Genomic DNA, 253,367 nt, shown 5'->3' on the forward strand with positions numbered 1-253,367 from the left:
AAGAAATGAAGTTAGGAAAAACTTCGAACTTTTCCTGAATTCATAACAAGTTCCACATTTCGGGGAAATTCCGCTCCAATACCAAGGAGTTTTGGAAACGATTGAATACTTTTGCTGAGAGAGAAAGCACCTGCTGTGTGATGTTGCTGCTACAGCCAAAGCAAGAGACATGAATTCCATATTGAACTCCTATGCGGTTGAAAATAAAATGACTTTTTTTTAATATATATATATATATTACTTTAACGATTCGCTAAGATTGCGGATAATATTCTTGCGAATAAGTCCCGCACCGACATATATTTAGGTAAAATCTAAAGAGATTTCTTTTTTCTTTTTTTAAATGTTATGAAAATTGTAGAAAAAAAATGTGAGTCACGAGGAATGCTTTTCAAAAAAAGAGAAATCTTTCAAACTTTCAATTGGCAAGTTGCTACAAGTACTTTAGCGCAACTGTATTTCGAGCATCAAGAGAAATTGTAGAGTAAATAAAAAAAAATAAATTGGGATTTAACGAAAATGCAGCGTAAAGCGAGTTTTTTTTTAATGGCAGTATTAAAAGTATTTTCTAATTCCATGAGGTACTCATGGAAATCACAAAAACTCAAGTAAATTAGTTCAAAGAAAGGCGATGTTTTCGACACCTCAAAAAATTGCAATGAAAATATAGAAATAAAAATAAATGAGAATCTAAAAAATAATAATTCAATAAACAAGTTAAAATGGAAAACTATACGTTGATGGCACATAAAAAAATAATTTCAAATCTAATTTCAATGTAACAATTTCTTTCGCCAAGAATGTAGATATTAAAATTGCATATAAATGATAGCAAAAGATTTATGAACCGAATAAGTTAATAGCCATATTTTTGTAAATTTAACAAAACGAAAGCTGCACGTGAATTCTAGAGACTACTTTTATATCGAAACATGAAAAAAAAAAAAGTTGGTAATAATTGACAACTGCGCAATTAAAATTTATTATCACATCCGCATTTTGGATATGACAATCTCTTGAAAAATTGTTGTTGATACAAAAAAAAAAATTGGAATACAACATTATATATAAATATAGTCTTCCCTATAAGAGCAAATAAGCAATAGAATTTATCTCTGAATATAAAAACGAGTAAACGGAGAATAAACGAACCATGTCGCAACTTGTCGGATGAATTTAATCGACTAAATATAGTTCGAAGATCTTTCTAAAGATTTATCTCCGTTTGAAATCAGAGAATCAAAAACATTCTTTTTATATTTGTTCAATTTCCCGAATGGAAAATGTAAACATTAGAATTGAAATATTAGTCATTAAGATTTTTCATAACGCATCGACGATTTTTTACATTTCTTCAATGTACACGTGTTTCGTGAAAACGTCTCTAAGAAACTTTTTTACTTTCATCGAAACCACTCGTGCGTCGAAGAATGAGGTCTTTCTTCTTCCCGGTAAATAATTAAAAATACATATATAATTGACTTTTTGAGGTAGTTATCATTTAAAACTCAAGATCTACACCTTTGATAAAAAAAAGCATAATCAACAAATGTTGCTACGTTGTCCGAGATAAATGAATTCAGAAGACTAATTTATTCTAGCCCTACGGATAATACAGAATGGGTTTTTGTTATTTAAACATCGGCCGAGATCATTTGGAGGATTAACACTTCATTGGCTTCATTATTAGCGAGCGAGTTCGTGAGGCACCAAGTTTTAAAATACCTAGGCCTTCATAACATGGTGTTCTTGCATCAACTATTTTGATTGATTGGCCACAACGACAGGTTTTCTAATTGCTAATTTTTTTTCCCTCTTCCTCATTTTCAAGCTGATGGCGTGGTTTGTGCAAAATTGTTTTCGGAAAGTAATTTCGCTTATTGCGTAAATATCTCATGGACGTTAATTAATTTACATGGTGAAATCTTCAAAGTTCACATCTTTGAAATGGGAAAAATGAAAAAAATTAAGTGACTTAAATTTGTTATGAACTACTCTTAGCCTTTCGATTTGCATAGAAAACTTTCCACGCAGATTAATTAGATCACAAGATTAGTTGCTATAATAGAATGCGAAAGAAGAGCTCTTTAGGAAATTCTATTTCCTCTCTTGACGCCGTCGTTCCTCTTCATGCGAAAGTTTCGAGTAAATAGAGTTACCGGCCCTGAATAATTCATTGATGGAAAGAGGATCGTTAGAGAAATAAGTCGATATATGCAGTGAAAAATTACATTGCCGATAACACATAATCTTGCTAGACGGATAGATAATCTAGATGCTGCTGGCTGCTCTAGTGATTTCTATGGGATCTCATTTGGCGAAGAAAAAGAAGTTCCTAGATTTCTAGCCAAGGTCCTTTCAGAAATATTTCTGGTAAGTCACAAAAAAAACTCAGACAAAACAGATGATAAATTCATGATATAGATAACTTTTTACGTGATTCCTCTTTTTTGGAGCATCAAGTGTACCAAGTCATATTAATATTATAAGAAATACAGTAGGCCCCCGATAATACGAGCTAATGTGGACCGGACCTAAATCAGGTAACCTAAACCTAGGATAATACGAACTTCACAAAATTTTGGGATTAAATGAAAAAATAAAGCCGTAAATGCAAAAAAGATTATTGCTATACAATGCTCGTGGGGGGGGAAAAATTTGACCACAAGGCCGAACATGCAAAACGGCCAACGAGGTAGCTGAGAACAAATGAAGCTTGCCCTGGTACAACAATTTTCATTGCGCCCTGAAAAACGGGCACTACAATTCCAAATAAATCGCCAAAATATGTTGCGGATACAGGAAAAAAAATGGATTCGAAATATCGGTGAATATGGTGCCAAAAAACAGTGGAACACTTCACGATTTTGCGTGTCAACCTTGCTCAGGAGCCATGCTAATCTCTGTATCGCTCCAATTTTAGTATATGTACTGCCGAAGCGAGTACAAATGAATATACAAAGTAGCGTGAAGTACTTCAATGTATCCACAACTCACACCATTTTGATTTTTACTTTACATGCAGTGCTTTAAAAAATCGTCTTTTAATGGCTTTTGTGATCGATCACTCTTAAATATTTCAGGGAGCAGTAAAACCGTCTTCAACAGCACTGTGCGCTCCCCCCACCCCCAACTCAGAAAGTGATTTTCTGGGGTTTCTATTAAACTGGATATATATACCTACCGTTTAAAATGTTCGCTCTTGGAAATCATTATATCAAATTATATATTCATTATACATCATTATATCGTTATCACGAGCCCCTCCTCCAACCGCCAGTACTAACGTAGGCACAAGCGTTAACTTGAAGAACAGCACCGCGGTGCTCGCGAGCAAAAGGTTGAAGTATCGCTCACTTTTAAACCGCATGCGTAGTCGTTCTAGGGACCAGTTTGTCGCAACTCAGAGCGTTTCATAAGTCACCTAATTTTCGAAATCAATTTATGAAATAAAACGAAGCTTGTATAATCGGGTTCCTACTGTACTATTTAAAAAGACTGGCAAAAGGTAGAGCATGTGCTTCGTCAAAAGTCAATGGGAGAAAGACATTGAATCGAAAACGCATACTCGAAGTTGAATAAACCCGGAAGCAGGTTAGGGTTAGCGAACAGTCGAGAGTTTTCACAATAAAATACATAAACAGAAGGATCCTTCTTGTAAAATCTGCATGAGCAGTCTTTTTTTTTTTCATATATTTCTTTAAAGTTGTCCCGGAAACGCATCAACACCGAGCTTAATTTGCACGGCGTGAAGGCCGAGACAATAAGCTCGTAAATAACGAGCACACCGCAGGGTGAAGGCGAGACATTACCACAATCAGAGCTTCTGTAATCGAGTGTTATTCCCAACATAGACGACAATAAAGAATAAATAAATGAATAAAAAAAGGAAAGAGAAAAGAACTCTGCATTTACGGGTGGCAATGGTATTCGTAACAAATGCGCACATAAACAAGACGTCCGTAAAAAGCCATCTTTGGTACTTCGCAATACTTTTGTCTGGAAAGGTCCACTGCCAATACAATAACGATTGGACGAAGGAGGATTGCACACAGACAGTTGCAGAAAAATCGCAATCTTCAACATAATATCGACGAAAACAACACGCGCGCGAGCTGTGACAACACTGGACGACTCACAAATAAACATGATATACAGTACATCAAAACCGGTCTTTTATTCATTTCTGTGCCTTTTGAATGGATATCATTATCGGTTTCCTCCAAGAAAATAGACAGCATCGATGTTTCTTGAAAGCTTATGAACGAGAAACGGAATCGACGTAAATTTTTATTCGTTGTCTTATATAGTTCTTAGCAACTGATCTTCCGTAATCAAAACGGATTTCGATGAATACCAACTATTTTTCCGAAGATTCCATGCAAAACAGTCAATGTCGGGAACTATAACCCGGTTTTAACTAGAAAAGCTTCTACCACGTCTGTGCCCGCATGCATGTATATCTCATGCGTACACTGCGATGTCTTTGCGCATCCCAGATTCCAAACTGTAATTGATTAATTAATGGCCAGCAGCAATTCACGCCGCTTTTCGCGAAACCCCCACAGGATTATTCCAGACAGCAGAAACAACCGGACGAGTGGTTCATCTCAAAGCTAATTACATCAGAACCTAATCAATCTCAGGCCGAACGCAATTTCTAGAACCGAAACGGGGGCAAATTTATGGCAAACTTATCGTATCCGCGTTTTAACCGGACAAACGATAACGTCGACGACAACAACGTAACTTGGTATGTAAATAGAATACATAGTCGCATTGTCGGGTGGATGGCTCGCCATTTTATGTCCATTTAAATTCCTCGCAAATAAAAATGGAGCATTTGATTCAATAAACGTTTTTCGGTTAAGTAATATAAAATGTTGCCGTTGAAGCTGAATGTTTTTGTTGAAGGGGAAAAATGTCTAAATCCATTGCTGAAAGATGACACAAAATTGAAGTCAACTTATACTCAAAGGACTTGAAAATATTCTAAAAGGTTTTTTTTCTTTAGCGACTGTCGCCACAAAAAGCTCCATGAACGACTATAAACAGAATAAGAAGGTTTTAACAGTTGGCTGAAAAGATGAATCCTGGAAAGAAATACAACTGCCTCCACGAGTAATCGAACCAACGTCCTCTCACATACCAGGAAAGCGCACTGGACTACTAACGCTACAGAAGGAACAAACTTCTTCTCTGAGAGCTTATGTGAGCTGAATGGGACCGTACATGGACAGTCACACCTAACTCGGCTAATAGCTCACCTACACTGGAATTTTTGCCACCAGAAGACGACTCATCTGAAAATGATGTCACTCTTCGCGATACATAGAAAAGTTTAACAGCTGGATGACGCGAAGATGAATTCAGGAAAGAAAAGAAATTTTCATTCGATTCAATCCATTAGAAGAGGCAACACGAGTGGTGAAGTACCGTCAATTAGATCATAACCACCCTGTATAAGGTATGCGACAGCACGCTGAGCAATAAAAATTTCGCAAATTACATTCTTAAACGTGTGTAGAAATAACTACACGGTGGGCAAAAAGTTCGTAGAAACTTTAAAAACGAATAAAAATAGGAAAAATGACCTAAATAAAAAAACGGTTTGCAGAGTTAGCACAGCTAGGTAACGGGAATTTTTAAGACGGGGGAAAATAACAAAAAACGGCCGATAGGTGGCACTGACGTACACAAGTCAAAGGAAAAGATACGCAAATAACGAGCACAATGCCTCCAAACGTGACCTACGTGAGTGATTACTTTCGAAGGTCACGCTCCAAATCGTTTATTACAGCAGTATGTGTTCCACATGACCACCACATGGAATAGCACATTGCAGGCGAGTCACAAATGCAGCAACGGCAGAGTGCAGCAAGTCGACGCACGGTGTAAGGGGTTATTCAAGTATTACGTCAGCATCGGGGGGGGGGGGGAATTCGGATTTGCTGACTTTTATGACAAGGGGGGGGGAGGGGGTTTGAAGGTTGCTTACGTCACCAACCACCCCTTTTTGAAGATATGAAATATTCTAAGCTGCTGACGAAATTTTGCTGACAGGGGGGAGGGGAACCATCTCATTTGCATATTTCCACCGAAGTCACTCACACCAACGCCACCTAGCGGCTGTTTTTGAGTCCCCCCCCCCCGTCTTAAAAAATTTCCGTGACCTAGCGATGCTAACCCTGCAAATCGTTTTTTATTTCGGTTATTTTTCCGGTTTTTATCCATTTTTAAAGTTTCTACGGACTTTTTGCCCACGCTGTATTACGACTTGCGTTGAAACAGAGTTTAGAGTTTTCGCGGCAATTAAAAACGAAATATTTACCTTAAATAATTAATTCTTTTGAGAGAGAGAGAAAGACAAAAAAAGTGAGAAACAAAACAACAGTTGAAATTTAGTTTTCCGTAATGACTACATTTTGAAATGGAACCCGTTCACCTGAAGGAAGTGCTCCAGTTTTACTTTCCCGTTTTGCACATTTCAGGCATATCCGTTTATTGTAAGTCCCTCAGGAGATCATTTCATAAACTAAAAATATCTCTTTCTCGGAAACGGAAGTTCTAAAAGTTCCCGTGAAAAATGTTTTCATTCTCAACTTGTGCATATTCAACTTGACAGAAAATTGCTACACAAAACACCCACATTGCTTTGGGTTTATTAAACATGCATTATGTGGAACATGGAGATCAGGGGGCACGCTTGACCTTCGGAAGAGCGCGGACCGCTAATGTGATTTGGTAACCAAAGTGAAATGCTTCAAGATTCTGATATATTTTAAATAGCCCATAAAATTTTTTAAACTAAAACCTGGACCCATCATTCTCTCTGGATGTGTATCAAATCTAGACTTGAATCTCTTTTTGGTTAGAGGCTGTGGAGTTCACAGACCTCTGTATGACATCAGTTATGTGAGATCGAAAATAAAAATGTCTCCTTATTCGGAGTGAATTAATAACAAAGTCAGACCAATTCACCAATTACGCTGGTAGAGTGTGGAAAAAAGAAACGTTGAAGGTGAGGGAGGTGACGCTAAAAGTGATAGACATCATCGGGGGGGGGGGGGTAAGTAAGGGCATAGAGAGCCCGTGCCCCCCGCACGACAATCTACAATTTCTGAAAAACATCTGTAAGAAACTAAAATTTCGGAATAGAATACTATTATTAGCGTATGCGTACGCAGGTCGATCCTGCGTACTCCCCCTGCACGTTATACCGAGGTCTGACTGTAGACAAAATCTAACACAAGATGACACTCGATCTATAGAAAACAGCCGGTGTTCTGAGAATCAGGAAGGGTTTTTAAAAATTGTAATGACGGTTCCTGGAATGGAAAAAACAGAAAGTTTTATAAATCTATATCGATACTGCTGGCAGTTAGGAGGTTCGCATCAATGTCACTAGTCCGAATTCGAATTCTGGGAGCGCCACGAAAAGAAAGCCGTTCAGAATCTGCTTCAAACTGCAGGTCCCGGGACTAATATTCCAGTTTTGATCTTATTAAGCGTATTAAAAAGGGATATTAAAGTATTAGTGTCGTTGAAATCTCTCCACATTCTTTTAAGCAAACCAAGTTTTTATATGACACAGAACAAAGATTTCTAATGTGATCAGCACACAAAGTTAAAATTGCTACTATAAATCACGCCTAAATCGGTCGTAGAGGTTATTCTAAGCAATTGACTATTATTAATGCTATACGTAAAAAAGATAGGATTCTTTTCGTGAGTGAATGAAAGAACAAAACATTTATCAATATTGAGATTAAGTCTATTAAGTAAACACCATTAGTGAGGTAAAGACAACTCATTTTGTAGACAATAACATACGTCAATACAATCAACACTTTTAAAAATCTTCAAATCATCAGCAAAGAGTAGACAACTTCTGAAAAGTACGGATAGATCATTGATAAAAATGATGAAATAACAAAGGGCCTAGGACAGATCCCTGAGGTACACCAGAACTACCAACGAAACCTTGGCTTAAATTGGATTTATAGGATACATAAAACACTCTATTGGATAAGTAGGAAATGAACCAATTCACTAAGTCAGAGTTAAAACCGATTTTACTAATTTTGCCAATAAGAATTCCATGATCGATATGATCAAAAGCTTTTGAAAAATTAGTATATATGACATCAAGTTGTCGTTTATGTATGGCGTCGATAATACAGGCATTAAGACTCAGGAGATTAGTGACAGTACCATTGACAAAACCATGTTTATTCGCGGAAATACGGGACTTGATCTGATTGAAATTTTTTTTGTATAATATCGATTCGAAGATTTTAGCGAACGGAGATAAAATAACAACGGGTATATAGTTCTCAATACAAGATTTGTCACCAGTTTTGAAGATGGGAACAACTTTTGCAACATGCATTGTGTAGACCAGTATTTTTTCCACCTGTGGTCCGCAGACCCTTGAGTGCGTAAGTACTTTGTAACGGGTCCGCGGGAACATTTGCATTCACTACCATTGCATGCATCTAGTAATGGTAATTTACTTAATTTTTTATGATATGGAAATTATAAAAAAACAATACATTTCGGATTTTATGGAAGAGGGACGTCAAAACTGACCTACTTAAGCTACAGAGGGTTCACGACTTCAAAATCGTTTTGAACACATGCAGACCAACGTTTCTTAAGCTTTTTTTTTTATTTGCCTATGGTCCCCCATCAACCATATTTTCTTAATCAGGGCCACATTATATATAAACCTTCTTTATACTTATTAGATTGATATCAGAATAAAATTTATAAAGTAAATTTCCTCATAAAATCGATATCTCTGGGCCTCAATCGGAATTTTAATTGCATTTTTAATTGGGTTGCTATATTTTTTTTCGAAATATATGACATCCATATTTTTATGGGCATTTTTTTCTCAGCCACCTCGTTGGGCATTTGCCTGTTGTGGTGTTGTATTTGTATTGGAAGCTCTCTCAGCTTCCATCTCGCAGGGATTCTAAACGTGGTCGCACCACCTTTCTCTGGCCCCCATCCCTCTCATATTTGTCATCAGTTTTATTTCTTCGCAATATTTCACATCTGTATCTTTTTTTTTATTACAGCTCTCTGTGGCTTCGTTAATCCTCTGCCATGGCTCTTCTCTTACTTGATTTTAACCTTTCAAAAGTGATTCTTGGGACCCCCTTCGTCAATAAGGTCATGTGGTACCAAATTTACATCCGTCGATGTAAACTACTCTAGACTACATATCCTCAAATTGTACATGTCGCAAGCAACGCCCATGGCCATCATCACGAGACAAGCCATGACACGTGCTCCAACTCAAATAAGCATAATGTTAAACCTTGAATGCAACTTGTGAATGGGGTATTTAATTAAATAAAGTCTCGACCAAAATATACCTCTGAGTGGAAAATCGAGCGAAAGCATCGATTACTCTAAGGCGATTAATGGTGCTTCATCAGACCATGGTGTTCGAGAGTTACGGGATAACGATATCGATATAGCATCGTCAATGTCATGGACGAAAAAAAAATGGAAGTTCTCGTAAAATTCTTTACAATGGATTTCAGAAAAGTTATAACGAAAAAATGTATTTTACTTGATTTGTATCACCATGATAATCTGCAAATACGTGCAAATTTTATCTGAAAGGTTAAAATAAAAACTTGGTAAAAATTTTTCTTTCGTATTGATTGCGTATCCAAATAGAAAAAATCTGAATATTTTTTCAAAACAAAAAGCGATCAACGACCCTTTCTATTTTCCTAGGATTCCATAACTGGTGAATAAAATCTACATAAACGGATTATACGTCACTGCGATACACGATGGGTTCCCCCCCTTCATATTAGTGAAATTCAATTACACGTAAGGAAAACAACTTCGGTACTGAACATCTTACGGTGTGACCAGACTTTTTTTTAATCGAGTGCTGTTTTCGTGAAAATGTCCTTTATTTTTGTAAAGGGCAAGTAATTTTGTTGGAAGCGAAACAATGTAATTGTTCAAATAAAATTTTTGGTTTCGTTAATTTGTTTTGTGAAGGGTCCACTGTTCAGATTCGAAACCTAGTAAAGGATTCTTCATTTAAAAACATGGAAGACATGGCAGCGCCAACAAGAAAACAAAGCAAGCAAAACACTGGCATTACGTTACAGGCCACACATATACGGTACTCAGAACACATATTCCGATATGTAACGATACGTTACAATTCCGCAGAGTGTGGTCGAGATGTATGTATGGTCGCTGAGTAGTAGTAGTTAGTATACACGATAAATGTATGTTTGCAGGACGGGATATAGAATCTGCCTGGAAGAAGGCTTTACAAACCCTTCATTCTCAGAGAGCGCAAAAAGGCTTAAGGACTGGATTTATCATTAAGGACGAGCACCCCGCAATTACTAAAATTCACCACACGACAGATACATAAATTAGTGTCACGCGAGTTTCACTACCATACGTATATATAGCTATAAACTCTATTGCAATTTTATAGCTCTGTAGCTGTACCATGCACCACCCTCTGATTTAGAAAAAAGGCGTACTTCCTCTCTCCTATCCCAATACTAAGAATGCCCATCACGTCTTTTTTGACTCTGCAAATCTTTCCGCAGCCATATTTAATTGGGAGAGAAAACATTTTTTTGTCTTATACTATATATCAGTGGAAGTAAGGAGGGGGGCACTAAGTTGTTTGAAGTCAGACTTCGTATCGATCAATGCCCCTCCCCATCGATGACGGATACCACTAATTAAAGAGATATATGTGTACACACACACATACCAAGAATGAGGTAACTGTCGTGCCTCTCTTCGTTCAACGCATCATGAATATTTCTATGCACTCGTTATCAATATAATAGTAGTAATAATGAAAAAAAAACTGGCGGGAAAGATTTAAAAAATAATAATAAAACATGAAATGAGAGCGAGAAAAAAAAAAGCACTGAAAGAAGGGAAGGAAGTTTTAAAAAAAAACCATCTTGAGACATTCATTCAGAGAAATTAGAAGATAAAATAATATACTCGAGTTTTTGCTTCCGAGAAATCGACCTTTTGCCCAGAACGTGAGGCCCCTGCCAATCTATCTGTCTCCATCCCTGCCTTTGAAATCCGCTCTGTGTCATCTCAACACTCTGCCCTTTTAATCTTCGACCTTCATGTATTGGATTACCGAAAAAGCTTCTCTTTTTTTCCGATAATTATTTTCATTTTTTTTATCCTTTTTTTTTTCATATAACCGAGATATTCATTTCTCATTCAACAGGAATGTGTAAATACATTTGATGCAGTTTGACTTCTAGATCGCAAATCTCATTTAAAACATTCTTAAAACGGATGTATCTGTCGAGCTAGAATAATCTGAATTTTTCCCATAAATACTGTTACGAAAATTATGTAAATAGACATTACTTTTCCTTTATTATGTCATCTTTCGCATATATATATATATATATATATATATATATATATATATATATATATATATATATATATATATATAGTATAAATAGTTATTATCTATATATAAGTGGTCATTTAAGGGGGTTTCGGATTTTCTGATTTTTGATGACAAGGAGGAGGGGGGGGGTGAATGATGCTTACGTCGTCAACCACCCTTTATAAAAATATGAAATATTCTTAACAGCATCTTACTTGGTGCGCCAAAAACGAGAAAAAACCTTTCGCTAGTTTGTGGGCACCTAAATGTTCTCCGGATTCTTTAAGTGAACTGGAAATGGGTTCGGGCTGCTTAAGTGCTCTGAAAAACTGCGCCACGCATCACTCAAGTGATCCGTAATTATGCTGCGGATTACTGAAGTAATCTGGGAATGTGCCGCGGATAACTTGAGTGATGTAGAAGCGCACTAGGCTAAATTGCTCTAAAACTGTGCCACGTCACTCAAGGGATCTTTAAATGCGTCACGGTTCGCTTAAATGTTATGAAACTGTGTCGTGGGTAAATTAAGTGATATGTGAATGTGTCACGGGCCTACCTGAGTGATCTGAAAATGTGCCACGGTTCGCCTCGATCTGTAAATGTGCCGCTTAGTTCATTTTTACACAATTAGGTTTGAGCTTGCAGGCCACATCAAATAACCCCCAGGACTACATTAGGTCCGTGGGCCAAGGCTTTACCATATGTGGCTTAGAGGGTGGGTCGCAATGAATTTCTTAAAAAAGAAATTTTGAGCGCTTAGCCTTCAACTAGAATTTAAATTAACAAAAATCGTTTATACAGTCGACTCGTTATAACGATCATTCCATTATAACGACCTGTACGACAGGTCCTAAATATTTCGATATTTTCGTTGTTATTTTTTATTCAATTTAGCGACGTGTACACACCATTGAATACATTACAGCTGACCGAAATCGGCTTGCCCGTCCCCTTCTTTGTTCTTTCCAAAGAATTTGGACAAAATCCGTCATTCAGTGGGTTTGACCTTGACATTTTATGCTCGGAGAAGAAAGAATGTGAAACAGATAATTTAAAGATAAGGAAAACCCGATGCTTAACTAATGCCATCATTGAAAACTTCGCTTACCATTTTCTCTTTTATTTGCTCATATGGTGGCTCACTCCCACTTCCCACGTGATTTTTTTTATCTTATTCGATACGATTTTACTTAATTTCTACCATGGAAGAATATGATGAACTTACTTTGCTGCATGTAGTAAACATAAATGTAGGTTTTGGCCATAACACAGAATTTTCGTAAGTGGAATGCGCATACTGTGTTGCACTGCAGTGTTTCTCAAAGTGTGCGTCGCAGTTCCTAGGGGTGTCGCGGAGAGCTAGAGATTTGTGCGCCTATTTATGCTTTGAAGTGGTTATGGGAAAATATCTGCCAAACTACTTTGTGAATCCACCGATAAACCATGAATTAGGCAGGGGAGCCGCAGGTGACAAAAGTTCGGGAACCACTACTGTATTATGTTTTCAATTCTTATTTTTACACATTTTTATTGCAATATTATGACAGAATGAAATTTATTTTTAACTTCATCAATACAATACACAATTTTCCGGCGAAGCTAAACTTTATGATTTTTTTGAAACGTCCGACACAATTATCTCCCAATATAATAACGCTCGTTTTACGCGGGCTCACTGTTCAGCGTGTATAGACAAATCTCTGTAGTCCTGCATTCTGTTCCGTCCTTTACTCACCCAATTCCCATTGGGTATTGTTTACTGTGCCATCTACTGAACATTTATGGCACTAAGCGCCTCTGAGTGTCAATGAATGCAGGACAACAGAGATTTGCTGTACAATTGAGTGTCATCTAAGCGCCTCTGTATTTGCATTCGGTTTTTTCAGTATTCTACACTTACTTGCTTGACAGTGGGATAATAAATAAATTCGCCGGAATTTTGCTTTTCCTCTTCTCTTCTTTATCTGAAGACGCACTAACTACTACTTTACCGCACACGAACTCTAGTCATATTGCCATACAGCAATTTATTACCGATAGAGTTGGATCGGAAATAAAGGCGACATCTACCGGTGGTCGTCTCAGATTCGTCGGGAAAGAACGTTCTGACCACAGAATCGAATCTGCGGACATAACGGAAATCTTCATGGTGGTAGACGAGCATCTTACCACCGCGTCACCAAGGCACAACACGCACTAACTGGTTTCGATCGCAACACCACACCAGCCTTCCCCATACTAATTTCTAAAGGCACAACGTAAGTCTCTTTGACCCGCCGAAGTTGGACATCCGTCCAGTGCGCGTTGCTGGGCTCGCAATGAAATATTTCTCGACATTCGTACACACTGATGGGAAATTTCAGCCAAATACTCAAGAAAACGCAGTAGATAGTAGAAGAGACTTTTTCTTGAAATGCCTCAATATTAGTATCAGTAGAAAGAAAAACAAGTGGTCATTGAATTTATTTCAAAACATGAAATTTCTGATGAATTTCAAACAACTTAATTAATTAATGAAGGCAGACTACTGCTTGTCTAATAGGAAAAAAATTTAGGCGATAGCAAATTTCTTCGGCAAGCACGGCTTTTACGAAACAAAAATATTCCCCCCCCCCCACTTAAGAGAATTATAAAATCAGAACATTTTATGCCACCTTCAAACCTCAATTTAGAAATCTCATACTTCAAAAACATTTTAAATTAACAGAAGTCTATTAAGATAGGTATAAAAGTATTTTCTATCGTTATTTTTCGATTTTTTTTTACAAAAATATTTTAAAATTTTGATCACCCAGCGGGCCCTCCCCCCATCCCCTTTCTGCATACGCTTCTGCTGCAATGCCATGAACAAATCTGGATATATCTGAAGCTCCCCTTCCGCGGCAAATCAGCAGAAGGCGTCCGCACGGTGCTTGTGATGTCAGTAAGTAGTCCATTTTCCCTCAGAATATTCAGAGAAAAAAAAATTCCCTGCTCTCATCGTTGTGCGGAAAAGAAATGATCTCGGGCTCAGAATTGGCGATTTCTATGCCCTACATCCAATCACTATGCGGTATTTGTGAGCCAATCAAGAAGAAACGAAATGGGATGCTGTGTTTCAAAATATGGCTAACTTGCTGGGTAGTCTGAATGACGTTTATGGCAATCAGTGCGGAGGCTTTCTATCTCTAGGAGGTGCTGGGCAAATTCACCTTCCATACACCGCCTGATAAGTTTTAAATCTATGCTTTCACATTTCAAAACCAAATCTGGTAGCAGCTCTCCTGTTTCCCCTCTCAAGACCACAAACGACAATAACTAACAATGAAATTGCAAAAAATTGGAACGGGGAGGGGCTATTTGACACTTCGTAGTTCATCATTCACTGTCATCGATATTTATTTAATAGACAGCTCAACAATTAAAACCGTCAGAAACTAATTCTAGGAAATTTTTGTACAGACGGTGCATCATCACTTAAAACATAAGATCTTGAAAGAACCAAAACTTTCAGGAAAAATATATATACTGATAAACAGAAGAGTTTTACTCTTTCTAAAATGGATTTTAAATTAAATTGAACGAAAACAGCTTTTTTTCCCTTCAAAATTTTATAATCCCAGCTAATTAAAGCTAGAGCTGAGATATAATAATACCTTAAAATAGTTCGGTATTTTTGCCGTGTTTCAAAATAAAGCGATTTTCCTCGGGGAAAAATCGCATTAACGATCATCAACATAGCGAATTTTCTTTCTTTGTTCGATCGATCGATACAGTCGCAGGTGCCAAGAATAATTCAACGACGTACCGCGAAACAAGTACCAAGCGTATCGATCAGATAACCAATCCCGATTTCTACCAATATTATAATCCAATTTTATTGATAAATTATAGATACTTTTTTTTTTTTTCACGGGTGCCTATAATAAATCGTTATGGTATTAAGAAGTCTTAATTAAATTTGACTTTAAAAATGATTACCAAACGGTATGTCGCGGCACTAATGGATATCCTAGACACAGGATTATCTTTTAAATAGTGATTAGCATGGCGAAAATTTTCTTCATGACGCATTGCAGTAAATATACAGGGTGTCCTATACAGAATGAGAATTCTCACTGGGAGAAGATACAATTTCGTTCAGTGGAAAACACCTGTCTACGAACCATAATTTTCAAGAGAAATGATAAAATTTATGACATCATATACAAGGAAAAAGATTCATTAAACACATAACCAACTTTCATGCATGTCGGTGACATTGTTTACATGAAGAGGTGTTCGAAATATCTACAGTAGATAACGAGGGATACTTGTGTTTTCCGTAGATTGGCTAATTCAACACATTTCGTAATTGCAGTGTCCATAGAAAAGAAATTTGAGACAAACAACCACATCCACTTCTGGTAAGGTTTAATAAACCAATGGTAACCAACGGTTTCAATAGCTCCAACAAAAATGAATCCGAGGGAATCGTATCTGGTGGCCACCAAACCAGACACACCCATCAAATCTGGATATGACATCATAAATTTTGTTCAGACATGAAAACTATGGGTTATGGTAGAACTAAGAAATATACAGGACAACTTGCTACTTAACCGTACATGCATCTCAAACATTCCCCTGCGGAACCAGACTAAGCCATCTAGAAAGGGTTTCAAGGAGCCCAGGCTAACCTACCCCGCACATCTGTAATAAGACCCATCAAGACGATTTTCTATAAGTGATAACTTACCCTCGCCTCAGGAGTGTGCTCATCGTCCTTCACTGTGGAGCAGAAAAACAAAAAAAGAAAAAAGAAAAACAGGAAATAGAAGGATTGGCTATAGCGATGATACTGACGTCACACTTCCCTCAAAAATTACCGATAGATCAGCCTAGGGTTTCAAGGAACCCTACTAAAGGCAAGGAAAAAAAGCAGAAAGCTGATTCAGCTTACTGGCAGTTGATCTGAAAGGTTGGATGGGGGGGGGGGATTCAGGACAGCACATTCAAGGCCAGACATAGGCAGGTGCGAAGGGTGCGGCCGCTCCGGGACGATAAATTTTAGAGGCCACAAAACGGGATAAAAATACTTTGATTACATTTTAACTTAGGCAGGGATTGTACTATAAAAATTTCAATAAACTTTTCTTAAAAGTTCTCATTCATAAAACGAAAAATAAATTATTTAAGTCATCGGTTATACTCTAGCAAATAAATGCAACTTACAGCATTACAGGTTGCATTCTTCGAGTTTTAAAAATGAACTTTCATAGTGTAATCCCGGTCTTAAACGTTCATAAAAAATCAAATAACTTAAAAATCTCTCCAAGCCCGGCAGCCCCCCCCCCCCCCCACAAAACCCTTAAGTATTATTGAAATTTTTTCGCTGGGCAGCCGACACATTCGTCCAAACTTATTGTCGAATGGCTTTCTCAAATGTTCTTTTATGACTATGAAATAATAGTCTGATATTCGTTATCGGGTGCGATGTAAACCTGGCGTGCACCAGGGTGTTCATAGTTACTGGGGGAATTGCGAAACTTCGTTTTAGAGGGCCGGAAAGCTGTTTTCGCAAAATAACAAAATAGTTAAGCCCGCCCCGAGCACATTCCAAAAAGTTCCATTGCCAAAATAAGAGGGTTTTAAGGAGGAGAGATATCTCGGCATTGCCGAAGAGATGAAAGATTTAAATGAGATTTAGCCAACTTTTTTCTGCCTCATACTTTTGTCATCTACAGCAGTGTTATGAGTACATAAGTAGATAAAGGAATTTCCGCTTAAGGCATGAACTTTGTCAGTTACCACTCTCAACTTAATCTTCGGGTATTTGCGACCGAATGCAACGAAAGTGCATTAAGTAGCTAAATTGCATTACTACTACATCAACATTTGGTCAACTAAGTTTTGAATTAACCACCTCTCACGCGACTAACCGATTTCAAAATTGAATATCGATAAGAATTTTGTTCCCGTTTCGGTGCCGACTAATATATTGTTACTGAAAAATTCAATTTGGTTCGTTAAATTTATTTCGCGCAAATTATAATTACATACTTATCCCGTGATTAAGAGGGAGGAAAGATGATCCCCTTAATGGATTTCACAGAGAGCTTATAAACGATGGCTGGCATTCGCGAAGTAACGAGATACGCCAATTTGCAGCGAGAGAAAACGCCCAAGGGGATGCGTCACGAAGATAAGCGATCGCGACTCGTTATACTACAATTTGTGTAAATGACCTTACACCATTTGGTGACACACAGAAGTTGAAACTCGTGTGAAGACAGACAAGCGAGGTTATGGAGCCGAATATGTTGCAGATGAAAATTGAAAAAAAAAAATTATCATATTAATGAAACTTTACTGGCTCGAACAGTCTTCGAAATTTTCAGCATTGCTCGTTGTAACCGATTCTGAAAACATTTTTTAATACTCGTAATCTCTCGGCTGTGAAAGTAAATGCGTATCCAAATTCATGAGAAACCAACAGCAAAATCAAGGCCAGTGAAAAAAATTAAAACTACAAATTTGTGTTGCTTTCCTTGCGGGCACTGAATTACAGTAAAAGCGCGATACAACAATATTCTTCCAGATCTTGTTTGGATTGATTGCCTACAGTCTAATGTTAAGCACCCCCTCTCGATATAACGATCCCTTACAAGAATAAATCCCTGTATAACGATATTTTTTGAGAAAATTTCGAAACCGACGATATTAAATAATTATATTATACCAGGGTCCCCTGCCCCCTTTTCTGTTCACAACATATCTTGTTTATTTTTTCCCACTTCATCAGAGTGCTATGAAAAGTGACATGTGAAAGCACTAGCGTACTGACGAATTTTACAATAATAAAGGGGGAAAATAAGCAAATGTGATTCATCCAGTTCCCCTAGGAAACTTCTCCATGGACTGCAGCTCTTCACTTGTATTCATTTTAACAACGAATAAATTCCAGAGCACCAATCAAGGACCCGGAACGAAATTCGCAGAATTTTAGTGGGCCCCAGACTGGCTTTATCTCGGGCTACCGATGTTGCAAATTTTACAATGTTAAACAACAAAGAACAATGATATTCAAATGAAACCTCAACTTCCATATACAGTCCCCGACCTGGAGGCTTGTCTGACATCACCCCCCCCCCCGTAAGAGCCACGAAAAATTTTCGCTTGTACTCAATTTACCAACAAATAAATTCCAAGGACCCGAGACTCATTTCGCAGAATTTTAGAATGCAATTCATCCAGCGCCCCAAAATGAAACCTGACAACTTCCACATGGGGCTCCCGACCTGGAAGCTTATTGGACATGCCTTCTGTGAGTGCCATGAAAAATTTTCATTAGTATTCATTTTAACAACGAATAAAATCCAGGGCCGCCCAATCAAGGAGCCGGGACCCGATTCGCAGATTTTTATGAGGCTCCAGACTGGATATATCTTGTGCTACCTATGTTAAAGCAGCAAGAAAACAATGAGATCCGTCAAAGGCCCATGGAAATTAAACCTTCTAACTTCTCCATGAAAGTATATGTGCAATGCCACGCCCTGTGTACCCCGACCGTATGTTGCGAGCACTGGTAATGTATGTATACAGTCGAATACCGTCATAGCGAAAGTCTCGTTTTAACGAACATTTTTTTAATCCCCCAAATAAGTTTATATAGGAACACAGTGCTAAGTAGCCTGAAATTCCTTTCTAATGAAATTTCGTTTTAACTAAGTGATTCCTCCGGTCTCTTGGCGTTCGTTATAACGGGATTCGACTGTATTATACATATCTCTCAGCATGGGGACAAGGGCAGGACTGACAGGGGCCGGAACGATTCTTACCACTTTTTGATTTTTTTCACACTATAAATCAACCACAGAGGGGCCCCCGTGAAAAAGAGATTTGCCTGGTTTGAGGGTCCACCACCTAAGCCAGCCTAGGGGCCCTGTTGCAGGATGAGGGGCACACGTCTTGGTAAATACACATAATTTGGTCCCGATGGGCCAAACGATTCCCGATATATTCAAGAGTTACATGAAAAATCACCTAAAATCGTTACCGATTTCCGTAACATCAAAAAAACATAACCGATTTCCCTCACATCAAAAAAACATAACCGATTTCCCTCACACAAAATCGTAAACCATTTCCGTTGCATAGAAACAGGCCCTTTTCGAGTTAGAGATTTTATATTTATAGAATAGATTTTGCTCTTTAATATACTTTTAAAATTCCTCGCCAGTTTTCTGTTCTTCCCAAGACTATAACAACATCGATATTTTGCACCACCTGATCACCGGAAATGTCGATGAAGTTGTTGTCGGTATCGCAAAAATCTGGTGTGGTACACAAAAGTGTTTTGCGGGGAACTTACTTTACAGTGGAAAAGCCAACTGAATTTTATTCATCAAAAAAAAAAAACAATCGTAATTTTTTATACTTTATGCTGGTAATTAACAACGCGAAGTCAAAAGAGATGCGTCTTTTTTTACTTGCATCTATACGCTATCTATTAACTCTTTAAAAAGATTATTTTCTACAAATAAATTTTCACAAACATTCGTTTCTATTACAACCTATCAGAGTTGTTGTTCTTGAACATTCGCTTCAACATTAAAAAATTAGATGTTCCATTTAACGATTACAAGCAGGAAAGTACGGCATGCTTTTGGACATGGAGATGGTTCATCCCAGAAAAGAGGATTCTACATGACATCCACTATAAAAAAAAAGGGAACCCGCTACACACATTCAGGTTTGCCTGAACAGTTATCTATTATTTCTGATAATGTATCTCGTCCAAGTACTCGAAATGGCAAAGTACGAAGCGATTCTACAGCCAACACAAATACATTTTACAGAACAGCTGTTATACGTATTCACAAGCAGCGATTGACGAAACACGACCGACAAATAAGATGTCTCTCTCGCAAAATTCAACAAATTGCTTACAGTTCTGCGAAAACGGCACCACTATCTAGGTAACAAGACCTTCTATAAAATAATCTCGACGATTCTCTTTACATTTCTCTTGACACGATGGCATCACCAAATCATTGTTGTCGCCAGATTTGCCAAGTTTGCCGTCAATTTGGCGATTCGCAGTGATGCATTACTGGTTATTTACAGGTGAAAAATGAAATAACGCATTATAATGACTATTTTCATAATTTTCGTAACAGTATAATCATACCATCGGCGAGGCTCAAGGCATGTATTACTCACCCCGTTACGGGGCCGCTACTAACAATTTCTGTTCCACAGAGAACACGTGTGAACATTGTTTCTCATCAACCAGTAACACTTCCTAACATTCAACAGGATATTCAGTACATATGTAATAAAGATTTCGAACACAATTTTTTACCCTGCACCGAATGTCACATCACATTCTTCAGAAAAAGTGATGTGATGGATATACAAGTATATTACGAGCACGGGAGGACCCTCAGAACTCTTGTAAATGTTCCTCGACGTTAGTATGTATATGACAAGGGGGGGGGGGGCGAAAAAAGGACCTCCCGTAGGAGTGAAAATTACCCAAGACAGAAAAAGAAACGTTCCAAAAATGCCCACGTGTACGAGGGTAATCCATCTGCAAGAGACAGGAAAACCCGTATTATATGGGGGGGGGGGGGCGTTACGCTATAATAATTTGTCATTAACCTTATGAGAAAGGAAGAGAATTGGTAATGTTAGAGGTGGAGAAATGAAAAAAAAAAAAAAAACATTACGTCATTGGCACACACACGCACTCATACACAGTTCAATGCTGCTAAGGCAACCACAGAAAACAATGTTTCCGTACTCTACTCACTTAATTTAAGGAAAAGAAATAACTACGCTAGCAAAGAATTGAAATAAGAAAAATTCCAAGCGTTAAAAAGAGGGAAAAAAAGGGAAAAATTTCTTGAAACATTAGGAGGGGGAAAATTAAGAGACTTCTCATCTAATAAAAGTTCTTAAAAAGTTTTTTTTTTCCTTTCAAGAAAAGGGGGAGAAAAAAACCATGAAAATTAATTACTTAATTTAAAGTTTCAGTTGAGAGGAAAAAATCCACAGAAGTTAAAAATAACTTTTATGTTATTCGTCTTTGCAATAGAACGATTTTTTTCAAAACTAGTTTTTCGTATAATCGCTACATTTTTATTAAATGTTGATTAATCGATTCCCTTGTCTTTAATTAAAAACACACGAACGATTTAACGATAATTCAATTATTTCTATCCATAATACTGCGTGGTAAATGTTATCGAGTCATTAACGTGACTGAAATAAAAATAGTTAACTTATATTAAGGATGATAAAAACAAAAGTACACTATTTAAAAACGTTGGAACATTTAATATTTCCAAACATTACACGACAAGGGAGTTCTAGAGATTATTTTCACGCAAAAAAATCAATCTAATACTTTGATAAGACTAGAATAATCCAGAATAAGAAAAAAACGCGTAAAACAATGAAATATTTCCAAAGAGTATACGGGTCAGTCCCAAAAAAAAAAGTGTACAAATCGGTTCGACACTTTTTAAGTTTTGTAAAAATAAGTAAAAAGAAATAATAGAAATACAGGGCGTCCATAATTAAAAGACCCTATTTAAAAGTAGCCTATAGGCGAAACCAGCCATCAGAAAAGTGTGAAATTGTGTGGAGGACTTCATGAAGTTGATGGAAATTTGTTTCAGGGGGAAAAAATTAGTTGCACATGTCGCCATCAGCGGGCGTTTCACTTTGAATACCTGTAGTAAAAATGCTTATAATTTATGCTATAATTTATATATATAATATAATTAATGCTATAATTTCTGTGATGTCACGCAACAGCTGTTTTATTTATAAAACCTAGAAATATTCGCGGAGATCTTGTTTCACAATGTGTTAGCTGCTCATAATGATGATAAGTTTACGAGATCGCGCTTTCTTGGTCAAATTGTTTTACCAAAACAGCAATTCCGCAGTAACTGCTCTACGGAAATATAGGACTTCGAAGAGGATTCGAAAAAGTCCAATGAATGTTAAAAACCTTCGGAGTATGATAACGAAATTTGAAATCACAGGATCGTTGGCTGTTTGTCCTGGAAGAGGATGAAAACCCGTTTCTATAGACGCACTAAAGGAGGTTTCGCTTCAGGTGGAAGAGGACAGAGCTTCAAATTATCGTAGTAGTGCCAGGCGTGTAGCACAGGCATTGATAGGCCACGTTCAACTGCCCATAAGATCATGCGGAATATCCTCCAATATTACCCGTACAAACTTTCACTTGTGCCACGGTTGCTTCCACATGATTATGATGCTCGACTCCGGTTCTCACTGCAGTTTCTAGCTCGCGTCGAGGTCGATTCAGAATGGCCTTGGAATATCCTCTGGACAGACGAAGCGCATTTTCACTTGGATGGTGCAGTCAATACTCATAACTGCCAAATTCGGGAACCAAAAAATCCGCACGCTGTCTTAGAGGCTCCGTTACATCCACCAAAAGTGACGGTATGGTGTGGATTTACTTCATCATTTATTCTCGGTCCCTACTTTTACGAGGAGTTACGTTCTACAGGTCCAATGACATGTTCGATCACCGAAGCGATATGCATTGCTGTTACGGAACGAAATTGTTCCAGCTCTGCAAGCACGTCACTGCCTGGCAGACACAATCTTTATCCAAGACGGAGCTCCTCCACACACTGCAGTGTGTGTTAAGAAAATGTTCTTAAAACACATTTTACAGAAGAACGTGTCATCGACAGGCACTTTCCTAATCTGTGGCCTCCCCGGACCATAATCCAAACGATTTTTGGCTTTTGGGAAAGGTCTGGTAAGTCGTAACAATCCAAGAACTTTACCTGACCTTGAAGGCAGCAGCATTTCACGCCACAGTTGTGGAACATGCCATCTTGCGATTTCGAATGTTATCTGAAAATGATGGCCATCATGTGCAACATGTTTCGTTGCAGTAACAATTGCTAAAGTGTTTAGCACTTGTTAAAATTGTAAACGACAACCCTGCTTACCGCCGGACATCTTCAGTATGTATCATACAAAGTCTGTCATTTTCCAAGAAAATTTCTACAACATTTATTCCAGCATTTTTTTTCCCCCTGAAAGAAGTTGAAAGGTGTACTTTAACATCTCAGAAACGGGAAATTTGTGAGAAAAAAAAAAGCAATGCCGCCATTGTTGTGTTCTTTGTTTACGTACTTATAAAATGCATCGCTAAATTTATGTAGAACTAAAATAGTTTCCGAGGTAAAGTGTAAAATATGTATCTTTTAAGTTTTATGTCAAGAAATATTCAAGTAATATTGCAAAGTTTTTAAAATTTTGCGAATTTTCTGAATGCATGTAAAATAGGTTATTTTATTTATGGAATAACACTAAGACAGAGTACATTACAGTATCTACTCTATAATATAAAATCAGAAACTCGAAAAGGCCCGTTTCTATGCAACGGAAATTAGTGACGATTTTATTTAACGGAAGTCAGTGACGTTTTTTGAGTGACGGAAATCAGTTACGTTTTTGTGTTACGGAACTCGGTTACGATTTTGGGCCAAGTTTTTATTTCACTCCTGAACACATCGGGAACTGCTTGCCCTGTAGGGACCAAGTTTTGTGCGTGTACCCAGAGGTATGTAACACACAGGGTCCGGATACCCAGGGCAGGGAATTGGACATTTGAGTCGAGGATGAATACTAGCTTTTCATTGCGCATTGCTTATTGTGGTGCACTGCAAATAATGGTGCATTGCTTATATATATATTGTAGTGCATCGCATGCTGTATTGCTCATTTTAATGCGTATTGTGGTGCACTGCGTACTATAGTGCTTTGCTCATTGCGATGCATCGCATAATGTGCCGTATCGCGAATTGTGGTACTATGCTGCATTGCTTACTGTGGTGTACTATATTACTGATTGTGATGCTTTACGTGTTGTAGTGCACTGAGTGCTGTATTGCTTATTGCAATGCAGTGCTTATGGCTTATTATGGCTCATTGCGTATTATGGTGCTTTGCTTATTGTGCTGTATTGCGGTGCATGAGGTATTGTGGTGCACTGCATATTGAGGTGCATTGCTTATTGTGCTGTATTACCTATGGTGGCGGTGTATTTGTTATCGTAGTGTATTGCCGATGGTGGAGCACTGCGTATTGTACTGTATTGCTTAATGTGGTGTATTGAATATAGTGGTGCATATATTGCGGTGCTTTGATTATGGTAGTGCACTATCATTAATCATTGTGCTGTATTGCCTACGGTGGCGCATTGCTTATTGCACTGAATCGCCGATGGTGGTGGTGCATTGCGTATTATGCTGTATTGCTTATTGTGGTGCATTGTTGATTGTGGTACATTGCGCTTTGCAGCGCATTGCGTGATGTATTGCTTATTGTAATACAGTGCTTTTTTGCGAATATTATGGTGCTTCGCTTATTGCGATACATCGCGTGCTGTGGTGCTTCGCTTATTGCGATACATCGCGTATTGAGGTGCATTACGTTTTGTTGTATTGCGGTGTACTGTAAAAGTGTGCATTGCGTATTGTAGTGCATCGCGTGCTGTATTTGTTTATTATGGTGCTTTGCTTATTGTGATGCATTGTACTGTATTGCATATTTTTATGTATTATAGTGCATCGAGTGCTTATCGTGGTGCATTGCTGATTGATATGCATTATAGTGCATCGCGTGCTATATTTCTCATTGGAATGCAGTGCTTATTGCGTATAGGTATTAGGATGTATTGCTTACTGTGGTGCACTGCAAATAGTTGTGCATCGCTGATTACAGTGCATCGCTTGCTTATCGTATTTTGGTGCTTATTGCGATGTGTATTGCTTATTGTGGTGTGTTGCGTATTGTTATGCATTACGTGTTGTGGTGTATTGAATATTGTGGTACATTGCGTTTTATGCTGTATTGCGTATTATAGTACATCGTGTGCCCTATTGCTTAGTATAATGTCGCGCCTACTGCTTATTGTACTGTATTGCTTATTGTGGTGAACTGCAATATTGTGCATTGCGTATTGTTATGCATCGATGCAGTATGTATTGCGTATTGTTATGCATCGATGCAGTATGTATTGCGTATTGTTATGCATCGATGCAGTATGTATTGCGTATTGTTATGCATCGATGCAGTATGTATTGCGTATTGTTATGCATCGATGCAGTATGTATTGCGTATTGTTATGCATCGATGCAGTATGTATTGCGTATTGTTATGCATCGATGCAGTATGTATTGCGTATTGCAGTGCATTACGTATTGTAGAGCATCGTGCACCGTAATGCTTATTATAATGCCGTTTATGATGGCAGTGCATTGCTTATCGAAATCAGAGTGGGAAACTGGCAATTGAATATTTTGTAGGCATTCGCAGTACCTGAGGAATATTTTGCTTTATAATTAAAGATGATGTGAGACGAGTGGTTAGGTCCATTGGAGGGGTTGTGTGGGGGGGATGGGGATTGGACGCCCCCCCCCCACCCAAGTTTCAAAAACGTTCGAATTTATGTAACGAGGTCTCTCCGAAACGCTATTCCAACCATGATCCGATATAACGCCAAAATTCTTTGGGAAGGATGGTGCCGTTACAACGAGGCTCGACTGTATTGTTAAAAAAATGTCAATTTATCTTTCCATATAAATTAACAAATTTCTCTGCATTAATGTATTGGAAACACTTCAAAAGGTAATATTTCAACTATACATAAAATCTTCACATAAAACAATTTAAAATATTCAAGTGATTATTATATTATTGATATCAACGTGAGAGTAGTGTATAATCATAGAGTATTAAATAGAATTTTGCCCCATGTCTATATAAATTTGGTCAGATACATATTTTGCCTGTCTTGAACACAGATGGCTCATTGCTTCATAATGTAATTCTCAAAATTGATCTAGGTTTGGATGTTATTGGCTTTATTGTTGTAGCCATCGCAACTGATAATTGCATCAATAGAAAAACAGTGGGTTTGTTTCCATGTCCATCCTCGCCCTTCGATAGGGCCAGACCAATTTTTTTCCTGATAGTGCATCTGATAAAAAATATCAGAAAATCTGGCTGTATCAAAAAATGGTATTTTTCTCCAAGTAGAATTTTGCTTTGCTAGTAAATTTCGTGAGGTTCATGTTTTGCCCTTCATAACATAATTCTCAAAATTAATTTACGTTTGTCAATGATGTGTACAGAAGGCGAATTTTCGAAATAGACTCGCCATGCGTTATGATAAACAACTTTGGGTTCTTTAGAACTTACAAAATACTGTGTTGATGAATTGGGTTTTCTGTTTTAACTAAAAAACATATAAAACATATACAAATACTAATTTAAAAGCAGGTTTGGGAAATATAGACAGTACTAACAATATTTTTTGAGGTAAGTTTTAGAAGGTGGGGGGGGGGATATATTCTGTGGAATTTTTCTAACGTATTTCTAAAAGAACCTTCGAATAAAAATGCACTTTTAGAGAAAATTTGGTTAAAAAATTTTATGCAAGAAAGAAGCATTTTCAAAAAAAGCACTATTTATGAAATAGATTTTTACTACTTGAATCACATCTTAGCATAGAATTTTATGCATCTGTGTATGAATGAGAATTGCGCAATCATCCATATCCAATCCATAGTGGAAGGAGCAAAGTAAAGTACATTTGTTTATTCATTCACTGTTTTTCATCCCTTTAATAAAATACACATTACATGAAAAGTTAATTTTACATATTTATTTTTTTTTTATAAATGACTGAAAATATATATTGCATGTGTTTATCTTAATGAAAAATAAAGGATATTATATAGTTGAAAATTGGTCTCAATTTTCTTTTGGTATTCAATGGATATTTTTTTTTGGTTAAATCAACAGAAATGAAGTTCTGAAAGATTAATGCTCTTGGGGAAGTTTTTTCAAATATTGTTAAGTTTTTATTAAAAACTCTGGCCCCAATTGATACTTGAAAATAATGTTGAATTATAAGTATAAGCTCGTTCTATTCGAGTGCTCAATTCTTTACTAATTCGACCTCTTTCTATAACATTAAGAAAAATATAACAGCAACGCGGTGCAAATATATAACATATCGACGTTACAGTGTGTGCGTGTGTGTTGCTCGTTTGTGATGCTACTGGAAAACGATCTTACAGGGAAGACGGGTTTCGAGGACGTATGTCGATGAAGTCACGAATCTCGAGGTGAGGCTTTCTGCTTTAGGTGTTGGGTAAGTCCAAGTGGCAAAGTTCTAGCGTTCATTCATCCAACCCTGGCGTCTACCAACATTTAACCCTTTAAGCGACACAACGGAAATCACTAACGCTTTTTCAAAACGATATATCTTTTTTAGTGAAGTAGGCTTTCTTCCGATTTTTAACAGGTGCAAACTAAGGCAGGGGTATAGGGAAAAGTGTTCCATTGAGAAATAAACTGTACAAAATATCTGGGTTTGTCAATGCTAAAATAAGAAGCTTTTACGGAGGCGAGACATCTCGTTAATGCCGCTTACAGGCTCGCCAAGTCTCGGGAAAAAAAAGGATTATTACGGACTTTTTCTCGGGAAAGAAATAACAATATATGCTTTGAAAAGCAAGAATTGGGTGGGCGCCTAAATTTTTCTTTCTGATTTGTCGAGCTCCGAGGTAAACGTAGATTAGAGGAGCAGTCTTCTCAGTAAAGATCTACATTCGATCGCCACATTGATTTTTGAGGAGTTGAATATCAATGATGGTTCAGTGCTAACAATCGCTGATGGTTTTTTTAATAAAATTTTTGAACTGTCTCCAGAACACTCGTCGATGCTTTTTTCAGCAGTTTTTGCTTCGACTGCGAATGATTCAATAAAAAAAAGGAGAGCGTTCTATTTAACCAATTACGAGAGAGAGAAAATATTTAAAACAGTCTGTGTGTCAAAAATTAGATTTAAGTTTAGGGGATATTACATACGTTTAGAAAAATGAGTGGGAGTGAATAGAAAATTGATACCAAAAAATATTTTAAAAAAAATTTGAGCCCTGAAGAATTTCAAAGAAAAGGAGTCGCGAAATAAGTCTATGAATAGCAAGAGGTAAAATAAACTGAAGAGCCAAAAAAACTGGTTCAGTCATGCGTATGCAAATAAAGAGATATGGAACCAATCAGAGTACGGCGCTGCGGTCGGCAACGCCTATATAACGTAACAACTGTCTGGCACAGTTGTTAGATCTGTTACTGCTGCTACAATGGCAGGTTATCGAGATTTAAGTGAGTTTGAACGTGGTGTTATAGTCGGCGCACGAGAGATGGGACATAGCATCCCCGAGGTAGCGATGAAATTTGGATTTTCACGTACGACCATTTCACGAGTGTACCGTGAATATCGGGAATCCGGTAAAAAACTGAATCTACGACATCGCTGCGGCCGGAAAAAGATCATGCAAAAACGGGACTGACGAGAATCATTAAACGTGACAGACATTTCCGCAAATTGCTGCAAATTCCAATGCTGGGCCATCAACAAGTGTCAGCGTGCGAACCATTCAACGAAACATCATCGATATGGGCTTTCGAAGCTGAAGGTCCACTCGTGTACCCTTGATGACTGCGCGACACAAAGCTTTACGCCTCGCCTGGGCCTGACAACACCGACATTGGACTGTTGAGAACTGGAAACACTTTGCCTGGTCTGACGAGTCTCGGTTCCAATTGCCTCGAGCTGATGGACGTGTACGAGTATGGAGACAACCTCATGAATCCATGGACCCTACATGTCAACAGGGAACTGTTCAAGCTGGTGGAGGCTCTGTGATGGCATGGGGCGTGTGCAGTATGGGACCCCTGATACGTCTAGATACGACTCTGACAGGTGACAGGTACGTAAGCATCCTGTCTGATCACCTGCACCCATTCATGTCCATTGTGCATTCCGACGGACTTGGACAATTTCAGCAGGACAATGCGACACCCCACACGTCAAGAATTGCTACAAAGTGGCTCCAGGAACACTCTTCTGACTTTAGACACTTCCTCTGGCCACCTAAATCCCCAGACATGAACATTATTGAACATATCTGGGATGCCTTGCAACGTGCTGTTTAGAAGAGATCTCCACCCCCTGTTACTCCTACGGATTTATGGACAACCCTGCAGGATTCATGGTGTCAATTACCTCCAGCACTACTTCAGACATTAGTCGAGTCCATGCCACGTCGTGTTGCGGCACTTCTGCGGGCTCGCGGGGGCCCTACATGATATTAGGCAGGTGTACAGTTTTTTTTGGCTCTTCAGTGTATATTGAGTTCAGTGACAGAAGCAGAGGAGACTCAGCAGGCATGAATGATACGAATGAATTTAATAATAATGACATCAATCTTTCTGGAAATGTGAGGGAACTGAAATTTTAAAAGCGTAGGGAGGATGGTAGGTTTAATAAATACAGTATTTCTTTTCACACTTCAAGTCCCGAAACTGGTGATTTTGCACAAACGGTGTATGCCTGTAGGTAACTGGATTAAAACAGTGCATGAATAATGTTTATAAGAACTAAATAGATAAAGTTCTAGTTGATTTCTTCAAACCATTATCTCCAGGATAAATTTCACTTACGACCGCATTGTCTCCCTTATATAGCCAATTTATTTTAATAGCTTTCAGTAGCTAAATAGACCAGCGAAAATTCGAATAATACATCAACGGGGCTTTAGTAGTTCACCTACATTCACGATCAAGCTATTTATCAAGTCATCATTCATATCCAAAGAAAAACGGGGAGAGAGAGTAAAAATGGAATTCGGCTTATAAAATACACTTCATCATCAATGTGTACGAGAATAACATATCATCCAATGTGTGAGCGAAAAAACTCATAGTTCACATTTTTCCTTCCAATATCCTTTCGAAGACATCTGAGACCACCAACCAATAACCTTCCACACTTTTTTTTTTCCGAAGTTGTCTGCGTAGATTTAATAAATAGCGTTAGAGGAAAAAATACACCCCCGCCCCACACACATTATGTACAGAAAATACAGTATGTACGTGTGAAAATGGGCGAAGCCAAACCAATTTATCGCAAAGAGAGAGATACCCATTTCTCTTCGGTATTTTTCCGTTCGGTATTACCCTACCATATGCTTGCCTATGAATAGAAAATATTCGACATAAGATTATTTTGGGTGTATACAATAGGTTTCAGATTCAGAGTAGTTCTTCAATAACACAAACTGATTTGAATTGTTTGTTCAAAAGACGCTGCATTAGAATCATTAGAGATCAAAGATCTCTGCAACCGTTGACTACAGAAATAGGCTATAGGTCAACTTCCAAATACAAAAAGTTTTCAAATGACATACGATTTCTTGAAATTTACTTTTTTTTTGGGGGGTCGTATGCTTAAAAAAAAAATTAACTTTTCATTCAGTCCTCATGTGCTACATATAACGTCCAATTAATGAAATGTGAATCCTGCTCCATGAAGTGATTAGCAAAAAATTCCATATTTTTAAATGCAATTTTTATGAAAATATTTGAGTTTGAATTTTTCAACATTTTATCACCAATGATTGGGGGGTGGTTCACAAATCACGAAAACGTAAATTATAAATTCGAAGTGTAAAACTTTTGTGAAAAGTGTAATTGTCATTTGAGTAAAAAAAAAAGCTTCACACTTACTTGGAAAAAGATGTTTCAGAGGGTTTGGTTATTTTTTTCAACTGTGCCAATTATAATGTGTATCAATGAAATTTATTAAACCGCAAAAAGGGTAAAATACACAATAAAATGATCTGAATAAAATAAACGTTAGTTGAGATCATCCTATTGGTGTCCCTAAAAATGGAAATTTTTAAGCCTATACAAATTCGTCAACACAGCGATCATCAAAAATCTCGAAAAATGCTGCATTCAAAAATGTGGAATTTTTATGCAAGATGTCTTTCAAATCATAAACAATTACCTGCCATAAACCGTATTCATCGACGGAGTTTAACCTCAAATAGCAGGTGAAAGGATTAAAGATCGACACGGATTGGTTAATTCAGGTTTTTTTACCAATCTGTATCGATTTTCTAATCCTTCCTTTTGCGAATGTTGTGTGAAATTATAAGAGAAGCAATTGCCAACAAATTATCCACCGGTATGGCTTGATTAGTAGCAGAGACTATTCGTGTTTATATTAAATTTATGGGAGTTATGCTCCACCAGCTGCAAAAGGGTCACAAGTGATCAAAGAGCGTCCTCCGAATTTTCGTTCTGAAAACAAAGATTAAGCTTGTCGGCTAAGCATACACACAACACGTTCCAACATGAACCACTTCGTTGGAGAATTCCCAGAGAAACGTTTGGTTTAGTAGTAGTCTAGCATCTTTGATTCGAACCCATAGGCGGAGATTGACTGGGAAGTCTGGGGGGGGGGGGCAAGGTCATTATTGCTGGGGGGAGGGCACGATAATGATGTCAGCTCATATATACATTAGATCAGTCGACTCCACCTTTGACGCTGGGGGGGGGGGGGGCAATGCCCTCCCCCCCTATCTCCGTCCATGTTCGAACCCTATGAAGATTTCTGTAGTGAACTTAGCTGGAAGTCATTCACAAAAATAGTCGACAATTCGAAGAAATAATTGGAAAATCCCATCTAAATCCAGCAAATACATGGATAGGAATGCATCAAGACCCTTTATACAAAATTTCCCGAGCTTCAGATACATCAAATCCTTCAAAATAGAAAAAGAGGCTCATACTATAATTATCAGCATAAAACCACATAAAGGCTTCATACCTATTTCTAACGCTTTCATGGAACGTAATTATATACGATAGACTTTATGCAAAACCTGGTGTATTCATTCATAAAAACATCTTTATTTTCGATTCATACTTGCATCTTTTGCTTTTATATACCTAAAAAAATTAATGTTAATAGTGTTTGTTCTATTTGAGGCAAATAAATTTTTGTAGGGACTTCAGTTTTTTAGAACAATATAATAATTTTAAAACGGAGTTCTACTCAGTAATACGTATGTATTAGATCAGTATCAGTTGAAATTCACCCAATTTACTGCCCTCGGAAAGCTTAAATTGAGAGAAACAGTACAAAAGGGGCCATAAAAGAGCCACATAATATCGATAAAACACATTTCAAGTATGTGTCCACACCCCCTCTTCAAACAAATCAAACTCGCAACGCGTAATGGAAACACAAACTACCAACTACCTATTCGAAGGTGGTGAAATTACCGCAGATAATGACCAAAGTTTCTACGTCGTCGTGATGTTTGCTTCTAGGGGACAAGAATAACGGCGAAGCTATACCCACAACACGGCAACAAACCATTAAAGGAGGAGTGGGAGGGAACAACTCAACTCGATATAATAGCCTCTTTAGCTATTTCCCAGTAAACCAGGGAAAATGCCATGATGCCATCAGAACAATTTCTCCCAGAGGGTGCAACGGCTTGAAGGGATCTTTATAAGATAGAGGCAGAATGCTGTGGTATTTACCGTATTTCGATCGATCTGTTCCGAGTGATCGATTTTAAATAAAAACCAATCCGATGCGGTCGGGGGGAGGGGGGGGGGTTGAAGAAGGAACAGTGTATGAGGTTTTGGTTGGCTTTCTTTCGCGCGGCAGCGAGTTCTTTCTCCCTCTCCAGGAATTTCTGGAGAGTTTCTGGATAGGGTAACAAAAAAAGTGGAAAGAGGAATACGCTCTTTGAATTGGAAATAACGTGGTAACCAGCGTCCTGCTATTCGGTTAGATTTCTAAGGCAAGGTCAAAAAGTATGTGTATCGCATCGATGAAAGAGCTAGCCTAGACACATGCGCCATCCGACTTTCATACGGTGTTCACACGCTGTAAGACTAATATACACTGTTATTTAAAAGTGGTGGTCAAAACTTCAGGTGCTAGAACATACTTAAACAAGCACTTCTCATCATAGAATGTGTGATCGAATGCGAAGTGTTTAGACAATAATGACACATACATTGGAAGCTAATTTTGGTTACAAGGTTCTCGAAGGTATTATTGGAAATGTTGTACGAAAGCCCTTGGGATTCCCCTACAAAAAGGGAACAAATCACGAGACCGAGAGGACTAATAAATTGTCGAAGCAGAAATGTTTCTAGATCAATGATTCATTCCTAAACGTGATACTGCAGCACCTCGGGGGATACCACGAGATATTTCGTCGATAAAATTATATTGAACATTTTGTCTGATAGGACTGATTCTTTACCAAAGTTTCATAGCAATTTCTGGTTGCCACCGAAGTGCCTTTGGTAAAAATGAGACGTGTTAGTGAGACTTTTTTTTTAGCTATAGGAATACGTACACAGTACAAAATATAGGGATTACATTAAAAACCATGCACACCACTTATAAAAGAAAAATGACCACAGAACAAATATACACAATCGGGAAATGACCACGAAAACACAAAAAAGGCCAATACAAACACAAACAGACGCATTAATCTTGTTCAGAGAAAAGAAAAGGAAAAATCCGACACGTATAAGGGGAAAAAAATATCTCGTAATAATTAATTCAATACACATGCGCATCACGTTTCATTATTCTCTTTTTGACCTCCATCGATACAAACAAATCTGCTCATACATCATCTCTTTGGACTGCGCAAGGTCAGCGCTTAGGGAAAGAGAGAGGAAGCCACGGATAAATGGCCGGACTGCTGAAACGAACTTTTGTTTTCCAATCGGGAATGAAGGCCACACCCTGAACATTACTATAACCTGATATGTACTATCTATACAATGAATGCATTTCGTAATATCTGATTCAGGAGAGCTTTTCTTCTAGTTGGAATCAGCTAGCATCAATGCAAATCACAGGCGTTAAAATACGAATCTGGAGAAATTCACTTTCTCAATACCACAAAAAAAAAAACTCGATTATGTGAGCCTTCCAGAAAATTTGTACAACGGACGTTGTTATAAAATTTATGGATTGAGTGCAATGGACGTACCTCATCAACGAGACACAGTCGTTCTGTTTACACCCATGTTTCTCAAAGTGGGTGATATCTCCCCCAGGGTGTTGGAATGGAGCATGGGAACGTAGAAACCTCACATTTAAAATGGGATTCTATGGTTTTACGTTGTCTCATCTCGAGTTCCAGAATTATCAACTACGAGTCTCACGACGAAACTGGTGGACACTTCCATCACATGTAGACTCTAAAATTTTACGGAATAATTACCACAAAAAGCCTAGTCGTGCTTTTTCTTTTCGTTTCTTATTATGCGTATTTTAAGTGTTAATAATAGATTCTAAAACAGTTTAAAATTTTTACTACGACAGCTCTACATAACGTAAAAGACCTCTCTACTACGTAAAAGACCATTAGGTGGGTCAGAATGAAAGTAAAAAAAAAAAATAGCTGAGTACCACGGTATCACTGTAATTCATCTCGAACGATTTTAAAATCTAAGTTGAAACTTATTTCTGTCTTAATCCGAACGAAATACCTATGGTTGCCCACCACTTCACGCTTTTGTAAGAAATATTCCAAATCCTGAGTATTGGATAAATCATGAATACTGGATTGATCAAATGCAAAATTCATCTTGAGAAAATGTAAAAATATCGCAACCTCCCCACCCTCATCCCTCCTCATAGCGCCAAAGATAAACCGCTTATCCGAAAAGTTAATTGAGCCAAAGAAAGTTTCCATTCCAAAAGTCTTTGATTTTCGATGAAAACCACTACATTTCTTCATTCGTGGCTATGACAAACATTTCCCACACCAACTTAAGCGCAACGAAACGTCTTGCATGAGCAACATGAAATTTTGATCCACTCTTCACAGATAGGAACTGCAACACAAGTGTGCGTTTTAAGGTTTCCCATCTCCAGTTGATTGACCTCGAAGTTGTGACGACGACGACCACAGATCTAATTGGCAAGGAACAGAAGTCTGGAAGGAGGAGAAACCGAAATACATACACAGCCCTTCGGACGCCGAAATGGCGGGAAAAGAACCGCCAGCTCGCTATTGGTTAGTTACCGTCACAGAAGCTTTTGCCTCACTTCAATTTCTTTTATTATTATTTTTTTTTTATAAACACATACATGTACAACCATCAGATTATTTCACTTCTTTCTTCTCAGATGTCTTTTCCCGTCAGAAACATAAATATCCGGACGGTGGTCCTGAACTTTTTTTTCTTATTTTATTTTTGAACTTGTCCTACAAGGTTACTCTATAACCCAATTAAGCAAGGAGCGGAAGAGCGGTATATAACGACTCTTTTTAACCGCTTTCCCTCTCAATGAATAAGACCTATTCACGCAATGGCTCAAGAGTGCTGTTGCTGATGATACAAGTCTGAAGACTTCCCGTACAGACTTTTTTTTTTCCTTCCCCACCATAACGATCGTTCCAATAATTTTGATATCTCGTCTTTCTTTTAAGCAGATGCGTTTATTCAACTTGAAGGCTGGATAGAGGAGTAGTTCAGTAGCAAATAATAAATGTGAGAATTCACGCAGCTTATGAGCTAGTAAAATTATAAAATACCATGGGATAGGATTAGAAGACCCACATACGACAGACAAACTCACAGTATGCCTCTGAGGATATGGGATCCTTGAAACCCATCCGTCGTACCATGATATACTACGATCTCGCGGCAATCATTTTTATGTTCCCGTCTCTTGAACATAGCGATTCAAAAATATGAGCTAGCTGGTTGGCATACTTATTACGATCATCGATCTGATGGTGCATCGCATGGGTTACGAGAAAATCCCCACTGACTCGTATCCCATTGGCTTTCGCGCTTTCTTTCGAGAGAGAGAGAGTTCCATCCCATGAATGCAAATAACATAGGAATCTCATATTTATGCATTTCATACAAAATCATTCAAACCCCCCCCCCCCCAACTCGGAACGCACACAAATCGGTGCAATGAATCATAAATAAAACCTTGATGGGAATCGCAATCAGATCCTGCTGTTTCTCTGAACACCGGGTGGCCGCAACGAGTTCGATTTCATTGAACCGATAGGCGATTCATTTGAAGGGTTTCTGTGTTCAACAGCCATGCTTAGAGAGATTAGAATATTTGTACATGATGCTCGTTTTACCTTGTGGTAATTCAGCGAGATGGGAAAAATTTTTCAACATGTTGACTGATTATTCAGGAAAATTAAAACTGAATTTTTCAATTTCTAAAACAATATGAATCATACCAATATTTTGACGCCTCATCTTGTGACTTCTGCAGGCAGAAACGTATCATACGAATTTGGCGTTGTAAAGGTTTATTTTTGTATTAGCGATTGTACTCTTTTTCAATTTCTGTTGAGAAAAAATACCATTATTTACCTAAACTATTTCTTGGTTTGGTCACATTGGTACCTCGTGTTATTAGCATGTTGCGGTTAGATTTGAAATTGTCCTGAACACACGACTCAGGAAAAACGTCAATAAATTCAGTCACGTATGAAAGAGACATTAATTTATAGTTGTTGCGCCCGAAATCAATAAGTGAAAAACTATTCAATGTGTGAATCTTTTTTTTCCAAATCTCAAAAAAAAATTGTTTTTCTTGTTTTTTTTAAATTTTAAAAAATGAAGAAAAAATTAAATATTAGCCATAGCCGAAAAGACATTAAATAATAAGACGTATACATTATTTAAGACACTTTCACATCGTATACAACAAAATTAAAGCTCGTTTTTTGAAAGGAACCAATTTTTTCCCACGATCATGGGAGAAGTTGGAATCTACCAACAGAAAAATTGTTGATATATGACCAAATTACATTGTGCCGTATTCATCCGGAATCGATTACACATGCATTATTACCCGGATTCACCTGTTCATCTCGTTCCCCCCATGAACAACCATCAGTGATACGTGTTATCAACAGCGGGACGTAAACACACACAACCATCAACCACAAGACACGATACGTTAATGCTGCTCGTTTCAAAACAGGCTTAGTTAGCATGTCCACAACTCGGCAGGTTAAGCCAGGCGGAAAACGATTATTAAAATCATTCTCCAATATATTACGAATATCGACGTCACTGGAGATAATTAATAGCAGATAGAGCAATTATACTAATTTGCGTTAATAAATAATCTAAGCGGTTCAGCAATAAATTTAGCTAATTATCGGAGGCAGAGAGAAACAAACAACGAACAAACCCAACGAGAAAAGAAACTGATGAGGAATCGCATTTTCTTTTTCCGTTGAGTAATAAAGTGATTTATAATCGAAATTACCGCTTAACACACCGGGCTTCCTCTATTCACACATGGCAGTGTTAAAAACACATTGGTTGATAACAAAAAGTTTCTTTTTGAACATCATGTATATTTAACCTTGGAGCATTTTTCTTTTTAATCGGCTTCGTTCATCAAAATCAGAGGAAAATTCCTAGAACAGGACACAAAACTGAATTTTCAACGATAAATTAAACTATTTTTAAGGACGTCAAAATTCCGTTCTCATAAAATTTAGCTGGTTTGGAAGGGGCAGAATTCAAGTTTCGATCAGCTACATTGCGCATAAGTAACACAGTTAAAATGCTCAAAATAGTACATCGATTAAGATGAAACAATGGATATTTCAGTAGACTTTCGATTTCCCAGTGTAGCCACAAAATACTTATTATAGTACGATAAAAAGGTACGGCACCAGCTGAAATATGCGTGTACAAAAAAAAAAACTCATACTATGATTACTGGGATCACCTTATTCGAATTAACTAAGTAATAGTAAATAACTTTCAAATGAGAAAGTTGGAATTATTTCAAACAAGAACAAAAATACGAAGGTTGTTAACAGCAGGCTGATGCAAAGATATATTTAGGAAAGAGAGAAAATTCAACTATCTTTGCGGGAAACGAATGGAAAGTGAAAGGACGTGGGTTCGACTGCCCGCAAAGTAGTTGAATTTTCTCTTTCCTAAATACATCTTCGCATCAGCCAGCTGTTAAAAACCTTCGTATGGATAGCCGAGTGACATCATCCTCGGATACGAATAAACATTTCTTTCAAACCTCAAGGTCCTGACAATAAGTAGGTTTAATACTGTCAAGACCTGTAAGGGTACGCGCACAGTGCACGCGTATTTCCGATTCAGGTAGTGGGCGTTGTTAACTCGCGTAGGGAAAGTGCACAGAGTGCATGCTGGTTTTCGGCTGCTACTGTAACACATTAGCGTACGCAAACGAAGGGGGTTCTAACCTCAAGCTGAGATTATAATGTAATTTTGAAAAGGAAAACGTAAACCCCCTTCAAAAGAAAAAAATTTTGACTCTTCCCCCCCCACCCCCAGAAAATTCTGCGTACGCCTATGATACAGTATACACGGTCGAATCCCGTTATAACGAACTCCAAAAGACCGGAGAAATTACTTCGTTATAACGAAATTTCGTTATAAAGGAATTCCAAGTTTTTACTTTGTTCCTATGCAAACTTATCTGAGATATTAGAAAAGTGTTCGTGAAAAAACTACATTTTTTTTCCGCTATACATATACAACGGCATTGGTTAAAACGGGATTCGACTTAATTTTTCTTAGTCGTCAAACCGGCGGGTGGGAAAAAAGCGCTGACGAAGAAAAAAAAACCAGTTTCGATTCCAGAGTTGCCAATAAAGTACAGTACCTCGGTTATAGCCGGTCAATTTATTAGTCGAACTTTTACACTGTGGGCATTATATTCTCTTTCATCTTTGAAAACAGAGTCATTGTTTCAGCCACAAGTAATCATCAAAAATTAGTTTCTTCCGCAAATTCTTTCATCAAATCTATTCAGTTTGAATTTCTCTCACAAACGAAACATTCGTTCCAATTTTTTTTCAATTAGTATTGGCAAAATAGGGAATTTGCCAAACGAGGTGGAAGAAAAAATAGGAAAGCAAATTGCCAATGTGGCAAGTTTCATGAACAATTTGTGTGTTTGAAAAGAAGTATGGTGATAACCAGGACCCGGATGTTGGTGACATTTGCATTTTTGTCGGTTTTTTTTTGCCATTTTCACGATATTTTTTCACTTCTGAAATTTTTTGACAGTGGAAATGATTGAGAAAATTATATGAATACTGACTGTGTGTGTGCATTGAGCACTTATGCAAAAATATGCTTGAATTTCTTGGAAAATGAAATAAAAGGTGCTTTTTAAGCTCCCTAACCATAGGCATGCATACACAGGATTTCCACGCGTGGGGGGTTCATTTTTCGTTTTTACTGGGAAAAACTGTCCCCCCCCCCCCCCCATTGATCTGATCGCTGCCGAATGCCGGAATCGGAAACACCAAGAAATTTTTCCCAGTCATTCGAAACCTAAAAAAAAAAGTTGCAATTCAGATTTTTAACCAATCGGAAACGACGCGCACTTCCAGAATCGGAAACACGCATGCGCTATGTGCGTACCCTAATGTTAGCCGGCTGGTACGAAGCAAAACTAAATCGTCAACTAAGAAACGACACATGGGGGAAACTAGAGAAAGTTGACCCTTTAAGCGGTTTTTAAAATTTTCCTGATCCGCATTGTAAATAAAAAGCGTATTAAGAACCCGAGATATTTCGGGGTGGCCGAAATAAAGCGGATCACGGTTAACGAGATATCTCGGGATTGCGCCAATGTAATACCAAAAAATTGTGATAACAATAAACCATATTATAAAATAAAATGAAAAGATAGAAATATGGAGAACCGGTTTGAATTTCTTAGTCTGATGTGGATGATTCTAGAAACTCCAGCGATTCACTGGGCTGTTTAATGAATTGATGCCTCACTCACAAAAAAAAAAAAAATAAATAAATAAAATGAAGCATGACAAAAGGTGCCGAGGTAAAATGACTGCTGCCACCAACAGACCATCATCTACTATCATTGCCTTGCGCAATTGAAAGAAGGAAAGCTAAAAAAATTCCGAGCGCGGATGGAAGAACATCAAACTAGATTGTGAGTCATGCTGCTGGATATCATATAAAATGATGACAGATGATATTTTTCTCATCAAAAATAAAAACGTTCACAAAAGCTCCAAAGGGTTCCAAGCGTATGAGTTTCCCAGAAATCTACAGAAATGAAAAACATTTCTGGATGATGGTGCACAGGTTGTTCCAGAATAACAAAAAAAAAGATCGTTCCAAATGATTTTTCAACCCAAAAAAAAATTTTAATTTTGGATTGTAAAAAAATGAGAATTTTTTTATACGACTAGATCTATACCCATGAAGGTCAAGGACACTTTAGCCAATGGCGCTCAAATAATTGCTTACACAAATTGATGAAAAGTTCACAAATCAATCACAGACCATTTTTTCCTTTTATTCCCCAAAGCAGAATGTTTTACATTGTTCTGCAACGAGCCTAAGGCCGAGATTACACTATAAAAGTTTGATAAAATCCCATTTATAAAAGTTGAAAAATCCAGCCAATAAAGCTTATAGGTTATATTCGAGCAAATGCAACCCATAATCTTACTGGTTGAATTTTTCAAATTTTATAAAAGAACTTTGAAAACTTTTATAGCATAATCCCGGCTTTAGGCTGACTGGAAATGTTCTGCGGTGAAAATTCTCATAAAACCGGGATTACACTGTAAAAGTTTTGTAAAAGTGCTTTAATAAAACTTGAAAAATACAGCCACTACGCCGATCGATTACATTCGAGTAAATGCAACCGATCAGTTTATCGGTTGTATTTTTCAAGTTTTATAAGCACACTTTTACAAAACGTTTATAGTGTAATCCCAGCCTAATAGTGTTTTCTACACTTTTCTTAAAATTCTTCCAGATTGTTCGTCACAGATTTTGGCATAATTCTGCTTTAGTGTTGCTTGATAATAGCAAAGACCATTTTAGAGATCCTGAAAAACGTATACAGATAGGCCTATACGGTGTTATGGAAATGCTTTTTGAGCAAAGTGTAGAAAGATGAGGTCGAACGATATTCGCTTAAAATACAAAAGTATTTTGAACGAATACCATTAGACATCATCTTTCTGTATACACAGGGTGATTCAAAACTCAGCGTGCAAACTTTCAGGGGAGGCAGAAAACACAAAAACAAAACAGAATCACATAGGAATGTATGATCAGAACCTGATCAGCGAAAGGATAAGATACAAAGATACAAAAATAGGTCAATAATGGGTGGAAAAACTCTATTTAGCGCTACTTTACACGAGGGCAATACATGTACACGTTAAGTTTCACAACAAGTGATTCTCTCTGTTGTTTTTTTTTTTTTTTTTTTTTTTGTGATTGTTTTATGTTTTCGACCTCTCCTAATAGTTTGTACGTTGTTTTGCATCACCCTATATAAGTTTTTCTAAAAAGACCCAGAAGAAAGAGTTTATATTGAAACGAATCATTATTGGCTCACAAAAATTTCTTAAAAAATACTATTTTTCTACAACTTTTCTCCATTATTATATTGTTTTATCACTACCCTTCTCACAACAATTTTTTTCAATCGAAAGTTAGACTGAAATTTTAATAGTCGTATTAAAATGTTAGGGCCTATCACTCATTTCTCCACACTAAAACCTACCAAGTACAAAAATTTTTTTGGAATATAAACTGGGGAGTTGATTTTTTATAGAATTAACTCGAGTTTCAAAAAGTTAAAAACATCAAATGCAGTAAGGCCTAAATGTAACTATATCCTTGATTTAAAGAAATTTTATTGAAATCGAAATCAAGTAACGAGTAATAGAATCCTGACGTAAGATTATTTCCATTCATTCCTTAGTTTTTGGGTTTTTCTCCTTCCATGTTACCAAATATTCTGCTTTCCTGGATGATCTGTAACCTTCGGCTTTTCTAATAGCGGCCATTCAAGTATTACGTCAGCATCGATGGGGGGAGGGGGGGGGTTTGGATAATGCTTACGTCATCAACCACCCTTTATGAAAATATGAAATATTCTTGATGGCATCTTACTCGGTGCACCAAAAACGAGAAAACCCTTTCGATAGTTTGTGGGCACTTGAAGTAACATTCTCTTCTATTGATAAGTGCCCTAAAGAGCCACTTTAGTGATCTCCAAATGTTTCGTGGATCCAATTGATATGGAAATGTATCCGGGCCGCTTAAGTCCTCTGGAAATGCGTCCGGGCCACTTGAGTGCTCTGGAACTGTGCCACGCATCACTCAAGTGATCCGTAGTTATATGCCGTGGATCACTTAAATAATCTGAAAATGTGCCACGGATAACTTGAGTGATGTAGAACCGCACTGGGGGCCACTTAAGTGCTCTAAAACTACGTCGCATGTCACTCAAGGAATCTCGAAATGTGTCACGGATCGCTTAAGTATTCTGGAACTGTGTCCCAGGTCATTTAAGCGATCTGAAAACGTGTCACAGGCCGCTTAAATGCTCTGGAAATGTACCACGGGACACAAGCGATCTGTAAATGTGCCGATTAGTTCATTTTTACAAAATTAGGTTTGAGGAAGGCAGGCCGCATCAGATAACCCCCAGGGCCATATTTGGTAAGCGGGCCAAGGGCTTTTATGCGATTTATCATTATATGGCTTAGAGGGTGGGTCGCAATGAATTTATTAAAGATAAATTTTGAGTTCATAGCCTTTAAACAACATTGAAATTAACAGAAATTGATAATAATTAGATAAAAGTATTTTCTTCCGAAATTTTAATTAAAAATATTTTTTGCATTAAAAAAAATTTTTGATCGTGGGTGGGGCACGAGCCCCTCTATGCCTCCTCCTGTGGATGTCTCTGATCCCACCAATATGCGTTAGGATTCAGAGGGGCAGAGCTGATGACAAAATTTTGCTGACAAGTGGGGAGGGGGTCAAAAATGGCTAAAAGTTTCCTTACGTAATACCTGAACGGCCCCATAGATCAGGAATCAATCTTTCTAACCTTTAAAACAGGCCTAGTTCAGATTTGAATCGATTCTGATAATTTTTCCCTTTTATTTGCTCTTCCAACTTTTTATTATTACAAGGTTCACAGCAAAATCTGTCTAATCACTTCCCTGACTATAACTCTCCCGAAAAAAACATTAAATATTAAACATTTTAATCTTCTTAACTGTTTGTTTCCCACATGGCCTTCAAGTATTTATATACTACATTTCTCTGATTTTTGCCAAATAATTTACTTTTCACATGACTTCCCAAGTCACTAAGAATTTTCACTACGTATTTCATAGACACCAACAGAAAAATTAATGAAAAAGACTTTCCTGTGAGTTTCCTAGATTTCCATGTGCATAGACCCTAAATTAAAAATTTTAAAAAATTACATGGTTTTCTCTCTTGAAAAAGGGGAAGGGGGTAGCCAAATATATATAATGCTTAAGTGCTTTACTGAATGAAGTAGTAAATTAAGTTGTCCTGAATCTCTCAAGTTCAGAAGAAAAAAAACCAATTGTCATAAAAGAGAGAGAAATACCTTTTGCAATTAATTACAAATATGTTTCTAGCGCATTGCCCATTAAAGATTAACAAAGACAAAATCAAGCAATGTAAAAGTGTAATTGAAGAACGAATCAACTGCAGTAAATTATTAAATTCTAATCCTGTTCATGTTTCAGTCAAGAATGAATCAATATATGGGTTTGTGCCAGGGTTTACGCTACAGTCGCATTTTTCGCAAAATGCAAAAGAAAATCTTAGAATGCGAAAGTGGTAGTAGCCACCAGTAATATGGGGGAGCGTCAAAAAGGGAGTGGGCAGATCTAATGTATATGTTGTGTATGAATTGACATCATCATCATCGTGCCCCCCCCCCAGACTTCCGAGTCTATCTCCACCTATGATTCTGTCCCTCTTCAACATCCAACAATAAGCGAGATTTTTTTTTTTGGGGGGGGGGGTCTACGAGCGGTTCCTGCAGGTTATATTCAGTCCCAGGAAAAAACATTTCTCCGCTCTGGCCAAACTCTCACAATCCAATGATTTTGCTTTGCCCGACTGTTCCATTCACATAGAAAGCAAGGCATTTTTGTGTACCCAGCTTTTTTTCCTAATAGTATTCCTGTAAGTTTGAAGTTACCACAGATGAGCCATTTGTGTAACGCATACTGAATATTTCTTAACAGTTCCTTCATGTTCTCGAATGTCTCTTTCATTTGAAATAAATGGGCCACAGGAATGGACCCATATACAGTACATTCCCATTAGGCAGTAACACGCCTTTGAGACTACTCTCGGAGGAGTCATGTTCAATGCCATAGAAGTGCATCAACTTGTTTATGTTATTGCAGTAAACCAATGAATCTTCTTTGAGAATAAAGGAAGCAGTTCTTTTTCTCTGTGTGTGTACCAAGAAAAATTTGTTCCTGGTGCCAGAAGATTCTTGCTTTTAAGCCGGGAGCCAAGTAGTTCTGCAGATTCCTTAGGCACGTACTAGATCATTAAGTTCACTCTGGGAGAACCGTTGTGAATTACAAGTCATCTTCAGGCTCATAGACATCATCACTATCATTTTCTGAGATTGAAGCATGTTCACATTCAACATCGTCTGCCACGTTTTGTAAAGCAGCTGGAGGAACAGGGACAGGCACTTCTTGTCCATTTGGAACTGACCTAATGGCTGAAGGAATGCTTGGATACAAATTTTGTTCTTATTTTTTACATTGCACCCCTGTACATTAATTAAGCAGAAGTAACAGTCATTAAGGTGGTCTTTAGGCTCCCTCCACACCATAAGAATTGCAAACGGCATGCACGTTTTCTTTCCTTTTGTCCATAACCTTAACCTTTCAACACAATAGCGGCAAACTTTCTTTGGCGCCCATGCCTTATCCTGATCACCTAGTTTTATTTTAAAATAAGCATAGTAAGCTCAGGGCCGTCTTAAGAACATCATGGGCCCCCTGGCCAAGTGATTTTTCTGAGGCCCCACCTTAGAAATTCTCGAAAAATTTAACTACTCATCTTTCTGAGGCCCCTCTTCTCGTGAGGCCCAGGTAGGCCCATACGTTAAGACGGCACTGAGTAGGCTTTCTTCACAAAGTCTGTTATATCCGCGTTCTTTGCTTAAGCACTACAAAATTTCCGCAAATGTAACAGAACACATTAGGATTGTTCACATACTTGCGTGAGGGCCGTATTCACCGACATGGTTTAAACTGTAGTCACAATTTTTGGATAAGAGATCAATATAGATTGCATATAGAAACGTCCTCTCCACTTGTCAATACAAGATTCATCGAAGATTACAAGGAAGAAAATTCATCACTTTTGAATTTTTTTTATGCTCTAACAATGAGACTTTAATCTAAAATGAGATGCTTATCACTCATTAGATTGACACTAGTCTGCATGATATCAGATGATTGAAAACCAATAACTGTTCTTGGCTCACATTTTTATGCTGATTACAGAACTGTTCTTAGTTTTTTTCTATCACGTGCAGTTCGTTCGCAATCGACCCGAGTTGATTTTGAAGAAGGGCCGTATTCACCGACATGGTTTAAACTGTAGTCACAATTTTTGGATAAGAGATCGACACGGATTGGTTAAATTCAGGTTTTTAACCAATCTATATTGCAAGATTCATCGAAAGACTGGTTATTTGTGGAGATGAAGATTACAAGGAAGAAAATTCATCACTGCCCCCACGGGGATTCGAACCCCGGTCTCTCGTTTGCCGGACGATTGCTCTACCATCTAAGCTATGGAAGCAGAATATTTTAACCTTGGAGCGTATAAATATGTTGAAAGGCACCGTACATGGACGGCGTCAACAATCAACTAATAGCTCGTGAATGACAAAGGCCAACCAGATGGCCATCTGCATATACACTCATTGCCATAAAAATTTGCGCACCCAGAAGAAGTCAAAATGAAACGAAATTTTACACATGTAAGTACTACGTTGATATAAGTGATTAGAAAATCCAAGAAAAAGGATCATTTATTGCAGAAAAAAGTACAGATGAACAGAAGTTTTAGTACTCTGTTGGACCCCCTCTAGCGCGAATGCACGATGCGATACGAGCGGGCATTGAGGCATACAAGTTCCGTATGATGTCCTGAGACATCTGGTTCCCACAGTTGCTGTAAATGCGACTCTAGTTCGACCAACCTCGTAGGGTGTCCAACTTGCCGTCCCAAATGATCCCAGATAGGCTCGATTGGTGACAAATCTGGGGATAGAGCAGAACAGGGAAGGGTGGTAATGTGGCGGAGGCAGTCTTGTGACATCCTTGCTGTGTGTGGCCTAGCATTGTCTTGTTGAAAAATGGCTCCTGGGAGCCCTGCCATGAGTGGCAACACATGTGGCTGAAGGATGTTATGGACGTACCGCTGGGCTGTCATTGTGCCATGGATCAATATTAGGGGTGACCGTGTATCGTAAGCAATGGCACCCCATACCATGACACCATCTGTGGGAGCGGTGTGTCGCTGTAAAGCGAAGGCAGGATTGAAGCGTTCACCACGGGGCCTCCACACACGAACGCGATTGTCATCACTGCTCAAGTTGAATCTCGATTCGTCGCTGAAGACGACCTGGTTCCATTCCGTTGCAGTCCAATCTCGTCGTGCTCGACACCACTCCAAACGGAGGCGTTGGTGGGTGGGTGTCATTGGCAGCACACGTAATGGGCGCCGAGATACCAGATGTCCTTCAGCCAGGCGCCTTACGATGGTTCGGGAAGACACAGGGGCCCGTAGTGAAGCTGCTGCCTGTGTCTGGATAGCGGCCAATGAGGCAGTTGGCTCTACGCGTGCGTTTCGGATGATGTGACGGTCTTTTCGACGACTGGTCTGTCGAGGGCGTCCTGAACCTGGTCGCCGTGTAAATGACGTCTCTTCTGTCCACTGGTCCCAACATCTCCTCACAGTAAAATCAGAACGGCCTAGTTGACGAGCTACTCGCCGAGTACCCAGCTTCCATCATCCCGATGATTCTTCCCCTATCGAACTCTGACAACTGCTCATATGGTCTTCGACGGCGGCGTAACGGCATGTCTACCTCAGCATTTCCTTTGCAAACGATTAAATACACTCCAGCAAGCTCTGCTTACCTGTTTTATACTCCAAGGAGAACGAAGTTCAACGCCCTCTAGTGGCATAACGCAATGCGCAATCACGCTGCATTTCTAATCATTTGCATATCTGCCCGACATGTACCTTCAGGCCAACTTTCGTTTCGATCCCACAATTATTTCTTGGTGCGCAAATTTTTATGGCAATGAGTGTAGAAACGTCCTCTCCACTTGTCAATAAGACTCGACCGGGATTCGAGTCCCCGTGGGGGCAGTGATGAATTTTCTTCCTTGTAATCTTCATCTCCACAAATAACCAGTCTTTCGATGAATCTTGTATTGACAAGTGGAGAGGACGTTTCTATATGCATATGGCCATCTGGTTGGCCTTTGTCATTCACGAGCTATTAGTTGATTGTTGACGCCGTCCATGTACAGTGCCTTTCAACATATTTATACGCTCCAAGGTTAAAATATTCTGCTTCCATAGCTTAGATGGTAGAGCCCTCGTCCGGCAAACGAGAGACCGGGGTTCGAATCCCCGTGGGGGCAGTGATGAATTTTCTTCCTTGTAATCTTCATCTCCACAAATAACCAGTCTTTCGATGAATCTTGCAATATAGATTGGTTAAAAATCTGAATTTAACCAATCTGTGTCGATCTCTTATCCAAAAATTGTGACTACAGTTTAAACCTTGTCGGTGAATACGGCCCTTCTTCAAAATCAACTCGGGTCGATTGCGAACGAACTGCACGTGATAGAAAAAAACTAAGAACAGTCCTGTAATCAGCATAAAAAAGTGAGCTAAGAACAGTTATTGGTTTTCAATCATCTGATATCATGCAGACTAGTGTCAATCTAATGAGTGATAAGCATCTCATTTTAGATTAAAGTCTCATTGTTAGAGCATAAAAAAATTCAAATGTTCCCAGCTGTTTATATTCATACCTAAGAGGGAAAAAAAACTAACTTGAGGCATGACACATGCATAGTTTATTCACAATACCAACTAAAGCTATACAGCAACAAAAACTGATGGAACCACTGTTCAATTACAATGTACACCATTCAATATTTACAATCAGCTCACTAAAATATATGGGTAGTTCAAATGAAACATAGACAGAATTATCAAAAATTCAAGTATTCCATGGGTGACAGAGTGGCATGATTCAATTCTTATGTACACAGAATCAACTTTTGGAGAGGCATAAAAGGTTTTGTTTTTTTTTGGGGGGGGGGGCACAAAAATTTTCTTCCCAAGAAATTCGAGATACAAATAGTGTATGTATAAAAATCTGAAAAATGCTTGTGATCAGCTGTGAAACCATTTTGAACAGCTGATTCATTCACATTGGCTGGTAAGGTCATGTTCATAGTTTTTGATTTCAACACAACCATGCCATGTCAACACTTAGCACACAACACACACAGTGCTTCTTTCCAAGCTTAAGCCTCTGTGCAAGTCATGAATCACACCACTCACTTGAAAACCCATCCCCCTCACATACCACTATTGCTTGACCCTTCCATCTACTCCGATTCACCAAGTTCTGTGATGTTAACAGGGCAGCAACTAAATGCTTGGTCAGTCAGGGCAAGCACATACTGAAATAAGAGGCTAAAGGGTGAAATTTGTATCTCCTCTGGTCCGGCACCTGGCTGCTAATAAATACCACCACCCAATAAAATATTTTAATCATTGTGAGCTCCATCCATGTTTCAGTTGAACCCATAAATCACAAACACGTCAAAATTTTTATAATCCAATTTATTCATGAATATTTTATTTTATCTTGATAAAGGAAAAAGGTTGCATTCAAGCACTACAACAATAAATCTGGCATCAACTATCAAATATACTTCAAATACATCAAAGAATGAAAGGATTTCAATAATTCTTTCACTAAACAATGTTCATAACTTTTTCCCGAGAAGTCTGACAAAGAATGGGTCAAATTCAATGCGTAAAGCAGAAATGTATAGAAAGTTTGACTTAGAAAAAAATATTGACAATCTGCAATAACTCTACGAGTCTACAATACGGGTGTTCTTTAAATTCAACATGGTTTTAAAGATCAATAGAAGTTGAAAAAAACCAGATCTATTCAAAGGAATGTAAAATTTACAAGCACAAAACTGCGCACAACTGGCATAGCTATACCATAAGGCTTTTGGACAAAATCTGATAGCATGCTTAATTAATAATTGTTCACAAATCAAAACGATTTTACGGTGTATGCGCACATGCATTTTCTACAAATTAAAGTGTCAATTGAGTTCCAATACACCCATGTTGCTTGGAACATGTGGAGGGAATGAACATAATCTTCAGAGTTGTATCAGCAGTTAAAGGCACAAATTCAATCGCAAAATTTGAAATTGTTTGTGACAAAGTTCTTTCAAAATACCTTGTTGAATTATGTGCTGTGGAATTAGAAAGCGGAAAATAGTCTCAGCGGTGAATGATATCAAAGTTTAATCTAGTGTCACTGGCTCGGCAGCTTAATTAAGCATTGTTTCCTCGGTAAACAGGAAAAGACTAAACTCGTGTTTCACGGAATGATTCAAACTGCAACAGGTGAAGGCAGATGTGGGGATGGAGCATTATTCCTGGAATTTTTTGCTTCGACTTCACGGGCATTCTCCGCTTGCTTCTGTTCCAACTGCTTCCGAATTGCCAACAACTCACGAATACGCAGATGTAGTGGTTCCTGTAATCTCATACGAGGATTCCAGCGACAGTAATATCTCTTCCATAGCTCAACGCTTCTCATAGTAGCAATTGGTAGAAGCACATGCTGTTGGGCATATTCAGTATACATTGGGTTGATGAAATCATCTGTATTGCTATTTACAAATGACCACAGGGACACTGTTCTGTTTCTGACGTCTTCTTTCACACGTTGGCATTCAGAATTGTAAAGGAATGTTCCAAACAGGCAGCTGTACAAGTGGTCAAGTATCGTGATCAGGAAATGTTCATTAAATTCAAAGGAGTTTGGGAACATCTGCATGAACTGCCATACACAGTCAATGAACTGTAGAAAAACTGGAGAGCGATCCGCATCTGAATGTTTTTCATCTCCATGGCCGATTCTTTGAGCAAACTTATGACCAAAGCTTAACCATTCTTTTTCAATGAGGACTTCAAAACCGTTGATGGTCCTATAATACTTATCTAACAGTAACATCGCTAATGATGTTAACTGAACTGTGCGGTCCCAACCATCACTACAATGGACGACCACAGAAGTTTTGTTGCTCTCTACTTTGTTAGCAATGCGTATAGCTCCAGCCAATATACATCTTATATGCTCTAACCAATGGGTGGACTCTATGTTAGACAGCCAGTGGTTTTCATCTATTGACGGGTAACATATTTCCGTTAACTTCCTCAGACTTTCTCTCATAACGTGAATATTATGAATGTCCAGAAATATCAGTTCAGCATGCTGATAGGCATCTTCACTTTCGTATCCACCTCCTCTAGCTTTATTTGCAACTGCATTGACACTCGGTCTAGCATCCATGATGAATATTTTGTGGGACTGGGCATTTGCATCCATTATCATCTGTATATAACGCTCGTCATCTTTGCTACGCTTACCACTCACACCAACCAAAGGCTGGCTGCAACGAGTAATCGTCGCTTGGCTCTCTGGATGTATCCAAGACAACGCAGGTATTCTACCTCTGCTTCTGAAAGCAGCAACAGCTCGAAGATCATCATCAGTAGCTGATGCCGGAACAGCAAAAACTGCTGGATATGTGTCGCAGAAATCATAATTTTCATTTATTCTGCTAATTCTCCAGCTTTCTGTAGGCAACCCTTGCCTTTTGTATTCTGTAATTGGGTCATAGACAGACCATCCATTCACTGCATACATTTCAGAATATTCGAAAGAAAAAAGTGGCAACTTGTTAGAGAGTGGAAAAGCATACTGTTGAAGTTTCTCAAAAACATCTCTTCTGGAATGATTCTCTTGCTTGTGAGCAAAACGTAAATTTCTCATATCTTTGCAGAACAACTCGATCCCATACGAGTTTTCACCTCTACTGGTGGCACCACCAACCTTTTCTATACGACTGACAACGCCTAAAGGAACGTCTAAAACGTAAGGCGACTCCCTCTCTAAACTTCTGAAATAAAGCTTGTAATTGGTAACAAATAAGGTGCCACGAACTGGACCAGTGAAAGGACACAGGTATGTTACATCCCTGGCTCTTGAATTCCCAGGTATTTTCTCACCAGGTAAAAGGGGAGGTTCATCACTCCTGTGAGCAATATGTGACTCCCTCTGCTTCATTTTCAATTCTCTTATGGGTTCGTTCTCTGATGAAGTCGACGAGGAAGAACAAATCGACTTGGATGGAGAATGGGACCCCTTTGAGCTCTGGCTTTCGACAGATTCATGACCCAGTTCAGATTTCAATGAGCTAGATTTAGATTCAGTACCTTCAAGAGATTGATCACCATGATGTCCTTTTGGAGGAAGTTTCGCCGCTTCACCAGCACCAGACATAATTTCAGTCTCCAATGTATCCTTGTCCAACGATCTGCTCTGTCACTCTATCGTATTAAAAACCATGTGTAACTATCTTGAATGTTAAAGATCTGATGAACAATGCATTGTACACGATCCACAAACAAATCACTAATGCGAATAACAAAAATCAACTTCAAAATGTCCGATAGAAATCACATGAAAATATACTGCACCAGTCTCAGAGTCACTGTTGCACTGATCAAAGAGAATATACATTCAAAATTTAAACACAATCCAGAGCGAATCGGATGATTTGTACCATTTTTAAACTAAAAATACAGATGACCATTATCACAATGAGTTACTATGCACAGGCCTATATACAGTCGAACCCATTTAAAATGAGCCTTCTTTTAGCAAGTCTAGATTTAACGAGCAAATCAATGCATTTGGTTTGGTACAAAGCTAATTGTATAGCAATTCTGTTGCTTGTAATGACAAGGTCTTTCACGAAGGGTTCATACTCACTTTCATAAAAAAAATTCTGACTTTTCCAGGTTTTCAAAATTTCAGGTAATTCTTTAATCAAAAATTTAATATTAATGAATTATATGATAACACATCATAATTGTAGATTATTTATTATTACATTTCTTTATACATGAATGTATGCTTTTCAAATACACCTGATGGGAAAACGGAACAATCAAGGAATGCAAAATTTCTCTTTTCTGCAATATCACTGTCTGAAAACATTACCTTAAAAATTTCTCCATTATAGGACAAGTGGGAATCACTAATTTCAATGCCTACAAGATTCAAGCTTTCACTGTTGATTCTTTTGAGTGATTAGTCAAGTTTAGTTTGGTTTTGCTGCATCACAATTCTTTGCACACCCACTTTATAGTGCTAGATACAAAAAATTTAATAATCTCTCTCTCTCACGGGTTGTTTAAAAAACTCCTGATTTCACACCCTTGGCATGGCACTGAATAGCTTGTCTGCTCACATTGCTCGAAATCATTGGCGTAACCCCCCCCCCTCCCCCAAGCCGAGATTGTAGTGTTATTTTACAGGAAAACCCTCCCTGCGAAGAAAAAAAATTAAACCCCCCCCCCCTTGAGAAAATTCTGCATACGCCTATGCTCGAACTACACATTTTGCTACTAAGCTGACATCCTGCTTTATTTTATATGGGTCATTTTTGATTGCTTTGATCCAATTAACTCACAGAAGATTCAGGTTTTTATCCACCCATTCTAGATTGAAAACCTCTAACCACTAATAATTTTTGAATAAAAAATATATGTATACTTCAACTGGCATTGCTCATTGAAATCTTTCAAAATCATTGTATAAATGACATTCCTGATACTTTTCACTCCTGGCTTTCTACGATGCACAGTTAGATGCAATAAGTTTTTGGAAGCACTTAGTATACAGTTACGATAATGTTGCAGCAATACCTTTTTTCACACTGGCTTATGAAATCGTTGTTTCTCCTCGGCAGTTTCTTTGGTTTTCTGCATTTCATTGCAAGATTTATGGATTATCAATATTTGTAGTGTTATCAGATCGCAATTTATGTTCTCAATTTCACTTTTTCCAAGGAAAACTTTTTTCATTGTTTTTTGTTTTGTTTTCAATCAGACAATAATCACAACGATTTCCTGCAGTTGAGAGAAAAACGTGATAACAAAATATTTTATTCGTAAAATATCTAGGCCTATATAATTTTATATATGGGTCATTCCCAAAAAAAAAGTGCACATTCCACATTTTTGAAAAAAATGAAAAATTCAAAGTTTAATTTCTACAATAAAATTGATCCCAAATTATAGCCAATGGCTCTTGAAGTTTAATATGTCATAAATATTTTTCACTTTTATTTTGTAATATTTCCTTTTATGGGTTTTGTGGCCGAAAATTGTGGATTTCGTCCACTCTGTTACGAAAACAAATATCGCTGTAAAATTAAATAATTATTATTTCTGCTGTTTTTATCTCTTAAAATAATGGAATCAGCTTATTTCTTATACATATGCTAAAAAAAGGCAGTTTCAAATTGTTTTGACTTTTTTTTCTGTCGTTTCGCTGGTTTTTCACGATTTTTTCGAAATAGCACATGGAAAAGTTTATTTTAAGTTTTTGTTTTACACATATTTAGCTACTTAAAATCAGAACTTTTTATTTCTGCAGACAATGGGTGGGTTGTTAACTTATAATTTAACATTTTAGTTTGAAGTGTTCTTTAAATTTTTCTGCCTGTTGAACTGCAAAAATGCTTCCTGTAACAGAGTGGACAGAAATGTTTAACTAAGAGAAAGATATCTCACATATTCTAAATAAGCTATGCAAATTTAATGCACTTTTTTTCCCCCTCAATTATACAAAAAATGTGATAGGTGACCCAGAGGCTGCTCTATAACCTTTGAAAAACATTCACTCCATGAGAAAATTCAAAAAACACTTCCCCCCTTCCTTGTAGTTTAAATTTTGGTCTGGTAAAATTTATGAAATCTGGTCAAAGTGGACACTGGACTTGTATATTATATCATCAGGATAATTTCTTTTACTTCAAAAATGTTTTGTTGACATTGGATAGTAATTTGATGTTGGTATAAATCTTGCAAGCATTTATGTCTCTTACATTAGCAGTCCAGAGTGAAGGGAGTAGAGCCTAAAAACAAAAATAATTATAGGAAAGTAATGGTTGTCCCATAAAATACAGAATGTATTGTCAAATAATGACCTTTACTCCTACTAAAATGCCCCTTATGATACATCTCCGTGGATCTGTGCCTGGCTGTGATTTTTGACGATCTGTACTATTTAACTCTTGTATTTAACTGAAAAAATAACATGATAGAGAATGTGGTAAAGGGTTGAAAAATTGAACAGATAGCTTATTAAATGTAACTTAGAACTTCAAAAACCTCTTAACAAAGAAAACTTTACTTAAATCAGTTTCCATTCTGTAGCGTTGCTCGAGTTTTTGGAAGACGTAACAGACAATCGGCAAATTAGCCTATATTATTTTTTTTTCATTAAAAATTTAAATGATTGATGAAAACGTTTGTTATATTTTGAAGCATATCTCCATGTACTATCACTTGATATAGATGAAAAAAATCATAATTATTTATGATAATGTTGTAACAGAATAGACATCCGATAGAAAAATTTGGTACTAAAGACACATGAATATTAAGTCGTTTTGTAAAAGTCAAATTCAAAATTGTTGATTAAGCATTAAAAGTAAACCTTTCAATGAGCTCAAAAGTGTTATCAGATTTAATCTGGAATAAAAATATATTTTCCAAATGACCGTAACAGAGTGGACATTTTAAAATCGGAAAAATTTCTGGACGAAAACAAAAAAAGTTTTTCATAAGAAAAAATTGTTCGTAATTTTATTGTCAGTTTTATTCATCTATGGCACATATATAAAATGTGATTCAAAGTTTTTTGAAAAGAAATCCCAGATTTACACCAAATCTTTTTGTTTAACACTTTTTTTTTTAAGGTGGGACAACCTCATTTTGGCGTTTTGCTCCAAACAATGATTTAAAAAAAATTAGATACCATCTGAAACAAATTAAGAAATGTCATATGAAGGCAAATTAAATGAAGAACTGGAAAAAAAATTAAAATTAATACCAGAGTGTTTTGAAATTTTGTAAAAAATGAAATTATAAGTCTTGGAGAAATGGTTTGCACACTTTTTTTAGGAATGACCCATAGCTACTTGTGTATAAGCCGACCCCCTGGCTTCAGGACCATTAAAACAGCAAATTGTCAACCCCCAAAAATAAATGCATCACAGAGAGGGGAAAATTATTTGCATATTTTCATATCATCTTCAGTTCCGTCTGCGTGTTACTGATACAACACTCTTTAACCTCTTCAAACCTGAGACAAAACTAACCATTAAAAAAGTTTGATTTGTGTTTATTACATGTCAAAATAATTGCCACCTGGTAGTCCAGTGGTTAGGGAACTAGCTTTTCACTGTGCAGGTCTGGGTTCGAGCATGGATGTTTACTAACACTAACAAATTCTCTGGACAGATCAAACTGATCCCTTGGGAATACGTGCGGATCACGTTATTATCAATTAAAAAAATGAAAATATACCCTTTAAAAGAAAAAAATAATTTTAATTAATTGATTCGGGTCGATATCTCTTTACTATTACTATTTGGGTTGAGTACCCTTACACATAGGCCTACCTCAAGTTTTAACTTGAAAAAAAATCAAAACCATTTAAAAATATTACATGGGTAACTCTGGAACGAAGAGATTAAAGGATTTAGTGGCGATTCCAATGGAAATAGAATTCCACACTTTGTGAACCCACTGCCAATGACGAGTTTTGTTAAGATACTGCTTTTTGTTGTTTTTTTTATCTTTGGAACTCATCCATTAAATCAACAAATTAAATAACCTTTCAAAAGCTCATTGATGCTCATATCAAAAGGCTGTAAAATCGAAGTTAGTCCACCAGGTATCAAAGCCAATGATGTTTTTGAGTTTTTTGCTTTGGCTTTAACATCGGCTCTGTGGGGATTTGAACATGGCTACACAAATAACTCTATTGATAACTAACGCCACTCAAGTAATCCAATCACATCGTAGATCTGCAAGTTAGCTGTGCAGAAACCATGTAGCTGTATGATTTGATGAAGTGTGGGAGGGAAGAATTCATATTTTCTTTTCAGAAACTAACATATGCATAAGCCTTACACCCCCTAAATTAAAGAGCAAATTTTTTAACAAAAACACTCGTCTCATACAAGAGTATATATATATGGTCAGGACCGTCTTAAGAGCATCATGTGTCACCGAGCCAAGCGGTTTTTTCGTGGCCCTACTGGTAAATTCTAGAAAATGCCATATCTAACTTTTGTGAGGCCCCTTTTCTCTCGAGGCCCGGGTGGGCCCATGCGTTAAGACGGCGCTGTATATGGTAGCTTCTCGGGAGAATTCATATTTAGACAAAACAAAAAAAAATGTATTATATTGATGCGATATCAGCAGTAGCAGTTATTGAGATGGCCTTGATTATATACACAAATACAGGGGGGCGTCGGATATGTTTCAAACCCGTTCTCTTGAACTTAACATATGAAATTGATTTCTGAATCGATACTGAAGGTTCTCGGACCAACGCTACAAATTACAATCGAGCACCACCACCCCCCCCCCCTCTGCACAAATGCAAGAAATCAGATGATGAAATTGGGGGGGGGGGGAAGTGCCCAAGTGCAATAGGGACCTCCTCATAGTGAGATAGATTATAAGATTTTTCGAGTAAGTATGGAATTAGGCCGCAGGACATCAGTTGGTGTGAGAGCCCATGGTGCTGGCAGCCCTGATTATAAAAACAAATGCGAAAAAAAATCCAAAAATGAACAAATAATCAGTGCCCACATACAGCCTCAGGGAAGATACATATAATCTGACGTCACATGCGAGGGTTTTCGATTGGGGGGGAGGGGTATGGCCGCCATCTATTAATCACATGCATATCAACAAAATATGGATCAACCCAGATTCAAACTAAACAAACAATCAAATCGAAATACATTCCCCACCCCCAAGTTACACAAATATCCCTCTGTTAATAGATGGCGTAGTTAGAGAAGAAAAATTAAACCACCATTGTTATTAAGGGAGTTATTACAAATGTCAAACACTGAGCAACAAATGTCAACAATGTCAGGTTGTTAAAAATTTAGGTTTCACCTAAAGGAGGAGGAAAATGTTTATTTTAATTGAAATAATTGGCGAGAAATTGACTTACAAAGCTCTTGTAGCGAATTTCTTCGCTTGTTTCACGAAGAGTTTCTATCAATTCGACGGTTCGCTTCTTCTAATTGATTCCTTACCAAAACACGCCAAAATATCGACGTTCAATTTGATGATCACAAGGATGACTTTTTTCCCCCCTTACTACGTAAAGCACGCCATTGACTTCTGGGAAAAAAATTACGACGTCGGTCGATGTTGCCAATATCATCTGACGGAAATTTCCGGCATTACGTTTACGTCACAGCGCTTCTTGTGTCTTGCCGTTTTTAATTATTAAATCTCAGCAGTAACATCTGATTTTTCGGATAAATATTTTCACCTTCAGGTTATTGATTATTTCAATTTAGAATTTTCGTATAATTTACGTTCTGTTCACTTGAATCTGAGGACTAGGTGAACAAACATAAGTGAAATGTGATATTTGTGCTGCCATCTAGCAACGGTTCAAGCAACTTGTGTATCAAATGCATTTTGATTGAGGTGACCATACATCCCGTATTTTCCAGGACAGTCCCGGTATTTTCTGTTTTTTTGGTCATTCCGACTTTTTGGCAAAAGTGTCCCGGTTTTTCCCGTATTTTACACGAAGTCTACTTGAATTTTTATTCTTTATTGAAATCAAAGATTGACATTATTTTTCAAATCACAAATTATTTTATGATAATTACAACTACGTATGAGAATATTAATCTCCCACATTTGCCTTGGTTAACGTTTTTTTTTTTTTTTTTTCGTGGAATATATTTTAATCCAATGCAATTTGCAGTAATGCATCATTTCCCGCCATTGTGATTTTATCGTAATTTTAACAATATTTGGCAACTTTGTTTGGTTTTGGCGATAATTGGCAATGTCCCGTATTTATCTCGAGGAAATATGGTCAGCCTAATTTTGATGGATGGCCGCGTAAATTGAAATTTAAAAGGATATCATATTGATCCCCGTTAATTTCAAATTTTTAAAATCGGATCCAATGATGATAACTCTTAATTCATATTCGTGCTCGTTGGGAAAGTCGGAACGTTTTTGAAAAATTTCAAGAGTTCATGAAACAAGTTTGTTTTTTTTTTCGAAAAAAAAACTATAAATGCAGTGCAGCACTTTTTCTGGGACTGGAAAAAATTTACTCAAAAGGGAAAACATTCAGGGAAATTTTGCTCAACAAGATTGCAATCACTGATACAGTCAGGCAAGTGATTATAAGTTGTGGGAAAATTTGGCCAAAATTGGTCCTCGTGGGAAATTGCTGAGAGCATTTGAGAGAAAAAACTTTAGTGTTCATCAAGCAAAATAATTTTTATACATATATATATACATTGGCGTACGCAAAGGGGGGATTGGAGTTCTATCTCCCCCCCCCCCCCGAGTCAAGATTAATGTTATTTTGAGAGAAAAAATAACCCCCAAGAGTAAAAAAAAATCTGAAACCCCTTGAGAAAATTCTGCGTACGCCTATGTATGTATATATATATAAATGCACTGCAATACTTTTCTAGCATCAAATACTTGTCTACATATTCTCACTTGGAGATGACACAGTAGTTTATTCAAAAAGAAAAATTTTTCACCACAAGGTTACAACATTACTGAGTCACACCCACTCACAATGAGGAGCAGCTTGTTTCCAATCAGTGATAGTAACTCAGGAGATTTCGATAGGCGGAGATACAGGAGGGTATGCTGTGGCAGTATGCCCCCAACATATATGCCAGAGCCGACTGATCTAATGTATATGTATAAATATGCATCATCATCAATCCCCCCCCCCCAGCTCTTCTCGTCTATCTCCGTCTATCAAAATTTCCCATATTCATGGGAAAAAATTGGCTGAAATTTGTCCATGTGGAAAATTTATGAACGTTTATGAGAAATCGACAGTGCATCAAACAAAATAATTTTTGGAAAAAAAAAATTACAAATGCAGTGCAATGATCCTTTTTGAATAGACATCATCATCAGCATCACTTTGAGGGACAGTCACAGGATGATCCTCATAGAAATAAATGTTATAATTGTCGATTTCACTGTAGAAAAATTTAGTGTGGATTTCCACCACAACAATAATTTCATAATTAAATTAAAATCTTTATTTTTGAAATATTAAATTTGCTTAGAGTCAAAATGTAGGTGCATGTGTTGTGAACTTAACATGCATTTTTTTTTTTAGAAATGCTTGTTATGTATTGCTTATCAAGTGCACTATCTTTCTTCCGAATTCAGAAGCAGACAACTCTGCAGGTTATTTTTAACTTCAAGTGGCATGAGTGAATATTTTATATGATTAAGCCAGATTTCGCTGTGCAGAGAGACTTTTTTAAATGATAGAACGGCTCACAAGCACCATTTTTCCTGGAAGTTGAAATGCCACAGAAAACCAATTTCAGCCAGCCACCACTATGCCATCAGTGGGGTTCAAACTTAGGTTCTCACGATTCGAGTCCCCGATGATGCCCATATAATAGCATAGAGAGGCTAGGATCCTATATTAAACCCACAGCTTCTACTGCCTTCCTTAGCCCTTCCATAACCCTTGGGGAGGGGGATATTGTCCACTGTGAGAAACGCTGATTTGGATAAAATAGGGAAGACTTTGGTTGAGATCGCAAAAGATCTTCACTCCAAGTTCTAGCTAAGGATTGTACCTTAAATCTGGGGTTACTTTTTGTGATGCAGTCTCTTTGTACCTTGATTATATACGAAAAATTAGGGTGGTTTATTTCATTTAAAAGTTAATAAAAAGTAAGTCAATTACCTTCACTTCATAATTTGATGTTTATTACCAAAGAATGAAATGCACAAAAACAGTAACTAGTTAAACATCATTGGTTTCTTTCAGTTCAGTGGCATTATTGCTACACGTGTCAGGTTCAGGTTCTGCCTCTGAACTTATAGCAGAGGACTGAAGTTCACTGTTGAGCATTTCTTTGTCACTGCTAGTCGAAGAAGAATCTGTAGGTAATGCTGGTGCTAATTCCGTGGTTACATTTGAGTTTTCTTCAGGAAGATGTTCATGATCTTCACTACCAGGTGGAAAGCATGTAGAAGTTGGTGATGTCTCGTCGATCAAAATAACCTGGGCTTCAGAGATTGTGGAGGGCTTAGCCGATTTCTTTGAGTTATCCTGATCATCCTTCTGAGTTGCGCATACATTTGGACTATATGAAGAGGTCTGGATCAAAAATTAAACTATGTGAATATATATCATATGAATTTGCATGTACAGGGTGGTCATGAAATAACTTCGCTGATATACTAGTCCCAAGCAGCCACAAAAATCAATGAATGTGGATGAAATTTGAGATATAGGTTTTTCAAGGCATGCGCTCAAAAATGAAAAGGAAAAACAAAATCCTTAGCTCTCGTGGTTATTGTTACAGCAACAAAATTTCGAAAAATTCAAAAGACAAAACAAACTTTTATGCATTGCTGAGTGATCAGCACAGTGAAAAATCATGTATGGCATTAGAACGTTACCTGTAAGCAACATAAATGCCATCACCAGACACAGAAAGAAGATTTCACCAAGGGGTTGGTGTGCTAACAACTCAGAGAGAAACTTCTGGCGGCAGAACTCATCTGCACTTGTTTGTCCACATATTTATTTGTCTTCATCTAGTACTGCGTTCATGGATACAGGACCATCTGAGAATGATGTCACTCTCCACTATCCATACAAAAGTTGTTTTTTCACAGCTGACCAATGCAAAGATGCATTTAGGAATGAAAGAAAATTCAACTGCCTTGCGGGGAATCGAACCCATATCCTTTCATTTTCCGGGTGAATGCCCTAGACCACTAGACTGCAAAGGCAACGAATATCTCAATCTCTCCTTGCAGCTCATATGCACTGAATGGGACCGTACATTGACTCCACTATCTGTACAAAGGTTTTTGAAAGCTGGCTGATGCAAGATATATTTAGGAAAGAGAGAAATTTAACTGCCCCTTTGGGGAATCGAAAAACCTTCGTATGGATAGAGGAGGACGACATCATCATCAGACAAGTTGCCATCTGGTGGTAGTGACAACAATTGTAAGCTCTGGCCTGAGTTAGGTCCGACCGTCCACATATGGTCCTGCACCAGTGTATATGAGCTCCAAGGAAAGATTGAGATATTAGTTGCCTTTGTAGTCTAGTGTTCTAGGGTGCTCAACTGGAAAGTGAAAGGACGTGGGTTCAATTCCCTGCAAGGGCAGTTGAATTTTCTCTTTTTTAAATATATCATAACAGCAATATAATATCAATTTAAATATATTATAACAGCATTAGCCAACTGTTAAAAACCTTCGTATGGACAGCAGAGAGTGACATCATCCTTGGATACGTCACCATCTGGTGGCAGTGTCAAGAATTGTGAGCTTTGCCCGAGTTAGCTCCGACCATCCACATATGGTCCCATTCAGTGCACACCAGCTCCAGGGAAAGATTGAGATATTTGTTGCCTTTGTAGTCTAGTGGTTTAGGGCATTCACTTGGAATGCCAGTGAAAGAATGTGGGTTCGATTCCTTGAAAGAGCAGTTTAATTTTCTTTCTTTCCTAAATATATCTTCGTATCTCTCTCTCAGCCACTGTTAAAAAACCCATACAGGTACCATTCCAACACCATTTATGGTATTTTACTATGCTAATCACATTTCAATGCATTAAAGTGTGTGTTGCAATGTGACACTGTGACTTTTTCGAAATTTTGTTTCTGTAACTTTAACTAAGAGAGCTAGGTTCCTGTTTCTGTTCTCATTCTTGAACACATACTCTGAAATATCAGTATCCTGGATTTCATCAGCATTTTCCAATTTCCACTGCTGCTATGGGCTCGTATATTGGCAAAAAGTTCTTTTATTACTACCCTGTATATAAAATGCACTAATCTTGAAGAAAAAATAAGCAAAATTACACAGCTGAAATCAATATTGTAATATTCCTATGACATGCTTCAAGTAAAGAACAGTGATACCCGATTTACGTCACTCAGCAGATATGTCATTTTGTCGATAAGATACTTAATTTCAAGCAATTAGATACTTTTTAAGCAAAGCTTGAAAGTTTACATTGCGTTTGCAGAAGAGAACTGTCTACTTGTGAGAGTAGAATAACAAAAGGCAAATAGATAAAAAGAATAAGGTGCGCACTGTGCAAATTTAACCTGTCTTTTACCATATATATATTCCCATTTCTCCCCTATTTTCAACAAAGTTTACTTCAACTTGTAATAGTAATAGATATCAGTCATAAACTACTGAAATCATATATTTCCCTTGAAATACATTTTGATTCACTGCAGATTTGTATTAGTCATTTTATTTCCAGCCCACAGGTAATTTCTCAGCAACAATAACCTGAATCAGTAATGTGGGGTAAATGTGGGGTTTTCCCACATTTTACAACTTTTCTTGCCTCGAATCTGTGATGCCATCGTTAAATACAATAGGTCAGGAGGTGTGCAACAGCTGGCTGTGAGATTATTTTATGCAGTCCACACCAAATGAAAAACTATTATATTTTGGATATTAGTTTTGATTTACGAAACAGTGGTTAATGTAGAAACAAAATTATTTCTTATATTATTTGACAAAAACCATTTGTATTTTCAAGACACAAACACAAATCTTCTTTAAACGCACAGGCACATGATTGATTTAAAAACCTACTGTGGGAGTTATGGAAGTAGCAGTAGAAGATTTTCTTGCGCAATCATTGAAGGTAATCTTAATAAGAAAAATTTCCCTTTTAAGGTTACCATAAAAATTAAAAACCAATGTGCTGCCGTCTTTTGGTAAAAAAATATTCAGTCATTTATTAATTTAACAGGGGGAAAAAACAAACTAGAAAAGCATTCTGCACAAAATTCAAAATAACAAATTCCAAAATATCAAACTGTTTTTTTTTTTTTTGTTTGATAAACTTCAAATGTTTCATGAGAAAAGTAACATTCTCAACTCTGGTGAGAGAGAGCATTAGCATTCAAAATTTGCTGAAAGAAAAGAAAAATTAACTTGTTAACAATAATTCACTAATAATTATTTATAATTAGTATTTAATTAAATGGAAAGTTCAGTTAATTAGTTAAATATAGGGGGGAGCAGGTGGGTCTCGTGCCCTGGGCGCTAGACCCAAGGGGACGCAAATTTCATTTTGAAACCTCTCCTTTAACATTACAAGGGGGCGTCAAAATGTGTGCTTGCCTCGGTGGACCGAGCATCTAGTTGCGGCCCTGCTTAAATCCCATCAAAATGTTTGAGGCCCATAATGCCCCAGCAAACAATCATACTGGGGAAGGGGCTTATATGTCAGAGTTCTCTCCCCTTGCTCATGTGCCCTATACATCAGAGTTTTGTTCCTGGTGAGGCCTGCAACACTACCTCTGACCAATATGTTGGCTCTCGAACAGAGGGAAGTAGAACACCCCTGGTGTTATGGCCATTAGATTCGATAAAGAATATGTTTGCCTCTTTTTCTTACAATGTATCGACCCCCATATGCCAGAAACATGAATATGAAAATTTCCAATACTTGGGAAATGACGTTCAAATGTTTACTCTATGGAAGTTATTTTCCTAAACGATTGTATAACATGTGTTTCGATATTGATACACATTTGCCTTTCAGGCAAAACTTGGATAGCAAAATAAATTATCTAACCAGCTGATAAACTCTAAAAGTGAAAATTTGCACATCCGTTGGTAGTCTTGGAATGAACTGAAAATGTAAAGGGCTATTCAAATACAAATACAATGCCACAACAGGCAAAATGCCCAACGAGGTGGCTGAGTATTACATCAGCAAATGTTTAGCCATTTTTTACCTCCATCAGCAAAATTTCGCCATCTCTGCCACTTACCTCCTAACACATATTGGCGGGATCAGAAACATACAAGGGGGAATCATAGGGGGGCTTGTGTCTCTCTCCCAGATGAACAAAAAATAACATTTTAAATGCAAAAAATATTTTTTTTTAATTTCAAAAGAAAATACCTTTATGTGTTGTTATAATCAATTTCTGTGACTTTCCAATACTATTTGAAGGATAAAAACTTAAAATTTATTTTTAAGAAATTCACTATGATCCACCTTCTAAGCTATATATGGTAAACCCTTGGCGCAGGGGCTTATCTGATGTGGCTTACTCCCGAAACCTAATTTCCTAAAAATGAACCAAGTGGCACATTTCCAGATCACTCAAGTAGGCCCATTGCACATTAACAGATCCTTAATCACTTAAGCTTTAAGCTATCCTTGGCACATTTAGAGATCCCTTGAGTGACATGTGGCACAGTTTTAGAGTACTTAAGTGGTCCCGAGTGTGACTCTAGATCACTCAAGTTACCTGCAGCACATTCCCAAAATACGTTAATGATCCACTGCATAATTCTCTGGTGTTTGGTCAGAACATGATAACTCCAAAATCACATAGTATAATCTGTACAAAATGGAATGTAAACAGACCAGGCCCGTAACAAGGATGGGCAACCAGGGCAATGCCCTGGAGCCTCAAGTCGAATGGGGCCCCCACAAAAAAATTTACACTTATTTTGAATATTCATTTCACATACTAAATCTGGTTCTAGGGAGCCAGTCTGGGGAGGGGGGGGGGGTTAATTCTTTTGTGTGAGATATAAGCATTTTCATTGTCATTTAAAAATCAAAAATAAATCATACACACAAATACAAATGAAAATATCATACATCAGCATGTTGTTTAGCCGTAAGCACATATTTATGCATTTATCTCATTTTTAATTAGTTATAATTATCAAGATTTAATTTTAGATCAAAAAGTCATTTTTGGAGAAATCATGTTTTGACCAAACACCACAGAATTATGGATCACTTGGATGATGCAACAGTTCCAGAGCAATTAAGCGGCCCGGACACATTTCCAGACCACTCTGCCCCACGAACCATTTAGAGATCACTAAGGAGGAGAGATCATTAGAGATCAGTAAGGAGGAGAGATCATTAGAGATCAGTAAGGAGGAGAGATCATTAGAGATCACTAAGGAGGAGAGATCATTAGAGATCACTAAAAGATCATTTGAGGAGACATATCCATAGGGAGAATGTTAGTTCAGTTGCCCATAAACTAAATTTTCTCACCAACAAGGTGTTAAGTGAGATGGCTCGCTCCAATGGATATTTTACATTATACAATAAGATTTTTGTGTTTGTTTGTTGTATCCTATGTATATAATATGACCAGTGTAAAATAACAGTTGAGATGGCGCGTGCCCCCCCCCCCCAAATTTCTTCTAAAAAGTACCTTCATTCCAATACATGTACATTCATCCTTCTTAACGAAACCCCAGAACTTTTCTACAACTCCCAACCCCATCTCGTCTGTAATCACTACAAAATTTGTTAATTGCGACAGTACCCAATTGTCCGAGAAAAATATGTTGTAAAAATTGTGTATGTCTTTTTTTAACTCAAAATAAAGTGTTCCAGACTCTACCACAATGCTGGGCTGAAAGAGATCTTGGCAATGGGATAAGTCCAGTGGCAAAGTTCTGGTGTTCATTCATTCATTGCCCATAAACTAGAAAAAGGTTTTTCTCGTTTTTGGCACATTGAGAAAGATGCCATATAAGAATATTTCATATTTTTATAAAGGGTGGTTGATGACATAAGCATCATCCAAACCTCTTCCCCCTTGTCATCAAAAGTCAGCAAATCAGAAACCCCATTTTCCCCCATCGATGGTGGCCACCTCGTTGGGCATTTTGCCTGTTGTGGCGTTGTATTTGTATTTGTAATACTCTTGAATCACCCCTAAGTTGATACATACAAATAGAGTATATCAACTTGGTAGAAATTCCCCAATGACATGTTTATGAGGTACATTTGCACCTCATAGTATTAATAGTATAACATAGGAGGTAGCTGTCCATTTCACTTTAAAATATGGAAGACAGATGGCAGCGCCATTATAACATGAAACACATGTATGAGAGAGACTCTGACAGCTTGAATACATTAAGGCCACACATACACTCAGAACACATGTTCTGACATGTACCAATTTCTTAGAAATTACAAGTAACGTTTAAGAAGTGCATGTAAGGTCTAGTAGAACTAAAATAAAAAGAGGGCTGAATCCATTTTTTAAAAGAAAAAAATTTTAAGCAAACAGTAAATATCTCCAGCAAAAGAGCTAAAATAAAGCTATAAAAGGATAAAAACTTTTGTTAACCCTTTCAGACTAGATAGCAGAAACGTAGGGGTTGTTTTTTCTTACAGTAGATATTATTTTTTAACTTTTGGAGTTCAGTCCTGACTTTAAAAATTGTTGATAATCGTTGAAGTCACTGCTGAATTCACTGAGAATTAAAAAAGAATATCTATAAAGAAAAGAAATCAACCCCACCAGTTTGTGCGCACCAGGACTGAAAGGTTAGGACATATAATATGTGGCACATGAAAGGTTTAAGTAAGAGAAGTTTTGCTGTGTTCAAAATAGAGAAAAAAATGGTGCTCAGTCAATTTTTGTAGTCCAATAACGAAGCTGTAAATCCTCCCTTATACAGACCACTCATAAAGGAGCACCCAAAATACAGCCAAACTCAATTATAATGACCTCGGTTTTTTATAATGACACCTCAACCATAACGTCGGAAATAGGCAGTCCAGGCTTATTCCCATAACGTCAAAAATAGGCAGTCCAGGCTTATTCGCATAGAGAATAATGTTAATGAACGTCATTTATAATGTCGATGAAAATGCAATGACCTTGGATACAAGGACACATTTTTTCTCATTTTTGTATCTGTTTTCACAGCATCTTTTCAAGAGAGATATTCCTAGAAATAGAACTCACCGCATTAACACAATGTGTGTCGGTTCTTCTATAGCAGTGTTATTTAAAAAGGACATTATCGCTCCCTAGGGGAAGGGTGATGGAAAGGTCCAGGGAGTGGTAGGAGCTATGGGTGTAATATAGGATCCTATGAATTGGCTTGAGTTGGGGCAATGAAAAAATCTGAAAAAAGGGGCGATGGAAAAAAAGTTTGGGGACCTATGTTCTATAGGTGCCTAACGATGAAAAAAAGATTTATTTATGTTTGATGCTTCTATTTACTCATTGACAACCTGTAAATGGGAAATTCCTGTATTTTCTGGCAATTTTGCCTTTCTTGACTTTTCATTCATAAAAATATATTATTTTTTCAACGAAGCTTACTTTAATTCATAATCTTTGCAAGAATCAGGCGATGAAGGTAATTTACGTAGTTTATAGATTTTGTAAAAATGAATATGAATAAAAATAAAATATGAAGAAAAAAAATCTTGCCATGTTCAGATTCATTACATTAAAATACATTTATATACTTATCACATTTAAAATACAATTTAAGTCACTGAAGAATATATTTCTCACCAAGGGTTATTTATAAGTAAATATTTGGGTATTTTGCCAGCAATTGGCAGAACTTTTGTTGAGAAATAGTGGTATCTTGTATTCACGATTCCAATTTCCTGTATTTTCCTTGATCAAATATGGCCACCCTAATCATAATAAAATCACAGCACAGTAACTTCATGCACAGCATTCGATTGCATTTGATTATATTTTTTGCCAAAAAAGATCTTGCAAATGTCAACCTCTGTTGTAATGATACCTCGATTCAATCGACAAAATTTTGTGGAATCGTTGTTGTTGTTATAATCGAGTTTGACTGCAATACAATGTGTTCTCTAGAACAATATATGATCCTCTGGTTGCTGGCCGCTCAAGAGTGCTCATGGTCGCACTGGGGGTTTGTGTTTGGCGGGCAGGGTTCCAGTCCTTTGTTTGCTTGTATGGCCGATCTTAGGGCCAATGGGGGGGGGGAATTATCTCATAATCCGGAGGTGACCTTTCAGTTACAAATTCTTTGGAATATGGACTGGGTCACCATTCAGTTAGGATGTAAAGATGATTGTGTAATACAGTGTGAGCATATTGATAACACCAACAATAGAGGCAAATAGCAAAGGAAGAAACTGGAAGTACTAGTGCCTGGTTCCTTGTGTGGCATTAATTGTTGAGATATTTGTTAGTTATTATTTTTAAGTTATTGTTCTTTTTATATGTTCAAATGAGCTAGGAGGACATAAATTTATAATATATACAGGGTGCATAACTATTAGCATGCACAGCATTTTACTGGTGAACTGTTGATCGTAGAGGCAAACTTCCAATTAGAAAAAGGTATCCAAATAATGTGTAGAACTCAGATGCATCATTCATGTTGCAAGGGGTTGTGATTAAAATAAAATAAAAAATAATTTTATACACACCCTTTTTATCCTTAAAAACCCAATGAAAAAGTTGTCGCCCTGTCTCACCTAGGCCAACAAAAAAAATTCCATGTTTCTAAATGCAATATTTACTGAGATGTTTGAATTAAAAAATGAAGAATAGTTTTAGAAAAAACAATATAAATGCAGGTAAAAATGAGGTAAACACAGTTTATCCGGGTAAAATGCAGTTAAAGGCAGAATGTGGATTTTTTTTATTGGCATCAAAAGAGCCAGGGCAGCAACTTTCTAATTGGGTTTTTGAACACAGGGTGTCTGTATAAAAAGTTATTTTAATTCTAATAACTGTACAACCCCTTGCAATGTGAATGACATATCAGAGGTCTGCCCGTTATTTGGATACTTTTTTTAATTGGAAGCATGCCTCTAGGATCAACAGTTTGCCAGTAATTTTCTGTGTGTGCACTGTTAGCTATGTACCCTTTATATGGAGTGTTATCACAACAAAATATAGAAAAAAATATAGTAACCTGGCACACATCTCCTTCGACAACAGTATCTTGAATGGTATTTAGTCCATTGGGCTCAACTTCTTGAACAGGTTTTGAAGCCAAAGCAATCTTTTTCTTTAGTTCACTAACCTGACTCTCGAGAAGACGTATCTTAGCATCAGATTCAGTCTTTTTCCTCTGAAAAATGTGTATTTCTCGATATAGCATGGCCACTAGTTCGTCTGAGAAAGAGGGATGGTAAGAATAATGAAAAAAAAAATTAATATCAGGAATGCTCATAAAAAATATAACAAGTTAACATCATATACAAGATGAGTGAGTGATAAAAAGATGTGGTTTGCACTAACATACTTATCATTGCATTTTTTATTATTATTTTGTTTTTGATCAATTTAAAAAAAATCTAGTTTAAAATTTCACTCACAGATGGCACCATATAGTGAAAAACTTGATGCTCTCATAAAATGTGACACAAACAGTGCATAATATAATATTTATTACAATTCACATCACACAAAACTTTTTTAAAAGAGGTTGTTTATTTTTGGACATATTCAGATTGATGCCATTGCACAAAATTTCTCATATTTGCAGCCAAACATCAATTTCACAGAGGGTTGCAACAGTAAAGCCTGGTGCTTTAAATGCTACACACATTAATGCTTACCTGTGCAGGTATACTTGTACAGGCACGTCAAATGAAGAAACCAATCGATTTAGGTTAAAAAAACACGTGCAGCTATAACCAATGGCCGTACACACATTTGAGTTTCTCTGTACAGGTACCATCCAGTATACTCAAACATGTGTAGTGGCCTTCACAGATTGCAACTAATTTCAATATTTTAGTGAGGTAGAAAAAAAGGAAAAAAAATTTTTTACACCCACCAGCAGAATCTTTCATTTGTCTTTTTTCTTCTAACGCTGCTTGGTACCTTATTTTGAGACTCTCCTTTTCCTGTTCAGATCGAAATAAATAATTTCTTATTCGGTTGATTTTTGTGTTGCTGGCATTTGATGCATTCGCAACGTCATCACAAACCTGTCTGATCAGGGGTTTAAGTTTATCCATAATCTGTAAAGAAAAAAAATTGAGACATTGTTCATGCCACAAAATGAAAACTTTACGACTAACAGCATTGTACATACAGTGAAATCTCTAAATGGACACCTGTGAAACTGAAATTTTGTATGCCAACAGGGAGTGTTCTTTAATAGATAGTGAAATACATTGAAAGGCTCTATAGTGAACACCCCCCCCCCGATCGACTGCTTTTACAAGGGGACACCAGTATCGATTGGTAAGGGACAATGCAAGGTTATGGTGTCGCAGGGAATTTTTCTCTAATAGGGTTGTTAATAAATGGAATAGCTTACCCCTGGAGGTAGTTAATTGTAACACAATTGACACGTTTAAAAAGAAATACGATAAACATGTTGGGGTAAATCGAGAAGCTATCCATTCTTAGAATAAGACAACCATAAGTATTCTATATGGGCGTTGTATAATATTTTATCAGGTGTATATATTGTTTATAATTTGTGTTAATTCAATTTTTAATTGGGTTGCTGTATTTTTTAAATATATGACATCCATATTTTTATGGGCATCTTTTTATCAGCCACCTCGTTGGGCATTTTGTCTGTTGTGGCATTGTATTTGTATTTGTATTTGATTGAATATTTGCACCATTGTAGGTCTGTTGCTATCTGTGGCGAGACTTTTTAACAGACCTTATCATAACTGAGTATAGATGAATTTTTGACAATGCAAGGTTATGGTGTCGCAGGGAATTTTTCTCTAATAGGGTTGTTAATAAATGGAATAGCTTACCCCCGGAGGTAGTAAATTGTAACACAATTGACACGTTTAAAAAGAAATACGATAAACATGTTGGGGTAAATCGAGAAGCTATCCATACTTAGAATAAGACAGCCATAAATACATTATGGGCATTGTATAGTATGTTATCATGTGTATATATTGTTTATAATTTTTGTGATTGTGTTTATAATTGGGTTGCTGTATTTTTGAAATATATGACATCCATATTTGTTATGGGCATCTTTTTCTCAGCCACCTCGTTGGGCATTTTGCCTGTTGTGGCGTTGTATTTGTATGAAATGGCCGCTTTGGAGAATTACTTTGCTGAGCTCGAGAGTTAAAAAAATGTTGTTGGGTAAAAGTTGATATTACCTACGAGAAATCTTGCCTAACTGGTAAAAAAACTATAGTGAAATTATTTAATGCATATATCTCATATCAGCACGGTTTTTAAATTTGTGAAATAAATTGTGAATATTTGATTTTTATCAAATTTCTAATAAAGTATTCAACATGTAAAAAGACCTAACTTGTTTAAAATAAACTTTCATATTTTATACTACTTGGTATTGAACTTATTCAGTGCAGTGCTGGACATTTGCCAGGATATACGCCAAGTCACCATGGCTACTAGAGACTATAAAATTGGTATTGGTGCCTGAAAGTTTCCAAATGTGGTTGCTGAATTGGAGTAAATTTCTAAATTGGAGTCTAAGGGTAACACAAAATTTTCTGATTACACTATGTCTTTTGACAAGTGAAAAGTAAAAAAAAATCATTGTTTAGGACTATTTTTCTTGACCAAAATACCATCCTTGGCTCCTAAGAAATCGGGCTGGAGCCTAAATATTTTTTTTCATTTATCAAGCCCTAATTCAGTGATCCTGAATGAATCTGATAAACCTTGCTTTTGCTCCAACATACTTTAACATTTAAAAATTTAAATGTTGATTTTTAAAAAAATTTTTGAGACAAGAGCTAAAAAAACAGCAAAAAAGCAAAAAACAGCTAAAAAATATAGTAAGAATAGAAGGGGAAAAAGAAACTGAGGGATATCATTCAGTAGAAAGGAACTAACTATTGTGAATATATGGAAAAGAAATTAAAACTAAATAAATGAAAGCAAGTGTGAGGATGTGTGTGAAAAATATATTCATTAAAACCTCTCTTTTGTGCATGGGGTGGGACAAAAAAATTCAAATTCATACTCAAAAGAGGAGTGAAGGTTAATCTGAGGTTTGAAAAGCATACTTTTATTATACACAGAGAAATTATTATTTGGCCCAACAAAAGTGGTGAACACATCTGGAGGGGTGTGTCCATTAAGAGGAGTTTACTGTACTATAATCTGTACAATAATCTATACTATAATCTGTACAATAATCTATACTATAATCTGTACAATAATCTATACTATAATCTGTACAATAATCTATACTATAATCTGTACAATAATCTACACTATAATCTGTACAATAATCTATACTATAATCTGTACAAAATGGAATGTAAACAGACCAGGCCCGTAACAAGGCTGGGCAACCAGGGCAATGCCCTGGAGCCTCAAGCCAAATGGGGCCCCAAAAAATGTACACTTATTTTGAATATTCGTTTCACATGCTAAATCTGGTTCCAGGGAGCCAGTATGGGGGGGGGGGGTTAATTCTTTTGTGTGAGAAATGTGTTTTTACCCCTACAAAAGGTAAAACTCAAATATTTCTCATATTTTTTTCTCAATCTGGGAGAGAAAGGGGGTAATTACCCCTCCATGGAACCACCACTGGGCTAACCCCTTTACTGAGAAGGGGGAGTACTCTTTTTCTTAGCATAACCCTCCCAAAGGGGCTTCAAGAAAAAGTCTGCTCAGATGCCCTGAATAGTTATGCTACACTTGAAAGAGACCAATATAATACTCTGTTTTAGACAGGTTTCCATTTTATAAAGGTGCACATCGAAGCATGGGGTTATCAAATACATGAGGTTATCTTTTGATTCCGTTCAAGAAAGACTTCTGTCCCATTGAGAATCAGCCTTAGACAGGTTTCACTGTATCTGGTAAATCTGAGCTACATTTGCCAAATTTCATCAAAGAGGATATAATACAAAAATACCAAATCAACATCAGTTGTGGATGGTCGCAACTGATGGAGTGCCTACATAAATGTGTAAAATTCATCAGAATTTGATTTTGAATGCTCAATTAAGATGAAAAAACCTGATATTATATTACTTGAATGTAAAAGAAGGTGAAAATAAAGTTATGAAAAAATTGTTAGTAACTATTCATATTTTCTTCATCAGCACAATACAAATTTGGAACTGATTCATGTCTAAATGAAGCATACCGATTCGTATGTCACGTGACTAACTTGTTGAGATGACTGTATCCTTATATCTTCGAACATGAACAAATTAGGAGAAACAGCTGAAAAAAAATACAAAACAGATTTCAGTTCCATGGAACCAGTTATCAATTCATTTAAGGTATACTGAGGTAAGTGGAACTGCTTTTTTATTAGTTCAAGTTCAACCTAGCACCTATGTTGGAGAAGTCATGAAGCTTCATTAAAATTTAGCAACAGATTTTTTAAATCTTTTTTTTTTCTTTTAGGGCTAGAGTGCATCATTTTCTTCAGTGTGCCATTTTCAAGATTAATTTTGCATTTCAGTGAGGCAATGCTTCCACTTGCCCCCCTCAAGGAGATAAGTGGAACCTTTCGCTATTTGTGCGTTAAAAGCATTCATAAATGAAAGAAGTTTAAACAAAGGGGGAAAAAATCGTTTCAAAACCATAAAAAAAGGCCAAACATTTTATTATTCTGGTCTACAAAGCAAATTAACAACCTTAATATGCAGGAAACTGACAATGTTAATTAGCAACTTTGGTATGTCAAAAAATCACAACATAATATATATGTGTTAAATATGTTAACCCCTCCCCCAAAAATTGTGTTTTGACAATGTCAAAACACAAATTTCTAAAGTCAACATTATAATAATAAAAAAATAAAATTTGCTTATATATTAGTTTAAAAAAGAAATTTTTTCCCTTGAAGGTGGAAAAAACAACAAGCAGGTTTGTTGTATATTTATTGTCACATAGAGGTGATTTTTCCATGTTTATAACACATCAAAGAATGAAGTGCAAGTAAAAACTTTGGAACTGATAGGTACTGGTGAAGAAAAGAGAAGGACCAGGGAGAATGGATATGTACAATCAAGGATGCACCCGTTTCATTAAACAGATTAATCAGAAAGTCTTAACTAAAGCCCAGATTATATGCCCTAAAAAATGATGAAATATGGTATAAAAATATACAAACATGCACTCAAAAATGGCAAAATATGCTATTGAAAATGCCAAAATATGCACTTAAAAATGCCAAAATATGCACTTAAAAATGCCAAAATATGCACTTTCCAAAAATGCATCCAAACATGTACCAAAATGAGAAAATATGCATTAAAAAATCACTGTGCAAAAAAAAGCAGATATATATGTATTTTCAAAATATATCTGTTTTTTTTGCGTAGTCCATGCTGCTTAATATGATCAAGTATGGTGACCATATGTCCCATTTGGTTTAATGGGACATGTGGTAAATGGGTATCGGCAAAGCAGAAGGATAACCGTTTTTCTTTTTCACATAATTGGTTGCAAAATGTTCAATCATTGATTTTTCTTTTATAACAGAAACACTTTTTTCCTCCTTTAAGCTAAAATTTTGCATTTTTGTTAATCAACATTTTGTGACATATTAGAATGAAACTGTCTAATGTATATCACAAATTATGATTTTTTTTAAAGTACACAATATGTTTCATCGATCACTTAAGAAAGTCTCTTGGGAAAAGGAATTTGAATCTTGTCAACTGAAAGAACTGGTCAAGAACTGAAGAAAAACACTTTTTTTTTACATCATACATTAGCCTTCACTATAGGAAGGCTATTCAAAAGCAGTTCCACACATACATGGAATCACAGTGAATATTATGGACTGATAACAATATTAAGTATGGAAATATCTGTCAACAGGGGGGGGGGGGGAAGAGAGCACCTTCAAGCCTCCTACACAGTCTTGCAGCCTGATAACAATAACTTACAGGAAAAAAATTAAGTTTGGTTAAACTTTAGCTGCAGAATGAGAAAAAAAACTTGGCAGCAAACAATTTGATAGCATTATCCAAAGTCCTGATAACAAAAAATGAAATTTTCCCCATTTTATGGTATTGGTCTATTTTGTTCCTTGCAAAAGTGATAAAAATACCAGAATGAGCACATTATCTATGATTCTAATAAGCAGTGTTGACTGTATTTTCAATTTTCTCAGTGCATATTCATTTGCAAAAAATATCTCCATGTATGCATATGCAAATAACTTCTACATATTTTTTTATTTCTAGTTAGTTGTGGCTGCTCAGCAATAAAATACCAGTAGAAAAATAATTCAGATGCTATTTTAAAAAAAAATTCAACATTTGAAATTGTGTTACAATGTGTAGGAAGCTGTTGAACAGCTGCTGAAAAGGAAGAAATGTAACATGATTTTGTGCTCGAGCGAACGAGCGATTTGTAAGAACGTCAAGCTTAAAAAAAAAAGTATGAGAGCAGTAGTATTGGAGAGATTGAATTAAGGGATGGTAGAGGAAAGTAGTCGTATTTAGGCTACGCTTGTTAATGTTCTGAATTCGAATAAAGTCTGTTTTTTGAAAACGTTAGTAAAATCCTGGAATACTTGAATTGAAGCAGCAGCCATTTTCCTTAGGAGCCAACAGATTTATCAGAAGCGGGATATAAAACCGGACTGCGATAGAAGAAAATGTCATTTCTCGTGAGAGGGCGAAAGAAAGACTTGGAGATGCTGGCATTGGAGTTGGGAGAGAAGCCGTCTTCAGATGACAGAGTCACCGATCTGAAGAATCTCATCGTCATGTCGAAGAACTATGAAGAGGACTTTGTTAGAGGACTCCTCGAGCAGATCATCGAAACCCGTCAAGAAGAAGCCGAAGCTCTGCGACGGAAAGAAGAAGCCGAAGCTCTGCGACAGAAGGAAGAAGATGAAGCTCAACGACAGGAACGAGAGGCCGAGCGGCAGTTCGAACTGGAGCGTCTTCGGATAACATGTGCGGCGTCACGAAATATCGATGATGACACCGAAAGTCATCGCATCGTACCGTGCGATTTGACGAAGAAGATACAGAAGTTCGATGCGGATAACGGGGATTTAAGTCTGTATTTACAGTACTTCGAGTGCCAAGCCGAACTTGCGAGAGTACCAGAGGAACAATGGGTCACTAGCTTATTAGTGTTACTGCCTTACGAAGTGTCCGAAATCGTGATCCGTGAACCCAAAGAGAGGATTAACGACTATGGTTTCGTCAAGGGACTGTTGCTGAATCGATTCAAGCTGATGACAGAGAAGATACGGCAAAAGTTTATCCAGCACTCCCGACGTCTGAAGTCGACTTGGAAGGACTTTGGATATGAATTGAATGTCTTCTTCTCCGAGTGGCTATCTCTTCTGAATGTTACCGAGTTTGAATCATTGAAGAAACTGATCGTCACGGAGCAGATGAAATCGCGGGTACCGACGAACAATCGTGAACATTTCATCGATCAGTGGTCTAGTTTTGTGAACCCTGATGAATTAGCGAAGAAGCTCGATGAATACGAAGTCGTGAGATCCGAGATCGAGGATATAAAAAGTCACAAGTTCACCGGGACTGATGAACGAAGATCAGGATTTTCGGATGACCAAAGGGTAGATGCTCACCGAAGAACCGTTGCTCAGGATCGAATTGTGCACGTGGATCCAAGGAGAGACATGATGATGGGAACGACTTTGAACCGGAAAAATCGACCTCGTATGAGTGAAGTTTGTGCCGGCGAGGGACAACGTGTCAGGCCAACGGTTCCGAGAGACAATAAGCGGCAAGACTGGGAGCACAGATGTTTTTCGTGTGGATACCTGGGTCATGTGTCGCGTGATTGTCCAAGAAAGAAGAATTTAATATGCCGCCTATGTGGTGTGGCCGGTCATATTCAAAAGCACTGTGATCAGACTACAACAAAGAAAGTCAACTTGGAAGCAAATGGTTGTGCTGATTGTTACGAAGGGAACTGCATCAAAAATGCTAGGATCAATGATGGGCGTCTCATCTCATGTTTGATCGACACTGGAAGTAGTGTGACATTGTTGAAGAAGTCTGTAGCGGAGGATATGAAGCTCAAGTATGTGCCAAAATCAGAAGAATTATTCGGTTATGGAGATCTGGTGAAGCCATCAGCAGTTGCACTTGGGAAACTTAACGTGGATTTGGAAGTGGATGGTGCAAAGTCAGCTGTGGATGTGTTGGTCGTCGATGATAATGCACAGTCGTATGATTTGATAGTTGGACGGAACTATCTGATGTCGCCGGAAATTGAGTTTGCTGGGAGTGGAGGAAGACTGCGCGTGTGGCACGCAAGTGAGTTGCCATGTGTTCGAGATGTCGGAGTCGAGGAGAAAAGGATAGAGCTGATGACCATGAATCCAGAAGAAGTTGACGGTGCAACGATGGAGGTCATCGATGCCAGAACAGAAGATGTGGAGGACGGACTGGTGCTGATGAAAGGAAGCCAAGGAAATACTGATGTCTTGCTAGAAGTCGTGAAGGGGAAAACGAAGGTTCCTATTTTGAATTTAGGAGAACATGTTGTGAAGTTTGGTGAAGGACAGTGTATCGGTCGTGCGTCAATCGTTGTTGATAAACTGAGCATGAGGGAAGTAGAAGAATCTGATGAAGCTGTAGGAAACCCTGAAGTCAGAAACTCTTTTGTGTGTGATGAGCTACGTGAAAACTTGGATGTTATGGTGGATGAAGAAGTGAGTCCTTCGACTGATTGCTGCGTGAGTGAGGCCGTCATAAGATCGAGGGACATTGAAGTAATCTGTGAGGATGATATCATTTCAAGTGTGGCCTTGAAGGATGAACTGTGTGATGAATTACAGTCTCGCGATAAGAAATTTGCTAATGTGGGTCCTACGTGTGAGGGACGAGGACGTAAGAGAAAAGGAATTCATTTAGATGAGATAAAGTTTGACGATTCAACTGAGAAAGAAGAAAAGCGTGAAGTTTGGTCATTGGTGAATGAGTATAGAGATGTTTTTGCATTGTCCATTGAGAAACTTGGGTGTACATCGTTGACTAAGATGGACATTAAGGAAGTAGAAGGCAGCAAACCTATTTGTGTACCGCCGTATAGAACAAGTTTGTCTGAGAGGACGGCAATCAGCGATATCGTGAAAGAATGGAAAGATAATGGTATAGTCACAGAAACTAGGTCACCGTATGCTATTCCAGTATTATTGGTGAAGAAAAAGACAGGTGAAAACCGATTAGTTGTGGACTACAGTCGATTGAATAATCAGACATTGAAAGACAAATTCCCATTGCCACGAATCAATGATTTACTGGAAAATTTGGCTGGGTGTAAAGTGTTTACGACGTTGGATCTAGCTTATGGATACTTGCAGATACCGCTAACGGAGGAAGCGAAGTTGAAAACAGCATTCATCACTCCAGATGAAACAGGACAGTCTGAACGTATGATATTCGGGTTAGCAAATGCACCAGCAGAGTTTCAAAGACTGATGTGTCAAATGTTGGGTCCACTCATGAACACTAAGGTCTTATGCTATCTCGATGATATCTTGATACCAGCGAAGGATTGGACAGATATGATGGAGCGAATTAGAGAAGTGTTCGAAAGACTGAGAACAGCTGGACTGACGCTGAAGTTAACGAAATGTGAATTCGGGAAAATAGAACTGGAGTTCTTAGGATTCGTTGTCAATGCAGAAGGCATTCAGCCAGGTTCGAGGAAGTTGAAAGCTGTCAAAGACTTTCCGATTCCCGGTAACGTTCATGAACTACGTAGATTTCTAGGATTGACTAGTTATTTTAAAAGATTCATAAAAAACTATGCACAGAAAGCTGATCCATTGACACGATTGACTCGAAAGAACGAAGAGTTTACTTGGAAAGAGGAACAGACAAGAGCTTTTGAAGAACTGAAGTATGCGTTGATGTGCCAACCCATACTATCACACTATGATGCGAGAGCGGAAACCGAAGTCCATTGTGACGCGAGCTCAATTGGGTTAGTGGGAATGTTGTTGCAGAAAGGAACGAACGGCAAGTGGCATCTAGTATATTGTGTGAGCAAGAAGACCACAGAAACTGAGAGTAAATATCACTCGAGTAAATTGGAATTGATGGCGATTGTTTGGACGTTGGACAGATTGCGACAATTCCTAATTGGGATCAAGTTCACTATCGTCACTGACTGTCAAGCTTTGGTCTACATGAATACAAAGAAATGCATGAATCCACAGATAACCAGATGGTTTGATCTAATTCAGGAATATGACTTCGAGGTGAAACATCGATCAGAATCAAAAATGGCACATATAGACGCACTTAGTAGAGCACCTGTAGCAGAGTCAAAAGATACTCTAGACTCATTTATCGATCAGAAATTAGAGATATGCTTAACTCTCACTGAGGAAGATCAAATCCTAATGATCCAGCATACAGATGACGAACTGAAGAAAAAGATAGAAATATTACAGAAAACCGATACGAACCGGACCAAGGAGGAAAAACAATTAGTTCTTGGGTACGAGCTGAAGAATAACCGACTCTTCAGGAAGGTGGACGATAAAGGAAAATTGAAACTACTGTATGCAATTCCGAAGTGCATGCGGAAAGGTACTGTAATCAAATTTCATGATCTTATGGGGCATTTCGCCACAGACAGAACAGTTGGGAAGATCAAGGAAATGTACTGGTTCCCATAAATGAAACGCTATGTAAAACGTCATATAGCTATGTGTCTGGAATGTTTGGTCAATAAGTTACCGGCAGGTAAGCAACAGGGATTGCTGCACGCAATCGAACCCGGAAAAAGACCGTTTGCAGTGATACATATGGATCATCTGGGATCTTTTGTCAAAAGTTCGAAGGGAAATCAGGAGCTACTAGTGATCATTGACAACCTTTACCAGATTCGTACGATTATTTCCAGTTAGAAATACTTCAACTACTTGTGTAATGAAATCGGTCGACATCTTTGTGAATGACTTTGGACTACCGGACCGAATTATAAGCAATCGTGGTTCTTGTTTTACGTCACAGCAGTTTGAAAAGTACTGCAAGAATAACGGAATTCACCATACGCTCAATTCAACGAAACACCCTAGAGCAAATGGGATGGTCGAAAGAGCAAATAGGACTATATTGTCGTCGATAACTACAGGTATGGAGAACAGAGACCATAAGGACTGGGACGTGAAAATCAAGTTGGTAGAACGAAATCTGAACAACTTTGTGAATAAGTCATCTGGTAAGACACCATTTGAGATGTTGCATGGATATTCTCCAAGATTCAATGATGGAATGTTGAGACGGTTAGCAGATGAGGAGAATAACTCGTGGATGGATCCAGAGGAAGTAAGAAAAGAAGCTCGAGATATAATCGTGGAGAATCAAAGAAAAATGAAGAGCACCTTCGATAAGCGCAGATGTGCTACAATAGTGTTCGAACCAGGCGAGGTGGTTGTTATGAAGAGAAGTCCGAGAGCCATGGGGCAACCGACGAGGACTCAACCGAAGTATAGAGGACCGATGACTGTTACGGCTGTATTACCGAATGACACGTATCGGGTGACTGAATTGGAATCAACAGTGAAAGGTCATCTGTACACGACAACAGCGCACGTGAGCCAACTAAAAGCTTGGAGGTGTGAGTCTGAGTCCGATGATGAAGACATTTCAGTGCAAGAAGAAGATGAGCCAGTGTTACCAAGACGTAATCCAAAGAGGTCGACACGTAAACACCAGTACTGTGGGGCAATCGGGACGATTGCAGGTCAGGATGACCGAGTGTAGGAAGCTGTTGAACAGCCGCTGAAAAGGAAGAAATGTAGCGTGACTTTGTGCTCGAGCGAACGAGCGATTTGTAAGAACGTCAAGCTTAAAAAAAAAAGTATGAGAGCAGTAGTATTGGAGAGATTGAATTAAGGGATGGTAGAGGAAAGTAGTCGTATTTAGGCTATGCTTGTTAATGTTCTGAATTCGAATAAAGTCTGTTTTTTGAAAACGTTAGTAAAATCCCGGAATACTTGAATTGAAGCCGCGGCCATTTTCCTTAGGAGCCAACAAATGAAAGAGTTGATATTTGGAAAATATTAAAAACACTCTATTATAACCCCTGCAGGAAAAAATATGATGTTATGAAAATATTACAAGCAATGTTCATTTGAAAAATCATAAAAAAATTCACATATGCATTTGCATGCAACATAGACTGAAAATACCATTTTCACATAACAATGCTGAAATCACTTAAGTAAACAGATCTCCAAAAGTCGAAACCACATACCTGAAAAGGGAATTTGTTGCTCTGATCTTTCTATATCATCATCAATCTGTAAATCAGAATCTAAATTATGGCTCCTTGTTGATGTAATGTGTGCAAGCATTCTCTCCAATATGCCATTGACAACAGTTTCAGGCCTTTCATTTCTATTCACGTCTTTTTCATTGATCCTGCCAGATAAATCCTCATAGTTTAATGTTTCCGTTTGGCTACACTCTCCGACTGAAAATACCATTTCCACTCCAGGAATTTCGCTGGAATGAACAACTTGAATCCCTCTGGATTGAGCAGCTTGATCAGTCATAAGTCTCCTTGGCATTTCAACAGTTAGGGTATTAGTCATAAGATCAGGTAATTTATCATGTTCTTCAGACTGTTGAGTCAGATTGCAGTCATTATTATCCATTGAGCTAGTGACTTCGGAATCTGATATCATGGTTATATCAGAAGAGTGGTTTTGACTAGATTCTTCAATATCTTCAAGAGAAAATAATAGTTTAAAAGTTGAAAAAACACAAAAGGTAATAATAAATTTTTATTATTTATTTACTTATTCATTCAATATTGTTTGGCCGAAGCCTATCCATGAGAATGTGGTTATGAAAATTGGCAGAGGTGGCAGTTGATGTTACAAATAAAATCAGAAATACTCGTACAATCACCAATATTTGATGGGAGTTTATTCTAATCGATCAATGTCTGTGGGCAAAAAACTAAATTTAAAACAATCAGTGGATGCAAGGAACGATTTAAGTTTTTGGGAATGGTCAAGTCTATCAGAAAAACGTGAAGATTTTACTAAAATATGGGAAGTGAAGGATTTAAAAAAATTGGGTTAGACGAGCAATATTTCTATGAGAAGTAAGTGGTAGGATATTGAGTTGGCCTTTTAACTCTGTGATGGAAACAGAAAAAAACCTGCATTTTAAAATCAGTAATCGCTGGCTCAACGGAAATTCATTTTTATGGCCATATGGCGTAGTGGTAAGATACTTGTCTACCCCCAGTGGAAGTTGTCATCAGGTCCCAAGTTTGAATCGGGGGAAGAATACGGATAAGATATTTTCCCTGATGAGCTTGAGGCAACCACCGACAGTAAATTGCAATGTAGCGATATGGCAGGAGTTGGTGCTTGATGGAATGGCAGGAGTTGGTGCTTGATGGAATGGCAGAAGTTGGTGTTTGATGGAATGGCAGAAGTTGGTGTTTGATGGAATGGCAGAAGTTGGTGTTTGATGGAATGGCAGAAGTTGGTGTTTGATGGAATGGCAGAAGTTGGTGTTTGATGGAATGGCAGAAGTTGGTGTTTGATGGAATGGCAGAAGTTGGTGTTTGATGGAATAGCAGTTTAAAATGAAGTGGGTGGATTTATTTTGGATAGATTCCAACTTGGTTATATTGGTTTGAGTATGGGGTCCTAAATTTCACAGGCATAAGAGAGGACGTGAAGGACATAGGTTTGAAAACAGAGATGTTAGATGTAGCAGGTGGAATTCTTTAAGGTTTTGAAGACGAAAAAAGTTTTTGAGACATTATGAAATACATAATCGATGTGGAGGTTCCAGCTGAGTTTGGCAGAAATTATCTCACTTAAGTATTTGTAATTGAGACCCCAGTGGTTATAGAATTAATAACTGAGTAAGAGAATTCAAGGAGAAATCTTTTGCATGCAAGTTTCATAAGGACAGTTCTTGAGGTGTTTAGGAGCAATTGCCAGGGCGAGTACCATTCCCATAAAATGTTGAGGTTATATGGGAGAGATTCTTGGTTGGATGTGTTGTATACTGTTTTATAAATAACACAATCATCTGCAAAGAATCCAATTTGGAAATTGATAAAGTTAGGCAGGTCATTAATATAAATTATATTGGAATTATCATATCATGAATTATATTGGAATTATTATATTATGAATTATATTGGAATTATTATATTATGAATTATATTGGAATTATTATATTATGAATTATATTGGAATTATTATATTATGAATTATATTGAATATTTTGCAGGATTCACTTATCACAGGGTTACCTACATCATTTTTCAAATACTTTTGAGCATGGTAAAACTCAAATAAAATAATTATTTTTATGTAAACACCCTTCATTTTGTGACTTAACTGAAACAGACAATAAGCATACAAGTCAAATTTGCACAAGTCATGGGATTCAATTTCCCATACGAATACATTAAACACTGATTAATTGGAACCAATATTTCTAAAAAACACCAATCTTTCAGAAAAAACTCCAATCAAAAATGCATGTTCTTTCTATGTAGGAAAACATCAAACACATAATTAAAAAAAAACATCATTAATATTTTTAAATTGTTCTAAAATATGTATGAATGTGTAGTGGGATATTTGATAATACTTTTGTCCATCAAAAGAAGTGAGCTTCTTGTGTTAAAGGAAGGTAGTTTTGTAATTATAATTTTTGTTTGGCAGGTGAGTGGCTGGGGGGGGGGGGGGGAGAGACAATGGCAATAAATATTAAACCGCATCATTTTGAAAAAACTTCAACACTGGTAATATCGTCAAATATACAGGCAGTTCCAATTTGTTTGTACAGCAGATATCTCTACAACTATTCACTTTAGAGATATACTTTCAATTACAAGAAGTTTTCAAATGATGGTGCAGTTACTTAAAATCTCAAAATTTGTTTGAGGAGTCGTACACATGAAAAAATAAAGAAATAAACTTTTTATAAAGTTCCCGTGTGCTAAAACTTCTAATTATTGAAATGTAGATCTATCTCTGAAAAGTCATTTGCAAAAAATTGCATATCTTAAATGCAATAATTATTGAGATAGTAAATATGTAAAATCACTGCATTTTAGCAACTTATCACTCTGTTGGCAAGTTTTCACTGGTGCAAAAGTTGCCATTTTCAGGGACAGTACACAAATAGAATAAACTCTGATGAAGGAACTCTGAAATGGAATTTTATTTTTTAATTTACAATAAATAACAATTACATTTTTTGACAATTACAAAATCTTTACAACTTTGAGTTTAATTTACATTGCACAATTTGTGAATTACACCTTGAATCATTGATGATAAATGCAAAAAACTTATAAGTTAAATATCTACGTTAATATTGCATTTAAAGATATGTAATAGGACTTCTGTAAAGGACTTCTTAGAGCCGCATTTACATTTCACAAATTGGAAGTTTTAGCACACAGGGTCCACATAAAAACTTTACTTTTTTATTTTTTATGTATACGATTCCTTGTAAAAGTTGAGATATTTTTAGTAACTGCATGCCATTCGAAAAAATATATACTTTCAATTACAGAAAAGTTAAGTCAACAATCGCAGAGTCATTTGCTGTGCAAACAATTTGGGACAGCCAGTATATAATGACTAAATGTATTGAATGCGTGCCAGACTTTAAAAATATAAACTTTGATTCCGAATGTTTTCAAAGCCAAAACTGATTTCTGCTTTATCACGCTACTATTATTATCACACTACTCTATCAAAACTTGCATCTTCACCTGTTTTCCAGATCATATTCTAAGTACCTTGAAAATCCGTTCAGCTTGGCTGCATGTGGTGCTCTGATGAAATGGATAATGTATTCATACCGATTATCATATCATAATTAAAGTTCCATTTCTGCAATAATCTCATGACGTTCACAAATTGTGCAGAATTGAAGAACCCGGCACTTATCACAAAAAATCATGTAACTCAGAAGTTGTGTATCAAGGTAGTTTACAGTAAAATGAAGGGTTAGTAAATATTCCAAGAAAATCACTACATTACAATCACCATTAGTACATATAAGTTGTTGCGTGTGCAGCAAAGATTAAATCAATCAAACCTGTTAATATGGTAACTGATTGGTCTAACATGCACACCTCAAACATTTATCATAAGTGCTTTTAGCAAAAAATTAAAATTTTTCTGAAAGTATGTCGTTGAAAAACCCTCATAAGATTATATCTGGAGTGGCGTGTGTCATGTGTTAAGAAGTGATGTTATCCTACTTCCACATTAGAAATGATATGTGACCAGATTTTTGAGGATATTTTTTTAATTACTATCAAGATTATCAAGATTACTTGTCAAATTATTCTGGGATTCTCCCATCTTAGCTCTTTTTCGCCTCTGCTTCCTTCCTTTTGGCAAACTCTATAAGATAAAATAAATGTTATTTGTATTGTTTAAGATGTGAGGTTTGTTGTCGGTGAAATTAAATACATATCAATGAGAAAAACAATTGCAAGGTAACTAACTGTGCCATCTTAAGGCATCGCCCCACCCAGGCGCCTCAAGCAAAGAGGGGCCCTCACAAACAAGAGATGTGGTCAAAATTTTCGAGAATTTGTTTGGTAGGGCCTCAGAGAGATCAATTGGTCTGGGGCCCATGATACTCTTAAGACAGTCTTGCTGTGCATTCCCGGTCAGGCATGTAACTCAAAATAATCAATTCCAGAAAAATAGTAAAAAACACATATTATCATTGGATTTACTTACTTCAACTGCAAAAATAATTTCTCATTGTGAACACAAAAGAAATAGTAATTAAAACCATGAAAAAAAGGGTACAGCTACAGTGTACCACAAAATATTAGGGATTGTAAAAAGAGATCTAAATATGTTGACTATACATATTTTCATCATGACTACCTAACTCAACAATAGCTTAAAATTTACCATTCATAGTTCAGAATTGAAGAAAATGCTGTAATTTATATCAACAGAATGAAAGGAAAACAGTTCATTTCAGACTGTTAATTCACAACCGAAATACTGGTTCTCCTATTTTATTACAGAGGATAATTTTTGAAGAAAAAAAAATTCTTCTCACGGAATACATAGATACATCAGCAGAGAAGATGGAAAAAAAAAATTAAATAATGAAAAAATAAATTAAATAATGAAAAAAATAAATTAAATAATGAAAAAATTAAATAAATTATATATAATGAGTCAACAAATTTTATTTCATTTTGACATCATATTCATAAATTTTGCGTACCCTTTTTGACACGCCCCTTTTGGCAGCTTTTTCAGCATATTCGTATTTACCAAATCTGTGAACGTGATGTTGTATGTGTTCTTCCAATTCTTCAATTGCAGCAAAATAACTCTCCTTTTTTGGCAATATCCCTCCAGGGTTTTCTTTGGATAATGGACGACAGTCCGCCATACACACTCTACTTCTGAATAGTGTAGAAAAGAGAAGAAAAAAATATTTCACAAAATTGAAAGTGCACCATGATTTTAAAAGCATCTGAACGTGAAAAAAAAATTTTTTTTTCCCTTCACGATTTTTTTTAATAAAATATTTTCATTAACCAAAGATAAAAGAAAAACAACACTTTTCTTGCAATTACATATTATGAAGAAAGCAAACAGCTTCCTTTCAAAATATACATATACATATATATATATATATATGCTTTTGGAAATTCTGATTCATAATGTTTGCATAATATACAGAAGTGAGACACACACCATTTAGTTGTTCATTAAAATTACATCTGTACAGTTGTGTCTTGGTTTGCAATTTGTTCTGTAAATATGATAATAATGCAAAGCACTTTTATATCAAAGCAAACTATCCCATAAGAGACAACTCAAATGATTCATTGTCAACAGTTGCCCTCAAACCAGCCATAATCCTTCTCAAAGATAAAGTGCTGGTTAATTAGTTTCACATTATTTTATGTATCTAGGGTTGTGTGTGCATTTTTTTTTTCTGTTGCAGCCATCTATATTTCAAACTATGAGTGAAGTGTATGATAGTTGTGGAGGGCTTGGATCTTATAGCCATTACAGAATCTTGGGCAAACGATGGGGATGAATCTTTCTTACACATCTCAGGATACGATACTTTTTTGAGAAATAGATCTGATAGGAAAGGGGGTGGAGTGTTGATATACGTGAAATCCTCTTTGAAGGCTAGAGAGTGTAACGTGCAGAGAAGTGATATTGAAACCATATGGGTTGAACTTGAGAACAAAAGACGTCATAAACTTATTGTTGGGGGTTTGTTACAATCCACCGAATAGGGATCAAAACTACATCGCCAAATTGCATGATGAAATTTCCTACAAGTGTAAGCGAAAGAGGGTTCTCATATATACTAGGGGATTTCAATTACCCAGGTATTGATTGGGAGAACCTTTCATCAGGAAATCAGTATGAAAGAGACTTTCTTAAGTTGGTGCTCGAAAATTTTTTGTATCAGCATGTATCAGAAGCCACTAGGGGTACCGCTATTTTGGATTTAGTTCTTACTAGTTCTGAGGATCTAGTTGAACATGTTTCGGTGGGGGAAGAGTTTTCTTCCAGTGATCATCGTATCGTCAGATTTCACTGTAACTTTTCCTCGGGTAAGGTTGATAACAAAAGACTGGTTCCTTGTTTTTGGAGAACTAACTTTGATGTTTTCAGAAGAAGTTTAGCGGAAGTTTTCAAAGACCAGTTGGAATCAGTAGGGGTGGTAAGTCAATGGGAAGAATTTAGTACGAAGCTGTCCTCTGTTTTGCACGACGTCATACCCTTTGTTCGAAAAAAGCGTGTTTGTACATCGCACCCTCTATCGTTCACGGATAGCGTGTGGAACCTTTATCTTGAAAAGAAAAGTGCATTCAGAGAGTATAAAAGTGGACGAGGAGACCTATCATTGTTTACTGATAAAAGAAGACTGTTGAAGAGAGCGATAAGGGATAGTAAAAAGGAAGTTGAATCTAGGTTGGCAGATAACATTGGCTCTGACCCAAAATCATTTTTTCGATACGTCAATAATGGATGTAAGGGGACAGTTGGCCCCCCTCTTGATAGGAGGCTCTAGGGTAGAGAGCAATGTAGGCATGTGTAGTGCTTTCAATGACTTTTTCGCGTCGGTTTTTAATGGAGATAATGATATTTGATATACGGGTGTTGCATGGGGTAATAAAACCCTCAACGATATTCAAGTAGAAGACATGGAGGTCCTAAATCTTCTAAGAAATGTATGTGCAAGCAAAGCACCAGGACCAGATGATATCTATCCCAGGGTCCTCAGGGAATGTGCTAATGAATTGTTGGGGCCAGCCACACAGATATACAGGAGTAGTGTTGCTGAGGGTATCGTCCCAAGAGATTGGACACTTGCTAACGTTGTTCCAATATTTAAGAAGGGTAGTAGAGAAGCGGTGTCAAATTATCGTCCTGTGAGTTTGACGAGTTCCCTCTCGAAAATTTTGGAAATTATCATCAAAAGGCAGTTTGTGAAGTGGATAGACGAGAATAATGTATTGTCGGATAATCAGCATGGGTTCAGGAAGGGGAAGTCATGTGTAACTAACCTCCTTTGCTTCTATGATTACGTGACTAAGGCTTTGGGTAAGAGCAAAAATGTCAACGTTGTTTACCTTGATTTCCAGAAGGCATTCGATCGGGTCCAACATGGCAAACTCTTGAAGCGTTTACACAAGATTGGAATAGGGGGTAACTTCCTGAATTGGATCAAATTGTGGTTAAGAGATAGGACGCAATGAGTTATGGTGAACAGGGAATTCTCTGGTTGGACAGATGTCACAAGTGGAGTTCCTCAGGGAAGTGTCCTTGGCCCCATACTTTTTTCACTTTTTATCGACAAACTCGATCAGGGGTATCGATGAGATTACTAGCAAATTCGCAGATGATGTGAAGCTAATGGGGGTAATTGGGAATGAAAGCGATAGGGAGTTGCTCCAGACCAACTTAAACAGGGTTGCAGCATGGGCAAATGAATGGAGCATGACATTTAGCGTAGATAAGTGCATGGTCGCTCATTTTGGTTCGAGAAACCCACGGTTCTCTTACGAGTTGAATGGTGTCACTAATCCCGGATGCAACTAGGGTCACCGATTTGGGAATTCTCATTGACGAGCAACTTAGGTTTTCTGAACATTGTTCAGCGGTGGTCAAAAAATCGAATAGAATGCTTGGTCTCATTTTCAAAAAGGTCTCTTCGCGTTCTCTTAAAGTCATTCTTCTGCTTTTTCGAGGATTAGTTCGTCCTGGACTGGAGTATGCTGTAAGGTTTTGGAGACCATACCTACAGAGGGACATCGACTTGGTTGAAGGGGTGCAAAGAAGAGCTACGCGTGTCCTTATTGGCACACAGGGCTTGAGTTATGAAGAGAGACTTCATTTTTGAATATGTTTACATTGGATGAACGCAGGTGTCGAGGAGATATGATCGACGTGTTCAAAATTTTCAATGGGATGGACCATGAACTTTTAGTACACCGCCAATCGACTGCTTTTACAAGAGGACACCAGTATCGATTGGTGAGGGACAATGCAAGGTTATGGTGTCACAGGGAATTTTTCTCTAATAGGGTTGTTAATAAATGGAATATCTTACCCCCGGAGGTAGTAAATTGTAACACAATTGACACGTTTAAAAAGAAATACGATAAACATGTTGGGGTAAATCGAGAAGCTATCCATTCTTAGAATAAGACAACCATAAGTATTCTTTATGGGCGTTGTATAATATTTTATCAGGTGTATATATTGTTTATAATTTGTGTTAATTCAATTTTTAATTGGGTTGCTGTATTTTTTAAATATATGACATCCATATTTTTATGGGCATCTTTTTATCAGCCACCTTGTTGGGCATTTTGTCTGTTGTGGCATTGTATTTGTATTTGTATTTGATTGAATATTTGCACCATTGTAGGTCTGTCGTTATCTGTGGCGAGACTTTTTAACAGACCTTATCATAACTGAGTATAGATGAATTTTTGCTATTGTCCCCATACGTGCTGTGGCATTATGGGTAAAATTGTCTTCCACAGTCTCAGGTCAGCATACCTCACTAAAAAAGTAACACACTGGCAAGCATTACTATTTACTATACAAAACTAAATACAGCAGTGTAACCCCGCATGTGTGCACTTTTTTTTTATTCAGCGTCCAAATGCAGTGACTGTTGTTTCAGTACTTGTGCTGCATAACAATGGCTTCCATGAAGAAGGTTGAGAAGAACAGTCATATACATATGCCAAGCCTTTACGTAGTGGCAATGTTAATTGCTGTGGGAGGGAGGGAGGAATTCTTTTTTATCGTGGCTTTCTTTTAAATTCAAAAATTAGTTTTTTCAACTTTTAAAAAAAATTGTGAATCTGATATTCTACATCAAACTAGCAGTGATACCTACTACTACACCAAAAACCAACTCTGGCCATATCGTTATAATGCAATCTACTGCCCTTAATGAGTTGGGTTGTAATTGAAGGTGCTGTCTGTCTATGGTTGCCTGAAGCACTTTCGCGAAAATATCTAATCTATATCCTCCCTCAGGTTTGAACCTGGGACCGTGAAAGCAACCACCGGGTGGTAGACGATCATCTTACCACCACACCACTTGGGCATACTAGCAGTGATACCACCTCGGTTTTCATCATATACTTATCTGGAAGCATTAAAAAAAATGACAAACCATTGTTTGGAAACCAAGGTAACAAAAGTAGACATTTGATCATTTTTGTCGCAACACTATCATTTTCTGCACGCGAGGGCAAATTTTAGACCAGGACCTACAATTTATTGCTGATTTCAAATGGCAGGCTTGTTTTTATACTCATCGAGAGGTTGGTGCACTAACCCCTTGATGGGTGAACTCCCTGTGGTAGTAACTTTTTCTGCAGTCATGTCAGCGTTTCTGTTGTACCCCTGTGTCAGGAAAGTTTTCTGACAAGGACAAACCGGATATCGAACTCATGACACATCCTTTGGTACTTTAAGCGAGTATCTTATTGACCTGGGCTACCGTGCCCCTAAAAGTAGACATTCCAAAAATCATTGTTGCGTGATAGATCTGAGTTGTGCTCAGTTTGAAAGAAAGAAAGTCATCGTTGTTGAACAGTTTTTTGACCTTATCAGGTATTTGCTTAAATCCAACGAAACTTTTAAAATAGAGTGGGCTGTTTGATAAACATACAAAATTTGGCAAAGATTGGTATGAAATTGTTGATATGTATAGAGTAGCGGTTCTCAACATTTTTGGACTCGCAGAGCACTTTTCATTATATAATTTCTATGGCCGAGTCCACAAGGCCACTTTTATTTATTTTTATCAAAGATACTGATTTATTTTATTTTCCTCAAGTGGTCGCAGAGCCCCTGGGAAGTGCACATGGAGCCCCAAGGGCTCTGCAGAGCACCGATTGAGAACCGCTGGTATAGAGAACATGCACACAGAAAATCAATTTTACACACACATATATATATATATATATATATATATAGATGTCAAGTTTTTCGTTCTACAATGCTATCTGTGAGTGAAATTTGAATTTTTGTTTATTTAGCACAAAGAACTTTTGCATTAATGCATATAAATGCATAAAATCAAAATATTTTAAGAATAAATGCATATTTTTAAGCTTTAATTATATAAGCTCACTTTTTTATCACTTTTTTATATAATTTTTCAAATATATATAAAATATTTTTTATAATATTTTCATAACATCGTTCCCCCCCCCCTCCCGCGGTCGGGATTTAGTGGATTACTAAAGATTTTTGTAATACTGCATTTTCAAAACATTAGCCTTTTATCATAAGGTTATTTCTAGATATACGTCAAAAGTGCTCAATTGTTTTAGAAATAGTGTCAAAGTCCTTCTGTTACTGATATTTCGTTACTGAGCAGCTGTAGTTATTTGCATATGGAAATATATATATGTGGGGATGTTTTTGAAATGAATATGCACTAAGAAGTAGGAAATATGCATTTGTATATATTTTCTCATTTTTGGTACATATTTTAAAATTTGACTTTTCAGGACTTTTCAATGCATATTTTGGTTTTTTATACATATTTTGGCCTTTTTTATGCATATTTTTTGGGTTTTTTATACATATTTTGGCCTTTTTTATGCATATTTTTTTGGGTTTTTTATGCATATTTTTTGGGTTTTTTATGCATATTTTTTGGGTTTTTATGCATATTTTGGCATTTTTAACTGCATATTTGCATATTTTTAGAGCATATTTTGGCATTCTTTTAGTGCATATAATCCGAGCTCTAGTTATTAATTTGATATTTATTTTTGGCTCAACATTTATTCTATGGAGATGCAATCTTTTCACGACATCATTTTGTACTCGATAGGATAACATGAAATTCAAATATATCCTTGAACAAAAGAACAAATCTAGTTTTTCTAAAAAACCAGATTTGTTCTTTTGTTCAAGGATATATAGGAATTTTGTTCAAGGAACATAGTTTTCACAATTCGTCATAGTTCCATATTCCATACTCAATGGAGAATCCGTAGAAACTATGCAAATTCCATCATAGTTGGAAGACGATTACTCTGGAACTTGAAATAGAAATCATTGAAAAGAATGAACAAGTTCTTGATCCTCTATACAGCCACAAAAACTGTGATTGTTAATGGAAAATAGCATTGCAAAGTATTGCAAAACTCCATCTACAATATGGTTTCACTCTGAGCTTCATATGGCAACCATTTTTTAAGTCCTTTTGAATGAGCCATCTTTTCAAGGACAGAAAATTTTTACATAAATGACAAAGAGGGTGCGTACTGAAAATTACCATGTACAATCAAAATTTATCTTGAGTAGAGTTGTCAATTAATTGAATCAGTTCAGATATTTATTGGATGGGCACTGTGCTAAAACTCATTTTGCTCAGAGAAATATTTTTCATTACACAAAAAGTTTAAAGATATAAAAACTAGTATTAAAAAAAAAAATTTTTTCATAGTTCTGTGAATGATCTGAACTTTTTTAAATAATTTTATGAAGTATGAATAAAAACTTTTCAGAATATAATTTATTGATGATAATAATATATATATAATAATTTATTGAACCAGAATATAATCCTATAATCGCAAATGCAGACAAACCTCTCTATTTTGAAACTGACGGGACTGATAAAAATTTTGAGATAAAGAATTTGAGAAATAGAATTTTTTTTAGTATGAAAGAAAAAACATGACAAAAATGGCAAAAAAATTTGATTGATAAAAACTAAAAACATCATAGTACATTTTACTAGATACTAATGCAAAAATATGTTCGATTTTTTTTCCCTGTTCAATTCAATTTTATTTATATACATGACATAAAATAATCTGTAAGTTTAGATTGACACATAGTATAGTGCCGGACTCGAGATGCGAGGATCCGGGTTCGAACCCCACAGTGGTGGTCGGCTGAAGTTGGTTTTCTGTGGTTCCCAACTTCAAGGCGCAAATGCGAGCCGATCTCCCCGTTAAAAAGTCTCGCCACAGAGAGCAACAGTCCTACAACGGTAAATCATTCAACCGTAACACTTCACTCATAGTTAGTAAAACTGGGGGCAGATGACAGCACTACACATAACAAGCATTACACAGAAACAAACTTTACGTCAGGTTACACTACACGTACACGCACATTCCCGCATGTACCGATTCGTTGGGGGGTTCCGCGGGGGGGGGGGGGGTGCATGTGTGGTGTAGCAGTAGTAGGTAGGGGCTCGGGGATCCATGATGTTCTTAAGTCAGCCACCTCGTTGGGCAATTTGCCTGTTGTGGCGTTGTATTTGTATTTGTACATATTTTTTGCTCTTAGAGCATTCATAATTTGATGTATACTAGCGCGAGCTGCAAATATTTCTGGCCCCATCTTCTCAGTTTACTCCAGAAAATGGTACAGCATTTTTACAGTATGTGCTTAGCATGTTCCACTGCCACTTTTTTCGAATTCCCCTGGAGCATCTTCTGCTATTTTTTCATCACCCTAATCGCCATACATTCAACAACAGTTTCTGTTTCAGTCAAGGTGCTGCAAGTTTGTCAATTGTCCATTTCCACAAAATCGAAAAATTTGTGTTTCTAGCTTCAAGTGGGTTTTTTTTTTTGTAATGCCCAATGTTTTGAAATTCGAGTGAAACACCAGATCTGATCCTTTATTACTGAGATGACTGGTTACAAATCCACGGCTTTCTTGAAGCAATTTTGAGTTGTCTGTTGGCTGACTTTTTGCCATGCTGAACAAGCCATCCACCCCGTCAACCATATATCCGCTTATGATTGAGAAGATCCTTCAGCACTATGAGCGGTAGCACGAATAATCCTTTCTCTTATCAGTTTCTTTCAAATCTGGAAAAAAAGTAGGATTTACACAAAAGAAAAGGAATTTTCGTGTTTTCTTTTTACTATCATTGGGATTGGACTTTGAGAGAGTAGAATTTTTTTCAAAAATTACTTCGACACAGAGGTAAAAGAACTGATTTATAGTACATGCATGGATGAATGCATGGAAAATGCATGGGTTTTTCATTTTTCGAGATATAGATTTTACCAAGAAATAGAGTTTTTGTGCAAGAGAAGTTGCATGAAAATGCACATTGACTGCAGATGATGAGCACTGCTGAAAAGATTTGTGATTCAGGAAAACAGGGGGGTGTTTTTCTTTCCATGTACAGAAAGGTATATTTTGTACTATTTGCAAAGTTCAATGGTCAACCCTTTAAGAAGTTTTCAAAATTTTCTTGATCCGCATTATAACTGTCACATCGGAAATAAAAAGTTAAATCAAGTTAAGAACTTGAGATATTTCAGGGTGATCAAAAAAAAGCAGATCAAGTTTGACAAGATATCTAAGGATTGCTGCTGTAAGGATTAATTTAAAAAAAAGTCAATTGAAAATTTTCATTACCTTTCATGAGATCCAAAATAAACGACATGAGCCTTTTTATTTATAATTTTCAGAACCTGTAACATAAATAATATCTTTTCTTTACCTTGAAAAAAAAACTATTGTGTAAGTAATATATATATAAAATGACTTCCAATCATTCAAGAAAAACAATCAAGCAACAGATGGAAAAAATGGATGTTAATTTACAAAATTCAAAATTTAATTATTAAATACAATCACATCCACTTATAACAAGCATGGGCATAATGAAGTTTTTACGATCCTTGCATTTTGCATGAAAGTTGTTCTTAAAGTAAGTTTTGTCTTTGTTTTTTTGAAGGCAAGCTTTATCACAGACATACATAGAAAACAATGCAATGTCTTGGCTGTTTTTTTTTGATGCAGTTGCAAAAAAACTGATGTAATCACATTAAGAAAATACTTCCTTATAAAAACTCTATGGCCCATAACTTCACAACATTCTTGATAGTCTCTTAGACTTCTACATTACTTTCTTTGTGGAACATTGCCCACTAGTTTCAACCAATTTGACAGGGAATGATGCAATGTGAACCGCTATGGATAACTGTCCTACACTTACCTCGTGTCTTCTTTTAGTGTGTGATAGCACACATTTAATTCTGTGATCATTTTTCGATCACACCTCACTAATCTATTGCTTCAAGCTCAGTTGAGAATAAGCATGCCTGCCCACTGCTCATCTCTCTTCTCAGGAATTTGGTGCATGTGCACCTTTGATCACACACCTTTGAGAGGATCACACACTCTTGATCCTCTTGTCATGCGCTCAGGCCAGTCTGGAAATGTGTACCTCTATTTTCAACCAATTATGGTCATCCACTTTCCAGCTATCTTCGAGCAAAACGTTATTTCAGAACATCTCTCATATGTCATCATTATATAGACATTTCACTGTGTATATATTTATACACATTGACACATTATATTATATATTTATTTACATTACACATCAAAATCAAATCTTTTTACGTTAAAAAGAACACAAGAATAATAAACCACGGGGCAAAAGGTAAATAATTTCACCAAGGGGAAGAAGGTTGCCATGTCAGGACACATGATGTAAATATATAAATATATGTCATGGTACATATCCAGAACCTATGCATGCTGCATATCAAAACCTAAAAAGTTGTTGAATTTAAAAACAAGAAAATTTCTAATATTATATGTTTATGTACACTGCTGGCCACCGTAAATGCAACACCCTGAAGGAAGCATGCAAATAATATGAAATTTACAACATGCATTAGCGGAGGTGAGATATGCAAATGATTAGAATTTCAGCGCAGACGCACATCACGCGCGCCTGTGGCGCCACTTCAAAGCACTATTTAAGGCTTGGAGATTTCGACGATTTGAAGTACGGCAATTGTGTTTTTCTTGTGGTTTTTTCAAAAAAACGATCAATTATGCCTCGTAGAAAACAGCGATCATCTTTTGATCAAGTATCCGAGTTCGACAGAGGAAGGATAGTGGCCTACCGAGATTGTGGATTATCTTTCAGGGAAATCGGTAGTCGTGTTGGACGAAACCAAACAACTGTAATGCAGATATGTGATCGTTGGATGCAGGAGGGTACGACGGACCGACGTGTTCGATCGCATCTACCTCAGTGCACCACTTCACGTGATGACAGGCGTATTGTGCGTATGGCAGTGACGGATCGCTCAACCACATCACGAACCATAGCACAGCACATTCAGTCTGTACCGCATCATCCAGTGTCTGCGCGTACCATTCGACGCCGTTTACAGCAGAGTGGTCTGTCCGCAAGACGTGCATTGCTTCGTCTACCCTTGACGCAGAACCACAGACGTCTCCGCCGCCAATGGTGCGATGAAAGAAGGATGTGGACGGCACAATGGAATGAAATTGTCTTTACTGACGAGTCACGCTTCTGTCTGCAACACCACGATGGTCGGATTCGAGTCTGGAGACACCGTGGAGAGAGGATGCTGAACAGCTGGGTTATGCACCGTTACACTGGTCCTGCACCGGGTATTATGGTATGGGGCGGTATTGGATATCACTCTCGCACTCCTCTAGTACGCATTGCCGGTACTTTAAAAAGCCAGCGCTACATCTCCGAGGTGTTGGAGCCAGTTGTCCTTCCTTACCTTCAGGGCTTGCCCACAGCCATATTTCAACGGGATAATGCGCGACCACACGTTTCACCCATTGTCCAAAGGTTCTTCGTCAATCGCCAGATTGAATTGCTTCCCTGGCCAGCTCGCTCTCCGGATCTTTCGCCAATAGAAAACATGTGGTCCATGGTTGCTCAAAGATTGACCCAGATTACATCCCCAACTGCCATTCTTACATGACCCACAACTCATGTTGAACCACTTGGTGCTAGAGCAATGGGCAAAATTTGCCTAAGCTTTTCCCCTATGGGACGCCAAATGATGATGATGATGATGATGGCCAGCTCGCTCTCCGGATCTTTCGTCGATAGAAAACATGTGGTCCATGGTTGCTCAACAATTGACCCAGATTACATCCCCAGCTGCCACACCAGATCAACTTTGGCAACGCGTGGAAGCTGCTTGGTCTGCTGTACCCCAAGAACACATCCAAAGTCTCTTTGAATCAATGCCGAGGCGTGTGGCAGCGGTGATCTCCAACAATGGCGGCTACTCTGGCTACTGATTTTGGCAGGAACCACACTTCACAGAAGTCTATAAATTTAATCATTTGATGCTTGGTCAACATGTTATCTACAAAATAAATATTGTTGCGATATTTCTTGTCTTTCTTGGTGTTGCAATTTGGGTGGCCAGCAGTGTATTTTAGAGTGCGAAAAATGATAGTAGGGGGTATAGGAGTAGGATCCACCAATTCAATTTAGGCCTAAAGGATACTTGCTCCTTACTTGGGGTCATGTTCTTGGAGCTACCCGCATTTACTGATAGGTGGCTTCGTTGGGATAGGATTCATCTGAATAGGAGGGGAGTCTGGGAGGTTTAGAAGCTTACGTCAGGTTTTTACTCCCTGACTAAGTAGGTGGGAATGTGGGTTAGTTATTCTTAATAATAACAGTATGGACAGGGAATTACCCGCCTCTGACTTGGATGACTTCTTGATTGACACTAAATAACAGGGAAAATTAAAATATGTGCTTTAATAAATGCCAGAAGCTTAGGTAATAAGAAACATTTTTTAGAAACTATTAATAGCTGTGTAGGGCCTAGACCTTGTAGCCATTACAGAATCTTTGGCAAACAATGGGAATGAATCTTTCTTGCACACCTCAGGATACAATACTTTTTTAAGAAACAGATCTGAAAGGAAAGGGGTGAAGCATTGATATACATGAAATCATGTTCAAAGGTTACAGAGTAACGTGTAGAGAAGTGATATTGAAACGATATGGGTTGAGCTTGAAAGCAAAAGGCATCACAAACTTATTGTAAGGGTCTGTTACAGTTCACCAAAGAGGAATCCAAACTACATCGCTAGGGATACGTAAATTTCGCAAAAAAAAATATTTAAAAATCATAAATTTTGCATTTATTCGCAAAAAAAAAAAAATTTAAACAAGACTCTACAGTATGTTGGAATTGATGAACGGCATAGCATTCTGCTGAAGACACAGCAGCAGAAAAGAGTTAAAATAAATTGACTATACACATGACATCCAACCAGTGTCGTCTTAATGCATGGATTGGACCAAGCATGGCCCAGAAACCTCAAGTACAGAGGGGGCCTTTATTTAGTTTGTTGGATAAGCGAGACTACTGTGCTCGTCATTTTTTTTTCTCGTAAAAAATATCCTTGAAATTTGAGACCAAATGATTTCAAATCTACTTACTCACTCCACAAAACATGTGCGAATGAAAAGTTTGATCCTTTCAAATTGCCGATTAGCGTAATTTTCCGACAGAACTCGGAAACGAAAGTCAACTGAACCCGTATTTTAAGAGCTAGAATTTCATTGTCAAAACTTATTTTTAAGAAACTTATGCTGGAGTAATCGTCTTCATATTTATTGGAAACGAAAGTCAACTGAACCTGTATTTTAAGAGCTAGAATTTCATTGTCAAAACTTATTTTTAAGAAACTTATGCTGGAGTAATCGTCTTCATATTTATTGAGCAGATATATATATAGTCAAAATTGGCCTATACATCGCCAAAATTCATGATGAAATTTTCTACGTGTGTGAGCATAAGAGGGTTGTCATATTAGGGGAATTCAATTGCATGGAAATTAGATTGGGAGAACCTTTCAGCTAGAGATCAATATAAAAGTTGGTGCTTGATAATTTTTTGTATCAGCATGTATCAGAAGCCACTAGGGGTACTGCTATTGTGAATTTAGTCTCACTAGTTCCAAGGATCTTGTTGAACATGTTTTGGTGGGGAACAAATTTTCTTACAATGATCATTGTCTTGTTAGTTTTCCCTGTAACTTTCTTCGGGTAAGGTTGATAACAAAAGACTCGTTCCTTGTTCTTGGAGACCTAACTTTAATGTTTTGAGAGAATTATTAGCAGAAGTTTTCAAAATATCGGTTGGAATCGATCAGACTGGTAAGTCAATAGGAAGAATTTGGTATAAAACTGTCCTCTGTTTTGCACGACATCATACCCTTTATTTGAAAAAAGTGTTTGTATATCATGTCCCCTATGGTTCACGGATGGCATGCGCAACCTTTATCTTGAAAAGAAAAGAGCATTCGGAGGGCATTATAAAAGGGGACAAGGTGACCTGTCAATGTTTACTGATAAAAGAAGGGCATTGAAGAAAATGATAAGGGATAGTAAAAAGGAAGTTGAATCTAGGTTGGCTAACAACATTGGCTCTGATTCAAAATCATTTTTTAGATACGTCAATAATGGATGAAAGGAGACAGTTGGCCCCCTTTTGATAGGAGGGTCTAGGTTAGAGAGCAATGTAGGCATGTGTAGTGCTTTCAATGACTTTTTCACATCAGTTTTAATAGAGAAAACAATACTCAATGTAATTCAAGGTAATGAAATCCTCAACAATATTCAAGTGGAAGATGTGGCTATCCTAAATCTTCTAAAAAATGTATTAGAAAGCAAAGCACCAGGACCAGATGATATCTATCCTAGGGTTCTCAGAGAATGTGCTAATGAATTGTTAGGGCCAGTCACACAGATTTACAGGAGTAGTGTTGCTGAAGGTATTGTCCCAAGGAATTGGAAGCTTGCTAATGTTGTTCTGATATTTAAAAAGGGTAGTAGAGAAGCTGTGTCATATTATCGTTCAGTGAGTTTTATGAGCTCCCTCTTGAAAATTTTGGAAATTATTACCAAACGGCAGTTTGTGAAGTGGATAAACGAGAATAATGTATTGTAGGAAAATCAGCATGTTTTCAGGAAGGGAAAGTCGTGTTAGTTGTGTAACTAACCACCTTTGCTTCCATGATCACATGACTAAGGCTTTGGGTAAGGGCAATAATGTAGATGATGTTTACCTTGATTTCTAGAAAGCATTCGATTGGGTCCATTTGGGTCCAGGGAAAACTTTTAAGGCATTTACACGAGATTGGGATTAGGAGCAACTTACTGAATTGGATTGAATCGTGGTTGAGAGATAGATCACAATGGGTTATGGGTTAAACGGGGAATTCTCTGATTGGACAGGCATCAGAAGTTGAATTCCTCAAGGAAGTGTGTCCTTGACCATTTCTTTTTTCTTTTAAATTGAGCATAACTCAGGTCTGTCGCCATGGGCAATTTACTTTTTTTTTCTTTTTTTTTCAAACCGAGCACAACTCAGGTCTATCGCCATAGGCAATTTACTACCCAGTGAGTTGTGCCGGAAGTGTAAGTGTGTGAACCTAACAGTTTGAGTGCGTGTCTAGTGTTGCGTATGATTTTTCAGTGCTGCCATCTATATCTCAGAAGTGATGTGTAGTGACTGAATATTTGTACTGTTTGCAGGACTGTTGCTCTCTGTGGCGAGACTTTTTAATGGAGAGATCGGCTTGCATTTGCGCCTCGAAGTTGGGAACCACAGAAAACCAACTTCAGCCGACCATCACTGTATAAAAAAAAAAAAAAAAATTTACTACCTAGTGAGTTGTGTCAGAAGTGTAAGTGTGTGTACTTGGCAGTCTGAGTGCATATCTAGTGTTGTGTTTGGTTTTTCAATCCGGCCATCTATATTTCAGAAGTGAAATGAGTGAAGTGTATGACTGAATACTTGTACTGCTTGTAGGCCTGTTGCTCTCTGTGGCGAGACTTTTTATACAAATACAAAGCCACAACAGGCAAAATGCCCAACGAGGTGGCTGAGAAAAAGATGCCCATAAAAAATATGGATGTCATATATTTCAAAAATACAGCAACCCAATTAAAAATGCAATTAACAAAAATTGTAAACAATATATACACATGATAAAATATTATACAATGCCCATAAAGAATACTTATGGTTGTCTTATTCTAAGTATGGATAGCTTCTCGATTTACCCCAATATGTTTATCGTATTTCTTTTTAAACGTGTCAATTGTGTTACAATTTACTACCTCCGGGGGTAAGCTATTCCATTTATTAACAACCCTATTAGAGAAAAATTCCCTGCGACACCATAGCCTTGCATTGTCCCTCACCAATCGATACTGGTGTGCTCTTGTAAAAGCAGTCGATTGGCAGTGTACTAAAAGTTCATGGTCCATCCTATCCATCCCATTGAAAATTTTGAACACTTCGATCATAAAGCAAATGGGCAGATCAGCTCGCATTTGCACCTCAAAGTTGGGAACCACAAAAAACCAACTTCAGTCGACCACGGTTATTGGCTCTATACTTTTCTCACTGTTTATGGATAAACTTGATCAGGGTGTCGATGGGATTGCTAGCAAATTCTTAGATGATGTAAAGCTAATGGGGGGGGGGCAGTCAGGAATCAAATTCGATAGGGAGTTGCTCAAGACCAACTTAAACAGGATTGGAGCATAGACAAATGAATGGAGCATGACATTTAGCATTGACAAGTGCATGGTCACTCATTTTGTTCGAACAACCCACGTTTCTCTTGCAAGTTGAATGGTGCCTCTATACTGGATGCAACTAGGGTAACCGATCTGGGAATTCTCATTGACAAGCAGCTCAAGTTTTCTGATCATTGTTCGGTAGCAAATAGAATGCTCGGTTTCATTTTCAAAAGGTCTCTTTGCATTCCCCTAAAGTCACTCTTCCGAGGCTTAGTTCATCCTGGACTGGAGTATGCTGTAAGGTTTTGGAGATTTGGAGGGACATAGACTTGGTTGAAGGAGTGCAAAGAAGAGCTACGTGTGTCGTTGCTGGCACACAGGACTTGAATTATGAAGAAAGGCTTCATTTTTTTAAAAATATGTTCACATTCGATGAACATGTGTCTGTGAGATACGATCGAAATGTTCAAAATTTTCAATGGAATGGATAGGATGAACCATGAATTATTAGTAGGCCGTCAATCAACTTCTTTTACAAGAGGGACACCAGTATCAATTGGCGCCTGAGTGGTGCCATGGTAAGATGCTCGTCTTCCCCTATGAAGGTTACCATCAAGGTCCATGGGTTTGAATCAGGGCATAGAACATTAGAAGCAAGTTCTTTACCTACTGAGCCTGGGGTGACCACCAATGGATGGAGCCTTCATTTCCCACCCAACTCTTCTGGTTGGAAATTGCAGTATGGAGATATATGACTGGAGTTGGTGTGCAGTAATGTAGTATGTAGTATCGATCGTGTGGTAAAGGACAATTCTAGATTATGGTGTCTCAGGGAATTTTTCTCTAATAGGGTTGTTAATGAATGGTTACCCCCAGGGTAGTAAGTTCTAACACAATTGACACGTTTGAAAAGAAATATGACAAACATGGTGGGGTAAGTCAAGAAGCTCTCCATACTTAGAATAAGACAACCATACAGTCAGCCACTAAAGTCTACATACACCCTTCGAAATAGTACTTCTGAGAAGAAATCATACATTTTAGGGTTAACCTATTATTTTCACAATTTTTTGCATCAAAAGTGTAACAAAATATTATTACTATAAATGACAAATGTGGAATAAATTAGCAAGTATATGCAAATTTGATAGAAAACCATGTCACAAAAATCTACACACAGCAAACACATTTCTGTTGCATCATGTGGAATTGTTGGTAGTATTTGAGAGAGGGAAGGAAAAATACTATTCCAAATAGAAAAGCTGAATTCTGTACACTTGTTAGTTCTGAATACTTGTACTAGACTCATATAGCCTTTGTTCTGATGTTGAAATGGCTCAGCGGAGAGAGAGATTTCTGTTGACATAAGAAACGTGGTGATAAAGTTGCAAACAGAAAGAAAATCGTATGGCGAGATTTCGGAAATTATTACAAAAGCCATTCCAGTGTCCAAACCATTGTCAGAAATTACAAATCAACCGGAAATGTGTTTAATAAACCTCTCAGAGTTCGTCCGAGGGTTCTGAATAATCAAGATGCATGATCGATTGTTAATGAAGTCAAGTCGAATCCAAAATTATCTACTCCAAAATTGATGCAGCAAATTGCACCACCGACCAACAACACTGTGCATCCTGAAAGTATCAGACAAATTCTCCTATCGAAAGGATTTCATGGACGAGTTCCAAGAAGAAAACTTCTGATTTCCACCATAAATCAGAAAAAAAGACTCAATTTTGCTATACAGTATCATCAAAAGGATTTTGCTTTTTGGAAAACTGTCTTATTCACAGAGATGAAAGCAAATATAATATTTTTGGTAGCGACAGTCACTGGAAAATTTGGAGAAGGAAAAATGAAAAAATGAAACCTGAAAAAATCCAACTCTAAAATTCAAGGATGGTGGAGGCAGCGTGATGGTTTCGGGATGCATGTCAGTGTTGTGGTGTAGAGAAATCAGTTTTCATTGAAGGTAAGACGGACCGTCTCCAATACCTCAAGATACTGCAAGATAATTCGCGAGCATCTGTCGACAAATTAGGTCTCGGAAGCCAATGGATCTTCCAACAAGATAATGATCCAAAGCATACTGCAAAGACTGTGAAGGAATGGCTCCTTTAAAAGGTACCTAGACAGCTTCATTCACCTCCATAGTCACCTGACTTGAATTCCATTGAACATTTATGGGATGAACTCGAGAGAAGAGTTAGCAAGTATAGTGTTACCAAGAAAGAGTTTTTGAAACATACATTGTTGAAAGAGTTATAACAGAAAACCTAGTTCAGTCAATGAAAAAATAATGCATATTAGTAAACTTTTCATCAATGTATGTAGACTTTTCTTTGTGACATGCTATTTTCACTCAAAGTGGGTTTTTTTTTTTCAAATATCAATTTGATATTTTTCATTTCTATCAAAAACATGTCTGAATTGCTCAATGTTCGAATAAAAAGAAGGCGAGATCTTGATTCCTTTTTGTTTTTTCAATAACGCAACTTTTAAGGATGTTTGTAGACATTTGTGATTGACTGTAGATACATTTTATGGGCATTGTATAATATTTTATCATGTATATATACAGGGCATTCATAATTAAAAGACCCTATTTTAAAGTAGCCTACTGGCAAAACCAGTCATCAGAAAATTGTGAAATTTTGTGGGGGACTTCATGAAGTGATGGAAATTTGTTTCAAGGTGAGAAAAAAATTAGTTGCATCGCCACCAGAGGGTGTTTTATTAATAAATGACATATTTAGGCAAAAGTCTACAATTTTAAAAATTGTTACTGAAACAAAACATGTTCCACATGAAGGCCATCATTTTCAGATACCATGTGAAATCGCAAGATGGCATGCTCCACAACTGACCAAAGTGTGTGCAGGAAAATGTTCAAGCACGTGGCATGAAATGTTGCCTTTAAAGTCAGGTAAAGTTCTTGGATTGTCAAGACTTACCAGACATTTCAAATGCCCAAAAATTCACATGGATCAAGATCCGGGGATCGGGAAGGCCATAGATTAGGAAAGTGCCGGCTGATGACAAGTTCTGTAAAATGTGTTTTAAGAGCATTCTTAACACACACTGCAATGCATGGAGTGTAACATTACCATTTAGGCTCAAGTGGAAATGGTCCTTTTTCTAGTCATTTTTATATTTTATTACCTTTATTTTGTTTCCAGGATCGATCGGCGAGGTCATGTGTCGCGGATCAGCCACCATCTTTGTTTTGTGTTGTCAGATTCTGTGATATATTTTGTGCAATATTATTTCTCTCCCTTGACGATATGTACATTGATGCAGAGTTCAGTGCTATGGCTTTGTCCTTGTGATTGGTTTCCGTCATGAGGCATTATGCAAAAATAGGAAACAGATAGCAGCACTATAACAAGCATTACACAAAAACAAGCTTCACATTAGGTTCACAACATGGACACACACATTCCAACATGTAACAATTCGTTAGAAACTCTGCAGAGCAATATGTACAAGGTACATGTGTGGTGTAGTAGTAAATCCACACCATACTATCACTTTTGGTGAATGGAATGAAACCTCTAAGATAGCGTGCAGATTTTCTGGTTCCCAAATTTGGCAGTTGTGAGTATTGGCTGCATCATCCAAGTAAAAATGTGCTTCATCTGTCCAAAGGATATTCCACACACAATGCCATTTTGAATCTACCTAAACTTGAGCTAGAAACTGCAATGAGAACCGGAATCAAGCATCATAATCATGTGGAAGCAACCACTGCACAAGTGAAAGTTTGTACAGATAATGTTGGAGGATATTCTGCATGATCTTATGGACAGTTGAACATGGCCTATCAATGCCTGTGCTACATGCCTGACACTAGGGCTACCAAGAAAATTTGAAGCTCTGTCCTTTTCCACCTGAAGCAAAACCTCCTGTACTGCGTCTGTAGAAATGAGTTTTCTTCCTCTTCCATAATGAATGGCCAATGATCCTGTGGTTTCAAATTTCATTATCATACTCCGAAGGTTTTTAACATCCTTTTGAATCCTCTTCCAAGTCCGATATTTTCGTAGAGCAGTTACTGGGAATTGCTGTTTTGGTAAAATAACTTGAACAAGAAAGGGCGATCACGTAAACTTATGGTCATTGTGAGCAGCACACACATTGCAAAACAAGATCTCCGCGAATGCTTCTAGGTTCTATAACAGCTGCTGCATGATAATAATAATAACATAACATAAATTTACATGTTTACTACAGGTATTAAAAGTGAAACACCCTCTGGTGGCAACATGTTCAACTACTTTTCTTATCCCTGAAACAAATTCCCATCACTTCATGAAGTGCTCCGCAGAATTTCACACTTTTCTGAAAACTGGTTTTGCCTGCAGGCTACTTTAATATAGGGTCTTTTAATAATGGATGCCATCTATATTATTTCTAATTTTTGTAATTGCATTTTTAATTGAGTTACTGTATTTTAGAAATATATGACATTTATATATGTTATGTGCATCTTTTTCTCAGCCATCTCATTGGGCATTTTGCCTGTTGAGGCCTTGTATTTGTATTTATTTGTATTTTAAAACAGTATGATTGCAAAAACTTTCATAAACATTGTGCCTTTTTCCGAACTACCATGTTTATTCTTGCCATATAGGAATGGCTGTGTCAAGTTTTTGTGCTATAAAACAGACATTTGACAATAAATTTGGACAGTTGAATTCAGAAGTCACAATGACTGTTTTTGAAAGCTTTAACTGCCTTTAATTTTGATATGTTCTACTTGAAAAAAAAAGCCATGAAATCTCACCTTTGCCGGCCAATAAGGATGACCTTTTAGTTTCACCCATACTAGTTTATGGACATTATGCTGAAAAGATAAAAAAAAGACCATCATCATACCACACAAGCATCTAGAAATTATAGCTTCCTAACTTCATTTAAATCACATACTGACAAAAACATTTTATCAACTTTGATTTTAGGGTCTAATGCTTTTCCTTAAGAAAAGTAGTACACTGCTATTTGATTCTCCTTCTGATTCAGCATTTTAAAATCAAACTATCAATGAATATCGAGGACATCATGTTTTCCCCAGTAGAATATAGGTATACAAATTCAGCTGTTAAGCAGCCTGCAACAATGATCCCATGAAAAATATTTCTCGCAAGTAGATAAATTTGTGAATTAAATTTCTTACATGTCAACAGTAGACTCTAGATAATCTGGCCATGCACTAATCCAGCTCATCCAGTAATTCAAGCTTTTCAGGCTAGTTTTCTTCGAGCCCATAGAAGAGGAAAATGTTAACACATTTTCCTCTTCTATGGGCACTACATGACTTTGCACAAAAATTTATAAGATTTAAATAGGCTTTTTTTCAACTGACTTTTAGTAATCCAGTGATTTTGGTAATCTGGCACACCCACTTATCATGTGCGGGATTAGTGAGAGTCTACTGTATAATGCTTGTATACTGTACATTGCGAGCATGCAACAGAGCAGGGGCACACAGCTGGCCCACCAAGAGGTTCCGTTAGGCTAAGGAAAGGCATTCCAGTAGAAAAGTATCAATAAAGCCGAGTACACTCATAACATGTAACAAGGCACATGTCATTTTACTGGCAAACTGTTTATCATAGAGGCATGCTTCAATTTAGAAAAAGTACACAAATAATGTGTAGTACTCAGATATGTCATTCATGTTGCAAGGGGTTGTACAGTTATATTACAATAAAAAAATTACTTTTTATACCATCCCTGTCTGCCCAAAAACCCAGTTAGAAAGTTGCCGCCTTGCCTTTTTTGATGACAGATAAAAAAAGTCCATGTTTCTAAGTGAAATATTTACCAAGATATTCAAATTCGAAAAACAAAGGAAAGTTGGCAAAAAAGCATGAGACACAGGTAAAACGGTTTTCCTACATTCAACACTGTTTTTTTATCGAACTTTCCTCCCTTTTTCGAATTTGAATATCTCAGTGAATATTGCACTTTGAAAAGTGGAATTTTTTCTTTGGAATGAAAAGAGACATGGCAACAACTTTCTGATTCGGTTTGGGCATACTGGGACAGTATACAATTTTTTTTAAATAATTATCAAATCTTTTGAAACATGAACTGAATCTGAATATTACACATTGTTTGGATACTTTCTCTAATTGGAAGTACGCCCTCCAGGATCAACGGTTCACTGGTAAAAACCATATGCCGTGTTACCAATGCACCCTGTACATTTCCAAGCTGAATATATTGCATCAATAAAAATATAGGAAATCTGAAATACCCATAGCAAAATACAAAACATTGCCACCAATCATCACTATAAAAAGTTGTCAAAGGCAAACAAAAAACTATCACTGAAATCACTCAGAAAATTGCCAATCACAGAAAAAGAGGAGCTACTGTTAATTGCAGTGAATTGAAATGTCATTCACACATACATTAATTTGATCACCCATTTTGTACATTTTCAAACTCTGATATCCTACAATCTCACTTCCATAGTTATATTTTTTAAAAAGAACACATTTGTATTGCTACCTTGTGTTTATTGCATGAGTGATTAGCATGAGTTTATTGCATGTTTATGAATAAGTGAAATTGAAATTTTCCAAATATTTTAACTTACACACAGTTGTATGAATGTGCTTTCATCAGTATTAAGGCTGTAAAAGCAGTCCACACAAGCTTCAAGGTCCATCAGACGAGTCTTCATTTCCGCCACCAATGCTTTTGCCTTAGCAATCAATGGATCTTTCACTGTCAGCAAAAAATAAATATATAGATGTTACTTCTTTACAATTAAAAGATAGGATTTATGACAATAATATTTAGGGTTTCACACAGTTTCATGAGCTAGAATCACACATTTGGCAAAAAAAATCAGTCTGAACAATACTACCAATTTTACATGCATTATTTTCCATAGATATTAACGAATATTTAAATACTCACCCTCAAAAACTATGCTAGAATTATGATATATCCATTTCACATCTGCGAAAAACTTAGCAGTAGAACTATAGTCACCATTCTTTATTCGCTAAAGTAAACAAAAATAAATGTTGTAATCCTATATATAGCCTGGTTCTAACAACTTTTTTTCTCTTTTGAATTGCAAGCTCAAAGTATATGAATGACATTTTAATAAGCAAAGTATAAATTTATCTTTTCATTATCATGGGTTATATCAATTTTTTGTACAGCAGTGGGATACGTATCTCCCACTTTTCAAAAATACTTTTCTCTCTCCATTCCTCTAGAAAAATACAAATTCTGAAATAGTTTCAACCATTTTTTTAAATTTCTGATACCTTTTATACTTCTTTATTGTGAACTTAACCATAATTATATTTTCTAAATAAAATTTGACAGTATAAAACTTTTATCTATTTCCAAACTCAAAATTTTTGTTTGGTGGAACTTTTCATCAAATAAAGAGGATATTTTGCAGCTGTTAATCACTACTTTGAAGGGTAACAGAAAACACTTCCCTAATTGGAATAAAAAATTTAAACATTGGAGCATGTGTATATGAAACTTTGATGTAGATGTTATTGGAAAATAAGCAAGAATTTCTCATTGCCTGAGTTCCAAAATAGCCAACATGAACATAATTGAAAATATTAACCATGAACATAATTGAAAATATTAACTCTAAGAACATAATTTAAAATATTAACTCTAAGAACATAATTTAAAATATTAACTCTAAGAACATAATTTAAAATATTAACTCTAAGAACATAATTTAAAATATTAACTCTAAGAACATAATTTAAAATATTAACTCTAAGAACATAATTGAAAATATTAACTCTAAGAACATAATTGAAAATATTAACTCTAAGAACATAATTGAAAATATTAACTCTAAGAACATAATTGAAAATATTAACTCTAAGAACATAATTGAAAATATTAACTCTAAGAACATAATTGAAAATATTAACTCTAAGAACATAATTGAAAATATTAACTCTAAGAACATACTATAAATACTTGTGCATAAGCCAATCTCATTCACTTCATGGCCACCAAAATCACAATAAATTGAAAACCCTTGTATTAGGGATGCGACAAATAGTAATTTAGCTGAATACCAAAAATTTGGCTAATGTTTTGGCCGAATATCAATTTTCTTAAAATTCATCAAAATTATAAATAAAATTGACGTTCTTAATTGAAAATAAAATTATCGTTAATTTTAAATGATCAATGCTGAATTTTAATTGTGCAATTTATTGTTCAAATGATTATTAAAAAACTGGTAACTCTAAAATATTTTTATTGCCATGATACTGACAATCAAATTTAACAATGATATATTGTATTTTAATACTACACTGATACCTCGACTAATGAAGATAATTCATTCCAAATAGAGTTCGTATAGTTCTCCCCATCTATTTGTGATTTGGTCAGCTCATTTGTCTCATTTCTGCACTGAAAAAATACATACTCTGAAAACAAGGGCTCCTCCTTTTTTAAATGCATTTTCTATTTTGGCTAAATCTTTCATTTTATCTGAAATGGTTCAAGAATTTCAGAAAAAGAAGTGTAGATACATGTGAAAAAAGATTCCCAGGTGGACATGAATTAATTGGGCACTAGTGACAGTAATTTTGATGATGATTGGTGTGAAAATTTAGCTCATCATGACATGGCTATTTTATGTCATTACATGCATTCATACCAAAAATGTTTGTTAACTGAATCTGTATTCGTTAGCAGAGACAGAAAAATCATGAAACAATCTTCATCAGGCGAAAAATTTGTATGCTGAGGCGTCCGTTAGTAGAGATATCACTGTACTCACAGAATCAATGTTTTTTTCAATATACTCGTTACAATTTCACATCTAATTAAGAAAATGTCAACCATCATTTACTCTGAAGTATTAATGCATCATGAAATTTACAACATATTTTTCCTCTCTAGATGTTCTTTGCCCCTTTGAGTAGCTTAATACTTATGTTGTCTAGGCACATCCTTCAGTTAGTGAGCTTGTGTAAGTCATGGTCACTTCCACCTTATTGCAATAGAATTCTATTTTCAGTTTCATATTTTATTTATCCTAGAAATTTACCCAGACATAACCTCTTGCACACAAAATATAATCAAAAAGTTTTTAATTTATGCAAAAAATTTGAATTAATATAATTTTTTTAATTAGTTTGCATTATTCGGCTGAATTGAATATTTTGCAAACAGGCTGAATACTAAATAGCAGCCGAATATATATTCATACCATCTGTACCATGTATAGGCTACTTCTCCAACTCGTCATATCGCTGTATTGCAATTTACTGCCGTTAATGAGATGGGTTGGAAATGAAGGTGCTGTCTATCGGTGGTTGCCTCAAGTTCGTTAGGGAAAATATCTATATCCTCCCTTTGGATTCAAACCCAGGACCGTGACAGCAACCTTCATGAGCATTTTACTACCATGCCACTCAGGTCAGGCATCATGTATAGGCTGACCCCCCCCCCCTCACCACCAAAAAAAATCAGCACATTTTAGAAGGAAAAAATTCTACATTTCAGGCCATAAAAGTTACAACAAAAAATGATTCAAACTTTCGAATCCATTTCTTGTTCCGATTCCCCGAGCTCTACATCAAAAGCCAATACAGTGTAGCATCTTCAATTTCATCTTTAACTGTTCTGTCATTGCCGTCGTCACTTTCGAAGGATGTTGTCTTCAGTTCCACCCACCCAGTTACTAATACTATACAACACTTTTTCAAGGATTTGATGACGATATCAGTGAAAACAGAATTCCACTCCTCATGAACCCACTGAAACAACTAGGCCAATTTCATGGAATTTCTATAAGGCACCACTTTTTTGTGGTTTCTTTATCTTTGGAACTCATTCGTTTGGTTAATAAGTTTCTTAAAAGGGAACTTTTAAGGAATTACTCTTTAAAAGGCTTGTTGATGCTCACAATCGAAAGGCTGTAAAATCTACACTAGTCCACTGGGTATCAAAGCTAACTACGATTTCGATATTTTTTGCTTTGGCTTTAGATTAACTATTATCATCGGTTCTCTGAAGTTTGAACATAGCTACAAAAATCACACTATTGCAGGGGTTCTCAAACTGTGAGCTTCCAACCTCAAAGAGAGTGTTAAACTGCTCTGGGGAGCCACGGATAAGCGTTGATGGGAAAGGGATGGCACGAGTTGAAAAAGTTTGAGAACCCCCCACTCTATTGATTAGTAACACCATTTAAAGTAGTCCAATAATGTTGCGGATCTTCAAGCTAGTCATGCAGAAGCCATGTAGCTATATGATTTGAAGTGGAGGGGGTTAATGTTTTTGTTTCAAAAACTGACCCATGTATAAGCAGACCCGCCTTCAAATTAAGGAACAAATTTTTCAACAAAAAAACTTGGCTTATACGCGAATATACACAATAATTGAAAATGTTAACCATGAACATAATTGAAAGTATTAATCAAGAAAATGATAATACAGTCGACACTCATTATAATGAACCCATCATTCCATTGAAAACAGGTGTTATATTGAGTGATCGTGATATTGAAATTAAAACATATAGGTAACTAAAACATCATAGAAAAACATTTGGGGATCATAGGACCGGTTCTTGTAATAGAATGGTAGATATAATGTCTCGTCATTTTAATGAGTGCCAACTGTAGCAATCTTTTGATGAAAAAAAAGAATATCATATCAATAGGAAAATATTTATTTAATTTCATTCAACTTACATCTCTCAGAAGCACGAGCTCCATTTCATTACACACCTCACAATTATTTTTGTGTGTCTCGCCAGGCCATGTTTTGAAATTTTTCTGGAAATATCAAAGAGAGAAGTACAATGTATAACATAGTTCAGTCACAAAAAAATTTACTTAAGTCACAATGGCTGTTACTTTTATCTGGTTTTTTTTTCTAATCTGATGCACAGTAATACAGTATAGATTCTCAGCAATTTAGCATGCATCAGACCAAGGTGTGCTCCATTACCATAATCACGAGATAACTGGAAATCAGTTCAAAAAGTATAAACTTCTGTGTATAAACATGCTCTGTGACATGTTTACCTCTTGTATTCTCTACGAAGAAACACTGGATTACTGGATCGAATGGACTAACACACGACAGGATTATCAAGTCTACTGCATTGTGAATCTTAAAATAGGGAACTTAAGCAATGTTTCTCAAAATGTGCGTTGCAGCTCCTTAGAGCATCAGCAACCTTTGTCAGGGGTGGTGCGGCAAGCTAGAGATATTGTGATTTGTGTGCCTCTTTATGCTTCGAAGTGATTCTTTTATAAGTAAAAAAATCTACTAAACTACTCTGTGGAGTTGCAGATGAATCATGATTGCGCAATGGATGCATGAGTGACAAAAGTTTGAGAACCACTGGACTAGAGTAATTTGTGGACAGTTTTCCTTGTTAATAGTATGCATATTAGTGCATCTATATGCCATATACTGATGTTAATAATAACACAAAAAAGATTATAATAAAAAATAAAAGTCAATAAAGTCACAAGCGAAAAAAAATTGTACTTACATATTTGTTTATTATAGGATTCAAAATCAACATCAAAAGCTTCGATAGAGATTTATCATAGATTGTGATAGGATCTGTACCATCCACGGATACACTTTTACATTCTAGACATATATTTCCTGGAGTGTTTCGATGTGCCAATGGAATACATCTGAGATGGTACACCCTCGGGCATTCTTTACATACTTTTCTGTTACTTTCATCTTCTACCATTTGGTGGCATAACCAACAATACTTATCAGTCTGGAAAAAAAATTACCAAAGAAATTAGAAGCCCTAAAATATATATTTTAATGAGCTATTTTAAAGTTTTTCAGGAATTACATGCAATACAGATACAGTACAACCTTGATAACTTGACATTCATTATTCCCATGGTTGGCACAATTCGATGGGGCGAAAAAACCTGTCTAACTTAGCACATGAACACCACATTCCACTTAAGTCAACTATACTTTACCCTGTGTCATCAACTCATCAAATCATAATTCATTTTTAGAAATTACCTATGTATTGATCAATTGGAAAAATTTAAAGGCTTTGTGTGTTTCCACAAACCTACATTTGTTTGTTGATTGATATGTCTCAGAGATTCTCCCTCTCCCCCACACACACACACTTTTTGGTTGGGTTACTTTGCGTTATTACTGTTCAGAACCTGAAAATTTAGCCTGTAGACTACAAAAGCCACAAATAGATGTGAAAGATTTCTGAAATTTTTGAGTGAGAGATAATCTAAAAAGCTAGATTGAAATGGTTTAAATGAGAAAGGAAAGTTATTTTGGACAATTGCACTGTCTCATTCAAAAATAACAGATCTTCCAGCAATCAAAATATGCTTTTTCCATCTAATTTGGGATTACTCTTGATACAAAAAGTTTTCATATAAATTGCGGATCAAAACATTTTATGAATTTGTAGATGATGGAATTGTTTAGCAGGCACACATAGGGAGGTTATACTCCATTTCACCTTTAACAATTTTTAAATATTGTTTAACTTGGCATCCGCTTAGGTTAGCATATTTTTCAATCTACTCAGGGTGTCAAGTTATACAGGTTCCACAGTACAAAATCTAGAGCTGCTGCAGGTGTACTACCATACTATATTTTCCTGCCTATAAGTTTCCTCTTGACCCATAGTATATGCCAAAATTCGCTAATAAATAGACTGTTGGCAAGCACAGTGGAAGCTCAAGAGGAGAGTGAAGACAAGAGTCATGATTTGGACCAGGGAAAAAATTATAGTTCTATTGGAGCATGAGCATTTCCCAGTCATAGGCGGAGATAGACTTGAACGTCTGGGGGGGGGGGGCATGATGATGTCAATTCATATATACACATATACATTAGATCAGTCGACTCCACCTTTGACGATGTGGTGAAGGGGCAATACCTCTCCATGCACCCCATATCTCCGCCCATGTTCCCAGTTACCTTTATCGCTTCAAAAGGTCTTGCAATGATAAATGTTTGTTTGGTGGTGTGGAAGGTAAGCTGATAGGACATAAGTATAAGTAAGCTCTTAGGACCACTCAATACTGCTTCAGATCAGTGAATGCTAGTTAAGCTTACTATGGAAAAAAATCTGCCTCAACTTCATGACAAAAAAGCTTGAATGCCGTGAAAGCTTCAACAGAAGCATCGCATAGTCATCCAAACTACTTAACCCCCCACAACACAATTGATAAAGCAACAAACAGCATGATAGTTACTTGCCCCCCCCCTCCCTGCAACGTAATCGAGATAATCTATGGCAGTGACTCCCAGACAGGTAGCAGTTCATCAAACAAATAAATAAATGTATAATGTCATAAATAAATAAATGTCATAAATAAATAAATGTCATAAATAAATAAATGTCATAAATAAATAAATGTCATAAATAAATAAATGTCATAAATAAATAAATGTCATAAATAAATAAATGTCATAAACAAACTATGACATTTTAAGACTTCCTCTGCAAGTATCATCAAGACTTACTAATGTTTTGTTATATATTTCATAATGTTCTCTTCTGCTGCAAATTGCACTGATTTTTTCAGTAAGGGTTTCTGGAACTGTGACTCCAATTGCACCCATTCTTCCGGAAGGTTCAAAATCACATAAGTTATGGGAACCTGGATGCATCTGGTTCTTCAGGTTCAGATTTATACATTAGGAAAAACATAAAATTTTTCAAATGCAGATTATATACCACTGCTTATTATCTGCAGCTCCCCCCCCCCCCCCACCCTCCCACAAGAGGTTGCAATATAACTAAATATTTTCAAAACTTAATTTGTATAAAATGATTTTTCGAAGTTATTTTCAAACTGATCTCCAAATTTATTTTTCTTCGATTTTTTAAATATTCATAGCATAGATGCAAATGGGGGAAAAAAAAAATTTTTTTTCAACAAAAAATTTGATCAACAACCTCTTCCATTCATAAAGATTTCATTATTAGTGTCTGGAATTTGCAGGAATATGAGGGAAGTACATGTTATAACAAGGCAATGTGTAGGGAAGAGTTACTGTATTTATTAAATTTATGTTTTGTCATCTATAAAATTCCGGAAGGAGCAAATTCAGGGTTTTTCTACACTGATTTTAAAACTCAAAATTCAATGCATGAACTTTATCCAAGTTTCTAATCGACTCTCGGCAGTAGCAAGGCATAGCAAATTACAACAAATAAAGCAGTGTTGTGCCACACCATATTAAGCCATAAGCTTCGGTGGCGCACACACACAAATTACCAGACTTGAAAAAACCAGTAGTGACGAAATATTTTGCTGCCACAAAAACAGCACATAAACAAAAGGGAAAAAGATTTTTTAAGAATTCACACGGTGACCATACGAACTATCCCCCCCCCACCCCCCAGGGACAAAAAAAACTATTGAGTATAAACTTCATAAACTCCCTAATTATGGCTGCCTCAACTTGTTTTTAAGATGTCCCATTTCCCTGTATTTTCAACAAAACCCACCCTGAATTCTTATTCTTTTTCCCTAAAAATCAATGATTAAAATTATTTTGCATATTTATAAATTATGTAATGATAATTATGACTATAAATATGAATATTTATCTCACATATTTTTCATGCTAAATGGTTTTTTCATTTCAATCTACTGTGATTTACAGTAGCTCTTGATTTCCCACCATTCTCGATTTCAGCAATAATTGACAATTTTGCTCATTTTTGGCATCATATTTGACACCAACAATTTCCAGTTTTTTGAAATCCCAATTTCCCTTTATTTTTGTTGATTGTTGATTACAATCAGAATAGGATTGCAAGGACTGAGGAATTATCTTTATCAATTTTTATCTTTTGTAAAGCACAATTTGATGATTTTCGGAGACTTTTCTATAAAGATATGAAAAATCTGAAGTTTTTCTCCATTCGGAAGATTTTAATATGGCTAAAAAATCTGGAACATTGGCATCTATGCATGATCATTATTGAATGGCACACTGTGACTTTATGCACTCGCATAAATCTAACAAATGACAAAACTATACACAATGATACCTTGGCTAACAAATACGATTCGTTCTGGAATCATGTTTGTTAGCCAAAACCTGATTTCCTATAGGTTTCTATGGAAAATCGTTTAATTCATTCCAGGCACTGCTCAAAATTTAAATAGATAAGTCTTTTAAAACACCAAGGAGCGCTATAAAAAGGACAAAAACTGAATAAAGGCTAAAATTAACAGCTTCAGAATTGGATTAATGAGAATATACAGGAAGGTGAGGTACTGAAGATCATTTTATTTTGCACAATGTACACAACCAACACAAGCTTTAGTCCAGGCTAAGTTGCCAAAAAGACTAAAAAATTGGTACAGATTCCTAAGATTTTCTTTGTGTAGTTACTAAATTGCAGACTGAGAGCTGCACAAAATGTTTGGAATTTATAACAGCATAACTGCTGACATGAAATAGGGTCACTATGCCCTGAAAAAGTAAAAAAGAAACCATTATTTTGGACTTTTGTCTTTGGGTAAAAACTTTTTAGTGCCTAAAATCATTTCTGGTGCCTAGAGTATTTATGATCCATCCACCCCTGCTTTAGTCTACTGAAGCTGGTGTTAATACAACCCAGTAGAGTTTGTAGGTTTCGAACACCATTTGTGTGATTTGGTCAGCTCATTTCTGTGTTTGATACATGCAGATGGAAAAGAATGTCCAGACTATATTGTTTGATGCCGAATCTTGCTCTGAAAGAACACGTGCTCTGAAAACATTAACTCTTTTTTTTTTCAATGCATTTTCTATGAGCTGAATCTTTAATTTTGCATGAAATAGTTCAAAAACTTTCATGAAGAGAAAAACAGGTGTATCTGAAAAGTGATTCTGAGAAGGACACAAATTAATCTGGCTTGAGGGACAGTAATTCTGATGATGACTGGAGCTAAAATTCAGCTCAAGAAGCAACTGTTTTGTTAGAACGTGCATCTATATGAATGAAATGTTAGTTAAATGAGGCAGAAAAATCATGAAAAAAGTCTTTGTCAGCAGAAAAAAATCTGTAAGCCATATCACTGTATTATATTTCATCCAATCCAAGTACAATAAAAAAAATTAATCTACACATACCTTTTTATTTCTATGTTTTTGTGCCACGGGTAATATTGACCTCAACGATCCAGGGTCTGACATGACTGGAACATTATTCAAACCAATTTGATTCATTGTTGTATTTGAAGGACCGCAATCTTTCCCCTATGTTTTCTGGAAATTCATGAAATGTCACACACAGTCAAACATTTACTTTCATAAAACACAACTATATGTAATAAAATATATATAACACTTTGAAAATCAGACATTTTTAAAAACCCATAGAAAAACATGAAAAAAGGTGGGGCATCACCTGTCCCACTGGCCTTCAAAGGATTGAAGTCAAAAACTCTCCAGGTAAAAAATGGCAAATTAAAAAAATTGGAAGCCCAGAATTTTTCTAAGGAAATTTTTAGCGTTCAAACTACTTGTGAGCCACAGAAGCAAAGATTGCTATCATGCACAATTTGGGGGGGGGGGGGACATGGCGCAAGTCTTTTTGATGAACTGATAGCAAGTACATCCTCTCTTGCCACCAACTCATAGCTTATCACTTGGTCCACATTATGCGGGAGCTCCACAGATCACTTGAGTACAAGCTTGAGAACGTGCAGTGTAGGGGACTAGTGTGAGAGTTGTCTCTAAAATGTATTTTCTTCTCTGCTGTTGCGGAAGATATGACTTTCCTTACATTCCATTTACGTCACAATGATTGTGCGGGTGCTTTTCTCTGATATGAGCTTTTTATCACTATTTTTTTAAATCGTTATTTTATGAGGGAATTTTCTTATGTTATGCGGAAGCTGTACAACACTGATACACAGCTGAATTTGCTTTTCTGATGAGATTTCATCTTCATGATATGTTTACTAAGTAAATGGGTGTAAGTGAGCATTAGGTGCAATTTCATGGAAAATAATCTAGTAACGTCTAGTTTTGGAGTTCAGCAGCAGGGCCGCAACTAGATACTTTGTCATCCGGGACAAGCAGGCATTTTTCCCCCTTGTAGAAATGTAGCAGTTAAAGGGGGACTTCAGCACCCCCTTCTGGTTCAGTGCCAGGGGCACCAGACTCGCCTACCCCCCCTAATTACGGCCCTGTTTAGCAGAGTGCACTCTGGATTTCTGAACCATTTTCTTTCGCAGATTAGCATTTTTTGTAAAAATTTCTGGATTTTTTAGTACATTAGAGGATTACAATAAGATATATGGAGCAACAGGCATGCAACAAAACAATTATTCAATCATTACGCTTCACCCAGAGTTAGAAAAACTGATGGCAGATAGCAGCACTACACACAACAAGCATTATACAGAAACAAACTTAGTTAGGTTCAGAACACGCACATTCCGGCATGTACCGATTCGTTAGAAATTTTATAGAGGCATGTGTGTACGAAGTGCATGTAAGGTGTAGTAGTTAGTAATACATTGGAGGAGCGAGGGTAACAAAAGAAATTAAGTAGGGGAATAAACTCCATTCCCCTCGTTACTTGTCCGACTACATCCGGGTTTGTCTAGCCCAGTGTTTCCCAAAGTGGGCAATATTGCCCCTGTAATGTGCCGATGGGCCCCTGGCGTAAAAGTCTGAAGTCGCAGTCACATAAAAACATGTATGCTTACTTTTTGTTGCTATTCATCAGCAGCGGTGATCGTATGGCGACGATCAAGGCTGATCGTGATGATGTCCACCTGCGATCGCATGCAAATGAGGTGACCTTGAAGCCGATTGGCTTGGTTAGACATGTGCGGTCAGGAGTTTTTCCTTTAAATACCGGCTGTACGTTGCAACAATGCTCTTACTTCCGCTCTTCCTTTGTTTTGTTCATTCAAACTAGAACCCTCTAGTTGGATGGTTCTCCGTCTTGCTACCACATCATTTGGCCTTAGGCTGGGAAAATGATCCAATAGTTATTCAAAATGAAATAGTTTAAAGTGTCTGAATTTGTTTTCCGGCAGGTCCGGAACCAAAAGATTATTTTATCTTCATAGTTGAAAAAACTTCATTGCTGGTGTTGAACGGAAAATAACATAGCAGCTGGCCTCGTCTAAAGGTACATGCAGTAACATAACATCAAGCTGACCCGGCCCTCAACCGAGAGATCTCCACTGGTACTGACCAGACTACACTGCACCGAAGTAACTGTCAACCTCGGCTTCCCGATCGGCAAATAAGAGACTGATTATTGACTGACCATAAACTGGTGAGAGGGTTCCTTACTTAATATTGAATAGAGGGTTTTATGTAGAATAATCTTGTGTTAAAATTGTGTAACTAATGCCCGAACTTAATAAATATTTTCATGCGAAAGTTTAGTTGTGATAATTTTCCACTTGTAGTTTGCTACTACAATTACTGGATATTTCGAACCAGGCAAGCAACTCCCATAAGGGACGTTGCACCCCCGGAGGGCGATGGAATGATCTGGGAGACGACAGAAGCTACGGATTTAACATAGGATCTCAAGTGGGTTCACTTGAGTTGGAAGCGACGAGAGAGAAAAATTTCTGATAAGGGGGAAATAGAACAAAAACTTTAAGAAACTATGGTCTAGCCAAAACTCCCATCTGCTTTTCAGACCATTCACAAAGTTCTGAATCCCAAAAACAGTCCCATCACAAAATACCAATTAAGAAAAACATTAATTTTAAATTTAATTTCTTTCTTACAAAATTGGTAGTTCGTAAGTGTGATCACTAGCACAGGAAAAGGAAATGGCTAAGCCTCTGTAAGCAGAGTTGTCCAAAAATTGGCGATTTCGAATTTCTTTAAGGATTATGTTTCTTGATGTGTGACCTAGAATTTTTTGCTCGCCAAACATGTTCAAAATTGTGAAAATCAAGATGGTCTGCAAAAAAGAACCTTTCTAGCAAGCTAGAACATGGTAAGGAAAAATTCTGGAACCAGTGGAGAAAGTATTGGTGACGGGATTCACCGGCCCATTAGATTTAGATTTCGTATTACTATTCCAAACCTATAATGCCAACCAAATTTCTTGGTGCAATTGCTGTTCGAAACCACACTAACAGTACATTTCAGACAGGAAACTATAATTTATTTTGCAGGTGTAACACCAAATTTTGTCAAAAAGCGAAGTCTTTTTCATCTGACTTGAAGAATGCTCGTCCATAAAAAAAATGTGAAAAATTTACAAGCAAAGGATGATTGAAACCGTGCTTCAGCCTATTGTTTAATAAATTTCAATGATGATACACATAATAATGAGACCTATGATGCTGGCGATAATAACGGCCCTGGTGATAATGAGAAATGGAAATAGAACTAAAATAAATAAGGATAGCACGTTGGTTGGAACATTATTGTCACCAGTGAAAAATCTTGAAAGTGCCTAGGTAATCAGTTGGCTGTTATGCTTGACTTCAGATTGCCTAACCATTAAATAAAAGCACTTCGACAGAAACGTCAAATCAAAAACAAAAGAAAACATTTGAGTATGTGAATGAGCATCAATGCCTAACTCTCCATTAGTCTGATTGCTTTTTATTTCCGGATAAAAAGGGCCAAGATAGCTGTAGCAGATGCTCAGTTCTCTTTTTATCTAGTTGGCTGTTTTCTTTTCCCTTTCGGCAGTGGCGGCCGAAATGTATACCTGAGTAGAGTGAAATTTGCATGATGCCAATTGTGAGACGGCCTGGAAAAACCTAGGTAGGCATAATGATTCCTTGAGTGTTTGTGTCAAGTTCATGGGTATAGAGAAAACATTTTTTGGCATAAGAATCTGCTCGCAGTGGTGCCCAATGATGTATGAGTAAGACTTATAAGCAAAACGAATCACATTTATAGGTCGGATGCCTATTTAACGATAGACTCTCAAGAAGCTATATCAAATAGATTACAGGACAGCAGGTGGTGAGTGGCTTTTAGTCTATTCTATGTCGTAGTTAGTCGTTTGCTCCATGCAAATTTGGTGAAATCAATTGGGTTTACTTGAAGTTCACATGCCCTTTCTGATCAGATAATTCAGGCAATCACTAGGCTAAGAGTGGATTGATGGGCTTTGTGTCAGCGTACAGATTACCTTTTCACGACAATTTTGCCAAAAAAGTGATAGCCAGCATTGTGCACCTCATTTCTGTTGTCAAATTTAACCTCACATACTTTTTCACGTTTGCTTCTTTTTATTGCTGTTGTACAACAAGGTTTTTTTTTCACCGGCAGTTAGCTGGACCGAAATTCATGGTGGATTTCTGTATGCAGCAGGGTCTAATAGCATAAAGTTATGATTGCCCAATCTGTAATGTTCCAATGAAGTTGGCCCTTCGTGATGATATAAGCGATGGCTTTTCCTTGTGCTGCCAAAAAAACTGTGAGCATTCCGTGCACTGAGCCATAAGAGATGGTACCTGGTTCAAGGAGAGCCAATTAGCATTGAAATGAATAAAAACCAATAGCATTAAATGGGAAAAAAATAGTATTTTTTCTGTTTGCTGAAACAGGTGGGTAGACATCACAGTGGCATGTAGACACTAATTAGTTTTTGAAAACTGGTGAACAGCAAACGAGTAACTTCCTCCGCTGATGGCGACACATAAACTGTGCCACAATTAAGAATCAAATTGACTAAAATAGTCACAAAGCACACAAATTTCCCTTGATACAGTGGCACATTCGCTTGACGGTATTTGTGTGAACACCGGCCTCTGGATTCTTTAAAGTCACCGAATGATTCATGCAGAAGAGACGGAAACCTTCGTTAAGGCAATCATATGATTTCTAGCAAATCAGAAATAATAATTCCTAGAGGGAAGTATTTCTTCAGCATTCAAATTGTATTTTAATTTAGAAAATCTGCTCCCGAAAACAGATTCTGTATAAGGGACACGCTAACTCGGCAACGTTTTTCCGACAATAAGTCGCTGCCGCGCTGTGTTCTGCGTTGCCGTTGTTCTAGAATGTTCTTTCTGTTAAACTACAGCCAGGTGACACTGGTTGTTGTTTTTTCCTGTTCCTAGTGCATCTTTTGAAACTTTCAACTGCCATTTTCACACACGAACATGTCTTCTCCCTTTCCATTCTATTTTTTTTCTTCCAAATGACGTCACCCCATAGCCGCTGCGTTTTTAATGATTTGGAAAGCAGTTGTGAGAGGAGATCTTTTTTACAGCTTGATTTTCACAATGTAGTGCATGGATCCGATTAATTATCGGATATCATCAAAAAAAAAATTGTCACCATAAAGAAACAACAGAAACCAACATCATCAGATATCACTGGGGATTTTTCTATCAGTCTCTCAGGTTGTACCTTTAATATTTTCCTTTATTTAAACTGGAGTCCAGATTTTATTTATACCCTGATTGATTTATTATATAAACAGTGCCCATGTTTCATTTATAGCGCCTGATAGCGTATTTTAATCCAGAGTTTTATTTTTTAAACAACAGGAAGGGGTGTTGTTTATTTAAAAGCGTCTGGATGCCTTATTGTCTTGATTATTATTATATTTAGTAATTATGTGTGCTTGTTGGTTTTCGTTGTTTTTTATGCTGGCGAATTTTTTTTTTTCGGCGCCTGTAATGTGTCTAACGGCCTTGGCGACTTTTGATCGGGTTGTCGGACATGTTTGGCACTGAAAATCACCAAGCTGCCCCTTATACCGAAGCTGTTCTATGCTGGCCTTTTTCTTTTCGGCGTCTGTAGAGTCAGGCGGTCTAGGCGACTTTTCATCGGACGGAATAGCTTATTTAGCGCCAAAATGTGGTGATCATATCGAAGCTGCCCCTCCCCCCGTATTCGTGGTTTCCGTATTCGCGGTTTTTTTCCTTTTTGGAATTTTTTTTTACAACACACACTGTTTTTACACACGTTACGAACATTCATCATTCACGTGTTTAGTTTACAAAATTTGAGTTGTGCTTGTTTAGGATGTCTTATTCTTCTAGTGCTACTGATAATGCTTTGAAAAGATAGATAAAAGTGAAAACTTGACAAGAAAAATTTGATATATTGACTATGCTTAGCGAATTCAATACCTGCTGTGGTCCGCCATTAAGGAATTAACGAATGTACTGTGAGCTATATCAAGAAAATGGAATCTGAAATTCGTTCAGCCGTAGCTATAGCTGCACCCGTGGCAGTCAAAACTTTGCAGCACCTATGGGATCCATGTGTTTCACATAGGACCGTCTTAAGAGCATCATGGGTCCCTGGGCCAAGTGATTTTTCTGAGGCCCTATCTGACAAATTTTCGAAAATTTCAACTACTTTCAATTTTTCTGAGGCCCCTATTCTCTTGAGGTGCCCGGGTGGGCCCATGCGTGAAGATGGCATTGGTTTCACATACAGAAAATGTGGTTTTTTGTGGGTGTAAGACTGACACAAAAAGGTATTTCAATCGATTGTAATATTATGACAGAAAATGTGAAAACTTTTACTCTTCTCTTCCATAAGGAAAGGGCTGGTGAAACGTCTATTTCATCAGAATTTTATGCAAGCAAAGGTTGTTTCATAGGTTTAAAAAACGATTCAGATCAAGTAATTTTAAAAGCACTGGCGATCAAGCCTCTGCTGACCAGGAGGCAGCTGGAAAATTTCAAAAAATTTGTAGAAAATTATTAAAGAGAAGGGTTATGCACCTCACCAGGTGTTTAACGCTGACGAAACGACACTATTTTGGAAGAAAATGCCGCAAAGAAATTAAGCAAGAGGAAAAAAGTGAGCTCCTGGTTTTTTAAGGCAATTAGAGATAGACTTACTATGTTGTTTTGCGCAAATGCGTACGAGTACATGATAAAGTCCACCATCATTTTCAAATCTGTGAATCCGCGAACGAATCCTGTTGAAGGATTCGCCAAAGGTCCCAGTATTTTGGACGAATTTGGCTTGGACTATTAAAACACTTTCCATGGATTGGCTCAAATGGTGTTTCGTTCCAGAAGTCAGGAGGTACCTTGAGAGTGAATACATGCTATTCTCAAAGTTCTTTTGATATTGGGTTGACCGAGGAGGAGTTAATGCAGCTGAATGGTCCTGAAACTGAAGCAGTACCAGATGAAGATGATCAAGATAAAGAGGTAGAAGACAAGTAACATAGCGGAAGGGATTAGCAAGCTGAAATCATCAATAGATTATTTTCATAACATAAATCCCTCTATTTTACGTTCTTTACATGTAGAAAAATTAGTAGAGGAAGCCTTGTCAACATACTCCAACATACTTGATGATATGAAGAAACAAGAAACAACAAACAGAAATCACCATGTTCTTTCAGAAAACATTGCCAACAATTGCTGCACCCTCTTTTACATTCCCTTCTACCTCTGCGTCACCCTGCTCTTTCTCATGATGTTCAATGAACGAGATATACAATAAAAAAACCTATGGTTTCTGAGAACAGCTTTGGTATAAGGGACACGCCAAATTGGTGACTTTTTTCCGGCGATAAGTTGCCATCGTTGGTGCACTCTGGTTTGGTGTTGTTATGCTGGGAACAGCTGTCGTATGGTCCGCCACTTGGCGATTATTTGGTGCCACACATGTCTGATGGCCCGACGAAGAGTCACCAAGGCCGTCAGACACTACGGACGCCAAAAAAAAAACATCAGCATGCAAAACATAATAGAAACCACCAAGCATAAAAATAGAAAAAAATATCAGTTAAAAAAAATTACACCTGGCCCATTTTTTTAATAATAAAAAGATTGGGGCATAAGGAATTCCGGGCATAAATATTCTATGCATTAAAACTAAAACCCGGACCCTTTTTTTTAAATAAACGGATCCAGGCATGTTGAATAAATAAATAAATATTCTATGCATTAAAACTAAAACCCGGACCCTTTTTTTTAAATAAACGCTGTTCTGGAAAATTCTGCCATCTTCAGGCGGCGTTAGTTGTTTAGCGCGTCTTTTCAAACAGCCGAACAGCCATTTTGTCGTTTGTGCTTGTTCCGAGTATTTGGATTACATTTTCGTCGCTGGTCAGGTTGTATTGTTCCCTTTTCTTTCCCTTTATTTAAACCTTGATCGATTCATTATTTAAACAACGGTCTGGGCTTCATTTAAACAATGCCCGGGTTTTATTCAAAACCTGATTGATTTATTTTTATCCACAGTTTTATACAGTATATTTACTGTGTATAGTTACACAGTTTATTGACAGTATTTTGTGTATATAATGTTTATAATTTGTGTTAATTGCATTTTTAACTGAGTTGCTGTTTTTTTTTTAAATATATGACATCCATATTTTTATGGGCATCTTTTTATCAGCCACCTCGTTGGGCATTTTGCCTGTTGTGGCGTTGTATTTGTATTATTTTTTAAACAATCCAGAGCTTATTTTTGTTTATACCATTTGTTTTAATTGTTTTTTACCGTTTTCTATGCTGGCGATTTTTTTTTCTGGCGCACGTAGTGTCTGGCGGCTTTTTCTCGGACAGTCGGAAAAAATTGCCAACCTGTTCCGGTTTCTGTTATTCGCGGTCACTCCCGGAACGTAACCCCCGCGAATACGGGGGGCCGACTGTATATATATTGATGGGGTGCTACGGAAAATGTTTGTTTCTTTGACGCTGGGGGGGGGGGGGGGGTCCTAAAATGGTTGGTTGGCACCTATATTTTTTTTTTCTGGATTTGTCAACCCCTGGTGTCATGGTTGACAAAAAGAAAGAAAAAGCACTAGCCGGTGCTCTCGGTCTCACTGATAAAAATTTCATCATTCAAATCATTTAAAATATACACTTACTAAAGAATCCTAAAGCTCGTGGAAGTCGGCGGTAATTACTGATAAAATTTGGATATTTCCAGCTTTATTGGATTTGTTTGTTAATAACCATGGAGCTGCTTTGAATCACATTTGGTTAACAGCTACAAGTTTGTTTATAACAACTGTTATTTCTTTTTTGTTTTTTTTCCCTTTGTTGAACCTATAACACTATTATACAAAGGTTGACACATTTAGGCCGTCTTCTGTTTTATTGGTGATATCAATGTGACCATATCTTTTCATGACATTATCAGACATAAATAGGGTGACCATACGTCCCGTATTTCCCGGGACAGTCCCGGTTTTTTCTGTTTTTTTAACTGTCCCGACTTTTTGGCAAAAGTGTCCCGGTTTTTCCCATATTTTACACAAAGCCTACTTGAATTTTTATTCTTTATTGAAGTCAAAGATTGACATTAATTTTCAACTCATAAATTATTTTATGATACATCTATATATGAGAATACTAATCTCCCACATTTGCCTTGGTTTGGTAAACTTTTTTTTTCGTGGAATACATTTTAATCCACTTCAATTTGCAGTAATGCATCATTTCCCGCCATTGTGATTTAACCGTAATTTCAACAATATTTGGCAACTTTGTTTGGTTTTGGCGATAATTGGCAATGTCCCGTATTTGGAATCCCAATGTCCCGTATTTCTCTCGAGAAAATATGGTCAGCCTAGACATAAATCAAGTGACCATATCACCCGTATTTGTTTGGACAATTTTTTTTTTTTCAAACCGAGCACAACTCAGGTCTATTGCCATAGGCAATTTACTACCTAGCGAGTTGTGCCGGAAGTGTAGGTGCGTATACCTAACAGTCTGAGCGCGTATCTAGTATTGTGTACGATTTTTCAGTGCTGCCATCTATATCTCAGAAGTGGAGTGATGTGTAGTGACTGAATATTTGTACTGTTTGTAGTACTGTTGCTCTCTGTGGCGAGGCTTTTTAACGGGGAGATCGGCTCGCATTTGCGCCTCGAAGTTGGGAACCACAGAAAACCAACTTCAGCCGACCACCACTGTGGTGACGGTGGGGGCTCGAACCCGGGTCCCCGCGATGCGAGTCCGTCACTATGACCACTCCACCACCACACCGGCGTTTGGACAATTGCAACTCGTAATAAAACTGGAGTTATGCATCAATGAGATATCGCGTTTTTTTGTGAATGAATGATGTGACACATGTGAGACCATGGCCCTCACATCCTGGAGTAGGGCCCCTAAGCTGGAATCTTTTGCGCCCCCCCCCACATCCTGAAACAGGGCTCCCAAGCTGGGATCTTTTGCGGGCGGGGCCCTCTTTATGATGAATTTATAGCGTAAAAAACCAAAAATGGTGAAAATCGTCCCGAGCCCCAGGGCTGGAGCCTTGCCAGCCCACCCCTTGTGCGGGGGCCATGTGTGAGACATGTGATGCTGAGTGGTTCAGCAGGTCAAAGAGCAATTTTTATTCAGTGCAGTTCTGTGCGGGCGGAGCCCACAAGCTAAATCTCGCCGCTGTGTTGGCCGAGTGGTAGAGCCCCACCGTCGCCACAGTGGTGGTCGGCTGAAGTTGGTTTTCTGTGGTTCCCAACTTCGAGGCTCAAATGCGAGCCGATCTCCCCGTTAAAAAGTCTCGCCACAGAGAGCAACAGACCTACAAACAGTACAAATATTCAGTCACTACACATCACTCACTTCACTTCTGAGATATAGATGGCAGCACTGAAAAATCATACACAACACTAGATACGCACTCAGACTGTTAGGTACACACACACTTCCGGCACAACTCACTAGGTAGTAAATTGCCTATGGCGATAGACCTGAGTTGTGCTAGGTTTGAAGGAAAGCAAGATGGATTTTTTGACGATTTTTCTGCTCTGCATGAACCGAATAGGACCATTTTGCGTCGGCTAAAATGTGTAACTTCATCACGCAACGCATTTTACTAACACGGGGCATCATCTGCTGTCTGCATATCCACGTATTTTTAACATTCCGAACAATTAAAGCCGGATTTTCCTAGGCGCAGGTTTTCTGTGCCGCGTGCAACGTGAATCACCCAGCGTGGCACGCCGTCCACTCAACCAGCAACTTACAGGCTGATTGGTAAAAAAAAACATGAATTTCAGGTTTTAAACCAATCAGCGTTTTTACGATGCAATTCTATTCCTCGGGAAACCCGGCTTTAACGACGTTTGTCGTTAATCAGGGCATACACACATGAGCGTTTTAACCATTTCATGAGCGAGGTCAATTTATCGGATGGCTCCATCTGGAAAGCTCTAAAAATATGTAAGCCTAAGCTCCAACTTATAAACAGAATTCATGGACAGGCGGGCGTGGTCTTCACCCCACCGGAAATAGCGGAAGTCTTTGCGGAGACGTTCGAAAAACAATTCATGCCAAACGGCTTACAAGATAATCACACGAAAAACATAATTCAAGATACCATTATAAGGTTTTTTAGGACAGTTCCCACACCCATGTCCGAGGACGGGGTGGTACCCCTTACGGACATCCATGAACTCAATGAGCTTATCAAACAGCTCAAGCCCAGGAAAGCCCCCGGGATGGATAATATCTCCAATCAAGCGATTAAGTCCCTCCCCCCCTCGACAATAGGCAGCCTAGTCAACATCTTTAATGCCATGATAAAAATCAATTATTTCCCCGCCCACTGGAAAACAGCTGTTATTAAGTCAATACACAAACCGAATACCGATCCCCTCTTCCCACAGAACTTTCGCCCAATCAGCCTTCATTCTAATTTGGGTAAACTATTTGAAAGAGTATACATAAAGAGACTCAACGCCCACTGCGAGAGCAATGATGTAATCAGGGCCGAACAGCACGGATTCCGAAGGAATCACTCGTGCGTAACACAGCTACTCAGAACCACGGAGTTTTTGATGGATGCAATAAATTATAAAGAGTATGTATGCTCCCTCTCCCTGGACTTCTCCCGCGCCTTTGACAGGACGGACCACCCGACACTGCTGTACAAACTAATAAATATGAACTTTCCCCCAAAAATAATATACTTTGTTAAAAACTACTTGCAGGGGCGTAGCTTCATGGTCAGAGTAAGTGATTCGCTCTCGACGATCCGGCCCGTAAGGGCGTCGGTTCCTCAGGGGAGTGTATTAGGCCCTTTACTTTTTTCCCTCTACGTCAACGACTTCCCCGCCCCCCAAAGAGGGCTAATTAGTCAATATGCAGACGATGTCCTTATTTCTACCAATTGCAGAGACCCCCAAAAAGCATTTGAGAACCTGCAAGAAACAGTTGACGATATCGAGGATTACTGTATTGAATCTGACATTGCCCTGAATCATGGCAAATGCAATTTCATTTGGTTTCATAAAAGAAGAAACCCGCCCATGGGCCAAAATCACTTCATTCAACTTGGGCAGGCCAGGCTCCCACCGAAACATCAAATAAAATATCTTGGAGTCTTCTTCGATAGAAAAATCAACTTCAAAGCACACACCGAATATGTACGGATGAAAGCCACTAAGCAACTGGGAATGTTGAACAAAATCTTTTTCCCCAACAGTGGACTTTCGATAAAAAACAAATTAACGCTGTACAACACTGTGATAAGGCCGATAATTACTTATGCGGCACCAGTCTGGGCCTTTGCCACAAAAAAGAATGTCAGCACGCTACAAGTGTTCGAAAACAAAAACTTCAGGAAATTTGCCAGAGCGGGATGGTACTGCCGAAACATTGACATCAGAAGAGACCTAAAGGTCAACACCTTTCTGGAACACATTCGAAAACTCGCAGAGGCGCAATACGAGACGCTGCGTAACTCTGAATACACACATCTAGCAGAGCTAGTCAATTATAACCCAGAGGTTATAATAAGATACGGGCGCCCCCAAAACATTCTCTCTCGACCCTGGTGAATGTATAGTGTAAATATTGTAAATACTGTAATTTTTGTAAATATTTAGTAATTGTTCCTTCTTTTTCTTATTTTCGGCATTTATATTGTAACTGTATCCCATGTAAAACCAGGAGAACAAGAGAGAGGCCCGCATTAGCCCAAAACGAAACCTAAACGGTAGTAACGAGATCGCCCTACAGATGGCGCTACTGAATTCAAAGCATACCTCGGATTACGAACTAAACACCGAACTTGACCCCAGAGGTTTTTTGTCGTCCAACAAGATCGGGCGAATTTTTCCTCTCCCCTTTTTCCACCTAGAGACGTTCCTTCAGACCCCTTGAAAAACCTGACCATAATAAGTGCATAGTGAATGTACTCAACTGTGTTTCTTTTCAGCTAGTGGCATGGCATTCTACCTGCAAAAATTATTGAGAAATGAGCTTAAAATTACCCGATTGCGACTTTTCTTTTACTCAACATTTACACACACATTGCACTACACGCACTTACACGTCACAATATAGGCCACCCCCTTAGTGGTCCGCGGATAAGACCAGTAGAATGTCCATCAAAAATAGTGACATGGAACTGGCAAACAAATCTTAATTCAGCTCAGCTCAGCACGTTTGTTTTTCAGCACTTGAAACAAAGGGGGAAGAAGCAGACGAGTGAAATGAGAATTTAATTTTAATCAAGTGTTCGTGCTGTCATCCATTGGCGTACCCAAGAAGGGGGGGGGGTGGTGTTAATCAAGAAACGTAATATTTAAATATTCTTCCACCATTGCTATATGCTACCGGTTCTGCTATTTTCCACTTTTGTTACTTCTACTGTAAATTTGTCTGAAGTGGAAAGGTTCCTTTTTGAAAATAAGCTTTTCAATTATTCATAATAAGACTAGATACAGATAAAGTCATAAATTTACTAAAATTCCAAAAACATGCACAAGTAACAAAAATCCCAACATGTTGGAGAACAATGCGAGAAAGTAGATTTATAGTTAATCAAAGGACACCACAAGGAGGCCTACCAGCTTACAAAAGTGGAGTCAAGGAGCAAAATTTCTCATTTAGTGCAGTTAAGTTTCTTACACATATGAAAAGACAAAGGTGCAAATTACATCTTTTGCCAAAACACTTACCAAGAAATTTTTTAAGAAGCTTTCTAACCATGAGTTTGATCACCTCGCAAAAATCTCCTCCTATGACAGCAGAGGAAAAACTTATTTTCCTATGGCCAAAGAACTTTCTTTATATGACCAGTCCTCCCCAGACAGTAATTAATGACAATAAAATTTTCTTATACATAAATTTTTCAATTATCTAATTTTGCACATGCAAAATTCTAGTATTATTTTATGCTAGATAATAGGGTCCTTAAGAAATTCCTTTTTGAATAGATGAACAATTCTTATGCTTTCTTTTCTATTTCGTGGATTAGAGATGCCTGGGTATGGCTCTTCTTGGATGCTAAAATATAAATATGTAAATTAATTAATTTATAACATATTGTTACAATTAATCGGTCGAGGTATATTTATTACATTTAAATTTTACTCTCATCATGGTGGAGGTATATTATTACTAAAACCTAAAAATATTTTAGGGAGAGAACAGTCTAGGCTCGCCTCAAAAGCACCACAACTTTCCCAAAACCACATCAATTTCCAATTGTCGCCATCAGATGGCGATGGGTGCACATAAGGTTTTCCACACTCCTATATGCTCTTATTCTAATCATGGCTTAAACACACTACTGCTCGTGCAATCAGCAGAGTGATTTGATGAAGAGGATTGCTGAGTTATTACTAAGCAGTGGAACTCTGGCTTGCATCAGTCAAGGTTTAAGTTCTTTACCAGCTGAACCCGCAAACTGAACTGAATAACAGCATAGTTCAGTTCTTTTTCACAATGCTTAAGGAAACATCAAAAACAAAGAACCTAGAATGAAGCAGACGAAATGATAATTTTCACTTTGTGATTTCATATTAGAACTGTTGGCTGCCATTCTATTCACATTTTTGATAATCAGAAATTCTCTGGCAAGCTAACAGACCCATCGCTAGATGGCTGTATGGGTCTCGTATCTGATCAATATCAAATCAAACTTGTCTGCAGCCACTGCAGAAGCAGAGTTCCAATTTTACATCAACGGATAACAGTAGCATTTTGATTCTTTCAAAACCTGTTACTAATGATAACAATTAAAAATCATGAATTGATAAATTAATCTTGAAACATTGTCAAAATGAAAGAAAGCTTGTACACCTCCCATTTATTTTTGGAATCTAGGGCCCTATTTTTGAGTCAGTAACATTGTGGCACAGTGTCCAATAGTGGGGCCCAAGCAAACAAAAGTCCCCCCAAAAAAAACTATTGAATTAATAAGCAAGATTTTTTGAAACAATGAAATGGATTTCAGTGTGGGCCTCAAGAATATTTGGCCCCCCACCAACTGCTCCAATTCATCAGTTAAAAACAAAGTGTTGTTCATTAAGGAAGATAGGGCCGTGCCTGCAGTGATGTATATGGTAGCGCATTTACCTGGTCTGCAAGAGGACCCAGGTGACAGCGGAAAGATTACTTTTCTTTCAGAGTTCACCTTAACATAATACCCAAAAAATGTCTATTTCTTTACTGTTCATTTTATTTTATTAATTGACTAAAAATTTTGATATTTTGTCTCAGTGCAGGGCTGTTTAGTTCAGGAAGGAGATTTTTTTTTTCTGGGCTCAGGGGAAGGTCCCGCCGAAACTAATACATTAAATATTTTTTACACATATTTCTCTGATAATTTGCTTCATGGGCTGCAGAGTTCTCCCTACTAACAATTGTTAATATTTAGCCCCTACCCTTCAAGTCCCTATAACAGGTTTGATGCAATCACTGGACAAAGGCTTTTATTAGCTTTGAACCAACCCATATAATTTTAGCCTTTTTACAGCTCTATGAAAATATTTGTTCACATTCAAAATTTTTTTTTACACAAAACAAGTTTAGTTGCTTTTAATTTTAGATAAGTCGAGCACTAACACCAGTTGCCTATGCTCAGTGGAGATTTCTTTGAATGGCACCACAGAAAACTAACTTTAGCTGACTTCCCCATATTTTAACCAATGGGGGGGGGGATAAAACCTGGCCTTTCTGGATAGGGTAGGGGCATTCAAGTATTACGTAAGCAGAATTTTGACTCCCTTCTGTTCAGCAAAAGTCCTCCGTCAGCAATATTAAGTAAACTGAGCCAAAGCCCTATCTAAGAGACTTTGCTGACCCTCCAATGAGTACACAGGGGCATAAAGGGGGACTCCTGCCTTTCAAGCCTTTGATTGACCAGTGTGCACTCTCCCAAAACATTGAAATTTGACAGTCTCCTTAAAATTGCCACCCACAATATGTAACCTTCCTTGCCCCCTCAACCTTCAAGCCCCGGTCTTGCTGTAACCCATGTCTGTAAAACTTGACAGCATCATGGGGCCCCCAGATCAAGTGATGTTCTGGTGCACCCCCGTTACTTGATTGCAAGTACCAAAAGGATAAGGCCTTCTACTTTATATACATACTTTCTGAAAGCATATAGATCATTGCCCAATTTCCTATTTTCATACTCTATTGCTTATGTAATCATCATTCGACCCTTCCTCCTCCACTGTCATCAAAAGTCAGAAAATGTGGACCCCCCATAACTGCTAATGTAATTACCTGAATGGCCCTAATCCCACAGCCAACTAAGGAAGTACTTTTTAGAAGACACCAACGAATAAGGCAAATACACAAAAAATAATAAAAGTCCTAATGCATTTCAACACCAATGGGTGCCGTCTTCAGAGGAAAAATTTAACCACTAGTTTTGCTGACCGAGTTTCCCATTTGGGTTGAATACCAAATCTTCACGCTCGGTTGCTCAGCGGAAGAAGTACATCTGTTCACTTCAAACGTCGTGGTCAGAATGAAGCTGTGAGCCTGCGTGAGATACTAATGCAGCGTCCTGATTGGACCTTTGCGGAATAGTGCTATCCGATTGGTCCATTCGAATTTTCTTGTAATTCCCGCTCAAAATGAATTTAAGCCATGGTGTTGCGATCGGGGGTGTAGATTTATTATCATTCACTAGTATATTTTTGAAGGCCCGAATATATGTGTCTTCGTAGAAATCGAGATCAACTGTTGACTTGACTTTGTGAAAAACTCTCGCTTCTTGAAATTTGAATTTATGGCCTTCTTGCCAACAGTGAGCGGCGATGGTCGATTTTTCGCATTCCTGATTCTTAACACAGCGAGCGTGTTCATTTAATCTTGCTTTTATGGGTCTCCTTGTCTGTCCTATATAACCAAGAGAGCAATCACCACATGGAATGTAATAAATGCCCCATTGTTTATTCTGCGGTATAGCATCCTGAGGGGGCATGAAACCAAAGTTTTTAGTGGGCACATCTATGGTTGTTAGATGGAAGTACTGCTGTACAAAATAAGCTTTGTTGGAAACTTGTTCTAACCCTCATAGATGTTCAGAATAATAATTTCTCAAAACGATTGCATGGCGCCAATCATAAATTCATAAATACATGTTCAAAAGGAAAAGACAATACTTTTCAAAACAAAAACAATTTTATATTCAATTAAAGATCAAAATATAAAATAAAGAAAAAAAACTGCAAAAAATCAATGTTTCACTCTAGTATTTGGAATAAGGAGTTTATCTTTGAGTAAAAAAAGACAAAAAAGTGTAATCATCCTGCATGTACAATTTCATATCATCAGAGGCATAGCTGTACAAAATTAAGAGGGAAAAACTGACAAATATACTTTTGTGATCAATGATTTATGATCTATTGCTGATCTACTTAGATGGATCACGTAGAGGCTGGATTCCTCTTCAGTAATATGGACGTCTAGGATTATTCTGGAAAATAAAGACAAAGATTTAAAAAATTAAAGCACTCACGTATATAAATAACTTCTTTATAGATTTGTACCAAACTTGCTGAATTGTCACAACACATCATTAGGCTGCATGATTTTTGTTACCTTAAAATTTAAACAATACATATATATTGATTAACTAACCAACATCTTTGACCTAAGTTAAGAACCCCCTAATCTCTGCTTTGCACAGAGGCCCCCTACGTTCAAATCAGAATTATAAATATTGAATTTAAATTTAGGAAAGACAGATTTAAATTTAAAAAATCTGATTTAAATGAAAAAAATTAGATTTATTTTTTTTAATCACAATTTTTATTGACCCTGTAAAACAACATATGCATCAACACAAAAGTATTATTAATAATGAAAATTTGTGTAACTTAGAATATATTTTTTCAAAGTTAAAATCGATGGTTTTGTCAATTTTTCGTTCACCTGTGCAGACATGTTTTTTTCTCAGAGTGATATGACGACATAATGTAATACCCTATATTTTCCAATCCTTTTTATGGTGTTTTTGTGAACTTGAGAGCATCTTCATTGCACAGTGCAGCTTAAAGGGAACATTGGTTGAGCTGTACCAGTGAATCTAATATTGCCACTGTGGTGATTGAGTGGTCACAGTGATGGACTCCACATTGCACGGACCCGGATTCAAACCCCACCCTCGCCATAGTGGTGGTCGGCTGAAGTTGGTTTTCTGTGGTTTCTAACTTTGAGACACTAATGCAGGCCGATCTCCCCGTTAAAAGGTCTCGCCACAGAGAGCAACAGGCCTACAATGATAAAATCTTCAATCATTACACTTCACTCATGGTTAGAAAAATTGATGGCAGCGCTACACATAAGAAGCATTACACGGAAACAAACTTTGTTAAGTTCACAACACGGACACGCACATTCCGACATGTACCAATGCATTAGAAGTTCTGTAGAGAAATATGGACGAGGTACATGTCTGGTTTAGCAATAGTAAATCTAATGCTATATTTTTTTTAGTTGGAATTTTTCATCCTCCAATTGAATTACATATATATAAAATATATTTTTTAAAATAGCTAAAATAAAATTTAAAACAAATTGTAATGCAATAAATTTAAAACTGCCTCAAACCTATCACTCCCTGTTAATATTAAATGTACAAAAGCCATACATTAGATTTAAAGCATAATTTATGTCAAATAGCAGTAGAAGAGCACTACAATTAATGTCTGTGCATAATATGTGCTGGGAAAATAACCTGCAGAGTTACTGCTTCCAAATTCGGAAGACAGATATAGCAGCACATAATATGCATGACAAACACCACTTTAGGTAAGCAATACATGCACAGAACATTCCAGCATTCATTAATTTTTTAGAAATTCCTCAAAGGAATATTTATGAGTTGCATGTTTAATAATATGAGAGCTTATTGATGTTCACAAGCATTACAAAATATTTCTTCTCCACGTTTAAAGAGGAAAGAATTTACCAGGGGATTGGGCCTGAACCTGTAAGCCAACATCATCCGCTTCCTGTAAGCTTCATATTCATCATCTTCTCGAGTAATATCATCTGGTCTGTTCAAGCCTAACCCAGCATTCTCAACTGGAGCAGCACTCCTATCAAAAATATGTTCAATGAAATATCACAGAAAATACAGTACCGGCTGCTAATAAAATCTGCCACTTCATAAAATCAAATTGCTTAAAAAATCAAATCAATACCAAATCACATTATAAAATTTCCATTGCATAAAAATTAACACCACAGCCATAGAAAATCAAAAACAGTATTTAAATGAACTTCATCTGTTAAGAAAAACTATATGAAACTCATAAGGAAATTCAGCCTCGTAAGTTATTGTCTCATTTTTAGTACCTGAACTTTGCCAATTTTTTTTTCTAAATTCCAATACAAGAAACAAAGGTTCTATAAAGGAGAAAAGTGGTAAAAGAAACTGCGAACTTCAAAAAAGGGGGGGGGATCTTCTATGAAGCATAATCCTGGTCCATCACTATTATTTGCTGCAAACATCAGCAGAAAAATCTGATTAAGAAATAATTTAACCAAAAGAAGTAATCGACTAAACTGATGAAGAATTGGAAGAAAATCAGAAAACTGAATCTATGTCGTTGGTGGCTGATGTCTAGATAAGCTTTGAAACAAAGAGAAGGTGATGGAGAACTTCACAGAACTTTCCATAAATTTTCAAAACAATATTGAAAAAAAAAAACTAATAACACTAATCTAAATAAGTACTTGAAGAAAATGTAAGAATAATTTTCTTGTGAAGATTTGTATAAGATAAGTTTGCGTATTGTATAATGCATAAATGTTTAATTATTAGCAATGCTAGTTTAATTATTAATAATTGCTATACTAAATGACAAAAATGGCAAAAGAGAGGATTTACCTGGGTGAAAAAAATACTCTCAGTTGAAAAAATTCACCTCTGAAATTACTTGTAACTTCTGAAAATGTCCTAATGTAACCATTTTTAAGACAAGAGATATTTTTGCCAGTCTGCGTTCAATTCACATATGAAAAAATATAATGCAGAATTGTACAATACAGTTGCATTAAAAAAAATCAGACAATTGATTTTACCTTTAAAATGGAATGGAAAGCAAATCATATTATGCAAAGTATTATTAATCAGAATCACATTGCATCATGACTATCTACATAACTCTTACGAATGTGTAAATTTTATAGGAAAAGAAAGGGTATATAATATGCTGCTTCCCAAAAGGAATTCATTCAAAGTTCAAAAAAGTCAGAAAGAGGAATTTTTATAGTCTTTGGAATTGTTTTTTATTCATTTTTAATTAATAATTGTTTTTATTGCAACTTTAAAAGTAAGGAAAATGCCTCCTAAAAGACGAATGTCTGTGGAAACAAAAGAACAGATCACGAAATTTATCCAAGACGGAAAAAAACTACAATTCTATTTCTAAACTTTTAAGTGTTCCAAAATTGACAATATTTGTTTTAAAGCAGTTTCAAATTTATGGTGAGGTAAACAAAAAAGACCGGTTTTAGTTGATCAAGAAAAACTTGTTTCAGAATAGATCACTTGATAAAACATTTGGCAAAAAACCTGAGGAAAAGTGTAATGGAGATAAACCAGGAAATTCAAGCCAGTTCTCAAGTTTCTGTCAGTTTTTCTACAATCAAGCTCCTCTTTTTGGTTGAAGACCTACAGAGAAGCCTTTGATTTCCATTAAGAATAGAAAGGCATGACTTCATTTCACTTGGAAGCACCAAAGTTGGACTCACAAACAATGGGCAAAGGTTCTTTGAAGGGATGAGAACAAGTTCCAAATATCTGGATCGAATGAAAAACTATATAACTACATATTAGGTGGCCAGTTAAAAAGCGATTCAACAGGAGATATCAGCTTCATGCAGTTAAACATGGTGGTGGTAAGGTCATGGTGTGGGGCTTCTTTGGATCATCCAGTGCTGGTCCTTTAGTGTGAATAAAAGGCATCATGGACCAAAAACGGTAATTGGGCATTCTAAAGGCTCACTTGTTACCCCACGGCAGAACTCAAATGTCTTGAGGATGGATTTTTAAACAAGAGAATGATCCAAAGCACACAGTTGAGTCTGTGAAGTTGTGGTTTACTGGCAAGAAAGTGAGAGTTCTAAAATGGCCATCACAGTCCTAAATCCTAATACAGAATCTATTGCAGGTACTTGAACATTGCTGTAAAGCTACAAAATTTTCTAATCTGGATGTAAGTTCTTTTAGTTTTTACAGCAAGAATGGAAAAAAGTACCTAATAAAACTTTGATTTTGTGGACTCAATGCAGTGAAATAATTAGAGCCATGGAGTACTTTACCAAATATTGAAAAGCGTGTTATTTTTTTTTTATTATGTTTATTTTTGATGGTTTGATAACTCCTGTGAATCGTCCAATTTTTTCTATCTTATAAGTTCGAGTATATTTGTAAAAAAAAAAAAAAAAACGAAGTATATGATTTGATTACAAGATTATTTTTGCAATCAAATCATATTATATTAAAGCATATCAAATCTATATGCTTTATATACCGATTTAACCCATGCATCAAAATATTTGAGCAAAAATAAGGTTGTCCGACTTTTTTTGAACACAACTGGCAACTGTACTTCTCTTTTGTCTGCCCTAACATTTTCTTCTCTTCTGAATTTTACTTGCAAAGAATAGCTGCTCATAGATGCAATCCCCTGGTGTTTTTGATTATGAAGAGCAGAAGTTCTTACTATATTGCCCTTTTAACATAAATGTATTCAATAATCTTGAAAGCAAACATTGTGATGAAACTTATAAAATACAACCGCAAATAGATGTTTTGAATATTAGCTAAACAACTCACTTATTAACCGGGTTCACAATGCCAGAGCCATCTTGGCCAAGACCTTGACCTTCACTCCAGCCCATTTTTTGGAGTAGCTGATAACCAACGTTATCAGCAGTGATTTTGTGCTCCTTGTAGTCAGATAAATCCGGGTTTCGACCCTCCTTCACAGCATCCCATTTCTCCATGAATCTCTCAAGCTCATCCGGGGGCAAGAAATCGCCAATGTGATGTTTACCTTTAGCTTGTTCAGTCAACGCAACTGCCCAAGCTGAAGAAACAAATCAAAAAAATTTAAAAAGCTCTATCGTGCACAAAACTAAGACACAAAGTAGTAAAGACATGTTTGCAAAAATCTTTAAATTCAGTTTGATGCAGTCTTATATATTTCAGAAAATTGGTTAATCCATGAAGCAGGCAGTAAAAAAAAATTCTCTAAAAACTATATTACTTAGAGTACAGATTGACATATGGTCTTTTTGGAACATTCACATTTGGCACAGTTGATGTTTTTATTATCTGGATAAAAGTTTTTAACATTAATATGAATCAGTGGCAAAGCTAAAAATTAACCTTGGGTCTTTTCCATCTCGTTCTTCCTTTTTTTATGCTCCCATGTACCGCCTTCAGTCTCTTCATCTGAATCATATTCGTATTTGACTTTCCCTTTCAACTGAAGAAGTTTTTGTTCTCTTTCTTTTGCTTTCATCATCTCGTATAATAACCTCATCTATTTATAAAGAAAGGAAAATATGAAAAAGATTAAAAAAATTAAGTTGCATATATTTGTATATATAGTTACACATATTTCATTAAATGCAAGCCCTGTAGACCTAAAACAATACTACAAATGATCTTTTCCACAGTTATTTTCCTATAAAATGTTCATCATCGAAAGTTATTAAAACTTTCCTGAAAGTTTAGATAAACTTGAAAACCATTGAAATAAGACTCTGAATGAAAATATATGGAACATACTTTTTTGCTGTGTTAAAGAGCAAAAAATACTGGTATGGATAAAAATATTGTGTATACTGACTTTTTGCTGATCCTCCAACTGTTTCCACTGTTCTGGTGAGAGATCTGTTGACCCAAAAACTTGCAAAGCATATGATATCAATCCTGGGTCTGCATAAAAAAGAGAAATATATTAATTTTTATGATTATTATCTATGACAAAAAATTACTATCCAGCAATGGTCATGTATATCTCTTGAGCAAAATCATAATAGGCAAATATGGACGTTTAAGGTAAGATCATAACGGACTCAAAAGGATCAACTGTATTTGAAAACACACTCTTTGACCAGATCTGGTCAGGCTCAAAAGGATCAAGTATATGTCCAGGCAACCAAATAATTTCAACATAGTTGAAGGTGAAAATTTTATACTGATTCATTTATTCTCTCAAATTAACAAACTACTGACAACTTTTAAGTTATATTTTACAATAATATTTTGATTTAATTTTATTAAAGAATATAGGCTAACTATTTTCTCCTTTCAAGCTCATAGATCCATTCCTGACACCTCAAGGACCTCTGGTTAAGAACTACAGGATTATAGGTTGCTAACTGGTGGCTTATTTTTGAATCTTTATGAGAGAATGGTGACTCATTTCTATTCAGGGAAATATCCATCGAGTGGAACATTTCCCTGGAGTAACACATTTGTAACTGGTGGTCAGAGTCAACATAGTCTGTGTATGCTTTGTATTTGGCCTGCTGCCTTGATTACAAGGTTCATACTCATTTTTATAAAAAATGTTCTCAGACTTTTGCAGGTTTTCCAGTCAAACTTTCAAAAAATTCCAGGTTTTTTTAAATCAAAAAATTGATATAAATTAATAAAAATTTACAAAAAATTAATTATAAAATTATTTATTTTAATTATAAAATTAATAATTTTAATTACAATACCATAATGACATCATAATCGTAGATTTTTTTATACGCATATATGCTTTTCAAATATGCCTGATGGAGAAGAAAAATGGAAAACAATTAAGAAATGAAAGATTTCCCTTTTCTGCAATTTCAATAACCACAAGATTTAAGCCTTTACAGTTGTTTCCTTTGTGACATAATTAGTCAAAGTTGGTTTCAGTGCATCAAAATTCTTTACAGTTGGCTTGCACTCGCGTAAGCGCTAGAACCGAGAAATTTAGCAATCAGGGGCTGTTCACTGAAATCCTCTGATTTCACATGCTTGGCATGGTTCTGGATAACTTATCTGCGCCCATACGAACCCTGTGATTATTTTGTTTCTAATAACCAAAGTTATGCTTAATTTTGTTACATTTTTAAAACTTAAAAATAAAAATTGATAATAAATTTGAAATTGAAATAATATGTAACTTTCAAAAAGGCTCAGCAACAGAATAATGTGTTTGTCAGAGCCTTTTTTTCTCAGTATACATCTTGCTTCATAGAAGTTTTGAATAAGATTTGTTTGTAGATGACTAATTCATTAGCGTTATGTGGTGTCTGAGCTTGAAGTCAGTGAATTAGATGTTTAAAAACATACAAGCTACATAACAATGGAAATAAGATGGGTTGTAAAGCTATTCAAATAAAAGGAAAAAGTACCAACACAGCAGGAAAAACTGTCATGTGGATACAAGAATCTTACCTTTTTGAATGGCGGCAGGAATAGAGTTGACTACGCCATCAGATTCTTGTGGACCCCAGCGACTTTTCTTCTTTCGTTTTGCATCTGGTTCAACATTATCAGTATTTTCTGGAATAAATAAGAAATTTTCAAAAGTGAGCTTTATTTCCTAAATTACTGTCATTCAAAAAAATATCATTGTGGACAATTCCCATAGCTTAGAAATTTTCAAAGAAGATTATGCTAAAATTATTATTATACAGCAACCCCACAATCATTTTGATAATATTTGTCGCACCGCGGTCATTTTCTGCACACGAGGGCTAATTAGACCGGGACCTACAATTTATTGCCGATTCCGAATGGCAGGCTTGTTTTTATACTCATCGAGATGTTGGTGCACTAACCCCTTGATGGGGGACTCCCTGTGGTAGCAATTTTTTCTACGGTCATGTCGCCGTTTCTGTTGCACCCATGTCAGAAAGTTTTCTGACAAGGATGAACCGGGTATCGAACTCGCGACACCTCTAAACATCCTTTGGTACTTTGAGCGAGTATCTTATCGACCTGGGCTACAGCACCCTCCCCCACAATCATAATCTAAAGTCATGGAGGAAATTCTTTATCATTCTTTTACTTCTAAAAAGGTAAACCCTTTCTCAGAGTTGTGATTTGTGAGCCTTAATAGTTCATGTATCTGTGTGTTAAGCATGTTATGTATTCAGATGCTGCTATTTGTATTTTTAATAGAAAGCAAGACATAAGCAAATTGTGTGAATATTTCTCTGACTGTAATTAAATAGTTAGCATTTCAGAATGCATACGTCATATGTGTCAGTAATGCTTGTGTAAAAAGAATTAAAACACAGCCACTTTAAAAAGAATTGGATTTGCTTTTTATGGCTGTTTCTGCACACAGAGCTGTGTAAATGCATAGGCTCACCTAGCAGCACAACCCAGGAATCTCAAGTGCAATGACAGGCCCAGTGATAACAAGATTTTGTACAGCGATTTCTGGAAGTACGTAGTGAATTGGTAGGCTCATAATTCCAGCAGGGTAGAAACATAACTTTGCCCAGGGGCCTATAATGCTATTGACAGCCCTGTCTGTGTGTAGAAGAAAACTAATTATACGTCATTCAAAAATACAACAGTCATAAGAACATGTTTTAAAGAAAGAAAAAACATAAAGGCCTATTGAGACTTTAAATATCAAATATAAATGATTTCTAACATCTACCACTAAAAATGAATGGTTTGTAACATATCGACACACACCTTTTCTGTCAAAAGTCATCAAATGTCCATCGGCTTCCGCTCTTTTCTTTGCTTCCACAAGATCAGCAACTCTCTGCTTGAATAACTTGTACACCGATCCTTCTGCATTATTCAAAAAGCTATTGGAATACAAATGAATTCAAGTAAGTTTTATATTGAAATCATTGATGCCTTTGATATCATCACCACAAAGAAAATTTGATTTGATCATTTTTGTTGCACCAGTCATTTTCTGAACAGAAGGACTAATTACAGTGTGCAGTTTACTGAAGATTCTGAACGGCATCTTTCAGAATTATTACCTTTTAATACTCACTGAGAGGTGTGCTAACCCCTCATGCTATAGCTGTTTCTGTGGTATCTCTACATCAAAAGAGACCAGGACCTACAATTTATTGCAGATTCTGAATGGCAGCGTTCTGATTTTTTTTATACTCATCGAGAAGTTGATGCACTAACACCTCAATGGGGAACTTGCTGCAATCTTTTTCTGGGTGTGTGCGGTCATTTTCTCGTAGTATCTGTTGTATCCCCACGTCAAGAAAGTTTCTGTCAAGGGCAAATCGAGTATCAAACTCGCAATGCCTCTAAACATCCTTTGGTACTTTAGGCAAGTATCTTATTGGCCTACACTACTGTGCCCAAAAGAAAATTTAATTACAATCGAAAGAGTCAAATTTGTCACATGATTCTGAACCTGAAACTTGGTCTTTCACATGTTTATTTTTGTTTAATGACTGCATATGAAATCACTGTTAACTTATATTGCCACTTGTTTGAGCAAAGTTTATTATGGAAAATTGCTGAGCACAAGCTGTGCAATATAGATTGATGAAACAGTGGAGTAAGCATGATTTTTTTTTTCCAGATCATGAAATATTTTTATCTAGTGTAACATTAATACCCAATAAAATAAACATAATTCATGTGTTAAAGTTGTGGATTGCCACATGAAGAAACAGATTTTAAACTTTTAAAAGAGAAAAACAGTCTTTTTTTCAAAGTAAAATACTAATCAGTTTTAAGCTAAAGAGAATAATGTGAATGGTCAGAAGCAGCCATAAGAAAATTTAATGAACACTATTATATGGTAATTTTTTTATGTTATACAGCATTCTTAATGCCATTTTGTTGAGCATTGAATTCTTTTACAAAAACAATTCAACAAAAGAAAAAAAAATGTATTACTCTATTATGACTTTTCTCATTGAGTTTTTGTCATGGTTTTTCATAAATTATTGATTTCATTCATACCTTCCAAATGCTCCTTTATATTGCGATTTACTTTGATGATTTACAAAACAATTACACTCAATTCTTGTGGATGGGATTCATAGAGATGGGAAAATGTTTGCTAGATATTCAGTTGAACATCCATAGTTTAAAAAATCCTAGGTTCGAGGTATCCATAGCAACTGTAAAATTTTTATTGGTGACTTTTTATGTGCGATTTCTAAATTGGATCCCTTATCGGCAGAAGACATATTCATTAAATCTATATGTGTTTTGCATCACTTGATTCCACCGTAAGATAGATACTGGCTCCAGGCCCGTAATTTGTTTTTGCCCCCCCCCCCCCACCCCGAAAAATTTGAAATGACAGGCCCGACTGGCTCATTGCCTAACTGTACAAGTTATTTGCATCAAGATACATTAAATAATTATAATCTTTACTTTCATCATAATCTTTGACATATTTGCAATTAGCTTTAGCATATCTGTTACAACACTGAGCTATTCCACTTCTAGTTGCATTTTCTAACATTGAAATCATGTCAGTCATTCAGTAATTGTAGATTTATTCCAGTGGTTTTCAAAATTGTATCAAATGCCAATGATGGACACTGAATATGACAGTCATTGAATATATATTTGAATATGGTGAATATGAGATGACACCTTAAAGAAAATTACAGATTTAGAAAATATAACAGATGTGCATTTGAGCAGCTAAAAAAAGAAATTGATACCTTGGATAGCATGGTGAGCTAGAAGGTTTAAGTCTTAGGAATGAAATTGCAGAATATTTAAAAAAAAGAAATCAGCAACATTTCAGGAGACCTCAAAAACAAAATTGCAGCCAATATAGATAATTTAGATAGCAAGCACATGAGTATGATTAAGCCTACTAGAGATGATAGCTGTCAAGAAACTTGGAAAAAAATAAATGATCTTGATCAAGTTCTTAGAAATGAAATAATAAGATCAACTGATAAATTAAAAAAGGAAATAGATGATAAATATATTTTTAAGCTTAATCAAATCTAATATTGACGACAGTTTTCTGAAGTATGTTGATGAAATTTAAAAAAAAAAGAGATTTAGACGAAGTCATTAGAGATAAAGTAAGAAAGGCAATGATATAATTATTGAAGATAAATTTATCAAACTTAAAAACAATTTAATTACACAATGGAATAGCTTACCCCCGGAGGTAGTAAATTGTAACACAATTGACACGTTTAAAAGAAATACGATAAGCATGTTGGGGTAAATCAAGAAGCTATCCATTCTTAGAATAAGACAACCATAAATATTATTTATGGGCGTTGTATAATATTTTATAATGTGTATATATTGTTTATAATTTGTGTTAATTGCATTTTTAATTGGGTTGCTGTATTTTTGAAATATATGACATCCATATTTTTATGGGCATCTTTTTATCAGCCACCTCGTTGGGCATTTTGCCTGTTGTGGCGTTGTATTTGTATTTGTATAGATGTTGCAGTCCCAATTGGTCCTAAATACATGGTCAATAAAAAATATCTTGGACAAAAACTAAAGACAAATTAAAAAATTGAAGGCAATATCTTAAATAGCGATCATGATGGTTTTTATGTTCCTTCCGCTCGGTTATTGAAAAATTATGTATATGACTCAGATGAAAAAAGGATAACCCATGTTGCTAGTCCTTTAACTAATACAGATGTAACCACAAAGAGTTATGTTGATATAGGATATTTCATGCGACAGTCAAATGAATGACTCAAATTTCAAAGTGGATTCAGGAAAATCCAGTTTTCAAAATTTAATAACAGTGACTTGATATTATTGACTGACATGTTTATGAAAATTTGTGACATTAGTAAGTTTTATGCTTGCTATTTTAGGCTGAACAGATAGTGGGACAGAAGCAAAGCAATGATGAGAGAAGAGATCAGAGCAGAGAAATCAAACACACTGATTCCAATGCGCCTGCGTATAGTGGTGCGCACAGCAACAGAGTGGGAATTTCGCCACAAGCTATAATAGCAGCACATTCAAGATATTTTGTTTAAGCGATAGTGAAGTCAAAAATGTCACCAGAATCATTGATATTAAGTTCTCTGCGTACTTTAAAAAGGTGTGAACGATCAAATGAAAACAGCAAGTACCGAATATAATTTTCATATAGTTCCCGTCAAACGCTTTTCGTGGGCACCTGCTTAACCAAACCGAAAATGACTAATATTTTGAGTTTATAATATTTACATTTTGAGTTTTAAGCTAATTTATCATGCACCGTGTGTGGGTACATGTATTTGAGTAGTCTGAATTAAAAATCATGTATGTTTCTGTGGAAAAATTGGCAAGTTTTATTTGTTTATTTTCTGTGTACCATCATATTTCCATACTGGAAACGTACCGAATATTTTTTATGCTGGATTTTTGGGTGTCAATAATTACGTTTCTTGTGTAAAAAAAATGAAACCGACAAATATATTTATACAAATAAAGTTATTCGTGGGGAGGGGGATTTTCCACTTCTACCCTCCCGCCTATGCTAATAATACAAATTTAAATGGTGGGAAGCTTTTATAAACTTGATATTTTTATAAATTTTTTACTCCTAAATTTAGTAGAAAATATTATTGATCTTTTGAGAAGTGATCGCACTCAAGTGCCACGGGAAAAGGCTTAAGGTAGGGAGGAAAGCGACCAAAATATGAGCAATATTTCCGTAGTTTATATTTAAAAATAGCGATATTCACATTTTATATGATTATAAAATGTGATTATTATAATTATGAAATTTTTAAGCATTCTTTAATTTAAAAAACCAAGCTGATTGCTAATTTCTATTTGATACACTCTGCTATATCAAACGCCCCCACTATGTGTACTATGTTCCTTACTCGCAGCTATATTCTCATCTCACTTCTCTTCCTTCTCATTTGTCGCTTTGCTCGCCGCTTCCACTATGTTTTTAGCCTCAGTAGGTGGAAAAGAGAAACGCATTTGAATCTACTTGATTTCACATTTATTAGAATTCAAACTGTCATAATTTACAGAGAAGGTAAAGTAGGAGACGAGATAGAGATTTGAATTATGCTGGAAGATCGAAACAATTCTTTGAAACCATATTTTGAAGTTATGCAAATAATGAATTCGTATTAGGAAAATAAAAATATGATTGATGTGACTAATTCCATTCCAGGTATAAAAGATATTGAAAATAATAATAACTTGATGATGAAATAAGAAACTACACTAACTTTTACATTATTACTAGGTATAAAGCTGGTAATAATTAATGAAGACTGACAAAAACAGAGAAATGCAAACAACTTTTGAGAAAAATACGAGAACTTTCTTGAAGATTTCACTTTTCCATAACTATTTTGGGTACATCTTCATTTTGCATCCTAAATATTTAATCTATTTTAGCTTTCTGAAGTTAGACATATTTGCAGCTTCTAGATGTCTCACGAAATGCTCGTCGTTTTAATATTGTAAAATATTTTTAATCTGTAAAAATATTAAAAAATGAACAAAACCTTTTTTAGATTTTTTAACTATAAGAATTGTCCAAGCCAAGAATTGTACAGGTTTCAACTCCACCAGCACCACAGTGGTGGTCGGCTGAAGTTGGTTTTCTGTGGTTTTCAAATTCAAGACACGAATGTGAGCCGATCTCCCAGTTAAGTCTCGCTACAGAAAGCAACAGGCCTACAACGTTACAAATATTCAATCATTACACTTCACTCGCTATTTGAAATATAGATGGCAGCACTGAAATATCAGACACAACACTAGCTACAGACTGTTAGGTGCACTCACTTTGTTCCAGACTCTGCCACGAAGCTGGGCTGGAAGAGATCTCGGCAACACGATAAGTCCGGTGGTCCATTCATTCATGCCAAGAATTGTCTCAGTTTAAATTTTTCTTCAACTTTAGCGTAGTTTTGATTTTATAAATTGTGTTTTTCTCTCACATTATTCTTAAAAATTCTTTTTCTTTTACCTTAGAACAAACCAGTGACTAGTTAGTTAATCAATAACTTGATTTAGTTTCAGATGCAATTCATTAAAATAAGAAATGTGTGTTGTTCTACACTTGAATTAATTAACAGTGGAGCATAAACTAACAATATCTTCACATCTATTTATTTCATCTTGTAAATCTGCTGCAAGTAACATTTCATCTAGATCTTTTGCTTCAATTGAAATTTTATTGGTTGATAAACTTTGTACATTTCTTGAAGACAGAAGCATATTCTCACTTATATTTAAGCCAACATTAATTTCATCCTCTATTAACTCCCTACCATTTTCCAAAGTAATCAATAGACTTTCATCATCATCATGTAGACTTTCACTGCAAATGTTACCTTCATTAAAAACCTGCAACTTTTATTTAAATGATCATTTTCATCTAATAAAATATGGTCATATCTTTTGACAATCTATTTTTTCCATGTCTTTACTTTTTATAGACAAACTGTTTTAGCAGTTAATAGATTTCAATTTGTATGCCCAGATTGAAAGGCAGACAATGGCAAATAAGGCCAATTTAATACACAAAACTATTAACAAAATATTATCTAGTATACATCATAAATAATATGACCTAAATATAAGCCTAATATTTAAAATATTAACACAGTTCGAATCCTATTATAACGAACTCCAAGAGACCGGAGAAATTACTTCACTATAACAAAATTTTGTTATAAAGGAATTCCAGTTTTCTTGCATTGTTCCTATTTAAACTTATCCGGGGGATTAGAAAAGTGTTCGTTAAAATGAGATTTTTTCGCTAAACCGGGATTCAACTTTAAATCATATAAAAAAAGAAATTCCCACACAAAAGGGCAGTACTTTCTTATCTTATTGTATTTTGTACCAATGTTCAAATATTTTATGAACTTTTTGACTGATTAAGATCAAATTTTGTACATACGGGGTGATTATAAAAAAGCTATCCCGACATATGGGCCCCTAACTATCATACCATTCACAGAAACTGAATGAAATTTTGGCATAAGGTATTTTGAGGTATGCGCTCAAGAATGATATGGGAAACAACAGTGTCACTCTAACAGTTACGGTTACAGTGAGAAAATTTCGAAAATATCAAATAGCAGCACCAAGTTTTTTGTATTGGAATGCGATCTCCATACTGAAAAACACTAAATAGCGTTGGAATGGCCCCTGTAGCACGAAATTCCCCGGAGCTAGGCAAGGAAAAAGTAAAAAGGACTTTGCCGTGCACCAGAGCATTAATGTTCGTTTCATTCGTCACACCGTTTCTTCGGCTGAGATCCCAGCCTGATTAGTCCTCCACAAGGTCATGTGGAAAATTTGTGAAACACAATAAAATGCTTTATTTTATGCCGCTTCTCTGTCCTGATTGGTTGTCCTCACTTTTAGCCTATCTACCGACGGTGATTTTCATGCTACAGTTGCCGTTTGAACACTATTTAGGGTTTTTCACAATGGAGATCACATTCCAATACAAAAAACTTGGTGTTGCCATTTGATATTTTCGAAATTTTCTTACTGTAACCGTAACTGTTAGAGTGACACTGTTGTTTTCCATATCATTCTTGAGCGCATACATCAAAATACCTTATGCCAAAATTTCATTCCGTTTCTGTGAATGGTATGACAGTTAGGGGCCCCATATGTCAGGATAGTTTTTTTATAATCACCCTGTATATCTATATGCCGGAGGTAAAAGGCACCATGTCACAAAAGAGAAATTTTACGAGAGAGCAGTTTAAAGATTTTTGGGTGTGTATGTGTGTATCTTTCTATACAGCTTGCTTGTTTTATAAAGTAAATGTCTCTGTTAATTATCACAATAGGACTTAGTGTGCAGTGTAACAAAAGTACAACAAATTAATAGCATTATCCCAACATAGACAAAAATAGACAAAGTGACCCTTTACCTCTGGCATACAAATATGTACCAAACAGAATTTAGCTTAAAAGGTATGCTACTTTAAAACTTTGTTAGAAGTAGAAAAATGTGCGAAATCCTTGAAAAATGGTGTAAAAACAGCAATTTCTCAGCTTTAACAGTACTCTTTGGAATGGATTTCCTTTGGTTACCTTAGTTCCCAAACAATCTTTTTCCCAATTTTCATCAGACACAACATGAAGCGAGGCAAAGAAATGAAAAAAAAATCAAAAAGTGTCCATCTTTCTCTAATTCAGGGCATAGTAAGTGACCAAGTTTTTCGGGTTCATGCCAACCACTAGTGTTGGGGAAACATTGAGAACTAACTGAAACGGACGATGGTCTGCGAACACGGAAAAACAATTTTCATCAAATGATGTCCACGAAAACCTTATCAACTATTTACATAAAGATTTAGTTTCTATAAGCAGGGTATTTGTTAAACTCAAGGTTTTGGATTTTTTAACAATAAATTCAGATTATCTTGAAATTAATAATCCGAACTGGTATCTAAATACTTACATTTAACACAAAAATGGCTGGAATTTAAAACTACCTAGAATAGTGGAAAATGGTTATTTTAACCACAAGAGGGAAATCGAACATGAATTACTTTTCTTTACAGAAACTTCTTTCAAAAGTAGTTCAGAAGCATATTATATTGGAGAGCAGAGTAAAAAGTTAGCCAATGCCTGATAAAACCTTGAGAAATGAAGCTCTTTGTCATATATGAATTCCTTTTTTACATTCCCCCCCGAAGAATACAAAATTCTTGATACTCATACCAATGCAATAAAAGCAGCAAAATCCAGAGATAGCATATTGATCGAATAATGTATCCTGACGAGCTTCTTCATAGGTGCAGCTTTGACTGGTATGAAATACATACTAAAAATTCAGCAATGCTATAAATTATTGGAAGAATAAATATTTGTGTTCACATAAAAAAAAGGTGATTTCAGGATAATTTGCATTTTGACTGCTACTGTGGTTCTAGGTAGAATTTCTATTTTACCACTTAACTAAGAAGCATAGAAAATTTATATTCTGTAAAATCGTAAGACTTAAGAAGAAAAGTTGCAAAATTTCAGAAATCTGAAATTAACTGTTTGGGTGTAATCGCAAGTCAAAAGCAGCTTTATGGCTAATGTAAAAAGTAGTTATGATAATTTTGTACATATATGTACGCTGACAACACTGAGTTAAAGGATTCATTTAAAACATGCAAATGTGCAAGTACAGTCAAACCCTGCTATAACAAACTCCAAGGAAATGAAAATTTGGTTTGCTGTGTCCAAAAATGTCATTCATTATATCTGGAGGTTAGTTAGAAGCCAGGTTTGCTGTACTAGAGTTTCATTGTGTATCAAATCATGGAACATGATTGAAGTATAAAATAAAATTTTTCTTTAGAAATTTAACAAAATAGGAAAATTTAATTTTAATAAAGAATTTTAATATATTCTCATATTTATATTTTATAAAGGTAACAAAACACACTGCTTACTCATAGGCAGGGTTTTCACAATTTTCTGCTTTGGCTGTTTCCTCTGCAGAGGCACCGTTCACAGCAACACATATGGCAACCTTCTCGACTGCGAGTCTGACAGCTTTGTCTTCAGCTGTAGGAACTAGAAGCATGCTATCAGAAATCTGCTCACTTTATTCAGCGTCATCTTTGCTATGTAAGCTGATAAGAGGAAAATAGTCAATTTTGCTTCCTCAAAACCCAAGAATTTTGAGGGAGATGTTTTAGCCTTTAATTTTTGTTGGCTCTGGTTGTCAGAATTAAATTCGTCAGCGAAGAAATTAATAAATAAGTTTTTGTGCAAGTGATTTATCCTCATTTACTTGAATAACATCTTTCATAGATACAGGACGCATATTTTTTGAGCTCGAATATTTCTTAAAGAACTGAAATAGCTTTTTGGTATTCCTAACAAATAAAAAGTAGAAAATTAAAGTATCTAATCTCATTTAGTATACGTTAGCTGAGCTTTCAACTGCTTTTTGTTCAATATCACCAGCTTGATTAAAATTAATTTCTTTATTCAATAAATTTTATTTAGATATAAAGTTTGTCAAAAAATTTAATTTGAAATGTTTTATTTAATGGAAAATACAGTAATTAATAATGCTCTCTAATTAAGTGGATGAAGTTTCTCATGTACAAGGCTGCTGTTATATATATTTTGGTGTTGCAATGCATGCTGCTTAATTCGATCACATCAGGACTTGGGTTTTTTTTTATAACAATAGCCGAGTGATCCGAATAAAGACAATACCAAATGACATTATAAATGATTTCAATAAGCAGCATGTACTGTAGTACTATAGAAATGCTTTTTGACACGTTGCATGGAAAAAACTATTCACTATTAATATTGTTTGAAAGTTTTCATAATTACCTTTTTCTTCATCTTCAGGTACACCGAGTCTCAACTGTGCAGGAGTAGGTTCCAATGTTTTACTAAATAAATTTAAATTAAAAAAAGAAAAAAAGTGAGAAACAAATACCTAACCTGACTTTTGGTTTTTCAGGAAAAACTTCATGAAACTAATAATTAAGGTAACAGAAAATTTCAATAACACTGATTTCAAATTTAATAAAAACTTGACATACAATGTAAAATTCATTTATAATAACTTCTAATTAACACTTTAGTTCCCAATGGAAATTGTGAATAACGGTTAAACTATTCATAAAAATTTCTTGTAGCTGGTCACTAGAGATTTTCGAATGGGTCCAAATGGCTTATTAAAAAAAAGATATTGACAAACATAAAAGGGATTTTTAAAATTGAAATACAGATTTTTCATGAACGCATATAAAACTGCAGGAATTTCTTCATTTAATCAAGTGGAATCGTAATAAAAAATTCTAATGATTATCTGAAACTTCATCAAAAGAACTATTGAAAAATTAGACCAGTTGTAGCCAAATTGAAGAAAAGTTAGCCAAAACTGACAAAAAACTGCTTGTAATTGGACAAGAAAGGGAACAATTTGAGTTGATGAATCACCAATTAGCAGAATTGTATAATTTTTGACTGGAGGGGGATTTAACAAGCCTGATCAATATCAGTTTTGACCAGTTTCAACTATTTCAAGTTGTTAAACCTCAAACTTCATGAAATTTTTTTCTCATTAATTCTTAAAAAGTAGTTACATGAGACTGCCTTTTTAACTCTATTTAATTAATGACTGAAGAAATAAAGTAGGAATATTTAAAAATGAAAGTTTTTTAATTTATTGTATTTGAGTACAGAATTACTGTTAATTTGAATAAAATTGAATTCAGGCCATTTTTACAGCTTGAATTTAATTTTAAATGTGAAAAACAAAGAAAAATCAATACCAATCAGTGGTTGGCAAGATTTTGGACGTCATAGTAAAAACCAAAGTATATATAGGGTAGATACTACATACATGCAATTCCTTGTGAAAAACTAATATGGAAAAGTGTTTTCAGTTTTTTGATTCAACCAATAATTATATGAAGTTATAACGCATTAAAAATTGATGAGTCACTTTCAAATCCTGATAAATTCACCGAATGTACATCAAATGTATAACTTGGTTTTTAAGATGATAATGATGTTATAACCCTGAGGGTAACCAAGGAAGCTAAAGCTGTGCAAACCATTTTTTTTTCCCTTTCACTTCTCGTCAAAAAATTTGACTTAACCGTAAAGGAAATAGAATAACCACATTTTGGCAAAAAAGTATCAATTTTGGGAAAACAATTTTTCCAATAGATCTTGTTTGGCTAACGCTTTAGGAGCCGTTCAAGTATTACGTAAGCAAATTTTTAGCCATTTTTGACCCCCGACCTGGTCAGCAAAATTTCATCATCAGCTTTGCCCCTCTGAATCCTAACGCATATTGGTGGGATCACAGACATACACAAGGGGACTCGTGCCCCCCCCCCCCCAATGATCAAATTTTTTTTTTTTTTTTAATTGAAATTTCGGAAGAAAATACTTTTATATGTTATTATAATCAATTTCTGTTTAAATTCAATGTTATTTGAAGGCGATGAACTCAAAATTTATTTTTAATAAATTCATTGTGACCCACCCTCTAAGCCATATAATGATAAATTGCAAAAAGGCCCTTGGCCTGAGGACCAAATATGACCTAGGGGGGTTATCTGATGCGGCCTGCCCTCCTCAAACTTAATTTTGTAAAAATGAACTAAGCAGCACATTTACAGATCGCTTAAGCATCCGGTGGTACAATTCCAGAGCATTTAAGCGGCCCACTGCATATTTTCAGATCACTTAAATGACCTGGGACACAGTTCCAGAACACTTAAGGGATTAGTGACACAATTAGAGATCCCTTGAGTGACATGTGACGTAGTTTTAGAGCACTTAAGTGGCCCCCAGTGAGGTTCTACATCACTCAAGTTACCCACGGCACATTCTCAGATTATTTAAGTGATCCGTGGCATATAATTACGGATCACTTGAGTGATACATGGCACAGTTCCAGAGCACTTAAGCGGCCCAGACACATTTCCCGATCACTTGGATCTGCGAAACCTTTAGAGATCACTAAAGTGGCTCTGTAGGGTCCTTATCAATAGGGGGAATGTTACTTCAAGTGCCCACAAACTATAGAAAGATTTTTCTCATTTTTGACGCACCGAGTAAGATGCCATTAAGATGGCAAGGGTGGTTGATGACATAAGCATTATCCAAACCCCCCTCCCTCCCCCCTTGTCATTAAAAGTCAGCAAATCGGAAACCCCCTATTGATGCTGACATAATACTTGAATGGCCCCTTACAAATCTGGTGATAAATTTGCCAATATGGTGGGGCAAAGGTGACACATAATAACAAGGTAAATATCACTCTACAGGAAGAGGAAAAGCTCCAATCAGGAAAGAAAACTGATCTTGGCTTCTAACGGTGTTGTATATTTAAATTAATTTTCAATTAGTGGCAACCCACAATATGGTGAATTTTTTTTTCCGTTGGATGTTTGGTGTGTAACTGACCATTAAAAAACTGACACGTCACAAAATTTGAAAACTCCCTTAATATCTCTTCTGTCCAACCCTAAAAAAAATAGAAACAACTTTTCCTTATTAGTTTTTCACAAGGAATCACGTATGTAAGTATTGGGTATATATATTTACCATGTTTTTATCATATTGTCTAAAACCTCCACCTCATAACAATACATGAAAATATGGCATGAAAGTAAAACAAACACATTGAGGAAATAAAAAAAAATTAATAATGGAAAAATAGGTTTCTGTTTGTTTCAGCCATTTTGAAGGTGCCTATTTGGTAAAATGGTCAAAACTGATAAACCATGGTAGTAGAAACCAGTTTCACGCATGGCTAAAACCACCCATGGAATGAATGCAATCGTTTCCTATAAAATATTCTGATGCTTGTTAAAAGCAATAACTGAATTTATTTTAAAATTTAATATGACAATTAAAACTACAGTAAAACCTCGTTAAGTTGTCACCCTAATAAGTTGTCACTCCGGTTAAGTCTTCATTTTTCTTCAGGCCCTTCCACCTGTCATAGACAACAATGTTATTAAACCCTCGTTTACTTGTTACTAATTTTGGTTAACTCGTCACTATGAAAAAATTTGAGAAAGTGGAACAGACTATTTTTATGGCTCCCATTAAAAAAAAGAGCTTGTTAACAGCATTGCCATATGCTTAAAAGTCACCATAAAATCCTATATACCCAAATGGAACAGTTTAAGTGACGAAAGTTAAGCTGGGGAAGTTCATTTGCCTACTAAGGTTTTTGGAATGTTGGGGACAGTTCAAGCTAGATCTCATTTCTGCATGGGCTCTACTGGAGAAACCGCGAGACACCCAGGCTCTATCGCAAGAAGCAACGTAAACACTTCAGCCCCCCAGTGGGGGGGGGGGGGGCAGGGCAAATTCGGCAAAACCAAAATTTATTGATACGTCAAAGATTAGTGCAAGGAAATCCAAAAATTATGTAAACCGAAGAATCAAATTAATAAAGTCAAAGTACAACGGGCACGGATAATAAATAATTATAGAAAGCATGGGCGCTACTAACTTACAGCTTGAAATTTAAACAAAATATCTCTGTTGAAAAAAAGTAGACATTCTTTTCCAAGTTCAGGTCTTTTGTTTACTTTTCCCTGCCCATGGTCCCTCCACCAAGTCAAGTGTTTGAGATTACTTTGTAGTTGTATCATGAACTACTGATGAAGAATTAAAATACTAAAATTAAATTTGATGTCTATGTAAAATTAATGCACAATAGAGTTCTATTATGAAGAAAAGCTACTTACTTAAAGCTACTTATATAGCTTTAGACTAATAGTTGCTAAATTAAAAATTACTAGTATAAATCAAAGTATAAAGTATATCACAATAATTTAAGTAATAAGAGATAAAAAAAAAGATAAAAAATTGCTATTATCTATTCTTTCATTGATCTATAAATTTTATTAATATTGTTATTTTAATTCAGACTTTAATAAATTTCATATTACTTTAAATTTATACGATTTTCACAACATTGCACATTGAAACTGACGTCACTCCGCTTAAGGCGTCATAATTTTTCGATAACTTGAGGTGACGACTTATCGAGGTTTTACTGTATTACTACATCAGTTTTAGGAAATTTTTATTCCATCTCAATGGTTTTGACCACTTTTAATGACATATGGTTGGTTAAAACCACTTTTGACCAGTGGCTTAGTGAAAATAACCCTGCTAATTTCTACCAACAGTTTTAATTAGCATCCAGTCATTCATTAAAATATATAATCATTACTAAGGGGCCATTCAAGTATTACGTAAGCAGATTTTCAGTCATTTTTGACCCCCCCCCCCATCAGCAAAATTTCATCAACAGCTTAGAATATTTCATATCTTCAAAAAGGGGTGGTTGATGACGTAAGCAACCTTCATCCCCCCCCCCCCCCCCGTCATCAAAAGCCAGCAAATCCGAACCCTCCCCCCAATGCTGATGACGTAATACTTTAATGACCCCTAAGATAAAAAATAAAATCATGTAAAAAATTGTGATTGGGACAAAAAGCTGGACAAAAAATCACCACATACACAAGAAATCTCACAAATGTGATTGTCAGAAAAAAAGCTGAATGGACACTATTTCTTAATTAATTTGATTTTCTTTTATTAATTGAAACATTACTGCATTGCGATTTGGTGCAATGGCAATCCAACAGCCAGAACACTGGTTTTCACCATGATGCTGAGAACCGAAATTGCATAACTAACATCGCTCATGTGATGTCATTTGTGGGAAAAAACAGAGACAATATATGTTTATATGGTGAAATTCTTTTCTCCCCCAAAAGTAGAGATTTTGCATTCACTGCAAAAATATTTCAGAGGTTTATGAAATTTTCTGGAATCTGGAAGATAGAGTTGAAATAAGGGAGAATTGGAAGCTGTCATATATTATTCTACACACACAATCAAACCACTCTATCTCAAAACTGATGGAACAATAAAAAATTTCAAGACAGTTTTCAAGAAATGCACATTTTGCATAAGAAAGGAAAAAAATTCCAAAAATAGCAAAAATTTTGATTGCCAAAAACTGAAATACTAAATTTTATTTCATGCTAATTAATTTTTTTTTGTCCAGTTTAATTTATGTTCAATTACACTATACGCAAATACACCAAAATGTGTTCAATTTTTTTTTTTTGTTCAATATGCAATGTTTATTCACATATCTTTTTTAAATAATAATCTGTAAGCTTAGATTGATGCATATTTTTTGTTCTTTGAGTCAGTGTATATCTATACTAGCAACAGCTGCAAATAACTTGGGCCCCCTATCTTCTCAGGTTGCTCTCGAAAATGAAACAGCATTTTTACAGCATGTTCAGTATTTTTTACTCTATAACTTTTTTATATTTCCTCTTGATCATTTTCTTGCTGTATTTTCAGCACCTGAGTCGGCCATGCATTCAGCAGTAATTCCGGTGATTCAAGTCGAAATGAAATTTCCAGATCCAAGTAATTTTTGGTAATGTTTGTGTCTCCAATGTTCTAAAATTTCATCCTCAGAATCGTTCTGAGAATCTTTTGAGTTTTAAGTGGCATCACAATCTTTGGCCTCTGTCCGTGACCCAACTCATTCCTTTTGTTTGATGTTAAGCCCAATATGCTTATCGGTCTTGTGTAACCTATGCTATGAGCATAACAGGATACAGGATCTTCAAATGATAGGGGCCAGCAATAGCTAACCCCTTGACTTCTCACCTATGCTACTATGCATTTTAAGTGTGTGAACTGCCCAACCCTCCTCAATCATAGTTTCCGCCTGATTGACAAGATTCATAGTCATAATGCGTTGTAATACTATCACAAATATCCTTTGTCATCAGTCTCTTCTATCTCCATGAAAAAAGGAAAGATTTGCACAACAGAAAAGAAATTTCTGTGTTTTCTTTTTACCATCATCAGGACAGCTAAACAATATTTTACAAGAACAGAGAGAATGCTCATGTCCCGTGAAAATGATAGTCTACTTCAGTGTTTCCCAAAGTTGGTGATGGAATGGTCCTGGGGGGAATAGAAGCTACAGTTATAACATAGGATTCTATGGGCATGCTTGAGTTGGGGAGGGAGTTGGTGAGAGAAAAAAATTCCAAAGAAGGGGGCAATGTTAGAAAAAAGGAGTTGGGAAAACTATGGTCTACATCTTAAAATTCATACAGTGGCATCAGAAATAAGCTTGATTGTGCCACGACTTGGAAAAAGGTTGGCCACGCCTGACTTAGTATATTAAAAAGGCCGGGTTTTTTTATTTGAGATACAGTTTTTCGAGAAAGAGAGATTTGACTTTATAAGTACTGATCATAATGTGCTGTTTGATATCTAGTGAAAAACTGTGAGGGGAAAAAATTACAAACCTTTGTGGCTTATTCTGTAGTATCATGCAAATACCAGGCTTCTGTTTTGATGCACCAGCTAAAAAAAAAAATTCAATAAATTGATGATAAAAGCTAGAATAGTTAAATACAGTAGAGTCTCTTTACAACAAAATTTTTAACAGAATGTTCACATTTTCATTAACTAGCCAATTGAAAAATCTCAAATTTTTTTTATCATCATCATCATGGAAGACTTTTACCAAAACAGGGGAACAAAATGCAAAATAAAGAGTGTTGTCCAGATTGAATTACCATAATTTTAAACACTGATTAAAAAATCAGTGATGTCATGTAAGGTAACGAAATAAGAAAAATTTGGCTGCTGAACTTTGCGTGTTTTACTGCAAATTTTCTGAAAGCCTAGTGTTACGTTACGAGCTAACAAAGTGAAATATGGTGTCACCATAAAAAAAAGTGTTCTGTAATTTTGTTCTGTGTATATGCTAGTTCTTATCGACGGTGAGCCTGACTTCCACTCCAAAATCATTTTTCCAGGATGAGGCATCATTCCATGTCTACAACAGGATTCCTTCAACTTTTGACTGAAAGATTTCCCTGTCTATCGGATCACTGTGTCTCTGGCCATATCAAATAACCAACTATTTTCTAAAAGACATTCATACAATATTGTCGCTCCCAAAAGTTACATGTTCAGGGCTTCCACTCAAAAAATTAGAAAAGTAGGACAGGGCACCCTCCCATACACAACATAATCATAGCATAATAAAAAAAAAACATTACTCTAAAAGTTTTTTTTATTTGAAATTTTTGAAATTACTTTTTTTCGTGCAGCGCTATTTAAATATCCTACAAGAGCCAAAGCAAAATAACAGAAATGACTTGGTTACAAAAACAATTTTTGGCTGAAACAAGGTACTAGCAACCACAGATGATTCTTTTCTGTTTCTCTGCACAATATAAATTACATTATTTTTTTAATTCTTGCACAGACCGGTCTGTCAACTCTCTTCGACAATGCACAGCAAATTATGAAGACATGTACGTTTTTTAAGAATGACACTCTTTTGGGACCACTTCCAAAAGCACAGTAAAAAATGTGAAAGTTACAAGGTCCAATGTAAATAACTCAAGGCAAACCTTATATCTGAAAAAAAATAAAAAGATGCTCCTCATACAATAATTTTGAACAGTAACGAAAAATTATCATTCTGCTGGAAATGAGTTCATCAGTAGGAAGTGTGATTTCCTCTGACTCTGATGCACATTTGGCATCTCGTGCATGTTGCCAGCTAAATTGTTGAGGTGAGCTTGAGGGATTCCGTCCCATTAATCTTCCAAAATGGTTTTGAGTTCTTGTATGGTTTAAGGAGGATTATATGTTTGAGCAATACATCTGCTCAGTGCTGGAAGCTGTGGGAGGATCACCACAACTCAAGAGAATAAATATGTTAGCCTAGTGGAAAAAAGGAACAAATTCTTCCTGGCAAAATAGCTACAGACCATAACACTACTGGTGCACGAGGATGTGCCAGAACCATTTCTCAGCGATTAAGTAATGTTGGCTCATATGCATGTGTAACATGTGGGGCCCGCCAGTAGAAGCCCTGTGATGGTGAGTTGTCGTCCACCTCAGTTAAAAAAAAATGTAATAAATGTGCAATGTTTTTAATTTAAAATACCTGGAAATATGTTTATACATAAAATAAGTTCAATATTTACCTTCATGCAGATTGTGGGCCATGGACTACTTAACGATCAATAAGGTCATGAGAACACTTAATCTGCAATAGGCCTAATATTGATGATCCTGGCCAGATCTTCAATGTCTATAATTGTGTTGATGCCACATTCCAAATGTCATAATTAATCCATCTTGTAAAATTGTATAAGGGTATGTAAACTAGTTTTTCTGTTTGAAATATAATGCCAATTTCAATACTGAATGAATCTCAAGATGATTGGTTCTAGTGAATTCGCATGACTGAGAATTTTCCTTTATAACCGGTGTATGTGTTGTGAATGTTTACTCTTGTATCCTGATTTAGACGTGATCTGAGACTAGTTCTCCCAATTCTTGAATAGGCCAAGTCCTGCCTTGATGGCCTCTCCTAGAAATGAATGGAAGGTAAAATTTTCCTCATAAATTCTTGTCAGTACTTCGGTTGTGATCCTGCAGATTGTGATGACTACATAAGGCATTGGAATTCCTCCGATTTCTTTGCACATCGCATTCGGCAGACCAAGAGAAGGCGTGGATTCTCATGGAAGAAACTGACTCTGGCTAGATGGATGAAATGCGGATGAATGCGGTTCCTTTGCAATAGACTCTGAGTGACATACTAGTCAGATAGATTGGTGAGATCATTCAAATTTTAATGTGATATTCTTTTTATTTAAGAATTAATTATAATTTCAAAAATTCTAAAACTTAACACTTAACATTATTAAATGTTTTAAAGTAGAGTTGTTTATAGTTGTCATTTTTTACTGCTGTCAGCTGATGATTAATTGTTGGGAAATAAAAAGAAAATTAACTGTGAATGTAGTGGTCCACAGTAACGTTCTCTGGCAAATCACCTTTCAGTATCTACAGTGATTCTGGACACCAGCTGCTATGGAGCAGGGTTTAAGCTGGATAAAAAATTCCTTTCGCAAAAAAGCGGAAATGGGGGGAAAAGCTTTAGCAAAATGCTACAATGCTAATGTAATGATTGATAGTTTGATGTCTTTTCGTTACGTACCTCCTGTACGCATTTTTGCAGAAGTGGCTGTTACTTTTTTCGCATTCTACGATTTTTTTTTCACATTTTGCAAAAAATGCGACCGTAGCTTAAACTGTTAGGCAGAAATGCTGATTTTTCTTTTCCCATGATCACGCATCCTATGTTTATCCGCTTGCGTCGAGCGATAAAGATTTTTTTTTTTCCTTCTCTGATACTGATGTTATCTTCACTTTTGAATACGACGCCGAGTAAACCTGTTTTCATTGGTTGTTTTGTTCATAGCGCCAGATGGGCGGATTACTGACTGTACATATATATAGACTGAATGATGTGTATTTGTATCTTATCTTTTCACTTGCCTTGAATAAAACCAGCTTTGATGCAGATAGTTTATTTTTAACTTGACTCGACTCGTTATTTTTCTATCTTAAATTTGATGACTGAACAAGATAAACCCTGCTGTGGAGAGATCAGAAAACTATTTACCATCAGTAGAATGTCCAGGAAATTTGTTGCTATGGCCAAGGAGCAATGGTGTGTTTAGGCATCATACGCAATGGCAGAACTTGGCTTCACGACTTTGATGGACGCATTGTATAATCAAAGCGATATTGCACTAACATTCTCCTGGGCCATGTCCATCTTTTTTTGCAATGCAGATGGTATAGACTTTCTGATCATGGATGAAAATGCCCGTTCCCATAGGACAAATGTCCAACTTACTAGCAAGTGAAGATATTGAGCACATGCTATGGCCTACATATTTGCCTAACCTAAATTCCATATAGCACACCTGGGATGCACTCAGCAGACTATTACTCAAAGACATAACCCTCCTCGAACCACACAGTAACTCAAAATCGCCTCAAAGGACAAATGGGATAAAATCTCAATGGCCAACCATTGTGCCAACATTTTTATGTTTGCTGATAGCTTCGCTCACCACTTACATCCAACTCACAAATAACTTGCCTTGACATTAAAATTCTGTAGCCATTTTTACGAATTATAAAATGTGGATTTTTCTGATTTCTTTTTTTTCTCAAAGTTATCCCAATAATTGGCAATATAGATAACCTGAGTGCGAATAATTACAGTTCTACACTGTAGTAGAACAGATAAGTTGAAGAACATCTAATCTAGACTAATTAAAAAAAATTCAGTAGCCTACCTTGTGCTTCTTGCATCTTTTTGAACTGTTCCAGAAAGCTTCCATCATTCTTGAAAACATTTATGCTTGAAGACATACTTGATACATTTACTTGTGGTTTGGAGCTAGAAAATAGCGAACATGAGAACATTGTGCAAACAAAGCATTAAAAATATAGAAAATAATTTGACTGAAAAAAACCCCATAAACTTCATCATTTAAAAAATGACAAGTTCATAACATGCTACTTTCCATCAAAAAATACATACACCACACCCCCAGCCCGTCTCCAAGTACAGTCGAGCCTGGATATAAAGAAGTCACATGAGAATGAAAAAAAACCATTCTTTATATCCAATATTTGTTATAACCGATATACAACAAAAATACTCAAGTTTAATGAGAATCTGTTTCTCGACGGCAAGAGCGCATTTTGGCTCCCCCTTGTAATGTTGAAGGTATGGTTTGAGAATGAAATTTGCACCCCCTCTGGTCCAGTGCCAGTGGGCACGAGACCCGCCTGCTTCTTCCCCCCCCCCCTATTTGCAGCACTGCACAGACTTTACATGGAAATTCTTAATTTCTTTATATCTTTATGTATACGTCCCCAAGCAAATTTTGAGATTTTAATTAACTGCACGTCATTTTAAAAAACGTGTAACAAATAATATTTACGAGGGTTTGAACAAAATATTAGGCAGAAGTGCACAATAAATACAACCTGCAACTGGACACAGATTGGTTAAAAAACCTAAATTTAGATTTAGATTAAACCTAAATTTAGATTTTTAACCAATTGGTAGGCTATCGAGTAGCAGGTTGTATCACTTATTGTATCAGTCCAGTATGTGCCTGGCCTTAGACCCATATAGTGCAAGTCAGTGGTTCTCAAAGTATTCGTTGCGGCTTATGTCAGAGTTAAGTTGTCAATACTGGTGTGTAACTATTCAGTGCTTTAAAGTAAATGTTTATTAGAGTATTCAAGCGTGCCGTGGTCGGCAAAAGTTCAAGAACCATTGCTGTAAATATGAAGTTTGTCAAACAGTTGCAGACAAATTAAATGGTCTTATTTCAAAGAGACCCTTCTGCTTTTCGGTTCAGAATTATTTTTTACGTTCTTAAATATGCCGGATGACTTGATTCACAAAACAGCACTTATTGATGAACCATTACTTACCCTGTACAGAGATACAAAACAATTTTCATTAGGAAATTTATTTCGAAGGTGGTTCTGATGCTTTAAGGAAAGGACAATTGAAAAGCTGAATTGTTCCTTTGCTTTTATTCAACCATTCCAAAATGCCTGGGGGACCAAAATGCACATTGCCCTCTTCCCTGGTAGAATACATTGCTTCTGATGTTACTGTCTGTTCCTTCGTTTTCTCAACACTTTCGCCATCAAAGTACAGCTCAAAAGCATGACTTCGCATGCATTTCTACAATTAGAAATTTTCAAAAAATCTCCCTCCATCCCTTCAGCAAAATATTGTTCGGCTTTCCTGTTATTTTTGTTAAAATGTTCCGTTTGTCACTCTTCCGAGTTCTAAATTGTTTTTATTTTTAAGATAAATTTGGTTATTGCAATGCAGATTGTGAATGTACATATATTGTAAAATTTCATTATTATGCAGCGCATAGGCACCAGAACCTGAGAACTAGGGTGCTTGGTTCCCCCCCCCCCCAAGAACTCATGGATATGCAATGTATATTTACTATGTGGAATCTCATACACATGATATGCGTTCAGTATCTATGCTCAAATATGAGAGAACAAACAGAAACACATTGAATAGAAAGTCATCACATATTTATTAGGAATAGTTATAGTATAAACTGCAGATTCCCTAGGAGATTTTTCTTTCTGACAGCCCGACGACAAGTTGTCCAAGCCAACATAACGCTACTGGGTTGCTGTTTCTTTTCTGAATTTCTAGAATGTTCTACACAAATATCTGTGTGCAGGTGGTGTAGTTCCACAGCGTTTCAAATGGTTTTTTTTTTGTTTACCTTTTGAAACAACCTTCCATAATGGAGTATGTTACAGTGTTGGAGTATTTCGTTTTAGATATCGGGGCCTCTCAAGTTGCACCTTTAATATTTGTTTTTATTAATTTTTACATGCTAGCCATTACATTCAGAGTTCTATAATCACGCATGTTTTTATTGACCGAAACCAGAGAGAGTTTTATGCCCTGATCGGTTCATTATTTAAAAGAGCATCCCGGTTTTTATTTTTCAATACAGAGAATATTTATTTATACAACAGGAAGGACCATTGTTTATTTAAAAGTCTGGTGTTTGGTTTTTTGTTATAGAGAATTTCCTCCCGCATCAGGAGGGGCCATTGTATTAAAGGAAAAATCAGTTATTTTTTATTCAGGAGTATTCAATCCGAAATCATGTTACTATTGCTATTTCACATATTTCATTTTTAATCTTGATACTTTGTTGTTTTGATGTTTAGTCTAGGACATAGTTACCCAAACTTTTTGTTCCATCGCACCCCCCCCCTTTCTTTAGAATTTTTTTCCTCTCATTCCTCTAACTGAAGTAAACACCCTAGAATAAGTAGTAAACACATAGGATCCTATATTAAATCCATAAGTCCTATTGCCTCCCAGAGCCATTCCATTGCCCACTTTGGGAAACACTGGTCTAGAAAGTGACATTATTATTATTATTATTATGCTTATTGGTTTCCGTTATGATTTCTATGTTGGATGGTATTTTTTTACCACCCATAGCAGCAGTTACTGTCAGACGTATTTGGCACTGAGAGAAAAAATCTCCAATGGCGAATTACACTATAGTTGATTAGACATCCTCCCCAATGAACTTTATAAAAAAGCTTAGGCCCAGAGGCGTCTTAATATATGGCACCCGGGCATAGCCCAGGGCCCTCAGAAAAACGAGAAGTAGTTGAATTTTTTAAGAATTTTCCAGGTAGGGGCCTCAGAGAAATCTCTTGGCCTGTGGGACCCACAATGTTCTTAGGTCGGCCCTGCTTAGGCCTTCCCACAAGAATTCATGGATATACAATGCAATTTTTACAATGCATATCTTCCCCCATGTGGAAGATCCTGAATCTCCTACACATGGGACGTCCAACAACTATGCCCAAAGAAAAGAAACACATTGAATGGAAAAGTCATCACATAGTTAATTTTTCAAGAGTGCCTGTCATACTGAATAGGAGCATGGCGTCTTTCTACGTATACAAAAAAATCATTCATAAGAAAAGGATTGTTTAAAAGTTGGAGAGAAAATTTCTTTGATTGAAAAATGGAATAGAACTTCATTAATTTTTTAAATGTGTTCACATGCCACTGCTGAGCACTAGGCAAACATCCCTCCCACTGGTCCAGTTCACCAGACCTTGCTCCCTCAGGTTGCAGCACTGGCCATAGTGATTTTATTATAGTGTAAAAGAAACTTGACAATTCCTATGTATTTAACTCACACTATATCTTCATTGGATGATGATGGCTGTGGTGGTGGCGGTAATGTTTTAGGATGATTATTTTCAACTTTAGCATTTTTTTTCTCAGCTATCCTACGTAATATCTCTTGTTTTTTTTCTTCGATCATTTTTTTCTGAGCGGAAAGTTCCGAGACTCGATCCATTTCTTTTTAACCTAAATGAAAAGAGCAAATTAAAAATTTACACTTCGACAAAATTAAAGGGGTTTCTACACACGTGCATTTAAAGTATAAAATATCATTAATTCAAGTCATTTCAATAGCAAATATACCTAAATAATGAACGAAAACAAACAAATCAGAGAAATGGAGGATTCTGACTTGACTCGACTTTGATACTCAGGTGGAGTTGCCAGATCAAGCCAAAATCATTCTCAAAAGTAGCCGAAGATGTTTGAACTTCATATGGTCAATTTCGTACCGATGCAATGAAGTCTATGATTTTTGCTGCTATCTATTTAGTAACTTCATGAATAAATTATTAACAGAAAAAAAAAATAGGATTTGTGCTGGCTGTCACACACTATTCAAAAGACAAACGAAAAACGATCAACTAGTACTATTTACTATGTATCACTAGACTGACCATATTTCCTCAAGAGAAATACGGGACATTGGGATTCAAAATACGGGGAAATACGGGACATCGCCAATTATTGCCAAAAAATGACGCCAAAACCGAACAAAGTCGCCAAATATTGTTGAAATAATGGAGAAATCACAATGACGGGAAATGCAGCATTACTGCTAATTGCAGTGGATTAAAATGAATTCCACGAAAAAAAATTTCACTAAGACAAATGTGGGAGACTCATATACTCATTTATAGTTGTAGTTATCATAATATAATTTATAACTTGAAAATAATTTCAATCTTTGACTTCAATAAAGAATAAAAATTCAAGTAGGCTTCGTGCAAAATACGGGAAAAACCGGGACACTTTTGCTAAAAAGTCGGGACAGCCAAAAGAACAGAAAATACCGGGACTGTCCCGGGAAATACGGGACGTATGGTCACCCTATGTATCACTTATTAAGCCACAGGTGGCAGCAAATTCTGGGTATAGGATATTTTTTTCACTATTAAAGCCAGGTTCTCCTAGAAGCATGGGCGGAGATACGGGGGGGGGGGCGTGGGTTGGTATTGATCCCCCCAGCATCAAAGGTGAAGTCGACAGACCTAAAGCATATATTTATAGATGAATCGACATCATCTTGCCCCCCCCCCCCAGAATTCCAAGTCTATCGCCGCCTATGCCTAGAAGAAGGCTTTCTGCTGCACGTCCAGCGTGAAAACTGTGATTGGTCAAAAAACCTGAATTTCAGGTTTTCACGCTGCACACTGCGCAGAAATTTTACTCCTATAGGAAGACCCGGCTTTAGTCACAGCCGTCCGCATTTTCATGTCAATAACACTGAGCTATAAGGAAATTTACTTATAGTTCAGTGGTCAATAAACATGGCGACTCACTTTTGAATTCGCAGCCAAGCCAACACCCCTTATAGATAAGAATGTTCCTAACAATATTGCTGACACAGGCTACTATCCATATAACAAACTCTTTCTAAAAAGAGCCAGTTGAAGAAAAAACGCGTTAATGGTTGTCCAGATAGCCGACCCTCACAAGTACAAAATAATCTATAAACATTACAGATATAAATATGGTTGGTCTTGACTCCCTGTAATTTCACCTGGAAGATGGACTCTGACCAAAATATGATTTCATAGTGTCAAATATCATTTCATTCCGCTAGTCACCGTAAAAAAAAGTGTAGACAACAACCGCTTTACTATAAATAACGCGCATGCGCATTCGAACATGTTTAATCCTACAGCGAGCTGACGCTGCTATCACAACAAAGAAATATCAGATTCTGATTGAATTATACAAAACTGAGAGCAACAAGCTCAGTTCCTGCTCGATGAGTAATATAAAATTTCCCATGAGGAAATTTGAAAATAGAACTATAATTCGAAATTTCAATTTATTTTTTAATACAATCAGACATTATATCTTTATTTTACTATCTATGATTAATTATTATTTTTTTTTTTTTACCCTTACTGAACAGAGCTGCTTACTGATTGGAACGTTTACCTTGAAGTTGTGTTTTTGTTGTTATTGTTGTGTATGTGTGTAGGAAATGATTTAAGCTGCACCTTTAACTAATGTTTGGTTTCACATAATTAAACATCTTCATTATTGCTATTATTATTTGTAGACCGTAACGAGAAATTATTGTCGGAAGCATGGAATCTGACGGGGAAATACTGTACGATTCGGATTCGGGAAATGCTTCCAGTGGTCTCGAGGATGATGGTCTATGCCTAGATGGCGAAGCTGGTGTATCTTCGAAATCGAGGGCTGCTGAGGAAGAGGAGTTCCCTTGCGAAGTGTTAACCACCGAACAAATCGTGCAACACATGGTTGACTGCATCAAAGATGTCAACATGGTTGTACAGGTTTGTATATTAGTTAGATATTGTATGCTGCTTACTTCATAGTGAATGCGTATACTGCAATTTCTTGAATCGTGAAAAACCTACCCCCTCCCCCTGAATTCTGTGGTGTTGGAGCCATGGGTGCCGAGCACCCCTAGGATTAATTCGGTAATCAATATCTCCTACACACTGAACTGAAATGCTTCCAGCGCCCTTGCTATAATGTTATGCATGTCATTTCCCCACCCCCTAAAATTTTAAATTGACTTTTTTGTGTTTGTTCTCGAAGAGAAATGCTCATTTTATGTTTGTATGAAATCTCTCTTAACGGTCACCCCTCTTCTATAACGAAATAATAATTTCACTTGTATAATTAAAGTATGCTTTCAAACCCCTGTTTGGCCGTCACCCTGTTATATTGACGGATTGTGTCTGTCTTTGACCGTGTCCCCCTAAAGAGGGGTTTTATTGTTTTTCTTAGCTCCTAACATTATCATACACTAGTGTCATTGATTAAGAACAGAGCCAGACCTTGAATCCTACGAACGATGTGGATGCAGAAGGCCCCAACTGAAGGGAGGCGATTTTGTATCATCAAAATATTATTTGGTTACACTTGGAAAATGTCCAGAACTATCCCTGATTAAGAGTCATATTTACTGAGGCGGAAAAGCAGTGGCGCCAGAGCCAGGGGTTTCTGTGGGTCAGTGCCGCCTTAACACATGGGCCCACAACCCGGGAGTCAAGTGTAGAGGAGCCTCATAAAAATTAAATGATCAAAATTTCTCACTGTAAGTATGCAAATTGAAAGGCACAAATTTATAGCCAAATAAGGGGATACTTGGCAAAAATCATTTTGCCCAGGGTAATCACAACCATTTCTGGGTTTCACCAACAGTAATGTGATATGAGTTCAAGCAAGAATTGATTCAGAAATAAATTTTTTCTTATTATAAAATAATATTTTGACATAATACTCAAGACGAGCACTTACACTGTGCGTGTTTCAAACCTGTGACAGGTTCGAAACACTTCTGACGTCACTGAGGGAAAAGGCAAGCTAGCTAAAACTCAATGCAGCAAAATTTGTGTAGCCTACTGTCAGCAAAACCACAAGTTTCCCTCTTCATTAAGGCTCATTTATATGGGTTAAGTAATTTAGTAGTGAACTAAATTTCAGTAGTAATATCCACAGAAAGCACCAGAAGTGAAAGGATAGGCCTATCACATAAGTGAATGTGTGTTTTCATAATAAATTGATGATACTTTAAGAAAAGTAATGGAGGTCAAAGAAGGTGTTTAAAGTGTCGTAATCTCCTTCGTAATCTTAGTGATTAAGTTGCAGTTTGACATCATTTCACAGGTCTGGTGTATCAATTAATTGGGTAATTCAAACTTTTTTTTCCTTCAGCATGACTTTGGACTTTTAACTAAGTTTGACATTAGTTGATTGATTTGTGTGTTTTTTTTAGATACCAGCTACTACGACCAGAATCCTCCTGAATTATTTCAAATGGGACAACGAAAAGTTATATGAACGGTGAGTGGGTATATATACAGGGTGAACATGACCTAATCTGCCAAATAATGATAGATGAGCCCCCAAGTGAAACATGAAACATTCCCCTCACCAACCCGGTTATATCTCGAACTGTTTTCGAGTTATGGTGGATTATGATTATGAAAAAAAAGTAAAATCAGAAAAGACCCAATCTGTGAAGTTTCTGAAAGACCTATATGCAAACTAAGCACATATTTTGAAAAGAACAGAAAAATTCTTATATAGTGTCTTCATTTCCATAAAATATCTTGTTCCTAGGAGAATTACAAGCGCTGAAAGATTGGCAAAGTGTAAAGTTGTATTGTCCCCAGAATTTATAATCACCAATTCCACAATCCCGTCTAGCTACAATCCTTCAAATTTACCAAAAACTTGTCTATTGCAGCAGTTTTCAAAAAAGTCTACAGTAAGCCGTATCAGTGTTTTGATCAAGGAGAAATTTAGTCTTTTGTTTGCAATACATCACTGAAATCAGCATTGTCAAAATAGATATTCAACAAAAATTTGGAGTCATTAGTTACAGATTTTTAGCAACAATTTGATTTTGTTGAAAAAAATCCTAGGTGATACCACCTCTCTCAGGATATCTGAATTTAATGCCAAGCTGAGAGATTGGCCAAGTGCAAAATCATCTGAAATGTCTACTTTGACAAACCCTGATTTCAGTGATGTATTGCAAACGAAAGGTTGATTTTCTCCTCTTCTAGATCACGATGTGGAAGTGGTTTATTGTAAACTCTCTTTTGAAAGCTGGTGCAATGGGCAAGTTTTTGGTAAATTTGAACAATTGCAGCTAGAAGGGTGTTTGCAGTTACAGAATTTGATGACAATTCAATTTTGGACTTTGCCAATCATTCAGCGCTTAGGTCTTTCACAAATTCAGGTTTTTTCAGACTTGACACATTTTTCTTCCATAATCCATTATACATCATAATTCAAAAATGCTTTAAGATAGACAGGGTTGCTGTGATGTTTTATGTTACACTTTGGCTCGTCAATCACCCCCTCACATTTGGCAGGTTAGGTCATGTTCATCTTGTATGTTATTCATTTCTGTTCCTCTTGTTTTCTCTTCTTTTTTTACTTTTCATTCATTGAATGATTTGTGTATTTTACAATCAACGCTTTAAGTCATGTTTGAAACATTGTTAATCATAATACTATTGTGAACTGGAAATTTTATAGAATTGAGGCTGGTCAAACATTTTCAAGTGTGAGCCATACGTGTGGAAATTGATATGCTCAATCTATATTTCCTTTATTTCAGTGATTTGTGGATGTGTTTGCGTTTTTGAATATACACATTAACCTATGCGGGTATTTCTAGCTCACATATTATACAGTTGCCCCAAAGCAAAATGTACCATAAACTGGAGTAATTCTGAGACGGTAGTGGAGGGGTGTAACTTTAGGATGATTATTTTCAGTTTCAAATTTCCAGCCAATGTCATGAGTTTTGCGGTTTGTGGCTACTGATGAAATGCGTAACATTGGCTGGAAATCCAGAAGTCGAAAATAATCAACCGTCTTTGTTTCACCTCCCAATCCCAAAGTTACCCTGGTTAGTTCTACTAAGATCACTCATGTGCACTGTCGACAGCTACTTTGAGACTCTTTTCACAGCATTCACACGCTGACTTCCAGTCAACATGTGGATGTTACAACTTAAGATTCAGTGCATGCTTTGGCTAGCTGAATTTAAATCCGTGATGCAGTAGATGAACTGAGTGGAATTTGGAGCCTCTCACACTGGTACCAACAGGGTATCCCTTCAGAATTTGATTTAATAATGCCTCAAATGCTACCAAACACTTGGCAAGAGATTCAGTACCATTTGGACATCTACGAAGCCTTTTTAAAACTGCTCACATTGAATTTTATTATTTTATTGAGGGGCCGTTAAAGTATTATGTAAGCAAATTTTTTGCCATTTTTCACCCCCCCCCCAAATTAGGGGCCGTTCAAGTATTATGTCATCATCGATAGAGGGGGGGTTTCCAATTTGCTGACTTTTGATGACAAGGGGGGAGAGGGGGTTAGATAATGCTTACGTCATCAACCCTCCCTTTATGAAAATATGAGTTAGGAGTCAGAGGGACAGAGCTGATGACGAAATTTTGCTGACAAGGGGGGGAGAGGGTCAAAAATGGCTAAAAATTTGCTTACATAATACTTGAACGGCTACTTAACAAAATTTTGTCATCACTGCTCCTTACCTCCTAACAAATATTGGTGGGATCAGAAACGTACGCGGGAGGAGGGCATAGGGGGCTCGTGCACCTCCCCCATCCCAGATGAAAAAATAATAATTTTTTTAATGAAAAAAATATTTTTTTAAAATTAAAATTTTGAAAGAAAATAGCTTTTTATGTTGTTTTAATCAATTTCTGTTGATTTCAATGCTATTTGAAAGGTAAGAAATCAAAATTTTTCTTTCAAAAATTCATTGCGATTCACCCTTTATGCCATATATGGTAAACCCTTGACCCGCAGACCAAATGTGGCCCTGAAGGTTATCTGATGTGGCTGGCCCCCTCAAACCTAATTTTGTAAAAATGAACTAAGCAGCACATTTTTACAAATCGCTTAAATGATCCGTGGCACAATTCCAGAGCATTATTGGTGGCACATTTTGAGCTCACTGAAGTAGGCCTTAAATATCACTTTGACATTCGAAGATCACCTAAGTAACCTGCGACACAGTTACAGAACACTCAAACGATCCGTGGCACATTTAGAGATCCCTTGAGTGACATGTGGCACAGTTTTAGAGCACTTAAGTGGCCCAGAAACATTTCCAGAGCACTAGAAGGATCCGTGAAACATTTATAGATCATTAAAGTGGCTCTGTAGGGGACTTATCAATAGGTAGAATGTTAGTTCAGGTGCCCAATAACTATCAAAAGGTTTTTTTTTAAGTTTTTTGTGCACCGAATAAGATGTCATTAAGAATATTTCATATTTTCATAAAAGGTGGTTGATGACGTAAGCATCATCCAAACCCCCTCCCCCCTTGTCATCAAAAGTCAGCAAATTGGAAAGTCCCTCCCCCATAGATGCTGACGTAATACTTGAATAACCCTAACCTATGAATAAACCTGAGAAGTTGTCCTCTTCAACGCAATTTTAATTTATAATTAATCAAAAGGGTGGTTCTCTCACTATAAGCCATTACTTTGAATACCTTTAGCTTGGACACCCTGTATAAAATAATAATATAAAAATATTTAACACTCACATTCACTCTAGGATCTTAATTTAATTAGTTTCAAATTATCTGAAGTTTTTTTTTCTAAATCACAAAATGGAAGTAAATGCATTAAAATAAAGTAATATGGCAATTTCCCGAATGGCATTTTGTATCCCAAAATTGCATGACTCATTAGGAACTTAAAGAAATGCCTCAGCAGCAAATGAATAACAATAACACGATGAGATGATTGAAAATGAGTAATTTTTTACTTTAACTCATTATATTCCTTTGACTACTACTACTTAACCAGTTCATGTACATTCTCTTTGGAATTTCTAAGTAATCGGCACATGCCAGAATGTGTGGCTTTGAAACGTATAACTATGTTGTATAGTTGTGTTTGTTTCATGTTCATGCTGCCATCTGTCTTCCATTTTCTGAAGTAAAGATGGAAATGCTTGAATTTTTATGTTATAGTAGTATCGTGTTATAGGTCTGCCTGCTCTCTGAGGAAAGACTTTTTTAAATGGGAGACCGGCTCACGCGCATTCACACCTCAAAGCTGGAAAAACACAGAAAACCAACTTCAGCTGACCACCACTGTGCCGCCAACAGGGTACGAGCCTGGATCCTCAGGCTCGTACCGCACAGTGGCTAATTCTTTGACTACTAACAAGACATATGCCCCACTAAGATTTAAAAAATTACTACTGGAACAAGAATTGTTCGGAAACTAATGGTAATATATCCCAGTCATAGAGCCAGACCAGTTGCTCATGTTTTATCTTTAGTTATTTTCTTTACCATTAAGGGAGGAATTTCGCGAAGTTATTGCTACACTCTATTTTAAGTTTGCCTATGTTGTTCACCTTTCATTTATCACCTTTATTATTATTATCACCTTTTTCATTCTCAGAAAGATTTGTTAAAGGTATGGTGATGCGTGATGGCACATTAAGAATTAGTTGTTTGTCAAATAATCAAATTAGCTTTTTTTTCTATTTTCAGGGAAAAACTTTATTTTGTGCTTTGTTCCCCCCATTTTCAAAGCATTGGCATATCCTTCAAAAATCGCCAGTAATAAGCTAATGTAAAGTTATACATATTTTTTTTCCAGATGGACTAGATTCTCACAAGTTTATTAGAATGTAGCCTTATAGCTAAAAACATGAATGTGATCACAAACTACTTGAATAAATAAATCTTTTGTTTTGACTCATTGTCTGAATTGTTAATGACTGCTTTTTTTTTGTTATGTCTGTATAACTTATATTTTATAATTTTGTTATATTTGTGACCATAAAAATATACTGTCTATATTTATACTATGTCTTTGCTCTTTGTGCCAAGGTATTTTGGGGATGATCCAGACAAACTATTTGCAGAAGCACATGTAGTGAATCCTTTCAAAAGTGCCAACAAGTACATTCGCGTGAGTTATCATGAAAATATTAAAAAATTACTGATATTTCTTCGACCGTTAACTGGTTAATGCATTGTGAAATTTGGCTCTTTTTCTTTTTTTTTCTCTTTAGATGTTGTCCTTTCCTCCTCCTCTTGACACTTTCAGTATTTAATATTTTGTCTAGATATGCCTTTCAGTAGTAAGCTTGATGTGTGAAAGTCATTGTTGTGACTTTTTTTTTTAGAAAATGCTGTGAAATTTGTGACCCTCCATGATCTGTGTAAATATTTTTATGAACCTAGGATTCTACTTTTTTTTTGTTCTTGATATATTTGTAATTTTAATGTAACCATTGTGTGTGTATGATATAATTTAGATGTGTATCATTATAAATTTACACCTACAGTAAAACCCCTCTTAACGGATACCTATCAGTTGCGGTTGTTTCTTCTTTACAGCCAAATAATAAAAGTATGTGTTTCAAACCCCTGATTGAAATGCAACGATTGGAGAGTGGCCCCGGTCACTCTTCTTTTACAGCTGATTTTTTTTTTTTGTCCCACCAGTGGCTGCAAAAGAGAGGTTTTACTATAATAATAAATTATTAATTTTGTAATTTTAGATAGCCAAAATTATTAGAGGAGATGATTTAATTTAAACTTTTTCTATAGAGCAGAAAACAAATTTTTGGGCACTATTGTGTATTGCTCAAATTCTAATTATCTCCAATGCTGTGCATAACCATAATTCAATCAAGGAAAAGAAATAGCTTGTACCCAGAAAGTTTCTTGTGCTAAAATTAAGTTAGGAGTGAATTGTATCTTGGCAATGGCTAAAGCTGAATTAGTCTAGAAATGAAAAATGATCTGTGGTGTAGAAGGAGGAATAAGCCTCTAAATGATTAGTAAAAGAAATAGTTGATAAAAAATTTAGGTATTTAAGCCAGTACATCTTCAATAGCAGGATCAAGTGAAGGACAATTTGTTTAATACTCCCTGTGAATGCCAAAGAAGAATGACACGGTTACACAATCAGGGGTCTGTCCAGCCAAAATATCAGCCCATTTTCTGTACCCTTCACAAAATTCTGAATCGGAAAACAAACCTTTGCAAAATACTAAACAAACCATAAATTTAAAATTTCATTTTTTTTATTATATTGTTTCACTTCCCACAAAATTACTTACTTTTCACAAAATTATGGATCATTTTCACAAAAAATAAATATTTTTCACAAAAATGGGACACTTTAAAAAAATCTAGGTAGACCTAGACCCCTTATAATGGGAACTGCTAATTGTCATTTTGTAAAGAGCAGCAAGCCTAACATTCTACTTAATTTAGTTGAAATTTCTTAAAATTGTAATTCACCATGATTACCTTGGACTTGGTAATAAAAATCAAAAATTGATTTTTATGTTGTTAAAATAACAGTCATTCTTATTTCATAAAAATCTCTACATAATAGTCTCTATATAACAAACTTCTGTTTAACAAATGTTGGTATATAACATAATTGCTACCCGCGATCCCCTTTATTTTCATTAGTTTAAAAAGAAAATTTTTTAAGGATTTCTATGTATATTCAATTTTTTTTTACTTTCCAAGTGCCATTTGGTTTGCATTGTCCAGTTTTTGTCATTCTCAGGGTGTATGTTGTTTCATCTAACTCTTTTGACCACTTGCTTTTGGTAGATTTAAACAATGTTAATATTGCTTCCCCCCCCCCAAAAAAAAACCACAAAAGTGTGTATGTTTATATGCAGGATTAATAAACTCTCCACAATCACATTGCAACCTAAATATATTTAGGTGTGTTTCTCATGATGTGCATGTTTGAGAAATGAATTTTTTTAGAAAATAAATTTTCAGGAGCATTTTGCCGTATCCTTGAAAATTATTATTTTGTGATTAGATTATCTGTTGAAATTCTAGTAGATGACAATAATGTGAGGATGAAACCTTTATCTTGGTGCATTTTATATCAGAAAGATTTATTTAATCCCTATTCCTAATTTTCCATTAAGAAAGATAGCTTTTTTATAACAGGATTTTATTTATCATGTTTAGTATGCCTAGATAATCCTCTTATGTCACAATTTTTTCCTCTTTTGCAGAGATCTTCACGAACATTGGAAGCTTGCGAAATATGTTATAGAGACCTTCCTCATTCAGTATGAAATCTGTATCCAATATCTTGAAACATGTTTTGTGTAATAAGACTGAGTATAGAGATTTTTTCCCCCAAAATGCTTTTCTATGAAGATTAAACATCAAAATTTTAACATTAAAAAAACCACTTTAAATACAGGGAAACTTTACTACAACAGTACTCGATTAGGGAAAAATCTCTCTACAATGATATTTTTTCAAATCTTATTTGAAATTGCTTTTAATATCAACTCCTCTCAATTCAGTAATGTCCTTTACTGCAATAAATTCATGAAAAACAGTATTTTTTTTAAGAGATTTTGAAATTCTATAATGATTTTTCTTTATATATTTTGCTCAAAAAATCTCCTTCAATATATTTAAAAATTTTCACTAGTTTTTTTTCTTTTGAGGTCATCTGGTGAAATTGGTATTTTTAGCACCTGCCTCTCCCCATAAAATGATAATGGAATCGCCACTTTTTTTCGTGTGTAAGACACCAAAGTGTAGTATGGTAAACTCCTTTACAGGTTGAAATACCCAATAGAATTTTATTACTTAATTCTAATTTTTTATGTACACATGGTGAATAAATTAATTTAATAAATAAATAAGTTTAAAAATAAATAAGTTCATTAAAAAATAAGTTCATTTTCTAATGGTACTAACAAAGCTGATTAAGAAGAGATAACAACAGCATGAATTTGGTGGCGGCATATGATAATGATGCTCTGTTTCATCGTAACTATGATCCTTTTACAGCTTTACTTTTCCTTGGTTTGCAGAATATTGTTCTATGGAAATTTCACTGCACATGCATATGTTGCGCTATCAAATTTGTTGCAAATTATATACAATATGTTAGCTTTTACTTATTTTAAATATGTTCCACTACTTGTTATCCATGTGATTATATTGCACCCATCCCTTCATCTGTGAAGGTCTAGGTTTGAATTCTATGTGGGTCTTTTTTCAGACATTCAGAATTTCCTTTAAAGCGTAGGTCTTAAAAATCCAACGTTTCCATGCATAAACTATTGCAAAAATAATGTTGATCTGTATTTCTGAATCTCTACCCCTGTCTTTCAGAGACAATGAAAATGTTTTTTAAAAAAATTTAATAATATTTTTCAGATGCATCTCGTACTGTAAATTGTTCAGATGTCACCACCTGCTGAAAACTTAGATACAATTATTTTGGATTTTAATTTTCTTCTATTTTGCTTGTAGATGATGACAGGTTTAGCTTGTGGCCATAGGTTCTGCTCAGAATGCTGGAGGCTTTATCTCACCAATAAAATCATGGAGCAAGGAAATGGCCAGGTATATATTCCATTTGCTTGTTTAACTGATAGAAACATTATGTGGTATAGTAGAACCTTCCTTATTCAAAATAATGGGACCTAACTCATTTTGGTTATGAGTAAATATTTTCTTAGAGCGCTCTAAAATGACTGGATTAAAGGTCTTGAAACTAATAAGTAATGAAGTGCTTAAAATTACTTGTTTCATTTACAAGTAAATCCAACTAAATGAGCTTGCAAAATTATTTGTATTAATTTACACAAAAATTGCCACGTTTTTAAGACAAATAAATCACACTGGTCGAATGGTCGACGCGTTTCGGCTCTTCAATGGAGAGCCGTCATCAGGACCTCGTGGTCAGAACTCACACGAATGAAGAGTGATGTTTACGTCTGGTCGTCCGAAGAGTTCGCCTTTGTATTTGCTGCGTCCGAGTGGTCTTTGGATGCGAATTGGGGAGCCATCTGTTGTAAAGTGTTGAAAGTTTTTCACGACTGAGGTTAATAAAGCCTGTCCAAGCTGACGAAATAGGTGGTGTGTTTCTTCCATCATTAACGAGGAAATTCTGGCATGTTCTGATGAAATATCCCTCGAGAAAATTCAATTCCGAATTGTGTGTTGCTTTTTTAAAAACAAATGCTTTGTCAAAATCAAAATGATGTGAATGTTGCCAGCAGTGTTGGGCAATAGCCGAATTATCCGTCCGTCCCTTCTCAACATGCCTTCGGTGTTCGAGAACTCGAATATTTAGATTTCTTCTAGTTTGGCCAATATATCCATTTTCACAATTCTTGCATGGGATGAAGTAGATACCAGATTCTTTGGAGGGTGAGATAGGATCTTTCAGATGGGAAAAGGTGAGTATATTTGTTGGCTGGAATATTGTATGGAAGTCAAATTTCTTGAAGATAGAAGAGATCATGAAACTTGAAGAAACGAATGGAAGAACAACGGTATTAGAAAACTGTTTTGAGTCAGCTGGGAGCAGGTTCGTGGTGCATGTCTGGGTCATTTTTCTGAGGACCTTGTCGATGATAAAAGGTGAAAAACCCTGATTAGAAGCGATGTCACGAAGGATATTGAGTTCATTCTGGAGGTAGGCTGAATCACTGCAAAGTTTTTTTGCTCGATGAACAAAAGAAGAAAATGCCGAAAGTTTCTGATTGGGAGGATGAAAGGATTTTGCATGAGGTGGCATGGAGATAGCGAATGGCTTACGGTACACAGATGTATGAAATTCAGTGTCTGTCTTTTTAATGAGCACGTCGAGAAAAGGCAGTATATTATTTTTTTCCATTTCATAGGTGAATTCAATATGTGGGTCAATAGAATTCATAAAATTGAATAACTCAGTGACATTGACATCAGTCTCATCAACTAAAGTGAATGTGTCATCAACATACCTGATCCAAAGTTTGAAGTGGTGGGTTTCCAAAAGTTTTGTTTCGAAAAAATCCATATATATGTCACAGAGGATAGGCGAGAGTGGGTTGCCCATGGCAAGACCTTCTGTTTGGCGGTAAAACTTTCCAAACACTGAAAAATAATTGTGCGATACACAAAGTTGGGTGAGTTGACATATTTCTTCGATTTCAATCGAGGAGAAGTGGAATTCTTGCAGACGTTGTTTCAGGAAAGAAATTGCACCGCTGATGGGAATGTTAGTAAACATGGATTTGATATCGAAGGAAATCATTGTAGCGTTATCTGGTTGAATGCTGCGGATGATGGAAACGAATTCTGAGGAATTCTTTACTGTGAAACGATGTTTTTTGCAGAGAGGTAAGACCTATAATTTCTTGCATTGGATCACCTACGCATCAACTTGCTAAATTTCTCGTTGAACTTTTGTCCCCTCTCTGCAAAAAACATCGTTTCACAGTAAAGAATTCCTCAGAATTCGTTTCCATCATCCGCAGCATTCAACCAGATAACGCTACAATGATTTCCTTCGATATCAAATCCATGTTTACTAACATTCCCATCAGCGGTGCAATTTCTTTCCTGAAACAACGTCTGCAAGAATTCCACTTCTCCTCGATTGAAATCGAAGAAATATGTCAACTCACCCAACTTTGTGTATCGCACAATTATTTTTCAGTGTTTGGAAAGTTTTACCGCCAAACAGAAGGTCTTGCCATGGGCAACCCACTCTCGCCTATCCTCTGTGACATATATATGGATTTTTTCGAAACAAAACTTTTGGAAACCCACCACTTCAAACTTTGGATCAGGTATGTTGATGACACATTCACTTTAGTTGATGAGACTGATGTCAATGTCACTGAGTTATTCAATTTTATGAATTCTATTGACCCACATATTGAATTCACCTATGAAATGGAAAAAAATAATATACTGCCTTTTCTCGACGTGCTCATTAAAAAGACAGACACTGAATTTCATACATCTGTGTACCGTAAGCCATTCGCTATCTCCATGCCACCTCATGCAAAATCCTTTCATCCTCCCAATCAGAAACTTTCGGCATTTTCTTCTTTTGTTCATCGAGCAAAAAAACTTTGCAGTGATTCAGCCTCCCTCCAGAATGAACTCAATATCCTTCGTGACATCGCTTCTAATCAGGGTTTTTCACCTTTTATCATCGACAAGGTCCTCAGAAAAATGACCCAGACATGCACCACGAACCTGCTCCCAGCTGACTCAAAACAGTTTTCTAATACCGTTGTTCTTCCATTCGTTTCTTCAAGTTTCATGATCTCTTCTATCTTCAAGAAATTTGACTTCCATACAATATTCCAGCCAACAAATATACTCACCTTTTCCCATCTGAAAGATCCTATCTCACCCTCCAAAGAATCTGGTATCTACTTCATCCCATGCAAGAATTGTGAAAATGGATATATTGGCCAAACTAGAAGAAATCTAAATATTCGAGTTCTCGAACACCGAAGGCATGTTGAGAAGGGACGGACGGATAATTCGGCTATTGCCCAACACTGCTGGCAACATTCACATCATTTTGATTTTGACAAAGCATTTGTTTTTAAAAAAGCAACACACAATTCGGAATTGAATTTTCTCGAGGGATATTTCATCAGAACATGCCAGAATTTCCTCGTTAATGATGGAAGAAACACACCACCTATTTCGTCAGCTTGGACAGGCTTTATTAACCTCAGTCGTGAAAAAACTTTCAACACTTTACAACAGATGGCTCCCCAATTCGCATCCAAAGACCACTCGGACGCAGCAAATACAAAGGCGAACTCTTCGGACGACCAGACGTAAACATCACTCTTCATTCGTGTGAGTTCTGACCACGAGGTCCTGATGACGGCTCTCCATTGAAGAGCCGAAACGCGTCGACCATTCGACCAGTGTGATTTATTTGTCTTAAAAACGTGGCAATTTTTGTGTAAATTAAAACCAGGCAAAGTTACTCATTTTTTTGTGATATTATTTGTATTAGTTCCTTAATCACTGACCTCATATACATCAAATAAGCTGACAAATATTTTTGAATTTGCACATAGGAAAAACAAAATATATTTTGGTTGTTCCAGGGATGGGAGGTTTTACTATATATTCAAAAAGGTTATATAGGTCTGAAACACTTCAGTGTTCCTCAATTTCTCATGATGTATAGTTACAAACTCTCAAAGTCTTTTTCTTGTTCCAGCAGTGGCATTCAAATCATAGCTAAAAGTTATTCTTTGATTATTATTCATACTATTATGAATATTTACTTATGTGTTTCAAAAGGAATTCCAAAACCTTTTAAGGGCTGATTAGAACACAACAAAACATTGTGTGAATGTGAAATGTTGAGTGCAAATACAGTAATTAGATGCAGTAATGACACAATAACAACTCTAATTTTATGGCAATGTCCTCAGTGGTTTCTTATTAAGAAATAAATCAAGACAGGACAGAGAGATGGGAAGACTGGAGGAGGGGGCATTCGAGAGGCTCACTGTTTCCCATCCATTGGAGCAGAAATATACTGGCTTATTAATTTCACATTTCAGAACATTACTAGTCTGACTTGGAATCAGGCTTCATCGGCTTCATGGAATCTTTTGTCCTGCCGCTGCAGTTGAAATGTTTGTACTTTAATGGCCTCATTGCAAAGTCATGAGAGTAAACTGCGTTTGTTTGTTAGCAACTGAATCTCCTTGACCAGATCTACATTTTCAATTACAATTGCGACCTCAAAACAATGATCACCTAATTTACATGATTGTTAATATTTTGGTATGAACCTTAGTTTGTTTTTCTTTATTTGTTACTCAGCCATTGATACTATTTTTCTTTCAACAGACAATACCTTGTGCTGCCCATGGATGTGATATACTTGTAGATGATCAGACAGTCATGTAAGTATTGATCAGTACATGTATCAGAAAATATCAGTTTTGAAAATATACATTACATGTGGGTCCATGTGCTAGGATAAAAAAAAAAAATTTAGCTGTAAAAAAAATCATATATTATTATTGAAAGGATATCAGTGGTCTTTATTTTATTGGTAAGAGGAGTCCTGCCCTTCAGGAGTCCTTCAATGTTCTGGTAAGAAGGTCTGCAACCTTTGTGCTCCTAACCATAGAATGAGAAAAGTTTAAGAACCTTTACATTACATGCATAAACACTTTCTTTTCAAAGACTAAAAAAATCAGATGAAGTGAGTGGTGGTTTAAAAATGTAATGACTTTTTCTTGAATTAATAAAAGGAATTTGCTAATACATAAAGTTAGATGATGAAATTACTTTTTATTGATTAACATTCTTATTATTTTAAAGATACAATTCTGTAACAATCTTTCATTATACTTTTTCATTATTACTTAATTTCCTTTATGTTCATTGGATGTTTTTCATTTTAATTCAAGATTTTATTTTGTTTTTTTACAGGAGCTTGATTACTGACCCAAAAGTGAAGTTAAAATATCAACACCTTATTACTAACAGCTTTGTTGAAGTAAGAGCACCTATTTTTATTCATTGCTTCTGCTGTATTCGTTTAGTTGTCTTAATTTTCCATTTTTTTTTTTTACTTTTTTTTCATTCTGACAATTTTTTGAGTATAAAGCTATCCTGTAACCTTTTCAGTACCACATTGTGAAAAAAATTAAATAATTATCATGAAAATATTTTGGTAGGTTATTTTAGTTCTAAAATTGAGACCTAAAAAGATAATTTTTTTTCAAAATATCATAGTAAACAATGATTTGGTACTCTCTCTAGAAAGTGTACCTGGTACTCTCTCTAGAAAGTTTCTTTAGAACTATGTACTTACAATAAAGATAAAAATACCAATTTGTGTGTGTGTAACATGTTGAAACATAATGAATATTTTTTTTATTTTACTACCAAAGAAAGCCACAATTTTTTTTATTAAATTTTTTAGGGAACATTTCGTAAAAGCAATGTTTTACTGCATTACATAAAAGTGTAAGTAATGCAGTAAACACTTGTACAGGGATGAAACGTCTGAGTTTTATTAAGCAACATATTTAAGAAACTAATAATCTCGCATTTATCAAGTGTTTATTGCAATCATTGCGATTACATCTAGCAATTGTAAAATAGTTATACAGCCTTTATACTTCAAAATACCAACACTCAACAACTTATGTAACGGGTGTCATAGGGTCAAAAAAGTTAGAGTGGTACTTCAAAGTACTTTCAGTACTGAAACGGTTAAAGGCTCTTTTCTTTTTAAACCTGAGGGGTTTCATTTATCATTTCTCTAATATGAGAGATGTTTCTAGTCTACAATATTAATGATTACTGGCATTCTTTTTACTGTTAACCCTATTAGAATGTTGATAAAGTTAAATTCATTCTCATCAAGACAGAAGTAATTAAACTGTGTGGTCTGCAGAAAGGGGGGGAAGCAAATTGCTTTGCACAAGCCTAAATTTGATCCTTGTATAAACCTCACATGCACCTTAGTAAACATTCCTCCAAGGGGCTTATAATAAAGTGGTGCATGCCGAAAGGTGTCATTGTGTCTCTAAGGTATAGTAGTCTCGCACTTACACAGGTGCTTTTCTGTGGTTTCTTAATTTCATACACATGTCATGCTAAGTTCCACAAAAACATGGTTTTTACTTAGTCTGTGTCTCTCTCTTGTATACACCAAAATACATTTGGAGTGGTTTTCTTTCGTTGCTGACTACAGTCATTGTTGAGCATCTGCATTTTCTCTTCTTGCATATTACTTTTACTTGAAAGAATAGGAAAAAGCTGCTGAGTATAGAATAAAAAGGTATTCCTTCCACACCCTGCCTTAAGATTATCTTGAGAGTTACAATGAAGGTATTTTTTATCAATGGGCTGGTTCAAATGGCAACAACTCAAAATTCCCTGTTTTGAGATATCAGCATTTTAAAGATTCACTTTGTATGGAACTTTATAGGAGTTAGCTCACGTTAAATTGCAGTGGAGAGCAATTAAGCAGAGTTGAGTGGATATTTAGAGGAGTTTCCCCATTGTTCTCATAGTGTGCATAACTCAGAAATGAAATTTTTGCGAGTTGTTGCCATTGTAAATCAGCTCGTCATTATGCCTTTCCCTCAAGCAGACTAGAATAAAATACCTGTTCACCTTAGGAAAAAAAATTAAACACTACTTCCAGAAGCATAGCTGTTTGAAATTGGTTATAAACTGTAGACACCTGTCCGATTTGCTTTGCTCTTGATCTCAGTGGTCTCGAAATCCAAGTCCAAGATTGGTTTATGGTATAATTTACTTTTGAGTGCATGTAATCAGATGAAGGTCATTTGGATAAAGCCAATGAATAAAATTTTAATAATATTTAAAATTTTAATTGTATTTTATTGTTTTGATTACAATTTTCACCCAACCTCTTGTCTCTATCAACAAAGGATGAATGATATTTTCTCTAGCTAAATAGCCATCATTAGTTTTAAGTATCCACTAGGCATATCTCTCTATCATCAGGAGATATCAGATGAAATTGGCTGTGACAAAAGAACAGAATAGAAACATCAAGTTGATACTCAAACTCTGGTCAGCTCTTTAGCTAGAGAAAATTTGACCAGCTACTTTTAACAAAGTATCTTTCTTTGCTTGTGCTTAAAGATATTTAATTGTGAATTTTTGGTTTGTTCCCCATTTTTTGAAATTCAAATTATAAGATTATAAGATAACACTGTTTTAGTTAAAAATCTCAATAGCATTTTTTTGTAAATTATAATTAGTTTTCAAAATTTTACTTGATACAATCAAATCTTAACTGAAGATACCACTTTACTCAAAACGTATATTTGGTCCAGTCAAAGTAAAACGTTCTATCATGAATGCATTAGGAAACATTTAATTATAATGGCTTCATGACTTTTATTTCCTCATCAGCAGTCTATATACCTTTTTTCCCATGCTTTTCCTTCTAGTGCAATCGCCTGTTACAATGGTGTCCTCAGCCAGAGTGTCCTAATGCTATCAAAGTTCAATATAAGGATGCTCAGCCTGTGACATGCAGTTGTGGTCATACATTTTGGTATGGAAAAAATTCACAATATTTTTTATCTATTGCTGTTTAGTTGTACAAAGATAATAACAAAAGCTAGTGCTTGAGACAAATCCTAGGTGCCTGGTCACCACGGGGATTAAAAAGCAGTTATTAGCGCCTAAAATCTCATATGCATAGTTATTAAATTAGGAGTCTAAGGAAAAAGTGCAATTTTCTGGAATCATGCCAGTCATCATTCTCCATGTTAGGTAGACATGTCAAGTCTCAAGAAATATTTTTAAAAACTATTATTTTTGACATTATTCTTTAAAAATCTATATATGTAAAATTGATTTTCTGTGTGTGTTTATTTGTAGACAACATACAAATTGATTTTCTGCATATGTTCTCTATACAAATCTACAATTTTAGACCTCACCAAATTTAGTGACTAACTAAATAGTCCGTCAGAGCAAGGCAAATGCCTGAAATGGGCAAAAACTGTCATGAAACAATGGTTTCTGGGCCTCAACAATCACTTTCAGCAGTTACAATGGTTTGTCACTTCTTTAATGCTGCCAAGTATTATGCATATTAGTTTTTTCCTTTATAATTATTTGTCACTTTTTCAATTCTCCCAATAATGAGGCTTTTTGAATAGACGTTAGAATTATCATCAGCATCACTTTGAGGGTCAGGCAAATGATGATTCCCATAGAAATCAGCATTAAAGTTGCTGATTTTATTGTAGAAATGCGGAAATTTAGTGAGGTTTTCCGCCACATCAATAATTTTAAAAATTGTATTGAATTCTCAATTTTTGAAATATTGAGTTTGCTTGGATATGAAGCCCAGGGAATTAAATATGAAGTAATTAGTCTGACCTACTTTTGAATTGGATATTCATACAATAGCATTAATTTCAACTATTTATTTATATCTTCTCAAGCATGAAAATTAATGTCTCCGTATTGTCTTTTAATATTCATCTACATAAATTCATATAGTTTAGGATGTTTTAAAACTAATTATGGGTCCGTAAAGTACATCAAAGAAATTCCACAGCTTTAATTAAGCATTTTTGGAAGCTGAAACAGGCAGATGGATAAGTTCGGGGGGGGGGGGGATCGAAATACCTAGCGCCCCTTAAAAAAAGAAATGAAATACAGGGTGTTTCAAAAAGAATTACCCAATTTGAAATACATATATTACGAAAAATATTGGACATAGACATTTAAAATTAATTTTATATTACGTGGCTAATCATAAAGTTTTTACAAACCAAATTAAAGGTGCTCGATATGTCCACCTTGGGATGCACGCCATATGTCTATACAGTAGTCAAATTTGTCCCAAATTTTTGCGAGCATGTTTACATCCACTGCTTCTACGGCTGCTGTTATGTGTATCTTCAGTTGGGCTAATGGAGCTGGAAGTCTTTTATAAACCCCCACAAGAAGAAATCGCCCACTGTCAAAGCCTCCTAGGTACTACAAGCCTGAAACATATCTTTGTGGCGTCACAACCCGGGTCCTACCGCGTACATACTTCGCATTTAAAACTCACAACCAACATATATTTTTTGACAGTTGGAAGGAAAAATTGATGACAAATTTTAATTTTGTTTTACTACAATTATTACCTAGTATGGTATACGGAAAACACTGAACATTAAATTAATGAATTAAATATAAAAAAGATAGAGGTTTCGTACATTTTTGGCCAACACGTATTTCTAGATGTCTTTTGCTCCCAAGCAAATATTTTTTTAAAAATCAGGCAATATATATTTGACTGTTCAGCAACTTCTCATTTTTTTATTTATACAATATGATTTATTAGAATTTGTATTTAAAATAGACAGATACACAGGCAATGTACAAAAATAAAGAAAAACAACAATGTCATTAAAATATTTTTTATTCACTGAGCTACATTCATATTATCAATTCTGATTCAAAGGGAAATTGGTTGCTGCTCTAAACATTATAAAATTTTTGTAAATGTTCAAATTTATTAATCTATGAGGAGAACTTCGAAAACACATTTCAAAATTCAATAGATAATAAGAATAATAAGAATGAAAATATAAGAACAAAAATAGATTAAAAATAAAGGAAACTCTCTGTTCAATTCATGAAATGAAGCAAAAGGTTGATATTTCATTAACTCAATCTTATTTAAAATTAAATTTTAATTAAATTTTTTTTTAATTTAAAATTTAAATTTTATAATTTAATTTTAAATAAAATTTCCCCGGCTAATGTGTTACAACAAATAAAAAAGCAATAACAATAAGTAAATAGTAAAACAAATATTAAAAACTCCTTTAAAGAATTTAAATAAAATATGGCAATAAATGCACTTGGTATGCTTCGTTAAAAACATCCAAAATAGCCACACTAATGACCCAGATTGTGATGTCACAACCTCAGCGGAATTATACATTACGGCTTGTAGTTCTAGGAGGCTTTGACACTATGAGGTCTGGCGATCTTCGAGGCCAGTGATGTTTAACTGAATCGTCAAGTCCTATATGGCCGATCCATCATTTAGGAATGCGAGTGTTCAAAAATTCTCGTACGTCTAAGCTCCAGTGTGGTGGTGCTCCTTACTGCTGGAAAATGAAGTCATCCGAATCGGTTTCTAACTGTGGAGAAAGTCGGTCTTGACAAACACTGAAGTGGCAGCAGAATCAAGAACGTTAGTATTACCTGTTGGCAACTGTGTGAAACTCGAGATTTCCCTCTTTCTACCTATGCATTATTCAATCAAAATGGATTAAAAGCTGAATAATTATGTTTTTTTTTAATTGAATGATTCTTTTTGAAACACCCTGTATATTCATTTCTACGTTTCTTTAAATCTAGATTTCTTTCATTAGTCGTGCAAGAAGGAGCCATATTGGTTAACTTAGACACGGTTTGTATGTCCCTCAAAGAAAGAGGGAGATATCACGTGATGCGTGATCCAAAAAGCCTTATTGAAGAAAACCCGGGCAACGCCGGGTATTATAGCTAGTATGTATATGTATATGCTTGGCTATAAGGAAATTGACCAAATTAAATGTCTAAATTATTTTTTGATTTGACAAGCCCTGGTAATTACCAAATCATCAACCCAGTATAATCTATATATATATATATAAAATTGATTTTCCGTGTGTGTTCTCTATACAAATCTACAATTTTAGATTGATCGTTGCCAAATTTTGTATATATACCAAACAGGGCCCAGATTGAACAATAGGCTACTTTAAAAGTTCGTCAGAGCAGGGCAAATGCCCAAAATGGGCAAAGAGAGGCTACTAATGCCTCTACTTCAGCGCCTCACGACACAGTGCGTGAAATTAGGAAGGCAGATTCATGTGTCTCCAGTGGTGTAGATGGTAGCATGCTTGCCCGGTATGCAAGAGGGCCTGGGTTCGAGTCCCGGCAGAGACTTGATGACTTTTGTTTCCGAGCTCACCTCAGCATAATATCCGGAAAATAACTGTTTCCTTGATATCTCTGGCTGAGAAAAAAGCCATCTATATCTCTCTATTGCCATTATAATCTCTAACTTTGACGATGACTCTGCGTGGTCCCCACCTGGAACCATGGGACCCGACTAATGATAATTCAGTGGTACTCCCGTCACGTTACACGTGTATTTCATGCCTTTGTAATGGTGTCTCATTTTTCAATTCTCTGCTGCAATTGAAAAGAACCCAGGTGTTATAGCTAGTTAATTTTTATAATCAGAATCATATTCTTTTTGCTCCAGGTTAGCCAAACAACCTCTGTTTGTAGTTGTAATAAAAATTTGACCAAATTCTAAAATCACTCTATGAAATTCAACTTTGTTTAAATTTAATTTACGTATTATTGGGTCATAGACAAGTTTTAAACAACATTTTCTCAAGTATTGTATTTCCTCAGACAGCATATTTGTTTTGTTTTTACCAAAAGACTTTCATCTTACTCTTTTCTTGCTTCATATTTTTGACACAGTATTTTCCTGGTTATTTTTGTCTTGAAAAGATTGACAGAGGTTAATGCTGTGATGAAAATTTTGACACTTTTAGAAAAGTTCATAGGGCTCAGTTGCATGAAAACATTGTTCAAGGTATACCAAAAACCAGTAAATGTCAAAATTTTTAATTTTTTTGTTAAAACTGGTTGGAAAAAATTTATAGCAACATCAATACTAACTTTAATCACATGGCTTAACCTACAAAATAGAATGTTCTTGCTGGTCCCCAAGGTTCCCCATCATCAACTGGTGCATAATTATAATTAACTGATATTTTCATTAAAGTTAATCCAATCAACCATAAGCAGAGATAGACTTGAACAGGGGTGGGAGCGTGGATACAATGATGGTAATGGCAGTACATATATATTTTTCTGCAAGTCAGAAAAATATATATGTTAGTCAATCGCTATCATTGCCCTCTATGATACTCTGCATCTCTGCTCATGCAATCCACCCATGTTTAGTTGGTGAAAACATAAGTATGCAAAATATATAAAAGTTTGTCTTAGATTAAGAATATATATATAACTACCACAAAAATATAATAAATTTCAATTATATTCTATACAAGCCCATCATTGACATTTCAGTGAATCTGCATTATTTTTGTTTACAGCTTTTTCTGTACCAAGGATTGGCATGATCCAGTGAAGTGTAATTTATTAAAGAGATGGCAAAAGAAGTGTGATGATGACAGCGAAACATCTAATTGGATTGCAGCTAACACAAAGGTTTCATTTTTCATATAGTTGTTGCACTTTAAAAAATTACATAAATCGATGCCAAAATTTTTTTTCTTGCATTAAATGCTTTGAAACAAAATTTTCTTCACAAGATACCAATCATACTGAAAGCAAAATACTCAGATTACATGTAACTGCTTTGTTGATAGCATGAAATTTTTACAAATTTCTAATTTCAAAACTGTTCTTATATAGCTCTATCACTATTCATCATTGTGAGATGTGTTCTAAATGTGCTTGCTCTATGCTTTTTTTTAGGAGTGCCCTAACTGTAATATCACAATTGAAAAAGATGGTGGATGCAACCACATGGTGTGCAAAAATCAGAATTGCAAATTTGATTTCTGTTGGGTGTGTCTAGGACCATGGAATCCTCATGGTTCTGCTTGGTATGTGTGTGTATATATTTTTTTCACTTCTATTAATTTAAGTTATTGTATTGTTATTTCACATGATAAACCTATGTGGAAGAGTCTGAATACCCCCTAAAATTTTTTTAACATTTTTCATTGCAGACTTTGAAAACAAAATGTCATGCTTCAGTATTCAATACTAAAAAATAAAAATCAAATTACATTAGACTCTTGATAATTCATCAGTGCATTAATCCTGCAAGTTTATTTTTGTCAGTTCTTTATTCTATTGGACCACTTTCTTGTAGGGAAAACGTGTATCAACATGTTCCGCAAATACACGGACAAGATAAAAACACCAAGATAAACAATGAGGAAGACATGAAAAAAAAAAGACTTATACTGTGTATGTGTGTAGCCTCACAGTACTATATACAATATGCCCCTATAGGCTCCATGCAGATGTGGAGAAATGGAAAATGTTACCACATGTTTCTGCATGCATCTGCTGCTTATAGGAAAACAAATATCAAACAATATTCTATATTGTAACCCACCCATTGCATCTATACAGTTCAGTCTATGCTTCAATTTGATTCTCAGTCTCCTTCATTTGTAATAGTATCTTGTCTGCATCAAGTGTTTTTTCTCTTGTGTGCGTAGTGTCATAGCAGTTGAAAAATTTCACCTTACCAAGGAATATGCCCCTCCCGTACATCCCCAGTAGTTTTATTCCACTGGAATAATACAGTTACCAGGCATAATCATAATATTTTTTTTTTGTTATCGGTACGAGAAAAGTATAAACATTCATTATGAAAACTCATTTCAGTAAATTTACAAAATATTTTTTATTTTAAATTGATCAGTTCATTTTTGGCTTTATAAGGTTTTTGTGGATAAAAATCTGACATACAGCAATTTAAATAATTTGAATGCATTGCTTCTTCTAAGGGGCCATTCATGTATTACTTCAACAAATTTTTAGTCACCCTCTCCCCTCCCCCCTTTTCATCAGCTCTGTCTCCTATTTCCTGACGCATATTGTTGGGATCAGAGACATATAGGGGGCAATGGGGACACCCCCTCCCCCAACAATCAAAATTTTATTTTTTTAATGCAAAAAATATTTGTTTTTAATTTTGGAAAAACTACCTTTATACGTTATTGTAATCAATATCTGTTAATTTAAATGCAATTTGAAGGTTAAGAACTCAAAATTTATTTATAAGAAATTCATTGCGACCCACCCTCTAAGCCATACATGATAAACCCTTGGCCGACAGACCCAATGTGGCCCTGGGAGTTATCTGATGTGGCCTGCCTCAAAACCTAATTTTGTAAAAATTACCTAAGTGGCACATTTACAGATCATTTAAGTGACCCGTGGCACAATTCCATAGCATTTAAGTGGCCTGTATCATATTCACAGATCACTTAAGAGACCTGTGACATAGTTCCAGAACACTTAAGCGATCCACGGCACATTTAGAGATCCCTTGAGTGACATGTGGTGCAATTTTAGAGCACTTAAGCATCCCCCATTGCGGTTCTACATCCCTCAAGTTACCTGCAGCCCATTGCCAGATTACTTGAGGGATCTGTGGCATAACTATGTGACACAGTTAAAATGAATGGTATAAATGTAACGTGTTATGGTAATGAAATATGACTGTTTATGATATAAATTATTTTTAGATTTGCAGATGTTCAGTATGATAAATCAAAATACATTCATAAAAGCTCTAGTCTTTTCCCGGGCGGGAGGGGGGGGGGGGTTATATGCCTATCTTCGGGGAAAGACAGCAAAAAGGAAGAAATCTATTCCAGTTTCTCGGAATGCTAAAAAAAAACTTGACCACTTGATTTTTCCAAGATTGGAGCGGACAATATAAAAATAAAAAAGGTATACAGTAGAAAATCTGGTCCATTCAACCTAATGTGGCCGAACGGCGGGCTGGATAACATAAAAGCCAGATAGGCAGGAGTTCTATAAATGCTCACTTCCTACCCCCACCATACCATCAAAAACACCATTTTATTACTAAAAACTGCTCCTATTCATATTTTGTGACCTCTTGGTACAGGTCAGTACTTCATACAAAGTGAAATGCACATTATACATTTATGTATATGGTACTGCTAAAAAGCCCAAAGTGTAGCCAATTCATGAATTGGCTGAGAGTTTTGGCCGAAGGCCAATTTTCAGAAATAAATTGGGATTTGGCTTGTCAATTTGTTAAGTGGCCAGAGATCCCTGGCCAAAGTTTGATGTGCTGATGTGAGATGGTACAGTAAATGCCAAAGCCATTTTTTTATCACCAACATGGGATATACGGCTGTATATAGCCGTGGATTATGTAGTATTGGATTAGCTCCATGTGACGAAAGAAAAAAAAATGAAATTTGAGAGAAAAACTATGAAAATAATTACATAGACATATAAAATCAAGACATATATAGACAAAAAAATTATTATTGCATCGTGACTGTGGTTTGCTGGGTTGCCATAGCTAACGTGGATATAATTATCACGAAAAATACGCCAACTCGACAGTGATCCCGAATCATATCTTTGGTTATCAGCCTTTGGCCAAAGAGCTCCGACCACTTTGTGAACTAGTTGAACAAAGCCCAAAATTTGGATATTGGCCTTGTCAACTTACAACAAAATTGGCCAATTCACAATCTGGCTGGCCACTTTGCGAACTGGCCGATTTTGAGCTTTGACAGTAACATATACATAATGTACATGTTTGTTATGTACTGCACTTGTATATTTAAAAAATTATTACAGAAAATGAAGTCCAAAAATATATAAATATTATTATGAGAATTATGTAAATATTTCTTATTTATTATGTAATTTTTTGCCTGTAAATAGCCATTATCTTATGTAAAAATGAAAATTAATGCATTTCTCTGTAAATATTTCCAAATTGGCAACAATTTTAGTGAAGTTTGGCAACAGCCTTGATAATTTGGCAATATTATGGTACCAAGAGACTGGGCCGGATAGTTGAGATTCTACTGTGTACAATTTTTTGAGGAAACGATAATACTCATCAGAATAAAGCATATAATAAAGATGATGATGATTTTCGGGACTATGGATGAATAGTCTATGAATCCCATTTACAACCTCAATAACTGGGGGTATTTAAAGCATTCCTGTTGGTGGGATCTTTCATATACTGGTGAAATTAAATGCTCTCTTGAGTTTTGTCTTAATGAACATTTATGTTCCCAGCTGGAAAAATAATTGCAAGTTCAGTTTTTATTCAACCAAAAGCATTCAAAGGAATGAATGAATTTATCTATGTACCCAGGGCCGAATTCAAAAATAGTGATTGTAACAAAAAACATAATCTTATGGTTTTTTTCCCAATTGATAGATTCATTAAATAGATAGATAGGAAATATGGTGCGTATGGTCAGCCTGGGGAGAATTGGCGATATCCGATATTGTCAATTCTTATTAAAAAACGCTTAACAGGTGAAGAAAGCCTGAAAGTAAAAATTATTAGCCTTTAAACATAAAAACATCGCTGAACTGTATCCAACGGCATGAAAGTAAGAGTGGCACCAAAATTACTCAAGTGCTTAAGGCCTTCAAGCGTCTTAATCTGGCCCTGTATGTACTCTTTAATTAAGATGCTCTCAGTACTGATAAAAATTATAGGTTTTTGTCTACAAATTTTCTAGTATCATTTATTTTTCTTAAATCCAATTTTTGTCCTCATAGTTGGGTTCATTTGTTGAAATTATTATTCATCTCTATTGGTCTGTCACCAATGCTTGTACAATAAATCATTTTATTGTGATGGGTTGCATCTTTTTCTCAGAAATCCACTAATGTATTTTCATTTCTGTTTTCAAATTTGGTGTAACTGAATGGCCTGTGCCATAGCTAACAAATTTTTCATAATTATGGAAAAGTGAAGCAGATTTCTTTTTCCTGTATCTCTGGGGGAATTGGGGAGATACTATGGTATGTAGAAAAATAGATGTTTGTTTTTTATGAATTTATTTGGAGCTATTACGTTAATTAATCATCTTCCTCGTGTTTGAAGGTATAATTGCAATCGCTATGATGAAGAAGCTGCCAAAGCTGCTAGAGATGCACAAGAAAGGTCTAGAGCAGCTCTACAGAGGTATCTCTTTTACTGCAACCGTTACATGAACCACATGCAAAGTTTGAGGTTTGAAAATAAGGTAATCTTGATTGTATCAATTATTAAATTTCAATTTGAGAAGTCAGACTCCTTCATAAACATGTATATATATATTCTTATGGTTTATCTATTATTTACAAGTGTGATTTTGATATTATATTTTTTGTGTTTTTAGTGCCTAAGTACAATCAATTTGTTTCTAATAGATATCTTTGAAACTGAAAAATAAAATGTTGGCTTAAGCAGTTTATCTTCTTATCTAGTCATGCTAATTGCAGTGCTTTATTAAGTTTGTTTACTATGTATGTTATAGTGAAATTATGCGAATATATAGCATTTTGCTCACAAAAATCTACTGCAAATATAAGTGGACAAGAAAGTCAATAGAAAAATTTGGTATTCACTTAGGTTAGTGGTATTCACTATGATCGAAGATTCCATACAAAAATGTGCTTTGGGGGTTAAGCAGTTTCATTCTCTAAAACTGTACCTTTTTTTAAATAATATATGTAATCATACCAAAAAACAATTTGGTTTGTTGAAAAAATTGTTATTTCTACACAATTGCAGCAGCTGTTATTGTCACTTATGACAGCTACACTAGATACTGACTTTGTTGTTTCCATAAATCAAATAAGGGTAGTAGTTCTCCAATCATTTTATTCTTTGTTCTTATTATATTTGTACAATAAATTCAGTTATGATATCCTTTGTCCTCCATTGTGTTTTATTTTTTATGTCCAGTAATTTAAATATATAAGTTTCTCTAAAACTTTGCCAGACTTTACCTCGCCAAGTTCTTAGACCCTATAACTGACAGAAATGACAAATAAATATTCAAAATCCTGATGTGTTTCAGCACATTACTGGTGCTGCTGTAAAAGGAATTAAAAATGAATAGCAGTCAACCATAAGATCTTTCTAATTTGGGGTCCTCTATCAGGTCTAGCCTGATGCTTTTCCATGGGTTTTACAGCAGACAAAATGATAGCATGTCTAATCAAGTCAGATGGCAATGTTAAAATGAAGGAGAGCATCTTCTTGTGATTCCATTCCTCATTAGGCTATTTTTTGATTGGCTGTTTAGCTACCATCATTGAGGTATTGATGTCTTAGTTGATGATATGATTGGCTGGTTGGGTCATTTCAGACAAAGTACAGTGAAAGCTGTATGAAACGGAACATCAACAGACTGAAATAATATTCCGTTATAGACAGATTTCCATTTCATAAAGGTGCAAATAAGAGCACTAATCATTGAACAGACTATTTTAATTCTGTTTAAGACAGGTTTCCGTCTCACACCGTGTCATCTTAGACAGGTTTCACTGTATTTGCTAGGCTGGAGCCTTCATATTTTGAAGAACAGTAACAGATTTGATATGCTCTCACAGGGTTGGTAAAAAAACCGGTTTTTTTAAACCAGGTTCATTTTGGTTCAAACCGGGTTTTTTTGTTTTAAATAGTATTGACATTAAAAACAATAAAATTTCTGAAAAATCATTCAAACTTCTTATAATTAATTAAAATAAAATGTTTATTAATATGATTAACACTATTCCCATATTTAATTAATCAATAAATATTTCTTACATTTTAACAAAAACCAACTTTTGCAATTTAATTATTTTTTGCATAACTCAATGGATTACTTCGTGTTTGAAAATTCTTTTAATGTTATTATTAATCATATAATATAAAGATGTTTTCTCCAGTTACTTTCAGTATGCTTAATTAAGAAGTTATTTTGCAAAAACTATAATAAAAATTAGGTGAATATAATGTATTTAAGGAAGCATAAATAATGCAGATTAATTAGCGATGATTTACAATATACAGGGTGATTATAACTAAGGTTCTGATTTCAAAACACTGTAAAAAAAAGAGTGATTGGCAGAATGACTTGAAAATTTACATGAATATTCCTGAAGAAATAATTTTATTAAGTAAAGGGGTGGGGGGAAGCTTTAAAATATAAAATTAATGACATCATGGGAAATTTGCTTGCAGAATGGAAACAATAGCCAGTCATGGCAAAATAACTTAATTATAGCATTACACTATTTCATAATTCATGGAAACATCACAAAAAGTGAAGTAATTGAACAAATAACTACAACTTACTCAAAAAAAGTTAAATATGTTGTCCACCATGTTCTGGCTATGAGGTGAAAGCACAAAAATTCTTGTTTAACAAAAGATCAGAGTATGCCCTGGTCATGATGTGGATGCGCTTGCAATTTTCACCTTTAATAAATCAAACGCACCCCCAGGTTAATATTCCTGAGGATCTTCTAACATATAGAGGATGTGCTGAAGCTTGCAATTCACCAAAGTTTGCAATCTGACCACTGTTCATAACAATTTGAGGTACCCCCACAGCCAGAAGTCGCAAGGGTTAAGGTCAAATGAACTGATGGGCGGCAAAGTGTCGTGCAATCCTGTTATTGTCAAAATGGGTCTTCAACAGCTGCTTTGCTGGTATTGCAATGTGCATCTTGATAAAAGTTGTTCTATCCACACACCGATGCTGTGGAAGTGCCAAAATGATGTGGCTGCACACAATAAATTATACTGCTGGCCAAACACAGCATCATCTACTCTTGCACATTTTGCACTACTTGCACTTTTTTTCTTTCGCCAAAGGAAATTCCATTGCTTCAGGAGTATCCATGCAAATTTCCAAGTCATTTTGACCAGTACTTATTGCGCAGTTTTGAATCAAAACTTTAATTATAATCACCCTGTATATAGCTGATTATTTTTCATAAATCTGTTACTACTACTATACAGTAGGACCCTGATTAACTGGGCTTAACAGTGTGTGAAAGCATAAAAAAAACAATTATTGAATATTAAGACAGAGCTATACAGTAGGAGATGTGCTACTTCGTATGGGAAGAAAATGAAAATGTGTGAGGTAATGTAACTACTAGTACACTAGTCTTTGTCCTTTAGGGACAGCTGGTGTCTTTATTGCATTATAGGACCACCTGTCCCTAGCATAATGGTGTCACTACTGTTGCTGCTGCTGCTTTGTGAAGGGGAAAAAGAAACCTTGTGAGATAATACACCGCTACATTTAAATGTATAATACAATCCTTATTCATGACTTTGGTAAAGATAGAGCATCAGAATGCAGCCAAAGGTTAGAAAATGTGGTAAGAATGAGAAATTTTGGCTTCTGTATATAACTTTAAATAACTAAGATACTTCATATGAAAAAAATATTTACATTCAGGCCACTTTTATGAGACTTTTGAAAAAAAAAACACTTACACCATTTTATGCCATTTAAAGATATACCATCAAAATATACAATGCGATAAAAATGAAAAATTTTGGCTAATTATGAACCAATATGATATTTTTCAAGGAAAAAATTATATTCAGGCCACTTTTATTTGACTTTTTTGAAAAAAACCGAACTGGTTTTTTTAAAAAAACCACTTGGTTTAAACCAAACAACCTTGTGCTCTCATCTAAATATTTTTTGTTGTTTAAAATCAGACAATTTTTACATTATGTATGTTAATATAATCTTTTCTTATTTGTATGATTAGCTGTATGCATCTGTAAAGGAGAAGATGGAAGAGATGCAACAGCACAGCATGTCATGGATCGAAGTACAGTTTTTGAAGAAAGCTGTAGATGTGCTCTGTCAGTGCAGACAGACTCTGATGTACACTTATGTTTTTGCCTATTATTTAAAAAAAAATAACCAGTCTGTCATCTTTGAGGTGAATATTTAATTTATGCAATTTTTATTTATTTTACAGTGTTTTGTTTCTATAAATGTATTTATCACAACAGTTTCCAATGGGTCATGAATTTAAAATAATAAGTTTTAATGAATTTCTTGTGAAGGTTTTTACATGTCAGCTGCTCACACCATTAACTTTTCAACCAAGGATGACAAATTACTGTCACACAAGTTTAACTTCTAATATAAGTTTTTTCTCAAAAGTAAAGGTCATTTGACTGTAAATTGGGACAAGTTTTATGGAGTCACACATGACCAATAACCATTGAAATTCTGTGAAATAAAAAGTTTGTTTATTAATATTGGTGGTCTTATCTCAAATCAGATGACAATAAGAGAGAGATGGAAGAATCAGAGTATTATAAAGGTGTATTATTTATTATATGTGCTGTGTTTTTTATCATGATTCTGATTTTTTCGAATAATTGTTTTCTACAATAGTCAGTTGGCTCGGTGAGCTCTTAGCACGTGAGATAAGTGTTGAAATGCACTGACAATTTTGCAGAAAAACCATGCTCGATGGGGATGTGTTTGATTTTAAGTGCTGAAAGATTTGAAAGTATTTTATTACCAATTTTTGACAGATAGCAAACACTTTGTTTATTTAACAAAACAATGAGCCTCTCTTCTAATTATGCAAAGTACAGTTAGCAGAGAGAGGTTCATCGTTTCATTGTATGTTGCGATTTCGGGGGGGGGGGGGCTAATGTCATTACAAGCTATTGCTGAGTTAGGAGGCTGTCAACTACACAGTCTCATTCAGCTTAAAGAACATATTTTTCTATGGTTAGAAAGTGTCTGTAGTCCGTAGTTTAATGGTAAAGTTCTTGCCTGGACTGAGAGGTTGGTGGTTTGATTCCCTGCAGAGGAATGTGACGTTTCTTTCTGAAATTATCTTCGCTTGGTATCCAGTTAATTGCATTTCATGCATTATACATATTTGCTGTTCAATCGTATGATATATGAAGTAAGAAAGTCCTGGATAACTAAGCAGAGATGAAGATGATGTTTGGAAAGAAAATTCACATTCCTTTGTAGGGAATCAGACCAACCTCTCACTGTCTGGGCAAGTGCTCTACCATTGAGTTACAGAGGACAGATATTTTCTTTCCTTAGAGCACATATAAGAACAATGAATGGGACTGCGCATGAACAGCCTCCTAGCTCTTAATCTCACCTGGACAGTGAGAGGTTGGTGTGATTCCCCACAGAGAAATGGGAATTTTCTTTCTAAACTTCATCTTTATCTCTTCTTGGTTATATAGAGCTTTTGTTCTTTGTATGAACAGCGGAAAGTGGCATTGTTTCTCTCTATATATCACCATCTGGGGGGCTAACGTCGTAAGAGCTATTAGCTGAGCTAGGAGGCTGTCCATGCACAGTCCCATTCAGCATTCATATATATATGCTCTAAGGAAAGAAAATATCTGTCCTCTCTCCCTCCATGGTTAAGCAATCACCCAGACAGTGAGAGGTTGGTGGTTTGATTCCCCAGAGAGAAATATGAATTTAATTTCTGAACTTAAACTTCATCTCCTCTTGGTTATTCAGGACTTTCGTACTTTGTATGAACAGCAGATGGTGACATAGTTTCTCTCTACATGTGAGATATCTTATGACCTGAGGCATTTTAATAGAGGCATTAAGCAAGCTGTAGCCTGAAACAAACAAGTTTACGGAATAAGTGATCAAGAAAATTAGACTAGAATCAAAGGAGGGTAACAAAATTTTTCTCAGAAACAAAACTATAAATGTTCTTCAGGCTGTGGCTTATCTTGTTTACTATTACTACTTAATCATACATGCGCTTCATAAACATTCCTCTGGGTAATTTCTAACGAATTGGTACATGCCGGAACAAAAAAAACTGTTTCAAAAGAGTGTAAATTGCCATTAGTATTATTTATTTGATTATATTGTGATAACCTGACTTATATCAGTAATTCGTTCCAAGATTGAAGACATAAGTCAAAAAAGAAGTAAGTTGAGGTAAACTTTTCCAATGGTAATGCTTTACCCTCCTCAGGAGAGGACAGGAGATAAATTTGCTGGTTTCTTGATTTTTTGTATCTATTTGTCTCCATTTTTTATTTGATTCTCTTCAACCTGGAAAACTTTTATTTCTAAGAATGTGATGTGAAAACCTTCAAGCTCTGCTTAAAATAAGTCAAATTGAGGAAAAAAATTATTTCAAGTGGAAGACAACATATAAATATGCAGGGTAATGTAAGTTGAGGGGAACATAAGCCGGGGGCCATCATTATATTGCATTTTTTAATGAATTAAAATAAGGAGATATATTATTTAATGTTGAAAAATAATTTAACATTTCTTTTATGAATATTTTCAAACTTTTTCAGTAAATATTAGTACATTTTTCTCAAAAGTGATCATATTTCTGTTATCTGTGGGTGGATGATAAATATATATTATATATTTTTAAATAGATGTGCCTGGCAAACATTCACTTTGTTGATTAAAAAAAATAGTTAAATTTTTTGTATTATAATATTTACAAATGTCATGCACTGAGTTTGTATTCTGTGTATATTTTTTATTATAGGATAACCAATGTGATCTTGAGAATGCAACAGAGCAGTTATCTGAATACCTAGAAAGAGATATCACGCAGGAGAATCTTTTAGCCATCAAGCAAAAGGTTCAAGACAAATACAGGTACTTACTAGCTCAAGAAATTAGGTCTTGAGTTTTAGTCATTGCAGTGATTTTGAGTTATTTATAATGTTGTGTGTGTATTTTCATTATATAAGTTATGGTTTAAATTCTGCTTTGACTCTGGTTGCTTATCCCATGATATGTGAATGCACATTGAAAATTGCTGAAAAATATATTTTTTCCTTTCTTTTTTCCACCTTGTTTTATTTCCATTTGAGCATTGATAATGGTATAGTATATATTAATGAGAATGTTGTATGTATTGTAGATTGGTGAACACTCTAAACAGAAAAAAAATTATACTAATGACGTAGTAATATATTTTGAATAACTTTAATGCATGCCTCCATTTTTTGTTCCTGTGCTCTGATGAGTTTTCAAAATATACATTGTATCTAATGAACAAGGGAAAACACAGAATTCTAAAGCTGCATTTTTTTATTTGCCGCACTCAAGTTCATATTCAAGAGCCAATCCCAATTAATTTTTTAATGTAATTGAGGTTTTGGAACCAAAAATTTTTTTCCTTTAATAGAGGGAAAAGACATTGAAGCCTGTTGCCATAATTAAAAAAGTGTCCATTGTCGAGAGGTGTTTGTTATGAAAGGTTCCACTTTATTGGTAGAAATATTGAATATCTATCGTACATTCAACTGAGGTAATGCCAGTTGGGTCATCCTTTGTTTTGCAAATACCCTAAAAAAATTGTTTCGGGATCATTATTTCTTGCTGCTCCGACTGAACATACTTTTAGAAAGAACATTAAAAAACATTCTTGTTGCTCATTTTCAGTATCTCTTTAATTTCATTGAAATGTTCATTTTCATCTGGAGGAAAAATTTGGATAAGTTCAGGGAATAATAAGTAATGAGGAAGTTTGTATGCTCTAGGTTCTACAAAATATGAAATAATTTGGTTGGGAAAATATGAAGAATTCAAAAACTCATTTCTCAGCATTTTCATTTTGTGCTTATTTTTTTTTTAGAATACAGTGCATTTTGAGTGGCATCACCTACTGTGCACTCTAGAAAGATACATGTATATGTGTGTATTTTATTCCAGGTACTGTGAAAGTAGAAGAAAAGTTCTTCTTGCCCATGTACATGAAGGTTATGAAAAAGAATGCTGGGAATATACAGAATAATTTGTGAGACTGCATGAAGGTGGCACCGCAAAAAGAACTAATTATAATCCTGTTTAATATTTAATAATTATTCAGATTATCAAATCAGGGAAAAGAATGACAAAATAGAATCTGCTTCATTAATAAATTGAATGAAAATAGTAACTACAGATCGAATGAATCAGTTTTCTGTCCTCCGTTTCTGTGCACACATGAAAACTATTCATTGTGGAATAATTTTAAAATGTGGAGGGGGGAGGGGGTGAAATTTTGAAACTATATAAAGAGGTGTTAGTCAATTTAATCTTATTTTTTGAATACCATTGGAGCGAATGCTTGCTCCTGTTAAAGGTATGTTTGTGTGTTATTTTGTGTATGAAAAGGGTGTCTTTTTTCCTTTTATTACCACTCTCTGTGTATTTGTTTGAAGATATGTGTAGTATCATTCAACAAGGAATCCATATGTTGTTATGTTTTTTTTTTCTAAATGTGTGTCTATAATGATATTTATTTCAAGATAAATCACAGAAAAAGAGTTAACTAACTTTAATTTATTTTACTTTTTTTTTCATTGCTAAAGTGAATAGATACAGTAGACTTATTTCATAAAGTCATTTTCCAAAGTCTGTTGTTACAATACCAAGTGATCTCTTTAACTAATATTGATTGAGCAGGTAAATATGGCATCATTAGATTGTCATACTGCATTAAATTGTTCTTTTTCGTGTGAGGTATTTTATTCTGTGTAAGTACTGTAACATAATTTGGTTTGTTTGTTTGTTTGTTTATACATACTGTGATAGTTTCCTGGGTTTTTTTCCCCCATGATAAATACATTTGTGTGTTGTAGTTTTTTTTTTTTACCCCTTCTACATGAAAGGTCTCATTGTATTTGATGGGATGCGTCACGTGGGTGAATGAGTTTGAGATTCATTGCAGAGGTTATCTGATTTTCAACTGATTGATATGAATCCAAATGTACCTCAAAAACTTTCTTTCGATTGATTGTTATCAAATCCATATACAAGTTTTGTGTCTTGTAATAATATGTGGACTGAGTGATTACTGATTTGTGACAACCTATGTGATACTTGGTTATTCCACCGTTGGCACTGAAGATGACCTGGACACGTGGTACCACATCAAATATATATATGGAAGTTGGGATAAGATTCCTATATATTGATGTACTTCTAACATTCTGAGATTTTGAAGGTGCTTTCACTTTTTTTATGACTCATTTTATTCGAAGCTCACCCTGTGGTATCATCATTAGTGCATCCTTGCAGTTTTGCTTTTTGGTGGTGCTTGTGTTATTTTCTTGATATTTTGAGTACCCATTTGCTACACCAGAATGACTGCACCCAATAAATGCAGCTGTCTTGGTTATTGATGGATACAGTGCTCGAGCATATGCTATTATACCATTGTGGAAAGGTGCTAAATCCTTATCTCCCATTTACATGTGCCCTAGAAGGTTAAAATTCAGCCATATGTTTATACTTACAGAGTTACCCGCAGTTGAAGCAACTGAATAACCTCAGCAGATGCCGCATTGCAATTTGGTCAGTGAGGCAATCACAATTCAGTGAGCACTCAGTATATATTTTTAATACAGTCCATGCTGCTTAATGTGATCACATCAGGACTCTGAGTTTCTAATAATAATAACCAAATAATAATTATATCCACAAAAGTTGCGCTCGCAAGTACTGTAACTATACATCCTGTTTGGTTGAACAAGATTCCTCGTAAAACAGGACAACTGTTTTTCTTTTCCACATAATTGGTTGCAAAAAATGTTCAATCCTTCCATTTTTTTTCATTCTATTCTAAAACAAAACACCTTTTTTTCCCCTTTAAGCTGAAATTTCGCATTTTTGTTAATCAGCCATATGAGACATTCGAATGGAACTGTCTAATGTTTATCACTAATTATAATATTTTTTTAAATGTACACAATATGTTTCATAGATCTCTTGAAAAATCTCTCAGAAAGAAACTGATCAAAAACCGATAGGGAGCATTTTTTTTTTTTTTGTCATACATTCGCCTTTACTATAGGAAGGCCATTGCAAAAGCAGCCTCACACACGTATACATGGATCGGAGAGAATACTATGGACTGATTATGGCATCAAGTATGGAAATGAAAGGAGGGGAGATAGAACACCTTTTAGCCTCCTACATAGCCTTGCAGTAACTTACAGGGAAAAAAATTTTGTTTAACTTCAGCTTCAGAATGCTAAAAACTTTCTATTGAAAAAAAATTGATAGCGTTATCTGAAGTCCCGATAACTAAATGAATTTTTTCCCATGTGAAAGTATTGGTCCATTCCTTGCAAAAGTGATGACGATACCAGAATGATAACATTATCCGTGATTATAATAAGCAACATTGACTGCATAATAATGGTTGTAACCCTATTTATTTCATCAAAAAGTTTACTACATTTCAATTACTGCGTATAAAAACTAATCCTGGAAATAAAATTTTCCCTTTCTTTAAAACTCTAATTTAATTTCGATTATATAGTTAATACTGAATAAACTTAATGTGGGAAAGAATTTTAACTCTGAGGAAAATGGCATTCAAGAAAGATATGTCAAGACCATTCATAAACAATTTCAAATGATATTCTCTTCACTTTTATCAGGAAAATGTAATGTAATGATGGTGCTTGAAAGTGTGAATTTTCCAAACCAATTGCTGGTCTTGGGTCACATCAATTATATCTGCATCAGGGCTGGACAAATCGTGAAAAAAATCTAGGCGCCAAAAAAATTTTGAACTGAAGACAAAGGTCCAAAATGCTTCTCTTGATTTTTACCAGGGCATAGACTTTTCCTGACCATTTTTCATGTTGGCAGATATGCTGCTATAAATTACAAACATTTTGTGCTGCTCTCAGCCTGCATAGTAGCTGCACAAAGAAAATTTTTGCTGGAAATACCAATTTTCTGGTTGCCATGGCGACCTAGCACCTGGGATTTGTCCAGCCTGGATCTACATAATATATTTTTAAGCAATAGTAGAAAGAGATGATATACAAATACTTTGTGTTTGATGATTATTTATGTAAATGAGTTATTTAAGTGTTATTGTATATGATGCCGCTTTGGGGCATTTTGTGTACTTTGGGTGTGTGGCATCACGTTTATGGTTTTCCTTCATTGTATAGATGTTTCATGGGGAAACATTAAAGCTTTTCATGTCTTTTGATCAGTGAAGAAAGGTTTGAGTTGGTCGATAAATCGAATGATTTCATATGACATTCATATGATTATTTAGTAGATGAGAAAAGCTCCTTTGAGCTATAGTAGCAGAGTAATCATTGATATAATGAAACTATAATATTTATTAAAAGGACATTTTGAAATATTTAAACTTGAATGGAATCTGTATTCCTACTTGTACATTGAAATGAAAACTTGTTTCGATTCTTAGAAGCGCTATTTCATATTTTTGGACAAATTAGTGTCTATCTGTACAGTAAAGCTTTAATAATGATTTTATAGTCTGTAGAGTTTGCTGCACACAAAAAAAATTATGAGAGAGAAATATGGTTCTTTGGTTAGTGAAAAGCATGATTGTTTCGACTGATTCAGATAATAAACTTTCTTTCTGTGCATGCTCAATATGGGGAGGGGGGTTAAAATGTGTGAGACCTTTCCTTTATGTGATTGATGTGCTGTATCTATAAATACTTCTCTGTAGTGATAACTGCTCATAATAAAAGAGAAAAAAAAATGTAGAACTCATGTAAATATTCCATGTTAGATTTTGTCTGTCATTCTATATTTCAACACTACCAGCTTTTCACTGCTTTGATGCATAGATTCATTATTACTTCTAAAGCCATTGTGATAATTAGAACATTTCTTCAAAAAGGAGGTTTATTTCAAAGTAGTGTTAGTTATTTGATAGATGAAGGGATATTTTTGGTTTTGGAAAATGGCATGCACCAAGTAAATGAATAGCTATCTTTTATCGGTTAATTGCAACAAGATATTGCTCAGTGCTTTCCTGTATGTTATCATGTATCTTTTGTAGTTTGGAATGTTCAAACAGCTCTACGTTTCTTGTCTTCAACAGTTGCTTGAAAATTATCTTTGGCTCGTTTTGAAAAGTTTGGTGATTTTTTTTTTAAATTTTATTTTACATTATCAAGTATAACTTGTTTCCTTACAGTGAAAATCCTGAATTTTTGATAGTTTTTTTTTTTTTTTTTTTTCGTGCGTGCGTGCGTTTTTTTATTCTGCTCATCATGATAAACTTTGCTTGAACTTGGAATTCATTGAAAGCTGGCACAAAATTCATATGTTTGGTAGCATGAATATTTGAGGTGGGGACAGTACATATACATTATATGATTATAAATTTACAGAATAATATGCCCCCTTGTATGTGCTGTTTAAGTACTTCATGCATTGCTCATTCTCATGTGCAAATTTGAATTATAATGTAGAAATCAAGAGAAATCACTGCCCAAGTTTTTATAGAAATTACTGTGCTGCTGTGTGTTGCTTACTGAATAATAATCATGGATCTATAATTTATAATTATTATAATTTGCTATGAAATATTTCAATAATTAAAATTTGCATCTATATTTTATTTTTTCTCTTATCTTCATAATAAATCGCCAGTTTTGCATCTGTTTGCTTTTGTTTTTAATGTTGTATCTTCTAAGTTATAATGTGAATTCTGTGTATAGTCTGTCAAATTAGTTTTTTCAATTACCATTATAATTATTGGATAGTTTTGATAAAACTTCTTCTTTGTGGTATTTTTTTCCCCCTCACATTCTCACACTTGGGAAAATGAGCCATTTATTGTGTTTATAGAACTTGTATAATACTGAATAAACTATTTATAAAAAAAAGATTTTACATGGAGATGTGTATCTGAATATTTAAGTATTCAAATTTCATTTTTTCCAGTTCAAATTTCCTTTGAAAGCTCCACATCAAAATTTTACAGTGATTTAAAACAGTCAGGTTCCATTCACAAGTTTTGTTATCAACTAATTGAATGCAAAAGAAATTATAGCTCTTCACTGCTTGCCAGTCCTACTAGCTTTCAGCTGTGTAGCTTAAGACAGAACTGGAACTAGTGGGAGTGTGAAGGGGGGAGGGGCTCATGGCTGGGCAGCAGTCTTCAGAGGGAATAAAAAAACACTTGTAATATTAAGGATTTTCACCGTAAATTGGCCATTAAAATAAAGTTTGCCCCTATTCCTCTTCACAAAAATTCTAATTATGACTGTTGATTAAACTTACAATGAAATTAAAAATTCTAACTGAAACTCACTGACACAAAACTATAGAACAGCGTTTCCCAAACTGGACAATATCACTCCCAGGTGGGTGATGAAATGGTCTAGGGGAGGGGAAATAGAAGCTACGAGCATAACATACAATCCTATGTGTTTCCTAGAGTGGGGGTGGGCAATGAGAGAAAAAAATTTCCGAAGAAGGGGGTGATGGAACAAAAAGTTTGGGAAACTTTGCTTTAGAGGCAGTGTTTCCCAACCGGGGGATGCGAGATGAAAAAAAAATTACATGCTGATTATTCAAGAAAATTAAAATGATGAAAATTGAATTTTTCAATTCCTGAAAAAAATATGAATCATACCAATATTTTGACGCCTCATCTTCTGACTTCTGCTCGCAAAAATGTCATACAAATTTTGCGTTGTAAGTTATTTTTTCGATTAGCGATCGCAATTGAAAAATACTATTACTTATTTACAGTATTTTGTGATTCGTTTACATTGGTATCTCGTGTTACATTAGCACGCTGTGCTTAGATTTGAAACTGCCGTGAACACACGACTCAGAAAAAACGTCAAAAAATTCAGTCAAGTGTCGTGTCGAAGAAACATTAATTTATAGTTGTTGCGGCTGGAATCAATAAGTGAAGAACTATTGAATGAATATTTTTTTTATATACATAAAAATCTCAAAAAATGTTTTAAAATAGTAATTTTTTTAAGTTTTGTTTTTGAATTAATTTTCAAATAAATGAAGCTAAAATTAAACATTACCCATAGCCGGAAAGACATTAAACATTAAGTAAAAGCAGTGCCGTAACTAGCCATTCCTGTGCCCGTTGCAAGAATTTACATTTAAGCCATTCTGGCCCATTTAGACCAATTCTGCCCCACCCCCTCCGAGTGGGCAATGTGCGGGCGCACCTGTTGCACATGCCTAGTTATGGCACGCACTGAGTAAAAGAGTTCATAGAAACTAATTATTGCAGAATAATAAAACTTGAATTTTCTAAACGATAAAAAACTTATTATCCAAGGGGGTAAAGGTAAGGAAGGAAAAACAAGGTAAAAGAGTCGCATTGCTCTGGGGGTGCGGGATGGAAAAAAGGTTGGGAATCACTGCTTTAGAGCAGTGGTACTGGGATACTTCAGGGGGGCCACAGAAGAAAATGGAGAAAGGGGCCATGACAGGTGGTTTGGAGAGCTGAGAAGAAAACTTAAGGTGTGAAGAAATAAAGATTTTACATTAGTGACTAACACTTACAGTGAGAGAGAGAATCCAACAAAACCACCCATAAAACCAGGGCGCCTTCTTGAGGGCATGGACCCATCCAGGCCTCACCGCCTACATTTTGCAACAAGTTCCCTAGGATGGGGTTTTTCTCAAGTCCCGGCTAAATTTTTCAGATTCCCCTTCCCTATATGAAATTTATTGTATGAAAAAAAAAAAAGATGAAAACCATATTAGGCCCCGGGCTGTAGATCTGTCAGTCCCACTCTTGTGAGGGGCCTCATGCCCATAAGTGACTCCACCTTATGATATTTTGTATAGTACAATTAATTTTGAAAATAAATAGAAAATATGTAGACTGTTTATTTCCAGCTAAAGTATGGGACTACCATAGCATCACTTTGCCTAAGGAGGAGGACCCCATGATATTGAGACGGTCCTGATAGAACTCGGACTAGCGGGGAGATCAATAAATTCTAGGCTAGTGGTCTGGAGGCCAATTTTCTCTGCAAAATTTTCGTTCAGTATAAATGCACTGAAAAAAATCATTTCAATACGTATAAAGTGTCTTGCTTCTAGATGAGAGTTTAAAACTCTGCGTAAGACGGGGGAGTAACGAGAAAAAAATATGGTTCAAGGGGGGCCATGGGCAAAAAAAGGTTAAGAAACAATGCTTTAGAGCAGTGGTTCTCAACCGGGGGCCATGTGGCCTCAGGGGAGCCCTAGGATATTCCAGGGGGGCCACGGATGAAAATCTGGCAAAAGGTGAGCCACGGCTACTGATACGGGGGGGCCACGAAGAAGTTTGTGGAATTGAATTTTTTTAGTCACTCTGACTAAAAAAAATTAATTTCAAACAAAAAATGCATAGAATATATTTTTCGCAATTTTTCCTCTATTCAAGTTGATTCCGCTATAACATTAACATGAGGAAGGAAATAAAAAAAAGCGTTGCATGTAATCTCGGTGGGTTTACGAATTGGGGGTGACAGTAGGCCCTGACACAAACTATACAAGAGGTTTAAAGCAAAATGGAGTAACTGTAAAGACAGAAAATTGCGTGTGTTTGAAGACTTTTCATTCAAAGAGGGCTGCCATAAAGAAAGCAGACAAAGATTTCTTGGCCATTCATTGACATTCTTTTGAGTGCTGGTAGTAAATGCAATCCAAGAAGTAAATGGGTGCAAAGTGAAAGCTTTTAAAAAACCCCCATCGTTTTCATGCAATTACAGACGGATAGCCATCTAGTTTCTCACAAAGCTATCTTCAACCGGCACTGAGTGGTCTGATCATTGATCATTTTTGGCGCACGACGAGGGCTAATTAGACCCCGGGACCTACAATTTATTGACGATTCCGAACGGCAGGCTTGTTTCTTATACTCATCGAGAGGTTGGTGCGCTAACCCCTCGATGGGGGACTCAGAAATTTTGTGCTGCGCTCAAGTTGTCATTTTTTGTTGTACCCCTATGTCAGGAAAGTTTTCTGACAAGGACGAACCGGGTATCGAACTCGCGACGCCTCTAAACCTGAGTGGTCTGATGGGGAATATATTTATAAAAATCGAATAAGGAATGATTGCTCTGGGGTATTTTTTATGGATTTTTGGGGAGGGGTGTGCCAACCCATTGCCTCCACTGAAAAGAAATAAAGTCGAATTCAGTTATAACGAACTCCATCCAAGAGACCAAATCATACATGAGGAAAAATACCCACGAAATTGCATTTTTTAAAACTACATTGCTGTACAACTTAAGAAACTGTAATTGCATAAATTTGCTTTTGTGTCTCAATCGCAAGTGTTCTTATGCCATTCCTTTCAATTTAACAGGAAAAACGTGATTTTAAACACATTTAAGACGGTCTTAACGTCATTTGGTTTGCTAATTGGTTTATATGCAATCCAAGCAGATAATGTATTGGGACTTAGTAGGACTAAGATTCACACCATATCTTTAAAGTTTTTTTAATCTATACTGTAATGCTTCCTATTAACTGCCCTACTACGTAAGCCTGCTGCTGGCCTACTACTGGCCTGCAACATCCCAAATAATTTCAATGCAATTTTCCTGTACTGCAAGAACAATGTTGTGGACATTAGAAAAGAAAATTCTAAAATGGCGTATGACCACATTTAAAGCAATTTAAATCCGTTTATTTGAGAGTCAGGGCATCTGCTGATTTTTCAGAAACGTGTAAGAAATTCTCACGTAAATCTTCACTTTGAAATGTCACAACCGACCGGCTCAATGCGTATCTTTGTATCACTCAACCTAAAATTTGTGGTTTTTAGTGTTCATAATACGCATGCAAAACCAATTCAGCGACGCATTTTTCACAATCTGCAAAAACCTCGTGGATTTGATAGGTAGAAATGATGTCTAAATGCCAAAGATTTGGAGTTCGAGTCAAAATGAAAATGCCAAATAATTGAAATTGTGCTTCGTATAAATGAAATATTTTAATATTGAAAGCTATATAGAGAGATTAATCGTGACCGTAGTCAAACGTCTCATAAATGTGAAATTTTGTCATAAAACTGAGAGTGAGGCCCGAATCCCCTTGCGCGCAAGTGGAATTTCATGGCATTTACGCACAACAGAGCTCCTCTTGGCCATTTTTCTTTTTTTCTCCCCACCCTTTCTTCCTTTTGTTTCCTTCCGAGATTTATAAAAGTAAAATGACATAATCACTATAAAAAGGACTGTTTTCAGATCAAATTGCAAAAGTTCAATTACTTTAGTGGAAAAATATCAGATTTTTTTTGGTGGGAATATAGTCAAACCCCATTATAATGAACTCCAAGAGACCGGAATAATGAAGAAATTTCGTTACTAAAGAATTTCAAATTTTTATATTGTTCCTATGTAAACTTATCCGGGGCATTAGAAAAGTTTTCGTTAAAACGGTATTTTTTCCCCGTTATAACGGTATTCGTTATAACGAGAGTCGACTGTATTTCGTCTCAAACTATTTTTTTACGTGCGTATGCAGACTGGTAACAGGGCGTATGGCACTTTACTGGCGAGTCGTTAGTCTTAAAGACATACCCAACTAGAAAAAGTATCCAAATCACGTGTCCAACTCAGATATGTCATTCATGTTGTAAGCGGTTGTCTAGTTATAAAATAAATTAAAAAACTTTTTATACCATCCCCGTGTGCCAAAGAACCCAATTAAGACATTGTTGCTCTGTCTTTCCTGATGCCAACTAAAATAATTTCACGTTTCTAAGTGCAATATTCACCGAGATATGCGAATTCGAAAAATTGAGGAAATTCGGGAAAAAAAACAGCATTAAATGCGGGTAGAATGGTTTCCTCTCATTCAATGCTGTTTCTTTGCAACTTTCTTCGAATATCTCAGTGAATATTGCACTTAGAAACGTTGAATTTTTTTGTTGGAGACCGGGAAACAACTTTCACATTGGGTTTTGGGGCACAGGGTGTCCGCATAAAGAGTTAACATTTTTATTTTAATAACCATGTAACCCCTGGCAACATGAATCAAATATCTGAGTACTACACATTATTAGGGTACTTTTTCCAATTGGAAGTATGCTTCTAGGACCAATGGTTCACCAGTAAAATGCCATATGCCCCGTTACCTATGCGCCCTGTATATTAAATATAGTACGGACTGTCATGTGAAATATTGTGTTGTGTTTAAGCCAAGTGCTTCGTTCGCCTGCGAGAGAGCGGCCATATTACGAACTAAAAAGCCACTTGAAGGTAACTTGTCATCCAACGAAATATCAGATTTTCACCTTATCGAAATTAAAGTCAACAAACTGATAAGAGGGGGTTTCGGATTTGCTGACTTTTGATGACGGGGGAGGGGGGGGGGGGGTCGAAGGTGGCTTACGTCATCAACCACCCCTTTTTGAAGATATGAAATATTCTAAGCTGCTGACGGGGGGGGGGGGGGAAGGGGGTCAAAAATGGCTGAAAATCTGCTTACGTAATACTTGAATGGCCCCTTATTTATATTTTCCGATGGATTTGAAATCCTGATAATCAATCATTATTATGTTCACATGAACAGTTTTGTCACTGCGTATGCAATGACAAAATACGTATATACCGGGTGACTCGAAATGTTACGCCAATAGCAGTTTTTTTTTCCCTTGTAGCATTTGCCGCGAATTCACAATGGCACTAACAATTTTAAAAGGGAATTAATATTAATTTAATACTCAAGAATACTTTAAAAAATTCATTTTTAAAAATATTGTTGGTGCTGCTACCTACTTTCAAAATCAGAAGTGCCTTATGTGGTGATGACGAAGCTCGGGCATAAAAAAACTAAATTCTTCATTCAGCTACGCTCCTTATAAACAAATCTTATAAACTGACCTGAAAGATCAAAATTCCAGTTCAATAATTTCTTCAAGACCCAAAGAGACATCCATAATAAAGGTCCTCCACGTCGGACGACAGCTAAGATCGTAAAAAGTGAATTTTTCCACACTGCACCTTACAGCAATGTGCTGCCATCTAATGTCAAATTTAAAAGTGACTCATTTGGTGATGATGAAGTTCGAAGTAAAAAAAAAACTATATTCTTTATTCCGCTCAGTTCCTTATAAACAAAGCTCGTGAACTGAACTGGAAATTCAAACTATAAGTTCGGTTATTTTATTTGAGCATAAGGAGACGTCCAAAACAAAGAGCCTCTTAATGAGCAGACGACAGAGAGGAAGTCGGTTCCCCACGAGTTAAGCCCACAAACAGAACTGGAAGTCCGAACTGCCAGTTCAGTCATTTTGTCAGGACACAAGGAGACGCCCAAAACAAGTAACCTGGAGAGAAACAGACGACAGAGATTATATATTACAGGAGGGAGCATCCAGCCACCGCGACTGCAGCGACATCAAATGCAAGGAAATCACGGGACTCGGTGAAAACAAAATTCCCGCCTGGCAATTTTTCCATAGAAATGTGCAGTTCGGTCTCTAAATATTGGGTTTTAAAGATTTAAAAAAAGGATAGAGAACTCTCTCAGCTAAAGGTGAAAAAAGATTAAGTTATTTTCATTTAATACCGGAATCATTTCTTTCATCATTTCCTGAATTTCCCTTCATCAATTATGGAATTTTCCTCCATTATTTTTTGAATATTCTTTCATTAATTCTGGAATTATTTCCTTTATTATTTATTATTTCTTTCATCAATTCTGGATTTGTTTCTTTCATTAATGCTGAAATTATTTCTTTCATTAATGCTGGAATTATTTCTGTCATTGATTCTGAAATTATTTCTGTCATTGATTCTGAAATTATTTCTGTCATTGATTCTGAAATTATATCTCATTAATTCATTAATTCTGGAATTATCTCTTTCATTAATTCTGGAATTATCTCTTTCATTAATTCTGGAATTATCTCTTTCATTAATTCTGGAATTATCTCTTTCATTAATTCTGGAATTATCTCTTTCATTAATTCTGGAATTATCTTTCATTAATTTTATTATTATCTCTTTCATTAATTCTTTCACTAATTTTGGAATTATCACTTTTATCAATGCTGTAATTATCTCTCACATTAATTCTAGAATATTTTCTTCCATTAATGCTGAAATTATAACTTTCATTAATTTTGGAATTATCTCGTCCAAGCTGAAATTATTTTTTCATTTATTGTTTTAAACTCCTATTTATGCCATAAGAAAATAACAGGGGATCGTGTTTGTTTTCGTCGTGTCACGCGATGTTCCGACGAAAGATATTGGGGGGACACAGTTCTTAGCACTGCCAAGGCGGAGACCGCTGACGTCCTACTCTCTCCGGAGGCTTGATTTATATACTGTTGGTGCTGCCATTTAATCTCGAAATTTCAGGCAACTCATGCGATGATGAAAGAGAAATAGGGAGTTCTCTTTGTTATTTTTTGGCATGAAATTTTTTTATGAGACAAAAATTTCGGTAACAAAATTGGTATATTTGCAACAATCGATTTTATGTAGAAAAAATAATTATTTCTTTCCACAAAAACATTCGGACAATATGGATGATCGAACAAATAAGTGAAAATACGGATTATGTGGTCTTCAGATAGGGTTACCAGATTCAATTTACGAATTTTTCGAGAATTTTTCTGGTAGGGCCTCCAAAAAAATCCTTTGGCACGGGGGCCTATGATGCTATCACGACGATCCTGCCTGTCAGCCCCACTTTTGTGGGGGTCATGGAATTCTAGTACCTGATTCCTTTACTTCTATTAATTTACATTAATTAAACAAAAACATCAATAAAAAATTCGAAAAATGATCGAAGTTATCGAATTGCAACGTATATTTGATAAAGAGATGATGAAGCGCTTTAAAAGCATGACAAAACTTTATGTCTGTTCAATATGGTTCGAGCCACGATGAAGTGTCAGCAGGTGGTCCACGTGCTAATTATTATTAATAATTTATGAATTTTGTAAAATTGATTTAAATGCCATTCCCTCTCAATGGATCGTGTTTGATTACGATCCAGACAATCAACGCGTTCCTGAAATGATGAAAAAAAATGAGTGTGATAGAATTCGTTCTTTTCATGAAAACAAAATTTCAAGATTTATGTTCGTAACTCGAAAAGTTTGTAAGTCGGGGAGCAACTACATAAAAAAATTTTAGAGAGGGCCGCAATTTTTTTTGTTTTTTTGCATTGGGTCGTGAAATTCTCCTAAGCCTGGACTGGTCTCCGATTTTTGAATTTGAATATCTCCGGGAATAATGGAGTTAAAAACATGTAACTTGTTTGTTGGGCTCAGAAGAGAAAGAGCAACAACTGTCTAATTGGAAGTTAGAGGACGGGGGGAGGGGAAGGATCGTATAAAAATTTCATTTTTTATTTTGTGTACACTGTATTTTCATCCTCAAAACTCGTACAGGGTAATTTCTGTCACATTTTGAGAATTTTTAAAATTAGAACCATACCACTACGACGAACGGTTGATGAGATAAAGACTGTAACAACACTCCAAGGAGAAACCTTTGAATCTTAGAATGGCCATAATATTACCAATAGGCAGGGCCGCAAGTAGTTGGGGGGAGCAGGCGAATCTGGTGCTCCCCGGCGCATTAAAAAGGGGGCGCAGATTTAACCATTTAACCTATCCTTCAGCATTACGGGGGGGGGGGGGTGCCTAAATGAGTGGTTGCCCCGGCTAACTAAGTATCTAGTTGTGGCCCTGCCAGTAGGTATATTATTTCTGACGATTCACCGTTATATATATTGGGTATTTTTTATTTTTAGATACATTCTCAAGTTCGTAATTTACACACCTCTGGTAGCATTTCTTTCACTTCTATAGATCAAACTACACAGTTGATCCACAGTTGAGCCACAAAAATCGCGTCCTCATTCTGTAGAACTTGGTTTACTTCGTGGGCCCACCTGAGGAACTTCTGGCAACCAAGTGACAATTAGATCTGGTTCCGATTTTCAAGAGTAAATATGCAAATAGGTAGGTAGGAATTTTTAGCTAGGTTGTAGTGCCTCTCTCAGAAAAATCGCTTTGTATGTGGGCGTGTGATAATGTTAAGAGACAGCCCTGGGCGTACTTTATGAAAATTGTGAAAAACTAATCAAAAAACTCAGCAAAATAATGTGGTCTAGTTTGCGATATTATTAGTTTCTCATCTTTTGTGCCATCCTTGTGATAATGATCTTCAACTATTACAATCAAGTGTTCTTAAAATTTCAAGCCGGGTTTTCCTAGGAATAGGTTTGTTGCGCAGCGTGAACCGAATTAGACTATTTCGCGCCGACAGAAACGTGTTACATAATCACGCCACGCGTTTGTGTTTTCCTAGCGAGACGCATCAGATCAGGGCGGCTATATAAAGTATATGGCTTTGGCATCAGCTACTCTGTAGTCTGCATGCTCCGGTTTGAAGGGAAGGGAAAGAAAACACAGAAGAGTGAAGAGAATATCGGCAAAACCGCGGCGCACGACGCATTTGACTCCTCCAGAAGCAGTCGGCCAATCACGCCGGACGTAAAGCGCTGTCGTCAGGCGTATTGCGCTCTGTGGGAAAACAGTCATGCTGCTTTTCTTACTGGTGAGTGGACGGCGTGTCGCGCTGGGTGAATCACGTTGCGCGTGGCACAGGAAACCTGCTCCTAGGAAAACCCGGCTTTAGAATCTATCGGATGATCGATGTTGAAAAAAAAAATCGCGCATTAAAAAAAATACCATATGATATCTTTTTGTGATGTCCCTTTTGTACTGATGCCCTAAGCACGTGCTTATTTTGCTTAATGGTTAATCCGGCCCTGTGACTGCGCACATGATTTCTCTGGAATGAATGTTTCAAACAAATACTTAAAAATTTTTCACACGTATTTTAGTTCATTTTTTTAAGTTCATAGTATGGCTACAACATGGACCTATATCCTTGATACATTATTGAAAACGATGTGAAAGGTTGAACTTTTCATTGTGATTCTTTCTGTGTGGCTTTATATACTACTTTTATCCGCATGAAGAGAATAAAACTAATAAAACTGCTTGATACCACTCTTGGCGATTTTTATCACTACAAGAATGCGTATTTTGAAAGCCACAGCTGACATTTTCTCAACGAAACCATAATCATTTACACAAAAATAAACTAATTTGAAATAATACAAATTTCATCCATGGTGAATTTTCCTACATGTGTAAGCGCAAGAGGGTTCTCATACTAGGGGATTTCAATTACCCAGGTATTGATTAGGTGAACCTTTCATCTAGGGATCAGTATGAAAGAGACTTTCTTAAGTTGGTGTTCGAAAATGTTTTGTATTAGCATGTATCAGAAGCCACTAGGGGTACTGCTATTTTGGATTTAGTTCTTACTAGTTCTGAGGATCTTGTTGAACATGTTTCGGTAATGATAGAGTTTTCTTCCAGTGATCATCGTCAGATTTCACTGTAACTTTTCCTCGGGTAAGGTTGATTACAAAAGACTGGTTCCTTGTTTTCGGAGAACTAACTTTGATGCTTTGAGAGGAAGATTCTATCGACATTTATCGAGATGAGTCTGACGAGCTCCCTCTCGAAATTTCGGAAATTGTTATCAAAAGGCAGTTTGTGAAGTGGATAGACGAGAATAATATTGTCGAATAACCAGCATGGGTTCAGGAACGGGAAGTCATGTGTAATTAAACTCCTTTCTTCTATGATCACGTGACTAAGGCTTTGGGTAAGGGCAAAAATGTAGATGTCGTTTACCTTGATTTCCAGAAGGCATTCAATCGGGCCCAACATGGTAAACTCTTGAAAAGTTTAAACGTCAGATTTCACTGTAACTTTTCCTCGGGTAAGGTCGATAACAAAAGACTGGTTCCTTGTTTTCGAAGAACTAACTTTGATGTTTTGAGAGGAAGGTTAGCGGAAGTTTTCAAAGACCGGTTGGAATCAGTAGGGGTGGTAAGTGAATGGGAAGAATTTAGTCCGAAGCTGTCCTCTGTTGTGCACGACGTCATACCCTTTGTTCGAAAAAAGCGTATTTGTACATCGCACCCTCTATGGTTCACGGATAGCGTGCGTAACCTTTATCTTGAAAAGAAAAGAGCATTCAGAGAGTATAAAAGTGGATGACAAATACAACGCCACAACAGGCAAATTGCCCAACGAGGTGGCTGACTTAAGAATATCATGGATCCCCGAGCCATTTTTTGGAGGCCCTACCTACTACTACTACACACGTGCACCCCCCCCCACCCCTCGCGGAACCCCCCAACGAATCGGTGCATGCGGGAATGTGCGTGTACGTGTAGTGAAACCTGATGTGAAGTTTTTGTTGTTTCTCTGTAATGCTTGTTATGTGTAGTGCTGCCATCTGCCACTAGATTTTCTAACTATGAGTGAAGTGTTATGATTGAATGATTTATCGTTGTAGGAATGTTGCTCTCTGTGGCGAGACTTTTTAACGGGGAGATCGGCTCGCATTTGCGCCTTGAAGTTGGGAACCACAGAAAACCAATTTCAGCCAACCACCACTGTGGGGTTCGAACCCGGATCCTCGCATCGCGAGTCCGTCACTATAACGTGACGTGACCTATCATTGTTTACTGATAAAAGAAGAGTGTTGAAGAGAGTGATAAGGGATAGTAAAAAGGAAGTTGAATCTAGGTTGGCAGATAACATTATCTTTGACTTAAAATCATTTTTTCGATGCGTCAGTAATGGATGTAAGGGGACGGTGGGTCCCCTCTTGATAGGAGGGTCTAGGTTAGAGAGCAATGTAGGCATGTGTAGTGCTTTCAATGACTGTTTCGCGTCGGTTTTTAATGGAGATAATGATATTCGATATACGGGTGTTGCATGGGGTAATAAAACCCTCAACGATATTCAAGTAGAAGAGGTCCTAAATCTTCTAAGAAATGTATGTGCAAGAAAAGCACCAGTATCAGATGATATCAATCCCAGGGTCCTCAGGGAATGTGCTAATGAATTGTTGGGGCCAGTCGCACAGATATACAGGAGTAGTGTTGCTGAGGGTATCGTCCCAAGGGATTGGAAACTTGCTAATGTTGTTCCGATATTTAAGAAGGGTAGTAGAGAAGCGGTGTCCAATTATCGTCCAGTGAGTTTGACGAGCTCCCTCTCGAAAATTTTGGAAATTATCATCAAAAGGCAGTTTGTGAAGTGGATAGACGAGAATAATGTATTGTCGGATAATCAGAATGGGTTCAGGGAGGGGAAGTCATGTGTAACTAACCTCCTTTGCTTCTATGATCACGTGACTAAGGCTTTGAGTAGTATTTAAGAGCAAAAATGTAGATGTTGTTTACCTTGATTTCCAGAAGGAATTCTCATTGACGAGCGGCTTAGGTTTTCTGAACATTGTTCAGCGGTGGTGAAAAAAACGAATAGAATGCTCGGTTTCATTTTCAAAAAGGTCTCTTCGCGTTCTCCTAGTCATTCTTCCGCTTTTTTCGAGGCTTAGTTCGTCATGGACTGGAGTATGCTGTAAGGTTTTGGGGACCATACCTACAGAGGGACATACACTTGGTTGAAGGGGTACAGAGAAGAGCTACGCGTGTCCTTATTGGCACACGGGGCTTGAGTTATGAAGAGAGACTTCATTTTTTGAATATGTTTACATTGGATGAACACAGGTGTCGAGGAGATATGATCTATGTATTCAAAATTTTCAATGGGATGGATAGGATGGACCATGAACTTTTAGTACACCGCCAATCGACTGCTTTTACAAGGGGCCACTAGTATCGATTGGTGAGGGACAATGCAAGGTTGTGGTGTCGCAGGGAATTTTTCTCTAATAGGGTTGTTAATAAATGGAATAGCTTACCCCCGGAGGTAGTAAATTGTATCACAATTGACATGTTTAAAAAGAAATACGACAAACATGTTGGGGTAAATCGAGAAGCTATCCATTCTTAGATTAAGACAACCATAATATTCTTTATGGGCATTGTATAGTATTCTATCATGCATATATATATATTGTTTATAATTTTTGTTAATTGCATTTTTAATTGGGTTGATGTATTTTTGAAATATATGACATCCATATTTTTATGGGCATCTTTTTATCAGTCACCTCGTTGGGCATTTTGTCTGTTGTGGCGTTGTATTTGTATTTACAGTAACTTGATGACATTTTGTCGTCTTCAAGTGCAGAATGTACATTGATTGAAAATAATTTATTCTAATTTTTTTACTGTATTCTATTACCTTTATTTTGCTCCTTCGTTATTTTCATAAATTAAAAATTAATCAAATTAAATTCAAACATATTTATATATTTTAGACAATTTTTGAATAACTATCTTCTAATGGAAAACCGGGGGGGGGGGGTAGAAAATTATTCATGTTCGCAAGAGGGGGGCCATAGGAATAAGAAATGGTTGAAAGGGGGCCATGGACAAAAAAAGGTTGAGGACCACTGCTTTAGAGGACCGAAAAGATTATTCATTCAACTTCTGTTTTTCAATAGCTTTCGAAAGCATTGAGTCACTGTAACCCCAGCTCATTTCAATGAGATGGAATTTAAAAATTTCAGCCAACCAGTGCTTGTGGTTTAAAAATTGTGCCCAGCGTAGATTAAATCATGTTCAAAAAATCACTTACTCCATCAAAAGAAAAGAAAAATATTTTGAAATATTGCTTTTGATCTCTGATCAGAGGTATACGCAGAATTAGCCTACGGAGTGGGCTCAAAGAATTTCTTCCAGAGAAATTTCGAGTTTTATAACCTGAAAAAAAAAAAAAACTTAGTTAAACAGAAATAGATTAAGATAGCATAAAAGGAATTTTCTTTCGAAATTTTAATTTTTTTGCAAAAAAAATATTTTTCATTTTTGATCGTCTTTTGGGGGGGGGGAAACCTTGCGTATGCCTCTAGTAGGGCAACCGGGGAACCAGACCCACCTGTCCCCCACTAGCAGCAGCACTGAATAACTAATTAACTTTTTAATAAAATACAAAACGAAGCAAAATTTAAAAAAACGAGGAAAAAACTAGTTATTCAAAATAGGATATATGGTCATGCTTATAACGAAATCGCAATAAATTAAAAGATTCTTAAGAGAAAAGCCGCCCGTAGGGGTGTGCGGTCGGACCTGCACTCACGGTAATAGAAATAACAAATATATCAATTAAACCTTTTTTTAGTAAGTAAAGGTGACTGAGCTTCAACTAAGAAAATTAAAAAAATATATATTTTGGAAATATTCGCATCGCAAAGAGAACCCCACCACCCTGGATGAATAAATACATTTATGATCCTCGTTGTTGGCCAAAAGAACCCAGAACCCCAAATAAAATCGGACCAATGGGGAAGAAGGGGGGGGGGGACGCTCCGATTATTTACATAGCGTGTCGTCGCTTTACGCGAACCGGCTATTTTAAAAGCGGAAAATTCCCGGAAAGAATTACAGATTCCGCGCGTGTCGAACTAGCATTTGAACTAAGATCGTGAGCAACAGAAGATACTGATTTATTGATTAAAAATAAAGTGTTATTTGCGTTAAATGTTATTTATTTTATTTGAGAATTTACTTTTGAAAGTCAAACTTGGTACTCTGGTAAACTTTAAATTGGTAATCTGGTAAGTTTGAAAATATTGAGAGAATCGTTGAACATATCATTATAATAATAGTAGTTAAAAGAAAAGATAACAACCACATGTTTTTTTGTTTTTGTTTCTTTTGTTTAAGGAGAACTTAATCAAAATATTTTTTATAGTTATAAAATAATTATACTAGGCATATATTTTGTTTTTCTAAAGGCAATAAATACCCGTCAAAGATTAATACCATACCAACCCTACGGTTGACATGCATGTATTTTGTGATCTGAAAGGATTTTCAATCTTACACATCTATTCAACAGATTGATCATTTACTATAAATATTATAATTAACGAATAAAAAAAAAGTGATTATAATAACTTTATTATTTAACTGAACCTCTTCCCCCGAGGCGAGTTTACTTAGCCCAGAGTAGATGGGAGAAATAATCTAAAAAGATTCTCTCCCTCCTTCATACTTTATGGCAGGATTGGCCAAGAGCTATCCCGCTGACCTCCGATAAGATAAAATTAATTATTAAATTAAAATTAATAATTTACAAGGTGTTAAATCAAATTTGTGAACATTATTCGTGCTAGCGGAAAACTACTTGCATTCATTATTGTTAGGCCGGGATTGCACTATAAAAGTTTTGTAAAAGTGCTTTTATAAAACTTGGAGAATACAACCAATAAACTGATCGGTTGCATTTGCTCGAATGTAGCCGATCAGCTCATTGATTGTATTTTTCAAGTTTTATAAAAGCACTTTTACAAAACTTTTATAGTGTAATCCTGGCCTTAGTGACGAAAATAATTTACTATGTTATCACCAAGGCCCGGATGTTGTTGCAAGTTCTTCTTGAAAACAGGTTTGTTCAAATGCCAAAAGAAAAAGGTTTTGACAGCATCAAAATTATATGAGAATTTTTTCTAAAGTTTTTTTTCTCTCTCGTTTAGATTTCATCAAAAATAACAATTTTTCTAATAAATGAGTTATAATGCATGAATTGGTTAGAAACACTGCCGTTTAACCTCACCTACAAGGGTGGGGCTGACAGGCAGCGCCATCTTAACGCGTGGGCCAACCCGGGGGCCTCAAGAGAAGAGGGGCCTTCACAAAAATGAGATACGGTTGAAATTTTCTAGCATTTACCAGGTAGGGCCTCCAAAACACCACTTGGCCCGGGGGCCCAGGATACTCTTAAGACGGCCCTGCTGACAGGTCTCCGACTTGGGGCCCGAGACGAATCTCATCATTTTTTTTGTTTTTTCCACAAGAAATTCAGTATTGAGAGTCCCGTGAAGAATATGATCGGAGGGCCCTGTTGCTAGATGTGGGGAGGGGAGCCATGACTGGTGTACTGAAGGAAGGGAAATAGGATTCTTCCAGTAAAAAAATTAAAAATTACCCCCCTTCCCTCCCCCCCCCCCCCCCCCCCGCGAGGAAATCCCGTGTATGCATGCCTCCGGTTAGGAAGCTGACTGAAAAGCATCTTTTATTTTATTTTCAAAGAAATTCAAACGCATTTTTTCATAAGTGCTCAATGCAATCAGTATTCATATAATTGTCCCACTTTTCCATCTTGAAAGGTGAAAGGTGAAAAAAATATCGTGAGAATACCAAAAAAATGCCCCAAAACTAAAACGAATGCTTACAGTGGAAAAAAAAAAACCCATAAAAATGCAAGTCATCAACATCCGGGTCCTGGTTATCACCATTCTAACTCTTCACCATTTTCATCATACTCCTTTTATGACACAAATTGCTCATAAAACTTGGCACATGGGCAATTTGTTTTCCTATTTTTCTGCCACCCGTTTGACAAATTGCCTATTTTGCCAATATAATAGTTTAAAAAAAATGGAATAAATACTTCATTCATGAGAAAAATTCAAACTATGAATAGATGGGATGAAATAATTTGCAGAAGAAACTAATTTTTGATGCATTAAATATGGCTGGGAACGTAACCAAATAAACAATGAATATGTTTTTGAAGATATAAAAGGGAATACGTACAATACCCACGTAGTGTAAAACCAAATCGAAACTTTGTTTTTCTTCAAGTCAACATGTTTTTTCGCTTTTCCCCCCCCCCCCGCCTGTTTGACAAGTAAAAACATTATGCAGTATGAATTATAGCAGCGGAAAACCGGCTCATACTATGTGCACCCTCCCGGAGCGAATAAACTACGCTCACACTACTGGATCGGAAACACACGTAACTATAAGCTCCTCTTAGGAGTGTAACAGGTGCGGTCGCACTGGACCACGACCACCTAGATCAGTGGTTCTCAACCGGGGGCCATATGGCCTCAGGGGGGCCCTAGGATATTCCAGGAGGGCCACGGATTAAAATCTGGCGAAAGAGGAGCCACGGCTACTGATATGGGGGCCACGAAGAAGTTTGTGGAATTAAATTTTTTTAGTCACTCTGACTAAAAAAAATTTAATTTCAAACAAAAAATGCATAGAATATATTTTTCTGCTATTCAAGTAACATTAACATGAGGAAGGAAATAAAAAAAAGCGTTGCATGTAATCTCGGTGGGTTTACGCCTTGGGGGTGACAGTAGGCCCTGACACAAACTATAGAAGAGGTTTAAAGCAAAATGGAGTAACTGTAAAGACAGAAAATTGTGTGTGTTTGAAGACTTTTCATTCAAAGAGGGCTGCCATAAAGAAAGCAGACCAAGATTTGTTGACTATTCATTGTTGACATTCTTTTGAGTGCTGGTAGTAAATGCAATCCAAGAAGTAGATGGGTGAAAAATGAAAGCTTGTGTGTAAAAAAACCCCATCGTTTTCATGCAATTACAGACGGATAGCCATCTAGTTTAGCTCAAAGCTATCTTCAACCGGCACTGAGTGGTCTGATCATTGATAATTTTTGTCGCACCACGGTCACTTTCTGCACGCGAGGGCTAATTAGACCCCGGGACCAACAATTTATTGCCGATTCCGAACGGCAGGCTTGTTTCTTATACTCATCGAGAGGTTGGTGCGCTAACCCCCTCGATGGGAGACTCCCTGCAGTAGCAATTTTCCGCTGCGGTCAAGTCGCCATTTTTTGTTGTACCCCCTATGTCATGAAAGTTTTCTGACAAGGACAAACCGGGTATCGAACTCGCGGCACTTCTAAACCTGAGTGGTCTGATGGGGAATATATTTATAAAAATCGAATAAAGAATGATTGCTCTCTCTGGGGTATTTTTTTATGAATTTTTGGGGAGAAGTGTGCCAACCCATTGCCTCCACTGAAAAGAAATAAAGTCGAATTCAGTTATAACGAACTCCATCCAAGAGACCAAATCATACATGAGGAAAAATACCCACGAAATTGCATTTTTTAAAACTACATTGCTGTATAACTTAAGAAACTGTAATTGCATAAATTTGCTGTTGCTTCGAAATCGCAAGTGTTCATGTGCCATTCATTTCAATTTAACAGGAAAAACGTGATTTTAAACATATTTAAGACGATCTTAACGTCATTTGGTTTGCCGATTAGTTTCTATATGCAATCCAAGCAGATAATGTATTGGGACTTAGTAGGACTAAGATTGACATCACATCTTTAAAGTTTTTTTAATCTATACTGTAATGCTTCCTATTAACTGCCCTACTACGTAAGCCTGCTGCTGGCCTACTACTGGCCTGCAACATCCCAAATAATTTCAATGCAATTTTCCTGTACTGCAAGAACAATGTTGTGGGCATTAGAAAAAAAAAATTCTAAAATGGCGTATGACCACATTTAAAGCAATTTAAATCCGTTTATTTGAGAGTCAGGGCATCTGCTGATTTTTCAGAAACGTGTAATAAATTCTCACGTAAGTCTTCACTTTGAAATGTCCACAACCCGCTCATTTCGTATCTTTGTATCTGTCAACCTAAAATTTGTGGTTTTTAGTGTTCATAATACGCATGCAAAACCAATTCAGCGACTCATTTTCCACAATCTGCAAAAACCTCGTGGATTTGATAGTTGGAAATGATGTCTAAAAGCCAAAGATTTGGAGTTCGAGTCAAAATGAAAATGCCAAATAATTGAAATTGTGCTTCGTATAAATGAAATATTTTAATATTGAAAGCTATATATATATATAGAGATTAATCGTGACCGTAGTCAAACGTCTCATAAATGTGAAATTTTGTCATAAAACTGAGAGTGAGGCGCGAATCCCCTTGCGCACAAGTGGAATTTCAAGGCATTTATGCACAACCAAGCCCCTCTTGGCCATTTTTCTTTTTTTCTCCCCACCCTTTCTTTCTTTTGTTTCCTTCTTAAATTTATAAAAGTAAAATGACATAATCATTATAAAAAGGACTGCTTTCACATCAAAAATTGCAAAAATATCAGATTTTTTTGGTGGGAATACAGTCAAACCCCATTATAATGAACTCTAAGAGACCGGAGTAATAAAAAAATTTCATTAAATTTCAGATTTTTATATTGTTCCTATGTAAACTTATCCGGGGGGATTAGAAAAGTTTTCGTTAAAACGATATTTTTTCCGTTATAACGGTATTCGTTAAAACGGGAGTCAACTGTATTTTTTTTACGTGTATATGCAGACTGCATGGGTAACATGAGCGTATGGCACTACTTGCGAGCCGTTAGTCTTAAAGACATACCCAAGTAGAAAAAGTATCCAAATCACGTGTCCAACTCAGATGTGTCATTCATGTTGTAAGGGGTTGTCTAGTTATAAAATAAAAAAAACCAACTTTTTATACCGTCCCCGTGTGCCAAAGAACCCAATTAAGAAGTTGTTGCTCTGTCTTTTCCGATGACAACTAAAATAATCTCACGTTTCTAAGTGCAATGTTCACCGAGATATGCGAATTCGAAAAATTGAGGAAATTTGGGGGGAAAAAAAACAGCATTAAATGCGGGTAAAATGGTTTCCTCGCATTTAATGATGTTTTTTTCCATCTTCCTTCGAATATCTCAGTGAATATTCCACTTAGAAACGATGAATTTTTTTTTTTGGAGACCGGGAAACAACTTTCCAATTGGGTTTTGGGGCGCAGGGTGTCCACATAAAAAGTTAATATTTTTATTTTAATAACTATGTAACCCCTGGCAACATGGATAAAATATCTGAGTACTACACATTATTCGGGTACTTTTTCCAACTGGAAGTACGCCTCTAGGACCAATGGTTCGCCATTAAAATTCCATATGCCCCGTTACCTATGCGCCTTGTATATTGTTGGTGCTGCTACCTACTTTCAAAATCAGAAGTGCCTTATGTGGTGATGACGAGAAGCTCAGGTATAAAAAACGAAATTCTTCATTCAGCTACGCTCCTTATAAACAAAGCTTATAAACTGACCTGAAAGATCGAAATTCCGGTTCAGTAATTTTTTCAAGACCCAAGGAGACATCGAAAACATAGGACCTCCACACAAGCAGACGTAAAAAGTGAATTTTTCCACACTACACTTTATAGTAATGTGCTGCCATCTAATGTCAAATTTAAAATTGACTCATGTGGTGATGATGAAGTTCAAAGTGAAAAAACTATATTCTTTATCCCGCTCAGTTCCTTATAAACAAAGCTTGTGAACTGAACTGGAAATTTAAACTATAAGTTCGGTTATTTTATTTGAGCATAAGGAGACGTCCAAAACTAAGAGCCTCTTAATAAGCAGACGACAGAGAAGAAGTCGGTTCCCTACGAGTTAAGCCCACAAACAGAACTGGAAGTTTGAACTGCCAGTTCAGTTAATTTTTCAGGATACAAGGAGACGCCCAAAACAAGTAACCTGGAGAGAAGCAGACGACAGAGATTATACATTACTGGAGGGAGCAGCATCCAGCCACCGCGACTGCAGCGACATCAAATGCAAGGAAATCGCGCGACCCGGTCAAAACAAACTTCCCGCCTGGCAATTTTTCCAAAGAAATGTACAGTTCGGTCTCTAAATATTGGGTTTTAAAGATTTAAAAGAAGGATTAGGGAGAAGAACTCGTCTAAAAAGAGGTGAAAAAAGATTAAATTATTTTTATTTAATACCGGAATCATTTCTTTCATAATTTCTTGAATTTTCCTTCATTATTTTTTGAATATTCTTTCATTAATTCTGGAATTTTATTTCCTTTATTAATTATTATTTCTTTCATTACTTCTGAAATAATTGCTTTCATCAATTCCGGATTTGTTTCTTTTATTAATGCTGGAATTATTTCTTTCATTGATTCTGAAATTATATCTCATGAATTCTGGAATTGTCTCTTTCATTAATTTTGGAATTATTTCTTTTTCATTGATTTTGGAATTATTTCTTTTTCACTAATTTTGGAATTATCTCTTGCCTTCATTCTGGAATTATCTTTCATTAATTTTATTATTATAGCTTTCATTAATTCTTTCACTAATTTTGGAATTATCACTTTTATCAATGCTGTAATTATCTCTTACATTAATTCTAGAATATTTTCTTCCATTAACGCTGAAATTATCTTTCTTTAATGCTGAAATTATAACTTTCATTAATTTTGGAATTATCTCGTCCAAGCTGAAATTATTTTTTAATTTATTGTTTTAAACTCCTATTTATGCCATAAGAAAATAACCGGGGGGGGGGGGGCTGTTATTTTTTGGCATAACATTTTTTTTATTAGACGAAAATTTCGGTAACAAAATTCGTGCATTTGCAATAATCGATTTTTTTATGTATAAAAAATAATTATTTCTTTCCACAAAAACATTCGGACAAAATGGATGATCGAACAAATAAGTGAAAACACGGATTATGTGGTCTTAGATAGGGTTACCAGATTCACAACTGAAAAAGAAGGACGCCTGGTGCGAACCTTAGGCAGTGCCGTCTTAACGCATGCCCCCCCCCCCCCCGGGCCGTGCCCGAAGAGCCTCGAGAGAAGGAGTGCCTCAGAAAAACGAGACGTAGGTGAATTTTTCGAGAATTTTCCATGTAGGGCCTCCAAAAAATCCCTTGGCTCGGGGGGGGGGGTGGGGCTATGATGCTATTACGACGATCCTGCCTGTCAGCCCTACTCTTGTGGAAGTCATGGAATTCCAGTGCTTGGTTCCTTTACTTCTATTAATTTACATTAATTACACAAAAATAGCAATAAAAAATTGCGAAAAATGATCAAAGTTATCGAATTGCCACGTATATTTGATAAAGAGATGATGAAGCGCTTTAAAAGTATGACAAAACTTTATGTCTGTTCAATATGGTTCGAGCCACGATGAAGTGTCAGCAGGTAGTCCACGTGCTAATTATTATTAATAATTTATGAATTTTGTGAATTTAATTCAAATGCCATTCCCCCTCTCAATGGATCGTGTTTGATTACGATCCAGACAATCAACGCGTTCCTGAAATGATGAAAAAAAAAATGAGTGCGATAGAATTAGTTCTTTTCGTGAAAACAAAATTTTCCCTTCAAGATTTATGTTCGTAACTCGAAAAGTTTGTAAGTCGGGGAGCAACTACATAAAATGTTTTTAGAGGGAGCCGCAATTTTTTTTTTCTGCATTGGGCCGCGAAATTCTCCTGATCCCGGACCTGTTTCCGATTTTGAATTTAAATATCTCAGGGAATAATGCAGTTAAAAACATGGGATTTGTTTGTTGGACTCAGAAGAGAAATAGCAACAACTGTCTGATTAGAAATTAGAGGGGGGGGGGATCGTACAAAAATTTACATTTTTTATTTTGCGTACACTGTATTTTCATCCTCAAAACTCGTACAGGGTGATTTCTGGTCACAATTTGAGAATTTTTAAAATTAGACCATACCACTACGACGAACGGTTGATGAATAAAGGCTGTACCAACACTCCAAGGAGAAACCATTGAATCTTATAATGGCCATAATATTACCAATAGACAGGGCCGCAAGTAGTTGCGGGGAGCAGGCAAATATGGTGCCCCCAGCGCATTAAAAAGGGGGCGCAGATTTAACCATTCAACCTATCCTTCAGCATTACGGGGGGGGGGCCTAAATGAGTAGTTCCCCGGCTAACAAAGTGTCTAGTTGCGGCCCTGCCAATAGGTATCTTATTTCTGGCGATTCACCGTTATATATTGGGTATTTTTTCTTTTTAGATAAAATTGTCAAGTTTGTAATTTACACCTGGTAGCATTTCTTTTACTTCTATGGATCAAACTACACACTTGATCCACTAATGACCCACAAAAATTACATCCTTATTCTGCAGAACTTGGTTTGCTGCATGGGGCCCATCTGGTCACTTCTGGCAACCAAGTGACAATTAGATCTGGTTCCGATTTTTAAGAGTAAATATGCAAATAGGTAGGTAGGAATTTTTAGCAAGGTAGTAGTGCCTCTTTCAGAAAAGTCGCTTTGTATGTGGGCGTATGATGATGTTAAGACAGCCCTGGGCGTACTTTATGAAAATTCGAAAAGCTAATCGAAAAACTTGGCAATAATGTGAAGTCTAGTTTGCGACATTATTAGATTCTCATCTTTCGTGCCATTCTTGTGATAATGACCTCCAACAATACAATCAAGTGTTCTTACAATTTTAGGATCTTCTATTGGATGATGGATGTCGAAAAAAAATCGTGCATTAAAAAGAAAATGCCATATGATATCTTTTTGGTGGTACAACTTTAGTACTGATGCCCTAAGCACGTGCTTATTTTGCTTAATGGTTAATCCGGCCATGTCACTGCGCACATGATTTGGAATATATCAGCCACCTCGTTGCGCATTTTGTCTGTTGTGGCGTTGTATTTGTATTTCTCTGGAATATGAATGTTTCAAAAAATTATTTAAAACTTTTTCACACGTATTTTAGTTCATTTTTTTAAATTCATAGTAGGGCTACAACATGAACCTATATCCTTGATACATGTATTATCGTTGAAAACGATGTGAAAGGTTGAACTTTTCAATTGTGATTCATTTGTGTGTGTGTATGTACTCCCTCATTACTACTTTTATCCGCATGAAGAGAATAAAATCAATAAAACTGCTTGCTACCACTTTTTGCGATGTTTATCACTATAAGAAGGCGTATTTTGGAAGCTACAATTGACATTTTCTCAACGAAACCATAATAATTTACACAAAAATAAACTAATTTGAAATAATACAAATTTCATCCAGCACAAGTAACTTGATGACATTGTCACATCTCCAAGCGCAGAGTTTACATTGATTGAAAATAATTTATTCTATTTTTTTTTGTTACTGTATTCTATTACGTTTATTTTGCTTTTTCGTTATTTTCATAAATTAAAAATTTTATAAATATGTTTGAATTTAATTTAATTTACTTCAGACAATTTTTGGATAACTATCTTCTAATGGAAAAACGGACGGGGGGGGGGGTGTTAGAAAATTATTCATGTTCGCAAGAGGGGGCCCACAGGAATGAGAAATGGTTGAAAGGGGGCCATGGACAAAAAAAGGTTGAGAACCACTGATATATAGGAGATAACCACCTATATATAGGAGGTCGTGACTGGACCCGCATTCGCGGTAAATGATTGGAAACTTTCACCAATTCTTAAATTTTTCTTGCATTAATTCTGAATTTTCATCTATTCTGGGATTATTTCTTTTATCACGTCAGAAATTTTTTCTTTCATTAGAAATTTCATCCTTTTTTGAAAAAAAAATTTCCTTTTTTTTAAAATTTTCATCCACTCTGGAACTATTTCTTTCATTTTATATATATTTATATATATAATTCTGAATTTTCATTGGTACTGGAATTATTTTCTTCATTAGTTTAAAATTATCTTTAGTGCTGAAATTTTCATGAGTTTTTGTTTTATTGTAAATTTAATTGTCTGTTTAACATGTTTTTCAATGGATGTTCCTCAGCATTCCTCTGTATTCTGAAATAGTGTATGCCGATTCCCCTCCCCAGAAAATATATAACCGGGTTAAAGGGCAGACCCTTCATTTAGGGGGGCAGGAGGAGGGGGAAATACATTAAAAATGGTATATATATATACATACATTGAGTACATGTGCTTTGCCCCCCTCCCCCCGGAAAAAGTTGAAATGACGGCCCTGTGTTAAAGGTGGTCCTAAACATTTTTAGTGCCACCCGAAAATTATTGAGACGCACTTGGACCCACTATTATTCTCGCAAAAGGTTCCACATCTGGTAAGGCAACCCTTATCTCGCCTAACTTGATGCCTTCTACACTGCTCAAAACAATTAGGGGAGCACATGGTTTTAACAAAATTACGCAAAGATGTATACCGATAAGTAACATAAAATGAATCATCCATAATTTAAAGCCTAGCAGGAAACGGAAGAAGAAAACTTCATATGCAAATCAAAGTTCATGACGTCAAAAACCAGAAAAAGGAGATAAGGGCAGAAATCGGGATGTTGCAGAAACGTCTGTTTTACAGCCGTAACTGTGAAATTCGATTGCGCAGTAATTTTTTTTTGAGACAAGGTGACTTGAGGATGTCTCAACAACGTGATTTACCGGAATCCATGGCATGGCGTGGTATAGGCAGACTGGAATCCGGGCAAACACAACGTAGTGTCGCGGACGCTCTTTGAGTCGCCAGAAGTGTTGTTGCAAGGCTGTGGAATCGATTCCAAGAAACAGGAAATGTTAGACGTCGACCAGGGCAAGGTCGGCCACGCGCCACTACAGCAACTGATGACCGGTATGTACGGTTAACAGCCCGTCGAAACAGAACAGAGAATGGTACGCAGCTGCAAAGACGGTTGCTCTTGGCAACAGGACGAAGGGTGTCCAGCCAAACAGTACGTAATCGGCTTCATGAGGGAGGGCTGGTATGGAGGTATGGAGGGACAGGGGCACTCGAAATAACCCCGCATTCGTTCGTGAAAGGTCACAATACAGACGAGCTGGTTGGATGGTATGGGGTGGAATCAGCATAGGCGGACGTACGGACCTGCATATCATTCGGAATGGCACTTTGACGGCCCGAAGGTATGCAGACGAGATACTGCGACCTCATGTCATCCCTTACGCTGGAACCATTGGAGATTCCTTTGTTTTCCAGGATGATAATTCCCGACCGCATAGAGCTCGTCTGGTGGAGAACATGCTTGAAGCTGAAACAATACAGCGTATGGAATGGCCAGCGTGCTCTCCTGACCTGAATCCAATCGAGCATTTGCTGCGCGACCAAGGCCGCCTGTTACTGTCCGAGACTTGCAGATTGCACTTCTTGAGGAGTGGAACAGTATTCCCCCAAAGTCTGATCGATAACCTCATCGCATCCATGGCAAACAGGTGTGCAGCAGTCTTAGCTGTTCGAGGAGACCACACGCCCTATTAAAACTCATGCATCATGTCTAAACAGTACTTTTTTTTATCGTTTACATGTAACCAAATTGTTGCCCTAAATCATCTTTTCATGTTTTTTCCATATTTTCAAATAATTAAAGCTTAATTCCAAATTTTTTTACGTCTTTTTTCTGTATTGCGCATTGATACGCGTGTACTATCCATTGTATGCCAATATGTGGCTGTCTCGCACGGTTTTCTTCACTTTTTTGCTTGCTCCCCTGCTTGTGTTTTGAACAATGTACTTTGAAATGTGCAAATCATGTGATTACCATAGTAAGGACTTTCAACTCGTGTACTTGACATTGTGTGGTGAAACAATGTACAAAATATAATTAAAAAGAAATAAAACAGTGTTAAAAAAAGTACGCTACGTCAAAAAAGGGGGACTACGGTACTTACAAAAAGAAGTAAAATCTCATCAAAACATTTCATGTAAAAAATGAAGACAAATTTAAAGAATCTTTATCCGTAAAAAGTTGTGATATTTGATGTAGAGTCAAGTCAAATGCTGTTATTAACTGTGACACTTTGATTCACAAATCACTCGCCTACACACCTTTAGAAAATATTCACAACGTGTGATAAGGACAAATGACAATTTATAACACACCGACATATGCACCCATGAGTGCCGAAAACCGGGTATCGAACTCGCGACATCTCTGAACATCCTTCGGTACTTTAGGCGAGTATCTAATCGACCTGGGCTACCACGCCCCTCTGTTAGTCTTGCTCCAACAATGTGCGCACTGAAGTGCAACCCCAACTCTTTCGACATTCAGATAAGAAATGGCCGTCCAGGCCCACAAACAAAGATGAAAGTGGATGTCCAGACCCTTCAAAACTAGCCTGCGGCAGGGCATCTTAAGAATATCGTGGGCCCCCGGGCAAATTGGTTTTTCTGAGGCCCTTAGAGTTGCTCAAAACTTTCGAAAATTTCAATTATTTATCATTTTCGTGAGGCCCCTCTTTTCTTGAGGTCTCGGGCCTGGCCCGTGTGGACCCATGCATTAAGACGACACGGCTGCGGTATTCTAAACCCGCAAACAAACTGGAATGCTGAATTTTTTTTATTTTTTTTTTGCAGCAAAATAATTAGTTACCATGGGGATTCGTTTCTTTGAATTTAAACGAGTATGCCTTACATTTGTTTCTAAAATATGGAGGAGGAATGGTGGAGGAGAGACACAGAACCAGAATGGATCAAGATGTGAGATTTGAAGCTAGTTATGGGGGCAAGAATGTCACTGAAGAGTGCAAGAAAGCACATGAAAATCGGCGCCAAGCGATTTGTGGATTTCGATGTGCGGTAAACAAGTGGCTGCTGTTAGACTTGGAGTAACAATGTGCGCACTGAAGTGCAAACGCAAAGCTTTCAAGATTCAAATCGAAAATGGCTATCTAGGCCCGAAAGAAAGTGGCATTCAAGCACGCAAACAAGAAAGCAAGCGCAACCCTTCGAACTAGAAAGAGGCATCCACAAACGAATTAGAACTCTGTTGTTTCGGCTAATTATTGGTTACCGTGGGGGGATTCGTTACTTCGAATTTAAATGAATACGCCCTACAATTTTTCGTCAACTACGGAGCGGGAAATGGTGAAGGAGAGACAGATAACCATAATGGATCGTGATGCAAAACTAATTATGGAGGCAGAATATCACTGAAGAGAAGTGCAAGAAAACACGTGTGTTATATTTAGAGTCCCGATTATATGCACTAAAAAAAAGTGGTAAAATATTCTCTAAAAATATGCAAATATGCACTTAACAATTTTTGCAGACGGTCAACACCTGCCGCTACGCATGTGCAGCGTTTTGCTTCGCCAGTGTTGCCAGATCGGCCGTTCTGACTTCATTCACCGAACTTTATTGTCAGAGGTTGTATATAAGTTATTTGCATATTCCGCATATGCAAATAACTTCTACATACTTTTCATTCAGGCATTTTTTACTTTTCAGTTTGTTTTAGTTGCTCAATAACGAAAATACCAGTAACAAAAGAATTTCGACACTATTTCTAAAAAAATTTAACACTGACTTATCTCTAGAAATAGCCTTACAATAAAACGGTTAATATTCGTAAAATACTTTATAAATATGCATCAATTCACTAAATTTCACCTGCAAGAAAAAAGTCGATGTTATGAAAATATGAATAATATTTATTTGAAAAATTATAAAAAAAATTGAGGGAGCTTAAATAAACCTTCAAAAATATGCACTTATACTGAAAATTCTTTGATTTTATGCATTTATATGCATTAATGCTAAAAAAGCCAAAATATGCAAATGCACGTATGCTAAAAAGTAGTTAAAAAATAGTATCGTTCGAAGGATAGTGGTATGAAAGGACGGACATTGAAATTTTGTATTTCAAAGCCATACAAGCCAGGTGTTGTCCAGGTGTTAGAAGTTAGAGCTCCAAAGAATGTAGATCATGAAAGAAACCTATAAATTTGGCATGTAGCACGTAAGGAATATAGAACCAAAGAAGTAGTATAAGAAGTAGCGATAAACAGATCTATAAATACGGGGACCGAAATGAATCGCAGGACATTATGGAAGAAATCGGTATAAGGTGAATATGGTAATAAAATTCGGCAGCCGCGTTTATATTTCAATAATACTTGCAGCTGGTCGCTTTGTATACACGTAAAAGCGTGAGAAAGTCCGGAGTTAGAACAGATGGTATAGGTATAGGTGAAAGGAGACTTGCGAATTCCGGGAAAAGTTCCCACAGGAACGTCCACCGGAAAATTTTATCCAATAATGAAAAGTGAAATTTAGGAAAGAAAATCGGAATTAGTGAATGGGATGAAGTTTATTGAATATAAGGAGGACTAGGCAGAGATAGCCGTGGAAAAAGATAAAAGGATGAGAGTAGAAGAAAAAAAAAAAGGTAAAAAGGGAAATATATAGAGTTGGTTGAGAAGTAAGCACTTCGAGAAGGGGTTGGTCGAAAACAGTCGGATTTATGGGAGAGATGTCGAACTTCACCGGAATTGAGGTAAGTCACTCTTCCGCCTTTACGAACCAATGTTAAATTATCACTCTCCATATAAAAAATTGAATTATGCAATGCACAATCCTAGCTTTTAATGTGCATCGTATATGTCATTTAGAGTAACCTAATAACTAAAGATTGTCTTATGTGTCTCTTTGGAGTTGTCATTCACACGGCCCTGTGATTATTAACTTCTTTACAACGCAATGTACTTTTGGAGCGTAAATTTGTAATATAAATATATATGGCAGACATGGCCCCCACATCCTGGAGCAGGGCCCCTAGGCTGGGATCTTTTGCTGGCCCCCCGATCAGACTTTCACGGGCCCCTTTATGATGAATTTACAGCGAGAAAAAGCAAAAAAATTGTGAAAATTGTCCCGGGCCCCAGGGCTGGAGGCTTGTCAGCCCCACCCCTTGGGGGGGGGGCATGATGGCAGATCATGCCATTGGGAAGATTACTTCTGAGGGAAGATAGATTTAAAATCGCAGTTATTAAACCAAGACTTGTTGATGAATAAACGCCAGAACACATGGAAACTGCGCCAAGCGATTTAAAGTTGTCGATGGGGCCGCTGTTAGACGAACTGATTACAATATGCGCAATGAAATGCAAGCCCAAAGCTTTCAAGATCAAACTGAAAATGGCCATTCAGACCCGAAAGAAAGCGGTGAACGGAAGTGGTCATTTAGGAACGAAACTAAGTGGCCGTTCAAGCCAAAGCGCTTTGGTTCAAGCCTGCAAACAAGAAAGCAAACGACAGTCTGCCCCCCCCACCTTCAAACTAGGAAGTGACGTTACATAAACGAATTATAGAATCGAAAATCGAATCCCGTTATAAGGGGCCGTTCAAGTATTACGTCATAATCGATGGGGGGGGGGGTTCTGATCTGTTGACTTTTGAGGGGGGTTTAGATAATGCTTACGTCATCAACTACCCTTTATGAAAATATGAGTTAGGATTCAGAGGGACAGAGCTGATGACAAAATTTCGCTGACAGGGGGGGGGGGGGTCAAAAATGGCTAAAAATTTGCTTACGTAATACTTGAACGACCCCTAACGAACTCCAAGAGACAAGAAAAATCACTTCGTTGTAAAGGAATTCCAAGTTTTGCATTATTTATGCGTAAACTGAACTGGAAGATTAGAAAAATGTTCGTTAAAAAAAGATTTTCTCTAACGGTATTGGACTAATTTTGATGTTTCGAAAAATTATTGGTTAACGTGGGGATTCGTTTATTTGAATTCAAACCAATATGCCTTACATTTTCTCAACTATGGAGAGGGAAAAGTGGAGGCGAGACACAGAGTGTGAGAATGGATCATGATGCGAAATTCGAAACTAGTTTTGGAGGCAGACTGCCGTTGAAGAGGAGTGCAAGAAAGCGCATGAAAATTGCGCCAATCGATTTCTAATTGTCGAATGGGCCACTGTTGGACGTGCGCAATGACGCTAGCCTGCGGTCTTCGAAACCCGCAAACAAAAGTGGCATTGTTATTGGCGCAAAATTATTGGTTAGTTACTTTGTTTCTTTGAATTTAAATAGGTATGCATTTTTTTCTCGACTAAGGAAGGGGAATGGTGGAGGAAAGACACAGAACCGCAATGGATCATGATGCGAAATTCGAAACTAGTTACGGGGAAGAGTCGCTCTAAACTGAAGTGCAAGAAAACACATGAAAATTGCGCTTAGCTATTTGAAGTCGTCGATGTGGCAGCAAACAAGTGGCCGCTGTTAGACTCTAACGATGTGCGCACTGAAGAGTAAGCTCAAAGCTTTCAAGATTCAGATCGAAAATGACCGTCCAGCAACGCGAATAGCGATAGAAGTGGTTGTCCAGACCCTATAAGTTCGCCTGCGTTGCCAACGCCGCGATTCCTTTCTTGTCTCAAAGTAATTGGTTACCGTGGGGCATCGTTTCTTTAAATTTAAATGGGTATACCGCATTTTTTTTTCGACTGATGGGGGAATGGTGGAGGAGAGACACAGAACAGGAATGAATCGTGATGCGAAACTAGTTAAATGGCCTAGAAAATGGCCGTCCAGAGCAACGCGAATAGCGATAGAAGTTAAGGTCCAGACCCTTTAAACTAGCCTGCTTTGCAAACGCCGCAATTCCATTTTTGGCTCAAAGTAATTGGTTACCGTGGGGCTTCGTTTCTTTAAATTTAAACGGGTAAGCCGTATATATTTTTTTATCGACTAAGGAGGGGGAATCACCCCCCCCCCCTTCCAGGGCAGAATGAAACTGAAATGTGCAAGAAAGTACATGAACATCGGGCCAAGTGATTTGTGGTTTTCGATGTGGCCTTAAACTAGTGGCTGTTGGATTTGCCTCAACGCTGCGAATACTGGATTGCAAGCCTAGCGCTTCGCAGATTCAGATCGAAACTAGGAGGGACGAAAGAAAGCCTGGGCCTAAAAACATGTGACCGTTTAGGCATTCAAATAAGAAAGCTAGCATTTGCCCTCCAATGTAGGAAGAGGCGTTCCACGAAGGAAATGGGATTCTTCTACTTCAGCAAATTATTGGTTACCGTGGGGCTTCGTTTCTTTGAATTTAAAGGAATACGTCTTACAATTTTTTCTCAACTATGGAAGGGCGAATGATGGAAGGGAAACAACCAGAATGGATCATGATGCGAAATTCGAAACTAGTTATGGGGGAAGAGTGTCACTAACGCGAAGTGCAAGAAAGCACATGAAAATTGCGCTTAGCTATTTGTTGTCGATGTTTCAGTAAGTGGGCGCTGTTAGGCTGGCTAACAATGTGCGCACTGAAGTGCGAGCTCAAAGCTTTCAAGATTCAGATCGAAAATGGCCGTCCAGCAACGGGGATAGAAGTGAATGTCCAGGCCCTTTAAACTAACTTGCGTTCTAAACACGCAAACACGCCGCAGATGTATTTTTCCTCAAAATAATTGGTTACCGTGGGGCTTCGTTTCTTAGAATTTATAAACGGGTAATACCGGATATTGTTTTTTTTCTCGACTAAGGAGGGGGAATGGCGGAGGGGAGACAGAGAACCAGGATGATGCGAAATTCGAAACTAGTTATGGGACAGAATGGCACTGAGGGATGCAAGAAAGCACGTGAAAATCGTGTCAAGCGATTTGTGGTTTTCGATGTGGCAATAAACAAGTCGTCTTGTTAGATTTGCCTTAACAATGTGCGAACTGAAGTGCAATCCCATCCCATCGCTTCGTAGAATCAGATCGAAAATAGCCGGAAAGAAAGCGGCCATGCAGCCTTGTATGAAAGTGCATTAAAGCAAGCGGTCATCCAGGCCCGAAAGAAAGTGGCCGTTAAAGCAAACGCCGCCCTTCAAGTTAGAAAGAGGCGTCCTACATATTAATTCGGAGGTGTTTCAACAAATTATTGGTTACCGTGGGGCCATAGGCGGAGATTGACTTGGAAGTCTGGGGGGGGGGGGCAAGGTCATTATTGCCGGGGAGGCACAACGATGATGTAAGTTCATCTATACATATATACATTAGATCAGTCGACTCCACGTTTGACTCTGGGGGGGGGGGGGGGCAATGCCCCCCACGCATCACCGGCCATGCGTGGGGCTTCGTTTTTAAAATTAAAAAAAAAAGGAATACGTTTTACAATTTTTCTCAACTATGAAGGAAGAACGGTGAAGCGACAGAAAACCAGAATCGATGATGTTAAATTCGAAACTAGTTAAGGTCTGGACACACATATCCGCATCGTGCCAGGACCGTAGCTCGGGCGTCAGTTGGCCGTGGCTCGGCTCGTTCCTCTTCAGACCACACCTTTCCGTGTGTTGCCCGTGTCGCTGCCGTATGCTGACTACGAAGCTGTGTCGATTGCTTCAAGTCTTTAACGCAGCCGGTTCGGTGTAATCAAAATGTTCAGTAAATTAATTAACAAGAGTGATTTGGATATAATAACCCTAGTGTAAATTAACAATAATTAATTGTTCTAAACATTACTGTAAATAATCTATACATGTATATAAATCTTTTATCTGTCTGTATATGTGTGTGTGCATGTGTTTTTTATAGAAATTTTAATTTTATTTTTATTTTGGATTGATCTCCGATAGATTTTTTGTAAGTAACAAACCCGCAAAAAAGGATAGAATCTTTAAATGCAGCTGGAAATAAAAAGACGGCCATTTGCTTAGTTTGACTATATGCATTCTTGTTTATAGTTTGGAGAGAGGAGATTATTTACGGAGTGATAAAAATGGGGAGAGAGAGAAAAAAAAAGTCATATAGAAATTAAAACAATCTGTGGGGGAGAGGGGTACTCTCTCTTCCTCACCTACACACTCGTTTTTTTTTTATTCAGAGTCAACGGCCATCATAAATATAATCATCTGTAGGGGCAGGTGGTGTCAAATTCCGATAACACCTCGGAGAAGTGTATCTCAGCGCAGTAGGAGCATATTGTACGAAAGAGCGAGCATATCTTTTACTCTGTGTGTGTGTGTGTGTTCGCGGAATCTTCTAAACTGAAAATTGGCTCCTAAGCAGATGGTAAATGGATATTAAAATCAATAACGATTGGGGTGTTTAGTTTGCCGGGGCTTGATTCAATGATAAAGCCTCACCAGTATTCGATAGTAATTTAAAGCACTCATTGCCAAAGTCCCAGTCGCTGAAACACCTTTGTCAGACATTTAGCACAAAGGTGCTCGACTTTTTGGAAGGTGTGGCCCACTTCATTGTTTTGAAATATTTCGCGGGCTTCTTAAGTTATCCAGAAATGAGTCTCGATCCTCCAAAATTATCTAAAAAAAAGTGGCACGTGTCACTTAAGTGATCTGCAAGCGTGCCGCGGGCCACTCGAGAGATCTGGAAATGTGCCACTAACCACTCAAATAGGATAATCTGGAAATGTGCCACTAACCACTCAAATAGGATAATCTGCAAATGTGCCACTAACCACTCAAATAGGATAATCTGCAAATGTGCCACTAACCACTCAAATAGGATAATCTGCAAATGTGCCACTAATCACTCAAATAGGATAATCTGCAAATGTATCACGATCCACTTAAGTGAACTGGAGGTGTGCCGTTAGTCCCTCAAGTGATTTTGAAATGTGCTTGAGACCACTCGAGAGCCTTGTTTTGTTTTTTGTTGTCACGGGCCACATCAAATGCTTCCGAGGGCCGCATTTGGAGCACAGGACATGGGTTAAGCATTTATGGCTTAACATGTTGCATCTGATGTGAGTACCAAATTTAAAATGCCTCCTATATTTTCCCATAAGAAAAAATCCTAAAATTTTCGAACCGTTTTCTATTTAATTTATGTTAAAACCAAAACAATGATTCATTTATAGAGCATCGGAAATTAAACCCAGTTAGTTTTCCAAGTTTACATTATCATTTTAACAAAAATCTCCCCGGCAAAATTTCGTCATATGCTATGTGAAACATAATTTTAAACTTTGTTTTCCCATCAAAGTTGTGAAAATGTTTATCCATATGTTTTCTACATATTACGCTAGTACCACAGAAGCGGGGCCAGGTGCGTCCAAACAATTTCGGGGCACGAAAAATGTTTAGGACACCCCCTCTCTTTAACAAGATTTCATATATTTTGTGGGGAGAGAGAATCGGCATACTGAATATACGCGAACGCTAAGAAATACCCCCCATACAAAAAAAATAACAACTACACAAATGTGAATTAACACAAAAATTAATGGAGGTAATTTTAAACGAATGTGAGAAACCGTTTCCGAAATTAAGGAAAACTTTAGAATCGATGGATTAAAAATAATTGAAAGAAATTACTTCAGTACCAATGAAAATTCAGAATTAATAAAAGAAATAATGCAGAAATTGATTAAAATCAAGAAATGAATGGAATTAATAATTCAGCAATTGATGAAAATTGAGAAGCGACATAAAATAAATGAGCTCTCTCCTCTTTTATAAAAAAAATCTGCGCTCTCTCCTCTCCCGAGACCGCACCGTCACCGTAAAAATATAAAATAAACTAGTTGGTGACGGTGCGGACGCGGTGCGGTGACAGTGCTCGGCTACGGTGCGGATATGTGTGAACGGCTGCATTGCTTAGCAAAGAATTATTCTTTGACCGTGTGATGACCTACACTCGGACGACGCACGTGTCGGGCACGGTGCGGATATGTGTGTCCAGACCTTTACGGGAGCAGAATGTCACTGAAGAGAAGTGAAAATTGCGCCAAGCCATTTAAGTTGTCGATGTGGCAGTATAAACAAGTGGCCGCTGTTAGACTGAGTGGCACTGAAGTGTAAACCCAAAGCTTTCAAGATTCAGATCGAAAATGGCCGTCTAGACCCGTGAAGTGGATGTTCAGACCCACGTTTTCTAAACCCGCAAAGAAACTCGAATTCAGTTGTAGACGCAAAATAATTGGTTGCCGTGGGGCTTAATTTCTTTCAATTTCAACAAGTATGCTTTAAAAATTTTTTTAATCTACGGAGGGGGAATGGTGCAGGAGAAACAGAGAACCAGAATGGATCATGATGGGAAACTATTTATGTGAGCAGAATGACATGCATGACGGAAAAGAAAGACATGGATGCGCAAGAAAGCGCATGAAAATTGCGCCAATTTTGTAGTTGTCGATGTGGCAGTAAACAAGTGTCCTCTGTTAGATTTGCATTAACAATGTGCGTACTAAAGTGGGGCTTCACCTAATAATGCTCCTAAGATTCAGATCGAAAGTGGTAGGCAGGCTTTCCAGGCCTGGAAACCAAAGTGGTGTCTCGGGCCTGCAAACGAGCACAAGTGACCATCCAGGCCTTAAAACAAAATTACGCGGAATAAGAACAAAAGGGGTTGTTTGAGGGTTCAGCTAGAATGCGGCAGTGCAAAACGGCAAACTGGTTAAATGCTATAGCTTCAAATTATGGGTTACCGTGGTGGCTTCGTTTCTTTGAATTTTATGCCTAGCATTTTTGTTTGAAAAGCCCCACATGAATCGGAAGAATGATTCGAGCAACTAATAAAGCACACTTCCATGATGTCCGCTTGGCTCATTTGATCATTTTTGTCGCACTGCAGTCATTTTCTGCACACGAGGGCTAATTAGACCGGGACCTACAATTATTGCCGATTCCTAACCAATCCGTTTCGATCTTCAATCCTTTCACCTGCGATTGCAGTTTAAACTGTGTTGGTGAATACGGCCGTTAACTAGAATTTAGATGACTCATCCAGATGCAAGAATGACTCATCCAAATGGGTATGGCTAAGGCGACTGTATAAGGATAATATCCGTAGCATTGGACATATACTTTATATATAGTGGCTATATACACTGGTGTAAGAAATTAAGAGAATTTGCGGACTTGGTCGATTATCTCTAGAACTACTGTACAGATTTTAATGAAATTTGATATGTACATACATTGATACAATACAAAACAAATAACCATTCAATAATTGTAATACACACGCATGATCGTGCGTAACACTCGTTGAAGTCGGAAGGTATGAAACAGCGGTTGCAGAATTAACAAAATAATGGGTTAATAGGGGGTATGGTCCCCTCTTACAGATATACAGGTCTCGCAGCGTGATTTCATACTTGAAATAAGGCAGTTTATCATTTCCTGCGGCAATTGGTCCCACTCGTTCAGCAACGCTGTTTTCATTCCCTGGATGGTTCCCGGAGTGGGGTTGCGAGTAGCAATTGCCCTCTCCAGAGCGTCCCAGACATGCTCTGTAGGGTTAAGGTCTGGAGATCTGGCTGGCCATTCCATCCGGCGAATATCCTCACTCTCTAGAAAATCGTCCAGCGGAAGAGCTCTATGTGGCCTCGCGTTATCGTCCATTAAAATGAACTCAGGGCCAACTGCACCCCTGAAAAGGCGAACATAGGACTCCAAGACCTCATCCCTATACCTCACACCAGTCGCAGTGCCTCCTTCAAAGACATCGAGAGGTGTGCGGTCATCCAGCAGGATGCCTGCCCAGACCATTAAACCTCCTCCGCCATAATGGTCGATTTCGCGGACATTGGAGGGTAGGTCCCTGGTTCTCTCCATATGAACGTACGGCGAAAATCGGTGCTTAGACTGAACCGGGACTCATCAGTGAAGAGAACGGTCGCCCATTGATCCATACTCCAATCTCTATGCTCTCTGCACCATAGGCGTAAACTTCTATAGGGCCCATGGGCCCGAGCCCCCCCAACATTTTTGAAGACGCGGCTCAGCCCCCCCAAAAATTCGTATGAATATGGCTTATTCATTTTGCAATGATAAAATTTTTTTTTTAACCAAAAGTTGTCCTAATTATGAATTAGTAAATGCAAACAATCTGCTCAAAATTTCAGTTCTTTTAAAAAATCTGGATGGTCTTTGGCTTTCTCGTTCCATGACAATACGTTTATCTCATTTCTTCCCTGCCGTTCAATCCCCAATTGCACCCTCCATCGGTTCCAACCCTTACTGCCAGAAGGCAAGGCTGAGAGGAAGATTCTTTGAGGTGTTGAGGGGGCTCTTTCTTCTTTGCCTGTGGCAAAAACTGAGTGTCTCTTCTTTTGTTCACTGCGACCGGAGGACGGCCATGGCGCCGACATGAAAATAAGCCCAAAGATGCATGGTGGGGGGGAGGGGGGAAGTTGAAAATTGGGAAGCAATGATATTGAAACCGAAATAAATTACACTCTATAAAGAATAGGTGCCAGAACCTAGAGGCTGAGGCCATTTGAGCCCCCCCCCCTCCCGCAATAAATTTTGTAAGGGGACTGAGCCTCCCAGTAATTACTGAAAAAAAACCATTGTGCAATGCATTCTCCCTCTCCTTCGTACACGCATGAGTCCCGTATATGCGGGAGGACCAATAACTTTTAGCCCCCCCCCCCAATGTTTTTTTGAAAAATATTGGGGAAAAAAGCACATTCTAAATGCCCATTCATAACAGATCTTGAGGATCGATGCCGAAACATTTTTCGAGCCCCTTTACAACAAAATTTGACTGGGGGTGGGGGTAGAACATAGGCGTAAACTTGTATCCGGCCCGTGGGCCCGAGCCCCCCCCCCAACATTTTAGAAGAGCCGGCTCGGCCCCCCCCAAAAATTCGAGTGGATATGTTTCTCACACTTGGCTCAGAAAAAACTTTTTGACAAAAAATTTCTTTAAATAGTAGAAATCCATCTGCTCGAAATTTTATTTTTTTACTTTTATTCAGAATCTCAACGCACTTGTTCTGTGACAATAGTAGTCTTATCTCCGAATCAATCCTGCATCCATTCATCCTAAATTGCGTCCTCCCAGAGTGGTGCCTGAAGGCACCAGTGTAGATAACTTGGGGGGGGGGGAGGGATCCTTTCTCTTGCTTGCACTGTCGGTAAACTCAAGAGCATCTCTTCCTTCTTTTGTTGAGTGTGACCCTTGGGGATGGGGACATGATACAACACAAAAAAAGAAAAAAAGTGGGAGGAGGTAAAGTGAACAATGATTAAGCTTATTAACAAGTTCTTCACAACAGAGGCGCTGACATGAAGAAATTAACATTGGGTGGGGAGAGAGCGCTGAAAGTTGCTGGCCGTCCCCTATATACGGGGATGAAATGAAGCACATACGCAGGAAACAGAGGACGCACTGCATTGTTCTTCTGAAAACTATTGGGGGGGGGGGGGGGCTCAACCACCTTACAAAATTTTTTGGGCTCAAATATCCTCCACTCCTAGGTTCCGGTGCCTTTGAGGGGAATCAAATAAATAATAGTAAAATAAAATTAACACACAAAAAAAAAAGAAAATAAGAAATGAATGGAAAATTTCAAAGCCCCCTGAGCCGGGTACTATTGCATTCTAATACTAGGAATATGAAATTTCCTCCTTATAAATCAGGGATTTTCAAACTATCTACGTTAGCAGCACTCTTATATAGAAATTTTAAATACGGTATTTCAATAAATGTTGAAGAGAGGTTAAAAGGTGAAATTTGCGTCCCCCCCCCCTGGTCCGGCACCCTAGACATTTGACCCCTCCCCCCAGCCCTGTTTCCAGTACTCCAACACTTAGGTAGCCAGGGCCGGAACTAGGGAAGAAGGCAGTTTTCACAGGCGGAATTCTTGTGGGGACTGCTAATTCTGGGGGGGGGGGGGTGGAAGAACGAAAAATATCGTTTCGATCGTTTTTTTTAGTGGGGAGAGGGTGAAAAAATTACATACTCTTCCCTCCCTCCACGACTAAAATGATCCTGTCTTCGTTGGACCGGGCTTTTGGACAGATCTTTCGCGAGGACCCCGATTTTTCACAGGGAAGTGCTTGGACCTGTCGTAAGCGTAACTTGTATTAAGTCGTATGTTAAGTGCATTAAGTCGTAACTTGTTTTAAGCCAATGGGATCGAGACTCCCCCCCCCCCTTATTAATTTCGGAGAGCTGGCTCAATCTTCCCCTCTCCCCCCAAAAAAAATCGCATGGATACGTTTTCCACACCTAGACTCGGAATAATCACGTCACGTCAGTACAGTGAGTTTCGGCCTTTATACGAAGCTGTGACATGTAAAAAAAAAAGTGGCGATTTTTCCACAAACACTTTTTTCCGGCCATTTTACAGGATGCGACCTCTATTTATCGGAAAATACTGTAATTTTTTCTATGTTCCATTGCAAATTATATTGGGGAATTTTTCTGAAAAGGATGTAGTATTTCTTACTTATGTTATTCAAAAAATTGTGTTTATTTCAAAATGAAGAATTATTCTCAAGGTTTTAATAGGGTTCCTCCTTTCCCGATCAATTCTTTTTTACGGACGAATTTCTATTTGTCCAGCCGGTGACCGCAAAGAGGGGGTTTTACATACCCTGTTTACGTTCGCAGCACTGTTAGAAATTTTAAATATCTTGCGGCATCACAGTCGATCTCAAGGAGGTATTTCGATGCTTTCCCCCCCCCCCCTTTCCCGACAATAAAATGATCTTCACTCCTAGTTACAGCCCGTCTGTGGCATCTAGTGGCGTGTTTCCCGGGGGGGGGGGGGCACTCAGCGAGCTATAAGCACGGCCATGGACTCCCACATACTGGAGAAGGGCTTCTAGCCTGGGATCTTTGGCGGACTTTTTATTCCATGTATTTTTTTTTTTTCTTCATGATAAAGGGGCCGCCCCTTCTGCAGCTGACAAAGAGCATTTCAATAGGGTTCAGTTTCGGCTGCTTCAATGCAGGTTTACTGAATACAATCACCATTTCCTAATTAGAAGGACGGGGAGTGTATAGCGTGTCGCTTATGTGGGGAATATGTCACCTGGAGGCATCCGTCCATATGGGGACCCCCCTTCTGATCCTGAAAACTACATTCTTCTTGACGCCGCCGGTCAAGGCTTTAAAAGCTTTTGTGCTTAATGGATGGCCATCCGTGAAGGACGCCGACATAGATGATCCTAATTGGAATATAAAGAAATTACGGTGGTGAAGAAAAATCTAGACGAGGTTTGTGATTCTGCAAAATAAGAATAGCTGTGTTTGGAGCCACTTGAAGTAAACTCCTTGTTTTTCCCCTGAAAAAAAACCCCCACAAATGTTGAGATAGACAGTTCCACAGTATTTTATGGTTTGTGTGGACCACATTCGGTTGTGCACGTACAGTATAACCTTCTGTTAGTAAAACATGTTGTATTACAAGAAAACGGAAAAGTTCCTCGTGATTCCGCACAGTTTCCTGACAGAAAAAGTAAGCAATATTAAATATAGCTACACATTTTTGATAAATTCATGCATTTTAAACATTTTCTTTAATGATAATTTATTCAGAATCTTCAAAAACAATCTAGATTTTGCAGCCCTCTAATAGTTATAATCAATAAAGCGTAGTATAAAATACTTTTTTTTCTGTTAGACATATCAATAAATTAATAAAACTTACCATGTTTTATTTTTTTCAATCATATTTAAAATTTATTTAAGAAAAATTTAAACTCCATTTTTCTTGCATACTTGTAAAAGGGACAATATTTGAATCGAGTTTTTAATAAGAAATTTATGCAACTAAAAAAATTATTATTTTTCTAATTTAAAACCTGATATATGAGAGTAAAATAAATCTTAAATAAGTGACATGTAATTTGATTTTGGGGGAAATATACACTGTATCATAAAATATAAATAAATACAGGGCTCGACAAAAATCAGTAAAAAATTTAGGCACCAGCCAAATTTTGTAAGAGCCAAGCATGGTTTTTTCACGAGAAAAGTATCTTAAATAATCTTTTTTCAACCTTTCTGGGAATTGATGACCCCTTCCCAGGGCCGCAACTAGATACTTTGTCATCTGGGGCAATTCGGAATTTTGGCGCCCCTTGCATGTAGAAGAAGCAGTTAAAGGGTGAATTCGACTCACATTCTGGTCCAGCGTCCGGAGCACCAGACCTACCTGCTTTCTCTAGTTGTGGCTCTGCTCCTTTCTATGTTGGAAGAAAATTATGAAATCGGAAAATTTTGAGCCATCACTAGATTCTGATTTAGCAATCACATATACAAAATTTTAGGCGCGAATACAGATTTTCCAGTCACCATGGTGACCTGGCACTTGGGGTTTGTCCAACCTTGGAATAAATAAAGATGCATATACTGTTCTGAATATATTTTTTGTATATAGTCATTTTCATGACCCCGCCCAGGGGATTTCGGGATTCATGAGATCTGGGGGATCCTGGGAGGATATACTCAGATTTACGGCATGACTAGATCTGAATAAATTGCCTATGGCGATAGACCGGAGTTGTGCTCGTTTCAATGAGAGAGAGAGAGAGAATGAAAGTATATTTTTACTTGGACCGTGATCAAACTAGAATGGGGCTCAAGGGCAAAGGCTACGCCCCCAACAATCAAATAAATTTTTGTTAATTAAATGCTTTTGGAAAATTGGCACCAACTCAAAAATTCTCTGGAAGAAATTCCGTGTGTCCCCCCCAATAGATTGGTTTTCTTGGGTACGCTCATGCTCAGGGGTAGTCCCATTCCAAGGGCGTAGCGAAGAGGAAGACTTGGGGGTCTGGTCCCCTCGTCCGAAATGTGAGAAAATGACCGAAAAAAGGGGAAAAGATGACCAAATCTATTGTTCTATCACTTTGGTCCCCCCTGCCGAACGAAATTTCTGGCTACGCCCTTGTCACATTCACTTTGGTAACAATACATTAAATGATTGTTATACAGTCGAATATGCTGTTATAACGAAGTCCAAGAAACCGGAGAAAACACTTCGTTATAAAGAAATTTCAGATTGTTTGCATTGTTCCTATGTATACTTATTAGAGGGATTAGAAAACCATTCGTTAAAACGATATTTTCGCTGTAACGGTATTCGTTAAAACGGGATTCGCCTGTAATTAGAGCCCGAATTTTCCACTTAAAAAAAATGGCTAAATATGAACTAAAACTGAGAAAATATGTGCTAAAGAACAAATAACCAAGCAAAAAACGGAAATGCGTTTTTAAATGCATCTTTTCTATTTATCTCGGTGCATATTCATTTGCAAAAACATTCTCATGCAAATGATTTCTACATGTATTTTATTTAGGAATTTCTAGTTATTAGTACCGTAGCTGCTCACTAATAGAAAGAAAAAGTTGCTCGAAAAAGAAGCAAACTACACGTGCACACAAGTAACAAAACATGAATAATGTCAAAAATAGGCGGATTTTTCTCCTGAGATTTTACTTCTTTTTACTTGAAAAAAAAGAAACGACAAGCAAATAAAGCACCCGGGCTTCGGGTATGGTCCATTGTAGCTAGAAGGTCCTTGGAGTTGAGCAACCAAACTATTTGAAAATGTCGAATTTCCGATTCGATAGACGATGTTGCCTGATCCATAAATCCATGGAAATGAGCATGAATGTAATAAGTTCAGACTTTTAATTGTTCAGTTGGTCATCTAAACCGCTTTGATGATACGAAATTCTATGGAAAACGTCTTATGCTCTTAGAGAATCAACTGATTTGAGATCAAAAATCAATTTCACATGACTAGAGTTCCGTTCAATCGTTAATATTAGAACGAAATGATCTCAAAGACGTCCCAATGCAGATAAAGCAGCAATTTTCAATAATTTTATGTTCTTACAGAGCGAAACGTGAAAATTCGTTTATAATGAGAACTACGTTACAGCGAAAACTTTTCTTGTGGTTGTGAGCTGTTGTTATAACGAACTTTTATTGTATTTATGAGCAATATTAATTTGAAAAATTACAAAAATTTAATTAATCTTCCGCACAACTTGAAAATTTGCACTTATTCTGAAAATTCTTCAATTACATACATTTATACACACATTAATGCTAAAAAGAGGTTAATTTATATAAATGCAACAAACAGGACTAATCATAACAAATTTATAAATAGTGCAAAAAAAAAATGAATAAATCAAAAATAAAAAGGTCAATTTCCCGTGACCTTTCATTAAATTAAGTTGTATAATAACCAAGAATGGCCACTGAAGCTGTGCTTTCCAAAGTGTGAAACATCGACCCCTGGGGGAAGGGGTCGATGCAATTGTCCAAAGGGTCGATAGAAGCTATGGGTTTAGTATAGGATCCTATGGGTGGGCTTGAGTTGGGAGAAATGAGAAAGAAATTTTTTTTAAAGAAGAGCTATGGAACACAAAAAGTTTTGGAAACTTTTCACTGAAGCAGCGGTTCTCAACCGGTGCTCCGTGTACACTTCCAGGGGGCTCCGCACCCACTCGAAGAAAATAAATCAGTAAATTCGATAAATGAATATAAGAGGAGAGCGTACGGGGCTCCACCATAGAAATTTTACGCCAAATAGAGGCGGCCACTGATGCATATTTGTGTTTGAGTGCAGGTGATCATTTGTGGAGATTTTACTGTATTTAGGAAAATGTAATGGAACCCTTTGTATATATCTCCCTATTACGTTTCTGACCTTACTTATTTGTACGAGGTTTTGCTTCAGTTGCTATACATTTCTATACATTATCCCTGTATACAGGGCCTAATTTCTTCATGGGCAAATGAAGCCTTTATAACTTTGAGCCCCCGAAATTCAAACAACATACATTCACTGACCAATTAACATCTTTGACTCTTGTCGCAAGAGCCTCCTAATTCCTGCTTTACCCAGGGCCCTGCCTGTATACACTTCAATTAATCGACGTTTTCACTTCGATTCGAACTCCCAAGTCTTTGGAAAACACCTTTTCTATCAATCGAATCACATAATTTTTCAATTGGTAAAAACGTGTCACTGAAATACAGTGTTTTACGGTTTTCAAAAACCCATCATGAAGAAACGTTGTAAGCGGAAAAACTAAGCGGGATCGACTGTAGTTTCTCATGCATATTTTTTACTGAAAAAGTAATAAAATTTAAGATGATTGACTGGTTCAATCAGGGCTGCAACTAGATGCTTGGTTACCCGGGGCAAGCGCGCATTTTGACGCCCCCCTTGTAATGTTGAAGGAGAGGTTTTAGAATGAAATTTGCACCCCATCCGGTCTAGCGCCCGGGGCACGAGACCCGCCTGCTCCTCCCTAGTTGTGGCCCTGTGTTCAATGGCTTTTGACAGGTACTGAAATAATTATTGAACGGGCTACGGTATGCTGATAGCCAGGGCTGTAACTGGGATTTTTGTCGCCCCCACATTCGATAATTTTGTAACGGTGTTCTCTGTCAAGTAAAGGACGTTTTACATAACGTTTAAATAACACTTTTTTTTCGGTTAAATCTT

General features: G+C 36.5%; 4 protein-coding genes and 3 non-coding genes across 7 annotated transcripts; 2 read left to right on the forward strand and 5 right to left on the reverse strand.

Annotated features, from left to right (window-relative positions):
• Positions 1 to 2,843: 2,843 nt before the first annotated feature.
• On the reverse strand, positions 2,844 to 2,947 carry LOC149066828 (U6 spliceosomal RNA). Its single transcript, XR_016195441.1, has one exon. It is a non-coding gene; the product is annotated as a U6 spliceosomal RNA (small nuclear RNA).
• Positions 2,948 to 45,946: 42,999 nt separating this feature from the next.
• Positions 45,947 to 46,018, reverse strand: TRNAA-GGC (transfer RNA alanine (anticodon GGC)). Its single transcript has one exon. It is a non-coding gene; the product is annotated as a tRNA-Ala (tRNA).
• Positions 46,019 to 47,805: 1,787 nt separating this feature from the next.
• On the forward strand, positions 47,806 to 47,877 carry TRNAA-GGC (transfer RNA alanine (anticodon GGC)). Its single transcript has one exon. It is a non-coding gene; the product is annotated as a tRNA-Ala (tRNA).
• Positions 47,878 to 48,296: 419 nt separating this feature from the next.
• On the reverse strand, positions 48,297 to 58,008 carry mtm (phosphatidylinositol-3-phosphate phosphatase). The gene is made up of 2 exons (XM_089253136.1): positions 57,622 to 58,008; positions 48,297 to 51,899 (listed from the first exon to the last, which is right to left on the reverse strand). Exon 2 carries the CDS (start codon positions 51,850 to 51,852, stop codon positions 49,894 to 49,896), a length of 1,959 nt encoding a protein of 652 aa, XP_089109262.1. The 5' UTR covers positions 51,853 to 51,899; positions 57,622 to 58,008; the 3' UTR covers positions 48,297 to 49,893.
• A 2,374-nt stretch (positions 58,009 to 60,382) lies between these two features.
• Positions 60,383 to 127,227, reverse strand: LOC149066832 (uncharacterized). Its single transcript, XM_089253150.1, has 15 exons — positions 127,041 to 127,227; positions 118,370 to 118,504; positions 113,775 to 114,017; positions 112,963 to 113,046; positions 109,178 to 109,265; positions 108,852 to 108,982; positions 107,031 to 107,090; positions 95,314 to 95,369; positions 86,630 to 86,813; positions 85,710 to 85,779; positions 81,630 to 82,103; positions 73,549 to 73,628; positions 70,267 to 70,453; positions 69,397 to 69,599; positions 60,383 to 60,798 (listed from the first exon to the last, which is right to left on the reverse strand). Exons 2-15 carry the CDS (start codon positions 118,463 to 118,465, stop codon positions 60,442 to 60,444), a joined length of 2,313 nt encoding a protein of 770 aa, XP_089109276.1. The 5' UTR covers positions 118,466 to 118,504; positions 127,041 to 127,227; the 3' UTR covers positions 60,383 to 60,441.
• An 8,313-nt stretch (positions 127,228 to 135,540) lies between these two features.
• On the reverse strand, positions 135,541 to 167,880 carry LOC149066833 (SURP and G-patch domain-containing protein 1-like). Its single transcript, XM_089253131.1, has 13 exons — positions 167,784 to 167,880; positions 167,492 to 167,666; positions 164,053 to 164,156; positions 160,177 to 160,234; positions 153,671 to 153,732; positions 152,770 to 152,893; positions 144,095 to 144,213; positions 142,838 to 142,945; positions 141,246 to 141,334; positions 140,780 to 140,936; positions 140,225 to 140,477; positions 137,348 to 137,477; positions 135,541 to 135,850 (listed from the first exon to the last, which is right to left on the reverse strand). Exons 2-13 carry the CDS (start codon positions 167,653 to 167,655, stop codon positions 135,824 to 135,826), a joined length of 1,395 nt encoding a protein of 464 aa, XP_089109257.1. The 5' UTR covers positions 167,656 to 167,666; positions 167,784 to 167,880; the 3' UTR covers positions 135,541 to 135,823.
• A 1,712-nt stretch (positions 167,881 to 169,592) lies between these two features.
• On the forward strand, positions 169,593 to 208,756 carry LOC149066834 (E3 ubiquitin-protein ligase arih1-like). Its single transcript, XM_089253068.1, has 14 exons — positions 169,593 to 169,975; positions 171,427 to 171,494; positions 176,059 to 176,140; positions 178,230 to 178,286; positions 179,494 to 179,586; positions 183,853 to 183,908; positions 184,444 to 184,510; positions 186,951 to 187,057; positions 191,643 to 191,757; positions 192,028 to 192,158; positions 196,196 to 196,337; positions 199,861 to 200,037; positions 202,624 to 202,736; positions 203,799 to 208,756. The coding sequence occupies exons 1-14, from the start codon at positions 169,763 to 169,765 to the stop codon at positions 203,878 to 203,880; spliced, it is 1,503 nt and encodes a 500-aa protein (XP_089109194.1). The 5' UTR covers positions 169,593 to 169,762; the 3' UTR covers positions 203,881 to 208,756.
• Positions 208,757 to 253,367: the final 44,611 nt, after the last annotated feature.

The sequence above is a fragment of the Pholcus phalangioides genome, unplaced genomic scaffold (assembly GCF_987345545.1).
Source record: "Pholcus phalangioides strain wild (caught in Gottingen) unplaced genomic scaffold, Ppha-v1.0 ptg000032l_1, whole genome shotgun sequence".
NCBI lineage: Eukaryota > Metazoa > Arthropoda > Arachnida > Araneae > Pholcidae > Pholcus > Pholcus phalangioides.

Coding starts and splice junctions, on each gene's coding strand:
- mtm (XM_089253136.1), bottom strand. CDS start 51,852: ATGTCTGGTGCTGGTGAAGCGGCGAAACTTCCTCCAAAAGGACATCAT.
- LOC149066833 (XM_089253131.1), bottom strand. CDS start 167,655: ATGGATCGAGTCTCGGAACTTTCCGCTCAGAAAAAAATGATCGAAGAA. Junction 153,733..160,176: donor CTACAGAATAAGCCACAAAG/GTTTGTAATTTT, acceptor AAATTTATTTAG/TAAAACATTGGAACCTACTC. Junction 135,851..137,347: donor GGTTCAGGCCCAATCCCCTG/GTAAATTCTTTC, acceptor TTTATTTTCCAG/AATAATCCTAGACGTCCATA.
- LOC149066832 (XM_089253150.1), bottom strand. CDS start 118,465: ATGAATCAAATTGGTTTGAATAATGTTCCAGTCATGTCAGACCCTGGA. Junction 108,983..109,177: donor TTCTAGCATAGTTTTTGAGG/GTGAGTATTTAA, acceptor TTTTGCTGACAG/TGAAAGATCCATTGATTGCT. Junction 107,091..108,851: donor GCACATTCATACAACTGTGT/GTAAGTTAAAAT, acceptor TTATCTTTTCAG/CATAATGTCCATAAACTAGT.
- LOC149066834 (XM_089253068.1), top strand. CDS start 169,763: ATGGAATCTGACGGGGAAATACTGTACGATTCGGATTCGGGAAATGCT. Junction 179,587..183,852: donor TGGAGCAAGGAAATGGCCAG/GTATATATTCCA, acceptor TTCTTTCAACAG/ACAATACCTTGTGCTGCCCA. Junction 183,909..184,443: donor GTAGATGATCAGACAGTCAT/GTAAGTATTGAT, acceptor GTTTTTTTACAG/GAGCTTGATTACTGACCCAA.